Genomic DNA, 288358 nt, shown 5'->3' on the forward strand with positions numbered 1-288358 from the left:
CTGATTCTACAGGTGCTTTCCATATCAGGGGAACATACACATGTACATCATCCAACAATCATAAGCAATCAAGTGCACAAAATGCCCAGGCAGAGATCTATATATTGGGGAAACAAATCAAACAGTGCGGAAAAGTCTAAACATGCACCGCTTTACAGTAAAGCATAAATGAAGGGACACCTCAACAGGACTACATTTTAACAAATGTGCCCACAGCATAAGGAAGCATAAGGGGAAATTTCAAATCTGGGAAGGAACATCGGACATTTGAATACAAGTTTATGAAGATATTTCAGACCCTAAGTAAAGGTTTGAACATAAAGCCTGGTTTCATGAGTATGTATGAATCGTAACACCATTTGGCCTCTGTCCTTTTAAAGTTTTTCTTTTGTTTCTTTCCTTTTCAGACTGTTGGACTTTATGGCCCATACTCATGAGCTACAAATGTAGCTAGTCGTGCGCGACAGATCGGCGACAGCTCGTCGCCGGGTCCCTCCGCATACACACTGCGGAAGAGGGATTAGTGGTGCGACAGAGGCTGTCGCCGACGTTCCTCCCCCCCGCCGGAAACTCCGTGCACTGCCTACTAGTTGCTGCCGCTAGTCCGCATACACACGCGGACTAGCGACAGTTGCGGTGAAGTTGCGGCGGCAACTGTCGCCAGGCGATTGACCGCGCCAATCGCCTGCCGACAGCAGCGACGAGCGACGGTTCGGAGCGCGCGTGCCATACTTACAGGCGACCTGTCGCCGCAAAACGCGCGTGCCACATGGTTGCGGCGACAATTGTAGCCCGTGAGTATGGGGCTTTACACTTCTGGCTGTTGCTGCTCTCTCGCTGAGAGATGAGTTGATTATTGTGTGTGTTTATCTGTAGTGACAAATGCTGCCAGAGTTCATTGGACTGAGGAAGTCTTTTTACATTCAAATGGGGTACAACTGTGTGACATCATGTCAGATTGAGCCTACAGAATCATATATAAGTCTGTATGTGATTCAAAACTTCTTATTGTACGGTTCTGATCCAGTTCTGTATAATGCCTGAAGAAGAAACTTAACGTTTCGAAAGTTTGCAATAAACCATGTACAGTTAGGCATTAAAGGTATAAGAATCAACGTTTGTTGGTTTGATGTCTGCATTTCTGATCCTCGACTAACACCGGACCACACTTCACTAATCTCCCTGTGGAAGTTTTACCAGCTTACTTCTTTGGAGCAAACATGTCAAAAGAAACCCACACTAATCATTACTAAACTGTGTTTATGATGGTTGACTTTTGAAATTGCTCTGAAGGAAAAAAATCAGGTCTGTGAGAAGCCTATTGTGTTAGGTAACAGGTGAAATCATCACAGTTGCAAAGCAGCTTTCTACAGTATAACGGTGAATGAAACTCACAACCTGACACAGGACAGGAAACCAGCAACCGTTTCACTGACACCTAGAGGTATAAAATTCCATTTTCACTTTGGTGACCCAAATGAGTAACATCATACTAAGAGTTCATCACCTAATGAGAAGTTTACAACATGCACATACAATAGCAGTGAAATCACAGCATGTGTATTCATATAGGCATAGACCATGAGGCATTTTTAATAGATTAAAAATTAGATTTGAAAAAATACACTAAATCCAACAAGAAATTATTAGAAACAAGTGTGCTGCCAGTTGATATTTAATTGAATTATCAATCAAGTATTGGTTTGGAAAGCCCATTCTGTATGCAATCCACACAACACAAACACAGAGGGGGCTATGGAAAATACAAAGGCGTGCATGAATATGGGGTGTGTGAAAATTTGGGCGCCCGATTCGGCTAGTAGAATATCAGTAAAATTTACCAATATTCTACATTTTAAAAGTGTAAATTATTGACCTCCCCACTTAGCCTGGTTTGGTACCTCTCTCTCAATGAACTGGATGTAATGTATGCCGCTTTTATATTTTTTCTACAATAAAGGTGAATTTTTATAAGGGATGTGCAGACCCCTTTCCTCTCTCATATTGAATCTGTTGCTTGTGACCTTGGTTATTTGCACTCCTGCAGTGATTTTTCCTCAGCCCATCCTGTGCATGTGTGTCTCAGCTTTTCTTGATAATCATTCTACATTTTAAAAGTGTAAATTATCATCGTAAAATATGGGTAAACAAAACCAATATGTTACTACAACTTAACCTAACACTATCATCGCACAGAACCCTCCCTTACCGATGCCAAACATACACCTAACCCTTAAAAACACCCCCCACGCCTACCCTTAACTGCTTGCCCACACACCTAACCCTTAAAAACATCCCCCTACACCTAACTTAGCCGCCACCCCCCCCCCCCCCCACACACACACACACACACACACACACACACACACACCTAACTCTTAAAAACACCCCTCACCTAACCTAAACTGACTGCCACCACCAATCTGCCACTATTACGATAATGTTGGGGTGCCACCATAGACTCCATTATAAAATTGTCGCCATAATGTGAAATTTGGGCGCCCTGGACGGCCGACAAGTAGCGGTTTATAATGGCGACTATGGCGGCGCGCAAGTTTCTTCCGATACCAGGGCCTAAGTTTCCCCACTTTGGTACAAAGATATCAGGTAGACATTACTGGCACTGCTAAAATATTTTTCAATATCTGCTTGTGATGATAGACAGGGTAAATCTCGAAAAGACTTGATTTTCTACCTGATTTATCACTAGTCTAAAGGCTCATGCACATGCTCAATTAATGTCACCCAACAAGGATCAGGACCAGATCCCTTAGGCGACATTGCAGGCCAAAGGCTAGGCAGACAAGTTGTTTGCTTTCTGTTCTATGCAGGGGGGCGGAGCGGCACAAAAGTGACATGCTGCGGGGGGCGGTGCAAGTGGGGCGAACAATGCTATTAGCTGTCACCTGGCCGAAGGGATCCTCCAGGATGGATCACTGGCTGAACTGTTTGGGCGCATCAAGGGCAGCCATGCACATGCTAGATTCTGGGCAGAGGGGATTGTTATCAGCCGCCTCAGTCGAGTTTCATCTGGCATGTGTATGGGTGCTTTATCCATGCGATTTCCAACATGCATGAGTGAATTTTCAGATTACAATGCTTCTGTGCATACCAGTGAAGTTTATTTTTATAAAAATGTATCTAGTCAACTTCAATATTTCATGCGATTTTTCACACAAAACACAATTTTTTCTGTGTTGCCATTGGCTTGCATTAAACATGAATTGCACATCACACGTGAAAAAATGCAGACCAGCTGCACGATTTTAAAACACATAAAATTTGCAAAATGTAGGAAAAAGCAAAAAAGAGAAAAAAAATGTGATGCCTTTGAAATACATTAGATGTGTGACAAACACAATACAAAGGCCTCTTATAGTGTACAGTATGTGTAGGTTAACATTCCAAACCTAAAGTGACAACAAAAACTGTTATGATTTGCATACAAAACAAGCAGTGCTTTTTAAGCCTATTACACTGAAGTAGAATATACAGTACTACAGCTCTCTCAAGCATTCACGAGTATACAATGCAGCCTGTCAATATTCAGCCACAGAAGGAATGTCTTGATCAGTCAAGCCGAACTGTGCATGATGCCACTCATGCCGTTACCACCCCATCCCCCCACCCCCAGAGCTGCTGTGGTGCTGCCCACATATTCCATAACTGATAATACTCCGTCTGCAATCTCAGCTCTAATACCAAGCCTGTTATTGAGCTTGCCACTGGATCTCCTTTTATGTCATGGCCCAAGGTACCTCCATCTTTGTCCTTCAGCTCTCATGTTTCCACAGAGAAGTCACCATTTTATTCACACACCTCCTTAATTTAGTAAAACAACAAATTACCCTTTGCACACTTGCATGCAAATGTTCAAACAAATGCATTCACAGATTCACTCATCCAGGTACCCCTGTTATCCCTACAGCTAAGTTAAAAGCCGGGGTCTTAGTTCACAAAAGAATGCATTCTCTTGCTTAGTCACCTACACTGCGCAGAAGTAGCCAGTTAAACCTAGGTGTCCTAACTCTATCCCTGTAACATGCATAGTGCAGACATGCAAACACTCATTGCATCATACCAATCGCACAAGGGAGCCATCGTAATGTATCCATGCGCACCATGCACATACACCAGCATAAGCTGTGTGCATGCTGATATAAAACACAAAAGGGAAGGAGGGAGTGCACTGAATGAAAACCCTGGCCACAAGGGTCACTAACAAGAAAAGAAACACATATACATCCAGACACATCACCTCTAGTTAGGGCATTTAAATAAATTATTATAGAAAGGGAGGAGCTAAAGAGGGTGTGGCCAGAAAAATAGCAGAAAAATAGCAAAAAAATTAACCCTTTGCCCACTCGCATGCAAATGTTCAAACAAATGCATTCACAGATTCACTCATAAAGCGCTATCTGTCCCAGGAGAGTACGTCAGGATGTGTGCTCTTAATCCCCAGATAGTTTTGATGAAATGAATGTTTGCATGTCTGCACTATGCATGTTGCAGGGCTAGAGTTAGGACACCTACGATTACCTGGGTACTTCTGCGCAGTGTGGGAGACTAAGCAAGAGAAGGCGGCCGCTCTCCTGCGTATGCCTCTTTACAGCGGCCGCTAGACGTGCTGTGTGGGAGAGACAAGCATGCACGGAGGAGAGGGGGCCGGCGGGGACTAATGAAGGAAGTAGCCGTCAGCTCATAACAAGGTAACAGAGCAGTGGCCTGCAGGGTGGGGTGAGAGTGGCAGGGGGGGTCCTGGCAGGCTGGCGAAATGCCGCTCTAGGGCCCATGCTGCCTGACGCTTATACACAGCTTTGTATGATAATGTTAGGAGTTTGAACTGGATCCTATGGGTAATTAGCAGTCAGTGGAGAGATTGGTATCAGGAGTGGGGGGCGAGGTGGATGATACAAGAAGCAGAGTCCAGTAGGGACTGGAGAGGTGCCAATTTGTTTTTGTGTATGGTGTTTAAAAGGGAACCAGACATGAGAGGGATATGGAAGCTGACATATTTAAATAATTTTAAATAATACCAGTTTCATGGCTGTCCTGCTGATCCTTTACCTCGAATGCTAGGTACACACGATGACATTTTCTGACAGATTTATGTCAGATCGATTATTTCCAACATGTCCGATCTGATTTCCAATTGCATCCTGTGTACCTAGCATTATACTTTTAGCCACAGACCCGGAACAAGCATGCAGATCAGATGTACCTGACAAAAATCTGTCAAGATTATCTGCATGCTTGTTTCAGGTGTGTGATTCAGACACTACTGACAACAAAATGATGAGCAAGAGTGGCAAGCAACTGGTAGTCTTTAAAGGGAAATAAATATGGCAGCCTCCATAAATTTCACGCTTCAGGTTCCCTGTAATTAAAGTAGATTTTGTTCTAATATCCAACTTACATTCACATTTGGGATTGAATAGAGATAATACATTATAAAGAGGAACTAGTAAAAAAAGAGTTTTGTACAAACTCTACCAACAAGAATATAAATAAAAAATACCTAGCAAAACCTCCCAAGTGGTCGATTTTAAGCCAAAAACGGTTAATTCCATATGCCAAATTGAAGATTTTGCTTGATTGGTGGCGGGTCAGGAATGTAACGCTAGCAATGTTTATTTTTGGCCCGATCAACACAGCAGTGTATCTTCTCTCACCTGGCGACACTTCCTACAGTGTTGTCTCTTCACCTCCTGAGCTTCTTCCTGCCTCTTCACTTCCTGGGAGCCGTGTGTCACATGACAAACGCTAGAAGCCAAAAACTAGAAGCCTTTAGTGGTCATATAAGGTTTGTGCCACGGTGTTCCTAGTGTTTGACCTCTAGTGTCAGGGACATCCAGCTCGATGGTAGCGAACAGACAGGAAGAAGCCCGGACGGTGGAGAGAAGACATGGGAGCAAGTGCTGGCAGACAGGTGAAAAACGCTCTGCTGCCCCTACACCACACGGCCCCGGGGAAAGGGGGGCTGGGAAACCGGGCAGGCACACAGCGATTTTCAATAGATATCATGCTGAAATCTATTGAAAATCAGTGTAGAGTGTGTGGAGGGATTTCATCTGATAGATCCCTCTCTGATTAGATGATCTGAGTGAAATCTATCTGCCAGTCACATCGACCAGTGTATGCATAGCAAATGTTCCAAATGTCCCCTTATTGGAGGGACAGCCCCTCTTTGGTAACCTAATCCCACTGTCCCTCTTTTTCCCTCATTTGTCCCACGTTCAGGATAGAGATGTCGCGAACCTCCGATTTTCGGTTTGCGAACCCCATTCGAGAACTTACGCGAAAGGTTCGGTTTGCGTAAAAGTTCGCGAAACGCAATAGACTTCAATGGGGATGCGAACTTTGAAAAATAGAAAAAATTATGCTGGCCACAAAAGTGATGGAAAAGATGTTTCAAGGGGTCTAACACCTGGACCCCCAGGTGGCGGAGTGGGATAGACACCAAAAGTCCTGGGGAAAAATCTGGATTTGACGCAAAGCAGTGTTTTAAGGGCAGAAATCACATTGAATGCTAAATTGCAGGCCTAAAGTGCTTTCAAACATCTTGCATGTGTATACATCAATCAGGGAGTGTAATTAGAGTACTGCTTCACACTGACACACCAAACTCACTGTGTAACGCACCGCAAACAGCTGTTTGCGTAGTGACGGCCATGCTGGACTGGTGCGCAACAAGGCCAGAGTGCAGGCCGTGGCAGTTTTCCAGCCCATATGGTCGCCGGGCTGTGGTAGCTCAATGATAGAACAACAGTGACTATCAAGCTGATCAAATTTGGTCTGTCCACAATGAAGCAACAACCTTATTATCTTCTTGTATGTAGGTAGGCATAGGTAGGAGTCCCAGTATAGGTAGGTAGGCATAGGTAGGTGACTCAGTAGTTAGCTAGGCATAGGTAGTAGGAGACCCAGTATAGGTAGGTAGGCATAGGTAGGTGTCCCAGTAGTTAGCTAGGCATAGGTAGGAGACCCAGTGTAGGTAGGTAAGCATAGGTAGGAGTGCAAGTATAGGTAGGTAGGTGCCTCAGTAGTTAGCTAGGCATAGGTAGGAGACCCAGTATAAGTAGGTAAGCATAGGTAGGAGTCCCAGTATAGGTAGGTAGGTGCCTCAGTAGTTAGCTAGGCATAGGTAGGAGACCCAGTATAGGTAGGTAGGCATAGGTAGGTGTCCCAGTAGTTAGCTAGGCATAGGTAGGAGTCCCAGTATAGGTTAGTAGGTGTCCCTGTATAGGTAAGTAGGTGCCCCAGTAGTTAGGTAGGCATAGGTAGGTGTCCCAGTATAGATAGTTAGGCAGGGCCTGGCTGGCACAGTAATAACAATTACCAAGGTCCAGCTGCAACAGATAGGGCTGTATAATGTCAGTGTCAGTGAGCAACACACACAAAAAAACACATCAGGAAAACATTAGCTCTCAAAAGAGCTGTTGAGGGGTGCTATTTTATCAGCCAGGAGCAAGTCAAGAGCCTAACTAATCTTTCCCTAGGAGAAAAAATCTGCAGCAGCTCTCCCTAGTCTGTCTATTTGCAGCAGGCACACGAGTGAGTGTCATGGCCAGCGAGCCTGCCTTATATAAGGGGTGGGGGGGTGGGGCTCCAGGGCTAAGTGTAGCCTGAATGGCTACAATGTGCCTGCTGACTGTGATGCACAGGGTCAAAGTTGACCCTCACAGGTGCATTATGGGGCGAATCGAACTTTCGCAAAAATTTGCCTGGTCCAGGCGAACGCGAACCACCAAAGTTTGCCTGGAACCATTCGCAGGCGAAACGTCATCTCTAGTTCAGGACTGATGTACAGATCTATTTAAAGTACCCCTGACCCCGAACTTGGCCCTGAGATTTTTAATATCGCTTTGTTACTGGTGCAGTGCGACTAGCACACAGCACCATTCTCTCCCCTCCAGCGCCCCCTGTAGCCCCCGTTTTACTTTGACTAAGAAGAATGTCTAATATGGGCATGGAGGAAGTGGCAATTCTTCCTCTCCTCTGCCCATCCATAATTCAGCCCCCTCCACTTGCCGCTATAGTTCCCCATATTATTATCTGCACACAGCGCACAGGGGAGCTGCACTGTGTGTGATCTTGTGGTATTTGAGGTCGGATATCCTTCCGACGTCAATCGCCACAAACCCGCACACAGCGCAGCTCCCTTGCACGCTGTGTTCAGTGGATCATAAGGGGAACTATAGAGGGAAGTGGAGGGGGCAGAGTTAAGGACAGGCAGAGGGGAGGAAGAGCTGCCACTTCCTCCCTGCCCATATTTGACTGCAGAACAGGGCTGCAGGGAGAGCAGGTGGGAGGATGGTGCTTTGTGCTAGTTGCACAGCACCAGTAACAAAATTATATTACAAATATCGGAGCCAAGGTCAGGGTCAGGGGTACTTTACATATATGTATTTTTCTCTTTAAAGAATTGATATAGTTCTTACTTTCAAATGTTAAAAAAAAGGAAAACTACTGATGATAGATGGGACCAGAGTGGTCTGAATGATAAAACAATATCTTTTACTTCTGAATTCTTTGTGATATGCATGAGGAGGGGTGTGGTGGTGGCGTGGTTAGTGGTGTAGCAGGGGCATGTCGTAAAGTAGACCACTTTCTAATATCAAACTGTTGGGAGGTATGGTGTATGTCCAGCATGGTGTATGTCCAGCTTAACCGTTCCCAGACGCGGTACCTTAGAGCTACAGCCTTTTATGGCTGCTTATTCCTGCGAGGCATAGATTTCAATTACCGCAGATTGCGCTGCTCTCCTGATGCTGCAGGTCACTCGCTCTGCCGTCGATATGACAGCGGAGCTCCGTAAGCTGGTCAGGAGCCGATTTCATTGGCTCCTGACCATGTGATCACTGTGAGCCAATCTCCTGAGTGGGCTTCAGTGACGGGTGAGTGACGTGAATGGAGAGAGCGGCGAGATGTGAAAGAGAATCTGTACTCTAAAATTCTTACAATAAAAAGCATACCATTATATTCATTATGTTCTCCTGGGCCCCTCTTTGCTGTTTCTGCCACTCCCTGCTGCAATCCTGGCAGTGTTTACAAACAAAAACATGGCTGCTAAGCAGCATGTGATAGACTGAGAGAAGCTCAGTCTGTGACTCATACAGAGCCTGGAGGGGGAGTGGAGAGGGTGTAAATAACTTCTAACTATCACAGCAGAGCAGCACATTCCTGCCTGAGCCGACAAAGGAAAGAAGATTAGATTATATAACAGAGATAATACAGCCACTGTGCAACTAGGAAAGGCTGCAGTAAGACAGACCACATTAGAACAGGTTTAGGAACTTATACGATAGAAGAAATAAGGCTGAAAATTTTGTTACAGAGTCTCTTTAAGCCCCTTTTTTTGACACCAGTAGTCTCTGGTCCTTAAAGGGCCAGAGACTGCTGGTACATAAGTGACTACGTTTTACATTAAGTCCACTTTAACAGTTTTTTTCCTTATAATTGAAATGCATATAAAGGCCTAATTCAATCAGTAGACTGCAGATCTACTGCAAAATACAAGTAGATTTCCAATTTCTTTTTTTAATTGTAGTATTTTGACTGTGATGGAAATAATCTTTGTTTACTTGTTTTATTGCAGACCGGAATCTAGGCATGAGAATGTGCACTGAGTTGTTTGTTTAGAATGGTGTTAATGTGGCTCTGTCTGAGGTTTGCGTCTTGCCTGCATTGTGCAGTAAAAGCTTCTGCTAGAAAGAGCTCTTGACACTTCACTCAGCTTCATCACCACCACAATACATTTCACCTGCAGAAATCTGTGAAAGATAACAAACAGCAATTTCCATTTTCAAAGCCCCTTTTTATTTCTTTTAGCAATGCAATAAAAAAACAGTCATGTATTAGCAAGTGTCTCTTGCAGGATGAAGTAGCAAGTATAAAAATATATTCATTGTCATACAGTAATCACAACAGGGCTTGTCTATGCTATGCAGCACCCTCTAAAATACCATGACATAAAACCAATGTTTATACAGACTGGGTGTCATGATATCACAGCTAGTTATGATGTTGGGATAATATGCAGAACAGAAGCCATATTTTCCCATTTTTCTGCCTGTGTCAGATGTGTATGTATGTGTGGTCATCTGGCTTTGGGGGAAACTGTACTTGTCTGTATGACAGTGTGGAATACATTTACCCTCAGTTCCTCTGGGAGCAGGGAGCTAATTAAAAGCCCCATTGTCCCAATATACAAACCAGGCCAGAGTCAGGGAACTTCAAAGGCTAACAAAAAACTCTGGAATTTACATATGACAGCCTGCTGGAATGTTGAGGAAGCCTTAATCAATTGTCACCTGGAGTGGGGAAGTCCTTTTTGATGATCTGAATATTGGGGCAGGAAAAACCTTTGAAGCTGCATATCACAGAAAGGATATGACCAAATCTACAATCAGACTCAGTCTGGAAAGATGAAGTGTTTGAATTGCTTTGAAGTCTGCAAAGTGTGACAGGAAAAGCCTTGAAATTCGCATGTCACAGCTAGCCCAAATGTGACAAGGGGCTCGGCAGACCGTGATGTCACAATCTGGGAAATTGCGTTAGTTTTGGGGACTGAACATTAAATGCCCCAGGCCACCCAGCGATCTATATAACTCAGCCTGGGACAGTCACAGATCATCTTCTCTTGGAGGAAGCGCATAGCTAGGGATGATCCCGATCGAATCGGAAACGGCGTTCTCCCGCCAACCACGTTCTAACCTACAATGGTAACGTTTTTATATCCCTTTTATTTTTGCAACTTGTTTTGCTGTGTATCCTTGTAACTTTTATTTTGTAACTTTTTACTTTGTTTTTGTTAATCTTTTGTATATATTATTTTCTGCATTATTCCACTTTTTTCCTGGAATATTAAATCGTTATTTAATAAGTTTGACTTCTGCTGTACTAAGCTAACACTCATAGCCTAGAAGAGACTGAAGTGTAACTGTGTATAAGTCCATGCCTAATTGTATGATTGAGCAACACTACCGTATAAGATTGTAATTGCATTGTGTGTATGGGGCACTTCTGCTCTCAACAGCAGAATGGGAAGTCTCGGAGTGGCTAACAGTATCGTTCGGAACGACTGTTAGTGGTTTTGCATCACTACAGTGTAAGATTGCAATTGTGCGTGTGTGTGGGGCGTTTGTCATACGTTGGCCTAAAGCGTGCAGCTGACCCAACGTACGAAAACGCCAGTGCGAGTAGCTCGACATCAGAGTGAGGATTGGGTCTAGCAACAGCTAGTGGTGGCAGTGAGAAGTGTTTGAGGGGTCCCAGCCTTGTTTTTAGCTTGAATAAGGCTGCTCCCCTCTTGATCTGGTCAAACCCGCAGTCGGGAACCGTATACACAGGCGTGCCGCGGGCCGGTTTTGAAAGCACAGGAAAGAATGCTAAAAGAAAGACTTGTGACCTGTACCCACTGTCTCCTAGTCTGGTATGTTTTCCATATACTAACTGAAGGTTGTAAGTATGCGTGGGACCTGTGGGCAGTGGCTTAGTGTGGGTTGCGCAGTTGTGGGCGGTGGCTTAATGTGGGCAGTGCAGTTGTGGGCAGGAGTTTAGTATGGGCAGCAGCTTAGTGCAGATGGCGCAGTTGTGGGTGGTGGCTTAATGTGGGCAGTGGCTTAATGTGGTGGATGTGGTGTGCCTGCACAGCTGTAGGTGAGTCTGTGCACACGTAAGTATGCACGGACACATCTGTGGATGGTGGCTTTGTGTTGGTGGTGGCTTAGTGTGGGCAGTAGAGTTGCTCAAATCCGAATTCGGGAGATACCCAGATAGTTCTATCCAGATATCTCCCAGTAAACCTGTGAGGGCTCGGCCGGGGGTTTAATCTTACCTGTATGATGTCTTCTTCGGTCCGTCCATGGCGCCTCCCACGATGCTGTCCATGCGCCGGTCACGTGACTACAAACACTTCCTCCTTCAAACAGGAAGGAGGAAGTGTTTGTAGTTACATGACCGCCGCTTGGAACGCATCGTGGAAGGCACAATGGACGGACCGAAGAAGACGTCATACAAGTAAGATTGACCACCCCGCAGGTTTACTGGGTGATATCCGGATTGAACTATCTGGGTATCTCCCGAATTTGGATTTGAGCAACTCCAGTGGGCAGCGCATTTGTTGGCGGTGGTTTAGTGCAACGAGCAATTCTTTTAAAAAACAGGGGATTCCTAGTAAATTGTGTAGCTTGAAAATGTAATCGCAGCAGTGCCTGGAACCCCTCCTGTCTACCACAACTATTGCATTCTGATTTATCATATGTCCCAAGATCACGCTGCATTCCCACAACACATACCATTTTGCTCTCAGCTTGCTGACATACATCTGCACTTGCACGTACAGTGCTTGCTGTCTTTTCTCTCCTGCTTTCTAAGGCCTAGTGCACACCGTGCGGTTTTGGTCACGATTTTAGAACCACTTGCGGATGTGGAAACGATTGGGTAATGTATTTCGATGGGCTGGTGCACACCAGAGCGGTAGGCGTTTAGCAGAAATGCATACTCCCGGGCTGCAGCATTTTTTGGATTTTGGAGGCGTTTCTGCCTCCAATGTTAAGTATAGGAAAAATGCAAAAACTCTTGATAAAACGCCAGATCAGAGCGGTTTTCCAGGTGTTTTTGTTACAGTAGCTGTTCAGTAACAGCTTTACTGTAACAATATCTGTAATCTGCAACACAAAAAAGCTACACAAAACCGCAAAACGCTAGAAAAACGCTTCAAATTCAAAATCCGCTAGCGTTTTGCGGATCTGCTAGCGGTTTTTCGTGTGCACTAGGCCTCTATGTAGATAATGGATGAAACATGTACATTTCTTAAAGTCTTATAAACTACTGCGAAGCTCCGCCCCCACAGGCATATGCTGCTTGCCATGGATCCTGGAGAGGTGAGCTACTGACACCCCTCCGCTGCACACTCTGCATTTGGGGCCTCTTTCACCACATATACTGGGGGAGGGGCTCTCTGGCTACCTATGTGGGTGATTCTCTGGCTATCTATACTGGGGAGGGGGCTCTCTGGCTACTTATACTGGGGGGCTCTCTGACTACCTATACTGGTGGGGCTACAGTGTCTACAGTACCCCCTCCCCCCTTCTTGTAGCAACTCATTCCCCGGTACCCTCAATCTGGCATTCACTCTTTCTCCTAGACTCTCAATCAAGGTGCACACGCACCCTCACACAGCAACTATTGCCCTTAAAGGACAACTGAAGGGAGAAGAAAAAGTTTTGAAAATTTTAAATGCAGGATTAGCATCTTTATCACTTAATACACTCAGACCAGTTGCTGTTGAAATTTGATTTTTATGGTGACAATCCCGCTTTAACAAACCCCAGTACACAAGCTTGATTAAAGTCGGCTGAGGCACTGATAACAACCACCTCTGCTAATTATCTAGCGTGTGCACTATAGCCCCCGACCACCACTTGGCCAGCAATCCGCCAGGTGGGTCAACTCGACCAAGCGACATCTGATACCTTTGTTGGCCACAGGGTGATGGCATATTGGCACCTCTCAGTCGGCCCTCTGGTCACCAGATAGCAAAAGAATGCATTGTCAGCTCTACAGCTGACTCCGTGTCTGTACAGCCTCGACCCAGCGATGTTGTTTAAAGTATCGGGTCCCAATCCTTACTGAGTGACATCAATCAAGAGTGTGTACAGGCCTTTAGGCAAGTTTCTTTAGCGAATCAACATTTACAATGTGGATTGATGTTGTGCGATAACTTTTCACTTGCCTTTTATCAACAGAAGGATGTCAGTGAATTGTGGACAAAGCTTGTAAGTTACTGTATTACGTGCATGTACAGAAAAGCAGGTCATGTCTTCCGCTACAGATTTGCAAAGCTTTGAGAACATGTGGTAGTTTTGCAAATTTGTTTTCTGTCGTTTTTTGCTCTCCCTTAATTGACAATTGGCGTAATTACAACTATAAAAATTGATGTGGTTCATACGAGTCTGATAAGTGAACGGAGGGAGGCCAGTCAGCCCTCTCGTTACCCCACCATAACTCATCATTCCATATTTTGCCTATCTTCCTGTAGACTAGTGCTCTGACAAGTAAGTCTGGCTGCTACAGTGACTATGGAAGGGCAAGAGTCTCAGTACAGTCCTGCTATGAATAGTAAGAGTTTGTAGGCCAATCACAGGAAAAAGTGGTTCATCTAATTTCACAAGCCTTCGTAGAGTGAACAACATGGTCCCCTGCCCAGCCTGTATTCATACATTGCATGCTCCACCACCACAAATGATATACAGCAAAAATCTATTAACCATTCACACTCTCACATGCAAATGTTCAAACAAATGCATTCACAGATTCACTCATCCAGGCATCACTTTTATCCCTACAGCTAAGTTAAAAGCTGGGGTCTTAGTTCACAGAAGAATGCATTCTTATGCTTAGTCACCTATACTGCAGACATACCCAGGTAAACATAAGTGTCTTAACTCTGGCCCTGTAACGTGCATAGTACAGACATGCAAACATTCATTGCATCAAACCTATCTAAGGGTTAGGAGCAAACATCCTGACGTCCTCTCCTGGGACAGATAGCGCATCTTACCAATCGCACAACGGAGCTAACGTAATGTATCCATACGCACCATGCACATACACCAGCATAACTGTGTGCATGCTGACAAAAACACATACAGGGGAAGGAGGGAGTGCACTGAATTAAAACCTTAACCACAGGGGTCAGTAACATGAAAAAAACACATATCCAGGCACATCGCCTCTAGTTAGGACATTAAATAAGTTAGGAGGTGCTGAAGGGGGTGTGGCCAGAATACAGCAAAAATCTGTTAACCCTTTGCACTCTCGCATGCAAATGTTCAAACAAATGCATTCACAGATTCACTCATCCAGGCACCACTGTTATCCCTACAGCTAAGTTAAAAGCCGGGGTCTTAGTTCACAGAAGAATGTATTCTTATGCTTAGTCACCTATACTGCGCAGAAGTACCCAGGTAAACATAGGTGTCCTAATTAACTAAATAATATACAGGTGTGGAGGTTTGCATGCCGCCCTTGGTGCTCACAAAATGCCTGCTCACATCTGCACAAGAAGGGGAGGTGTTGGGGCAGATTTATCAGACCCAGTGCAAATAAAATTGGAGCAAAACTGGTGCAAAAGTGGAGCAGATACCCATATCAAGGCAAAGACTTATCTGTCACTTTAAAAGTACACCTCAGAGGTTGATAGGGGGGAAATATTGACACTTACCTTGGGAGGGAGAAGCCTCTGGAGGATCTGTTCCAGTGCAGGGACCCCAAAAGTTCCATGGAGCTAGCCTGCACTGAGCCCGCGCAGACAGCTTGTGCATGCACAGTAGCACAGAGCTGCCACTTGTGCTTACCACTGGTGTGCAAGCTTGAGACTCTGCACCTGTGCAGTGCGGGGGAGCTTTGTCAACAGGCTTGTGGGATCTCAGTGCTGGAGCGGCGAGGAGGAGGGTGACACAGGAGGGCTCTGGAGCACCCAGAGGCTTCCCTCTCCCAAGGTAAGTACCCAATTAGAGCCCATATGCAATTCACTTTTTCACCCGAGTTTTCTCCTAGGAGATAATTTTTCATCTTCTATTTAAAATAACTTTATAGTACTTTTCAACTAAAAAAGTACCAAAAAGTATATGAAAAAGTACTATCAAAATTGTTTTGAATATTTTCTTGCTTGATGGTGCCTTAAAAGGTATTTTATTGATAAGTTTAAAAATACCACATAGGAGAAAACTCAGGAGGAAAAGTTAATTGCATATGGGCCGAGGTGTTTTATCCCTTCAGGGTTACGTTAAGCTGACTGCTTGACTACTGTCTCTACAGATTAATGGTGGCACTCTAGAATCCTGTAGCCCCTGCAGCAAGCTAAATAGAGTTGGATGTGATGGGGATACAGAGAAATCATGTATTCCTTTATTCCTGCTGTGCAGCAAAAGTTGTGGCAAAGCCAAAGGAGGTTCTTGTTGGATGTATTCTCCTCCAACTCTCTGCTAGTCCAGCTACAAAGGATTCATTTTGAAGCATTCTTGTGTGTCTCAACAGAGGTGCTTTATATCCATAAGTACTGGTTCACACTTGTGGTGCTATTTGATCACCGGCAATTGGCAATGCTCTGCTACAGGGGAACTTTATGAGGCTGTTCCCATTGAAGCATTGCAATTTTTATAAAATTGCAATTGCACAGTATGCAGCATTTTTGGAGGTATTTCGCTTTGAAAGAATGGTAAAAAATGCACATACCTTCAAAAGTACTTGGAAATCACTTTCTGCAATTTGCAGTTGTGAAGCAGACCTAATAAGAAATGGTCACTGTTGCAGGAGTTTCAAATGAGTGTATGTTGGCACTGCATGAAGCCTTGGCTCATGGACAATTGCCATGTTGGTGGAAGTGGAATCGCCAATACATATATTTATTACTAGCTGGTCGCCCGGCGTTGCCCGGGTATGTAATTGGCTAGTGTTAGCTCTACCCACTTTTTCTAATCCTAACACACAATTACTCAAGGATGACCTAGTTTGTGAGCTTTGTGGTCTTTGGCATCAATAATTGGCATTGAAATGAAATAAATCTAATTGGCTGTGGCTCCACTCCTTTGAAAATCAATAGGTGAATTTTGATTAGCTTTTGTAGGCTCCACCCACTTTTCTGAATATTAATCCCAGTCACCCAGTGACCAACTGTGCAAAATTTAAGAACCCTGCCACTGACAGAGTAAGAAAAACAAAAGTTTGCTTTCTTAAAACAGAAAGAATTTGCGATAATTCAGGTTGGAGTGAGCTTAAAATGTCGCCCAGTACATCACTGTTGAATATATTCAAATTAACCATTGTTATCCTTAAAAGCTAAACACACCTCCAGAACTGCTGGAATGCAATGATGTGTCATCTTGTTAATTTGTTCAGAGCCATAATAATCCAACATGCATACAGACTGTTTTGGATTGTTTGATCCTCATCAGTACATATCATGGATTACTTTGGCTCTATGCAGTAGGGCTTGTAACACCGAGAGGTACAGACTAACCAGCAAGCTCATGGTGACCCAGAACTCATTGGAGTGTGTAAGGGACTACAATGGTTCTAAAAGCCCCCTTACTAAGATGTTAAGAAAAACAAAAGTTTGCTTTCTTAAAACAGAAAGAATTTGCGATAATTCAGGTTGGAGTGAGCTTGAGATGTCTCCCAGTGCATCACCGCTGAATATATGCAAATTAACCATTGTGCCCTTAGAAGCTAAACACACCTCCAGAGTAACAGTGTAAGAATGTCTGCAGTTTACATTTTCCAGTGAAATTTGTATTTGTCTCTTTTTGGTTATGGGAATAAAAAGTATCCTATACTTTATTCCAGGTAATGTACTATGTGTGTGCCAAATTTCATTCAAATCCGTTCAGCCGTTTTTGCGTGATCGAGTAACAAACATCCAAACATCCAAACATCCGAACTTTCCCATTTATTATATTAGTAGGATAGGATAGCCAGCAGTGTTCCTGGCCGGGGAAGTGGTGTTGCTGCAACGGATATGCTGCTGTCAGAGATGGAGCGACTCCACTCCCATCACTAGTGCCAGGGCCGAGGCATAGGCTGGAGAGGCTCCAGCCTCAGGGCGCAGTGTAGGAGGGGGCGCAGAATTCATTCAGCTGTCATTCCTAATTGTGCTTGAAGCAGAAATAAATAAGAAAAGGGGAACATGGCAGTGACTGCAAGCCAGATAACTAGATATTAAGGTGTTGGGGAGGTTGTGGGCCCTGTGGCACCTCTTAGTCTAATAGCAATCAATGTGTGACGGCTGGGGTGGGAGGGATGGAGGGGCGCACTTTGGTGTCTCAGCCTTGGGTGCTGGAGGACCTTGTCCCGGCTCTGACTAGTGCTACCGCTCTCTATAATATAAATGTGGCCCCATGTTTCTACACACACAATCTTCTTCCTTGTGCCCACTTTGCTCCACAGTAGAACACTTGATGTTGCTATTGGGAACTGATTGCCATTGTCCCACTCACCTCTATGTGCATCACCCTGCATTTAACTGCTTGTGGTGCTCATTCATATTACTGTACTGTGATGCAGCACAGCAAACAATATCTGCCAGATGTATTTTTATATATTTAAATATTCAGTATTTTATTTTAACTACCTAAAGACCGCCCCACACCAATGGGACGCGGTGGCAGCCCCAGAACCGCCTAACGCCAATTGGCATCAGGTCCTGGAGCCGGCTACTGAAGGAGATCGCGCACAGGCTGCACGCGCATCTCCTTCTCGGGGGGGCGGAGCTCCGCCTCACCTTCAGTCTCCGAGCGGCAACCGCCGCTCAGGAGACTGTTAGACAGCGTAATTACCGTCTATTTACATGTACAGCGCTGCGATCGGCAACAGCGCTGTACTGGGGACAGCCGTGTCACACGGCTGTCCCCTCCATAGGCTGGACAGTGATCGGCTGTCATAAGCTGAAGCCTATGACAGCTGATCACCCTGATTGGCTGGCGATGGGAGGGAGGGAGCAGGGGGAAAGAAATAAAAAAAAAAAGGCTATTTTTATTTAAAAAAAAGAAAATAAATATTTATATTAAAAAAAATAAACAAATGTGGAGCGATCAGACCCCACCAACAGAGAGCTCTGTTGGTGGGGGGAAAGGGGGGGGGATCACTCATGTGCTGTGTTGTGCGGTCCTGCAGCTTGGCCTTAAAGCTGCAGTGGGCAATTAGGGAAAAAACAGGCTGGTCTTTAAGGGGGTTTAATACTGCGGTCCTCAAGTGGTTAAGGAGGCCAGACTATTGATGCATGGCATAGCATGATGCAAAGCAATGCACACTACCATGTACCACAATTGTGAACAGGCCTTTAACCACTTAACGACCAGCTAACGCCGATGTGGTTTTACATGGAAACGGCCGCTCGTTCGAGGGTGTCTCCGTGAACAGCCTGCGAGCCTCCGATCACGGCTCGTAGGCTAAATGTAAACACGCGGGGAAGAAATCCCCTGTGTTTACATCCATACATCTCTGTAAAGGAGATCGGATGATCCCCGGCCTCTGATTGTCCGGGGATCGCCGCCGTGTGATAGGCTGAAGCCTATCAGAGGCGGCGCAGTATGCATCGCCGTCCTGTGCCGCCCATAGAGCGAAGGGGAGGGAGGGAAGGAGAGGAAGGGAGGAATCGTGCTGCGGAGGGGGGCTTTGAGGAGCCCCCCCTCCCGCTAGGCACATGTGAGCGGCGGCAATCAGACCCCCCCCCCCCCTTAGCAGGACATCCCCCTAGTGGGGAAAAAAGGGGGGAAATCTGATCGCCCTGCAGCAATGACGATCTGTGCTGCGGGCTGGAAAGCCCACGCAGCACAGACTTAGAAAAGCAGCCCCGGTCCTTAAAGGGAAGGTTCAAGCAAAAAAAAAAAAATGAGATTCACTTACCTGGGGCTTCTACCAGCCCCATGTAGCCATCCTGTGCCCTTGTAGTCACTCACTGCTGCTCCAGTCCCCCGCTGGCAGCTTTCTGACCTCGGAGGTCAGGGCCATATTGCATACATTTTTACGCATTCCAGCTAGTGCAGGAACAAAAATTTACGCGTTTCACCACTAACGCGTAAAAATGTATGTGTTAATGTTCCTGCACTAGCGGGAATGTGTAAAAATGTACGCAATTTGGCCCTGACCTCCGAGGTCAGAAAGCTGCCAGCGGGGGACTGGAGCAGCAGTGAGTGACTACGAGGGCACAGGATGGCTGCATGGGGCTGGTAGAAGCCCCAGGTAAGTGAATCTCATTTTTTTTTTTTGCTTGGACCTTCCCTTTAAGTGGTTAAAGCACACCTATGGCCGCTTTCACACTGTATTTTGTCAGAAGGGGAATACTATGCGGTATTTCCCTTCTGGCATCCAGCCAAACAAGAAGTGACGCATGCTAGTGATTACTTCCTGCTTCGGGTATGTGGAAGTGCACGGACGCGTATTGTAAATATGTGGTTCTGTGCATGTGCATTGCAATGTCGTCGCCGCCGCCGCCAAAATTTTCAAAATACTTGTGTCGCCATAGACTCACATCACTTCCGGTCCGATGCACGTTGACGCAGATACGCGCAATAAAATAGTTATGGAAGTGTCTCAGCTTTAAGACTTCCAGCGCACCACACTGCAGGTAATATGAAAGGACCCGTAAACTATCATTGCTCTGCGGTAGCAGTGCGGTAAACCGCCGCGATGCACCGCCATAGTGTGAAAGGGCCCTGAAGAGAGGAATATGGAGGATGACATATTCATTTAGTTTTAAACAATGCAAATTTCCTGACTGCCCTGCTGATCCTCTGCCTCTAAGGTCCTGTCCACACTCGTCAGTTTTTCTGTGCATTTTCTGCACAGGAAAAATCTGTTACAATGCAGAGATAGACGTTACAATGCAGAGATGAACAGGCCTATTGAATTGTATGAGCAGTGAGTTGACATGCATTATTATTCTGCAGCACAACTGATGCAGTGTGAACTAGGCTTAATACCTTTAGCTGTAGACCTTGAACAAGCCTGCAGGTCAGGTGCTCTGACTGAAGTCTGCTGGATTATTCACAAGCTTGTTTCGGGTGTGTGATTCAGACATTACTGCTGCCAAACAGATCAGCAGGACTGCCAGGCAGCTGGTATTGTTTAAAAGGAAATAAATATAGCAGCCATTGTGTGCTTCTTTGCAGCATGGGAAATGGTTTTGTTTTTGTTTAAGGCAGAGTGGGCGGAAGGAGTCGAGTAAACATTGTCCTTTGCTGCTTTTCAACACTGTGTAACATATCTTTTTATATGTATTTCTGTGGCATTTTAGATAATGTAAGGCTTCCTGACTGAGTTGCATTTCCCTTTTTGCATGAAGAACTTTGTGTGATAATTTTACTTGCGGCTGTTGGCTGTTTTGTGTGATAAACGGAGCGCCACATCTGGGTGTGGCTGGACAAGTGTCCGAGTTCAGAGGGCCACAGCACATGGGCACTTGTCCAAGCATACCTAGATGTGGTGGAGAAAGTGCCTTGTGTCCGCCTCCTGGGCACCACCATCTTCAACACACTGAAATGGAAGGCAAACACTGTCTCCATCCAGAGGAAAGCCCAGCAGAGGCTTTACTTCCTCCGCCAACTGAAGAAGTTCGGCATGTCACGTAAACTCCTGACGAACTTCTATACCGCAACCATCGAATCCGTCCTCTGCTCTTCCATCCTTGTCTGGTATGCTGGCTGCCTGGCTCCACCGAAGGCGACAGACGCAAACTACAGAGGGTCATCAGGTCAGCGGAAAGGATCATCGGGAACACACTCCCTGCCCTAGACTTCCTCTACAATGCCAGACTACGCTCCAGAGCACTGAAGATTGCCAAGAACACCTCCCACCCTGGCCACCAGTTTTTCAATCAGCTCCCCTTGGGGCGGAGGTATCTGAGGTACCGGTCCATCTCCACAAAGACCACAAGACACAAAAACAGCTTCTTCCTATCGGCTGTAATTTCATTGAACTCCATTAACTCTGCCCATGCTCTCCCCCCGTAGGCTGCCCCCCCCCCCCCTTGACTCTCTGCAGGCCAACCATGTGACAGATGTGCTTAGAAAAGTAAAAGTATATATATATATATATATATACATATATATATATATATATGTTTGGATCCAGTTTGTGTTTGAAAAGTTTTTTGTTTTTTTTTGTATATGTTCGTTAATATGAAGTGATGCCACTATGCTCTATGCTATGCTGTCTCTTATGTTTCTATGTATGTGCCCTGTACTCATGTGCCAAGCCCAATTCCGGGCATGACCCAGTCATGCTTGGCGAAATAAACGCGATTCTGATTCTGATTCTGATGTGATCTCACCCCCACACACACACATTTATGTCCTCCCCTTCACCACCATCTCTACTAATGCTTCAAATATGTCCCTCTTCCATCTCTGATACACCTCCTCCCTCTTTACCAGACAACCATCTCTCCAACACATCTTTACTAACCTCCCTACTAGCACCATGATCTCTGTCTGCTCTGCTAATTCACAAAGTTTTGGTACATTCCCCCCTCCCCTTTCACTGTTTTCATATGTACCCATCCGCCCAACATCCATGCCAAGAGAGGAAAGGAAATATTTGTCTCGCCTAGGTTGCACTTTTATTACGCTTTCCTCTATGGCAAGAAGATACAGCCAGCCAGCACTAGCGGAGGGGGGGTGGGGGGGGGGCAAACAAAGGTAAATGAGGGAGAGGCTGAGAATAGCCTGAGAAGGGGCATAGAGCTTATCTGTATTGCAGCCACATCACACTATTTGCCTGTAATAGTACTCCTATCCCTGCTGCTGGTCTCTCACACAAGTCTGCCAGCAGCCCTCCTGGAGTCTAGGGACTGTCGAAAACTTTTTAATACCTTTTGTGGCTGTGCACATGCAGTCATTTTAACAATGATGAGAGACCAGACAGATTGTTTTCCAACGGACCCTGCAGGCAGGTATCTGCTCTGCATCATGGTTGTATATATTTACCAGCTTGCCCGCCCTCTAATTGCTTTGTAATTGGGCATTTATTTCCCTCATAGAAATCTTGATACAGAGAAGCAGGTACATGCACCTTCCGTCATTCAGCATAATTTATTAAACAGATGAAAACGTGTGTGACATCTGGGAAAACATCAAGCAAACATCACACTTGTGTGTGGAACGCAGCGTGACCAAGCGTCCTGTTGGGCGTGAAACGGCCATCGTCAACCCCTTTGCAGCCCTGACACCCACTTCCAACCCTGCAGTGGCTACCACGTCATAACAAGGTGATGTTTGCTTGATGTTTTCCCAGATGTCACACACGGTTTCATCTGTTTAATAAATGACGCTGAATGACGGAAGGTGCATGTACCTGCTTCTCTGTATCAAGATTTCTATGAGATTCTTTCTTCCTACATCCCTTTTACGGTGCACACGTCAGTAGTGTGTATACTTGTGTGTAGGGGAATGATCTGCGGGGTCAATAAGGTCAGACAGAGTATCTACCCACGGATCCTCCATTCTTTAGGAGTGCCACATTGATCTTTTCTCCTTGACAAAGCATTTATTTCCCTCAGCCAGCTAGCCTAGTGGTTCACATTGCCTTATACAAAAACCTGAATGCACCAGACACTGTACCAGCCGTAAATCTTTAAATAAGATGCAGCCTGGGTGAAATCCCCCCCCCCCCCTTCCCTTCCCTTAATGCTAGCATAGTAATATGTTGAATAGCATACAATTAACAGGGAAATAAGTAATAAGTCTGCCAGCAGGTCCGTTGGAAAACAATCTGTCTGGTCTCTCATCATTGTTAAAATGACTGCATGTGCACAGCTACAAAAGGTATTAAAAAGTTTTCGACAGTCCCTAGACTCCAGGAGGGCTGCTGGCAGACTTGTGTGCTGTGTGCTGGGTGATTGGGGAAGAAGACCGATCGGTCCTCTACCCAATCGCAGTGTCTGGAGTGAATGGACGTGACCGCGAACAGCGGCTACGTCCATTCACAAAAACAGGAAATGTAACAATTAAATAAAGTGTTAAAAAAAAAAAAAGTGAACACTTCCTGTACCGAGTGTTCACTATCAACATGTGGCCAAAAAGTATATTACACCTACAAAATACATACATTTTCAAGTACATAAACATCATTAATAAAATTACACTTCCACCCCCCCCCCCCCCCCCCCAAATAAAGAAGACACTTGTAAAAAAAAATCAGCTTAAAGAAAATAAATAGCTGCCTTAGGGACTCAGCTTTTTTAATCTATATTTTATGGGGGGAAATTAATTTTAATTTATTATATAGGGGCTTGTAATTATGGCCAGAACAAAAAAAACAGAACAGAAAAATAACACTTATATTTCAAAATAATATACTGTCGCCATACATTGTGATAGGGACATAATTTAAACGGTTTAATAATCAGGACAACTGGGCAAATAAAACGTGTTTGTTTTATCTACAGGAGAATGTTTAATTTTAAAACTATAATGGCTGAAAACTGAGAAATAATGATTTTTTTTCTTTTTTTTCTGTTTTTCTCATTAAAACGCATTTAGAATAAAAAAATTCTTAGCAAAATGTACTATCCAGAGAAAGCGAAAAAAACGAGGTATAGATCATTTTCTTGTGATAAGTAGTAATAAAGTTATTAGGGAATAAAAGGGAGGAGCACTGACAACTGAAAATTGCTCTGGTCCGTTAGGATAAAAACCCTTGGGGGTGAACTGGTTAAAGGGACTCTGAGCAGTTCAGAAACTATGGAAAGATGCATACCATTTTGAAGATCTCTTTATCCTCTTTCCAACAATATATAAACCGCCGCCCTGCACTTTTTAGTTTTTGCTATTTTCGCAATCAAAATCGCGGCAAACGCAATGAAAATAACGAAAACTAAATGGCGTAGGCCGGCGGTTTATATATTATTGGAAAGAGGAGAAAGAGAGCTTCAAAATGGTATGCATCTTTCCATAGTTTCTGCATTGCTCGGAGTCCCTTTAAAGTGTCTCTTTTTCCTGTCTTCAAACGTTGGGAGTTATTGCTGTTATGCACTACAGTGAGTGCACACTTATTTCATATGTAATGACTACTGCTTTTCATATGTGAGCAAGTGTTTGCTGCATTTCATATGTGGGGTAATGTTTGCTGCATTTCAACTGGGAGTTCTGATTGTGTTTACATGGAATAAAGGTATCCTAGAATTCGGGCTCCAGGTAATGCCGATAGTAGAATATTAGTAATGTTACCGATATTCTACTATCACCTTAGCTTACCTACCTCTCACACTAACCTCCCCCCACCTACTCCTTACAATATTTTGGGGTTATTGCTGCTGCATTTGCCCTTTTGAGAGCTCATGATTACTAAATGGAAGGCTAAAACATGAACCACAAAAAAAAATTAGGAAAATTGATACATATTGCTGCCCACTTTATTAGGTACTGTACATCTTGCAAGTACCGATTTGGTCCTCCTTCTGCCTTTAGGGCTGCCTTAATTCTTCTCAGAGATTTTTTATATATTGACATCCATGATGTGAATCTCCCATTTCTCCACATCTCAGAGGTGCTTTATTGGATTGACATCTGGTTACTAGGGGGTCCATTTGGGTACATTGAACTTATTCTCATTGTTCAAGATGATTGAGCTTTGTGAAATTGTGTATTATCGCTCTGGAAGTAGCCCTCAGAAGACACTGCATGCTGTGTCCATAAAAGGATGGACACGGCCAGCAACAATATTTAGGAATGTTGTGGCATTTAAAGCGGAATATAACCCTGCATTTCAACTTTGCTCTAAAACATTATTTACAACATATTATATGCAAAAAGCATTTTTTTTTACTAGACCAGCATTGGAAGGGTTAAACACAGAGGTTTTAAGTTCCATGCAGACGTTCAGATAGTTACATTCTATTTAGTTATATGTATATATTTAGAAATGTTACACACTCTTTGGCTGTCCTCCAACTCCTTCTCAGTGAGAGAGATGAGTCACAATAAACACTTAGATACATTATGTAAACAAAATGTATCTAACTCAAGTTCGGATGCGTCTGCAGAAATCTCTAGGGACTTTAAAGCCCTGTGTAACCCTTCCAATGCTGGTCTAGTAAAAAAAAAAATGCCGGTTGCATATAATATACTGTAAATAATGTTTTAGAGCAAAGTTGAAATGCAGGGTTATATTCCGCTTTAAACGATGCTCAGTTGGTACTAAGGGGCCAAAAGTGTGCCATGAAAATGTTCACCACGCCATTATACTGCCACCAGCCTGAACCGTTGATATAACACAGGATGTAACTGCAAAATATATTGCTGGTTTACACTTCTATCCATAGAATTGAACATAAGAAGTATATGAATTTGGTCCGGGGCTGTTGTGATTTTTACCCCCGGTGCAAAAGGTCCCAGTCCTCCCCTGTGTTTTAACATGTTTTTTATTTTCAAATGATAATATGAAGAAAAACTGATGATTTGACCAGTGTGGTCTAAACTACGGTATATAAAAAATGTCTCCTGCTTGTGAATTCTTTTTGGTACGTGTAACTAGGGGTGTGTCGGGGGTGTGATGAGAGGTGTGGCAGGGGTGTGCCCTAAAGTATTCCTGTTTCTTATCTCAAAAACGTGGAAAATATAGCCAACACACAGACTGAGGTTACATTGTGAAAAACATATAAAAAATCCTTTTTAGATGTTTCTGTACTACACATTCTGTGAAAACATGAGAAAACACATATTTGGAAAGACACAAAACTACATTTTCCCTGCTACACTGATTTTGTGTGAAATGGCTTGATGCTAACTTTCACCTTACGTATTAGGCAGTTTTTCCTTCTGCAAGTGTTGTGTCATCCACAGTACAAGGGTATTTTGTGTGCTTTATAAATACACTCTCCGCCTCAAAATGTGTGTGCTGCAAAGAGTAAGGTTATAGCAGTGGTTCCCTCTGCCTTTCTCAGCTACACTCTTTATCCTCTCAAGCACTCAGTACTTTATAATGACCTCAATGATAATGATTTTACAGGATGGCCAACATATTCCACACACACTTTTGTTAATGCTACTCCCTCTAGTGGCCATCTACCTATGTGTCTGATTTTTGAGACAATACTGTGTTTTAGCTAGGTTTTCTGTATTGGGAAGACTTCTTTACAAACTAAGGGCCCTTTTCCACTAGCTGTGATCCGCTGTTCGCAAAAGCGCAGTGATTTACATGTAAATCGCGGTACTGATTTGCCATTAGTGAGTGTCCTTTTTTCCCTTAAAGGGGAACTGAAGAGAGAGGTATATGGAGGCTGCCATGTTTATTTCCTTTTAAGCAATACCAGTTGCCTGGCAGCCCTGCTGATCCTCTGCCTCTAATACTATTAGCCATAGCCCCTGAACAAGCATGCAGCAGATCAGGTGTTTCAGACTTTAAAGTCAGATCTGACAAGACTAGCTGCATGCTTGTTTCTGGTGTTATTCAGATACTACTGCAGAGAAATAGACCAGCAGGGCTACCAGGCAACTGGTATTGATTAAAAGGAAATAAATATGGCAGCCTCCGTATACCTCTTACTTCAGTTCCCCTTTAACGCACTGGCCATCTTGTGCTATTCTGGTCACAATCAGGCTTTGTTTGTTCCTGACAGCTACAGTCGCAAGTGGAAATTGCAGTACGATTGCAAGTGCAAGTGAAATTAGCAGTGGGAAAGGGCCCTTTACTGGCCAGTGGCCAAAGGAGGAGAAAAAAAAGTCACAATGGGGAAGGTGTGTTTTCACATGGCTTCGAGGGTCACATAGGATGTACACAAACTCTTTCAATTCATATTTTGAGCTAATGTCCTAATGCTGGTTGTAGTGTTACAGAACACTCACTGTGGCCCAGTGCACACCAGGGGCTTGATTTACTATGCGGTGCTAACCTACTTAGCACGTCTAAAGTCTTTAGGCGCGCTAACCAGGGTGCTAAGTAGGTTAGCACCGGTTTTCTCAATCAGATCGCGCGCTAAGTACCGCACGCAAAGTTTTGTGTGCGCAAAGTCCTATGCGCGTGCGCTAAGTCCCATGGGCTTTAATAGGCACTTCGCGCGGAGCGCCCTGCGCTAAAGTTTTGCGTGCGAAAAGCTCGTTTAGACGTGCTAAGGGGGTTTTCACAGGCGTGCTAACAGTTAGCTCCGCTTTGTGAATCAAGCCCCAAGTGTTTTTGGTAGCGTTTTCAAAACCGCTGCCGCCTCTGAAAACGCTTGGCTAATGTATCTCAATGGGATGGTGCACACCAGCGGTTTGAGGTTTTTAGCAAACCGCAAATGTGGCTCCTGCAGCATTTTTGCGGTTTGCAGATGCGTTTCTGCCTCAATGTAAAGTATAGGAAAAGCTCAAACCGCTCTGAAAAACGCTAGATCAGAGAGGTTTTCCAGGCATTTTTGTTACGGAAGCTGTTCAGTAACAGCTTTACTGTAAGGACTTGCTGAAGCTGCACCACACATCTCACAACCTCAGATCAGCAGCCTCTATAAACTTGGTCACTCCCAGAGTGCACCTCAAACCCTTTGGAGACAGAGCTTTCTGTCATGCTGCCCCTACTCTTTGGAACTTCCTGCCACACACAGTAAAGACAGCCTCATCCCTAGAGTTATTTAAATCCAGACCGAAAAGCCACCTGTTTAGCCTGGCATTTCCAGACTTATATAATTCTTCCTCTTTACCACAATTTACAAATCAACCAATAATTGGTCTGAGCCATGCTTATGAGCTTTGAGTCCTACAGGAGAAAAGTGCTTTACAAATGTTATTTGTTGTTGTTTTGTTGTAACAATATATGAAATCTGCTACACAAAAATGCTCCCCAAAACATTAGGCATGTTTAGAAAACCTCTCTAAACATGCCTAGAATCTCTCTGAAAATCTGCTTCAAAAACCTCTATCGTTTTGCGAATCTGCTAGAGGTTTTTGGTGCACACTGGGCCTGTGTCAATAACAGTGTACATTGGCTGCACTTACATGACTATAGACAGGGGCGTAACAAGGAGCCACCGGCCCCCCTGCAGAGATTCTGACGCCCCCCCCTGGGGCCCGCTCAGGGCCGTTTTGGGGGGCTGGAGGGGACGCAGCATGAGGGGAAAGCCATGGCCACACTAGGCGGGGAGGGGGGACGGTCCCCCCCCTCCAGCTTAAATTAGTGTCTGGGCAGCGGCGGGCAGCGGCAGATACATACCTTCCTTGTGTTCCACCACGGATACTCCTTGCTCTAGTGTCTGATGCTACTTCCTGTTTATACAGGAAGTGATGTCAGACGCTAGAAAAAGGAACATTCCCGGTGGAATGCAAGGAAGGTATGTATCTGCCCGCTGCTGCCCAGACACTAATTTAAGCTGGAGGGGGAGCCGGAGGTGCCGCCCCCCCTCCCCGCCGAGTGTGGCTATGGCTTTCCCCTCATGCTGCGTCCCCTAAAGCCCCCCAAAACGGCCCTAAGCAGGCCCCAGGGGGGGGGGCCACCGCGGGAGCAGGGTCTGCAGGCCCTATTGTTACGCCAATGACTGTAGAGAAAATTTCACCTTAAAATTAGCTTGGATAACATGGCAGCAGCACACCAAGGTATTATTTCACTAATTGCAACCAAAATAAAGCTTTTTGTTTGTAGTCTCTTGTGTTATTATTATTTAGTATTTATATAGCGCCGACATCTTCCACAGGGCTGTACAGAGTATATTGTCTTGTCACTTATCTGTCCCTCAGAGGAGCTCACAATCTAATCCCTACCATAGTCTTATGTCTATGTATGCATCGTGTATGTATTGTAGTCTGAGGCCAATTTAGGGGGAAGCCAATCAACTTATCTGTATGTTTTTGGGATGTGGGGGGAAAACGGAGTGCCCGGTGGAAACCCACGCAGACATGGGGAGAACATACAAACTCCTTGCAGATGTTGACCTGGCTGGGATTCGAACCAGGTACCCAGCGCTGCAAGGCGAGAGCGCTAACCACTACGCTACCGTGCTGCCAAGTGCATCATCAAGTGAGATTAGTACAGCAGTGAGTATCAAACATGTTGTACATACGGATAAAAGTGGAATGTGGACATTGGCAAGACAGCAAGTTTTGCCCACCACTGATGGCTACCTGGCTATTTTGGTAAGATTTGGTTGTGGTATCATGTCAGCCGGGCACTAGACCTTTTTCCAGGCCCTAGGTACCTGATTAATTGCTTTGTGAATGAATCCACTCCGATGTAGGAAGCAACAGGAAGCTGCCCAGACATTTTGTTTCATTTAAAAATGTTTCATATTTAAAAATATAGAAAACATATAAGGTAGTTGCTTTATTATGCAGGAAGGGGGTGGTTTCAAAATATGATATCTACCACAGGATAAGTATCTTCATAGACCAAACAATCAGGATTCAATCATAGTAGTAAATGAGATGGAGTGTTGCCTTTTAAGACAAACTCATAGGGCCTGATTCACAAAGCGGTGCAAAGTGTTTGCACGCCTGTGAAAAGCCCTTTATCACGCCTAAACTCAGTTTAGGCGTGATAAAATGAAACTCGCGCGAAATTCCCGCGCGCAAAACTTCGCATGGCGCACGGTGCAGTGCGCGCAATGCGCCCAATAATCCCTATGGGCGCTGCATGCGGAGTTGCGCGATTGCGCGTGCAAAACTTTGCGCGCGGGACTTTGCGCGCGATAAAGAGCACAAAACGGTGCTAACTCAGCAGTGCAAAGGTTATCACGCCTAAAGTCTTTTAGGCGTGATAACTGAGTTATCACCGCTTTGTGAATCAGGCCCATAGGCACCATCCTATGGCCTAGGAACCACTCTGAAAGCAATGGAGGTGTCAAAAGTCTTGGTGGGGTGGGGGAATTCCAAACATTTTTTTTGTATCATTAAAATGTTATTACCATGGATCAGCATCACTAAAAATTGATGATCCACAGATGAACTGTACGTCAATGGTGAAGCTTTTTTTAGTGAGCAGATGTTTGTATTTGAGTTTGACACCCCTGCACTACAGTGTCGATCTGAATTGGACGTTGGATTTCAAGTGACAAAGTGGGCCTAAAATGACCACCAGGACCAGTAGTCACGAGCCAATCTCAGTGTCTACTGGCCACCTTCCTCTCTTATAAAGTTCCCTGGTGTCTGATGGCTCTCCTCCAACCTCTTTGCAGTTCCCTGTGCCTAGTGGTCCTTCTCCTTCCCCTATACAGTTCCCTGGTGTCTAGTGGCCCCCACTCTCCTCTATACAGTTCACTAGTGTTTAGTGCTTTCGCCCTACCTGCCCCAAATAGCTTCCCCGTTGTTCTAGGGCTTCACCTCCAATATAGCTTCCCTGTTGGTATAAAGTGGGCCAAACATAATGCAAAGTGTATTCTTTGATGTAATTACCCTAGATCAGGGATGTCAAACTCAATCACCTATAGGGGCAAAATTTAACCACTTGAGGACCTAGGGCTTTCTACCCCTTAAGGACCGGCCACTTTTTTTCCATTCAGACCACTGCAGCTTTCACGGTTTATTGCTCGCTCATACAACCTACCACCTAAATGAATTTTGGCTCCTTTTCTTGTCACTAATAAAGCTTTCTTTTGGTGCTATTTGATTGCTCCTGCGATTTTTACTTTTTATTATATTCATCAAAAAAGACATGAATTTTGGCAAAAAAATGATTTTTTTAACTTTCTGTGCTGACATTTTTCAAATAAAGTAAAATTTCTGTATACATGCAGCGCGAAAAATGTGGACAAACATGTTTTTGATAAAAAAAAACCCATTCAGTGTATATTTATTGGTTTGGGTAAAAGTTATAGCGTTTACAAACTATGGTGCAAAAAGTGAATTTTCTCATTTTCAAGCATCTATGACTTTTCTGACCCCCTGTCATGTTTCATGAGGGGCTAGAATTCCAGGATAGTATAAATACCCCCCAAATTACCCCATTTTGGAAAGAAGACATCCCAAAGTATTCACTGAGAGGCATAGTGAGTTCATAGAAGATATTATTTTTTGTCACAAGTAAGCGGAAAATGACACTTTGTGAGAAAAAAAAAAAAGAAAAAAAGTTTCCATTTCTTCTAACTTGCGACAAAAAAAAAATGAAATCTGCCACGGACTCACCATGCCCCTCTCTGAATACCTTGAAGGGTCTACTTTCCAAAATGGGGTCATTTGTGGGGTGTGTTTACTGTTCTGACATTTTGGGGGGTGCTAAATTGTAAGCACCCCTGTAAAGCCTAAAGGGGCTCATTGGACTTTGGACCCCTTAGCACAGTTAGGCTGCAAAAAAGTGCCACACATGTGGTATTGCCGTACTCAGGAGAAGTAGTATAATGTGTTTTGGGGTGTATTTTTACACATACCCATGCTGGGTGGGAGAAATATCTCTGTAAATGACAATTTGTTAATTTTTTTTTACACACAATTGTCCATTTACAGAGATCTTTCTCCCACTCAGCATGAGTATGTGTAAAAATACACCACAAAACACATTATACTACTTCTCCTGAGTACGGCAATACCACATGTGTGGCACTTTTTTGCACCCTAACTGCGCTAAAGGGCCCAAAGTCCAATGAGTACCTTTAGGATTTCACAGGTCATTTTGAGAAATTTCGTTTCAAGACTACTCCTCACGGTTTAGGGCCCCTAAAATGCCAGGGCAGTATAGGAACCCCACAAATGACCCCATTTTAGAAAGAAGACACCCCAAGGTATTCCGTTAGGAGTATGGTGAGTTCATAGAAAATTTTATTTTTTGTCAAAAGTTAGCGGAAAATGACACTTTGTGAAAAAACACAATTAAAATCAATTTCCGCTAACTTGTGACAAAAAATAAAATCTTCTATGAACTCGCCATACTACTAACGAAATACCTTGGGGTGTCTTCTTTCTAAAATGGGGTCATTTGTGGGGTTCCTATACTGCCCTGGCATTTTAGGGGCCCTAAACCGTAAGAAGTAGTCTTGAAACGAAATTTCTCAAAATGACCTGTGAAATCCTAAAGGTACTCATTGGACTTTGGGCCCTTTAGCGCAGTTAGGGTGCAAAAAAGTGCCACACATGTGGTATCGCCATACTCGGGAGAAGTAGTACAATGTGTTTTGGGGTGTATTTTTACACATACCCATGCTGGGGGGGAGAAATACCTCTGTAAATGGACAATTGCGTGTAAAAAAATCAAAAGATTGTCATTTACAGAAGTATTTCTCCCAGCCAGCATGGGTATATGTAAAAATACACCCCAAAACACATTATACTACTTCTCCCGAGTACGGCGATACCACATGTGTGGCACTTTTTTGCACCCTAACTGCACTAAGGGGCCCAAAGTCCAATGAGTACCTTTAGGATTTCACAGGTCATTTTTGTTTCAAGACTACTCCTCACGGTTTAGGGCCCCTAAAATGCCAGGGCAGTATAGGAACCCCACAAATGACCCCATTTTAGAAAGAAGACACCCCAAGGTATTCCGTTAGGAGTATGGTGAGTTCATAGAAGTTTTTATTTTTTTGTCACAAGTTAGCGGAAATTGATTTTAATTGTTTTTTTTCACAAAGTGTCATTTTCCGCTAACTTGTGACAAAAAATAAAATCTTCTATGAACTCACCATACTCCGTACGGAATACCTTTGGGTGTCTTCTTTCTAGAATGGGGTCATTTGTGGGGTTCCTATACTGCCCTGGCATTTTAGGGGCCCTAAACCGTGAGGAGTAGTCTTGAAACGAAATTTCTCAAAATGACCTGTGAAATCCTAAAGGTACTCATTGGACTTTGGGCCCCTTAGCGTACTTAGGGTGTAAAAAAAAGTGCCACACATGTGGTACCGCCGTACTCAGGAGAAGTAGTATAATGCGTTTTGGGGTGTATTTTTACACATACCCATGCTAAGTGGGAGAAATATCTCTGTAAATGACAATTGTTTGATTTTTTTACATGGGTATGTGTAAAAATACACCCCAAAACACATTATACTACTTTTCCTGAGTACGGCGGTACCACATGTGTGACACTTTTTTGCAGCCTAGGTGCGCTAAGGGGCCCAACGTCCTATTCACAGGTCATTTTGAGGCATTTGTTTTCTAGACTACTCCTCGCGGTTTAGTGAAAAATGACACTTTGTGAAAAAAAACCAATAAAAATCAATTTCCGCTAACTTTTGACAAAAAATAAAATCTTCTATGAACTCGTCATACACCTAACAGAATACCTTGGGGTGTCTTTTTTTCTAAAATGGGGTCACTTGTGGGGTTCCTATACCGCCCTGGCATTTTACAGGCCCAAAACCGTGAGTAGTCTGGAAACCAAATGTCTCAAAATGACTGTTCAGGGGTATAAGCATCTGCAAATTTTGATGACAGGTGGTCTATGAGGGGGCGAATTTTGTGGAACCGGTCATAAGCAGGGTGGCCTTTTAGATGACAGGTTGTATTGGGCCTGATCTGATGGATAGGAGTGCTAGGGGGGTGACAGGAGGTGATTGATGGGTGTCTCAGGGGGTGGTTAGAGGGGAAAATAGATGCAATCAATGCACTGGGGAGGTGATCGGAAGGGGGTCTGAGGGGGATCTGAGGGTTTGGCCGAGTGATCAGGAGCCCACACGGGGCAAATTGGGGCCTGATCTGATGGGTAGGTGTGCTAGGGGGTGACAGGAGGTGCTTGATGGGTGTCTCAAGGTGTGATTAGAGGGGGGAATAGATGCAAGCAATGCACTGGCGAGGTGATCAGGGCTGGGGTCTGAGGGCATTCCGAGGGTGTGGGCGGGTGATTGAGTGCCCTAGGGGCAGATAGGGGTCTAATCTGATAGGTAGCAGTGACAGGGGGTGATTGATGGGTAATTAGTGGGTGTTTAGGGTAGAGAACAGATGTAAACACTGCACTTGGGAGGTGATCGGACGTCGGATCTGCGGGCGATCTATTGGTGTGGGTGGGTGATCAGATTGCCCGCAAGGGGCAGGTTAGGGGCTTATTGATGGGTGGCAGTGACAGGGGGTGATTGATGGGCGGCAGTGACAGGGGGTGATTGATGGGTGGCAGTGACAGGGGGTGATTGATGGGTGATTGATAGGTGATTGACAGGTAATCAGTGGGTTATTACAGGGGAGAACAGATGTAAATATTGCACTGGCGAATTGATAAGGGGGGGTCTGAGGGCAATCTGAGCGTGTAGGCGGGCGATTGGGTGCCCGCAAGGGGCAGATTAGGGTCTGATCTGATGGGTAACAGTGACAGGTGGTGATAGGGGGTGATTGATGGGTGATTGATGGGTAATTAGTGGGTGTTTAGAGGAGAGAATAGATGGAAACACTGCGCTTGGGTGGTGATCTGATGTCGGATCTGCGGGCGATCTATTGGTGTGGGTGGGTGATCAGTTTGCCCGCAAGGGGCAGGTTAGGGGCTGATTGTTGGGTGGCAGTGACAGGGGGTGATTGATGGGTGATAGGTGATTGGCAGGTGATTGACAGGTGATCAGTGGGTTATTACAGGGAAGGACAGATGTAATTAATGCACTGGCGAATTGATAAGGGGGGGGGTCTGAGGGCAATCTGAGCGTGTGGGCGGGTGATTGGGTGCCCGCAAGGGGCAGATTAGGGTCTGATCTGATAGGTAACAGTGACGGTTGGTGATAGGGGGTGATTGATGGGTAATTAGTGGGTGTTTAGAGAAGATAACAGATGTAAACAATACATTTGGGAGGTAATCTGACGGCGGGTTTGCGGGCGATCTAATGGTGTGGGTGGGTGATCAGATTGCCCGCAAGGGGCAGGTTAGGGGCTGATTGATGGGTGGCAGTGACAGGGGGTGACAGGTGGTGATTGATGGGTGATAGGTGATTGGCAGGTGATTGACAGGTGATCAGTGGGTTATTACAGGGAAGAACAGATGTAATTAATGCACTGGTGAATTGATAAGGGGGGGTCAGAGGGCAATCTGAGCGTGTGGGCGGGTGATTGGGTGCCCGCAAGGGGCAGATTAGGGTCTGATCTGATAGGTAAAAGTGACAGGTGGTGATAGGGGGTGATTGATGGGTGATTGATGGGTAATTAGTGGGTGTTTAGAGGAGAGAATAGATGTAAACAATGGATTTGGGAGGTGATCTGATGTCGGATCTGCGGGCGATCTATTGGTGTGGGGGGGTGATCAGATTGCCCGCAAGGGGCAGGTTAGGGGCTGATTGATGGGTGGCAGTGACAGGGGGTGATTGACGGGTGATTGACAGGTGATGGACAGGTGATTGACAGGTGATTGACAGGTGATCAGGGGGGATAGATGCATACAGTACATGGGGGGGGGGGGGTCTGGGGGGGGTCTGGGGAGAATCTGAGGGGTGGGGGGTGATCAGGAGGGAGCGGGGGGCAGGGGGGGGATACAAAAAAAAAATAGCGTTGACAGATAGTGACAGGGAGTGATTGATGGGTGATTAGGGGGGTGATAGGGTGCAAACAGGGGTCTGGGGGGTGGGCAGGGGGGGGTCTGATGGGTGCTGTGGGCGATCTGGGGCAGGGGGGGGGGAAAAATCAGTGTGCTTGGTGCAGACTAGGGTGGCTGCAGCCTGCCCTGGTGGTCCCTCGGACATTGGGACCACCAGGGCAGGAGGCAGCTTGTATAATACACTTTGTAAACATTACAAAGTGTATTATACACTTTGTATGCGGCGATCGTCGGGTTAACATCCCGCCGGCGCTTCCGTATGGCCGGCGGGATGTTGCGGCGGGTGAGCGGCGCCAGGCGGAGGCGGAGGATCGCGTCACTGATGACACGATCGCTCCGCCCCTGCCCCTACAAGGACCGCCGCCAATTGTCAATACGGCGGTCCTTGCGGGGTGCACTTCCCGGCCGCCAATTGTACATACGGCGGTCGGGAAGTGGTTAAAACAGGGTCTAAGTTGCAAGGCAAAATGTTTATTAAAATTCAGTGGGGAGGTTGGGGTCTCTGATCACCTTAAAATGTCAGGGAAAATATCTGAAGGTGTACACTGCACGAGCATTCTGTCATTTGCAGTAAAAGAAAGAAGGAAATGGAGAATATCACGCCGTGCTGTATGTAATTAATTGTATGTGTAGTACTAATGGTAAATTGGTAGCATTGAACAGTCTCTCATATTTTTGTCTTCAGTTTAATGGTTGACTTAAGGCCTCTTTTCCACGAACAGCTGAACTGTGTGCTCATCAAGCAGTTACCAGGCAGCAGTGAGCAGTTACCAGGCAGCAGAAGCAATTGTGAGAGTTTGATGCTGGGCATACACGGCTCGATTTTGCCACTCGATTCTCCTGCTCGATCGATTCACCGCTCGATTACGCAGGCGATTCTCTTATCGTCCGCTCGTTTTTCTTATCTTTTTGCATTGTGTTCAATGCGGAATAGAGCGGGGAAATGATTGGGCGGGAGATCGAACATGTCGGAAATGATCTAGAGCCATCTAAATGGCTCAGAATGGAGCCGTGTATTCCCAGCATGAGAGGCATTTCACTGCCTATCAACTGCCCATGGAAAAGAGGCCTAATGCTGGGCATACACGGCTCGATTTTGCCGTTCGATTATTCCGCTCGATCGATTCCACGCTCAATACTGCAGGCGTTTCTCTTATCTTCCGCTCGTTTGTCTTATCTTTTTCCATTGTCCTCAATGCAGATTCAAGTGGCAAAACGATCGGACGTGTCGGAATTTATCTATCGAGCCATCTAAATGACTCAGAATCGAGCCGTGTATTCCCAGCATAAGACTGCATTCTCAATAGCGGCTATGAGCAGTCTGATGCAAAATCTGCTGACAAACAAACAGTAGTAATGACCCTTTGAGATGTTTTCTGCAAAACATTACCAGCAGTGTATTATCAGACAAATAGAAAACACTTCTAAATAGTAAATCACCTTTTATTTACTTTTCAGGACAGAAGGCTGTATTTGACAAGCTGTTTCACAGCCTCATTTGCATAGCTATCATCAGCAGTTTAACACTTGCAGTGCATGGACTTTAGACAATTCCTTAATAGGACTAGTACTATATGTTCCTATGTTTATCTCATCGTGTCACATGTCAGTTCAGGTACGCTTTACCATCTGCTGACAACTGAAGAAGTAAATTTACAGAAAGTGCAGCCATCCTGATTTTTTTTTTCAGTACGGTAGCAGCAATCTCATATAAGTTGACAAACTGACTTTAAATATTGTATTGTATTAAGCTAAGCTTACAAATGTACACAAGACCTGCAATGGTATGACAGGCCACAACGTCTGAAACAAGGAGATTTTGTAAGATTCACATTATGAGTTTTTTCATTCACTTTTTAAGCCACTTTGCAGAGCTACTTCATTGCTTCATGGAGTATTTAGCTACAGGCTCAGAGGAGGAAATGATATAATAGTTTTAATGTAACTAAGACTTGTGGATTTGTACAGAGCCTTCCAGCTGTGCTGTCTGTTCTGCATTTGTTTGAAAGGACGTGGTTATCTTAGCCATGACACAGTGGGTACAGAAATGCCTCAGCTAATGAAATCAGTTTAGGATTCAAAACCTCATTTAAGCCTCGGTCCAGAAAAGCTCAATATGACATGAATAACAAAAGTATGAAGTTTAGCTGGCTTAAAAAAGACACAAGATCTTTTTGCTTAAACACAGTGCTCAGTTTGGAAACCATTTTCACCTGTTCTTCTGAAATGATGAACACATTACAGAGTCCAGTCATTTGGCTAGCTAGGTCACTTCTGCATGCAATCTTGCACTGTCTGAGCATATATAGTGCTGGAAAATGATAAATAACCTCTTGAATATCAAACTTTGACGATGGTTGATGATTATTTCAAACTTTGAAGATGGTTGATGATTATTTAATGTGTTCATTGGTCCTCCACATGATGGTCATTCCACTCCAGTACAGTACAAAATGTTCTCGTTCATATGATTTGCTTACCGCAGGGTATCGCAATGGCAGTGCAAGGCCATGGGACCTAGCACAGGTCGCATTGAACTGGAAGTGCACGATTTGTCGCCAAGCCGATGCAGGGGCAACAGCATTGACAGACTTCCATGGCGGCGGAAGTAACGTGAGTCAATGGGCGTCGCATACCTTTTTAAAATGTTGGCGGCGGTGTTGCGGCGCACATGTGCTGAATGACGGAGAGCCCTGGGAATACCAGTGAGTACGTCACTGGGCGAGGGGTATGTGAGGGAGCGGAGCTATGCATATGATCCTGTCAACACACTCTGCCGCAGACTCATAGGTTTGTGATATTGTGCGTTGCAGTGCGATGCAGCGGGGTGGGGCATCGCTCCGCAAATGCACATCTCAAGTGTAGAACTGGCCTCAAGGCAATATTTCATTCAGATAATATAAATAATGATAAAGTTTCTCATGAACATGGAAAATGGTAAATATAAGAAATGTTTAAGGCCTCTTGCACACTGCAAGCGATTCCGATTCCGCAATCGCTTGCAGTGTGCAAGAGGCCTAAGAGAGTGTTTCTTTGAGAGGGGTATGGTTTTTTAAAAATATAAGTATTTGTATTTAAGTTACATTGTAATGAAGTGAAGTTCATCCATCAATCATGAACTTAAAGAACAAGCGGCACCCATGCTAACCTAAAAATAAAAAACACATATTTAAGTAGATAAATACTAGTTCAACTTATATATCAGATGTATTGCACTGTCCACGTTATGATTCCTGAGAATTTTTTAAATGAGAAGCAGAAAATCCTATTCCAGGCAGTGGCCATTTTGCCCAGCTAATGCTGACATCATATCCTCCCTGACTCTTGTTTTTCCCCCTCCCTTCTCTTGCTCATTGTATATTCATTACCTGCCCTCCTCCCAGAGTCTTCAGACACTCCCACTGAGGTGTATACTAAGAAGTGCACTGTCTTATGTCATCATTGTGCGACTCAGTACAGCTGTATTTACATCACAAAAGCAGCGTGATTTCAGAGCACACTTCAGAGATCGGATTTCAGCTGTCCCTTCAGGAAGTGTGTGTGCTCTCTACTCCTGGAAACAATGCTTATGAAAGAATGGTAATCTTGATGGCGTTTTGAGAACAGAACTAAGCAATCTTATTGAATCTTTGTTCACGCCACACATGGTACAAGCTCAGTGGTATTGTACATTGTTTTGTGATTAACCCATCAAAGGGGAGACCTCCTCCTCCAACATTACTGCGCATGTGCAAACAGTCTAAGGCGGCTTAGCCGCGTATAACGTATAGCATGTAGCACTTTCTTTAAACGTGCTGCGTTACTATGTAACACAACGTGGGCGCTGTGAACATCCCATTTAGTTTTCATTACTGTGAGTTAGGCTGCGTTACAGGCTGCACTAACGTGCGCCTGTAACGTCTTAATGTGAAAGCAGCCTAAGAGGGTGTGAGAGTGTAGGTGTGTAAGTGTGTGAGAGAGAGTAAGAGTAAGTGAGTGTGTGTGAGTGAGAGTGTCAGTGCTTCTCCCTCCCATCTGCATAGCACAGCACGCACTCCTGCTTCTCCCTCCTCTCTCCATAGCACAGCACGCGCTCCTGCTTCTCCCTCCCCTCTCCATAGCACAGCACGCACTCCTGCTTTTCCCTCCCCTCTCCATAGCACAGAACACTCTGCTGCTTCTCCCTCCCCTCTCCATAGCACAGCACGCGCTCCTGCTTCTCCCTCCCCTCTCCATAGCACAGCACGCGCTTCTGCTTCTCCCTCCCCTCTCCATAGCACAGCACGCACTGCTGCTTCTCCCTCCCTTCTCCATAGCACAGCACGCACTGCTGCTTCTCCCTCCCCTCTCCATAGCACAGCACGCGCTCCCGCTTCTCCCTCCCCTCTGCATAGCACAGTACGCACTCCTGCTTCTCCCTCCTCTCTCCATAGCACAGCACGCGCTCCTGCTTCTCCCTCCCCTCTCCATAGCACAGCATGCACTCCTGCTTCTCCCTCCTCTCTCCATAGCACAGAACACTCTGCTGCTTCTCCCTCCCCTCTCCATAGCACAGCACGCGCTCCTGCTTCTCCCTCCCCTCTCCGTAGCACAGCACGCGCTCCTGCTTCTCCCTCCCCTCTTCATAGCACAGCACGCGCTCCTGCTTCTCCCTCCCCTCTCCATAGCACAGCACGCGCTGCTGCTTCTCCCTCCCCTCTCCATAGCACAGCACGCGCTGCTGCTTCTCCCTCCCCTCTCCATAGCACAGCACGCCCTGCTGCTTCTCCCTCCCCTCTCCATAGCACAGCACGCCCTGCTGCTTCTCCCTCCCCTCTCCATAGCACAGCACGCGCTGCTGCTTCTCCCTCCCCTCTCCATAGCACAGAACTCCCTACTGCTTCTCCCTCCCCTCTCCATAGCACAGCACGCACTCCTGCTTCTCCCTCCCCTCTCCATAGTACAGCACACACTCCTGCTTCTCCCTCCCCTCTCCATAGCACAGCACGCACTCCTGCTTCTCCCTCCCCTCTCCATAGCACAGCACACCCTGCTGCTTCTCCCTCCCCTCTCCATAGCACAGCACGCACTCCTGCTTCTCCCTCCCCTCTCCATAGTACAGCACACACTCCTGCTTCTCCCTCCCCTCTCCATAGCACAGCACGCACTCCTGCTTCTCCCTCCCCTCTCCATAGCACAGCACACCCTGCTGCTTCTCCCTCCCCTCTCCATAGCACAGCACGCCCTGCTGCTTCTCCCTCCCCTCTCCATAGCACAGCACACACTCCTGCTTCTCCCTCCCCTCTCCATAGTACAGCACACACTCCTGCTTCTCCCTCCCCTCTCCATAGCACAGCACGCACTCCTGCTTCTCCCTCCCCTCTCCATAGCACAGCACGCACTCCTGCTTCTCCCTCCCCTCTCCATAGCACAGCACACCCTGCTGCTTCTCCCTCCCCTCTCCATAGCACAGTACATGCCGCTTTTCTCTGCCCTCTCCATAGCAGTCCATACCACAGTACGTCGCTTTTGTCTGCCCTTTTCCACAGCACAGTACATGCCGCTTTTCTCTCCCCTCTCCATAGCACAGTACAAGCTGCTTTTTCCTCCCCTCTCCATAGCACAGTACATGCGCTTTTCTCTGCCCTCTCAATACCACAGTACATGCCGCTTTTCCCTCACCTCTCCACAGCACAGTACATGCTGCTTTCTCTCCCCTCTCCAGAGCACAGTACATGTCACTTTTCTCTGCCCTTTTCCACAGCACAGTACATGCCGCTTTTCTCTCCCCTCTCCATAGCACAGTACATGCCGCTTTTCCCTCCCCTCTACATAGCTCAGTACATGTCACTTTTCTCTGCCCTTTTCCACAGCACATGCCACTTTTCACTTTTCTCTCCCCTCTCCATAGCACGGTACATGCCGCTTTTCTCTCCCCTCTCCATAGTACAGTACATGCTGCTTTTCTCTTCCCTCACCACATTACACTCCATACTACAGTTACATAGTTATTTGGGTTGAAAAAAAGACCTACATCAATCAAGTTCAACTAGAGAACAAAGTGCAACACCAGCCTGCTCCCTCACATATCCCTGTTGATCCAGAGGAAGTTGAAAAACCCTTACAAGGCATGGTCCAATTAGCCCCAAAAGGGAAAGTACAGTACATGCTTTTTCCCTACAGTACATGATTTTTTCCCCCTGTATAAGCACAGTGCTGCTTCCTTCATTGCCAGAGTATTGACCCCTGTATAGGTAAAGTGCTTCCACCATTAAAGGGACAGCACTGCTCCCAGTATAGGTAGCGTTCAGGCCCCAGAATAGGTACAGTGCTGCCCCATGTTTAGGTGCAGTGCTGGCCACAGTGTACCTAGAGTCCTGCCCCACGTCAAGGTACACTGCTGCCTCCAATGTAGGTACAGTGCTGCCACCAGAACAGCTAGAATACTCACCCCAGGATAGGCAGAGTGCTGCCCCCAGTGTAGGTACAAGCCTTCCCTCCATTGTAGTTACAGTGCTGGCCTCAGTAAAGGAAGAGTATTGCCCCATGATAGGTAGGAGGAGTCCTGCCCCCGTATAGGTACAATGCTAGATCCAGTGTAGGTAGACTCCTGCCCCACATAAAGGTACAGTTCTGCCCCCAGTATAGGTAGAAGCCTTCCCCCAATTATAGTTACAGCGCCGCCCCCAGTATTGGCATGGTATTGCCCCCAGTATAGGTCGAATGCTGCACCAAGTATAGGTATAGTCCTGCCTCCAGTATAGGTACTGTGCTGCTCCCACTGTAGGTAAGTTCCCCCCCATTAATGTTACAGTGCTGGCCCCAGTATAGACAGATTATTAACCTCAGTACAGGTAGAGTAGTGTCCCCAAGTTGAGGTAGTAAGTTGTGCCAAGTGTGGCAAATTTGAGAACCCTGCGATTAACAGTCTACGAATGGCTGTACCTGTAGTTTACATTTTCCAATTAAAAATGAATGGCTGAAATTTGATTCGCTGTTTTATGCTCCGACCACTTTTCCTGGATTTGTAACCTCTGTCACCAAGTGACCAACTGTGCCAAGTGTGGGGACTCTGGCTTGATTACTGTGAGAATGGCAGCCTTTTCCATTGACATGAATGGGTGAAATCTGATTTGCTGTTTGTAGCTCTGTCCATGTGTGCAGGGGGAAGTGAGACCCCCAGAACATATCATCCCAGGTAGTGAGGGATATGTATACCAAGTTTTGTTCAAATCGGTCAAGGCTTTGGAGTGACTGACGCACGCACGCACACACATTGTTACAGGTAGTGTACAAAATAATGTTTATTAACAATGTTTTCAGCACAAAAAAATTTTCATTATGTACACAGTAAACAAAATTACAAAAACAAAAAAAAGAGACATTCAACAACAACATAAGGATTACTCGCAAGAATTTGTATCCACTAAATCCACCATGAAGCAAGTAGTCACTTTTCATCCTCATCCAATATAATCAAACCCTACGGTGGCTGCGTCCAACTGTGGCAATTATTTTTTTTTTTTACAATATTCATTTATACATTATTTAGGCAGTGTTTGCACATTGGAAAGATAATTCCATATAGCTAATCAGCCTAGGCTAAATATCACTGGGAGAGTGGGGCTACATTCAATATACAGCAATATATAGATATAGGAAGTATTTCGTATGCTGAAACCAGGATAATTACTATAAAAATGGGTATCCTGAATCATTTACTGCATTCCACTATAGGTCACTATGGTGCCTCTTTAAGATGGGCAACTGATAGACCGTTGTTACAGTCTTCGCGCCCCCCCCCCCCCCCCCCCCCAGAGTCAGATTTGAGCGCTGCCGCAGCCGTGTTCAGACTCCACGTCGCGGTCCTCTGCCGCAGATTAAAATTACTGCATTTCAGAGCTTGACACACGTGGTGTTAAAAACTGCTGCACATAGGCTGCATTTATATTGCACCCAAATTCCACTGGCAGGCAGCAGACGGGACGCTGAACTGCTCAGCAAGCGTGCATTTGAAATAGGCCTAATAGTTTGCACCTTCCTGCTCCTCCCCATGTTTGATTTTAAAGAAAAAAAGCCTTTCCTAGTCAATTTTCAGTTTATAAATCCATTGAAGTTAATTATCTGAGAGACAAACTTTTAAACTTTTTTTTAAAGTGCGTATCCTGAACAATTGACCGCATTTTACTATATGACACTACAGTAATGACCTGTAATAAAGTATATATATTTTTATAGCCTTTAGATGCAAGTTAGGCCTGTAGATAAGTTAAACAACTTATATATTGCATTTATTTCAGCTATTAAAAGACAGATATTTTGAGTTATGTAACTCAAGATGTTCATAAAACTGCCTGAAAGGAAAGACATTTCCATCTTCTGTATTCTCCCTGCCTATTTCTGCTAATGTAATGGGATGACCTGATGAACTGATTAATCAGAGACACTTGTTAGGAGCGCACGAAGCAGAGCATCATGTGAGCCAATGCAATTTTAACGCAATCAGTAGAAACTTGGCATTTCTTCGCAGTGAATTATCACTTGTCCAGTTCAGTCACGTAAAAAATGTTAGAAAAAAATCATATTCAATACAATTCAGATTTTTCTGCAAGTGAAGCTAGAACAGAAACCTTCAAACACAAGCTACATATGGGGTCTAAAGTTTGAATGTTGCAGTCGTGTCCCTCAACTAAGAAAAAGTCCTGATTGCAGATTTATGGGAAAAGAAACACTGCTGAGATGTCACTACAGGAATTTACAAAATGATTCCCGGCTATTGCTATGGAACGTCATACTTCAGGCAATGTCTGCAGTAATCACCAGAAAAAAAGCTTGATATATCAAGCTTGAATACATTTTATATTGATATTTATAGTGAATAGCGCTCTTGCCTTCCCATGCTACAATATTAGTCCGGACTAGCACACCATCTGCATATAGACTGCATGTGCTCCCTGTGTAGGTGTGTCCTCATGGCACTTTAGCTTCCTCCCACATTGAACTAAGTAAATTGGTTTCCTCCAAAACTTGACTTGCACTGTGATGGGAACTATGACTATAACAGGCATTAGATAGTTTGACCTTCTTGAGGACTGTTAGTGACATGGCTATGGACTCTAAAGTGGTGTGGGAGATGTGAGCTACATAAATGCAAATAATTAAAATATTTTTTAACCACTTGCCGACCACACACTCATACCGTGCTGCGGCAAAGTGGTAGCTGGAGGACCAGCGACGCAGTTCTGCGTCGCCAGGTGCCTCCCTAATTAATCAGGAAAGGCCGCTCGCGCGAGCAGACGTTTCCTGTCAGATCACGGAGCGGGTCTCCGTGAATAGCCTGCGAGCCGCTGATTGCGGCTCGCAGACTAAATGTAAACGTAGGAGACACATGTCTCCTTTGTTTACATTGTACGGCGCTACTGCGCAGCAGCGCCGTAAGGCAGATCGGCGATCCCCGGCCAATCTGCGGCCGGGGATCGCCGCCATGTGACGGGACGTCCTGTCACAGGCTGCACAGGACGGATAGCGTCCTGTGCAGCCCCGATCACCAGGGGGCAAGGTAGGAGAGGGAGAAGCGGAATTTCGCCGCGGAGGGGGGCTTTGAGGTGCCCCCCCCCCGCAACAATACAGCCAGCAGGAGCGATCAGACCCCCCCTGCACATCATCCCCATAGGGGGGAGAAAAGGGGGGCGATCTGATCGCTCAGCATACACCCTGATCTGTGCTGGGGGCTGCAGAGCCCACCCAGCACAGATCACAAAAAACAGCGCTGGTCCTCAAGTGGTTAAAAAGAGCATACTGTAATTACTCCGACCACAAAGCCTTATAGCCTTTTAATCAAAGGGGCCAAGAGAAGACTGTGGGTGTGCATTTAAACATACCCACGAATACTTGGTAATAACCTCTCACTTACAGGCCCACTTTGTAAAGCTTTCTACCCCCGGAGAACCACTTAAAAAAAAAAACACACACAAAAAAGTCACTGCATTTAACAAGAATACATAAATGTTTACTAGAGATGGCCCGAACGGTTCGCCGGCGAACTTGTTCACGCGACCAACAGGGGTTTGTGTTGAAACGCGAACACATAGCGAGTTCGACCCGCCCCCTATACTACATCATTGGGCTAAACTGACTCTCTACATTAGTCAGCAGACATTTGGCAGCCAATCAGGCTGCACTCCCTCCTGGTCCCCCGCACCCCCTATAAAAACTCTGCTGCGTCACCCATTTTCTCACTCTGTCTGCTGCCTGCTTTATTGAGAGAAGGGAGAGGTTGCTGCAGAGATAGGGAAAGCGTTAGTTAGCTCTTGTTAGCTTGCTCCTTGCTGATATTTGTTGCTAAAAAGCACCACAAAAAAGCTCTTTTGAGAGCTAATGTTCTTGTGATGTGTTTTTTTGTGTGTGTGCACCACTGACACTGCATATACAGCCCTGTCTGTCACAGCTGGCCCTTGCTAATTGATATACTGTGCCAGGCCCAGCAAAGTCAGTGTGTACCTTTCACTGCATCTGTGCGACTACACACTGTATTATGTAAAAATGTAGTTGGGAGTGGACTTTTTAAGGAAAAGTCAAAAAAACCTTTTAGTCCTTTTTGATGTGATCCACTTCACTTCAACAGACACTCTATATTAGTAGAAAGGACTATAAAAATACAAAATCTTGCAAGGTCTTGTGGTACAAAAATATCAAAAACTTTATTGACATAGATACAGAAAATATTTGTTTAAAACAGTCTCTGTAGGAAACTCCTTAGTTATAAAGACAATCATCTAATTGGTAGTAGAATAGGCTTAATATATTCAACAAAAAAGTATTGGGCAACGACACGCTCGTTTCGGGCGCATAAAGCCCTTCTTCAGGCCACTGTAACAAGCACCTTCTCTAAAAACTATTGTCACTACATGGCAGGAGTAATGAAGAAAGAGACCAAAGTCTGACCAACCAGACGTCTCCATGCAATCCTGAAGGCAGGCAAAACGAAGGCCAAGCAGCTAGAGCAGGTCTCTTTTTTGTTGAATATATTAAGCCTACTCTACTACCAATTTGATGATTGTCTTTATAACTAAGGAGTTTCCTACAGAGACTGTTTTAAACAAATCTTTTCCGTATCTATGTCAATAAAATTTTAGATATTTTTGTACCACAAGACCTTTCAAGATTTTGTATTTTTATATGCTATAGTCCTTTCTACTAATATACACATTGTATTATACCAGCAGTCAGTACCTTTCACTGCATCTGTGTGATTGCACATTGTATTATAGCAACAGTCAGTATATACCTTCCACTGCATCCGTGTGACTGCACATTGTATTATACCAGCAGTCAGTACCTTTCACTGCATCTGTGTGATTGCACATTGTATTATAGCAGCAGTCAGTATATACCTTTCACTGCATCTGTGTGACTGCACATTGTATTATACCAGCAATCAGTACCTTTCACTGCATCTGTGTGACTGCACATTGTATTATACCAGTCAGTGCATACCTTTCACTTGAATGGATGGCAGACTTGCCCTCCATAACAGATTCTCGTTATAGGATTTCAAGTGTATTAGTCTCATCATCATTATACAGCAGTCAGCAGGGCTTCAAAAGAGTCCTCCTGTATTGTTATTTTTCGTCACTACCTCCCTGAGTCGGGACTTGCGTGCCATGCCTACTGCCTTTCTTGGATGTGAGGTGGTAGCTGTTTCTCAGGCTCCCACTCCGGACTAGAATCAAACTGATTCCCATACCTTTCACTGCATCTGTGTGATTTCACACGGTTTTATAGACCAGTAAGTGAACACCTTTCACTGCATCTGTGTGACTGCACACAGTATTATACCAGCGGTTCCTGCTCCTATGCCCACAGCAGCCAAGTGTCCATTAAGGAAATATTTGAGCGGAATAAGCCAATGTCTGCCCGTCACCCCCTTGCCCGGTGTCTGACAACTGGCTTAGCGGAACTGTTAGCTCGCTAGCTGTTACCATACCAGCTGGTGGACTCTCAGGCTTTCCGAAAATTTGTGGCAATTGGGACCGCAGTGGAGGATACCAGGCCGCAATTATTTTTCTAAAAAGGTGATACCCAAACTGTACCGTGATGTTGAAAGTCAAGTAGTGTCATCTCTGGCACACAGCGTTGGGTCAAGGGTCCATCTGGCAGGTACATTACTTATACAGCACAATGGTCCTTCCTTGGATGTGTGGTGGTAGCCATTTCTCAGGCTCCCACTCCGGACCCCTGGACTACTGGGTGCGCAGGCTTGACCTGTGGCCAGAGCAGTCACAATTTGCCATCCAACTTCTGGCTTGCCCTGCCTCAACCGCCTTGTCAGAAAGGACCTTCAGCGCAGCTGAAGGCATTGTCACTGAGAAGAGAAGTCGCCTAGGTCGCAAAAGTGTTCAGTACCTCACCTTTATCAACATGAATGAGGCATGGATCCCGGAGGGCTACTGCCTGCTCGAAGACTAAGTCAGTCCCCACACAGCATATCTGCCTGCCGATGCTGCCTGCCCCATGACTAAGTCAGTCCCCACACAGCATCTCTGCCTGCAGGTCACTTGACTGCCTTCTCTGCCACCACCTACAGGGTCCAGGACTCCAGGTTGATTCCTGAATCTTTAAGGCCGCTAACAAAAAGAATAATTTTTCTGGTGCATGTACATGCCTGCCTAATTTTTCTGACTGCAACAAAACAAAAGGCATGTATAAGTGTCAATTCCCCTTCGTGATTGTTACCTTGCCGCGGTGAAGGGGCTTGCGTATCATAATGAAGCAATGACCTATATGAGTGTGTTGGGGGGCAAAGTAAACCCAGGATAATAAGGTCGTTGCTTCATTGTGGACAGCCCTAATTCTATAATCTGGACAGTCACTGTTGTTCTGTCATAGAGCTACCTCAGCCTGACCATATGGGCTTGAAAACCGCCATCGCCTGCACTCTTGCCATCGTGCGCACCAGTCCAGCATGGACATCACTACAAAAACAGCTGTTTGCGGTGCTTTACACAGTGAGTTTGGTCTGTCAGTGTGAAGCAGTACACTACTTACACTACCTGCTGATCCATGTCTACACACGCAAGATGTTTTCAAGCACTTTATGCCTCTAATTTAGGAATGCAATGTGATTTCTGCCCTATAGGGATTATAACCCTGTTGTGCGTCAAATCTGTAATTTTCCCCGGGACTTTTGGCATGTATCCCACTCCGCCATGCCCCCCTCCAGGTATTAGACCCCTTGAAACATATTTTCCATCACTTTTGTGGCCAGAAACAGTGTTTGTAGTTTTTCAAGTTTGCCTGCCCATTGAAGTACGCAAACTTTTGCGAAAGTTCGCATTCGCGAACCCAAAATCGGAGGTTCGAGCCATCTCTAATGGTTACCGCCAGGCTGATTTTTAGCTGCTCTGTGCCACCGGCTCGGCTCCACTTTTTTTCAGCCTTTCTCTCCACTCTTTTTGACTGTTATCCATACTTGATGGTTAGAGCACGCTGAAGAGGTACTTTTAAGAAGAGGCACGTTTGACATATACACCCACTTACTGCATGTTTCCCGCAAAAAGTATGTTATGTTGCTGTAGTGCCAACCTCCTGCTTTCCTCTTGGTCCACTTTTTTTTTGCTTCTGTGAGCTTCCTTAGGACTGATGTACCCCTATCGGCACACTGTGGGTAGCAACTCAGCTAACCACAGTGTGCCAACCTGCATCTATCAGTCCCAGGAAAGCCTACAGAGCCGGCAACAGTTACTAGCAGCGGGCCGGTCTGCCATCCCCTCTCTATCCACTGATCACCCATCATTCCCTCACAATCTCACCTCCCTCCTGTTACTAGAGGTGGCATTCCTGATCCCCCCTCCGATCATCCATCCCTCCTGATCCCCGGCGGCTCTGAGAGTAAAGAACAAGGAGTTTTACTCACAGAAGCTCTCTGCAGTGATGATCGCATATTTTTCCCTGCGTCCAGCTCCGGGACACAGTTTACAGTACCGGGGACACAGCTTGATGACATCATCAGTCGCGTCCCCAGTACTGTAAACAGTATCTCAAAGCTGGATGCAGAGAATATACGATCATCGCTGGAGAGAGCCTCAATGAGTAAAAGTTTATCTACTCACAGTACTGCTGGCTGGATCATGAGGGAGGGGGGAGTGATAGATGATCGGTGGAGGGAGGGGGGACCAGGAATCTGCAGCTAGTAACAGGAGGAGGGAGCGGGGTAAAGAGAGCCCCTATCGCTGCCTAACTATACCAGGGACACTTACTCCTTGCTAACTTATACTGCAGTCCCTACAGCTGCCTAACTACTGTGAACACCTATTCCTGGCTAACTTATAATGCAGCCCCTATAGCTGCACTGGGGACACTTATTCCTGGCTAACTTATACTGCAGCCTCTGTAGCTGCCCAACTATACTGAAGACACTTATTCCTGGCTAACGTATACTGCAGCCCCTATAGCTGCTAACTACCTATACGGTTGCACCCATAGCTGACTAACTATACTGGGGACATTTATACCTGGCTAACCTATACTCGTCATTGGCATGCTGATCCCTCATCGTGATCTCATTGAAGGCATCGAAGTCGCCAGGGAGTCGAGCGTCCGTTTCCTGGGTGCCACTATCACGAAAGACCTTAGGTGGGCTGAAAACACCTCCAAGGCCCAGAAGAGGGCTCAGCAGAGGCTGTTCTTTCTGAGGCAGCTGAGGAAATTCGGGATGCCGCGGGAACTGATGATCACCTTTTACACCGCAACCGTGGAGTCTATCCTCTGCTCCTCTATTGTTGTTTGGTACGCTGGCGCTACTGCGAGCGACAGACTTAAGCTCCAGAGAGTAATCAATGCTGCTGAGAGGATCATCGGGTCCCCCCTTCCACCTCTGGATCTCCTACATACCTCCAGACTGTGGTCTAGAGCAAACAGAATACTGAACGACCCTACTCACCCTGGCAGCCGATACTTCGACCGTCTGCCTTTGGGACGCCGCTACAGATCGATCCTCACCAAGACCACCAGACATTTGAACACTTTCTTTCCCCAAGCTGTTCTCCTACTGAACTCGAGCTACCACCCCTGCAAAGCCCCCCTAGCCGTGCACTGACGCTGCACTACTGCCCAACTACGTTCCACCCTCCCCCTCCCCCTTGTAATCTGTTTGATGTTTGCAGTCTTTTTTAGCCCCTTCTCACATCTGTGTAAAATCTGTATCTGCATACTCCTGCCGCGTGTACCACAAAAAATTCCGGGTGCGTCAGTTGACATACTTGGCGAATAAAGCTGATTCTGACCTCTGTTGGCTTCCCCAGTTTCTTCTTCCATGTTCCTCGGTGGATTTGCTTCACCCTTGGCGATTACATGTTCTCTGGCGACTGGTGTTGACGCCAGGGCCATGTAGCATCAACATCGGTATCCACATACTTTTTTTTGTTTTACATTCAATATTAAAACAAAATTGATTTTAAAAAAATGCTTGAAAATGTTTCAAAATTAATTAAAGCACTTTTTGCACAGAAAGCCTGGTGAAATTAAATGCCAGGGAGGTTAATATGTATGTCATGCGGGTATATTAGTTATTTTAGCAAATAAAGGCTTGTAATAATTGATTGAATACAGTTCATTGTACTAGGAACGTAAATAGTAACGAAGCGAACATCCAAATTTTAAGTTCGCAAATGCAAATTTACTGCAAATGTTCACAAACTGGCCATTCACAACGGGCTTCATAGACTTAAATGGCAGGCGAACGGTCACGACTTTAGCAGTTAACAGCAAAGGTATGTGCTACAAATACCAAATTTGCATGTTATGTTAGGGTGGAGAGTGTAAACAAGAGAAAAAACATTTTCAAAAAGACCTTATAGTTCTTGAAAAAAATAGATTTTAAAGTTATGTTGTTATGAGTGTGGGAAATGTTCAAATGGCCGCTGACTTAAGCCATTAATAATTTCTTCTTGTCCCCCCTCTCCTGCAAATTTGGTGTTTCTAGCACTTATGGGGGGGGGGGGTATTGGTGGGCTGTGCTATTAAATCGCTAAAGTCAGTGGCTAGTGACTTCAACGTACAAAAATGCTACCACAATTTATTTTGTTAAATGCGAACAGCTCTAGAGCCTTCCCCCCGAATCCTGTCTCCTGCAGCGTGGATCAGGGTCAAGGCCCTAGAGCTGTGCAGCCGCACTCACGTCTATGCGGACTGCGCAGCCGCGGCCAGCTCCGGAGGCCATTTTAGAGGAGGCAGGAGAGTGGAGCCGGCCTGGGGGGACATTGAGCAGTGGGGACTCGTCTGAACACCACAGAGGGCGCGGTTGGCGTCCTCCGTACATTCAAATTTCATGCAGGTATTTCACTTTTTTTTTTTTTTTTTTGTATGTCGCCTCGTGAGTCCTTTAAGGAGAATTTGTCTTGGTAGGAAATAGAGGCATTTCTGGAAGCACCATGTTCAGTACAACATTGTGCTCTGGCTCTACAAGGTCAGAATAGATATCAAGCTCGAGATGTACAGGCCTTGTGGGGTAATCATAGAGTGTTTTCATATTTCATAAAGGTAAACAATAGCCAGGGAACAGAAAACGATGATCTCCTAAGAACAAGGGAACAGGTCATTGGAAAATTGAATTTTCCAGTGCATGCGCAGTAAAGACTGTGCTTGTAATGCTATCACGTGTTCTTATCAGCTAATAGCAGGCGAGGGGTTGTTGATCCATCCCTGCTGGGCGATGTCACAGCCTGGCTACCATTCACAAGGGATGGACCAAGAGCCGCACCGCTTAAGACAGACCGATTGCTTTGCTGAGGTTACGAAATATGTAACGAAGATAAGATTACTGCTGAACACATCTGTATATCTGTTTTCCGAATAAACACCTTAACCTTTGACGACGTCTAAGCAGTTCTATCTCCTGTGCGGTTGCTGTGATGAGTGTCAAGTTATCACACATTCTGTGATATGGTGCAGAACAAAGGTGTAGTGTTGTAGCCCATAACAACCAACAAATATTTATTACAAATACATGCCACCATAATTAAAACCCACATTTTATTTGCCCATTTGTCCCGGTTAATGCAACATTTAAATTAATATTTCCTTAGTGTATGGCAGCAATATTTTATTTGAAAATAAAAGTATATATATATTATTATTATTTAGTATTTACATAGCGCCGACATATTACGCAGCGCTGTAGTGTGTGTGTGTATATATATTTTGTCTGGTCACTAACTGTCCCTCAAAGGAGCTCACAATCTAATCCCTACCATTGCCATATGTCTATATTATGTAGTGTAAGTACTGTAGTCTAGGGCCAATTTTTTAGGGGGAGCCAATTAACTTATCCGTATGTTTTTGGAATGTGGGAGGAAACCGGAGTGCCCGGATGAAACCCACGCGGACACGGAGAGAACATACAGACTCTCTGCAGATAGTGCCCTCGCTGGGATTCGAACCAGGGACCCAGCGCTGCAAGGCGAGAGAGCTAACCACTACGCCACCGTGCTGCCCTATATATATAAATATATATTTTCCAAATAAAATATTCTCACCATACATCGGCTCTGCCTGTTCAGTAAGCCAGCACCTATTTCAGTAAGGAGTTTCTTGGGCAAGTCTCCTTAACACTGCTACTGCCTACTGAGTGCGCTCTAGTGGCTGCCTCGCAAGCGCTTTGAGTCCGACAGGAGAAAGGCGCTATAAAAACACTGCCATTATTACTTTGGACATAATATAAATGTAATAACCAGGACAAATGAGCAAATGAAATGGATTTTATATGCAGTAGCACATTTTATAGTAACACTATAATGGCTGAAAACTGAGAAATGTTTTCATTTTTTTTTCTCATTCTCTTCTACCGAAACTGCTCTCACCAAAGTGGTCAATGACATCTCCTCCTCCTTGACCTTTCAGCAGCTTTTGACACAGCAGATCATCCCCCACTACTCCACACATGGGCATTCACGACCTCGCCCTGACCTGGCTTTCATCCTACCTCTCCAGTCACTCCTTCAATGAGTCCTCATCCACCCCCAACCACCTCTCGGTGGGAGTCCCCCAAGGCTCGGTCCTTGGCCCCCTACTGTTCTCCCTATACACATCCTCCATTGGCAAGGTTATCTCCTCCATGGGTTTTATTATCTGTATGCAGATGACACCCAGATCTACCTTCACACCCCTGACATATCCACCACTACCATGGACAGTCTCCTCCTGCCTATCAGCCATCTCCTCCTGGATGTCCACTAGGTTCCTGAAACTAAATCTAGACAAAATGGAATTTTATGATCTTCCCACCCCGGCCATCCCTGAACCTCCCAGATGTGCATGTCACTGTCAACCACACTACCATTCGCCCTACCTCTCAAGCCCGCTGTCTGGGAGTCCCCCTGGACTCCGCACTCTCCTTCACTCCTCACATCCAAAACCTCACAAAGTCCTGCAACTTCCACCTTCGTAACGTCTGCAAGATTCGCCCTTTCCTGACCTCTGCCACCACTAAACTCCTCATCCATGCCCTCATAATTTCCCACCTTGACTACTGCAATGCCCTTTTGTCTGGTCTCCCTATGACCCAAATAGCCCCATTGCAGTCCATCATGAATGCGGCAGCCAGAATTATCCACTCCCCCCATCGCTCCACCACAGCAGCTCCCCTCCGTGAATCCCTCCACTTGCTTCCTATCCAGTCCAGAATCAGATTCAAGATACTGTGTCTGACCTACAAATCTGTCCACAAAACCTGTCCAACCTACATTTCCGATCTTACTCAGAAATACACACCTAGCCGCTCACTCCGCCCCCCGCATCACCCAGTCCCATGTAAACCTCCAGGACTTCTCAAGAGCTGCTCCAAGACTATGGAACTCCCTACCTCCACCCAGCCCCCTCCAACATCTTCAAGAAGGCCCTCAAAACTCACCTTTTCACTCTGGCCTACACTCCCTCCCAAGTGTTCTAAACCCGCAGCTGAATTCTGGTCCCCCACCTTTCGTGTCCCTACCTCTCCCTCTAGATTGTAAGCCTTTAAGCAGGATCCTCCTCCTTTTGTGTCCTACCTGATCATGCACCTCCATTACTGTTCACCCATGCAATGCATTTGAGTGGACTCAAATTGCCTAATCTCCATGCTCCCATCCAGTGACTGACTTGTACTTAAACTGTTTTTTTCTTGTATTCCTGTATTGTCATATTGCTGTATGTCACCCCTAAATATTGTCTGTAACCTAAACTGATGTCCAGCACTGCGTAATATGTTGGCGCTTTATGAACACAATAAATAATAAGTGCATATGAAATATAACAATTCTTAGAAAAAATACCACACTAATTTGTGACAAAAGAAACAATATATAACTTATTAACAAGATTATTGGCGAATGAATGGAAGAAGTAAAATATGTGAAAATTGTTGTGGTTTTTAAAGAGACTCTGTAACAAAAATTTCAGCCTTCGTTCTTCTATCCTATAAGTTCCTTTGCCTGTTCTAATGTGCTCTGGCTTACTGCAGCTTTTCCTAATTGCACAGTGGCTGTGTTATCTCTGTTATATGATCTAATCGGTTTTCTTCTGTCGGCACAGTCAGGCTAAAGCTGGCCATACACTGGCCCGATTTGCCGCCGTTTCGACAGCAGATTCGATCACTGGGATCGAATCTGCTGCCAATCGTTCGCGCTACACGCCGAATTTCGATCCATTCCGTCCGATCCCGTCGTGCGGAAAATAACCGTCGATCGCCCGCGGGTAAAGAGCGCATCGCTAGCGGCGTTCGAGTGCCCGACGACCGACGCAATAGAGCTGCAATACATTACCTGCTCCGCCGGCGCGACTCCCGGGTCTCCGCTCTTCTTCTCCGCTCTGGTCTCCGGCATGCTTCCCTTCTTCCTGTCCCGGCAGGAAGTTTAAACAGTAGAGGGCGCTTTACTGTTTAAACTTCCCCCAGACAGGAAGCATGCCGGAGACCAGACCAGACCAGAGCGGAGAAGAAGAGCGGAGACCCGGGACTCGCGCCGGCGGAGCAGGTAATGTATGCGGGATGGGGGGGAAGCGGCGGCAGCACCACCACCACAGATTGTGAACGGTTTCAGGCTGAAATTGGTTCACAATCTGTTTGCAGTAAAGGTAGCCATACGATCCCTCTCTGATCAGATTCAATCAGATAGGGATGTCTGTTGGTCGAATCTGATGGCAAATCGACCAGTGTATGGCTACCTTAAAGCTGGAATGTGTGGAATGTGCAGGGCTGCTTGTGATTGGTAGAAGCTATACACCCCCCCACCCAGGCCCCCTGCAGGCTCTGTATGACTCACACACTCTGCTTATGTGAGCCTATCACAAGCTGGTTAGTTTGTTTGAAAACACTGCCTAAAACTGGCAATTACAAGCCAGGTTTGCAGCAGAGAGTGGCAGAAACAGCACAGAGGGGCCCAGGAGAACATAATGAATAGAATGGTATGCTTTTTGCTGTAAAAATTTTAGAGTACAGATTCTCTTTAAGGCAAATAACCTGTGGTAGGGAAGTGGTTAAAGTACAAGTGGAGCATTTATTTATGTTTTAATCTTTTATTTTCCTGTCCTGAATATCATTTCCACCTGCACCGCTCCTGCATTTCCTTTACTCTACTTAGATAATCATTTTTTCCTCCATTTTTTTTTTTAGGTAAAAGTTGGGAAATCAGCATATATTTGGGTTGGCTTATACTCCAGTATATACAGTAACACATTTGTTTAACTTATAAATACGAAAATGCCTTACCTTTGTTTTCTGTTTCACAGACCCAATTTTCCGATATAATTATGGTAAAGATGTTCAATGTTCACTCTTATGGTTTTACCAGAAGTTGCCTGTAGTTAAAAGGGTTCTTTATTGGTGGTAACCCCCCCCCCCCCCCCACACTTACCTGGGGCTTCTATCGGCTCCCTGCAGCTGTCATGTACGACGCCGTCGTCCTAAGATTCTCCGTTCCCCTCCGCCGGTCCTGCTCTAATCAGACTGCGGCTGCGCAGCTGAGCGCATGCTCGTTCCCGTGCGTGTCAAGGGAAGCTTACTGCGCAGGCGCAGTACAAAACAAAACGTTGTACTTCACCTGTGCAGTAAGCTCCCAATGACGTGTGCGGGAGCGAGCACTATTCTAGTTAGACAAATATTAGACCGGGACCGGAGGCGGGAAACCGAGGATTGTAGGAGGACAGTGCGGGACATGACAGCTGCAGGGGGCCGATAGAAGCCCCAGGTAAGTGTGTATTTTTTTTTTTTAACCACAACCAGAGAACCCCTTTAAGTTAAATATGACATCTCCTTCATTTCAGTATGTTAAAGTAATAACTGAGACCAATTTATTTCAGTTTTCATGAATCACAACTGATGTCCTGTGGGATGTTTACTTGCACGTTTGCCAGTATTTACTGGTATTGCCTATCAATTGCCTAGCATGCATTAAATGCTTATGTCAGCCTTCCAAGATTCTCAAAGCATTTTAAAAATTCTTCTGTAAATGTTTACATGGGGAGTTCAATAAAAACATGGAAACTTTAAATTATTTGTGCGGTATTAGTTTAAGCAGACTGTGATTGTCTATTGCAACTTAGATGAAGATCAGATCACATTATGACCAATTTGTGCAAAAATCCATACAGTGGGATGCAAAAAATTTGGGCAACCTTGTTAATTGTCATGATTTTCCTGTATAAATCTTTGGTTGTTACAATAAAAAAAATGTCAGTTAAATATATCATATAGGAGACACACACAGTGATATTTGATAAGTGAAATTAAGTTTATTGCATTTACAGAAAGAGCGCAATAATTGTTTAAATAAAATTAGGCAGGTGCATAATGTCATTTCTTTGAATCCAAAACTTTTAGAACTAATTATTATAACTCAAATTGGCTTGGTAAGCTTAGTGACCCCTGACCTACATACACAGGTGAATCCAATTACAAGAAAAAGTATTTAAAGAGAACCTGAACTGAACATTAAAAGTCAAAATACTCAGGTCATACTTCCCTCCTGTGTAGTCTACTCATCAATCTCTTTCTCCTCTCTTGTATCCTCCTGTTTGTCCACTGTGATCAATGGAATTCTTCACCTTGGGAGGGGGAAGCCTCCGGATCCTAATGAGGCTTCCCCCGTCCTCCTCTGTCCCACGGAGGCCTTGCTGTAGCCTTCCGAACAGCGGCCCGGCAGCCTGTTTAATATCTACCTTTCCAGGCTCCAGCGAGGGCGCGGTTGCAGCTCTTCTGACGGAGATAGGTGGAAATAGCCGACATAAGCTGTATTGATTTCAATGAAAACTAGATTACATTGTATGGCTACTTACCCAAAACCTTGCTGCTAACATTCTGGTGGTGATCTCTAGTGATATGCAATATAGTAAAAAAAAAAAACCCACTGGCTTCAAACTTGTGTGTGTAGTTTGAGCTTGGCTTGCTCTATAGTGATATGACCTCTACAGAAGTCAAAGGAAGAATATTGTCAAACATCAGTAATATCACTAGGTGCTCATCAACACTTAATAAAAGCATCAGTCGGCACCTGTCTGCGGCTGCTGATTTAGTCAACTCCGGAAAAAAACCTTTTTCAGCATGTCAAGTTAGCATATTCTTTCAGCGTTGTAGGTATGCACTGGATCATTGTTCTTGTGGAAGGACAAAGTTGCTGCGACCTTTTGAGTTTCTGGCTGATGCCTTGGTGTTTACTTCAAAATTTCATAGAAAATATGCTCTCCTTTTAGAAGACATGATCTTCAGCACCTACATTTGTGTGAATTACACATGAAACCGGTATATACTTTGTCAAACATTTTTGAGCAATACAAACATTGGAGAAAGTCTCACAGGCCTATCAAATCACAGATGAAATCCTCCATCTTGTCCATTAACAGATGGCAAAATGTGTTTTCACATACGTCCATATGCCAATATAACCTTGCTTAACCCCCCCCCCCCCCCCCCCCCATATACCCTTACTTTGTGAGTGGTCCTTGGCAAATTAAAAGAGAGGAACCCAGTCAGTAAAGGGACCCCATCGCCATTAAGGTCCCTCAGTATTCTTTGGGTCCCCACTGTGGTCCCACTGGCGGCTTCAGTAGGGTGTGCGAGTTCTGCCGAAGTTGTGCGCAACTGCGCATGCGTGGCTCGTCTCGGTGCCCTGCTTGATCACACACCTATCGCGGCAAGTGTCCTGCACGGTTCTCGAAACACTAAACCACACATGTGCAGGATTCTTATGGCGATTGGCGCATGATCAAGCCAGGTGTCTGGACAGGCCAAGTTGTGCATCTAACAGAGCCATCCTCGGGACCACAAAGGGTGCAGAGAGACCTTGTGGGCAACGAGGGGCTGGAGGAGGCCTCGAGTTAGTTCATATTGTCATTTTTATTTCTCTGCTTGGGATCCCTTTAACTAATGCAGGGACCGTAGATAGTAAAAAAAAAAATTATATTAAGGTTGAGATAGAAGAATTCCATGAGCCATGTAACAAGTCAATATCACTAATAGCTAATGCCATATCAATGCCAACAGCTAATGCCATAACATCGAACCTCTCCCCAATTGTTGCTGAAAGCACTGGCTCCTAAAAATGTCCTGCTGGCTTTTGAATTAGTCAAACTGGCACCTAAATTTAATATTAATTTGCCCAGCCCTATATAAATAAAGTAAAATATATTGAACAAAAATATTACTCTTAGCAATGCTCCAAGAGAGTGTTTCGTATTTACCTAAAAAAAAACCTTGCAATTCTGTTTTAGGAAGCTTTAAAAGAAACTAATGGTAAGGCTGGTTATATTAAAAGACCATTATCATAGTAACAGTTAGTTTGGTTGAAAAAAAAATCAGGTCAAGGCAAATACCTTCCAAGGCATAGAATTGAAAAAGCTGCACACTAATTTAGGTGCAATGTTAACCATTACTGCCACAGGGATGTGATCTTCACATCCGCAGCAGGGACACAATAGTTACGTCCCCGCAGCTTGGGGGGGAGGGGCGTGGGGCTGTACGCTATTGTGCGGACAGATGCCCGTGATCGCGATGTTGCCGGTAACAGGAAGGTTTGGCTGCAGGGGACAAAAGTCCACTGAGCCAATTCATACATGTCTGCTGAGAATGTACACGGTTTTATTTCAAAAACCGTGTTCATTCTTAATTAGAGCCGCTGCAATTCCTTCCACTCGCCAATTTCCGCCGCTTACCACCACCGATCGTTAAAATTTATGAATCGAAACAATGTTCCCATTCATTAATCTCCCCTCTAGGCTGTGATCACAGGCATCCATTGATGCCTGCGTCACTTCCCTAGTTACAATGTAGCAACACATTACTTCCTATAGCGTACTTATTGTACGCTAATAGGAAGTACTCAGCTGGGACATCTTGTGGCCAAACAGTAAAACAACAACTACTGACTTTAAGGAATAATTTATTTTTATTATATGTTTGTCAAGAGGGCATATTATTACTAAATTAAGTGCTAAAAATTAGTGATGGATGTAAAATTTAAAAAAAATGCACCTTTATTTCCAAGTAAAATATTTTCACCATACATTATACTAGGAATATAATTTTAAGGTTGCAAAAACTGGGACAAATGGCCAAATAAAATGCGTGGATTTTAATTACGGTAGCATGTATTATTTTAAAACTATAATGGCAGAAACCTGAGAAATAAATGATGACATTGTATAAATTGTTATCAACCAGTATTTTCAAGTTATCCTTCTAGTCTGATGTTCCCACCTGTATGCCATTTATTTTATATGTGCTCAACCGTTAGTCCCTCAAAGGTGCATGACTTTACATTTATCAACTTAAAATGTAATCTGCCATGTTATCAAAGTTATACTTTTTTAGCAGAACCCCTTTAAGAGAGAGGAGGACCTTTGCAGTGCTTGATAACAGCACCTTTCTGTACCTTGCACACGATATCACAGAAAAGTCAGTGTCTGACATTAGCTGTAGAGTCGGTCCATCACAGGGGACACCATTTGTCCAGAACAGATGAAGAGCAAGAGATTCGCTCCCTCTCTGAAAAGTCCTGAGCATGCTCATGCTTAGGATGTGAAAGGTGGACTCTGCTACTTTCCAATGCTGACTCCACTTTTCTGGGACTATATGATCAAGGTACAGAAAGGCGACAGAAAAAAATAACCCATTATTATCTAGCACTACTAAGTCCATCCACTCTATGAAAGTGGTTCTGCTAAACTTTAACTTTGATAGTTGTCCTTTAAAGGACCACTATCCCGATATCATAAAAATGTAAAATAACAAAAACACATACAAATAAGTACTTTTCTTCCAGATTAAAATGAGACATAAAATGACTTTTCTCCTATGTTGCTGTCATTTACAGTAAGTAGTAGAAATCTGACAGAACCGACAGGTTCTGGACTAGCCCAGCTCCTTATAGGGGACTCTCAGGGGTTTCTTTATTTTCAAAATCACTTAGTGAATGGCAGTTGCTCTGCCCAACTGTCAAAACCGTGTGCAAACAGGTAGGGGGGGCAGTCTGCATCTTTATATAAATCCTTTTCAGGGATTGTCTCTTTAGAAATAAAGAAACAAAGAGAAATAAATAGATTGTAAGCTCGCAGGGGCATGGTCCTCCTCCTAATGTTTACTGTGTTTGTTGCAATATTTGTGCTGCTTGACACTCTGCTGTACATTTTTTGGTTGTATCTATGTTCCCCTTGTCTTATTGTGCTCTGTAAAGCGCTGTGGAATATGTTGGCGCTATATAAATAAAATTAATAACAATAATAATAATGGCCATGTGGAGAATCCCCCATGAAGAGATGGACTGGTCCAAAACCTGTGACAGCAACATAGGAGAAAAGTAATTCATGGCTCATTTTACTCTGCAAGAAACATACTTCTTATATGTATGGGTTTACATGTAATTTAAAAATTTTACAATTTTCGCGATGGTGGTCCTTAAACTTTTTCCATTTACTTATAAAGCATCAACAACTTCCAGAGCACTGCACATAAACGTACTACCATTTCAGCTGCATTACTTTTACAAAATTGGGCTCTGCTGAGCTCCAGTGGTCCCTTAAGTTGTCTGGCCTTCTTGAACACAACATCTGCACCAAAGAAGAGACTGCATGGTGATCAGCTGGGACAGGGGACTTACTTATTACATGGCTTTACCATTATTTTGAATTTAGTGACAGCTCTTCAGAATAAAAACCTATTACAAGGGGGACAAAAATAATGTAATAGAATTAAACAATCATAATTGTAGGTTTATTTTTATTCAAAAAAGTTACTGTCTCAAGACATAAATACAAATCAGAAAACAGTACAGAGGACAATAGAATGTGGAGGACAACAGGTTAGGTAAATATATAAAACATTTTAGCTGGTTGAAAACAAAGCTGTAAGAACTGCTTTCACAAAGATATACTCTGCCTAGAGTAAGAAATAAACTGACTTAAGTTTAAAATCATATATACACAGTCCTCTCAGCAGTTCTAATAAATGCAGTGGTGTGAAGGAAGGATAGGCAGTCATTTCAGACATAGTATTTATGCAACATGACTCAAGACGGATCAGCTTCTGTGTTAGTCTGTGAGGTTCAAAAATTATATTTTATAATTCTCTAGTTAAATTATGGTTTTTGGCTACCTCAGCCTAAAGGTGATCATTACATACTTTAACAGCATTTTTTTTTACACAAGAGAAGTTTGTGTATTGCAAGCATAAGGCATGGAATGACTTAAACCTCAGAGAAAATGAAGACAACTGACAAAAAAAAATATACACATGAAATATAAGTTAAACTTTTACTTTTATGTCTAGCTGCCTACGCTGGGCAAAATGAGTTGATGTTGGATGGCAAATATTGACAATTAGCTGTGAAGTAAGGATGAAGTGTGGATCAAAGCTTTTATAAAATAAAGCTAGGTGTGGCTTAGTTTCTCAACTAATTTAAAAATAGAGGAAATGTACTGAAACCTGCTGGAAGTATACTTAACCTGAAGACTGCTTGCAAAGACAAATAGATAAAACAATATAAAATACAAATTTAAAAATCATTTCAAAGCGAGTATTACCGCTTCAACTATTTTTAAACATTGTTAAAACTTTTAATATATTTCTGAAACCTCAATTTAAGTTGGAATTTAAAAGTAAGAAAAACTAAACAAACTGCGCAATTATAAAATCAGCACCAATTTATATATATATATATATATATTTATCATTTTATTTAAAATTTAGAACCCTATTCCCACACTCTATTAAGCTGTATAATTTCTGTTTTATTTATTTTTTTGTATTTTATGCAAACATTCTACAATAAGCTTTTCTTTATTTGGAGACAAAATACAGTGGCACTACTGGAAGGAATTCACAACATTACAGGTTTATTAAAGGACAAGCAAACTTTTAAGGTTATTAATGAGCAAGCATGGTTATGTCCGGTTACCTTACGAGCAATTACTCGTTAAGTAAAGTCTCTGGTGGGCGAAAAAAAAATTGGATTCCATAAGGCTCCTTTCCATTAAAATATATATATATTTATTTTAAAAAAAACTCAACTATCTACGTCTAAAAATGTGAGGTTTTGGTAAAGAGACCGAACTGTTTAATAAGATTGTGGATTTATACATTTTTTTTTAAAAACAAAAAGGAAACTTTTACATGACCATACCAGTTCATAAATAAAAAAAAGGTTATTGTGAGCTCTTTTGTGGAGTAAAAAGAGTCAATATTATCCAATTAGGGGAATTTTTTTTATTTAAAAAAAAAAGAAGAAAAAAACGTACTAAGCAATGTATGTGTTAAAGTAAAATATATAAATAAAAAAATTATGTTCTCCAAAATAATACAATGTAGCTTATTTTCAAACCGTTTACTTGTCCTTTATATTTTTCAGGCATTCAAAACTGCCCTTCAATGCACTTAATCTTGGTAAGCATGTGAAATTCTCCTTAGAGAAAATTCTGTACAGAATTTCATTGTATCTACCACAAATTTGTCATTAAAAACTTCCTCTTCCATTTAAAAAAACACTTCACCACAGAGTTGATAGATGAACTGGTATTAAAACATTGATACCCCAAGAACCTAGAGAGAAAAAAAAATGAGCGTTAGGAGTATGAAAAAGATATGGAGAGATATGATGAATTAAAATAAAGGAAAAAATAAAAATAAAATTTGAGTACAGTTTGTAATGCTGCAAGCCACTTAAAGAAAACAATGGAAAATGAAACTTGAAAATGGTTTGAATGTAAGGAGGTGTGATCTACTGCCACCAAGTGTCTAATACAAAGCACTACATAATCTCTAAAAGCAAAACTGGATGGTTAGCAATGGAGAAATGTTCATCCTAAGTAAATGTAGGTGTGTTAACAAACTTTTCTTGTGTTTTATTTTATGTAAAACTAACACAGGACAATCAAGCAATCTGGTACTGTAGGTGTACTAAAATACAAAATATACAGGATTAAATTTAACTAGAAAATTACAGGCAGTTAATGCAGTCAACACATTTATTGCTACTACTGTATGTATATAGGTTTCTAAACATGAGCTTCTAGTGGAAGAAAAGCCCCCTGCTTCTAATTAGCCAAGAAAAGTCACACCAATGCTTGAAAACAGACTACCTTGGTAACCCATAAGTAATCACCTCCGTTTTCCCCCCCAAAAGAATTGTCAGTGAAGTTAAGGCCTCAATAACGTGACCAAATTTTACAACTTCAATAATCTTTACACATTAATTTTGGTTGTTACAGTTTAGAAACAGAAAAAAGTGATTTTATGCAATAATCAAACTAAAAAAATAAATCTGTGCTACACAACATCTGTCTGCCTACTACTAGAAAATACACGATGCAGCTTGGCAAATTCAGGGGGGGGGGGGGGGGGGGGAAGCTTGACAGTATATTAAAGATCAGTGACAGATTACTAAATTCAACCAGTCTCAGTTTCCAGAAATGCTCGCAAACAAATGAGCAATTAAAACCTTGGATATTTCCTGTTATTTCATAATCTTTAAAATAGCAGGTATTATGTATTTCAGGCTTACAGATTCATCCATGATTGAGGCTGGATCAAAGAAATCTGGTTTAAGTTCTGTTCTTTCTCTTCTGTTTTTAGATGGAGGCTAAAGAAAGGGGAAAAAAAGTTTCATTAAAGGTCTTTTAAACCAACACACTAAAACCAGTGTCATTAAGGTACAAGTGGTAGCAGAAAGTCTCGCTTTGCCTCAAATACTTAAAATTTCAAAGCTTAATTCACCTTCTAATACCTAAGCATCAGGAAAGAAAGTTAGTGTGCCCCCCTAAAAAAAAGGACTGATGTTAAAACACTTCCAATTCCAGTACGACATTTATTTTTTATGGCTTTGTTTTAGATTAACTCCTACTACACAATAAATAACCATCCCATCCACATGGAGATTATCGATTTACTAGTTGTGTACACTCATCACTGAGACTATACTGTTCCTCATAGTCTCAGCATCATGGAAGACCAATTAAGGCTGCATTTCCACTTGTGCGGTGCGAATCGCCGCGGTAAAAATTCGCATGCGGATGCGAAATTCGCATGCGGGTCCATGCGAATTTTCATGCGTATTCGCACGCGAATTCGCATGGATGACGATGTATGCGAATTTAACCATGGCAGTGCTGGTGTGCTTTTCCATTGTTTCTGTGCGAATTCGCATGAAAATTCGCATGAAAATTCGCATACCCAAACCTCATGCGAATTTCCTATTAAATGCATTGTATGCGATTCGCATAGCGGTATGCGAATTCTGATGGCTCTGCCATGCGAATTTTTTCTGCACAGAAAAACGCAAAGGAATCCTGACAAGTGGAAACAGTCCCATTCACTTGTATTGCTATGCGAATTTGCATGCGAAAAACGCATGCGAATTCGCGATAGTGGAAATGAGCCCTAAGAGTTGTCTCCAATCTTGTAACCACACACCAAAAAATCTTAAACCCAATGAAGGCTGCAATACACCTAAATATAATACCTGATAAATTTGAGCATCATCCCCCCCAATTATTACATCCGTTCTTTGCTTTACTTAAACTGGAATAAAACTCAAATTTAATCTATGGTCTGAGGGCTCTTTCACAGTGCAATGTTAAAGTCGCACGTTAGAAAATTTTATAACGCAGACTAACGCACAGCAATACTAAAGTCTGTGCGTCATTCACAGTGCACACATTGCGTTTGTGTGTAACGTGAGGCGTTATTAGAAAGTGCTGCATGCTGTGCGTTTAGCAATGAATCTGCTGCGTTAGTTGTGTTGCACATGCTCAGTAATGTTTTTTTTAATGTAACGCATGCGCCGTTTTCGTTCCATCACTGTGCGACGAAAACGGCGCACCAAGTGCAGGGCTAAAGAATGCACTAGAACGTCCTAGTTATGGTGCACAATGCATTGCGTAAGGGGCACGTTGTGCGACCTTAATGTCGCATCAAACACAACGTCCTGATGTGAAAGTAGCCTAAAACATTAAATGTAGCATAAAACGAATAGGGGAAAAGATATAAAAGGTATTGAAGTTACTGGATAAGTAATTACATGATAAGCCAATAATTTGTCCTGCAACCAACAATCTTATCAATTAGCTGCAGTGGAGTGCAAATATGCCTTCTACTGACATGGGAATAGTTTTTTGCTGTGTTTAATGTTTTACAACAACAAAATAGTAAAAAAAGAGTTTCACATTCGTACACGGCTTTTGACCGAGCTACATATTGCTATTTTTCATGAAAAATGCTTTTTTTTTTTAAAATGATAAAGTTGACACAGGTAGCATGCATAATCACGATACGCAAGTCCACTGTGCATAACCACGTCACGTGAAAGATGAACTAAAATCAATAAAATTTCTAATTACCGTATTTGGCGCCGTATAAGACGCATTTTCTCTCCAAAAAATGGGGAGAAAAAGTCCCTGCGTCTTATACGGCAAAGGCAGGGAATCCCCAACTTGCAAACGCCCACCGATCCGAACCGCCAACCCGCCGCCATGTTGGGGATTCCCTGCCTGTGTGCCCGCAGCGTTAGGGCCCGTTCAGACTGCACGCGTTTCCAGCCGCGTTTTGGAAACGCGTGCGGGAGGCCGACACGCACGACACCAGACAGTGCATAGAGTGCACTGTCTGATGTTCACACTGCATGCGGTCTGGGAACGCATGCTGCACGCATTTTTTGCCAAAACGCGCGGCTGTCCCATTCACTTTTCAGTGGTGGGATCAGCCACGCAACGCATACAAACGCGGATGGCGTGCGTTCGCATGCGTTGCGTTCCGCATGCGTGGCCGTCCGCATTTGTAATGTGAACGGCCCCTTAGACTGCCCCATGCCTCAGCTTTTGCCCTCTAATCACCTCCTGCACCGGGTGTGCGACTCCCCCGGTCCCACCTGCGTGTCTCTGATATCCCAGCGTGTCTCCGATATCCCTATTGTATATATTTCCCCCCTCAGTGTCTGCAGCATCAGCGGCTTACCAGATCCACGCCGCCGAGAGAACTGCAGACACCCGGCATCTCCATACGCTTCCTCAATTGTGTGCTTGTACTGATTTACGTCATTAGTACAAGTGCACAATAGAGGAAGCGTATGGAGATGCCGGGTGTCTGCAGTTCTCGCGGCGAAGTGGGTCTGGTAAGCAGCTAATGCTGCAGACACTAAGGGGGGAAATATATACAATAGGGATATTGGAGACACGCTGGGATATCAGAGAAACGCAGGTGGGACCGGGGAAGTCGCACACGGGGGGCAGGAAGTGATTAGAGGGCAAAAGCTGAGGCATGTGTGGGTGGGGGGGCACAGAATGATGTGATGCAGGGGCGTAGCAATAGGGGGTGCAGAGGTAGCGACCGCATCGGGGCCCTTGGGCCAGAGGGGCCCCAAAGGGCTCTCCCTCATCTACATTATTACCACTCTATTGGTCCTGTGCTCATAATAATCATTTCTATAGATGCTGTGAATAGTAGTAATCACTAACAAACTGTTTCCCAGCCTCTTCTTGCACCTCTGACACTGTAGTTGCTATTGGCAGGTTTTGGCATGCCGTATCAATTGTTATGTATAGAGTGCTTGGGGGGCCCCATGTAAAACTTGCATCGGGGCCCACAGCTCCTTAGCTACGCCACTGATGTGATGAATGACATGAGGGAGACAGGACACAGGAAGACACATGGGGAGAAGGGGCACACATTAGGACACATGGGGCACACAGCAGGACAGATGTAGGACAGATGGGGCACACAGTAGGACAGATGGGGCACACAGTAGGACAGATGGGGCACACAGGAGGACAGATGGGGCACACAGGAGGACAGATGGGGCACACAGGAGGACAGATGGGGCACACAGGAGGACAGATGGGGCACACAAGAGGACAGATGGGGCACACAAGAGGACAGATGGGGCACACAAGAGGACAGATGGGGCACACAGGAGGACCATTTGGGGGATAACATGTACAAGACGCTCCTGGACCATGGACGCTCTAGGTTTAGTATATATATTTTTTTCCCCTGGTTTTTGCCCTCTAAACCTGGGTGCGTCTTATAAGGCGCAAAATACGGTAGATAACCTAAGGCTACCATCTATGTTTATTAAGTGGTACAACAAGAGCAACAGAATCCGGGCACTAGCCAATAAAAGTCTAAATAGTCACCTGTATTTCATCCTCAAATAACAAAAAGTTGCATAAGTGTGGCCAATTTTTGTCTTGTAATTTAGGATGAAATAAAGGTGACGATTTGGACTTTATATGCTGGTGCCCGGATTGCACTATTGAATCTGCTTGGTCTGGTGGCACAGCCATCACACCGTTACCCTCAATGGTCTGTCCAGTTATCTTGTGCCATTCTGCTTCCTACCTTTTTATTATGTACACATATCTATGCACATACTATAAAGAAACCTCACCAAGTCTATATCCATTGTGTCAAAATCCATGCCCTCATTAAGATCTTCCATTCGTCCATCCGATGACATCATAACATCTTCCACAATTGGTTCTTCATCGTCTTCCATTAAACCAGGGTTACGCCGTCTTATGGGGAGAAAAGAACGAATATGAATAACATACCAAATGCAATAAAGCCTGTGGTTATGATAGTAAACCATATGCCACTGAAAAAGATAGATAATTTACATTTTATTTCCTAACAAAATCTTCATCAATAATCAGTTCAACAATTCAAGCACAACTCCAAACTTAAAGAGAACCTGTACTGAGTAAAAATATTTAAAATAAACACATGAGGTAACTTCAAATGAACATTACATAGCTACCTTGCCATCAGTTTCTCTCAGAAGCTCACTATTTTTTTCTGACAATAATCCCTTCCAGTTCTGACAATATTTTGTCAGATCTGAAATATATCAGTTGCTGTCAGTTATAGCGGAGAGGACAACTGATGTGGCTGGTAATGTCCATGTTTCCCTATGGCTCAAGTGGGCGATGTTACAGTTTAACTGTGTGCTGACCAGAAAGCTGTTATGGGTAATGGCCATTTTCAAAATGGAGGACGGAAAATTCCCTTGATCACAGTGAACAAACAGGACGTGGGACAGGAGAAACACTGAGGAGTAGACTACACGGGAGGTAAGCATGACTTGTGTATGCTTATTTTGACTTTTAATTTTCAGTACAGGTTTTCTTTAATGGGAAAATCTTCACCAGAAACAATTTTTTTTCAAAGATTCCACTATTTATTTAATACATGAATCTTTACTAGAGATATGGCAACCCAATCCTGTGTGCTCGCTTATATACAGTTAACCGAGTACTAAAATGAGTAATTTAATTTTTTTTCATGGCTCCCTTCACTTCTAAAAGGATTATATGTGGTTTCTAGCAGAGGGCGTTTTCCAATGAACAGAGCCACCAAATAAAATATACAAGAGTCTATTTTAAGGGTTGAAGTAAGCCTGCAGTGATGCCGAAAAAATAAAGAGAGATACTATGACTATGTAGGGGAAGTCTCTGGATCTCATTAAGCCTTGCCAGTCCTCTCTCTGTGCCTTTGCTTCACCGCTGTCCTACCATTGAAGTTATTATACCAGAAGGTTGAATAAGTCTTAGGCCCTCCTTCGGCAGCATTTGGAAGCATTTGCGTCCCAGAGTTCTTCTGAAGCCGAGCAGATACTGTATGTACTGTTGCGTACACCAGTTTAGGCTTGTGCCGGTCTTTGCAATCATTCTGTGACATGGGTGTTTATGAAGCCTGTCAAAGAGTCCCAAAAAGCACATCAATTCAACAAGGGCCAGCAGTGGATTATGGGCACGGAGAGAAGACAGGGAAGGCTCTATGAGATCCAGAGCCATTCATCTACTTAGACAAGTAATCTGAACTGTTTCCCAGCTTCAGGTTTGCTTTAAATAGTTCAGCCAACATGCGGCCTTATTTCACCACAGAGTTAGAGACAAAAACATTCATCCCATTTATAAGCACATGCACATTTACTATTACCCAGGCTGCTTAATCTCACTGGTCAATTTCCAAGTGGCATAACATTTGAATAAAATCTGCATCAACTTGTGATTATTAGCATCTTATGGACCATCTCTAGTTACATCGCTGTATAGGTGTCTGCACATAGCATCAGTGCACGTCAGACTTTGCATACAGTCTGATGACATTCAGAACTAAATATATACAATTGCGTGCATATAGGGTTGTGTGTATATATATATATATATATATATATATATATATATATATATATATATATATATATATATATATAGCGTTAGAGTATAAAAAGCAGTATTTTAACCTGTGCATTTTTATAACAGGCAAACACTTTACAATATTACCCCATGAGCATGTCTGTTAGGCCTCTTTTCCATGGAAGACTGAAGGGGGTGAATACACCAACTGTCAGCTGCTTCAGTTTACCTGCCAGGCACTTGCTAGTGCTCGGCACAGGTGATGGACAGGCACCTCACCCCAGTTGAGTTACAGCGTAACCATCCCCAAACTAACAAGACTTATTTGTACTGCTAGGTAGCCCCACCGTGTAACGAACGAGGTCCTGTGTGGTGTGTCCAAATGCACACAGTTCTACTGCCAATGAAGAAGAGACCTAACTTCAAGGCAACCCTAGAAAGTCACCAGTAATTGTCTAAACTGGTGAGGATACTGCTTTTATTGTCAGAGTTTAAAACTGCTCAGTTCCAGGAGGCTGAGAAGCACTAGGAACTTGTAAACATGAGAAAAGCCAGTACTGATGTCTTCTGTTGAGGTGCATTAGCTGTGAAGCAAACGAGGAGTGGACGAGCAACCTGGGAACATTTGTGTTAGTGTCCATCTGATCAGGACAGCCGGCCGCAGTGGTGAGAGTTTTTGTTGTTGTTGCCTTATCATCATGGTGATAATTTAGGACTGAATCTGCTTAGTAAAAGATTATATTTTATGTACCTAGGTAGCATAGGTTTACTGTTTTCACTACTAGGAATTTTCCTTATTTTCCTTGAACATTTACAGTTGTCATTTAAACACCATTATTTTTTTTTACTTATTATGCGTACACTTTTGAACGTAATGGTTTTAAATATACTGATATTTTGTGCATAGAAATTCCTTGAGGATGGAATTATAACTTAATATTTATTGAATGCACTTCAGCTGCTCCGTTCCATTCAGCTTTCCTCACTGCGCAGTGTTGTAGCCCGTCCCGAAGTCACAGCACTTGTCTAAGATGTGAGTAGAGGGGCTGTACAGCACACTGAATGCAGTGACCTCCACTCCGTAGACAGCAGCCGCTGATCCCCGCTTAGGTAAGCTCTCCCCTGGTGGGCTGTGATTAGGGGAGTGACCCTTTTATAGACAAGCTGTATGATAGCAGGCAGAATGCTGCAGGGCACAGCGCTGTACATAGCAGGGGGTGTGAGGTGGATCACCTTGTGCTGGTGCTCAGCAAGTCCTCTTCCCTGTAATGTGATTAGGCAGAGTTGGTATGCCGCTAGAATCACTTGTAATTCCCCTCCTCCAGGCTGTAAGGCTTCATGCCTTTTTCATTATTGCCCTCTATTGTTCTGCGGTCTGATCACTGACGGAAAAGCCAACACAGCGCAGTGAGGAAAGCTGTGTGGAACGGGGCAGCTGATCTGTGGTGAATCAGCTGCTCAAGAAGCACAGTGCACACTTTTCCAGCCTGTCTAACTGCCGAGCCCATTCTGCTAGACAGGATAATACACAAGTACCGGATATACTTATTAGTAATGGGACTGAAGAACATAGGTAATTCATATCTCAAAGACTGTTGACTGGTTAAAGAAATTTAACCTCCCTGGCGGTGCGATTTCCAGATTTTAGGGGCTTTTAAAACATTTCAGACCCTAAAAATCAAGAAAAAAATCATGCTCCCAGAGTCTCTGCAGCAGCCTCTGCTCTCTAACCTCCCTGGGCTCCAGCGCTGCAATTTTACCTTCATCCTCCGGGTGGCACTGTAATTCTGTAGGGAGATCGATGACGGCGATTTCACCAGAGTGATTCAGAGCCTCGGAGGACAGGAAGGAGAACGGCTACCAACGTCTGGATCCCCCAGGAGGTGAGTAAAAGCGACCAACTGCACGCTATACTCTGCGTTGAGCTCCCGGTGGCTAGCCCGAGCTACACTCGGGATTACCGCCAGGGAGGTTAAGGTGAAACTTTTGCAGCTGCTAACTTATGAAGAAAAAAATTACAAAAATCTGCTAGGTGTCCGAAACTTGCATTTACAGAAGGTCAGTCCTTATGTCCCAATGGGAAGTCCTGAAGTGGTCTTAGTTCACACTCTCATATTTTTCATGAGTAGAAAAAAAAAAAAAAAATTAACAAAGAACTATGTCATTACTCTAACTTTATCACTACTTAAAGTGAACCTAAAGCCACGCAAAAAAAATGAGATGAACTCACCTGGGGCTTCCCTCAGCCCCTTGCAGCCGATCGGTGCCCTCGCAGCCCCGCTCCGATGGTCCAGGTATTTTATTTGCCCGTTTGTCTCAGTTACGACACCATTTAAATTTTGGCCCTATCACAATGTATGGCGCCAATATTTTATTTGGAAATAAAGGTGCATTTTTTCCGTCCATCACTATTTACAAGCTTATTTGAAAAATGTTCGTAGTATACCCCTTTCAAATGCATATTTAAAAAGTTCAGACCCTTAGGTAACTATTTATGTCTTTTTTATTGTATTTTTTTTTCCATTAAAAATTTTATTTGGGTAATATTTTGGTGTGGGAAATAAACAGTTAATTTTTAATGTTATATGTGTAAATTGTAATGTAAAAAATATGTAGATGTAGTTTTACTATTTGGCCACAAGATGGCCACCTTGAGTTGATTTTTTTTCTCCTTGTGCTTCTCGATCACCAAAAGCACTTTTTTTTTTTTTTTTTTTTGCAGGAAGACTGAAGCCTCTAGTAAAAGCGCTTCGGTTTTTCTGCTGGGTACACGGATCGGTGATCGAGAACCATGTTCCCGTTCACTGATCCCAGGGCTACCGGGGGACAGCGCGGGAGCGCGGCACCGCAGCAGAGCAGCCGCCTGGACGTGATGCTCACGTCCAGGCGGCAGAAATGGTTAAAGACTGAAGTCACGTGACCCGGGATACATCCACAAAAGCTTGCAGCTACAAGGAGATTGGATGCTCTCCAACTAGTGAACAGCTCTCACTGATGAGTACACCCCCCTACTCATCACTTCGCAGCTTGTAGCCCTTTCCTGACTTGTGAGCAGCCACAATGCGCTGCCACAGGTCCTCACCGAGCTCCTTTGTCTTAGCCATGACTGTCCACAAACCACCTAAACAGAGCTGCTGTTTTTCACCTGTTGAGTTGATTAAAACAGCTATTAAAAAATTAATCAGGCTAATTAGGATGCATTAGAACGGTTTGGACTATTTGGAATGATCTAGAACTTTGGACTTTCCTGCTGGCTGTGACAGTTTGTGAAGGGTATGAATAATTTTGGACTCGACACTTTTTGCTCAAATGTAAATAAAAGCTGAGAATTCAAAAAAAAAAAAAAAAAAAAAAAAAAAAAACAATAGTGCCTCGTCTTATCTTTTGGAGACACCTGTCATTTCCCATCAAAAATGTATTTGCTGGTTGATCATAAAGTAACCAAGTCAAAATTTGTCAGGGGAATGAATAATTATAAAGCAGCACTGTATGTACTAAATGAAAGGTACAAAGAAACATGCTGCCATCTCCTGGATATCCTTGTGAAGTGCGGTCAGAAAAAAAAATGACTGTAAGAAATAGACATGGAAGACAACAGTGTAGAAATAACTTGCATGAGAATAGTCTTGCAAAATAATGTTTTAAACCAAATTATCTTCAGTCAGCTTCAGCTACTAAGATTGAGGGATAGTCGGAAACAGCTTATTAAACTATGTACTGCACCTAGTAAGCATTGTAGAACAATGCTTCATTCCCACATCCCAAAAACATAAGTTTATTGGCTACCTCCTAAATTGGCCCTAGACTACAATGAACATAGGACTATGGCATGTGCATTCTTCTGAGGGACAGTTAGTGACAAGGCTAGAATACTGTATGCGTACTCAAAAGGTACGCATACATCTAGCGATTTTGGCAGCCAATCAACTAAGAGACAGATCTCTCTGATCTAATGTGATCGGAGAGAGATCTGTTAGCCGTCATAAGCCATAGGCTGACTCCCAATCGATTTCAGCATGGAATCTTTCAGGAATCGGCCTTCTGATGCAGACAGCCAGAGGAATTATATTTCTGTCATCCAACTGGAAACGTCATAAGGAGCTCAGCAGTGGTCCACCCGCGTTTTTCTCTCAGGATTAGCGCCCCCCTTCTTCAACCCCTTGCCGACCGCTCCACGCCAATTGGCGTGAACGTGGCGGCAGCCCCAGGACCACTCCACACCGATTGATGTGAATGGCTGCGGGTGGGGATTGCAGGAAATTGCGTAAGCTGATGCACGCATCTCCACTCTGATGACGGAGCTCTGCCTTCAGTCTCCCAGCGGCGATCGCCGCCTGGAGACTGTTAGACGGTGAAACCGCCGCCTGTTAACAGTGTACAGCACTGCGACACGGCTGTCCTGGGAGGCACAAAAGCGATCCGCTGTGATAGGCTGATGGAGGGAGGGTTATGAAATTAATTTTTTAAAAAATAGCAAAATTTAATTTAAAAAAATTATTTATAATAAATAAAAAATCCTGAGGGCGATCTGACCCCACCAAGAGAAAGCTCTGTTGATGGGGGCAATCACTTGTGTGCCGAGTTGGACGGCCCTGCAGTGAGGCCTTAAAGCTGCAGTGGCCCAATTAGGAGAAATTGATCTGGTCACTAGGGGGGTTTAACACCGCGGTCCTCAAGTGGTTAAACTCTGGAGGACCACAGTGTTAAGTCATCCTAAAGACCAGGCCATTTAAAAAAAAAAAAAATAGGCCACTGCAGCTTTAAGTCCAAGCTGCAGGGCCGCACAACACAGCACACAAGCGATTCCCCCCCCCCCCCTTTCTCGCCACCAACAGAGCTCTCTGTTGGTGGGGTCTGATCCCCCCTAGCGGTTATTTTTTTAATAAATATTTATGTCTTTATATTATTAATTTTTTTACTATTTATTTATATTTTTTTCCTCAAACCCCTCCCTCCCCCCAGCCAGCCAATCCTGGCGATTAGCTGTCATGGGCTTCTGCCTATGAGAGCCGATTGCTCTCTAGTGCCCCAGGGGGACAGCCGTGCCACACGGCTGTCCCCAGATCGCGGCGCTGTTAGACGGTCCTGGAGCTGCCGCCACGGCCACGCCCATCGGTGTGACTAGGTCGGCAAGCAGTTGAAGGTGGCCACAAACCATACTAATTTTTTTTCATTATCTGTTCAATTTAAAAATATCAATCAATTTTTCTGACTGATTGTAACAATTCAAAAATCTGACCAATGTACCACACACATACCTATGTTCAATTTTTCACTAATGGTGCCTATACATGGTACACATTTTTTCATCCAATCTTACCATTTCTATGTAGTATAAGGCTAAATTAAGTGAATATAATGAAAGTAATTTAGGCAGTGACCTTATATTACATAGAAATGGTAAGATTGGATGAAAAAAAATTGTATCGTGTATGGGCACTATAATCATGAATACAATAACCGAAAGCTCCGAAAAAAATTATTGGAACTGTACATCAAGTATTGCCAATCCATCACACCATACAATTCTTGAAAAAGTTGGTCTGACATTTCCTACATGTCCAATCTCCAAAAATCGAGAGAGAAAAAAACCCCAGGAAATTCGATCAGATTTATCGATCGAAAACAAAGAAAAGCTCTCGATTTTTCAGGACAACCAATCAAAATTATTGAATTGGTGAAAAATTGGATCTTTTAATTGTATGGTGTGTGGCCACTTATACAGTTTGTGCCGTCACTGCTCAGAATGTTTATTTAAAAGTACCCACAGGCAATCACACCATACTCGCAGATTAATGCAGAGAGATGAAACACGAACACAAACAAAACGTTAAACGCCTGCTTTCCGTTAAATTAGCCCACATAATTTTGCAGAAAAAGACATTTGCCTTGCTGTCATTTTAGCTCATCACTGGTAGGAATCAACATTTGAAAATGAACACAACATTCAAACTTGGAACAGAGCTCTGAGGCATTAGGAATAGAGAGCGAATCTGAACGCATGCAGCCCGTGGGGATGGGGTTAGTACACACACAATAACTCACTTAAGTCCTGTTTTTATGTGCTGCGCTCCCCATTGCATTGTATCTGTTATACTTGCGCAGCACACAGAGGTGGTGACGAGGGCGAGTTATTGTGTGTGTACTCAACATCTTCCATCGCCCCCCTCCCCCCCCCCCCCCCTCCATAAGTTCACATTCAGTTAAATTCCCAATGATTCGGGATGCTTTTCTAAATGCAAGTGCTCTTCAATGTACTGGTGACCGGAATTGGTTGTTCCCAGACTGAGTGTCATGGTTAGTAATTAATGTTACAACCTTGTGGCATTAGGATCATTGTGGCATTAGGTTCATACACTAGCCTTGGCTTTATCTGGGTGGAGTTTGCATGCTCCACCTTTGCTTGCGGCGTGTACATATGTAAAGGTAGACATTCAGTATATATTCAATCCCCATCAGTGAGCACACATAAGATTGATGGTGAAAAGACATGAACTGCATTTTCGCACAGCATCTGGAGGTGGCTAAATCCTGGCTGCTTGTATAGCAGGGAGAAATACATTTCTAGCAGTAGAAAACAAATGCAGCAATAAAGGTGTAATATATTTTCTTACATTGCTTGCTGCAAGTTAGTCCTTAGTTTCACATAGTTCATAGCTGCTCTTTCTTGCTGTTGCCTTGCTACTTCTTCCTGCTGCCGTTGTGCAAGCATCCACGTTACCTGCGTACTAGACACATTTTCACAGTGTTACTATTGTGCTTCACTTTTTCATGAATTTATAGGAAATGTTGAAATTAATACACTGCAGAAGAAACACCTACTTATAATCGATAGGGGTTTGGTGGTGCTCAGGTTGCATTGGGTAAACTGGCATATAACTCTCTTCAGGCCTTAGTCGTTTAGGTTCTCTCATGATGGTGGATGTGAGCTGTGGCGTTTGCATCATTACTGGAGTATTCATCGTCTGATCCCGGTTTATCCACATACTGTCACTGCTACTACTCTCTTCAGCTATAGAAAACGACAAAGAAATCTGTTAAGGCAGGAAGCCAGAGCACATACATTCTGTGCAAATGAATGAACTAGTGAAGCACCTTCTGGTATTTTCCGTTTCCCTGTTGCAGGTTTTGCTTTTTTACTCCTCACAGAAGACCCTCGACCGCTCATTCCACTCATAACCGACAACGTGTCATCATCTCCTCCAGCTAACAAGGAATTCCGATAAGACATGAGCGGAAGCCAGACATCTTCTCGCCGGAGAGACATCTGAAATGTCATGAACTTTTCCAGGTATGCGTATCTAGAGAAAGGAAAAGCCTCAATTACAGGACTCGCACAGGTAAGAAAATCCTTTGATTAAAGTCAACATTCCCCCAGTTTGCCCAAATTAGAAATTATAGCAAGTTACACAAAATAATATGTTCCCCTCAGGTTTGTGCCCATCCCACACCACACACCAGATCTATATATTGGGCCACACTGAGTGGAATTGCAAATTAGGCATTAACTACTGTAAAAAAGCCTACAATTTGGCACATTAACCTCCTTGGCGGTATGGTTATTTCCGGAATTTTTTCCCAAAAGCGCTGTTTCACAAGCTTTCAGACCCCCCAAAAAATCATACCGCTTGGTAGATCTGCGGCAGCCCTGCACATTCCCCACCTCCAATGGATCCAACTTGGGATCACTGCTCTGAGCTGTGGATTTACATCCCGAGCCTGACTCGGGGTTACTGCTAAAGGAGGTTAATAAACCGTTCCTAGCAAGCTCTCCATGGTTGTTGATCTAAAATGGAGAAAAACCACCACCTGCCTGATGTTCCCCATATACAAAGCCAGCAGCAAACGCTTATACAATTAAAGAGGACCTGAACTCTTGCACAGGACAGAAGGAAAACAGAGAGAAATGCACCATGTATGTATTTAGAGAGTTTAGCCTGCTTAATTCCCCCTCATTTACGTCTAATCACAAGTTGTACTTTGATCTTCCCCCTGTGTCACATAACTGACGTGGCAGAAAAGCTCATTTGAAAGCACAAGACGTTAAAGGGAATCTTAACTGAGAGGGATATGGATGTTTACTTTTAAGCAATACCATTTGCTTGGCAGTCCTGCTGATCTCTTTGGCTGTAGATAGTGGCCGAATCACACACCTGAAACAAGCATGCAGCTAATCCAGTCTGACTTCAGTCAGAGCACCTGATGTTCATGCTTGTTCAGGGGCTGTGGCTAAAAGTATTAGAGCACCGGATCAGCAGGAGAGTCAGGCAACTGGCATTACTTTAAGGGCTCTTTCACAGTGCGACGTTAAAGGGGAACTTCAGCCTAAACAAACATACTGTTATTAAGTTAAATTAGTTATGTTAATTAGAATAGATAGGTAATATAATCTTTTACCCACCCTGTTTTAAAAGAACAGGCAAATGTTTGTGATTCATGGGGGCAGCCATCTTTTTGGTTGAAAGGAGGTGACAGGGAGCATGAGACACAGTTCCAACTGTCCTGTGTCCTGATAACCCCTCCCAGTTGCACACACTAGGCTTCAAATGTCAAATTCAAAATGTAGAAAAAAAAAATTGCACCAAAACATCAGAACGAGAACAACAAAATTATATACCCCATCATGCTTTGCACAGCATAAGGGGAAAACTGCCCGGGCAGTTTTCTTCTGTGCAGGTAAAAATGAGGCTTGTATAAGAGAAAAAGTTCTGACGCTGTGAAACTGTTAAAGAAACACCAGGCCTTTTCAGTGCTGCTGAGTCGATTTTTAGTCTGGAGGTTCACTTTAAAGTCGCATGTTAAAGGGGAACTGAAGAGAGAGGTATATGGAGGCTGTCATGTTTATTTCCTTTTAATCAATACCAGTTGCCTGGCAGCCCTGCTGGTCTATTTCTCTGCAGTAGTATCTGATTAAAACCAGAAACAAGCATGCAGCTAATCTTGTCAGATCAGACTTATAAGTCTGAACCACTAAAACACCTGATCTGCTGCATGCTTGTTCAGGGGCTATGGCTAATAGTATTAGAGGCAGAGGATCAGCAGGGCTGCCAGGCAACTGGTATTGCTTAAAAGGAAATAAACATGACAGCCTCCATATACCTCTCTCTTCAGTTCCCCTTTAAAACAACATGTAATGCAGAATAACTCGCAGCAATGAAAAAGCAATGGGCTGTTCACAGTGCCGACGTTGCGTTTGTGTCTAACGCTGCACGTTAAATGAAAGTGCTGTATACTATGCGTTATACACGTTTTTAGCTGCGTTAGACTGTTTGCACATGCTCAGTAACACTTGCCGACATACTCTTCATTGCCTGTATTTTCTACTGTACATGCTGTATGCGGTTGTAATGCTGCGTTGCGACTTTTTGGCCGCGTTGCGTTGTTACTTTGCAGTGCGACTTTAACGTCGCATCAAACCGCAACGTCCTAATGTGAAAGTGGCGTAAACCTTAGCTTAGGTTCCCTTTAATAATATGTCTGCTTCTATGAACCAGGACATCGAAACAGTGCAGAATTAATTTTAGGATTTGTATCACCTGTAACAAAGAAATGTTTTTTGTTTAAAGGTTATTTTTTGTTGTGTATGTTTTAGAGCAGAGAGGACTTATGAGTTCGGGGTCAGCTTTAAACATCTGGAAATCACAGAACATCTACATGCGGCACCACCACCAGCCTGATGTTCCCCATGTACAGAGCCAGCAGAACGCGTTCAGACAATCCAACACCAGGAAATTACAGAACATACGCATAGAATACAAATGTATTAAGTACTTACACTGTTTTCTTGTCCTGTCTTAAGAGTTTTGATGAGAACTCGCTTAGTATATCAAGGAAAGCCATGTTAAGTGGCGGATGGACTTCTCCTTGTGGGCTTGGCTCTTTAAAGGCAAACTCTATACCATCCCTGCAAGAAATAATTAATTTATATTAAACATCTACAAGGACAAATTTAGGCCAGTTGTCAGACAGTAAAAGCGATGCTAATAATTCCGCCATGCAAATTCAGTGCAGATTATATGTAGCTTGAAATTGAGCAAATCCAGATCAGAAGGAAGTGCAAGTGACTGGTCCAATTCCATGCTAAATAATATCTGCATTAAATGTGCATGCAAGCTGGTATTACAAGAGTCTCATCCACCATTTCTATGAGCTATGCATCCATACTTGTGTAGGACTCAATACAGCAATAAGCAGGAGTATAAGCACTCCTTAATAAAGTAATTAACATAAAACGGAAGTGAGCACCATCACTATCACTATCACCCCTGGTACAGCTATTCGACCAACTGTTCAATTAACAGCTCCGCGAACCCTCGGAACGCTTAGTACTGGTGTCCCCAAGTGCTCCCAAACACATGCGCAAGAACTTCCATGGGCTCACAGAAGTGGCATAACTTCCCAAAGGCGACAAAAAGGGGACAGGGAAGGCTGAATAGGATCCAAACCTTCTCTCATCTTTGGTAGTATGTGACCTTTTTTTCACTACAGATTTGCTTTAAGGACTTAAAAAAGCCCCCCCCCCCCCACTTCTCAGGATAATATATTAAAGAGAGCATATTATAAGTAGGGTTGTGCTACCTTTTTTCTATGCAAATTTTCTTGCTGCTCAATTTAGTGTCAGTGAAAATTTCCACGCTGAGTCAGAAATTACGTTCATCTCCATTTCACTTTTTTAGGGGCGGGCAGTGCAGATCCCCACCAGGGTCGCAGCAGCAGGGGGAGCAGTACTTTACCTCTCCAAGATCCACACACGGCATATCTTCTTTCTCCTTCCATTTGTTTCATTAGCAACATGCTGTCACCACAAGGGGGCACTGTTACCCATCCAACTGAACGGACTGAAGGAGGAAGAAGATATTCAGTGTGTAGATCACGGAGAGGTAAGGTACATACACATGCACTACCGTCGGCAACGACGGGTCCGCTGGACGGACGTTCAGCCGAGAGTAGTGAGTGTGTACGCGCTGTTGGTCTGAAAGACCCGCCGTTGCCGGATGTAGTGCGTGTGTACGCACCTGTAGTAGTGGAAGAGGAGGGAGGGGGAACCTCTCTGACTACCTATAATGTGGGAGGGGTGAGGGCTGCCTAGATACATGGGTGAAGGCTCACTGACTACAATTTTTATACACTCGCCCTAGGAGCTATGTAGCCTAGAAACTGCACTGCTCATCTCCAATGGTAGGCCCTTTTAAATGATGACTAAATTAAATTAGGTGACTAAAGATACTGACATTTTAAACAAACCTGTGCTCAATTAGCTGCAGTAACTTTTCATGTTTCCAGTTTATTAAAGCTATGTCTAGGTATACCCTATAAAACATTTTAACTTTTCAAGATGGCTGCATCCACAGAATGAATATCAAACATCCGTTTACCATTCTCCTAAACTGTACAGACTCTACATAGCTGTTTTATATATTGATATAGTTAAACTTACCTCTCCAGAATGTGTACATTCCCCCCATGTGACCAGGCAACTCAGCCACCCTAGTATGCTTCATATGACTAAGCCTTGTCTATGAACTGGCACAAAATATTAAGGTGCGTACACACATGCGACTATAGTCGTTTGAAACGATCGTTCCCCGATCGTTTAAAAAAAAGCAACCAACGATCATTAAGTCTAACGACGGACGAGCTAGATCGTTAAAAACGAACGATCTAGCTTGGCAGATTTTTACCAACGACGATCGTTTGCAAAAGTAGTACATCGTTGGAAACGGTCGTTCGTACTAGGCTTGACATGCGCATTTCGCTATTTCTCCATGAAATTTCTCATTTTTATGCGCAAGCGCAATAGTTGCTTTACGTGCTGTAACGTTCGTTCTAACGATCAGATCGTTACACACAATTTAAAACTAACTTTACTTAGGTCGTTCCTTCATCAATTAAAAGTTTGTTCGTCGTTCTCAACGAACGATCGTTGTCGCATGTGTGTACGTAGCATTAGACATACATTCCCAACAGCTTACCTTTGCGAACTAACCTTATAAAGTATGCTACGTGTGCACACAATGGCTAGGGTGCATTGGGACGTAGAGAGACCCAAGAGACTTGTAAGAGAAGGAGCTACAGCAGGGCAAGAACTGTAAAGCAGCTCAATTGCAGCCTTCCTTTTGAATCAACTTTTTGAGCTGTGACAATTATGCTTTAAGGCACATTACACAGCATTCTAATCTTAGAAATTAAGAACTGATGGAGGCTGCCTAAAAGTCTAAAATAATAAAAATCAATAAAAGTACAGAACCTACTTCCCCCCAAAAATGACTTAGGGCCCTTTTACACTTAATCTGCTGCGTTGAGCATGCATTTGTGTTAGTACACATTTTTCCCCCAAATGTAATAGAAACCTATTTGTTACAATCCCCACACACTGGCATGAATACAGTACTCTTTTTTGCGGATGTCAGCATGTGGAGATTGTAACAAATAGGTTTTCTATTACATTTGGGGAAAAAATGTGTATTAACGCAAACGCATGCCCAACGCAGCAGATTAAGTGTAACAGGGCCCTTACGGTGGTGGGCCTCAAGCAATATATTGTATAGTAAGTGACAATGCATTTTGTAGTGCAGTCACCATTAAGTCATGACTGCCTTCAAATGAGTCAGTAATGCAAAGGTGCATTAGCTAAGATTCTAATCTTGTCTTAGGAAAATAAAATACAAATGGACTGTAAATACCTGTGATATGACAAACATGGAAACTAGCAGTTTTGGAAGTTAGAAATGTGGGTTGCCTGGTGATCCCTGATAAGAATAACAATTATGGTAAAAACTGGAGCTACACACCTATAAAAGCCAGTGAGGAATTTCTGAATCGTCTGTTTTATGACAAGTTTGGTGTAAACATAGTACAGTTTCTTCATAAGTAATACAAAGCAAACCTTGGCCATATGTCTCTATTTTTTTGAGATAGGAATGTTTAAGTCAATATATAGGTAAATTTATTCAAAAATCGTGATGCGATTTTAGCCTCTGTAAAATCCAGTTGGCACTCCGTTTTCATTAGACTTTCTAATGAATACAATCTGCAATCAAGGTTAGTTATCCTGTAACTGCTTTTTAAGCAGCTGAGAATGCCAACTGCACTGTGTGACAAACAGATGGCCACTAGAGCATCTACAGACCTACATATCAAATATCCCCATGACATATGTCATAGCTGGAAAGAACCAGAAATGCAAAAACATTCAGGAAATTTCCATAATAACCCAAACTGACTGAAATAAGTCAAACCTTCAGTGCTGCAAAATAACAGTAGTCAGTGCAAACTAGAATATTCATTAAACAATAATAAGAGAAAATAATTGATTACTTGTGCAACATTGCAATAGCTTCTCTTGTTTTCAGCTGATCAAGTCCAAAGGTCAGAGCAAAACGCCGCGCAAGTTCTTTAATGCCGCTGAATGTCGGCGATGACCTGTCAAAGTTATAACTATGCTCCTGGATCATCTCATTGAAAAGCTGTACAGAAATAAAACACAAATATTAGGCAACTTGTCTGCATCAGGTTTATTTCTCTATAAAATGCAGTTTCAATGGTGGATAAATAAAAGCAAATCAAACATAAACTAAGGCCTGGGACCCGCTTTTCTGAGTGCTTGTGATTTGCTAATGTACTAAAAAGCTCTTGCTAGTGTGTGATCCCACTTGAGGGATGTGATTTTTTTTTAAAAAATCACCCATAGCATTAATATTAACAAGAGCTTTTTAAATCACAAGCTCTTCAAAAAGTGGGTCATGCTTATAGTGACATGACAATATCATTGTAACTGTGTAGTTTAAGGTTTCTCAAAGTAAAACTTGCTCTCAATTTAGGTGAGAAACTATATGGCTCACGACTAATACAGAATTGGCTTATGGATGAATATGCTTGCTCTAGCGTGATCAGTCCGTTAAACATAAAAGCTTCATATTGATTCAAAATTAAACAGGAAAGAAGCTATTTTTATTGATCACAGGCAGGTACAAATAGTATGGGATTCACATCTGCATGGGTGTACTACATTGATCGGTACAATGGATTTTCAAAAAGATTGCTGGTTAAAGGGACTCCGAGCACCTCTCATGGGTATGTGCTCTCTTTCATTCGATGCCTGAATCGCTGTTCTGCACCAAATAGGTTTCGTTTGATTTCAATTTAAAAATCACGGCTGCCATCTTGGCTATGTTATAACTTCTGGGTCACCCCTGTCTTCTCTGTTAGAGAAGTGCATCACTGAATGAAACAGGAAGAGGAAGTGACATACATGGCCATTGCAAGAGGCTCTTCCAGAGGGGTCATAGCACGACTTTGATGGAAGTTGTCCGGCTTAAAGGCATACCCATGAGAGGTGCTCGGAATCCCTTTAAGTTGGACCAAAATCAAATGGTGTAAAGCTGACCGTACACTGTTCAACTATCCCTCAATTTTGTTTTTGATTGTCATTTGATCGATATTACAATATTATGTTTGACATAAAGATCAATTATTTTACCAACATTTGTGGATCAATTTCTAAAATGATTCCATTATAATTTTCAACATAAATGAAATAAAAATTCCAGATATTTTGATGTTTTTTTTTATAATATCATCCAAAACCTAAATGCAAGCAACTGACAACGGCACAAAGCATGGACTTTTTTTCATTATGTGAATATTAAATGATCAGTTGGCAATACATACATGTTGAGAGCATGCCCAATGCAGATTTGAGAAAGTTAAAGAGAATCTGTACTTTAAAATTCTTACAATAAAAAGCATATCATTCTATTCATTATGTTCTCCCGGGCCCCTCTGTGGTGTTTCTGCCACTCCCTGCTGAGATCCTGGCTTGTAATTGCCAGATTTAGGCAGTGTTTACAAACAAAAGACATGGCTGCTAACCAGAGTGTGATAGGCTGAGAAGAGCTCAGTCTGTGACTCATACAGAGCCTGCAGGGGGCGTGTATAGTTTCTATCCTATTACAAACAGAGCAGCACATTCCTGCATTCCCGACAAAGCCGTCAGAGGAAAGAAGATTAGATTATATAACAGAGACAATACAGCCACTGTGCAACTAGGAAAGGCTGCAGTAAGACAGACCACATTAGAACAGGTATAGGAACTTATAGGATAGAAGAAATAAGGCTGAAAATTGTTAGTCTCTAAGATTGCAAACGTCTTTAACCACTTGAGGACCACAGGCTTAAACCCCCCTAAAACCCAGGCCATTTCTTGCAAAATATGCCACTGCGGCTTTAAGGCCTCGCTGCAGGGCCGTACAACTCAGCACACAAGTGATTGCCCACCAACAGAGCTTTCTGTTGGTGGATAATGATCTCTCCCAGGATGTTTATTTTTTATAGAAATATTTATTGATTTTATTTTTGAATAAATATACCTTTTTTTTTTATTATTTTACTAACCCCCCTCACTCCCTCCCACAGCCAATCAGTGCGATCGGCTGCCATAAGCTTCAACCTATGACAGTGGATCGCTTCTGTCTCCTCCAGGGGGACAGCAGTGTCACAGTACAGCGCTGCCGTGGATCACAGCTCTGTACAGACTAATTAGACGGTGGTTTCGCCATCTAACAGTTTCCTAGCGGCGACTGCTGCTGAGAGGCCGTCACTCAAGCAGGGATGCGCGCATGATCCCCTGCAAAACAGGCCCACAGGACTTTACACCAATAGGCGGTCCTGGGGCTGCCGCCCCGGCCAAGCCCATCGGCGTGACGCAGTCAGCTAGAGGTTTAAGCAAACATTTGCCTTACTAAGTACATACATACAACATAAGCATTTTATCCATTTAGGGCTGGTGCACACCGAGCGGCTTTTTCAGCGTTTCTGCAGCCGCTTGCGGCTGCGGATACGCTTGGTCAATGTATCTTAATGGGGTGGTTCACACCAGAGCGGGAGGCGTTTTGCAGAAATGCATACTCCCGGGGTGAGGCATTTTTTGGATTGTGGTTGCGTTTCTGCCTCAATGTTAAGTATAGGAAAAACGCAAACCGCTCTGAAAAACGGCAGTTCAGACCGGTTTTGCAGGTGTTTTTGTTACAGAAGCTGTTCAGTAACAGCTTTACTGTAACAATATCTGAAATCTACTACACCAAAAACGCTTCACAAAACCGCAAAATGCTAGCTGAAACGCTACAGAAAAATAACAAAAAGCGTTTCAAAATCTGCTAGCATTTTGCGGATCTGCTAGCGTTTTTTGGTGTGCACCAGGCCTCAAACCACATAAGATCCTCAATAGTCAAATCAGTGGTTGTTGAAGCACTGCAGTAGGAGTTCAGTGAAACATTTTCTCATAAGGTAATTTATTGTTCTGGTTAAATGGAGAATGGTCACAAAAACAAAATCACTTACCTGTTGTAAACTAAGTATGAGCGTTTTTGCGCACTGAATCTTGTCAATTTGCCGCGTTTTACTCATAGTTTCTTTGATGATGTCCCCGTAATCGTTATAATACTAAAAATAAGGGAAAATAATTATAACAAAAGAAAGGGGAAGTAAAGAAACAAACTAACAAAAAAAGTGTGGTTACTATTTCATTTATCAATGCAAGGTATTTTCAATTCCCAAGACTAGCTTGGGCTGATTTGGCTCATAGCCTCTTGCTTCAGTAACGACTCCTTACCTCCAAAATAAAACTACTGGAGTCTATCTATTCTCTAAACTGATAAGAAAATAGTGAGGCCATGGCTTGCGACCATCCTGCCCCCAGCTTACGGACAAGATTTGCCTCCATAACGCAGCATTCCTCAAAGGTCTGCAGAGGACACTAAGGCAGGGGTCACACTTGTTTTTCAGAAAACTGAAAGACAAGCGTGACCCCTGCCTTACAGTTGCGAATGTAACGTATAAAGAAAACTGACAAAATGTGCAGGATGTCAGTTTTTTTCTGCACGGGCAAAGCTGCATTGAAGTGTTACCTAGCCCATTGACTAACATGAGTTCTCAGTTGAAATCAGTTTTTCTGTGCAGAAAACATGCACAAAAGCAGACAAGTGTGACCCCTGCCTGAAGATGCAAACACACTAAAGATGATAAACAAGATGTAAATTTCTCCTTGCATTCAAATTTCATGTAAATGTTATGCAGCTAGAACTTGGACTAATAAAAAAATTGACATGAAGTTATTCTGGTTGGTCAAATTTCAATATGCATATAATTTACATAGATTTTGAATGAAAGGAGAAATTATTTACATCTCAATCACCCTAGAACACACATCCAATTTTGCCACTTTCATATGGTATGAGAGCTTACCTACACAATCTATTCAGAGTATTCAAAATCTAAAGGCCCTCCCAGTACATGGAAGTGGTAAATCAAGACTGAATGTGTTATCTCCTTTAGCACTACATCTTGCTCAACAACACTACACAGTTAGAGATGTACACAAAACTAATCCAGAGCCCATTGAGCAAATAGAATTCAATTGTTTGATGCTGACTGAGTATCATTTAAAAAAGACTCTGAAGTCTCAAAAGAAAAGTCTTTATTTAACAAATATGTTTAATATGTTAGCCCTAGCTAAACCGCCGCATTTCCGATGTAATCCCCCCAAACTCCCCAGGGGGCAATCCGGGCAGCGCTTCCGTGTGAGGCAGAGCTATGAGCTGCAGCTCTGCCTCTCAGTGCGTCTGTCAGCCCGGATCGCCGCCTCTCCCCCGCCCCTCTCAGTCTTCCTCCACTGAGAGGGGCGGGGGAGAGGCAGAGATCCGGGCTGACAGAAGCGTGTGAGGCAGGGCTGCAGCTCATCGCTCTGCCTCACACGGAAGCGCTTAGGGCGGCAAAATCCACGACCAAGAAAGTCGTGGATTTTGCAGGGGAGAGGGAGAGCAAGTTAGGGGGGGGATTTAGATAATTTACAGCGGCGGGAATGCGGCGGTTTAGTTAGGGCTAATATGTTAAACACATTTGTTAAATAAAAATATTTTTTTTGAGACTTCAATGTCTCTTTAAGGCTGCCATACACTGGTACATTGCCACCAGATCGGCCCCCAGTCTCCGCTGTCTTCTCCGCTCTGGGCTCCAGCTTCACTTTACTTCCTGTCTGGGGAAGTTTAAACAGTAGAGGGCGCTCGGGACAGGAAGAAGTGAAGCCTGCCGGAGCCCAGCAGAGAAGGCGCAGCGGGGACAGAGGGGATACGCGCCGGCCGGATCAGGTAATGTATTGCCACTAACATCGGTCATTCAAACGCCGCTATCGACGCACTCCCGACTCGCTGGCGATCGAGCAAAATCTTCCGCACGGACAGATCGACTGGATCGTTCGGTCGCCATTTGCACAACGATTTCACAGCAGATTCGATCACATCACAGTGATCGAATCTGCTGTATATTGGCGGGAAATAGTGGAAGTGAATGGGCCCTTTAGGAGGTCAACATCTAATCAGGCTAGGGGCGTATGTACAGCTTATGACAATGAGGCCACCTAAAACATGCTCATGACTGAGAACCATTACTGCGAGTGACACAACCTTCTCTTTTCAGACACTGGAGGGAAATTCTAAGTTAAAAAAAAAAAGTGAACTTGTACAGTAGTCATCGCCTACAGCAGTTCTATACATACCCTCATGTACTGTTTGAAAATGTCTGCAGCAGTGTTCATTTCCACTACATTGTATACAATGAGTTTGCAGTAAGCTGCGAGCAGATTTCTCCTTTTATGTAATGCTTCAATTTTGCTGGCTTCATCATCTTGCTGGCCATCTAAACACAAAGCAATAATATAACTATTTACGCTTAAAAAAAACAAAACAAAAACTGCTCTATCCCACAGGTGTTTAGCCAACTTAATTTCAAATGGAATATACAGTGATTTTTTTCCCCCCTTTATTGTGTTTAATACTAAGCATTATGTAATAATTTCCTGATTTAGGCCCCGTTCACACTGCACGCGTTTCCAACCGCGGTTTGGAAACGTGTGCAGGTGGCCGACACGCACGACATCAGACAGTGCATAGAGTGCACTGTCTGATGTTCACACTGCATGCGTTCCGGACCTGTGCGGTCCGGGAACGCATGCTGCACGCATTTTTTGCCAAAACGCGCGGCTGTCCCATTCACTTTTCAGTGATGGGATCAGCCATGCAAGGCATACAAACGCGGATGGCGTGCGTTCGTACGCGTTGCGCTCCGCATGCGTGGCCGTCCGCGTTTGTAAAAAATAGATCTAACAAAAAGTTTGGTAAATTAAAAAAAAAAAAAAAAGTCTGATTTTAGTGCTGTGAAGTAAAGTTAGGAAGTTAGGAGCATTTATACACAAAGCTTAAAGAGAACCCGAGGTGTGTTTAAAGAATGTTATCTGCATACAGAGGCTGGATCTGCCTATACAGCCCAGCCTCTGTTGCTATCCCAAACCCCACTAAGGTCCCCCTGCACTCTGCAATCCCTCATAAATCACAGCCGTGCTGTGAGGCTGTGTTTACATCTGTAGTGTCAGTCTCAGCTGCTCCCCCGCCTCCTGCATAGCTCCGGTCCCTGCCCCCGTCCCTTCCCTCCAAACAGCAGGGAGGGAAGGGATGCAGGCGGGGACTGGAGTTCTGCAGGAGGCGGGGAGAGCAGCAGACTGATACTATAGAGATAAACACAGCCAGCTCTGACAAGCTGTTTGTCAGCAGCGTGGCTGTGATTTATGAGGGATTGCAGAGTGCAGGGGGACCTTAGGGGGGTTTGGGATAGCAACAGAGGCTGGGCTGTATAGGCAGATCCAGCCTCTGTATGCAGATAATATTCTTCAAACCCACCTCGGGTTCTCTTTAACTCAATTATATCTCCCTACCCATTTCTCACCTTTAAAAGGAACCAGAGAGGATCAAGAAAAGCTTTTATACATACCTGGGGTTTCCTCCAGCCCCATACGCACGGATCGCTCCCACGCCGCCGTCCTCCGCTGCCTGGATCTGCCGATACCGGGTCCCGTCATTACCGCCAGTCGGCCGGCGGACACGGCCAATTCTCCGCATCACAGGAGGCTCCCTCCATACAGGTACGCGTGTGGCTGCCTACTGCGCAGCTGCATGCGTACGGGTATGGAGGGAGCCCCTGTGATGCGGACAATTGGCCGCGTCCGCCGCAAGTGACTGGCCCGGTACCGGAGGATCCAGGAAGCGGAGGATGGCGGCGTGGGAGCGATCCAGGCTTATGGGGCTGGAAGAAGCCCGAGGTATGTATAAAATATTTTTCTATTTTAACAAAGCATTCCTCTCTGGTTCCCTTTAAGCGCACTTCTGATGAGTACAAAGTACTCTGATACACTAATGAGAACATGTTCTAACAGGCCGGCAAATTGCATTTTCTGTAAGCATCACTAGATCCCCATAATAGCTGGGCTGCGGCACACAGCCCCACCCCCTAGAAGAGCCAGAACTTCTAGAACTGTAGATACAGAAAGACCAGGGCGTTGCAACGAGCCAGAGCCCAGCTGATACAGGGTGCAAGTGATACTAAAGGTGCATACACACGCACTACTATAGAGAACGATGGGTCAGTCAGACCCTCCTGCTGGGCGGGGGTTCAACCGACAGTAGTGCGTGTGTACAGTCTGCCAGACAGACTGATAAGGCCATTTCTGTCAGACAGACTGATAAGGCCATTTCTGTCAGACAGACTGCACCCTGTATCAGCTGGGCTCTGGCTCGTTGCAACGCCCTGGTCTTTCTGTGTCTACAGTTCTAGAAGTTCTGGCCCTTCTAGGGGGTGGGGCTGTGTGCCGCAGCCCAGCTGTTATGGGGCTCCAGTTACAGAAAATGCAATTTGCCGTCCTGTTATAACATGTTTTCATTAGTGTATCGGTGTATCCATGCAGAAGTCCGCATTTGTGCGCGCAAAAGTCTGGCAAGCGGCACTTCACGTGTTAACTTTACCACGCCCGTGCTAACAGTTAGCACGGGTTTGTGAATCAAGCCCTACAGGGAGTGCAGAATTATTAGGCAAGTTGTATTTTTGAGGAATAATTTTATTATTGAACAACAACCATGTTCTCAATGAACCCAAAAAACTCATTAATATCAAAGCTGAATATTTTTGAAAGTAGTTTTTAGTTTGTTTTTAGTTTTAGCTATTTTAGGGGGATATCTGTGTGTGCAGGTGACTATTACTGTGCATAATTATTAGGCAACTTAACAAAAAACAAATATATACCCATTTCAATTATTTATTTTTACCAGTGAAACTAATATAACATCTCAACATTCACAAATATTCATTTCTGACATTCAAAAACAAAAAAACAAATCAGTGACCAATATAGCCACCTTTCTTTGCAAGGACACTCAAAAGCCTGCCATCCATGGATTCTGTCAGTGTTTTGATGTGTTCACCATCAACATTGCGTGCAGCAGCAACCACAGCCTCCCAGACACTGTTCAGAGAGGTGTACTGTTTTCCCTCCTTGTAAATCTCACATTTTATGATGAACCACAGGTTCTCAATGGGGTTCAGATCAGGTGAACAAGGAGGCCATGTCATTAGTTTTTCTTCTTTTATACCCTTTCTTGCCAGCCACGCTGTGGAGTACTTGGACGCGTGTGATGGAGCATTGTCCTGCATGAAAATCATGTTTTTCTTGAAGGATGCAGACTTCTTCCTGTACCACTGCTTGAAGAAGGTGTCTTCCAGAAACTGGCAGTAGGACTGGGAGTTGAGCTTGACTCCATCCTCAACCAGAAAAGGCCCCACAAGCTCATCTTTGATGATACCAGCCCAAACCAGTACTCCACCTCCACCTTGCTGGCTGCATCCCTCTGCAAGATATCTCACTATTTTTGACTTTTCTGAGCCTGTCAAGTCCTTCTTTTGACCCATTTTGCCAAAGGAAAGGAAGTTGCCTAATAATTATGCACACCTGATATAGGGTGTTGATGTCATTAGACCACACCCCTTCTCTTTACAGAAATGCACATCACCTAATATGCTTATTTGGTAGTAGGCTTTCGAGCCTATACAGCTTGGAGTAAGACAACATGCATAAAGAGGATGATGTAGTCAAAATACTCATTTGCCTAATAATTCTGCATTCCCTTTATATATTTGCTCCTAAATAACTTTTTCCTTTTTTTTCCACCATATATTGAATACTTTGCTTGTTTGGTGCTTAAAAGGTTTTATATAGGTAGGGTGAAAATGGGAAAGGCAGGATAATTAATTATAAAAGCTTTGTGTAACAAGCCCATCACCCTGGCGTTCTGATTAAATCGCCAGGGTGGCTGCGGGAGGGTTTTTTTTAAATAAAAAAAAAACTATTTCATGCAGCCAACTGAAAGTTGGCTGCATGAAAGCCCACTAGAGGGCGCTCCGGAGGCGATCTTCCGATCGCCTCCGGCGCCCAGAATAAACAAGGAAGGCCGCAATGAGCGGCCTTCCTTGTTTTGCTTATATCGTCGCCATAGCGACGAGCGGAGTGACGTCATCGACGTCAGCCGACGTCCTGACGTCAGCCGCCTCCGATCCAGCCCTTAGCGCTGGCCGGAACTTTTTGTTCCGGCTGCGCAGGGCTCAGGCGGCTAGGGGGGCCCTCTTTCGCCGCTGCTCGCGGCGAATCGCCGCAGAGCGGCGGCGATCAGGCAGCACACGCGGCTGGCAAAGTGCCGGCTGCGTGTGCTGCTTTTAATTTGACAAAAATCGGCCCAGCAGGGCCTGAGCGGCAGCCTCTGGCGGTGTTGGACGAGCTGAGCTCGTCCAGACCGCTCAGCAGGTTAAGTCTGGAAACTTGCGTTGCAATTTTTAAACCTTTTTATCCGTTTTACTTTACCAATCCAGCATTACTTTTCTTTTGTTTACAGACATTACCTGCCAAGCTAGCATGTGGTGCATTACGCATTTAACTTGTAGCATTTTTATGGTCCTGAAAAAACTAGTGTTAAGTAGAAATTACGCATGCAAAAACACAACTGCACATTTCTTTTAAACTCCACTAATTTAAAAAAGATTAACCTATTTAAATTCAGGTCTGTTGCACAAGAAGTGCAAAAAGAAAATTATAATCAAACAGTTAAATTCATGAAAGGACTACAGCTAGTAATAAATATTAACATAATTAACTAAGATGCAGTGGTTATCAGCTCATAATGAATTCTTTTTAAGAATGCACGTTACCGATTATAATTTGTAACTTTATATCAACATTAGAGGAATTACATTTGTTACAAATGATGGCTGGACTTTCTACTTAGCAGTATGGGTTACTGGAGTGAAATGCTAATAATTACTACATGAAGAATGTGCTCCTGTAATGTAATAATGCATAAATGGTTCAGTGACCATATAATAAATCCTACTTTAAAGCACACCTGAACCAGCATTTAAAATAAGTTGATTTTTACTTACCTGGTGCTTCTTCCAGTTACCCATAGTCTTTAAGGCCCCTTAGTGTCCTCCAGGGTCCCCTCCATTGTACCGCTGTAACCCTTATTTAAGTCTTCAACACATAAGGGTCACATGCTACAGCACATGCACCGTCCCGACTGTGAACCTCCTCTTTTGTGGTCCCATGGCAGGGAGCATTATGCTCATACGCAGTTACAAGTCTTTACCAACCGCGCATAGGCAGAGGAAGGGACAGCGCATGTGCTGTAGTGCACGATCTGAGACTTTAATTGTGGTGACCGTGAAACAACAGCGGGAACCTGAGGCCGTCACAGACTAAGTAGCACTGGAAGAAACCCTAGGGAAGTAAACTTTTTACCTCCCAGATTAGGTGTACTTTAAAGCGGAATATAACCCAGCATTTCAACTTTGCTCTAAAACATTATTTACAGCATATTATATGCAACAGCATTTTTTTTTTTCTTACTAGACCAGCATTGGAAGGGTTACACACAGAGCTTTAAAGTTTCGTGGAGAGAAATGCAGATGCATCCGAAGTTTAAATAGATACATTTAAGTAAACACAATGTAACAAGTGAGGAATGTTACACACTCTGGCTGTCCTCCAGCTCCTGCACAGTCAGGCAGGGAACACACTTGACTGTTTTCGTGCGTGTTTTCTGCACAGAAAAACTGATAACTCATGTTAATCAATGTGCTAGTTCACACTTACTGTGTTTTTCGCACGCAGAAAAAAAACTGACATTCTGCATGATGACTCTGCACATTTTAGCAGTTTTCTCTATCAATTACATCAGCTGCTGTGAAAAACGCACGCGTTTTCCTGCATGGAAACACACTTGATGTGCAGAAAAAGTATGCAGAAAAACGCGCGCGGAAAACTGAAAGACGTGTGTTCCCTGCCTCAGAGAGTGTGAATCACATTCCTCACTTGTTACATTGTGTTTACTTAAATGTATCTATCTAAACTTCGGATGCGTCTGCATTTCTCTCCATGGAACTTTAAAGCTCTGTGTGTAACTCTTCCAATGCTGGTCTAGTAAATAAAAAAATGCTGGTTGCATAGAATATGCTGTAAATTATGTTTTAGAGCAAAGTTGAAATGCAGGGTTATATTCCGCTTTAAGATAAACATAACAAGACACTGAAATTATACCAACAATGCCTACATTATTTATTTTAAAATGAGAACATTTAAGTTAAATTGTTATTCTGCAGCACAAAATTCAACAAACTTTTCTCTTAAGTTTACCCGCCTACAAAATACCCTTTCAGCACTTAGAAACTTTAAAGCCATTAGGAATCACATTTTTATTTTTTTTATTTTTTTTAAATGACATGTATGGTTTTTACAGTGAAAATACTTTCACCTCTCCTTAATTTCGCCGCTCCCCCGCCCCTGGTTCGGTAAATATAGCCCAAAATCTTTGCCGTATAAATCCAAGATGGCTGCCGACCTTTACTTTGTCTTCTGTGTCAGCAGCCTCTTCCTTTCTAGGATCGCTCTAGCGCTGATAAAGTCGCGCGAGAGGCAGACAGAGAGAAGAGAGCGTGCGCATGCATTATGTGACAGACATTATAAAATTATATTATTACTTTATGTGCAGAACTGCGTGTTCTCTGCCTTCAGCGCTGCACGTCACTATGTGCACTCTGTGTATAATAGCTGGGAGCTGCGCATCATCGTGCACAGACTCAGAGGGGCGGGCAAAAGGGAGGAGATGGCCGCTCAACACAGAGGAGTGACAGAGCAGGGGAAATAAGCTCTGCCTCCTCTCTCTTATAAAGCTATTCGACCGAACTGGTCAAATTATTAAAACTGTGAATTTGGGTGCCAGGCTGCTGCCAGTAGAAGGAAAAGGGGACAAAGCATCAGAGGACAATGACAGGTAAATTGTCCTCTATAGAAAAAAGGAAAAAAAAAAAAAAACAGTTCCCATTGACTTTAACGTGCTAAATGTAGGCAGAAAAATGAATCTTCACAATTGAGCACAATCGGGACAAAGTCTGAGTACTCTTTTATTTGCTGAAATGTTATGTTATATGATCAAATCATCAGTAAAATGAGCTTACTGATTGTGTTCTGCAACAACTTTTCTCTGCATCAGCTCTGTTTTTGTTGGTTTTGTAGCACTTGGACCCCCTGCAGATCTCCTTCACCCTAACCAATCCCAACTGCTAATTCTTGCTCTTGACACCATTAGTGTCTTGTTGACACTCTTCCTGATGATGCCCAACACCACCTACTCCCTACACTACCCCCTTCCTGGTGCCCAATGGAAGGTTTATACTTGTCTGTACATAAAATGCACACACTTTTACACATGCAAAATCTCTGATTTGCCATAATTACTGAATGATCATTTATGAGAAAATGCACATGGTGTGCAAAGTTTAGCTGCAAGGCTGTAAATTTTTTTCCTGTATGCAAAAAACAAACACCACACATTTCATGTGAATTAGCCCAATGACCAACATTAAAGTAACCCACCAAATCTAAAATGGCCCAGGCATCTTTCACTTGGCATGCCAGGCTCCATTTGCACCAAAATGAACTGATCACAGAGTTACTGGAAGTGAAACTCAGAAAGGACACTATCTGCATCAAGTTTGTATGTTCTAGACATTTTAGTTATGTTCTCCCAGTTCCTGCCTTTGCTGGAAAAAGTAATGCATGCCTTAGAGCCATTGAACACAAGTGAGAACAACAGACAGTATGATCTATGCGCTCTGATGATCTCTCATTCTGCACCCTATACATACTGCAGAAATGTACACTGTATTGTGAACAATGGGAACAAGCACTAATCAAGAATTGTATTCACATTTAAAAGTGGGTAATTGTTTCTACCACTGTTCAGCTAACCTTAAAGAAAATCTCCCTTCCTAATGCTCAACATAACTTCCCCCTCCCCCAGCCACATTTGAAATCTGCACAGGAAGACTTGAGCGCAGGATACAGACGGTATATGGCTGATCCTGCTGCTGCACAAGTCCCGGCCGTGTTAATTACTATTCCCCTTTCAGGCGGCCATGGATGGTGGGGAATAATATAATTCAGCTATTGCTAGAGGCTGAATTATTGTGCTTTAAAAACAACTTCGGCTCAGTCTTCTGACGGCGCTGACGTTACTCACTGAGCACCGCTATAAATGTAATTCCTATTATAGTCTATGGTGGCGCCCAAATCTTCCTGCGCTGAAAAGGACTGCTCCCCCCCCAAAAAAAACCCCTCATTCCTGATGTTTCACTAACTTCTCCCATAAACCCCCTTCTTTATTACTAACACTCAGCTCTTCTACTTAAAGTGAACATGAAATGAGAGGGATAAAAGGCTACCATATTTATTTTTTTAAACAATACCAGTTGCCTTGCAGTCCTGCTGAGGAGTTTGGCTGTGGTAGTGTTTGAATCGCACACCTGAAACAAGCATGCAGATAATCTTATCAGATTTTTGTTTCAACATGCTGCATAGTTGTCCAGGGTCTATGGCTTAATGTATTAGAGGCGGAGGATCAGCAGGAAAGCCAGGTAACCGGTATTAAAGTTAAATAAAGATGTCAGCCTCCATATCCCACTCTTATTTCAGGTTCCAGTTAATGATGTGACACCACATTGAAGGGAATGCATTGTTGAATAGGAAAGAGTTGATGCTAGGCTAATCTGTGTACATGGTAGACTGCGCTGCTCAAAGAACTTGGAAGAAAATCTTGGCTGCCCAAACATTGACCAGCTCACATGACTGCAAGGTTATCCTCAGTTTCATTTCAACTGCAGAGTTTTTACTTTTTTGAGAACAAATGGCAGTCACTGGGAGCAAGATCGGTGGAGAAGGGCAAATGCTTCACTAGCTGTATTGCAGCCCAATGGAAGGCTGCCATGGCAGCTTGGCCATCACACTGGCTGCTGAAGCCACAAAATTGTTGTCATCTTGCTCTGTGCTGGAAGTTGAAGGGCACCCTGAACATCCTGCATAAGGATTCTCTCCCTCAGAGGAACTCTGTACCATGTCACTATAGAGAATTATACCAGGAGCCATCACCGAATGTCTGTGCCTTATCAGTATGAATCTCGAGAGATAACTTGCCATCCCAGAAGAAATACTTTATATGTGTTCTTGGTTCATTTTTATCCAATGTTTGAACTTGCATGACTTACCCCACACACCCGCCTAAAAGTTTTACACAAAGATTTGAGATTTATCAGTATTTTTCAATGGATTCCAGTTTTGTTTAACCATATAGGGCTTGCAGGGAGTATTCTCAGGTCAATCATTTTTTCTAGGGAGTTTGGGGTCAGCTTACACTTGAATTTATATGGTATGTTAAATATTATGTATATTTACCAGTACTGCTGTTGTCATCATCTTGGTCAATAAAGACATGATCCAAAATAAAGCTAAGTAGTTCTGACTGCAGTGATGAATCTGGTGCATATACCAATGGTTCCATTAAGTCTCGTCCCCCACCTGCAATCTGGTGACTGAAGATCATTAGCACATCACAGAGAATGGTGAATGCCTGCAAACAATTTAGAAGAGAAAAATATTTTAAAAGAATTACTGATGCATGATAAATTACTATCAGCATGATACGGTCACCCCACAGTGTTTTTTTTTTAATTGCTGCATATAGACAGAGGATCAGCAGGACAGCCAGGCAACAGGTATTACTTAATAGGAAAGCAATATGGCAGCCTCCATATCCCTCTTGCTTCAGTTGTCCTTTAAGTCAATCGTTTTCTTTCCATGATATATATATATACATACACACACACACATATATGTAAATTATACTCGAGGGGAAAAATACTGTCCTACCAAAATCTAGTTTTATAGAAAAACATAAGAAAAAAGTTTAATCACTAAGATGTCAAAAGTAAAATTGGCCAATCAACATTGGATGCGTGTATGCACCCTTATGTAAAGGAAGCCACTTCCACTTTGTGACAGCTCTGTATTCTGGAAATGTCACCATGACCCAGAGATCTGTGCATAGGGAATTACTCTGAAACAGATACATCAAATATGAAAATTGCATAAGTAGTTCTAGAGCAGTGTTTCACAACATTTTATTGGCTTGTACCCCTTTTAAAACCCTGTACTCACCAAGTACCCCCTAGCATAGCAAACATTATCACAAGTACCCCTTGACAAATATATATTTAATCTTAGTATTTGATAATTGGTTCTAAACAATTTCCAAGCATTTACTATTGCTTTTAATTAGCTAAAACACTACAAAAACATTTGGTATTGTTTAAGTAAGATTTATCATTTTCTAAAACTCTAGAAAACTCTCATTCAACATTTTCTAAAACTCTAAATTTGTTATTCTTGGTTAAGTATATCAAGCCAGAGTACCCCCTGGAACCATCAGAAGTACCCCCTGGGGTACGCGTACCGCACGTTGAGAACCTAGGTTCTAGAGTACCCCATTTAACTTTACTAATAGTGAATAACCTGGCAGGGCGAAACAGGGCTTTAAGAGATACTGGAGAAACAGACAAGGCATTTGCTAAAACTACCCAAAATCAATCCCTGGTTACAAACCTGTTCCTTGACAGCAGGGTGCACATTGGTAAGGTAATGCTGGCATATCTGGCAAAATACCCGCATCTGTCTTTTCAAAGTAATCAACTCTTCCTAAAAGTAAAAAAAAAAAAAAAAGTTATCCCCAAAGTGTTAGTGACTTTTGGGAAAGGTAGTAGCTGGAATACATACATAGTTGAGATGGTCAACAAGAATTTCAGGAAAATACACTTCCTGACTTGATTGGCCCAATTCCAAGTTGGATACAATTTGCACCAAGTCACAATTGCTAGCATCTCATTGCTCATCTCTAAAGGGCAGTCTCAGAGCTTCAACCCAAATCAAAGGATTATTGGAAACGTAAAAACTGCAAATATATGCACCTGAACTAAAGACTTATGCTAGGTACACACCATACGTTTTTTCGGCAGATAGATGGTTCGATAGATAAATTCCGACATGTCCGATATTGTTTCCAATCGTTTTTCTGGTCGATTTCTCATAGAAATGAATGGAAATTGATAAGAAAATTGAGCAGAGAATCGATTGGATGGAAAATCGACTGAAAAAAACGCATTGTGTGTACCTAGCATTAAACAGAACTACAGGTGAGAAGGAGTCTGAAATGAAAGAAAGGACCGGATCCCACCTGGATAAGATGCAAACTTTGCTTTCCCTCATAATCACAGCTACAGCAAGCATGATGTTTTGGTTGTCAAGACCTTCATCAAGTGCACTTGATGAAGGTCTTGATGACCGTGATATAATGGAGTCCAGATGGATTTAAAGGTTCTTTTTTCCATTGTGACTCTTACATGGCTGAAGCCACGAATGCACGACTTTGGCCATAGTCCTGCACCTACTGAGCCACCAGTGGGACCATACAGTGGCCCCAGAGGACACGGAGGGCTACGGGGAGCTGGAGGAAGTTGCAGGTAAGTCCAGATCTTTTTTTTTCACTCGGGGACCCTTTAAGATCCCTGGGACAGTACACCTCTTATTGAGTGGCAATTGAGTGACTTAATACACTATTTGGACTGTCCAAATCATTTAAGACGTTAAGTTTCGGCTGAGGCTCATTTGCTGAGGCAGTTGGGTACAGCTACAGGGGGCGAGCTCGGAGTCCAATGTCCTATAAGCAGAGTTATGCTATGCCACCTATTAAAAAACACTAGATGCATCAAGGGGCTTAATGATATGTAGAAGTGCAATAAGTAAAATACCTTCGTGGAGCCACTTTCTGATATTTTTGCCAGTTGCCACAGGATTACGTAGTGGGTACATTGTAAAGCATGAACAACAATCTGAAAAATAAAACAATTTGATTATATAAATTATATTACCCCTACAACCCAAATCGACTAATCTAATTACAAACACTAACCTGCTCTGGCATATCTCCGTTTTCTATACCGGTCTTCAATAGCTTGTAATTGCTGCTGAATAAATCCCACCTGGAGAGGTCGTGTGCACTGCAAATCAAGACATTCCAAGCCCGGGTTACACTTTCAATATACAAGCTTCATTACGTACAGGCCACATGTGTCTTTATTTTCCAAAAACCTTACAACATTGTATCACTATACAAATTAAGTTATATAATGCTATAGTCCAGGGGTGCCCACACTTTTTCGGCTTGTGAGCTACTTTAAAAATTAGCAAGTCAAAATGATCTACCTATGTACAATTTGAGGAGGACAATTGTATATACAGAATGGAAAATGTATTGCTGTTGGGATCTACCATGAAGTCCTTGAGATCTACCAGTAGAACGCGATCTACCTAATGGGCACCCCTGCTATAGTCTATGCCCTGAAGACAAGCCATTCTCAGATACCAGTATTCATGACACTACCAGAACTTAAGGTGCGTACACACAAACTACTAAATGCAACGACGGGTCCACCGGACCGCCCCGCTGGGCGACAGTATGCGCGTGTGTACGCGCTGTCGGCAGACTGATAAGGCTGTTTCTGAACAATCCACTGAGCCTTATCAGCGGACTGCCTTATCAGTCCGCCGACAGCATGTACACGCGCTACTGTCGGCTAAAAGACCGCCCAGCGGGAGGGTCCGGCGGACCAGTCGTTGCATTTAAAGGGAACCTGAACTGAGTAAATTTAAAATAAACATGATGTAGCTGCAAATTAATATGACCTCACTGTCGTTTCTGACAATGATCCCTTCCAGTTCTGACAATATTTTGTCAGAAATTAAATATACCAGTTGCTGTCAGTTATATATCAGTTGCTGTCAGTTACAACTGAATGTGCAAAGTAATGTCCATGTTTCCCTGTGGCTTAAGTGGGCGATATTACAGTTTAACAGTGCGCTGACCAGGAAGCTGTTATGGGGTAATGGCCATTTTCAAAATTGAGGACAGAGAATTGCATTGATCACAGTAGACAAACAGGACGCGGGAGAGGTATAAGAGATTGATGAGTAGACTCAACAGGAGGTAAGTATGACTTGTTTATGTTTATTTTGACTTTTAATTTTCAGTTCAGGTTCTCTTTAAGTATTCAAAACCAGATATCTGCAAATGATAAGATGCCTTTAGCAGATCACCCAAAAAAAAACCCAGCCAAGTCCACATTCCCTCCCCCATTATTCTGTAAATCAATGTTTACAAGGAGGGAAAAAACTGTGCAGTTCCACCAAACACCAGATGATGGCATCGGAGGCGAACAGAACCCATCTCTGCTTCAGTCACTTGCTAATTAAATTTTCAATCTGTAGTTCCTGACTTCCCTGGTCACTTCTATTGCATTCAGGAACAACTCGCAAGGACAATTCAGCAGTCTATTTCTCTGTTCTCCCTCACAATGAGAAACCATTACTTGTAGCACAGTACAAATCCGCACATAGGAACGTTTCAGATAGTACATTTTTGGTGCTTATCAGGCATCCGAGTACCTGGGTGGTCACATAATGCCACATGCAAAAAAAAATCATGGGCAGCGACGTCGCTCAGACATCGTAATAGTCTTGGGCAGGAATGGTTCCTAAATGCTTTTCAGGCATGCACTTTTTGATTGCCTGTCAGTTTATTCAAGGCTTTAGAGGTGATCGGAAGTAGGCCCTTCCCAAGCACCTCCTCCTACCACCGATTCTCATAGGTGCATAATAGTTATATGAATGCTAGGCTACGACCAACTGCAGATAAAACACTATTGGTGACTAGAAGTTTGTACTGAATTAGCCCTTAGGGCCCATTCACACTATAAATCGCAAAACAGTTTTGCACCGATGATTTCACCACGATTAGCGCAGTAAAATCACTGCTCACACTTTCGTGATTGAGAGCGATCGCGATCAGCACTTTATTAAGCACTGTACCTTGATCACTCCAGAATCGCGGCAAAATGCTGCATGTCACACGTTTGCGATGGGTCACCAGCGATCGGCGCCAATCGCATATACTTTCTTTTTCACAAGCGTGTTAAAAAGCGCCATCGCTTCTGCGATTAGCTGGAATCACCTGCTAATCGCTCAAGTGAGAATGGGCCCTGAGGGCGAATTCACACTACAAGAGCTTTGCGATTTTAAAATCTCTTGGTAATGTTATCCAACATGAGGGATGGGATTTTGTAAGAATCCCCCATAGCATTGCATTAGCAAGAGATTTGAAATCACTAGCATTTACAAATCTCCTGTTTCTGCAGGGCTCGACCTGATCAGAATAGCCTCCCATTGTGGTTTGAGGGAGAATCCTTTGAATAATCTTGCCAGCACCAAAACCTTAATCATAACATTAAATGAAAAGGTCCAAAGAAGAAAAAAATAAAAATAAAAAAAGACACTAGATTGTTAGCATGGGTTCTAGGATGACAGCCCGCCACGCTAATTTATACCCATGCCAGCATGCACATTACTTTTAAAATGTTCTTGAATATGGCAATCACATGACCACTTAAAGTGAATCAAAACTGACCACCCAAAAAAAATAAGTTTCACTTACCTGGGGCTTCTACTAGTCACCTGCAGCCACCCGGTGCTCATGCCGGGACAAACCGATCCTTCAGTCCCCCGCAGCAAGTCAGTTTCATTTTTGCAGACTCGATGGACACTGAACCTGCGCGGCCCTGGCCACGCATGTACTGGATCACGCTCCCACCACTGGTGGAAGGAGGTCTCGGAGGCGGGAGCGTGATTGAGTAAGTGCGTGACCAGGGCCATGCAGGCGCAGTGGCTGACTCGCTGTGGGGGACTGGAGGATTGGTTTGTCCCGGCGTGGGCATAGGGCGGCTGCAGGGAGCTACTAGAAGCCCCAGGTAAACTTTTTGGGGGAGTCAGTTTAGGTTCACTTTAAGGTGAACATTCACAGTAGATGGCCACCAGATTGGACCAACAGAGATCCAGCTCTGATCAGAGGCCCCAGGTGTCCCACACTGAAAACAACCAAAAACATTGTTTATACTGTGTAAACCCAGTGTTGTCCGAAAGTAAACCATTTAGCCACGTTTCACTATGTAGAACATATGGCTTGACTTACAAATCTACCACAAAGGATTTAGTCATTCAGCTGTGCCCATTATAGTAAATGTCCAAATACTTCAGAACCATTCCCAGCTATGACATGTAAACAAGGAAGCGGATTGTGGAGAGAAAGGCAAATCTGTCACTCTTCACAGATATCTTGTAGCTTGATTTTTTTTTTGTTTGCTTCATGATAGTAGCTGAACATACATGAATTTGGTAATATGATGGCGTGTGCGTGTTTGCGTGTGTATACATAGAGAAAGGCATTTCTTACTTGTGGAAAGCAGTGATTCTCTTTAACGTTGACAGCACTTGGTATGCGTCATCTTCATCTGGCTCCTCTTCCTGGAATTCATCAACAGAGTAAAAAAACACAGTGTAAGAATTACAACAGTATTTATAGTAAGAATATCTAAGAGGACTTCCCCAACCTAAATATCAGCAACTATTTATATTACTCTAATGTAGCGATCAGCATTTACACCATTCAGCTAAATACACTAAATCGTAGGTTCCAAACACATGGTACACATACCCCAGGGGGTACTTGAACCGGTCATAGTCAATCTATTATAGTAAGTTTTGAGATTAAAAACATAAACTTTATATAAATGAACCTGAATAAGTATTCGTTAATTAAAACACTAAGAAATATTTGAAAAGTATGTATACCCAATTATGAAGTACTTCTAAGCAATAAGTATGCAAACAGGGGTACTTGAAATTATGTTACTCACAACAGGGGGTTAATGGCCAACACAGTCATCAATAAAGGGGTACATGTTGTAATAATGCTGAGAACTATTGCACTAGATAACACTCAGCTGAAGCAGCAGTCAAGGACCATCCAGGAGTCACGCCCCGCCCTCCGAAATCACTTAGGCAGGGAACACACTAAGCAGAAAGGCTAGTGTTGCGGAAAACACAGCGTTTTGCATGTAATGATGGTCAATGACATTTGCGTTTTTAAAAGCCCTGGTTTTGTTGCATATTTTTCAAAAACGCACATAATGAAAGTCAATGGTGACGCAATGTAACGCGTTTTGTATGCATTTTGATGCATTTTTCAAACAGAAACCCGTTTTCTGATGTATTTCCACTTTCAGTTGACTTCTGAGTGATTTGCATAAAACGCAATACAAACATGCATGCAAAACAAATATGCGTTTTGTATATGCGAACCCCAAATACAAACCGCACGCAAAACACCACATGTGCGGGAAGAATGCAAAACGCAAACACAATACAAATGCACAAACGCATATGCATAAAAACAAGAGGTTTCCCGCCCTGCTAAGTGTGCACCCAGCCTCAAAGATGCGGCATGCTGGATTTTATTAATGCCTGACCAATCCCCCAAGCACATTGTTCTCCTGCTCACCATGCCAGCTAAAAACTGCAAGCCCATTGTCCCTTCTTTTGCCTCTAGCAGATGCGTCACTAGCCAATAGGCCAGCAATACATCTGTACAGCACTAGACGCTGAACTGTCACCTAAAGGATCGAGACCCATTCCATGTATGCAACAGTAACAGAGCAAGTGTACCCAGTTTTGATGATCACTGACATGCAAAAACAAATTGATTTATTTAGGACAACATTATCTGAAAGTAGAACGACCAATACTGCTGATAAATAACTATGCAGCAGGGGATATTCTCATTTCTCCACTACAATGTAAGCAGCTTGTTCTGCTCTATGCAGAGGGAAGGTGGAACGATGCACAGCAAACATGTGAGCGGCATTGCGCAACAGTCAACAATGCTGCCCTTTTGGTAACAGTCACTCATCAATGCTATTGTCCGGCACCTGTACACATTGCTTACGTCTCGGCCAGGGTGATCCCAAATCAAGCAATCGTTTCAGGCGAGGATTATCTATCTAGCGCATGTCTGAGGCTTTAGTCCAGGGGTCAGGAACCTTTTTGGCTGAGAGAGCCATAAACGCCACATATTTTAAAATGTAATTCTGTGAGAGCCATATAATATGTTCCAAACTGGGACAGTAGGACTCACGTCCCTGTTGCCATGGTGATGAGTATACAGTTGATCCACCGGGCAGCGGAAGTGTCACACGTCTTCAGCTTCTCTTGGGTTTCAGCAACATCAGCAATTTCCCCGATAGCCAGACAGGAGAAATACTGACTAACAGCTTGTACAATTAGCTAGCTGACTTGGGGGTTGATTCACTATGTAGGACGAGATCTCTGCACTTTGGCCCAATAGGCTGCCTGTCAAGTGACAGGCAGCCTATTGAGCCAATCAAAGTGCGGGGATCTCGCTCTACAAAGTCACTGCACCTGACAGGGTCCAGAGTGGGACAACTGGAGCAGCTGTTCATTTTGGGGTAGTGTGAGTAAGTTAGTAGTGAATGCTACAGCAGTAGAGTGCACTACTCTGAAAATGTTACTCCTGCTGCCACATTAAGCTGTGCTGCTTGCCAGTGTAGCTTAGTGAATCAACCCCTACTGATTTGTATGTGAGCCAGATGTAGCCATCAAAAGAGCCACATCTGGCTCCCGAGCCATAGGTTCCCTACCCCTGCTTTAGTCTCTAACAAAAGGCAGCAGGTATTTTTGTAATGTGGAAAATAATAAAACCGCTGTTAAGTTTTAAGGCAGTCTCTCACTTCTGTTGCAGGTAGTCCCTGGCCTCATATTAGAGCCATATTAGCATTCTAGGTGTCAGCTACCACATACATGAAATGTATTGAAGTAAAAAACAGGAACATGCACATATTTCTAAGCCGTTTTTGTGCCATCTGAGACTATAAACGAAAACTAGTAAACTGAATGGGAAATATGATAAATTCAGAAAAAAAGTCCCACAAACCTCTTGCAGAAAGTCTTCAAGGAGGCGATTAAATTTATCTGCCAGTTCATCAATTAACTGACTCTTTGCAATATCCACCCTGTTAAAGATTGTGAACTCTTCATTGCTAAGTGCATGATAGGTTTTAGAACAGGCTTCCAAGACGTCTGTGTCCGTATGTTTTTCTACAATGTTGCGTATTTGTCGTAACAAGGCCTCTAAATGCTACAAAAAATAAATAAATCACATTTTAGGAAAACTGAAACAAAGCAGAAGCAAACATCAAGCTATTACAGATTATTACTGAGGAAACTCCAGGTCTGATATTTACCCAGTGGAGGGAAGAGACTGGATAGAATAACGTCCCCATTCTGTCATCTCCAGTTGTGGCTATTCCACAAGGGCTCGTTTCCACTAGTGCGGTGCGAATCGCTGGGATTCCACCGCTGACGAAATCGCATGCGGATGCGATTCCGCGTTCGTTTTTGCCGCGATTTCGCATAGGCAGGGTATATGGGAATTTAACCATGTCACTGCCTGGTTCAATTTACATAAGTTTTCATGCGAAATCGCGGCAAAAAATGCATGTGCGTTTTCCCTATCAATTAATAGCCTGCGAATCGCCTGCATTCCTCACGCAGGCGAATTCTGCAGGCTCTACCGTGCAGAAAAATCCTGCACAGAAAAACGCTGGAAAAAACTGACAAGTAGAAACAGGGCTATCCACTTGTATTGGCTGTGCGAATCCGCATGCAGACAACGCATGCGGATTCGCACTAGTGGAAACGGGCCCTAACTCTTCAGAAGTTCTCGGGCAAGCTTCTAAAGTATTCGAGTCCCCAAGTAGTTCCAAGAAGGAGCACATCCATACCCCGCAATTCAGAAGATTGCCCGAGGAATTCTGAACAGGTCAAACAGCTACACTGGTGACGTGCTGGACCGGTTGGATGGTCAGAGAAAGTTCTGTTTCAAACCTGAAGTGAGTTTCCCCCACTTCAGATTACCTAAAATGATTATTAGATTTAAAAAAAAAAAAATACCAGTGCTGAAGCTGCGGCGTGTCATCCAATTTTACCTGTTTTTAATGAAATTTCGATCAATAGTTGATTGAATGACTAGGGAGGCAATTACTTTTTCAGATGGCCATTTGGTGACATGGATATGAGTGGGGTTTTTTCATTCAATAAATGAACTAAGCACAAATCCAAGGTTCAGTACAGATTTCATTGTACGACACGCAACATCCTCTTTGCCGCCGCCCCCCCCCTTCTTTTCCCAAAATGAAGCAGCACAAGATGGATAATTTGTAAAGGCTGTATATCACTAACCAAAAATATAGCACAACACTCAAGCATTTGCTCAGACATGACGGATATTACAGATGGTTTTACCTTTTCTAAACGCCCTGTTGTGTAAATTTCCAAATCAAAATACTGTGGAAGCTGCAGAAGATTCGTCAATTTTTCAGCATCTACGGAATACTATTTAAAGAAAAGACAAGAATGTACTCAGTATTTCCTTGTACAATGTATATCAATTTATGAAATACGATAGGACAGGAATATACAATATAAAAATTGTGCATGTGAAAAGGAAGACTCTACTACAAACTACACAAGAAAAGTGGTCAAACTGCATATTTCATTGGACATAAATAATCACTGACAGGAAGTCCATAAAGTGTAAATCCAGTGCAGAGGATCCCCCAAGAAGAAACAATTCCTGTTAGCCCCACTGTGTAGCTGTAACACTCCTACTTCCCACTACTGTGGCTGCAGGACATGTTAACCCTTTCCAATCCTGTGTCAGACCATGTCTGACACTGGCCTTTTCCTCTATCAGTCCAATGTCGGACACAGTCCAACATAGGAAAAGTGGCTGCTGCTAGATGGCGCTGTTGTCGATAAAATCACACAGGGTCAACCTCTCCAGATCAAAGTGTGGGTCTAAGTCAGACAATGATCACCACCGACCCCATCCACCACAGCGCCACGTAATATAATTACGTGGCGCATTTGGTCTTGCTGTATCGGTGCCACTGATGGACCTGGTCCGGCACAGCATCCCCTTACGTGGATCAAAGTGTCAGACAAACTAATACCCCCCACAGTACACAACGCTGAGTAATTACAGAAAAACACTTGCACATGTGCAAAGGGTGGAACTACAGGAGTACAAGGGGTGTAGCATCCCTGATGCCTGGTCACCTACATGCTCTAGTGCAAGGAGTGTTTAATGCATTTGCTCGTCCGGAAAAACTGAGCAGGTCAGGACTGCAAATAGAAGCAGATCCTTTTTTAACATTAGAGCAATCGAACGGATTGGTTAGCACACCAGCTTCTCAAAGAGCTAAAGCGTATCTTTTTAATTCTTCAATTCATGTCACAGCACGTGTTGACAATTGTCTCAGAACAAGTGCCTCTGAACAGTGCAGACATGCACGGTTATGGCTGCATTTTTCTGAGGCAGGGGACCATATGCAGCCCCAAAAACAATTGTCTACACATGGTGCTGTGACGTATGAATTGAAGAATAAAAAAAATACGCTTTAGCTCTTTAAAAAGCTGGTGTGCTAACCAATCCTTTCGATTGCTTGATTGACAAGGGATGTTGCTTTGCATCTGTGGTTATGCACTGCATCGATTGCTTGATTGACAAGGGATGTTGCTTTGCATCTGTAGTTATGCACCGCACCTCTATTTAACATTAGGACCTGCTTCCTGCCCTGCAAAAAATGTACCGAACGGTTTTCTTTTAACAAGTTGGAAAAGAGCTTTGGCCCAATACACTTTACTTTCAGCTGTGTAGACCAGCCTCAATGACAAGTCAAGCTGCATGGAGGGACTAATTCATTAGACATTACAATTTGTGTTTGCGGCCTCCTCAAGAGGTCTAAAACGTGTACTTACTGCAGTAACTGATTAACAAAAGTATGCATCAAACCTGTCACGTTATCAGAATCTATGGACCTTACAGCAGAGATAGAGTAGCATTCAGTAAACTTCTTCAGCATTGCCACCAAACATTAATGCTTCAAAAGAACATCTAGCAATGAGGAAAAAGCTAGCCAAGAGCAACAATTCTACGTTAGTAGTTACAATTGATCTATAAAGATGCACAAAACCCATTTTTCAGAGTCGGGAACATACTTTTGCTAACAGCTGAGGAAGAGATACTGCAAAGAGTTCCGTAATTCGTGTTTTGTCATCCAGCTGGCTCTTCTTTTCTTTTGCTGTTAATACCTAACAAAACAAAAAGGCAAAAAAAGAAGTTACTCAAGTCATATTTCCTCTAATTGTGATTAATTGTACTACACAAATGACAGGACACAGTTTAAATCAGGGCTGTGGAGTCGGTCCAAAAATCCACCGACTCCGACTCCTCAGTTTAGGATTCCACCGACTCCAACTCCTCTAATTTGCATATTATAATTTTGTTGATTAAAAGTATGTAACATGAAATTCGTCTCTTAACTGCCAACGCTTAGGAATTTTACAAGACAACTGAAGTGAGAAGGATATGTAGACTACTATATTTATTCCCTTTAGGCTGCTTACACACCAAGACGTTACAGGCGCACGTTAGTGCGCCTGTAACGCTCCCCCAACGCACAGCAATGTAACACAAGTAGGCTGTTCACACAGCCCACGTTGCGTTACATGTAATGCTGCACGTTCGGTGCAAAGTGCAGCATGCTACGGCGTTGGAGCGGCTATAGCCGCGTTAGACTGTTTGCACATGCGCAGTGGGGGGCGGAGAGGAGGCGGGGAGAGCCAGCTACAGTAGCCGCGCACATGGCTACTTAATATTCACTGCACTGGCGGCAGCTGATTGGCCGGCGGGACCACGTGATGCGGAGTGTCTCGCTCCGCATCACGTGGTCCCGCTGGCCAATCAGCGCCACTCTGGGAGACATTATAGGAATCGAGCCGCCGAACGCGGCTCACTCTACCGTCGGCTTTTGCAGCACCATACGTTGTGTTAGGTGCACGTTATGCGACCTTAACGTGGCACCTAACACAACGTCTTGGTGTGCAAGAAGCCTTAGACTAAAACTAGTCCTTGGTAAGAGTACTTGTAAAAGGTACAAACCGGAACAAAGAACATCTATCAGTCCCTAGGCAATGTAAGTGTGGGTACATGTAAGAATGATGTGCAGGTACTCTGCAGGGGAATGAGGAGATTCTTCCTCTATTACACATTCTTCATGCACAATCTGAACAAGGTTTATGGGTGACAGACAACATGTCTGTGTTCAATGTGCACAGCATTCTCAGTGGATTCCCTGCAGCTCTGTGGGGAGTGCATATGTAGAGTATAGTACTACTGTGTAACAAAGTAAACCCGAGACAGATGAAATTAAAGTTTTATACAGACCTGGGGCTTCCTCCAGCCGCCTTCAGGATAATCAGTCCCTCGTTGTCCTCCTCCACCCCCTGGATCTTCTGCTATGAGTCCAGGTACTTGAGCCAGTCGGGCGTAGTGCGCATGCACACACTCCGCCGCCAGGACACTACACCTACACCTGTGCAGCACTATTGCGCAGGTGCAGAATGTTCCTGGCTGTGGGAGCGGCATGCGGCTGGACAGCGCTGACTGGCTGAATTACCAGGACTCATAGCAGAAGATCCGGGTGGTGGAGGACAGCGAGGGACTGAAGGGGGCTGGAGGAAGCCCCAGGTATGTATAAAACTTTACTTTTCACCTGTCTCAGGTACCCTTTAATTTGTAGTCACCAAACCAAATTTTAACAACATATCAAATTATTTGATTTCATCAGCAAAGGGAGTGCATACATTTGCATAAATCAGCATCAATGCAGAATTATTTCCATCTCATTGACCATCTCTATTAGTGACACAGCTACACATCAGGCTTTATTCTTACAGCATAGATGTTATTTAGTATATATAAGAGATTCCTGTACACATCATATATACAGTCACAATCAGATCTGTATATCTGACCTTAAAAATACGGGGACTGCTTTATTGAAGCAGCACAAGTAACTAATTTTGATTGGTTTATTTCATTTTTGTGGACTAAGCACAGCTATTACTGTATATATACTGTATATATACTGTATATATACATTATTTTAATGACTATTATCTGAGAAATAGAACATTTTATCATATTTTCTATTTTAATTACAGTTACAAATTCATTAGGAGTCGGAGTCGGTGCATTTTTTCCCGACTCCGACTCCAGGCACCCAAAATTGCCCGACTCCACGACTCCGACTCCACAGCCCTGGTTTAAATGTTAAAATAAATATGAAGTATAATTCCCATTCCAGGAAACATAGTGTCAGCCACAAGGGGGGGGGGGGGGGGGGGGAAATCAGATTCCTGACCCCCCCTTACTACACCATCAAGAAGACATGGCCTTCTACTGGAAGGTTGAGCAGCAGGCGAAGCCACAGACTCTTCAACTGGGAACGGCAGAATGGACTTGATTAGGTCGGGCCCCACTAGCTCAAAAGGGTATTGGGGGAGGACATGGGGTATTTTACTTGTAATAAAACCTTGCAGACCTTTTTCAGAATTGCTACTAATCTATATTCTTTGCAGGGGGTGGGAGATGTGAAGTGCACCTTTTCATTTTTCAAGTAGTCCGCCTTTAATCTTTTCATAAAATTACCAAAGTAGGCAAAACTGTCTAAATCACTGTATTCATCAAAGAAGGAGCTAAGGTTGCTTCGTATAAAATGCAGTTTCATTGGAAATTCAAGCTTACCCTTTTTCCTGTTCCTCTCCCAACAGGAGGATGGCACTCTGCTGCCTGGCGAATAGTACACAGCATTATTTCAATTAGCGCACTCTCCTGACGGTCTGTTAGTGCTACAAAATAAACAAAGAATGGAAGAAAGTGAACTTACACGTTATGTCAAGCAAACTGCTTGTGTGTGAATAGTGGATTGCGGCACAAAAATTATTCATGATGGAAAAATAGCATATGGCACAATCTTAGCGGAAGAAGACTGCTATTGTAACCTACTTCCAAAAATATAAAAGATATTTTTATTGAGAAAGATCAAGGAAGGGGTTGATCTTACAAAAAGACTCCTAGGAGATGGTCTGTAAACAGAAATTTCAAAATAAAGTGCATGCAAGTACATGTAGAGAAATACAACAGAAACAGAGGATTATACTGCTTCACCCCACTCTAGAGACAGAGCTGGACCCAGGGCAGCCCCGGCCAAGAGATACAATTGTAGAAAAGGAAAGTCAGCAGTAAAAAGAGCATGCCACTGACATGTTTCGGACTCCACTTAGTCCTTAGCTACGACTAAGGACTAAGTGGAGTGTTCGAAACATGTCAGCGGTACGCTCTTTGTTAAGATAAGTCCTGAATAAATTAGCTTTCTGAGACATTGAGCGGACTTTCCTTTTCTACTAGAGAAATACAAGTAATAGTCCATCTGTAACACTGACCGAAGAGAATATGCACGACAAACTGAATTTGAATGACAATCTGTCGTGTGTTCATGTGTCTCCTTAGGTTGTTAAAAGATCCAGCATACCAGATCTTCAAGCAACAGCAAGAGCTGTGTGCATAGTGTCCCACCTCACTCTCTATATTGCGTGCTGCCTTGTCTGTTGCAGCAGTATGCATCTCAGCTCTTAGCTGTAGTCCAAATAAACACATCTGTATGAGCTTGAGACCAGAAATGTTGCTCTAGGGATAGAGACCTAATCCCTACAGGCAACAGCTATAGTGCTTGTGTATGCACGTTTAGGTAGAAGCCGCTTCCAACATGATCATCATGGACTGCCATTTCCCTCCTAAAGCCTGAAGACGCTTCATACCTTTTCCTACCTTCTATTCTCCTGTGATGGACAGGAGATGACGACTGACTGTGGACTGGAACTGCACTAGGGCATAGTTGCCGGATCTCTGTATCCAGACAGCCTAGTTAAGTATTTGATGTATTTTTAGGCCCAGTTTGCAAAACAGTGTTAACAGTAAGTGGAAACGTATTAGATCTAGCAGCACATGTTAAATTACTGGTTTACACCTAATGCATTTTTGTGAGGAAAAAAAAAAAAAAAAAAAAAACAACCTAGAAATGACGTTGCTTTTACCAGGACACTCTGCAAGGTTTTTGTATAATCACAACTTTAAACACTACCAAATGGAGTACTAAAGATTAGACAAAAACACTCAGCAAAATAATTAGGTTCCAAGGACACCACTAAGACCACTCTTTGCATGTTTTATTTGTACACTCACAGGAAGCAGTCTGGTATTTAGAAATTGATGAGCAATGTATTCCTAATAGCAGCTAAACAACTATGCAAAGCTGGGAAATAGTGTCAGATAGTCAGCAAGCGATCATGTATAGGTAACACAACATCGCCAACTAGTTTTCTTTGCATTCCGTCCCCAGCACGTGTGAACAACTAGCCTAAATGAAGGTCGCTCCATCTACTTTTGTCAGCCTATCATGCACAAGTACCGCATATAATGGATCCAGAAACTGCGTCTCTAAAATTAAGATTAGAATGATTTCCAATATTATTGTTTTATGTACATTATAAATACTTACGCTCCTCGCCATTTAAAGGATCATCCAAGAGCAAACTGTTCATACACTCCCAGTCCTTCAATAAATCTGTGGCACAGTCCCACATGCTGTCTACAAGGTAAGCAGCATGTTCATGCAACTGGGAAAAAAAAAAGATAAGAGGGAGATTATGAAAGGAAAAACTCACACACAACAGAGTTTAGGTCGTAGCGAAGAAACACACACACCGACACAAAACATTATACAGTTTCATAACATTAGACAAGCCAATATAAAGGAAATGTACTGTGACTTTAACAGCGTTAAACTGAATTAACGCTGAATGCGGCTGCTTATTTCTGCCAGGGCTTAGCTTTTAATTACCGCGCTCGCATGGACCCGCCGCTACCTCATCGCAGCAGGTCCTTCACTCTTCCAATCTCATTGGCTCACACTGATCACAGGGTCAGGAGCCAATGAAATGGTCTCCTGACCGGCTCACAGAGCTCTGGTGTCATAGTGAGGGCAGAGCAAAGGGCCTGCGGCGATGGGCGAGCAGTGTGAATGGCGGGTCCATGGGGCGATTCGCACTCATCCTGCTCCCAGCTGCAGGAACAAGACGGGGAAGCACGCTTGGCCGCACTGTGCTGACTGGCCCCGGTTAGACGCGGGGGAACGGGGCTGCTACCGGAGCATCTATGAGGATTTAGATGCCCAGGTGCAATCTGCACGGAGGGGGTTGGAGGAAGCCCCAGGTATGTGTAAAAATTTTAGTCCCCTTTGTCTCGGTTACAAATCAAATCCTACTGCAGTGGTTCACAGGCTGAATGATAAAATAGCAACAGATAGAAGTAATAACCCTGGATGGCATTTTTAACTGTGAGTTAATAAGAGTACAAAACTGCATGGCAAATACCATACCTCACTCTCCAGAAAGAAGAAGACCAATGTTTTGACAAGATTAGCATTAGGACTAAGCCGCCCTCTCCTTTTGATAATTCCATCATCTTCAGGCTCTCTGCAGCTAAACAATCTACAAAATAAAAATAAACTAAGTTGTATAATCTGTCAGAGACATTTTCAAACTAATATTACTGTTGCTCACATCTTTCTAATATAGCTTAGTACATGCAACAATTAACGTATTAGACGTGGCTAATTAATCACTATTGCTGACCAAATCAGATGACCACGTCATGTCTTTGAAGTTGAGAAGTCATGTGTGGTAAATGCTGGCAAAGAGCAGTCCGTGAAAAAGTAATTGGAATGGTTAAAAAAAAAAACAGTGTCTAGCCACTACGAATTCTCCATAAAAATCCTGCTTTGCCGAAGAGGAAAAAAAAGCTACTAGGTGCTCAAACTGTGTCTACATTTCTTTTTAACGACCCTCAGCTCATCCAGTACCGCCAGGCTGGATATCTCAGCCCCTGGTGGGTAGTTTTTTACAATTTTTTTTGTAAAACGCGCAGCTAGCACTTTGCTAGCTGCGTGTTTTAGTCGATCGCCACCGATCCACCACTACGTGCAGCGAAACCCCCCCCCCCCATAGCACAGCCTGGCCAATCACCGCCAGGCTGCGCTATGGGATGGATCGGGACTCCCCCTGATGGCATGACTTCATTCTGATTGTCGCCATGGCGACAAGGGAAGACCTAACAGGAAATCCCGTTCAGAGCAGGATTTCCTGTTAGGTATGATCGCCAGCGGCGATCAGAGGGGTGGGAGAATCATGTAGCTAGCGTTAGGATAGCTACATGATGGGAAAAAAAATTAGTTGAAAAAAAGCCACCCGCGGCCAAGCGCCGCAAAAAAACCCGCCAGGATGGTTAATCACTACTTTCCACACAAGTCGGGATTGTCAAGGAGATGCAAATAATTCCCAGTTGATGCAGGATTATGCAGATTTAACCCATTTTAAACTGCAAATGTATGCAGTTTAAAATGGGTTAATCAAATTCCACCTTAAAGAGAATCTGTACTCTAATATTCTTACCATAAAAAGCATACCATTCTATTCATTATTTTCTCCTGTGCCCCTCTGTGCTGTTTCTGCCACTCTCTGCTGCAATCCTGGCTTGTAATTAACAGTTTTAGGCAGTGTTTACAAACAAACTAACCAGCTTCTATTAGGCTCAACTAAGCATAGTGTGTGAGTCATTCAGAGTGTGCAGGGGGCCTGCAGAGGGTGTGTATCGCTTCTACCAATCACAAGCAGCCCTGCACATTCCACACAATCAAGCCTTAGCCCTACAAACAGGACAGAGGAAAGATACATTGATTTATTACAGAGACAGTGCAGTTAGGAAAGACTGCAGTAAGCCAGAGCAGATTAGAACAGGCATAGGAACTTATAGGATAGAAGAACTAAGGCTGAAACATTTGTTACAGAGTCTCTTTAACAGGACTCAATTGGTTAATTTTCAACTTTGCTAAATTTGCATAATCTGCATCAAAACTGAACTATTAACATTTCATTGACTATCTCTAGATACAATAAGCATTGCCTGCTGCATACTTTGTGGGCAACATGTGTGTAATAAAAACAAGCTGATTTTTGTTTCTAGGGCATGGTGCAATTCATAACTTACTTTTTGTACAAAAATTCTCCTGCTGCCACCGCTACTGGCCGATGTGCAGAATACACCAGGTGGTAAACATTTTCACAGTCCTCAGCTGTAAGAACTTCATCACTACTTCTACAGAATAAATAGAAAACACTTCATTTACAAGGACAAAAATTACATCAAAAAGACAATCTTTTAAAATATTTAACTAATACATCTGGAATATTAGGAATAGGTGCATTCAGAATTAAGAAACCGCTGCAATATTTGAATTTAATCATTAACCCCTTCAGTACCAGCGGTCTCTGCACCAGAGACCGCTGGTACCAGAAGCTGGAGCCTAACCACGAATCGCCGCACATACCTGCTGCCCACCCGTCGCCTCTGGCCACCCACTCTGCTGTCTCTATGACGACAGAGCCAGTCAGGAGCAGCTTTCATTGGCTCCTGACCATGTGATCAATGGGAGTTGGTCCCATTGATGACAGGGTCAGAAGCCAATGAAATCCTGACCGGCTCACAGAGTTCTGCTGTCAGAGAAGGCAAGGCAAGTGAACTGTGGCAGGCAGAGAGCGACGCGAAACGTGAAAACTACGCCCTGGCAGGAGTAATAGCATCAGGGCATAGATTTCAATCACTGCCTTCCAAAAAAGGTTAATATATATTTGCTTATGCTCTAGTGTCAGTGCTGATTGTGAATTAGAAATGCCTAAAAACAGGATATGCAAAACAAAATAAGGTGAACCGTAAAATGAAATACTTTGATAGAAACTTACTGTAAAACCAGAGTTAGCAGTTTTATGGCCTGCACTGCTACATCATACTCTTTGTCAAGAGTCATGGAAACAATTCTATCCTAAAAAGCAGAAAAGGGTTGCACCATTAGATACACAACAAGACAAGGGACAAAGTCATTTATAAAAACAAAATAAATACTTACTTTAAAACGACTTGTGAAGAGCTCTAATTTAGAGTTTAGTTCTCGGTTGTAATACAGGCCCTGTAAAGCTGTCAGACATTTCAGCCGAACCTCTCCTTGCTAAAAACACAGGTGGAAAAGGAAAATGTATGAAAATACCTTAGCTGGAAAAAGGAGCATGCATAACAAAGGTAAAGGATGTGATTCTAGGTAATAGAACTTAATCTGAAATATCATAAACAGTAGTAAACAACAAGAATACAATTTCAGGCGCCTCATACTAAACTAGCTTATACATGATCATTAAACTATATTAGGGCTCTTTCAAGCTGCAGCATTGCATTTGTAAATATGTACAAGAAAATGTGGCACTTTGTTAAAAATGCAGCATGTAGTTTCAGGTTGTGTTCCTACTAGACAGTAAAACGGTCATTTTGTTTTGTTCGTTTTACTGCATAGCTAAACTGACAATGAACAGCTGCAATTTTATAAATAGGAGCTGTTCACACTTGTCACTCTGCAACAGATCCTTGGGATCCTTTGCGGTAAGCAGGCCGCAGTTTGTGCAGTCTGCGATAAACACCATATAGCCTATGGTGGTAACGCATCTGCTCCAGCAGGACCACCGGAGCGTACACTACACTGCCCACTCCCGCGGGCCGCATGTGATCCGCCGCCAGTGGGAACCGAGTCTGAAAACTAGAATACAACACAGAACATGCAAAACACATAAGGCTCTGTTCTTCACATGTCCACTGCCACTGCAGTGGGTCAAAGAGCATAACATCAGACCCATGCTCTCCTATTGGTCCATTGACATGTTCCTTTTCATTGTGTCTGGCCTCATCTGTTGAGCCGTCTCCACAGTATCAACCCGACCTGTGCAATTTTTTCAGAAGGCAGATGTGTTACCAATCATCTGATTGAATGTCATGGATCTGCTTCTGAGTGCATTTCACATTGCAGAGGACCTCCATTGCAGAGGACCTCCATAACAGTAAAATCTACCCACATATTTCACTTACACAACAGCTGTGACTTTACAGAGTCAACATTTCTGCCATTTTAATTGGTAGCTATAACTAACACATGAGACCGGAATCTTTAAAGCGGAACTGTAAACAGTTATAAAAAAAAAAAGTTTCACTTACCTGGGGCTTCTGCCAGCCCCCTGCAGCCAACCTGTTCCCACGCAGCCACTCACGATGCTCTCGTGCCACGCCGCAGCTTACTTTAACTTTGCGCAGCTCAGGAGAACTGCACCTGCGCGGCCCTAGCCGCGTGCCTCCTCGTTCACGCTCCCGTAGCCGGACGCGTACTGAGCAGTAGAGAATTTCTCATACTGCGCCTGCGCACAGCACGCCTGGCAGCAGGAACGTGTACTAGGATACACGTGGTCAGGGTGCATTGTAGGTCGACTTACAAGTCGACCTCCCTTACTAGTAAAAAAGTGAGCCGTGGCGGGGGAACAGTGGATCGGTCTAGGACTGCAAGGGCACAGGTTGGGTGCAGGGGGCTGGCAGAAGGCACAGGTAAGTGAAACTCTTATTTTTGATCCAGGAGGCAGAGGGTGGTGCTGAGGGAGTCATCAGGGCGGAGGGGGCTGGAGAAAGCCCCAGGTATGTATGAATTTATTTTTAGGTTTCATCTCTGGTACACTTTAAAGAGCAGTAACTGGTGAAAAGGAAGGCATTGGCTAAAAATAGTTCTATAAGAGAGATTGATAGAAAACATTGCTTACCTTATCGTGCATTGTCCAACCAACATATTTTAAATAGCTGTCATTTAAAAATGCGTCACTATACATCTTCATCCAAACCCCAATCTCCTCAATGCATATCGCTCTAATTTCAGCTATGGCATCCCTGGAAAAACACAACAAAAACACAGCTTAACACCCACACTAAATAGACATGGAGCCAGTATATGGTGTTTGTGGCACCCTGTATAACATACCGATATCTATGTACAAAAACTCCTTTGAAAATGGCGTTCATCATATTTTCTATCTCATCCTGGTTCTCTTGCAACTGTTAAGGAAAAAATGATTAATTGCCGTGACTATTTTACAAATCAAGTTATTGCCAATATTCAGGGAAAAAAAGTCAAATGTTGCCAATCTTGACAACTAAAACTGAAAACGAATGGTAAAAGCAAAGTGACATGAACAGTTAACTGAAACATAAAAATGTGGTAACCAAGCAATATTTATAGGCTTTACACAAGACATACCATAATATAGGTTTTCAATGCTACAGATGGCCTCTTTTTGTAAAATTCCAGTTTATATTTGAGTTAGTGCAAAGAGGGCAGCAAAGCAATGATTTGAAATGTAGTAACATAGCTATAGACCTTTCCAGCATGCGTCCAAGCTATATACTGTATTCTCCAATAATGGGAATGCTGGCAAAATCTTTGGTGTAGCAGTCATGGTTGCTGACCTGTACAGAGAGGGCGATTTGGGGGTGATCACTATACTACACTCTCTGCAACTGTTCTGCTGTTTTGGTAGTGGTATTGCGGGCAAAAGCGTGTGTGATCCAGATACTACTGCAAACAAAAAGACCAGCAGGACTACCGGACAACTGGGATGGTTTATAAAGAAATAAAATATGGCAGCCTCCATATTCCTCTCAGTTCAGGCATCCTTTAAGCCCCCAAAAAATTCCAGATTCTGCACCTGGGGCAGTGGCATAATGATGCCATTGCTGTACTACTGTACAGCCTGCGCCACTGGAACAGACGTGTGTAGAAGGAAGCCTGGCTCTAGTGACAGGCTGAACACCAAACTTCCAGGCAGAGGAACAGGTAATGTTTACTGTATTAGATAAAGATGCTATTGGTGGGAGGGATGTGGGGCATGTGCCGGGGCTAGTGTCCACTGAAAGTAGAATACAGCTTTAACAGACCCAGAAACACAATTTCTTTTTTAAAGCGTTTCTATGTGGCAAAGGTTTTATCTCAGAAGTAATCAAAGATGAGAAAGGTGCACACTGTCATGGCAGGACAGGTATACAGCTAGCTCTTATCTATGAGTACCAATCAGGCAGTGGCTATTGGACAAGGTGGGGGTGGGTTGAGCAATGGTGTTTTGAAGGACTTGAAGCTACATGTCCAGTGGATTTCCCTTTTCCCAGTAAGCCAGCACTACTTCCCTTCTCCACAACACAGATTAGAGTGCTTTGTAAAATCACTGAAACAAAGCTCAAATCAATAAAGTAAAAAGTTACTATAAGAGTCCTCAGACACTGTACACACCAAACTATACCCTACATCTTCAGTTCCACTACAACCTTTATGATATCAATTAGTAGACCTAAGCCCGTTAGTATAACAGGCTCTAGGTCTCCCTCCCACCCGTGACCACCGCATCTCAGCGTGCATGCACACGTCCACCCGGCCTTGTCCTCCTCGTGTCCCAACGGCTCTCCATGCTACACATGTGCACTAGAGCAAACGCACAGGGACAGGGGACGCAGAGGCACTTGCCTATTATTATATAGGCTAGTCATAGTAAACCATAAGAATGAAGTATAAACCAGCGCTGTATTACTAACATAACAATTTCTCATACAGACCTCCTTCCTCTTCTGTAGTAAAAGCTCCAGCCTGTCGTTGGCCCTCTTCCCTATCATTTTGTTTCTCTCTGCTTCATATTGCCTTTGTGTATTATCCATGTTGATACTAAGGTTCAGAGCAACATTAACCAAGGCTGTCATTAACTTCATAGCTGCAAGAAAGAATTTCAACGATTAGATAAAGAAAAGAAAAACATTAAGTTAGCATGCAGTGGTTCAGTGCTGCTCTTGTGCTGGACACAAGGACAATGCACATGCTGCCATTCTAGAATCAGAAGCAGCTATCTACAATAAGGTAAACAAATACTAACCTGCTAATGTACTTGTGTGTCGAAATGCTCGAACTTGGGAGTCAGAGAGCCCAGTGAGAAGGGAGATGACTGTGTCCATCATGTATTCATCATATATGATGCTGTACTGGCACTGGCGCACTAAAACACCAATAAACTCACAAAAGCTATATTTAAATTTCTTCCACTGTGGACCAGCCATGGTTAACGGGTAATCTCCACTATCCTGGAAACAAGGAGACAAAAGTGTCATGCACATATTTCATTCCTATTGCAAACAATGATAATATACTGAGGTATAGAATCTATAAGTGCATCACAGTGCAGTAAATACTCTTTTACTGCACCATTTAACTATCAAGAATACCTATGTACATTCCTTCATACCTCATCAAATTCTTCAGTCATCCTTCTAATTATTTCAGAATTCTGCATATGACGGAACATGTCTCCAGTGACAACACCTGTTGTATAGAAATTTAAGGACATTAGAAAGTTAAAGGACGTATAATAATAAAATCTCTTTAAAGGACAAGCGAGGTGTCATGTGACATGAAGAGATAGACATGGGTATGTACAGTGCCAAGCACACAAATAACTAGGCTGTTTTCCTTTTTTTTCTTTCTCTGCCTTAAAGAATTAAAAATTAGGTATGCAATGGCAGTTTCTGTCCGGGTCAGGACCGGACTGGACTGGGTCAGACTATTGCATAGCCCCCACTGATAAGTAATTACAGCCATAAAACACTTTCCTGTCAGTAAATGGCTTCTGAGAGCAGGAAAGAGATAAAAAGGGCCAGTAATTCATAGATTTAAGCTCTAGAATACTTCAATGAAGGTGTCATTGAGCAGAGACAATGAAACAGTAAAAACCTAAAAACTAGATTTAAATATAAAATAAAACTGTGGGATAGCTTAAAAAAAAAAAAAAAAACAGTGATTTTTAGGAGAAGGAGGGTGGATACAATTTTTTTCCTCAACAGCTTATTTTCACCTCAGATGTCATTTAACCTGCCCATCCCATTATGATAATTATTCACCAAAATTAATATATTTCTAGGCCATTTCTAAATAGAAACCACAGTAGCCAACGTTAATGTCTAGACCCAGATTGTACATTGATAACTGTATAATCTCCTTTGGCACTTTATAGTACAAGGCTTAATTCATACTTTCGTCAGTTATGGCAAGCTCCCAAGCCATGAGGCACCATCACCCTACAGCCCCACATTTGACTGTGGGCATGTTATTTTCACCAAGCTGTGTTATGCTTTACGTTTAAAAGCAGCAGGACCCATATCTTCCAAACAGTTCCAGTCTACAGTCCATAGAATACCATCCCTAAATTTTAGGCATAATCAACAAGTCCTTTGTGAAATATTCCACAGGCCTTCAATTGGTTTATCCCATGGACACATGACAATAACTGACCTGAGAGAGGATTGAATTACTTAAGGCCCCTTTTACACCTGCCTGCTGCTTTGCTTCGCATTATGCTTCCCCGCCGCAAATGCTATGCAAGTCTATGGAGACTTGCAAACTTAACACGATGCAACGCGCTGGAAGTATTCAAACAGGCGCATTCCCAGTGCAATGTCTGCTGCATGTTGCCGCATCAACCATGCCCACCTCACATTAGGCAGCAATGCAAGTCAATGGGCGACACAGCACCTGATCTTGGGTGTAAATCCAGCCTCAAAGTTTGTCTATGCTCTTCTGTAAATTTCATTTTCCACGCGTCCTGTGACTTAAGAGAACAATAAAGGAGGGCTCTGCTGGTCCTTATCCAGGTCATATAAATGCTGGAAGAATCTTATAAATTATTTTAACCCTTTGACTGTCTATTCAAATAGTTACAAATTATGCCATTGATTAATAAGCCAGCTCTCCATTTGGTAAGGTGTCCTTGGGCAAGACTCCCTAATGGTCCAGGGTGACCGACTGGGTGCAGCCTCAGTAGCTGCAGCTCTCAAGTGCTTTGAGTCAGTCAGGAGGAAAGAGCTATACAAATGTTAACATTAAAATGGTTATGATTATTTTACAGAACTTCACAGAGAACACGGAACAATTGGCATAACTTATCCTCTCATTTACAGCTTAATCCCATATGGCAGCCCAACAAGTGTAATTAATCAACAGCTGTTCAGTAGCAAACAATGCAATGATATTAGTTATATGCAAAATAACAGCTTTAACTATAAGGCATTTGTCTGTTACCAGATTGTAAGATAAAAATCAGTAGTGTGTCTACACCAGCCAAACTGTGCTCAGACAGAATTATCATTAAATGTTTTTATTTGTGTTTCCTTCCAAGTGTAATCATTGTGTTTTTAATTAAATGTAAGGAAATCTTGAGATGATACTTAAAGTGGATCCAAGATGAACTTTTATTCATTGCATAATTGTGTTCCTCTCCTATAGTTTATTGGGCATTCCTCAAGCCAAATACGTTTTCCGTTTTTGTTTTAATACTCTAATTCCCTATAAACTAAATAAGCCCCACCCACAGTTTTCAGAGCGCCTTGGCAGTAGCAAGGGCTCATGGGAGCTCAGTCTGGGCAGGAGGAGGGGGAGGTATTACTAGCCATATTACTAGCCAAAGATTTCAGAGGCAGAGGAGAGGAGGGAGGATTAGGTTTTTTTCAGTCTGAGTGCTGTTGGTGCAGATAAGCCTGCCTCTGTGTAATGTTTACAAACAACATGGCTGCTGTCATTGTATCACAGAAATAAATAATCATATTCTATTAAAGCAGTATGCAAACAGATTTACTGTTTAAACCTTCTAAACTGTACATAAGATATATAGACAAGTTACTTGTTATAGTTAGTTTTTCATCCTGATCAGCTTTGAAGGATACCTTTGCTCAAAATTATATTATCCTCCGTAGCGTTCTGGACGAGCTGTGCTCGCCCAGAGACGCCGGAGGGTGCCGCTCAGGCCCTTGTGGGCCGATTTGAATATATATTTTTTTTAAAAACACGCAGCAAGCACCTTGCTTGCTGCGTGTTGAGGACGATCGCCGCTGCTCGCCGCCGATGCGCCGCTATCCGCCGCGTAACGAGCAAACCCCCCACGTGCACTGCCTGGCCAATCAGTGCCAGGCAGAGCTGAGGGGTGGATCGGGACTCCCTATGACGTAATTCGATGACGTCATTCCGTTCGTCGCCATGGCGACGGGGGAAGCCCTGACGGAGATCCCGTTCAGAACGGGATCTCCTGACGGCCATCATCGCCAGCGGCGATCGGAAGGGTGGGTGGGATTCGGCTGGGTGGGGGGTATTATGTAGCTAGCGCTAGGCTAGCTACATGATTAAAAAAAATTAAGTTTAAAAAACCATGCGCAGCCGTGCGGCTGCGCATAATCAGAACGCCAGGGAGGTTAAAAACGGGGGAGCAAGCATGTTTGGTTGGCTCTCCTCATGCCCATCGCTCCCTCCATTCTCCTCCGGTACAGCCTACCGACACCCCTGCCAACTTACTTCCTGGTCGGGGTGGTTGCGGCTGAATGCGAAAGCCTGCCCAGAGCACTCCCGGCTGCACGAACAAAGACGGCCGTCACTGGGCGGAGCCTCCACAGTCAGTCACGACCACACCGATCAGGAAGCAAGTTCGGGGAGTTGGTAGGCTGTACCGGAGGAGAACGGGGGAGCAGTGAGCATGAGGAGAGCCCACTAAACATGCCTTTTTAATTAAATATTGAGCTAAGGTATCCTTTTAAACAGCTGGAAAAAAAAAAATCAGTCACTGCATCTTATGGTCTGAATAATACAATTCGGACCGGCATAAAAATGCCCCCCACAAGTGCCTTCTATTCACCGCCAGAGCCACTGAGCGGTTCCATCCATTCCTGGCAGTGGCCATCTACTGCACCAAGCATTGTACGTAGCGTACACATGTACACGCCGTCTCTCCAGTCATCAACCACCGGACAAGAGCAGCCAATCAGGGGGGGTTGCTGCAACTAGACCCGCCAGTCACAGCCACTCTGTTAAAGTGGATCTGACCTCAGAACTGCCTCTCTGCTCTAAAAAATACGCAACAGCATAATAACCTTTAAACAAAAAACATTTCTTTGTTACAACTGATTCATGGGAGCAGACATATTATTAACATCTTGTGCTTTCAAGTGAGCTTATTTACCATCTCTGCGGTAGCATGTGACACTTTGGAGAAATCAAATTACAACTTGTGATTAGACACAAATGAGGGTGAATGAAACCGGCTAAACTCTCTAAATACATAAATGGTGCATTTCTCTATGTTTTCCTTTTGTCCTGTGCAGGAGTTCAGGTCCACTTCAACTGGAGCCGATTGTCTTGCAGGTGGGACCATGGCTCTGTCATTGGGGCCAATTGGCCCCAATGATGGAGCCATGGTCCCGACCATGAGACTATTGGCTCTAGCTACACAGAGTGGCTGTCGCAGCACCCCTCCAATTGATGAAGGTAACAAAGGGGACAGAGGATCATTAGATAGGCAAAGGAGGACAAAGGGGGACAAAAAAGGACTTGGGAGGGACAGACAAGGGACAGAGAGGGACCTAAAAGGTACAAGTGGGACATAATATTCGGGGGGAGAACATCCACAAAATGCCCGTGCATGCACCAGGATTAGTAGATTTTTTCCCTGGTTTTTGTCCTCTAAACCTAGGTGTGTCTTGTGCTCCCAAAACAGTACACTAAGCTTAAGAGAAACAGTAATGATATACAGTATAATAATTTACACAACATACCTTTGCATCCAGAACACTGAATGAAAAAGTTGATAAGGTCAAGAAGTGCAACATCTTTGTTGTGTTTATAAGCTTCTATCCAGTCATCAACAACAGACTATAAAAGAAGAGGGAAAATTATGGTAAAACAATCTTGGATCATATCAAACACTTTAGTATGCATTAGGTACATCCAGTACACTAAAGCATATATTCACATTTTACATAAAAAGTAATTAGTAGATTCCCACGCAGACCAAACAACTTATCATCAAGTACTCTGTCAGATATCGGTTAATCTGACATGTTAGTAGATACCAATGAAATGTACTCATCACACATTGTGGTGTGATGTACAAACATAATGTGATAAGAACAGGAACTTCCAAAAAAAAAGGGATTGAGAAAGAGCCATTGTACACGCATTCTGCTCCATTAACTATCAACAAATAAGAATGTTCGATTACCTGACGTTGGCTTTGGATCTGCTTGGGTGTAACATGCCTTGGACAACTTATGGCAAGTTTGTGCCCATATAAACAACACACCATATTCACATGGATGAGGGTGGGGAACTTTCCCATTTTTCTGATAGGCGAGAAAATATTTAAAATCTACTGATGCTATTGGTTTGTCTTATTGTGTCAAGTCCCCCATCAGGTCCTCCATACTTTGGCTTTTCTGATTGGTCGCTGGACCCCTTGAAGGGCCGGGGGTTATTGTGGTATATATGTGTTGCACTGTCTCATTGATGATCACTAAGCAACTTGAAAAAGGCCTAAGGAGGCCGAAACAGCGTCTGTTGTTGCGATCATGCTTGCACTAATAAAACTCTAAAGAGCTATATAATACGCTGTGTGGTGCCGGTCCTTCTGTGGATTTATTCACATGGGAGCTAAATGCAGTAGTGCATGAAACACAATGACAACAGCATGCAGCTTCTACCCAAATGTTAAGTGCAGTATTCATAAGGTTACACAGGCTGCATGTGGCAGAACCCCCTTGGTTAATGCTCTAAATCATTGCCTCTATTCATAAAGCATTCCCGTATGCGGTAATGCTCAAAACAGCTGACTTTACCGACCATTTAGCAAAGTGTCCATCCATAAAAGCTGTCTCCGCATGAAAAGCTACAATTCCTGAGCAGTGCGGGAAATTACCTTGTGCGGTGATTATCACAACACGTCACTAATGTCAATTCATAAAGATTAGAGCAGGCGGAATGGGAACGGAGAATACCGGCTGTTTAGATAACGCGATAAGCACGCGGATGACAGCCAAGCTAATGGAGACAGACCTCCCAGGCAGCAGCAGTGAGAGCAGAGCAAACAAGGCACCTAGGAATGCCAACAGGGCTGTGGAGTCGGAGTCGGAGTCGTGGAGTCGGAGAGTCGGGCAATTTTGGGTGCCTGGAGTCGGAGTCGGAGTCGGGAAAAAATGCACCGACTCCGACTCCTAATGAATTTGTAACTGTAATTAAAATAGAAAATATGATAAAATGTTCTATTTCTCAGATAATAGTAATTAAATATAATGTATATATACAGTATATATACAGTAATAGCTGTGCTTAGTCCACAAAAATGAAATAAACCAATCAAAATGAGTTACTTGTGCTGCTTCAATAAAGCAGTCCCCGATTTTTAAGGTCAGATATACATATCTGATTGTGACTGTATATATGATGTGTACACAGGAATCTCTTATATATACTAAATAACATCTATGCTGTAAGAATAAAGCCTGATGTGTAGCCGTGTCACTAATAGAGATGGTCAACGAGATGGAAATAATTCTGCATTGATGCTGATTTATGCAAATGTATGCACTCTCTTTGCTCATGAAATCAAATAATTTGATCTGTTATTAAAATTTGGTTTGGTGACTACAAATTAAAGGGTAACGGAGACGGATGAAAAGTAAAGTTTTTTACATACCTGGGGCTTCCTCCAGCCCCCTTCAGGCTAATCAGTCCCTCACTGTCCTCCACCACCCGGATCTTCTGCTATGAGTCCTGGTAATTCAGCCAGTCAGCGCTGTCCGGCCGCATGCCGCTCCCACAGCCAGGAACATTCTGCACCTGCGCAATAGTGCTGCACAGGTGTAGTATGCTCCTGGCGGCGGAGTGTGTGCATGCGCACTACGCCTGACTGGCTCAAGTACCTGGACTCATAGCAGAAGATGCAGGTGGTGGAGGAGGACAACGATGGACTGATTATCCTGAAGGCGGCTGGAGCCTTGGAGGAAGCCCCAGGTATGTATAAAACTTTAATTTCATCAGTCTCAGGTTTACTTTGTTACACAGCAGTGTTCTCCCCAGAATTTTTTTCCAGCCGGGTGGCATGAAATAGTAGCCGGGTGGCATGAAAAAGTAGACGGGTGGGTTGAGATGAAAATGCAGGGCAACTCTGCTTACAGCATAGGAGGAGGTGAGGAGGTGAGCCGATGACAGCCGGGTGGTCACCAAATCTAGCCGGGTGGAGCACCCGGCTAAAAGAGCCTGGGGAGATCACTGCACAGTAGTACTATACTCTACATATGCACTCTCCACAGAGCTGCAGGGGATCCACTGAGAATGCTGTGCACATTGAACACAGAGGTGTTGTCTGTTTACAATCTCCTCATTCCCCTGCAGAGTACCTGCACATCACTCTTACATGTACCCACACTTACATTGCCTAGGGCCTGATAGATGTTCTTTGTTCCGGTTTGTACCTTTTACAAGTACTCTTACCAAGGACTAGTTTTAGTCTAAAGGGAATAAATATAGTAGTCTACATATCCTTCTCACTTCAGTTGTCTTGTAAAATTCCTAAGCGTTGGCAGTTAAGAGACGAATTTCATGTTACATACTTTTAATCAACAAAATTGTAATATGCAAATTAGAGGAGTCGGAGTCGTGGAGTCGGAGTCGGAGGAATCCTAAACTGAGGAGTCGGAGTCGGAGTCGGTGGATTTTTGGACCGACTCCACAGCCCTGAATGCCAAGGCTGTGTTTTTTAACCCCTTGGGTACCTGTTTTCAGATAAATTTTACATCAGATAGCCTGCATGTGTAACATTTCTTGAAGTTCTTCTAAGCTGCGGCAATTAAATAGATTGTTTAGAAAGACTAATAGACAGATTCAGCGCAGATTCAGGGCAAAGAGAGGCAGTTTAAAAAAAAAATGCACATCTAAAGAGATGCTGGGGCTGCCTCCTTTATACTAACTCTGAATCTGCACAGATAAAATGTATCAACTCAGTCAGCACCGCCAGTTTAGTGCGGGAATTCCCCGACCTTTCATCGGAAGTGTAAAGATTTTTATGAATTAGCACACAAAAGTCTAAAATACCGATGCAGTGTTTTCCCTCCAAGATTTTTTTCCCCGCAAATGTTTTATGAATAGAGCCCTATATGCCAATTTGACCTGCCTCAGAATAAACGATCTCTAAAGAACAAACATTTTCTATCCTGAAAGATTTGGTTACCTGCATTGCACTTTTTCCCATCTTAACCACTTCAAAGAGCATCATGTTCTCTACTCCATTTTGTTGGTGATGACCATTCATCCAGCCAGGACCACTAGGTTTCATGGAACCCTTTCCCTTCTCTGCAGCAGCTTTTTTGCCCTTCTATAAATAAAAAAATAAAATAAAATTCCTTTCATAGTTTCAAATGAACTTAAAAAAAAAGACAAAATTGAAAAGGAGGATGGAAAAAAAAAAACAAAAAAAAAAAACATACCTTTCCCTTGCCTTGCTTGGGAATTTTACTTTCAGAGTCATCAAAATCTGTGTCAGATGAGAAATGGGTTTCTGGCTCTCTATAAAAAAAAGTAAATTCATATTTATTTACTCATCCATAAAAATACACAGTAGTGTTAAACAAATAAGTACATAAAAGATAGGGACTTGCAGATGACTCCCCATCATCAATATTACATATGAAGAGTACATATTGAACCTCTACTGCTTCTCTTGAGCGCCAGGGGGCGCCAATAGTTAAAATATCAGTAATGCAATACCTATATTTTACTAGACTTCCCCTGGGCACACATGTAATGAAGACAACGGGAAATATGGAAAAAGGATGAAGCCGAAGAAGGCTTACCCTGCTGTGGCAAATTCCCCGCTATAAATTTCAGCTATTGCTGGTGGCCGAATTACACTGTTTTTATCGTAATTTGGGCTTAGGCCTTTGCCGGTGCCGAAATTGATCTCTAAGGGCCACTGTAGCTGTAATTCACATTATGGCCTATAGTGGCGCTCAAATCTAAACGGCACTACGGTGGCCTTTTCACATGACCCAATGCGGACACTAACCTCCCTTCCTAGTCCCTCAAGGTGCCCATTAACGGCACCAATATTTAATCGGATATGATCTTTCAATGCACTTCTTTACAATCAAATTGTACTGGAAACTGTTCAGTGTGTGGTGAAGACTAAAGAAAAACTATTCTACGGTCGATTGGAACGGTAAATGTTGTTTTTGATTCGAAAGTTGGATTTTACGATGGCACTTGAGAGAAAATGCCCTAATTGACTGGTTAAAGGGAACAATCGATAGTTTACTTGGGCACCCTAGTAAACTGGCTTATAAAACCTAATCTATCCCTGGTGTCCGGCTATAATGCTGGGAATACACGGTTCGTTTTTGAGCTATTTAGATGGCTCGATAGATAATTTCCGACACGTCCGATCTCCCGCCTGATCGTTTCGCTGCTCGATTCTGCATTGAACATAATGGAAAAAGATAATGAAAACAAGCGGAAGAAAAGAGAATCACCTGCGGAATCGAGCAGGGAATCAATCGAGCGGCAAAATTGAGCCGTGTATGCCCAGCATAAGGCTGAGCAGGCGAGACTGTGCATTAGTTGACCCAGGCAGTGTAGGTTAAGTCATCTTGGCACCTGCTGCTTGCAACAAAGCGACATACCTCTCTATATCGTCCTAATACTTTCGCCTTCCAGCTGTGAAAGAGGAAATATCGGGAGAATGTAGGGGCATGGAGTACTGACGGAAGAGGTGGCAACCAAGGTGAGTTAACCCACACTGCCAAAGCCCACATCGACTAACGTTGGGTTTCGCCTTAGGTGAAATTAGGGATGGGACAAATCCACAATTTCTTCGAATCCGAATCTAAAAAGGTTCTCGAATATCTCGAACCTTTCGAATCCCGAATCCTGCACATAAGAATTGTGCGATCCGTGGAATAGTTGCCCACAGTATAGGTAGGCAGGCTAGGTGCTCACAGTATCGGTAGCTAGGTAAAGGTGCCTTCAGTATAGCTAGCAAGGTATAGGTGCCTTCAGTATAGTTAGGTATAGGTGCCTGCAGTATAGCTAGCTAGGCTTAGGTGCCTTCAGTATAGCTAGCTAGGCTTAGGTGCCTTCAGTATAGCTAGCTAGGCTTAGGTGCCTTCAGTATAGCTAGCTAGGCTTAGGTGCCTTCAGTATAGCTAGCTAGGCTTAGGTGCCTTCAGTATAGCTAGCTAGGCTTAGGTGCCTTCAGTATAGCTAGCTAGGCTTAGGTGCCTTCAGTATAGCTAGCTAGGCTTAGGTGCCTTCAGTATAGCTAGCTAGGCTTAGGTGCCTTCAGTATAGCTAGCTAGGCTTAGGTGCCTTCAGTATAGCTAGCTAGGCTTAGGTGCCTTCAGTATAGCTAGCTAGGCTTAGGTGCCTTCAGTATAGCTAGCTAGGCTTAGGTGCCTTCAGTATAGCTAGCTAGGCTTAGGTGCCTTCAGTATAGCTAGCTAGGCTTAGGTGCCTTCAGTATAGCTAGCTAGGCTTAGGTGCCTTCAGTATAGCTAGCTAGGCTTAGGTGCCTTCAGTATAGCTAGCTAGGCTTAGGTGCCTTCAGTATAGCTAGCTAGGCTTAGGTGCCTTCAGTATAGCTAGCTAGGTATAGGTGCCTTCAGTATACCTAGTTAGGTATAGGTGCCTTCAGTATAGCTAGCAAGGTATAGGGGCCTTCTGTAAAGTTAGTTAGGTATAGGGGCCCTCAGTATAGCTAGCTAGGTATAGGGGCATTCAGTATAGCTAGGTATAAGGGCCTTCAGTATAGTTAGTTAGGTGTAGGGGCATTCAGTATAGCTAGGTATAAGGGCATTCAGTATAGCTAGTTAGGTATAGGGGCCCTCAGTATAGCTAGTTAGGTATAGGGGCCCTCAGTATAGCTAGTTAGGTATAGGGGAATTCAGAATAGCTAGTTAGGTATAGGGGCCCTCAGTATAGCTAGTTAGGTATAGGGGCCCTCAGTATAGCTAGTTAGGTATAGGGGAATTCAGTATAGCTAGGTATAGGGGGATTCAGTATAGCTAGTTAGGTATAGGGGCCCTTAGTATAACTAGTTAGGTATAGGCGCTTTGAGTATAGCTAGCCAGGGCACCCCTCCTTCTGTGCGCCTCCTCTGCTCACCCCCTACATAGAAAAACAAGCATCGGCTCACCTAACAAGGGAATCCGGCGCAGAGCGTGGAGCCGCAGACCTCTTGCTTCCTCCTCTGTTCCCCCTAGTGATTGGCTTTTGCAAACGCGTCATCACTGAAACGCCGGGCGGTTACTAGAGGGAACAGAGGAGGAAACGAGAGGTCTGCGGCTCTGCCCTGGATGGGGAATCCAGGGCAGGTGTTAGGTGAGCCAATGCTTTTATCTATGCAAGGGGTAAGCGGCGAAGGCGCGGGAGGCGGTCGGACTAGCGGGGGATCGGCGGTTGCGCGGGGATGCAGTGTCGGGATTCGGCGGATTCGTTAAGTGGGAAATGGCGTTGGGATTCAAATCCACGAATCCCGAATGTTTCTCAATATTCGAGGGATTCGTCGTCCCACCCCTAGGTGAAATAATCTCGCTTTCCGCCCCTGCTCATTCTCATTCTCTGGCTATACCAATTGCTGAAAGTATTTAGTAGCTTCGTTTTGTGTTGTTTCATTTCTGTATAAATTATAATTAAAAAAAACAAACATCAGTGTAGCTGAAGAGAGAGAGAGAGAGAGAGAGAGAGAGAGAATCCTATGCATTTATGCTGGCACAACATACATATTTGAGAACAGTAGCTAAAGCAAAATTTGAAAGTGTACTAATCTATGTTAATACTACACATACACTATGCTGACCTTGCCGAGAAAAACAAAAACAAAACAAAACAAAAAAACAATATTAAATTAAATTGCTAACATACATTTGTTAAAGAGTCTGAAACCTAAGGGAACCTAAACTGAGAAGGAATTGGATTTTTCCTTTTAAAATAATACCAGTTGCCTGACTCTCCTGCTGATCCTGTGTCTCTAATACTTTTAGCCACAGCCCCTCAACAAGCATGCAGATCAGGTGCTCTGACTGAAGTCAGACTGGATTAGCTGCATGCTTGTTTCAGGTCTGTGATTCAGCCACTATTGCAGCCAGAGAGATCAGCAGGAAAGTCAGGCAACTGGTTTTGTTTAAAAGAAAACATCCCTATCCCTCTCAGTTTAGGTTCCCTTTATTGCTGAAGAAGACTGTCCAGCTAAAAAAAAAAAAAAAAGTTTTTTTAGGCTTCAGACTAGCAATATAAAATGAAACATTTGATGACCAACCTTGGTGGTCCCGCATTGCAGGAGAGGGGGCCCATGTCATGGAGGGAAGGATCCAGTGGCCTTTTGGGAAAAAAAAACAAAGTTGCATGATGTTACGCTATGCAGTAACTTGAAAACATCACTAATTTTAAAATATGAATGAAAGGTAAACAGAGATAATCCTGTCTGAACAAAATCAATTAGCACGTATCCAAAAATAACATTATTTATATTACTTGTCTTCTATGAATAGATGTAAGTTTGTAGGCCAGATAAACTGGTCACTCAACTGATCTACCACACATTTGTAGGTTCAGCTGGATAGCGTACTGGTAAGGCTGCTACCTTTGATGTGGGAATAATCCCGATGCCCGTGGAGCATGTCTTAAGTGGCTGCAGCCCTGAAGTGCTTGGAGTCCGCCAGGAGAAATGCACAATATATATGTTCTGAGTCTTGTCCTCCTAAACTTTAGGGTCTGAAGATCACCAAGATTTCATGAAGAAGGCCAAAATCAAAGCTGTACACTAAAATGACTGCAAAGTACAACACTATGTGCCTCACAGCAGAAGAGTCATTTAAATAATATTTGGAACTCAACCCGTAGATTATGCTGTTAAAGTACTGCAGGCAGAAGTCTCAAATAAGGACTCAATCACATGGATAAAGCATAATGCTTCATACACACTTGAGATAAAAGTCTTTGGAAAATGAAAGTTCACAGACCAATTTTACCCCCTTCCATGTAGTATGAGAGCCATACTCTATATAGTGTATTCTATGGAGCTGCACTCCACAGCAGACAGAAATCTTTGCAAGATGCTGCACACAAAGATGCCCGTACACACTCAAAAGATCATTATCTGCAAAAGATCTGTTCCTGCAAAAAATCCATTCCTGCAAAATGCATTCATAGTCTATGACCTAGGTTCTCAACGTGTGGTACGCGTACCCCAGGGGGTACTTCTGATTGTTCCAGGGGGAACTCGGGCTGGATATACTTAACCAAAAATAAGAAATTTAGAGTTTTGTAAAATAATAAATCTTATTTAAACAACACCCAATTAGTGTTTTAGCTAATTTAAAGCAATGGTAAATGCTTGGAAATTGATTAGAACCATGTATCATGTACTACAATTAAATATATATTTGTCAAGGGGTACTTGTGATAATGGTTACTATGCTAGGGGGTACTTGGTGAGTACAGGGCTTTAAAAGGGGTACATACCAATAAAGTGTTGAGAAACACTGGTCTATGAGATCTGCAGAGCCTCATACACACCTTGTTTAACAGACTTCATCTGCATATCTGGTAATCATCTGCAGATCTGAAAATCCATCCTGGTGGATCTGATCTGCAGATGATCTGCAGATGATTGTCTGTTAAACCAAGTGTGTATGAGGATCATAGACTATGAATGCATTTTGCAGGAATGGATTTTTTGCAGGAACAGATCTTTTGCAGATAATGATCTTTTGAGTGTGTACGGGCATCTTTGTGTGCAGCATCTTCCAAAGATTTTATCTGATGGGGAGTGCAGCTCCATAGAATAGACTGTGTAGAGTATGGCTCTCATACTACATGGAAGGGGGTAAAATTGGTCTGTGATCTTGCATTTTCCAAAGACTTTTTATCTCAAGTGTGTATGAAGCATTAGGCTGCTCAGTGGTTCTTTAGTTGACCAACTGCAATAAGCGATTGTGCCCATATAGAGTGAGAATATGGCAGAGAAGTTGGAGCTTGGAGGGTGTTCAATAGAAGAAAAGTATGAAGAAAATATTTGTATACAACACATTGTGGGAACCGACTAATCAAATTAGGAAGTGCTTTTTTTTTCAAAATATTTTTGTTGAAAAATGTTTTCCTCTGACAAACCATAATCTGAATACACTTTTCAATACAGTTTGTGTAGATATTTATCAGATAAATGGCAGATATTCAGATAAATGAAAACTGTTCCAATTATCTGCTAACATGCAGGTCAAAAGTCCACACATAGTTTGCCTACATGTCACACATCCTGAGCACAGTCTATTGCAAACATACAATAAGAAAGCCTCTGGCTTAGTGAATGAGTGCCATGCCTACACAGGATCTTTGTCACCCCTAGACACTGCTTATGCTGGTTTTTTTTTCAACTTGCCATTTGTGGCATCAGTCAGATACTGCTTAAACTTGAGTACATTCTTCCCAAGGTTCTACAGCATTTTTACCCCAGCAGCAAAGGACAAGTTTCTGACAGGAAAACAAGTCTCTGACATTGCAAACAGAATTGGTGACTAGGGATGGTCAATGAGAGCCGATAAAGGATTATACAAATCTTGTATATAGATGTACGCAGCTTGGACCCAATCAAAATCCACCCTGGTTTGTTATGATTAGGTCAACTTTCAAGCTGCATAATTATGCACATTTCTGTTTAAACTTAGAATTATTTGCATCTTATTTACCAACTAGGTTGTTGACTGATAACTAAAGATTACTGTATATACTCACATATAAGCCTAATTTTTCAGCATAAAAAATGTGCTGAAAAGTTACCCCTTTGACTTATATGCGAGTCAGTGGAGCAGGTTTTGTTAATGGCAGAGGAGCATAAGGATTGTGCACTAGTGATCCTGCCCTTAGCAGCTTGCACCCTTGCTGTGTCCGTGCCCTTCATCCCCTGCAACATGGTGTGCAGAGTGTGCTGCTTAAGACATGCATCAGCAGTGCAATGATATGTATGGCAATCCCTTGTGTCTCATCTACGATACCATCTAGTGGCTTCTTGAGGCACAGCTGTATGATCCTGGGGAACTTCTGGCTATTGGGAGAAGGGCTGACTTGTACTGGGAGAACATCTGACTACTGTGAAGGAGGCTATATTGGGGAGGGGGCTTATATGTGAGTCAATCACGTTTCTGAGGGAAAAGTTGGTACCTCGGCTTATGCACGGGTCGACTTATATGTGAGTAAATACGGTACTAATGTTTACTACCCAGCACTAAATCAAGCACACTTATAACTTATAAAACCCAACTCCTCAACTACATTTATATTACTATGGGACAGTCGGTTTTACCTCTATCAGTTACCCCACAGGAAAGATTTTTCCTTTAACCTCCCTGGCGTTCTGGGTAATGCGTACATAAGTACGCATTACCGTTTTTGTTAAAAAAAAATTCTTGCTGTAGCTAGCGTATTGCTAGCTACAGCAGTACGCCATGCCGTCCGCATCCACCCACCCAATCCCCGCCAGCCATACTTATACGTCCGATACCCCGCGAGAAGTGTGACTTCCTATCGTCGCTTCTCCCGTCGCCATGGTGATGATCGGACATGACGTCATGACATCATGGGGAGCTCCGATCCTTCCCACTGTGCAGCCTGGCGGTGACACACAGCCCCTTTAGCAGCGCATCTGCGGCGATCGGACAGAACATGTAGCTAGCAAAGTGCTAGCTACATGTTCTGAAAAAAATAAGTAAGAAAAAAGACCCTTTCAGGGGCTGAGCAATCCTCCTTGGCGTACATGGACGAGCTGAGCTCGTCCATACCGCCAAGGAGGTTAAAGTGGACCAAAATTAAAAATACAAGGATTTCAGAAAAAAAATCTATTTTCTAAATTATAATAGCAGCCTTTTTTCAGCTGCATGATGACAAATATAAAATATTTTACATTTATTGGAGGAACCCCTCCCTTCCTTTCATACTGCCAGGACTGAATACGGCAAACTGGCGGAGTAGGTGGTGTCTGGCAAAGGAGGAATGCTTAATGGCTGCCACCTGTATAACCCTGGTTATGATAGAAGGGTGAAAGCATGCACTGAAATGCTCATAGGCTTTAAGGAGTGTTTATTTATCTTTGAATGTGTCAGAGTGGTGCAACTAAACATTTTGAATTAAAAAAAATGTTTGGTTTGGGTCCGCTTTAAGTGGACCTGAACTTTTGCACAGGTCAGAAGGAAAACAGAGAAATGCACCCTGTATATTTTTTTAGAGAGTTTAGCCTGTCTAATTCCCCTTTATCTGTGACTAATCACAACTGCAATTTGATCTCTCAGCTGTGTCAGCTGGCTGCCCTGGCAGAGCAGCTAATTTGTAAGCACAGGATGTTAACCCTATGTCTGCTTTCATCAAAGAAGGAAGTAGACACGCTGCAGGATTTGTATCAGCTGTAACAAAAATGTTTTTCTTTCATTTCTCTCCTTGGGACCAATATGGCTTTGGTGTGAAAATTGTGTTGCTCTCTCCATCACACTTTTGAGACTTCTACACTTCCTGTCTAGACAGAAAAATAAGGTAAGCAGAAGTTGGGTGATTCATGGACAGCCCCCAAGGTTGCATCTTTCAAGAAAAGTAAAACCAAGTCAGGTTCCATTAATCTATGCTGGCAGCTTTCTTTTAAACAGAATCCCAAGCCTGTTTTTATAGTGTTCTGCTTACCCCACAGCTACCACAAGCTCCACCTGTCACAGAAGAATCCAGTAACAGGTCTCTAGTGCTCTACGTGCTGCACTTAATCTTTTGGTGAAGATCAGGCATTTCAGCAGGTGGTTCCTGTGGGTAAACTACCGTTTGTGAGTGGTCTTTGTACAGTACAGCACTGTAAACAGGTGATGGGATGAACTGGAACTAAACTTTACTTTATACATTTAAAGCCCTTGTAACATATGGTGACTTCTACCTAAAATAGTCAAGAGCCACTTTTGTAAAAAAAAAAATTTTTTTAACTATGACACCTTATCAGTTTTTCAGTTCAATATCTGGTTGACTCAATCACTTATTGACTCTGCCAGTCATCTCTTGCCTGAGCACATTCCGTTCGATCGAGTGTATATTTATTGAAAGTCTGATCACACAAGTGGGTAAATTTCCATGTAAATGGGCAATTGATCAATTGAAACGTAGCATTGCTCTGCATTCAGCAGTACAATGCATGAAGTTCGGCTGATGCCCAATACTTTTCTGCTGAAATCTATTCAGACCGAGCTGTTTGGGTAGGAATCGCACTAGCCAGCTGAATAGGGATCATTTGGCTTGGCATATCATGCTAAATCTGACTAAATCTATGGATAGCTTAAAGGGAACCTTAAATGACATGATGAGATAGACATGTATATACAGTGGCAAGCATAGACATCTTTTCTTTTTTCCCTGCCTGAAAAACGTAAAATTTAGTATTTCTTCTGTCAAACTGTAGTGTCCCTCACTGATAAGGATTTTGGGTACCTGGAGTCGGGAGAAAATGCACAGACTCTGACTCCTAAGGAATTTAAACTGTAATGAAAAATATGATAAAATGTTCTATTTCTCAGATAATAGTCATCATAAATAATTTATATATACAGTACAGTAATAGCTGTGCTTAGTCCACAAGAATGTAACAAACCAATCAAAAAATAGCTACTTGTGCTGCTTCAATAAAGCAGTCCCTGTATTTTTAAAGTCAGATATAGAGATGGTCAATGAGATAGAAATAATTCTGCGTTGATGCTGGTTTATGCAAATGTATGCACTCCTTCTGCTCAGGAAATCAAACAATTTGATATGTTGTTAAAATTTGGTTTGGTGACTACAGATTAAAAGTTTTATACATACCTGGGGTTTCCTCCAGCCCTCTTCAGGTTAATCCAGTCGCTGTCCTCCTTCGCCACCTGAATCTTCTGCTAGGAGTCCCCGGTAATTCAGCCAGTCAGCGCAGTCCAGCCACGTGCCGATCCCACAGCCAGGAACATTCTGCACCTGCGCAATAGTGCTGCGCAGGTGTAGTACGCCCCCGGCGGCAGAGTGTGTGCATGCGCACCACTCCCAACTGGCTCAAGTACCTGGACCCATAGCAGAAAATCTAGGTGGCGGAGGACAGCGAGGGACTGATTAGCCTGGAGGAAGCCCCAGGTATGTATAAAACTTTAATCTCATCTGTCTCAGGTTTACTTTGTTACACAGTAGTACTATACTCTACTATGCACTCCCCACAGAGCTGCAGGGAATCCATTGAGAATGTTGTGCACATTGAACGCAGAGGTGTTGTCTGTCACCCATAAACCTGGTTCAGATTGTGCATGAAGAATGTGTAATAGAGGAAGAATCCCCTCATTCTCCTGCAGAGTACCTGCACATCACTCTTACATGTACCCACAGTCACATTGCCTAGGGCCTGATAGATGTTCTTTGTTCCTGTATTCTACAAGTACTCTTACCAAGGATTAGTTTTAGTCTATAACTAAAAGTACTAGAGGCAGAACATCAGCTGGCTAGCAAGGTAACTGGTATTGTTTAAAATGGAATATGGCAGCCTCCATATCCCTCTCACTTCAGTTGTCTTGTAAAATTCCTAAGCATTGGCATTTAAGAGATGCATTTCATGTTACATACTTTCAATCAACAAAATTGTAATATGCAAATTAAAGGAGTCGGAGTTTAGGAATCGGAGTCCGTGGAATCCTAACCTGAGGAGTCTGAGTCAGTGGATTTTTGTACCGACTTCACAGCCCTGGAGAAACCCCTACTTTTTTTTTTTTTTTACATATTTAAACATAAGAAAACTGTGATATTCAATTAATTTTTTTTCTTTATCTCATCAGTTTATTTTAAAGTGGACCCAAACCAAACATTTTTTTAATTCAAAATATTTAGTTGCACTACTCTGACACATACAAAGATAAATAAACACTCCTTCACGCCTATGAGCATTTCAGTGCACGCTTTTCACCCTTCTCTTTCCATAACTAGGGTTATACAGGTGGCAGCCATTAGCAATTCCTCCTTTGCCAGACACCACCTACTCCACCCAGTTTGCCGGATTCTGTTCGGCAATATGAAAGGAAGTGAGAGGTTCCTCCAATAAATGTAAAATATTTTATATTTGTCATCATGCAGCTGAAAAAAGGCTATTATAATTTAGAAAATAGATTTTATTTCTGAAATCTTGTATTTTTAATTTGGGTCCACTTTAAGGTTCACTTCAAGTCTGTATTGTAGTCAGGTGTTCATTGTAGAGCACAGGTGTCAAACTTCAGTTCTCGGGCACCATATCTATGCTAGTGTTTAGGATGGACTGACAAATGGAGATGTGTGTTCTACTTGATGAACCACACCTTCCCTGATTCAGTCCCATCAGTTAGTTTGAGCTGTGCCAAGAATGTGTGAGGATCTTGGCCTTTAAGGCCTGGAGTACGACATCCCTGTAGAAGAGGATTCAACGTCAAAAGAAACACATTCCTCCTCTATGAGGATGGTTTCCCTTTCCCATCTATATGACTATAAGCCAGCCTCTGCTTCAGTGCACAGCTGAAGTATGGTCACGCAGACAGGTGGGGTAATGGCTATAATGTTGTGTCAGGAAGTAGAGAACAAGAATAGAAAGTTGTACAGGCGAGTTGCATGGGGAAACGCTGCCTATTTGGGCAATGGCTTGCTGTCCATATCGCATGCCATTGCGATTCTGTTCGGCGTGCTTCAGTTTTTCCCCGCAAGCACTTGAATCCCTATAGCCGTGGATTCTGATGCATGCCCCCATCACTACAAGTTCCGGCTCAGTGGAGACCAGCCCTTAGACATGCACATGTGTCAGACTACATACCCTTTAATACAATATCAAGCTTAACTCCAAAAAGTATTCACAGCTGCAACTAGCAACAGTTAATAATTTACCTGTCCATTAAAATCGTCACAGATTTTCTTCTAAAAAAAAAAAAAAAAAAAATTATCTGGAGACTGAGTACCGTATTTCGCGCCGTATAAGAAGCTCCGGAATATAAGACGCACCTAGGTTTAGAGGCCAAAAACCAAGAAAAAAAACAAAACTAAACCTGGTGCATCCATATTTCAGGAGCACCTTGTACATGACCTCCTGGCCTCCCCCAAATGGTGTCCTCATGTGTCCTGCTGTCTGCCCCCAGTGTGCTGCTGTCTGCCCCCAGCTGTCTGCCCCCATGGTCCTGCTGTCTGTCTGCCCCCAGCTGTCTGCCCCATGTGTCTGCTGTCTGCCCCCATGGTCTTGCTGTGTGCCCCCATGGTCTTGCTGTGTGCCCCCATGGTCTTGCTGTGTGCCCCCATGGTCTTGCTGTGTGCCCCCATGGTCTTGCTGTGTGCCCCCATGGTCCTCCTGTGTGCCCCCATGGTCCTCCTGTGTGCCCCCATGGTCCTCCTGTGTGCCCCCATGGTCCTCCTGTGTGCCCCCATGGTCCTCCTGTGTGCCCCCATGGTCCTCCTGTGTGCCCCCATGGTCCTCCTGTGTGCCCCCATGGTCCTCCTGTGTGCCCCCATGGTCCTCCTGTGTGCCCCCATGGTCCTCCTGTGTGCCCCCAGTGACCTCCTGTGTGCCCCCATGGTCCTCCTGTGTGCCCCCAGTGACCTCCTGTGTGCCCCCAGTGACCTCCTGTGTGCCCCCAGTGACCTCCTGTGTGCCCCCCATGTGTCTGCTCTCTGCCCCCCATGTGTCTGCTCTCTGCCCCCCATGTGTCTGCTCTCTGCCCCCCATGTGTCTGCTCTCTGCCCCCCATGTGTCTGCTCTCTGCCCCCCATGTGTCTGCTCTCTGCCCCCCATGTGTCTGCTCTCTGCCCCCCATGTGTCTGCTCTCTGCCCCCCATGTGTCTGCTCTCTGCCCCCCCCCCCCCCCACCCCCGGGTTGTCTGGTGTCCTCGGTCCCCCCTGCGTGTCCTCGGGTCGGGCCTCCCTGTGTGAGAAATAGCAGCGCTTACCTTCTCCATCTTGCCCGCGGCGATTGAAGAGATCCGGCTTCAGTGGGCGGCTTCCTCCAGTGCCGGCTTGTAATGACGCGTCATCGATGACGCGTCATTACAAGCCGGCACTAGAGGAAGCCGCCCACTGAAGCCAGATGTCTTCAATCACCGCGGGCAAGATGGAGAAGGTAAGCGCTGCTGTTTCTCACCCAGGGGGGACCCAAGGACACGCAGGGGGGACCCGAGGTGCGGGTAGAGGGAAGCGGGGAGGAAGGAGACGGCCACAGCAGCACCACAGGCAGGGAATCCCCGACGGCGGGTCACGGTTCATATCGGCAGGCGTTCGGAAGTCGGGGATTCCCTGCCTTTGCTGTATAAGACGCAGGGACTTTTTCTCCCCATTTTTTGGGGAGAAAAAGTGCGTCTTATACGGCGAAAAGTACGGTAATCTTCCACCCTCAGGTACTCATGATACCTGTCCTGCCACATGCAGCTGTTCATTCTCTGTTCTCTTTCTACACATGAAATAAGGTGCACTAACATTATTGCACACCTCCAGGTGCCGTGTATATCCATCAAGAGCGCAGTTTATGGTCTTAGGAGGGATATACTGACACACACTGCTACTAATAAGCACCCATAAGAGGTAAATGGTGCCTGGCTACAGGGCAGTCTAGGCACCAAACATTGCTGTATGAAATAGCATGTATTATGAATAGCTTAGGGGGCATAACATGTAGCAAAAAAAAAGATAAAACTATATTAAGACATCTGCAAGATATTTCTTTAAGCAGTTGATGGCTAACCTATTTAGAAGAGGCTTGGTGTAATGAAAGTGGGAATTTCTGGGTACGCCGACATTTCAATACTAACCTGCCCTCATGTGAAATAGTACCTTTTAAAATGTAAAACAATGTCTTTGGTGAGAACATGTTTTTAGAAATGTAGAAAGAAAAATAAAACTCACTGGAGGAGATTGAAGTCAGTCTGAATTTCTGGTGCTGCTATCATTTCTTTATCATCTTCTGCAAACCCAACTCCCTTGGAATATTTGGTTCATAGACCACTTCAGTAACGTGTTAATCAGCCGTAATCTGAAAAGGAAAAAGAGACACCATTTTACATGGGGAAAATTTTTCACTAAAGACGTTTAGGGTTAGGCATCGGGGAGGGGGATCGGTTAGGGATTCTTGGGGGAAAGGAGGGATTGGATTGCATTTACACGCAGACAGCCCAAATTATTATTCTGTAACTATAACATTTTTCACCTACTCGTTATTCTTGAAATGGTGTTTTTGCTTGAAATAACAGATCACAATTATACCTGAGCTCTGGAGAAAGCCGATTTTAGCCTAACAATTATCAAGCTAAAAATCATCTTCCTCCTAGGCTCAAATTATAATTAAAACAAATAATTTAGAGCAGTGGTCCTCAAACTAAGGCCCCCTGAGGCTTTTTCCCCGCCCCCCACAAAATGCATTACTTATAGACGCAGTCAGCTTCAGGTGCTGGCACCACCCATCCACGTAGAAGCCAGAAAGCAGTAATTCGCTGCTTTCCAATCAAATTCCACAACAGGTGACACTGCTGTCCAATTGGATTGCAGGTTGTCACCTGGGTATGCTTCACTGTCTGGCCCGCCAAGACTTCTACATCTTATGTATACTCCGCCCCTCCAGCAGTCTGAAGTATGTTGACCCGGCCCTCGACCCAAAAATGTTTAGTGATCCCTGATTTAGACGTTAAAATGTTTATTCTGTAAAGAGCGGAACGGACTGGTCTGTAAAATATCACAAATTGTGGAAAATTAGCTACAACAAAATGCACACCTGTCTATAGGCAAACAACTTCAGAAATGTATTACACATTTCATGTATTCACAAAGGGCATCAATGTATATCCAAGTGTATTACAAAGAACAAGTCACATGGGTACATTCCCACTGGCAAAATTATGCCATGATAGCATATCGCCATGGACACGTCCTGTTTACTTCCAGAAGCGGCTTCCTGTTAGCGACAATGGGAATCAAATCCATGCTGCGAGAATCTGCAGCATGCATCAGATTAGTTTCCCGGGTCACATCACACAATTTGCAAGCAATGGAAAATGCTCCATTGTCTCCATAGTCTCTACTACAGTTTAGGTTTATTTTACGCCATCAGAATTATTTTTTTTCTTTTTTAGCCCACTCCGCTGGAGACAGCTAAAGAAAATTGAATAAACGTAAACTTCGTATAAACAGTAGGCTGAACTTGGTTGAGTCGGATGTTAGAGGCTGTATCAGTCTCCCATGAGGTGGCTCAAACCAAGGTAAACCTTGAGTCAAAAGTTAAATACTTACGGAAATATTTAAATTTTGACCTGTGGTTTACCTCGGGTTCTCTTTAAATTTAACAGCTTCCAGACTGGACAGTTCTGGTCCCCTAAAGAACAGCTATCAAAGGAACTGTTTTTCTGTAAACCCCACATACCTACAGAGCTTTTAGCCAGCAACACTAAAATGCTTTTCAGAGGTCTCTCAGCACAGCCCATGTGAAAGTAATGCCATGTTTATCAGCTGGTTTGTAACTATTTTGCATGGGGGTGGGGGGTGTTAAGCTGTACGCTGGATGTCCTCCATAGTAATGCACACAGTGAAACCTGTTCTAGGTAAATTACAAATTTTCTTCACATAAATCACGAAGAGATTAAAAAAAAAGTCCTTTGTACTTCTATTTGCTAGTAATTACTGGAAATATATGAGGCATTTAGGATTTTAGTTAACATTGATAGTTTCCCTATTTTGCATTGTGATAACAGCAGTTGGCTCACACTAACCACGGAGGGGGTAGATTTCAATTAACACGGTCCAGAAATGGTAATATCTGTCAATACTGCCAATATGTGAATTTGAACCGATGGGACTACGTATTTCCCAACAAATGGTGGAATTTCTCAATTCCTTATCTCAAGATAAACTGCACCAACTGATATAGCTAAGGAGATACATTAATTTAGCCATCCTGAAGGTCACTCTAATTATTATTATTATTATATGATATGAAGTTCTTAATTATCTCTAATTTAGCCAATAAATGGTATTATCCTGATTCAAAACTCCTTAATTAACATAAAGGAACATTCACAGTTGTATTACTGATCAGTGCTTCCCGTGTGTAAAAGATGGAAAGAACTTAACAAGCACTAAAAATGTCCTCCCGTTCACCCCTATGAGAGGTGTGTGTCAGCAAGTGCACAACAATTGCAGAACGCAGAAGATTTACTGCACTTGTGTTTTGGCTGCAATTTATGACTGAAATCATCAAAAAAATCAAGTTACAATCTGCAGGAGCAAGAGAAGAGGTTTTTATTTTCATCTAAAAAAAGCACATTGCTAATCCACACGGAAGTAAATAAAGGCCGGCCATAAACGGAGGAACAGCTGTGCAGCAGGCAGGCTGTGATAGCAGACAGTGCCACACTTGAAGATCACAAGGTGGAGCTCTAGCCCAAGGCAATCCTGAGAAGCCGCAGACAGGTCAATCAGAGGTTGACCCACTTATTCACCTATCAGCATTCTTTTCATGGCAAAGTAGCAATGCTACAAGCACTGAAATTACTTGCACAGTATTTTTAATTATACAATTTCCAGCATTACAGGACAAAAACTACAGTTTTGTACAGTTTTGTCAAGCCATCTTCAAGAACTCCCCACATAAGTGAAAATCATACAATAACCCCCCAAATTCCTGCATTAGTTTCCCAATACACAACAGGGTGCATTATAGCATCGACATTGGCAAGCAACACGATACAACCTGAAGGTAAATTGCATGTGCTGTGTGATCAAATATTTTCAGATGCGTTACATCACAACATGCAGGAACACTCTCTGTGCTGTGATTGATAACATGAAAGTCAACAGACTAGGGTCCCTTTTCAACTAGGAGCGCTTGTGATGCTGAATCGCAAATCGCCAAGGTTTGCTAAATAACTGCAGTGATTCGATTTTAACCAAAGCGATCTCGGCATGATTTTTACAGCGATTTTGCTATGCAGTGCATTACAAAGCAAAATCGCAATCACGGGATAAAAAAAACTGGGACTTGTTGATTCGCAAGCGCTAGCGATTGCTAGTGGGCCCTGACTGACAGCAGCACCCATAGTTGGAATGAGCGTGAGCAAAGGGTGCTCCAAATATTGTTATAATCAATAATCTTGCACAGCATACAAGCCTCTGATCTGTGAGGCTCAGTTCACATTGACACGAATCACAATTGGAGCTGTCAGTTTAGCGTTGCACTGATGTCGATTCGTGTCCGATTGGAGTCTGAAGCAGATCTGTGTGCACGTTAGGCTTTCTAAGGGAAATGCATCCGCTATCCAGAAAAATCCAGTCAGATTTTTGCACTCTGTTTAGCACAACTTAAGGTGGCCACACACCATACAATTTTTTAAATATCTGTTCAATTTAAGAATTGCAATCAATTTTTCTGACTGATTGAAACATTTTAAAAATATGACCAATGTACCACACACGTATGTTAAATCTTTCCCCAATTATGATAAAAATGATTGGAAACTGACAAAATTGCTAGGGTGTGTATATTAATTAACTGACAATCTAACACACACCATACAATCTTTAAAGAGACACTGAAGCGAAAAAAAAAATATATGATATAATGAATTGGTTGTGTACTATGAATAATTACTAGAAGATTAGCAGCAAAGAAAATATTCTCATATTTTTATTTTCAGGTATATAGTGTTTTTTCTAACATTGCATTATTCTATAATATGTGCAGATTACACAACACTCAGCATTCAAAATGAGTCTTTCAGAGCAGTCTGTGAAGTAATGAACTCTCCTCTAGCAGAGGAAAAGTAAACAGTTCAATTACAGTTGAGATAATAAAAGTCAGATAACAGCCCTCTCCACGACTAACTTAGTCGGAGAGCTTAATAGCTTTTTTGCATAGAGATAACAACTGGAGTTTCTCAACTCTTCCTGTACTGGAAACAATTAGACTGATGTATCTGATCTTAGGGCCCTTTTCCACCAGCGCGTTTGCGCTGGCTGAATCGCAAAGTCGCAAACCGCTAGCGATTTTACAATCGCTACGGTTTGCTTTTTAACATAGGAATCGCGGTAGGTCATTTCCACTACCGCGATTCGTTTTTTACCCGAACGCGCAGCGATATTTGCCGCGATTTTGCTATGCAGTGCATAGCATAGCAAAATCGCGGCCGCAAAACGTCGGGGAATCGCCGGTTTTGCGATTCAGCAATCGCTAGCGTTCAGCGTGAACGCTAGCGACTGCAGGTGGAAAAGGGCCCTTAATGTTTTTTTTCTTAGCTGTACTACACATACAAATCATAATATTTTTTTTTCACTTCAGTGTCTCTTTAAAAAGATTGAAGAAAAATATCTGGCATTCCGGATTGATAAAAATCGAAGAAAACGGAAAATCCAATTGGATTTTTCAGTTGAATGAAAAAAAAGTTTTCGATTTTTTTTTGAGAGATCCGATCGTTTTTATCGAATTGCCGTAAAATCGGATCATTTTATTGTATCGTGTGAGGCCACCTTTAAACAGATCCGTTCCAGACTGACAGTGTGAATGGACCTATTAATACAGGTTCGGCCGACCAATACGATACAGTGCGTTTTGTCTTGCAGCCTGAGCCTAATGCTGCACACGCACATTTCAAACTAACAAGTTGAGAACGATCCATTAACTGCAATAGTTTTATCAAATGCATCAGAAAAAAAAAACCTCTTTATTGAATAGATAATGTTAAACCATACACAGGTTTACTTTTGATTCTACGTCACGTTTTAAAATCCATAGAAGATTGCAATACAAGTGTGTGGCAACCATCCGGGTCTGATTTATAAAACTGTGCTGTAACTCTGCTCTGTAAATCACTCTTTACTGTATAACTACAGCTATTCACTGGAGGAAATGTCAACCTATTTATAAAAGGTTAATGACTCAGTGATGGAAAACACATTTCCACTGTCAGAAGTGAAGGGCCATCAGAGGCCACAGGGTGATTTTGCCAGAGGGCAGCCCAGTCTAAAGCGGTGTTATTAGCCAGTCTGCATCACATTTGTAAACATGCAATTCTTACAGAGAAATGTGTACAGCTGAAACTTATCCAACTCTCCTATTTAAAATATGAGATAGAGTACAGTTAACAACAAACCAGGTAAGGCCAAAAAAAAATCACAAGGCAAGATGAGCCACTTTATTAGCAGACATTTAGGAAATTCACTTTCCCTCTGTACCACATTGCTTTGAGAACTTCTAACAGCAATACACAACTTGGCCACAGAGGGTTGTCACGAGACTTGGAGAATATGTCTAGAAGTATTTACCCTCTGAAAAGCCAGATTTACATTTATACAAAGCAATAATACTTGTAACACAACTGCTTGGACTGTGAATACTGCCCACAAGCAATTAAAGACAGCAGCGTTTACACTGGTCAGACACTCTGAATGCCTGTCCTCACTAATCACCACAGCATAACTGTCCTCACTCTCAACAGCAACCACAGAGGGCAGATCAGTGGAATCATGGGAAACTGGCAGCTTCACAAGTAATAAGGACAGCAGTACACAGACACTACTATAGACTCGCTGCTCATATTATGCAAACGAGTTCACTGGAATTCTACTGTAATACTACACCAATATAGCTGAAGGGAAAAAAAAACAACCTTTGAAAATAAAAATAAATTTGCCATTTATAGACACATCTGAACGCACATGCAGAGGAACAGGCAGTTTATTTTAAAGAACATCTTAATTGAATTATAGATTTACAAAATTACTACTGTATTGTGGATTTGAACACAACTTTTTAAATAAAAAATGAAACCCGCTTCTGCACCAGTTCATATAGCCAAAGTGAGGGGCAGCTGCCTGTTCATATCCAGTCAGCCTCACAATCCCCCTTATGCCTGGTACACACCATGCAATTTCCCATCAAATCAATAATCACCAACAGGTCCAATTAGGTTTCTAATCAATTTTGTACAAAAGTGATCAGAAAATCGTAAACCTGATCGGACCTTCCAAAAAATCATCAATTAGGACTAGTGCACACTACAAGAGCTTTTTAAGCACTAGAGATTTTAAAAGCTCTTGCCAATACAATGCTATGGGGGATTTTTACAAAATCTCATTGCTGCTTCAGTGAGAACACACACATAGTATAACATTAACAAGAGCGTTTAAAATCACAAAGCGCATAGAAAAGCTCTTGTAGTGAGCATCAGCCCTTTAGCCGCATCTACAAGCGTAGATGCGGCGGCGATGTGGCTTATTAATCGAGGCTCGATTGATAAGATCAGACAGGACGGATCTCCCCACCGCCGATTCCCTGCTCGTTCCCCGCGAGGGGACAATGGCAGGGAATCGAGCGGCAGATAAGCGGCGCCGGCGGGGAATAGAATCCGGCGCACGCGCGGGGACGCGTAAGAGGCGATCCGGCGGCTAATCGAGCCGCCGGATCGCAGCCTCATCTACCCGTGTAGATGAGGCTTTAGACCCAACCACCTGACGGGAAATTGCATGGTATATAGCAGGCATAAGTTAACTTTTACACTGCATTCATTGTGTTGCAAAGGACAATATGCTCACATTGCAATGCAATTCTATTGCAATAATACGTTCATATTGGGACGTTAGCTGTGTGGTGGCTTGGATTCTGCTAGAATGATGCTCAGCACGCTAGGTGTACCAGACAACGAGCATGTTTACAGCTGCAGAGAAGCATACCTCTATTTGCTGTATGCATTGCACTGTGTGTACACCGGTGTGATCCTGGTTTGCAGGATGCAGAAAATGAATAGTGAGAAAGTACCCTCTGTTCCACAGTCATGCAGAAGGAAAGGTATTGCTTTCCCAGCTGAAGCCACATTTTCCTGCAGACTCAGGCCATCATCCAAGATGGTCAATAAGATGCAGATTATCCCAACTTATATGAAATTGTAAAGGCCTTGTCCATTTCCGAATGTGAAACGGCACCTGTGCGCCAGCAAACCAGCAGCCAAATCCCGATAGCCTTGCCATGCAAGTCTATATGGATTCAGAAGTGTGCTATGGCAAATTGCAGCATGCTGTCCAGAATCGCTTCCGGCAGGCGATTCGGACAGCAAGCTTACGGACATAGGCAGCGTTTCCCTACATGCCCTTTTCCACTAAGACACGGTAATTATGTGGTCACATTTTTATTTCCACCGCCACAATTCTGATGCAACCTGTTGGGTGTATGGCACGATTGCAGTGCATTAACGATTTCAGACAGGAGGATAGAAACTCAGCGAGGAAATTAGTTTAAATAACAGAAACACAGGAGAAATAAGTAAACTGCATAGCAGCGCAATTGCTATGCGCCTATACTTTTGACAGGAGTACAAACACAGCAGGCCAGCAACTGTGATTTGGACAAAAAAGCAAATTGCAGGGACATTCTTTTTTTTAGAACAAGTGTGAGTTTTTGCAAATCATGTGTACATGCCGGTTGCCGTAGGGTCCTATTTTAACGATCACGAGGAATTTTTGCCTGCACAGTGCAGCTACCAGTAGCAAAATCAGGCATGAAAGAGATAGTTGCTTACTTCAAAACTGAACTCTCAGCAAGTTCCTAATTTAGGGCCCCTTTCTGTGGAATCTGCAGCGTTTGTTGGAATGCGAGCACGAAAGTGCTGCATATTCCGTCAATAGGCTTGCTGTCCAGATCGCATGCCGGTGCACTAGATACCATGTTAAAAACCAATGCACAGAGGGTCTTTTGAAATATATTTGATTTGTTTGTGTCAAAGAGTCTTATGTGTGGGTCAACCCTTAACCCAGTAGGGACAGCAGGCTCTGGCCCCTTTAAGGACCAGAGGCTCTGCCCCCCCCCCCCATTTTGTCGCCCGGGGATCACTGTGGCTCACAGTGATCACGCGGTTTGGAGCCGATACTGGCTTCTTACTCAGAGCAAAGGCTGCGGTGGTGAGTAAAGATCGGCTTGGGACCACGGAAAGCCATGGCATAGAATTTACACCACATCACAACTAGAGAGCCACAGATGCGGTGTACATTCTAACTACCAAGGTCCAGAGCCGGTTAAGTTTTGTGCACACGTATTCAAGCGTGAATCAGAACCAGATTCCTCATGCAACATTCCAGGACTGAGGCTGTACAGATGTGCTGCTAGCCTGCAGGCTAGCAACATGTCCTGTTGCTATGTGGGAGTGGGGTCACACTGTGGCCGAGGTAAGTGAGGAGGAGAACAGTGATGTCGGCCAGCAATTGGCCAAAGAGATCCGCTGGGCTGAAGCAGCAGGTGAACCAACAGTGGTGGGGGTAGGAAGGAGCTGTTACAGGGAGATGGAATACAAGAACAGGAAGAAGTAAGTAGGATGGGATCACGTTGCTGCAAGTATGTGTTTACCCCCGCTGCCGTTTGTGCGCCGGCCGCTACATCCCACCCCCACCGCTGCGCCCTTCACATGGCTACCTACACTGGCTGCACCTATTCCTGGCTACCTGCTGCACCAATTCCTGGCTACCTACATTGGCTGCACTTATTCCTGGCTACTTATACTGGCTGCATCTATTCCAGGCTAAATATACTGTGGGCACCTCTTCCTAGCAAACCTATACTGGAGCCCCTCTTCTTGGCTACCAAAACTGGCTGCACCTATTCCTCCTGGTGGGATGCAATGGGGGGGGGGGGGCGTTCCTAACTAACTTAGCAACAGTGTACAGAATAAACTACCACGGAGAATGTCGCACAGCAGCTGTAAGAAGAGAAAAGAACGGCCCACGGGGGATGTGAACAGTTTCTGCTGCACACCGCACCGCCCTTTGGGGGAGCTTAGTGTTATTTTTAAAGCTGGTTACTTGACTTCTAAAGCAAGCAGCAAGCACAAATATCCGGCATCAGGCAATCCACCTGTGCTAGATGAGAATTTACTGTATTTAATAAACACCCAACATAAAAATCTAAAAATTTTGAAAGATATTATCAATATTACAACAGCTATAAACAGGGCTGTGGAGTCGGTACAAAAATCATCCAACTCCTCCGTTTATTGAAACCACCGACTCCAGGTACCCAAAATTACTCCGACAATTTAATCTAATTCTTGCCAGGGCTGTGGAATTGGTGCAAATATTATCTGACTCCTCAGTTTATAGAAATCATTGACTCAAAAACTCCAGAATTACTCTGACTCCACAGCTATGCCTATAAACAATCAAACTGCAGCTACTGGTGCCAACAACCACAGCAGCCGTACTACAACCTACTAGCTACATCTCCATATATAGGGTTCCACACTGTACTAGCGACAACCAGAAAAACCTACACATACACAAATTTGCAAGTTATAGCATAATTCTGTGAGGTTCTGCAAGTTGAGCAAAAGTATTCATACTTAATTGTATATAAAAAAAACTTACTAATAAGGCTACAAGGAATAATTCAATTAACGAGTTTAGTTTTGCTCTAAAAATTCTAAAATCTATGTTTACCATTGTTTATATTACAAACGTGAGTCATCACTAATCCCGCTCTATCCTATGTTTGCAGATATCATTTCAGTAGAGAGATGATAATAAACAATCAAGTGTAGGAGAGGTGATGGTTTCAAAGTACGGTTTTCAAGCAGAGATCAGCAGCACACACAGCAGCATCAACATATTCACATGCTCAGGCCTTGTTCACATCTAAAATCGCAATAGCTGACGCCAGCGTTTTGGTGTGTGATTATTTTTAACGCCTCCCGGCACTTGCCTGCACGTTGCGATTTTTTTGTGAAGTGCTTTTCTAAAGTGATTTGTTTTTTCACTTCCTGATGCAAGTCAGGAAGTGAACACTTTGACCCAGAAAAGAATAAAGACAATGACCTCAATTTACTAAGGTTATCTCCTGTCTTTAATAACGGTTTTCGAGTTATCACCGTGGTGATAAGGCATGTAGTATTCAGGAAACATTTACTACATGCCTCATCACCATGGTGATTACTCTAGAAATGTTATTAAAGACAGGAGATAATCTTAGTGAATTGAGGCCACTGTACTTATTCTTAAAAGCGCTAGGGAAATTGCTATAAAAAACGCTTTTTCAAGCGTTTTGCGATTTACCTGTACCTTCCATTGAGGCAAATTGCCCCAAAAATGGTACAGGCAGAGTTTTGGTGAGCGTATCGGAATCAAACCGCTCAGAAGTGAACACTCTGTTGGATGCACAAGCGCTTGGCGACTAAAGAATCCTAAAAACGCCCTTAGGCCTCTTGCACACTACACGCGATTCCGATTTTTAATTGATTTTCACATGCGATTCAGCTTTATCGGTACCGCATGCTGTTTTTTCTGCGTTTTTCTTTTGATAGCATCCAGGGAAGAATCGGAATCGCAGATCTGATTTGCAGTGTGCAGGGAGCCTTAGTGTGAACAAGCCCTTACAGCTTATACTGCAGATATGAGGGTTCACACATGTCCGTATGTTTAAAGGGTGATAAAATATATAATGCCAGTATACTGTATTATTGATCAGGGCATCGTTCTTCGTACATCGCTTAAGACTTAAAAACCTCTGAGGTTAACACGGGAGGAGGAAGCCTCAGGGTGCCCAACCTCTGAAGCTTAGAGGAATCCAGCGCTGGCTCCCCTAAAACCCTCCCCCAACAAGTGGTGATATATTTACCCCTCCGCGATCCTGCACCGGAGCACCAGCGGCTCTTTGTTCGGGCTAGGTGGAAATAGCCGAGCCAGATCGTATCCCCTCTACTGTGCAGGCGCAAAGGACTCACGCCTGCACAGTAGAACAGATACAACCAGGTTCGGCTATTTCTGCCTTACCTGAACGAAGAGCCGCTAGTGCGCCTGTGCAGGATCGCGGTAGGTAAATATCTACCTCACCGCACTTCGGGGGGTCCCAACGCTTAAATGGAGGGACGGAGGAAAGCGGGGAAGCCTCTTAGGCTCCAGAGGCTTCCCCCTCCAGAGGAAAGTATCCCCCCCAGTTTTCTTCAGTTACAGAGCATCAGAAACACTTCCTATATCTATGTATTACTGTATATTAAGTAACCCCGCCTCCCTAGTGATCCTTAGCCTAGGCTGTTTAGCTATGTGGAATTCTCCCACAACATTTCGGGAGAACTTTCAGTAAACAAACATTCCGTAGAGATGCTGACAGCACTATATGTTGCCACCTGTTATAAATTTCAGAATGTGAGGATGAGGGGAAATATTTTACAATGTGCAAACACTGACAAAATAATTTATAAATGAATATGGTAAAAAAAATAAATAAATAAAAAAAGCCATTACGTTTTTTTTTATATATATACAGTTCCTCTAACACTACAGTACTGTATTCTGTCTAAATAAAAAACAAGTCATGTTGATTTCCTCAGGGCTGTGGAGTCGGTCCAAAAATCCACCGACTCCGACTCCTCAGTTTAGGATTCCACCGACTCAGACTCCGACTCCTCTAATTTGCATATTACAATTTTGTTGATTAAAAGTATGTAACATGAAATTCGTCTTTTAACTGCCAACGCTTAGGAATTTTACAAGACAACTGAAGTGAGAAGGATATGTAGACTACTATATTTATTCCCTTTAGACTAAAACTAGTCCTTGGTAAGAGTACTCGTAAAAGGTACAAACCGGAACAAAGAACATCTATCAGGCCCTAGGCAATGTAAGTGTGGGTACATGTAAGAATGATGTGCAGGTACTCTGCAGGGGAAGGAGGAGATTGTAAACAGACAACACCTCTGTGTTCAATGTGCACAGCATTCTCAGTGGATTCCCTGCAGCTCTGTGGGGAGTGCATATGTAGAGTATAGTACTACTGTGTAACAAAGTAAACCTTAGACAGATGAAATTAAAAGTTTTATACATACCTGGGGCTTCCTCCAGCCGCCTTCAGGATAATCAGTCCCTCGTTGTCCTCCTCCACCACCTGGATCTTCTGCAATGAGTCCAGGTACTTGAGCCAGTCGGACGTAGTGCGCATGCACACACTCCGCCGCCAGGAGCATACTTCACCTGTGCAGCACTATTGCGCAGGTGCAGAATGTTCCTGGCTGTGGGAGCGGCATGCGGCCGGACAGTGCTGACTGACTGAATTACCAGGACTCATAGCAGAAGATCCGGGTGGTGGAGGACAGCGAGGGACTGATTAGCCTGAAGGGGGCTGGAGGAAGCCCCAGGTATGTATAAAACTTTACTTTTCATCCGTCTCAGTTACCCTTTAATTTGTAGTCACCAAACCAAATTTTAACAACATATCAAATTATTTGATTTCATCAGGAAAGGGAGTGCATACATTTGCATAAATCAGCATCAATGCAGAATTATTTCCATCTCGTTGACCATCTCTATTAGTGACACAGCTACACATCAGGCTTTATTCTTACAGCATAGATGTTATTTAGTATATATAAGATTCCTGTGTACACATCATATATACAGTCACAATCAGATATGTATATCTGACCTTAAAAATACGGGGACTGCTTTATTGAAGCAGCACAAGTAACTAATTTTGATTGGTTTATTTCATTTTTGTGGACTAAGCACAGCTATTACTGTATATATACATTATTTTTAATGACTATTATCTGAGAAAGAACATTTTATCATATTTTCTATTTTAATTACAGTTACAAATTCATTAGGAGTCGGAGTCGGTGCATTTTTTCCCGACTCCAGGCACCCAAAATTGCCCGACTCCACGACTCCGACTCCACAGCCCTGGATTTCCTAACAACATCACTTTAATCTCCTGGAAACCTAGTGTGATTGGACATGTTGGTACATCTCTATCAAGTGGTTTTAGGGGCAGTATGGCATTGTACTGTACAGTCCAGTACTGAGAGGTGCAATGCTAGTTGTTCAACAGACTGCTGAAATCTAACTGAGAAGTGCACAAGTAGAGGATTGAATTATTCAACAACTGGTTAATCATCAAATTGAAACTTTTTGTAGGGCTTGTGGAAGAGCTGCTAATAATTCAGAGCTGATGCACATTGCTTGCCATGCAAGTTTAAAGGGACCGTCAGCAGTCATGAAAAAAATGGAATTGTGACTTACCTGGGGCTTCCTCCAGCCCACCCAAGGGCCACGAGGTCCCCCCGGCCCTTGGGTGGTCCCGGTCAGCGGCTCAGTTATTGTACAACTTCGGCTGTATTTAACGGAATCGTATATCCGCAATACTGGAGTCGCCAGGACGTCGGGGTATTAGCGGCCTAGGGTGGGCTGGAGGAAGCCCCAGGTAAGTCACAATTCCATTTTTAATAACTGCTCATGGTCCCTTTAACAGCAAACATTATTGTAGTTGTAATGTAAAGCATACAAAGAAGTATGTTTCTTCAAAAAATTACTTTTCTCCTATGTTGCTCTCACAGTAGATAGTATTAATTTGATGGATATGACAGGTTTTCGACTAGTCCATCTCTTCAAGGGGGACTCTCAGTATTTTATTTAATCTTTATAAAAGCACTCCCTGGAAAGGATCTATAATACAAAGACGCGGCCCACCCCCTAACTGTTTGCACACTATTCTGGCAGTTGGACTTGTTCACTTTTGAACATAATGAAAGAGATGGGCTAGTCCAAAATCTGTCCTGTCAGATTTCTACTCTCTACTTCAAGAGACAGCAACATAGGAGGAAAGTCATTCACAGCACGTTACTCTGGAAAAAATGTACTTTTTATTTATGCTGTTTATTTTCATGCATTTTAAATGTTACAATATATGATAGTGGTCATTTAACAATACCAGTTGCCTGGCTGTCCTGTAGATCTTCTGCCTCTAATGCTTTAGTCAGACTGTGAAGAAGCATCCAGATTAGACGTTTCTAACAAAAATCTGACACGATTAGCGACACGCTTGTTGGACCAAAGAAGTTAAAACAAAAGGCCAGATACAAAGTTCTCTGCAAATGACTGGATGTGAAGTTACCTTCGTGAAACTTGCTTCTCTTCAGTAGATCACCCCCACTGAGTGATTTCACTCATCCTTTCATATGACCACAAAGCAAGCTTGTTTTTAAGCTACACACAAAAAGATGCCAAAGAGTAAATGTTTGTTGTGACTTTCCCTGTCCATAAAATCTACAAAAAGGACAAGGTTTCAGTAATATTGGAGTTACTATTTCCATTCTAATAAGGTCAGCTAATAACTGTCTGTACTGTACATTCAAAACAAACACAGAAGAAGCAAATGCTCACTCTCAGACAGCACTCTTGACACTAAGGCCCCGTTTACATCTAAAAAATTGTTTCGCGGAAGTAATTTTCCGTTATTACCGCGGGGGGGGGGGGGGGGGGGATCACTGGACACAGTAGCATTTTGGGAGCGATCGCAATTCTATACATGCTTATTGCGACTGCTCAAGAATCGCCGACAAAACGCTGCAGGTAACGCATTTGCGATTATCGCTAATTGCAAAACGCCCGCGATCGCGGCAGTGAGAACACGGCCATTGGATAACATTTGCTACACGGTTTTAAAAAACACTAGCGGTTTGCGGTGAGCTGGAATTGCGCTATTTCTGCCCAGATGTAAACGGGGCCTTATTTTTTCGCAGCTCCTAGTTTGCAGGTCAGTGATAGGGAGTGGGGCATTGAGAGAGCCCACTGGTGTTGCGGGTCCAAGGTGGTGGCAGAGCCTGGGGCCCCCATCTGTCATGTGCACTATTGCTTGTTTCTGTACTATACATGCTTCAACCCATCTTGTGAAGGAGGCAACCTTCTCAAGAAGCCCTGCTCCGTGGTCCTTTCTATACAACAAACATTCATTCCTGACAATTCAAGCATACACTTTCAAAGTTTTGGCAGCTGGATGATGAGAGGACTACATGTCCAACTGCAGCATACCAGGCTACACATGAATTGATTCTTACTGGCAGATTTGATTACTCTGGCCAAATCTTCAGAAAATATATAGCCCAAAGAGCCACATCAAACAAATTGGTCAAAATTACGATCGGATACACAGCAGAGCATGTGTTTGGAGCGTGCTGTACAATGTACCCATCTGTTCCTGCTCCAACTTGTAGCCATGCATCTCCCTGCCAACTTCTGAACAGACCACTAGAGCTCTAGGCTTACTGAAGTCACATGACAGTGAGCTTGGCCCTCTAATGGCCAAATCAGAAGCAGCTGGGGAGACGCAGGGACCAAGAAGAGGTGCGGGAGGTATTTGCACAACGGCAATGCACGCTTTGCTTCCACCGCCACTCCCGCACATACTCTGTATGGCTAGGGTGCCCCACTGAGTGGGTCGGCTATTGGCCACAGCTGTTGATCTATATTTTTAGGCTTATGGGTAAGGCAGCTTATGCGCAAAGACATACAGCATATATCCCTGTATAAAAGCCACTGCTCTTGAAGTGAGGGTCATCACACCTCAAACACATCTTAAGATATGTTTGTTTATTCCTAGTATCCTTTGTCTATAAATCATTGTCAGTGAGACACCTTTATGATGAAATTAAGTAAAAGCCCATTTTTATGTAACATCATGTAATAATCTCTATTCTGTTATGAAAAATTCTAAAAAAGCAGAAGTACTTGTCTTGAGGTACCTATGCCACCGGTTGAGAACCTTATCCCAGGGGAGAAGAAACAGCAGAATATATCTGTCAGCTAAGCATGAAATTACCAACAGTCAGGGCCTCATGCTTCACATAACCAAAAGTGGAGAAGATGCTTCTGAAGGAGGAGAGCGAAAAGGAGAAAAAAAAAATGGTCCCAAATTGTTTCAAGTCCTTTCATCACAAGAAAAATGAAAAAAAATATGAAGCATAATGCATGAAATTATATGTGAGGAAAATCTGAGAGAGCGGAAAAAGCGACAACAAAAATAAAATAAAGTATAAAATGAATACTAAGCCAGCAGGTGCAATACTTGAAACACCTGCTCAGTCGAGACTGCAAAGCCAAACCAAATATTTTGCAGCCACAGGATTCAAGGCTGAATTTCCATCCTCCCTCTGCAGTGTGAATAGCTGGGCTTATCCTCTCGCTGTAGAGTAGTAGACTGATGCATAAATGCACAGTAACATGCTAAGTATTGGAAGGCTGCCCATGTTACAGTGTTATACTGTGGTGGAACTGGAGCATGCTCAGTGGAAGCATCAATATATATTGGAAGATTGCCGACATTTGCATTATGAGCCAAAGGAGGGAGAGACCATACAGACTACTCATACAGATAAATAAGTGTGGTTCAAGGGAAAATTACGGGAAGTGTATGCATCAATATTCAACTAGCACAACCATGTGGAAAAGTAAAAAAACAACTATTATTAATCAAGGTTAGAAATATCAAGTTTTAAAATTACGTGGAATGGCCACTCCACCCACACACACCATGCTACCAAGACATACACCTCACAGCCGCCTCTAAATGTCGGCATCAAAGTGTGAGAGACTTCACACGATCGCAATGTCCGAGTGAGCTTACTAACCAAATAAAGGGAGTGTCCTTGTTGGCGGACCTTGCCACTGTATTCAGTTACTTGCACATGCAAATCACAGTACAGTAGTAAGAAATAATAGGCAGCAGAAAGTTGTACAGCTTATGCAGAAGCAACAGGCAGCAAAGCCAGCAAGCTGGAGAGTCACATAATCCAAGTATATAAGAATAGAGCAGATGTATATCATACTTTGCAGGGCACAGCAGCGATGATCCAGCAGTATTGGCTCCTGGAGTGCAGCTCAACAGGCTGAGTGAGTGAGTGTCTCAATATCCAGGGGCCCCAGAATCAGCCCGGCTTTATCACAAACAAGGTTCGTGACCGTCCATTATGCAATGTCACTGTCCTCAGCAATGTGGTCACAGTGTAAAGGTTTTCAGCAGAAGGGTGGGTGGGCAAGGGAGAGCCACTCCACACCAGTCAGACCACACGTGAGAAACCCAAAGATGTTTAGCTGTTTCAACTTTCCGGCTCCCTCAAGGGGGTGTGGTGGCGAGGGACAGACCATGCTGACTACTCATACAGATACATAGAGAGAAATTGCATATGAGAATAGCATTGAGAAATTCCTGAATGGTGTTTATGTGGACTTTTATATGGAATAGGATGTGCGCTTAAGCGATTGTGTACATAGATACATAGAACACTTGCACACAGCCACGTGTAAGCTCACTTCTATCGAGGTGATATGGGAAGCATGCGACACAGCCAGGAGATTCAATCGGCGGCACCTGCGGGTCTCCCTGGAGAAGATGGATGCCAGCATAATGCTGGATACACACGGTGCGTTCGCGCACTCGATTTTCCCGTCAATTCGTTTATTTCCAACATGTCCGATTTGGATTTCGATGGATCGTTAGGTCGATTCGCATGCAAAGTATGCCGGCGGGAAAATCGAGTGCGCGAACGCACCGTGTGTATCCAGCATAAGAATGGGTAACTAGGGAGAAGCCCCTTCAAAGGCAAGTGATGCCTGACATACCAGCACACTCCATTTACAAACATGCCTTATGTGGAGGTTCACTTCATACATTTAGGTAAATGGGTGTTTAGTGCACTTTAAAGCAAACCTGCATTGTGTCCAGGAAATAAAATAGATATAAACTGAAGTAAAGAAAAGCTTCTGGATGATCCAATAGGCTTCCCATGTCCTCTTTGAGCCCTCTACTGCTGGGAATCTTCTAGTTCGTGGCCGTGCTCTCCTCTGTGTCATGCTGGGATTACACGGTACGTTTTTGCGTTTTTGAGCGACATTCGTGTAGCTCAACTTTCTGTCTGTTTTTGGGCATTGATAATAAAGCTTACAGAATAAATCAAGCGTATCGGCCAGCATATTTTACCAGGCACCCATTTATTAGCAAGTCTGCAATAGCAAAATACAGGGGCAGTGCTACCAGATACAAGTAAGGAGAGAGGAGCTGTAGCTTGTGGTCAGTGATTACACCCAACGTCACTGATTGCTGTTGGGTGTATGATGTTGGGCAGTTTATTTCCCTTGTGCTTTTACAGAGGCAATGCCATGTGTGTGCGCACCCATTAAGGTGGTAGCATTTGGTGCAGTGCAAGGATATGGATGTGAAGTGCTAGACAGACCAACCTGAAATGCTGCCCAGTGACTAAGCGGTTGGCTTCATCTGAAACTCTTGATCTGTGGAAGTTGTGATAACAGAAATAAGTCGGTATTGTAAAGTACCTGTATAACATAGGAGAAAGCGAATCACCAGACATTCATCGGCTAGAGAGGTGTACATATCAGGTGTACAAGTCATGTGACACCTAATGAAAAGATCCCCATGTGCACTGACAGGCCATATATTAATGTGTTTTACCACAGTTAGCAACATTTCAATGTTTCTCAAACTGCAGCGACATTAAAACCATGTAAACACTTTGTCTGGAGTAATTTTGCTTCCCCCAAGTAAATCTTCTAAGCATATTACAACACTTATTAAATGAGCCTTTCTGAAAAATCGTAGTGAGCTAGACTATAACTGCGTTGAACACAGTTATTTGTGGAATAAATGCCACTGAGTTGCTGGCAATAGTGGATTACATACCAGATACTGACATTACCTGCAGAGAAAAAAACAGCCTGCGCTACAGCACTTTAGCAATGGTCTAATCAGCTTAGAGTTTAAGAAAATCCATGCATGCCGGCCACTTAGTGCAAGACAAAATTTTGGTCACATTTAAAAAAAATTTTTTTTTTTATAATATATACATACATACACCCTTGTTACTAATGTTCAGTTATACATATATGCACACTTGTTACTAATGTTTAGTTAAGCAATACACTGGACTACTCTTACACCGGTCCAGGAAAGACATACAACTCATTATTCAGACATGAAAGCTAGCAACTTTTATTTGAACGCAGAAAACGGAAAAAAAATTGGTTAACACATTTGTGCACTAAAAGTATAACTGCAAAGGAAATCTGTTCCATACGCTGTTCCATTCGAAGACTGTCAGGCCCTAGTTGCACTCTGCAAAACCTTAGCCAAATAGTCCATAATGCCCACCTGGAGGAAGTAAGCAAGTTTAAAGGGAACTAGAGGAGAGAGAGATGGAAGCTGACATGTTTATTTATTTTTAATAATAATGCATATTGCCTGGCTGTCCCACTGATCCTCTGCTTCAAATATTCTGATCCATATACCCCGCACAAGCATGCGGATCAGATGTCTGACAAGATAAGCTGCATGCTTGTTTAGGGCGTGTGATCCAGACACTACTGACCAGTCGAACAGCCAGGCAACTGGTATTATTTAAAAGGAAATAAACATGACAGCTTCCATAGGTCTCACACATCAGGTTCCTTTAAAAGGGAAAGGAGAGAGCGCTTCTATGGTACAATACTTTTAATCCAGTTTGCAAATTGCAAAAGAAATGCATTTACAAGATTGCAAAAATTTGCAAGCGCATCTCGCATGCTCAGTGCTCTACTCCTCAGACATCGACTGTGGCCAGCGAGGGCCATCAACAAGGGTTTGTGGAGTCTGGAGTCAGGCAAGCTGTGTGTGATAATGACGGCACGTTTCACCAATGTGTCAAAACGTGTTGCCATTATCACCTGGCACACAGAGCTTGCCTGGACTCCAAACCTACTACGGACCCTTGTTTATGTCCCCCGCTGGCCACGGTCGATGTATGTGGAGTGGTACATTGAGTATGTGAGATATGCTTGCAAATTTTTACAATCTTGCACATGCATTTTTTTTTTGCAATTTGCAAACTGAATTAAAGGTATTGCACCATAGAGTATTGGGATGTCATGGAGCAGGAAAGCAGAGACGTTGGCACTGCAGTCACTGTCCTCTCTTCGGGGAGAAGGAGGAGGGAAGAAGGTGGCACTGTCACAAACACTGGGTATGAATGTTGTGGAACGTTTATGCGCAGGCATAAACTATGTCTAGATGCAGGAAGGAGGAGAAAACCGGCACTGCTGTCATTTACTTTATTCATAAATCCAACATGGCATACATAATAAAACGTACATATATAGCAAAATAGTGGCACATACCCAGAGCGGAAGCGCATGAGCGCGAAACGGCCGTAAGGCTCCTCATCCTCTGCACCCACCACATCTTATCCACGCCCACTCTGGGTATGTGCCACTATTTTGCTATATATGTACGTTTTATTATGTACGCCATGTTGGATTTATGAATAAAGTGAATGACAGCAGTGCCGGTGCTTTTCTCCTCCTTCCTGCACCATAGAGTATTGTCAGCACTTAGAGGAACTGTCGCGAAGATCTTAAAATTTAAAACACAAACAAATAAGAAGTAAATTTCTTCCAGAGTAAAATGAGCCATACATTACTTTTCTCCTATGTTGCTGTCAATTACAGTAGGTAGTAGAAACCTGACAGAAGTGACAGGTTTTGGGTTAGTCCATCTCTTCATGGGGATTCTCAGCATGACCCTTATCCTTTATAAAGACATTCCCCGAAAAAAGATTTATACAAAGATTCCAGCCTCTCTGCTCGCTGCACACTTTTTGGGCAGATGGATGGAACAACTGCCATTCACTAAGTGCTTTTAAAAATAAAGAAAACCCTGAGAAAGCCCCCCCCCCATGAGAAGATGGGCTAGTACAAAATCTGTCAGTAATGTCAGATTTATATTACTTACTGTAAGTGACAGCAACATAGCAGAAAAAGTAATTTATTGCTCATTTTACACCGGAAGAAACGTACTGCTTATTTGTATGTTTACATGCATTTTAAATTATAAGATTTTCGCAACAGAGGTCCTTTAAGACGAGAACCAGTCAACGGCAACACTTGATCCTAATGCAAGTATTTAGCTAGTGACTAGCCTGTACAACCCTAAAGTCATGTCACACTTAAAGAGGAACTCCAGTGAAAATAATGTAATAAAAAAAAAGTGCTTCATTTTTACAATAATTATGTATAAATGATTTAGCCAGTATTTGCCCATTGTAAAATCTTTGAAATCCCTGATTTACATTCTCACATTTATCACATGGTGACATTTTTACTGTTGGCAGGTGATGTAGCTGCTGCGTTTTTTTTGGCAGTTGGAAACAGCTGTAAACCGCTATTTCCCACAATGCAGCAAGGTTCCCAGACAGGAAACTGCTAGGAGTACGTACTCAAGAGTTTCTTGTGGGAGGGGTTTCACCACAATATCAGCCATACAGAGCCCCCTGATGGTCTGTTTGTGAAAAGGAATAGATTTCTCATGTAAAAGGGGGTATCAGCTACTGATTGGGATAAAGTTCAATTCTTGGTCGGAGTTTCTGTTTAACCGCTGCTGTCCTAAAACTCTAGGGATCATTTCAGGAAGCGGTTTTGGAATGAATACAGTATGCTTGTGCAGTAGCTCAAACTGACGCGACTGAGCCAATTACCGTGGCTGAACGGCAGACGGCAGGAGGACGGTGAGGGACTCACATGTTTATGCTGCAGGAGGAAGCAGCAGGTAAGTATTGGTGGTTCTTATATTTACAGCTCTGGTTTCCTTTAACAGTAGGTGTCGTTATGACAAATACAACATTTCTGGAGTCTCAAATTCTTATTTTCAATTTAATGGGTTAAAAACCATGCCAATGTGAAGTTCATCGTGCTCTAGAGATGGTCAATGAGAGGCAAATAAGAGTTGATGTAACTTCCTGGATTACTCATCCTATTTCTCATATCTGAACCAAGTTTTTAGGCCTCATTCACACTGGAGCGCTTTACTTGTGATTTCAGCTTGTCTGTAAATCACTAGTGCTTGAATTAGCTCTACCACAATCACACTGTAGCGATCCCCAGTGATTAGTAACTTGCTGAAATCTCAAACATGCACAGCACTTTTGTAGCGACTGCATTTAAAATGTAAAAAAAAAACAAAAAAACAAACAAACAAAAAAAAAAAAAACACAGAACCCAATCACTCCAAAATCGCTTTCCTGGACAACCACAGGAAAATCACTTTGCAAACCGCTAGTGATTTTGCTAGCGTTTTGTGATTCCCAGGGCCTAAGGGTGGCAGAAAATGCTTGTGTGTTCCATGTACAAAACATTCACAACAGATGTAGAATATAGTACTACAGTATAATCCCGATTTAATAATAATAAAACTAAGTTCAAAAGTAATAAACTGTCAGTGATTTCATGAGTCAAGTGAATTTTAAACTTACGAGGAATTGGTCCTGGCAACAGTCACCAGTACATTTACATTCAGATGAAATTTTTGTAATGTACTAAGATCCAGATTAAAATTATGTATGAATGTCAGGTTATATAACAGCTCAGCTGGCATTTACTCCAGTGAAACAACTATGCACTTGGATTAATTCTTACAGCAGAGAAGTACTTTATTATAACTATTATCTGTGTAATGGGGCATTTTAACATTGTATTTTTCATTACACTTGAAATACAGAATATCAGGAGTCCGTGTACATTTTTTTTCAGACACAAACTCTGACTCCAGGTCCCCTATAATTGCTACAGAAAGACTCCACAGCCCTGATTTTAAAGCATATACTACTATAGTATTTTAACCAAAGTGGAGGTACTCCAAGTGATAAAACAATTACCACTAAACTGGAATATTTAAATAACCATTGAATGTCAAAAATGTGCAACCTAGTCGTAAACCACAGTAGGAATTGCTGAATATTAAAGCAACCATAACTTGCAATGGGCTCCAAGCATTCGAGCCTGGAATTTTTAAAAATTTTTAAGAAAGCCAAGCTGCCCTGGATTTATTAGGCAAAAGTCTCAGGTAACGAGTATGGGACTGCAGTCACAGAAAATACTTCAAGTGGGTTGTTTTTTTTTAAATACTGTACATGACAAAGGTGAAAAAATTATGAACTAAGAAGCCGCCTTTAATAACAATTTGAGAAAAACTTAAAATTTAGGCACCAACTGTAGTAATATCTTAGGAGCCCCAACTACCTGTCTCCTGAGAATTCTCCAGCCAGGAAAGACTACAAAAGAATTACAGCGAGTGCACTCCAAAGCCAGTTCTGGGCCAGCTAGGCCAAGGCTATGTACAGGTGTCCACCAAGGTGGCCTAACGATTGGGTATGCTGATATTTAAAAAACAAACATCCGAGCCCACTATTCCCCTCTATACAGGTTAGTGTTCACACCTCCAGACAGTACCTCCTCATCAAGAGTAAGGCCTCGTTCACACTACAAATGCGGACGGGCATGCACGCGAAATGCAACGCGTACGAACGCACGCCATCCGCGTTTGTATGCGTTGCGTGGCTGATCCCATCACTGAAAAGTGAATGGGACAGCCACGCGTTTTTGCAAAAAATGCGTGCAGCATGCGTTCCCGGACCGCACAGGTCCGGGAACGCATGCAGTGTGAACATCAGACATTGCACTCTATCTCTCTCTCGTGCGTGTCGGCCACCTGCACGCGTTTCCAAAACGCGGCTGGAAACGCGTGCAGTGTGAACGGGGCCTAAAGGAGATAGACTCCAAAACACTGGTTATTAATTTGACTTTGTTAGATTTGAAATATATATAAAAAAAAAAAAATGTGTGTAGGGAGTATAATGGGCTATAAGACTGGAAACGCCCTTTTAATAAAAAAAAAAAAAAGCTAAATATATTTTTGCCTTCTTAAAACAGGAGGTATTTGCAATAATTCAACTTTAAAGCGCAACTGAAAACTGATAAAACAAACAAACAAAAAAATAATATAAGAGTTTCACTTACTTGGGGCTTCTTCCAGCCCCCTGCAGCCGACCTGTTCCCACGCAGCCATTCACTGATGCTCTGGTCCCAAGCCGCGGCTCACTTTCACGTTGCACCTCCTCATCCATGTTCCTGTAGCCGGACGCGTACTGCACAGGCACAGAAGAGATTCTCTCGTACTGTGCCTGCACAGGGCGCACCTGGCTACAGGTACTAGGATACGCATGGCCAGGGCGCAATGGAGGTCCACTTAGAAATTGACCTCCATAACGGGAAAACAAGTGAGCAGCGGAAGGGAACCGGCGGATTGTTCCAGGCCACAGGTCGGCTGCAGGGGGCTGCCAGAAACCCCAGGTAGGTGAAACTTATTTTTAATCAGTTTTCAGTTCTGCTTTAAGCAAGTGAGGTTTCCCATGATGCATCACTCTGGAATATGCAAATGACCTCTCTATGCCCCTAAAGGCCAGGCACACATCCAGAACCGCTAGTGTACAGTGAGCCTATAGTTTATAATTTTTACGAACCCCCACCAATCCAACATTAATACAGCCATTTCGGATTGTATGGTCCTCATAAGTGCATGGCAGGGATTGATATGGCTTTTTGAGGTAGGGCTTGAACCAGTACTACAGAATACCCAGATAGCTCATAGTGACTAATTCAAGCAACAACAGTTCACAGTGTGTATTTTGCTTAGTTGGGACAACGATTGTGTTTTGATTTGCTAGACCTTGCTGAGGAAAGAACAAGCAACAGACTTTAACCCTTTCAGTACAAGAGCCTTTTGTTTGCTGGATTTCTAGCGGTGATCACCAATTGGCTTAAGGGGCCCATACACTTACCGATTTTCCCGCCGATACACAGCAGATTCGATCACTGATCGAATCGGCTGTGAAATAGTCACGCAAACGCTGACCGAACGATCGATCGATTTCTGTCCGAAATCGATCGGCCCCATCGATTCCCGTCGTTCCTGTCTGTGCGGAAGATTTCGCTCAATCGCCGGCGGGTCGGGAGTGCGTCGATAGCGGCGTTCGAATGCCCGACAACTGATGCAATATAGCAGCAATACATTACTTGTTCCGCCGGAGCGAGTCCCCTGGTCATCGCTGCTCCGTCTCCGTGCTGGACTCCGAGTCCAGAAGGCTTCACTTCTTCCTGTCCCGGCAGGAAGTTTAAACAGTAGAGTGCCCTCTACTGTTTAAACTTCCCCCGGCAGGAAGTAAAGTGAAGCTGGAAGAGCCCAGACTGGAGAAGAGACGGCGGAGACCAGGGGACTCGCGCCGGCTGGAGCAGGTAATGTATAGCTGGCGGGTGGGGCGGCGGCAGCTCCACAGATGGTGAATCGATTTCATGCTGAAATCGATTCACAATCTGTTTGCAGTAAAGGCAGCCATTCGATCCCTCTCTGATCAGATTCGATCAGAGAGGGATCTATCTGTTGGTCGATCTGATGGCAAATCGACCACCTTTACAGTGATTACATCAGTGTTCTCCCCAGGCTCTTTTAGCCGGGTGATTCACCCGGCTAGTTTTGGTTAGCACCCGGTTGTCAGTGGCTCACCACCTCCTATGCTGTGAACAGAGTTGCGCACAGAAGCACCGGCCCTGCATTCTCTCATCTCACCCCACCCGGCTACTTTTTCATGCCACCCGGCTGGAAAACAATTACGGAGAGAATACGGTTACATGTTTTTTTTAATGGTATACGAGTGGTAGGATTGCGCAACAGTGAGTGCTAAATTTACGCCCTGTTGGAGCTACACAGCCACATGCGAGTAGTAGTTTTAACCTTGATTTTGAGGACTATCATAATAAGAGAATAAACTCAAACATGAAAAGTTTTAACCCAGTAACCAAAATGTGACAGTCCAATCTCACAGGTAGTCAAGCTGAAAATCAACAGCCAACATGAATTGGTTTCACTATAACAGCTATGTTATGCTGCTGCTATGTAACTGCTATGATGTTATGTTGTTTGTGCCCAAAACTCCCTCCACAGCTTTTGACTGGGAAACATAGAGCAACACTCCCTTTAAAGCGGTATTGTCACCATAAAAATCAAATTTCAACAGCAACTGGTCTGAGTGTATTAAGTGATAAAGATGCTAATCCTGCATTTAAAACTTTCAAAAACGTTTTCTGCTGTTATGATTTGGAGTTAACACATACTTAAGGAGCACTGGCTCTTTAGTAGTCGTTGCCAAAGAATTGCATGCTGGGGGTTCTTTTTATCTATAATATATCCCTCCTCTTCCCTTTATTTCCCTGTCTGCTGCTTATCTGAAACCTGATCCCCTACTCACTTGTGTTTACAAGCAAGGCTGAGGTGACTCAGTGATTGGAGGAGACAAGAAAAAAAGTAAGGCCCCGTTCACACTGCACGCGTTTCCAGCCGCGTTTTGGAAACGCGTGCAGGTGGCCGACACGCACGAAATCAGACATTGCATGCAGTGCAATGTCTGATGTTCACACTGCATGCGTTCCAGACCTGTGCGGTCCGGGAACGCATGCTGCACGCATTTTTTGTAAAAAACGAGTGGCTGTCCCATTCACTTTTCAGTGATGGGATCAGCCACGCAACGCATACGAACGCGGATGGCGTGCGTTCGTACGCGTTGCGGTCCGCGTTCTGCAGTCTGAACGGGGCCTAAAGGGCAGAAATGACATCACGAGTTAGCCTTTACTGTGGGCAAAAGACAGGGCCCCCACCAGGAACAGAATTCTCGTCATTTACTACATAACATTCACTGAAATCAAAACGTGGACAGTACAATACATGTGTTATGTAAGTAGATCAAGTATTTATCTACTTATATATGTGTTTTTTTCCCTGGAATAGTATGGCTGATCCTACTGCTTTAAAGGGATACTGTAGGGGGGTCAGGGGAAAATGAGTTGAACTTACCCGGGGCTTCTAACGGTCCCCCGCAGACATCCTGTGTTGGCGCAGCCACTCACCGATGCTCCGGCCCCGCCTCCGGTTCACTTCTGGAATTTCTGACTTTAAAGTCAGAAAACCACTGCGCCTGCGTTGCCGTGTCCTCGATCCCGCTGATGTCACCAAGAGCGCACAGCACAGGCCCAGTATGGTCTGTGTCTGCGCAGTACACTCCTGGTGACATCAGCGGGAGTGAGGACATGGCAACACAGGCGCAGTGGTTTTCTGACTTTAAAGTCAGAAATTCCAGAAGTGAACTGGAGGCGAGGCCGGAGCATCGGTGAGTGGCTGCGCCAACACAGGATGTCTGCGGGGGACCATTGGAAGCCCCGGGTAAGTTCAACTCATTTTCCCCCGACCCCCCTACAGTATCCCTTTAAGCTTTATCTCACCAGACTACAAACACAATCCCCCTGTGAAGAACCCACAATTGCTTACAACTGCCTTCACCTGCCTAGAAACACCCACATAGAAGGATTCAAACAGTAGGATAGGAACATAATTTAAATCATAAAGCAAGCTGGAGTAAGGAGGAGCTGGAGTAAGGAGAAACAGTGATTGGGGTACTTGTGCACAGCTTTTTAAAGCCACTCTACTCAACTGCTTAGTGGAGTGTCCTTATTACATTAGCTGACGCTGAGACACAGCAGGATGAAACAATGAAAAAAATGTCTTCCCCCAATGTTTTAGTCTTCAGTTTTCTTTCAAATAGTCCTGACAACTAGTATGTCAGTCTTGACTTGAGTGTATTTCTCATACTCTGCAGAGAAGACAAACAAAAAGTCTTGACTCTTGAAATAAATTGTAATAAAAAAAGCTCTCTAAACTTTGGGCGGCCACTATCCCACAAACTAAGAGCTCTTGATGTGGAGATGCCTACCAAGAGCACCTATAATAATAATTTCCAAGCCAGCCGCTGTGTGAATGTGTGCCCTTTTGGATCGCGCACACAGCCCCTCCTGCCCCACTCTGATTGGCCGCAGCACTGTGTCTATCTGCCCTACACACATCCCTTCCTGCCCCGCTATGATTGGATGGGGTGCACATGCAGCCGGATGGCAGGACACACATGATGTCTGGTGAGATGGCACATACACTCCTGCTCCACGCAGCATGGCATGCTCCACCAGCTAATACAATCATTTCCATGCCTTTGTCCACTGCACTTAGAGCCCATTTCTGGAAAGAAAGCTTTTAGGTTTGCCCCAAGTGAAAAGGGAATTTTTGTCTGCATATTGAAGAATATGTCACAGTGTTCAGGCAGGAAGTAGGTCAAGCTCTCCAAAAGGCACAATTAAAAATATGTTTTGTAGAACAGAGAAGGGTGTAAAACCCACTTAAAAAGTACCTGAGATGGGCAAAAAGAAAACATATATATACCTGGGGCTTCCTCCAGCCCCTTTGCCATCGTCCTCCGCCGCTGCCTCAATCGTCTGCAATTGGCCCTGGAAAGTCCTCCAGTCGGAGCCAGTCAACACAGGCACAGCTAGGCATGCACAGAATGCCCCAGACCAGAGGACTTTCCGAAGTCAATTGCGGATGATCCGGGCAGTGGATCAGCCTGGAGCATGGATGTATGTATGTATGTATTTATTAGGGCTGCACGGTTTTTCGGTTTTAAATTGAAACCGCGATTCATTAGAAAACGATCTTCTGATCGTCAGTTTTTTGTGAATCGCGGTTTCGCCTGCCCGTACGGATCTAACCGCCCGAATGCATTAAATTCTGAATGCGGAGGGAGGATGGGGGCGGATCCACAGCTGTCATGCCTAAGATTGCTGCGGATTGGGCAGAAGCTGCCTACAGTTCCACCTACCGCCTGTTAGCGCATGCTGCGGGTCATGGGGTGACACAAGTGAACTAGGAAGTACGGAGGGAGGACTCTGCCGCTATAGGAAGTACGGAAGTCCCTGAGGACTCTGCCGCTATAACGGCTATCTCAGCCGTTATAGCGGCAGAGTCCTCAGGGGCTTCCGTACTTCCTATAGCGGCAGAGTCCTCCCTCCGTACTTCCTAGTTCACTTGTGTCACCCCATGACGCGCAGCATGTGCTAACAGGCGGTAGGCGGAGCTGTACGCAGCTTCTGCCCAATCAGCAGCAATCTTAGGCATGTGTCCGGCGGGATCGTGCTGATGCCTCCCGGCTCCCATGATCAAAGAAGGAGATGAAAGGGCCAGCGGGGAGGATAATTACAGCGGCTACTCCTATCCCACTTGGAACCACCGGCTGGGGATCACGCTGCTGCTGGGCTAATGCCGGTAACCAGTATGATCAAAGGGCCACATTGTGGATCATTACCGCGGCTATTGCCGCTTGGAGCCACCATGGATCACGTTGCTGCGGCCGCCCCACTGCGCACCTCATTGGGAACATTTGGACCAGCCTAGACCCCCAGACAGCACCCAGCTACTGCCACCCAGGCTGGTGAGGTATCATGTAATATAACTGTAGTGGTTAGTTACTGTAGCTGGGAGGGGGTTTTATGTAATGTAATGCAGTGTAGCGAAAAAAAAAATCGTGAAAAAAATCGAAATCGCAATTACTGAGATAAAAATCACAATTTCAATTTTTACCTAATATCGTGCAGCCCGTGTGTGTGTGTGTGTGTGTGTGTGTGTGTGTGTGTGTGTGTGTGTGTGTGTGTGTGTGTGTGTGTGTGTGTGTGTGTGTGTGTGTGTGTGTGTGTGTGTGTGTGTGTGTGTGTGTGTGTGTGTGTGTGTGTGTGTGTGTGTGTGTGTGTGTTTTGCCCATCTCAGGTTTACTTTAAGCTTAGGCAGTGCTCAGGGTGCACAGTGGAGTGGAGCTGCAGGATTGGGGACAATGGTTTCTTAATTTGCTGGGGGGCTTAAACCAGTTCACATGAACATCTAGACAATCGGTTGTCCCAAAAAATTTAAACTTTTTTTTTTCATTTCAGCGGGAAATCTGATGAGATTTCCCTTTTTTTTCCCCCTATACAGGTCAATTGGGAATGGTGTGGCATGCAGCGGAGATCCGACCGCGGCGGTGCTGGCACACAGAGAAGCGCTTATGATTGGAAATCTGGTACGCAGATCTTTTATGCATTTTAGCAATAAATCTTATAAGTTTTTACACTATGCGAGTTCTGTTTATGTCTGAAGGTTTTTAACTGTTGCTGCCCGGGATGGAGGGTTTATATGTATAAAGCACAAGAAAGAATCTGGTGAGTGAGACCCACAAAGGGGGTGTAAAAGATCCCCCTTGCTTTTCCTCTGTATGTGGGTGGAGGTCCTTTATTGCACAACTTTGTGAAGTGAATCACGGGGTGGTTCATAAGAGGCAATACTGCACTATATCCCGATTGTTTTGCAGGGAAATTCTATACTCCTACTGGGAGGTCAAGATTGTGATCGCAACTTCTTTTGTGGACTGGATTTCTGATCAATTGTTATGATAATTGAATGGTGTAGGGTAGATTGTGTATTCATATATAGCCCCAAGCAATTTTTTCAGAGTTTTAAATTTCTTTTCGTAATTGGGGAATAATTGAACACGCGTGTGTGCGTGCACGCTACATTGGTTAGATTTTTTTTAAATGTTACAAACATGCTAGGTTCACAGTGGTCAGTTGTATGACACACGTTATAATGAGTGTGAACTGAAATAGAGATGAGACAGCCTTTATTACAAAGCCTGCATGCAGCGAGTTAGAATAACACAATCTGTCACTGTGAACAGCCCCATAGAATTGTATGGGCAGTGAGTTGACATGCAGAATAATTCTGCAACACAACTGTGAACAGGGCCTTAATCAGAAGAATTGATTGGATACTAAGCCACAGTTCTGGATTATTTTGACAGTGGAAGCATGTAGACTGCAAAGAGTAATGGTGATAGTACAAAACCCTGTGGAACTCCATAGGCAAGTGGCACTGGATTAGAGTAGTGTGTGCCCAGACATACTTGCTGTGTCCTGCCAGATAGGAAGGTCTGAAACCAGCTAAGAACAGTACACCTTAGGCCACAGTAATTCTTCAGTCACTGGATTAGTACTTCATGATCCACAGTATCAAATGCTGCAGACAAGTCAAGAAGAATCAGAATTGAGCAATCACCCTTGTCCCTTGCAGTAAGTAAATCTTATTAATGCAAACACGTGTAGCAGTAAGAACCCAAAAGAGAGTTGAATTCTTTTTTAGCTTTTCTACACTATATAAAACAACACTTTTTTTAAATGAGGAAGTTGAGTGTTGATCGAGCAAAAGATCCATTTCTGTGCTGACAAACAAATTCCTTTTGATGTTATAAAGGTAATGTTATCAATAGTGGGGCCAAGCAAGAAATAAACAGTCCATCTAGCACGGAACCAGATACTTTGCACCAACACACATTTTGGAGATTATTGCCCCCAAAAAGTCACCCAGATCATTTAGAGCAGTAGTTAAAATTAAGACCTGTACAGACATGCTGCTTGGCGTCAGGCCAAGCAGAGTAATCTGTTCTAAAGAGGAGAGGAGAGATGAGTGGTGCCCAGCTGTGGGAACCTCAAAGGAAATCCCAGAGAAACAAAAGTGGTCAGGCAAGAACAATATGTCCTGCTAGATCACTAGGGGGAAGGGAAACAGCAGTGACAACATTCTAAATGCCATTGCCAGAAATGATCAGGAACAAATTGATGAGGAATAAATATCTAGAGTTTAAGAATCATAACAAATAGGCAAGGCAAGCACATAAGCAAAACAGTTTGCATATAACACTAACCTACACTGTACTAGGTAAATTAAAAATTACATTAAAAGAGAAATAGCTGTCCATAAACTACAACCAGGGCAGGCATCAGGGGGGGGGGGGGGGGGGGGGAAGAGAACTGACTGCAGTGAGGGGACCAGGGCGTCTGAGGGCCGCATGTGCTGGCTGCGGGCCTGTGGCTCACTAACCAGCACACCACGTTCCAGCATTGAGAGAAGAGTGACATCAGCGCTTGAACGCAAGGAGCAGATGAGTGAGCCCCCTACAGCAACAAAGAAACAAACACAGAACATTTATATTGTGCTTTTCTCCTGGCGGACTCAAAGCACCAGAGCTGCAGCCACTAGGATGCGCTCTATAGGCAGTAGCAGTGTTAGGGAGACTTGCCCAAGGTCTCCTACTGAATAGGTGCTTTCTTACTGAACAGGCTGAGCAATTAAGCATTACACTATACAGCAGACTTTCTATACTGGGGCACCACCTATATCTGGCTACAGGCTACCTATACTGGGCCACCACCTATACCTGGCTACCTATACTGGGGCTGGACCCACCTATACCTAGCTACCTATACTGGGGGCACCTATGCTTGGGCACCTATACTGGGGGCACCTATACCTGGATAGGGCAGGGGGACGAGCTGAGACAGAAGGTAGCAAGAGGTAACACAGGAGGGAAAAAAGAGAGGCCCAGGGGGAACAGAGGTGGACAAAAGAGGCACAGGGAGAAAAGAGATGAGACGGGAACATGAGGTTACACAGATGAACACAAAAGAGGCACAAACTGAGGTGAGACAGCGGGGGGACAAAAGAGGCAAAGGAAGAAAAGAGGGGGGACAAAAGAACGAATAAAGGATAAGAACAGACCTACAAGTCCCTATTTCATTTGTTAACCGGGGACTACGTGTATTTTGCTAGTATTTGGCTCCACCCACAACATGCCATGATCATGCCCCCTACTTTTTGCCGCATCACGCTGTGCATGCCACTTACTTCAGTGTCGGAGCCATGTACATTTTTTTTTACCACAGCGCACTTCACACACAGCCATGGGGGGTGGGGTTGCTAGTGAACGAGCACAGCAACCAGTGGGTGGGCCAAGGGAGGGGCCCCAAAATTTCTGATGGCGGCCCTGACTACACCTGACAAGGCATGTAAATGTGAACATTTTTCATGATATGGATCAGATTGGTTGTGTTTGGCCTAACATCCTAAATCTTACGATTTAAGCCATGCATGTGACTAAAGCCGAATACCCACTTTCATTACCGCGGGCGGGACACCAACAATCATTAAAACGATCATTCAAATTTTCTCCAAAGTACATTGACTTAAATGACCATTGTCCCAAAAAATCTTGAAAATTTAAAAAATATCTCAACGCATACAAATAAGACGTAGAATTCTTCCAGAGTAAAATGAGCCATAAATTACTTTTCTCCTATGTTGCTGTCACTTAGGGCCTGTACACACTGAAAAAACGCAGGCAAAAACGCAAGCGCATGCGTTTTTAAAGTGCCTGTAGTTTTAAAAACGCATGCGCTTTTGCCTGCGTTTTTTGTGCGTTTGCGTTTTTCTTGTAATTGCTGATTGGCTAAAGAATCCTTTGTTTTTTTTCTAGTTTACATTTCAACAGGAATCAGGAGATTGCAGAGTCTTCTGGGATACTGACTTCTGAAAAACGCATGCAAAAACGCAAGCGTTTTTAATGCGTTTTCATGCGCTGCGGTTAAAAAAGCGCAGCAGGCACTGCGTTTGCGTTTTTTTAAAAACGCATCGCACCAGTGTGTACAAGTCATCACGATTTTCATTCTTTTTCAAAAGACCTTGCGTTTTTAAAAACGCATGCGTTTTTAAAAACGCAACGCAAGCGCAGCAGTGTGTGCAGGCCCTTACAGAAAGTAGTAGCAATCTGACAGGTTTTGGGATAGCCCATCTCCTCAAGAGCGGATTCGCAGGGTTTTCTTTATTTTTAAAAGCAATTATTGAATGGCATTTGCTTTGTCCAACTGCGAAATAAGTGTATGGTAAGCAGAGAGGCTGCAGCATCTTTGTATAAATCTTTTTTCAGGTAGTGCCTTTATAAAGAATAAAGGCCATGCTCCCAATAGAGAGATGGACTCGCCAAAAACCTGTTGGTAAAGTCAGATTTCTACTACTTACGGTAAGTGCCACCAACAAAAGGAGAAAAGTGATTTATGGCTCATTTTACTCTGGAAGAAACATACTTCTTATTTGTATGTGTTTACACATATTTTAAATTTTAAGATTTTCTCGACAGTGGTCTTTAAGTGAGATTTTAAACTATTATTCACAATACGATCCATCATGCGGGTTGTTCAAAACAAATGATCGTCATTTGACAGCAATCTTTAAACATAGTTTACCAAACCTTTAAGTGATGTTCCGCAATGTAGCGCAAAAATGAACGTTTGGTGGGGGTGGACAAAAGTATTGAAATATGTTGCTGCTGTAATAAATCTGCAAATAAACCTGTAATAACAAGTGCCCCTGTGGGGTACTTACCTCGGGAGGTGGAAGCCTCTGGAACCTAAAGAGGCTTCACCCTTCCTACTCAGCCATCTGGATCCAGCACTGGCTCCCCCGGACACAGATCGGCAATAATATTTAAAACTGCGACTCTACACACGGCACACAGTAGAGTGGACGCAATCGGGCTCAACTATTCTGCCAGAGCGGAGAGCCGCTACTGTGCATGTGCACACACCAACAAGCAGATCCTTGGGGGGTCCCCACTACTGAGGAGGAAGGTTCCAGAGGCTTTCTCCTCCTGAGGAAAGGTTCCATGCAAACTAGATGAAACTCGGCAGATAAGGATTGCCTCTGCCTAGAATCCAGAGCGCAGTAGCCCCCAACCCCTCTGAGCCCTTACCAGGTCTGCCCCGTGACATCACTCTAACACACAGGTGAAGAACACATTACTAGCATCATTAAAGGGAAGTCTATGGATGGTTCAGAGGCCAATTATATCCTCCGTGACCCCACTGATCAAGAGCTGGGAACCTCTAATTATATTACAAGAGCTTGACGGATGGATCTCTGTAACCTTGCTCTTGTCAATATACGAGCGAGACTGTACTGTGCCAAAGCAGCTACTGTGTGGCTATTTTTCCTTGGTTCAGGTGCTGCCCATACTGGTGCCTGCGCAGTGCGGACATGCTCATACAGGGATGATCCCAGCCAGCAGTGGTGGGGGTCGAGGAAGACATGGAACGCCTTTGGAACATCCAGAGGCTACCCATTAAGTATCTTTTTTTTTTTTTTTTGGTACTTAAAGATTTGCTTTAAGCTAGTTATAAAACACATTGTTAATGGCCCAAACGGACAAGATTACTCCATGATGGGAAAAAGAATGGGGGGGGGGAAGTGATAAATCACCTTGCACCATTAGCTACTGATCTGATTATGGCAACATCCAATATCCCCAGTTTGTTGCTAGTTTGGCAAGCAGCAGTGTGCAAACATATTGCTGCATACATGTCTGTGCACACAACAGTCAGCATGACAGCACACAGAACCCCAGATGACCATGTTTTGCAGTAAATCACATGGCCACTTGCTGCACCTGGTGTGAATGAGCCCTTACAGTGCTCTACATTACAGAAACCTCTTCTTAGCGTAACAAAATGGCCTCTATTCATAAAGCATTCCCGCATGTGGTAATGCTCAAAGCAGCTGACTTTCCTGACCATTAAGCAAAGTGTCCATTCATAAAAGCTGTCTCCGCATGAAAAGCTACAATTCTTGAGCAGTGCGGGAAATTACCGCCTTGTGTGGAGATTATCGCAACACATGTCACTACATGTCAAATTCATAAAGATTAGAACAAGCGGAATGGGAATGGAGATTACCGACTGTCCAGAAAAGGCAGAAAAGGAGATAAGCCAGCGATAACAGGCAAGCTAATAGAGACAGACCTCCCAGGCAGCAGCAGTGAACAGAGCAAACAAGGCATCGCTGAATACCCAGGCTGTGTTTAACACCTTGGGTACCTGTTTTCAGATATATTTCACATCAGATAGCCTGCATGTGTAACAATTCTTGAAGTTCTTCTAAGCTGTGGCAATTAAATAGATTGTTTAGAAAGACTAATAGACAGATTCAGGGCAAAGAGAGGCAGTTTAAAAAAAAATGCACATCTAAAGAGATGCTGGGGCTGCCTCCTTTATAGTAACTGTGTCTGCACAGAGAAAATGTATCAACTCAGCCAGCACCACTAGTTTAGTGCAAGAATTCCCCGACCTTTCATCGCAAGTGTAAACTTCTTTAAGAATTAGCACACAAAAGTCTAAGGCCCCGTTCACACTGCATGCGTTTCCAGTCGAGTTTTGGAAACGCATGCCGGAGGCCGACACGCACGACATCACACAGTGTATAGAGTGCACTGTCTGATGTTCACACTGCATGCGTTCGACCTGTGCGGTCCGAGAACGCATGCTGCGCACATTTATTGCCAAAACGGCTGTCCCATTCACTTTTCAGTGATGGGATCAGCCACGCAACGCATACAAACGCAGATGGCGTGTGTTTGCATGCGCTGTGTTCCGCGCGCATGGCCGTCCATGTTTGTAATGTGAACGGGGCCTTAAATACTGATGCGGTGTTTTCCCTTCAAGATTTTTTTCCCCGCAAATGTATTATGAATAGAGCCCAATGTCTCTGTATCGCTTTTCTGCTACCAGACAAAACGTGAGTTTGAGCCAGCTGGCTTTCTTTTATTCCCGAGTGAGGTTTGTATGTTTCCCCTCATATAAAGCTAGAAACGATTAATTAAAAACCTAAAGCCACACACACTTGCCTGATCTGCCACAGAAAAGGAAGCAGTTCTAATACAAGCTTTGTAAAGATATATACAAGATATACTTGTCCAATTCACCAATGAGCAGCATGTTCGGCACTATTGAGAGGAAGCGGCGGAGATGCATTAGCGGCCCCCTGCTGTGACAACTTCCTTGTGAAATTCTCCCAGAGGCATCAGCAGTCCCAACTGGGTGGATTACTACAGAAAAGGCCAGTAATGTTGGGTGAACCCAACACAGACTTTACATTACTGCCCAAAATCAGCAATTGTTACAGCTGAGAAGAATCTCAAGTCTAACTTTAGAAATCTAAATGATTGAAAATGCAAATATGGTTCATCTTATTACTAAAATCCAACTGTGGACAGTACTGCAACCAAATTACTTACCGTATGTTGTCTGTCAATGCTGGGAGTACACGTTTTGTATCTCGCATACAATTCTCCGCACGATTAGCCTTTCGATTCTCTGATCGATTCTCTTATCTTCCGCTCGTTTTTATCATCTTTTTTTCCATTCACTTCTATGAGAAATGGAGCGGAACAGAATCGAGCAGAGATTTGGACATGTTGGAATTTTATCATCGAAGGCATCTATCGGAACGTTTCTCCGCATAAAACGTAACGTGTATTCCCAGCATTAGAGGTCAAACCCTAGAGGCACTGTAGCATACACGCTGGACCCCTAGTGTGTGGCCTCTAGCATTTATCACATGACACAGGTGCCCTGGGAGAGAAGACAGAGGGAGGAGTGCTGCAGCATGTAGAAGACACCAGGGGAGGCGCACTGGCAGACAGGTGAGAGTTAGCACTGCTTAAAACACCCCGGGGAACACATTACATTGGGGGTGGGGAGACCTGCAGGCTCGGCGGGCAGCAGATTTTTTTATTCATGTTGAAATCGATTGAAAATCTGTGTACAGTGCGTGGGCAGATAATAGATCCCTCTTGTCAGATTCGGTCAGAGGGGGATTTATCTGATGGTAGATCTATCAGACCTGGGGCCCACTACACATTGTGACGGCAATCAGCAATCACTCAGCGGTTTATATAAAACGACTTCAGCAGCGAATCCCACCAGATTTTTTTTTTGTGTGCTAGCAATTGCAAAAGTGATTGGGATGATTATTAGTTTTGAAGTCCTGCAACGGATTTGGGGTAAGCTGGTGGTTTTGCTTTGAAATTTCCATGTATAGTGACTTGAAAAGGATATAACGGTTGTTTACCTAAAGTGAAACTGAAGCAAGATGGGTATGGGGCTGACATATTTATTTCCTTTTTAACAGTGCACATTGCCTGGCTGTCTTGCTGATCCTCTGCCTCTAATACTTTTAGCCACAGACCCTGAAACAAGCATGCAGCAGATCTGGTGTTTGACATTATTGTCCGATCTGACAAGATTAGCTGCATACTTGTTTCTGGTGTGATTCAGACACTTCAGCAGCCAAACAGATCAGCAGGGCTGACAGGCAATGTGTATTGTTTAAAGGAAATAAATATGGCAGCCTCCATATTCTCACTTCAGTTCCCCTTTAACATTGAATTATGATTGCTTGCAAAATGGTGCAGGTAGTGTAGTGTATGGCCACCTTAACATTCAGATTTGATAGCATGCTTAGTATGCTAGTTAAATATCACCATATATGTCCAATTTTGGGAGGGATAATACTGGCACTTTTGTAACTAATTTGTTGATATGGAAGTTAAACAGTACAGGTGCACAAAGCCTAATGTGACTGAAAGCTGTTAGAGCACAGGGAGTAAATAAAAAGACTAGAGACACTGTAAAGTAATACAGTGGCAGACGCAAGGAAAAAAATTAAATTGATGCGATTCCACGGGTGAATTCTTCCAAGCATTATGTTGCCATGGAATCAAAGCGTTAAGTGAAAGGTTCTTTCAATGGATGGCAATGAAAATGCATACCTGTCATTACTTTCAGAAATTTACGGTCAGGTCGGATATGAACACAGTATTTTTATTACACACGGCTTTCAAGCTTTTGGACATGCAAAGCTGAAAATTACACTACAGTATTCATAACCATACTGTATACATTTATTAAGCAGAACATTTACACACAAAAGACCCACGCTGGATTTACAAAATGACAGATAAGACGTTAGATTGTAGAGTGTATGAGCAGTATACAAATCTTTACATACATCAGCTGCTTTGTCAATTTGACTATGAAGGTGTTTCTTAGCAGGTCATCAAAGGTAAACACTGTCTCAAATCTATGCAGTGTCATGTACACAGAAGCAGAAAATGTTATAATGCATTCTGCCACACAGGCTATGGGGGCAAGTAGCTAAGAAATATGAAAAAAGTGTTCAAGATCATTTATGATGCTAGTTTGACGCAAATATAGACATCTCCCATCTCTAGCATCCCTAAAACCACTTCTATGTTGCCTTTGTTTTGCGCTTGGGGCAGCGGTAGACAAATTCATATGGAATACAGGTGTCAATCAATCCATCCATGAGCCAACAGAATATATTCTAGCCTCGTCTACACGAGGTGATCCGGCGGCTCGATTAGCCGCCGGATCGCCTCTTCCGCATCCCCGCGAGTACCCACCGCGTCCCCGCTTGCCCCCGCACGTCGGATTCAATCCCCCGCTCGTTCCCGCTTATCTTCCGCTCAATTCACTGCCATTGTCCCCTCGTGGGGAACGAGCAGGGAATCGGCGGTGGCGAGATCCGACAGGTCGGATATTATCAATCAAGCCGCATCAGCGGCTCGATTTACACATCGGAGCGTCATCTATGCGTGTAGATGAGGCTTTTAAGTCCTGCCTTTTGAGATGTGTCCAACTCTGGCTCATGGTATTTGCTTTACCCTCTCTATGTATCCTGGTCTGGAGATTACCTCTTGGCCCAATCTAATGCTGGGCATAGACAGGTCGACACCTTATCAATCAAGCCACTGATGGCTCGATTGATAATATCCAACAGGTCCGATGACCCGCCGGATCGATCCCCGCGGGCGGACAATAGCGGGGAAAAACGAAGTTAGCTGGCAGCGGGGCACCAGAGGAGCCATGATTGACGGATGGATGGCTTTATTCTTTTAGAGTTAAGGTTCCCTTTAAAGCGGACCCAAGCCAAATTTATTTTTTTTATTCAAAATATTTGTGTCAGAGCACCGTTCTGACACATACAAAGATAAATTAACACTCATTCAAGCCTATGAGCATTTCAGTGCATGCTTTTCACCCTTCTCTTTTCATAACTAGAGTTATACAGGTGGCAGCCATTAGCAATTCCTCCTTTGCCGAACACCACCTGCTCCACCAGTTTGCCGGATTCTGTCCTGGCAATATGAAAGGAAGTGAGGGGTTCCTCCAATAAATGTAAAATATTTTATATTTGTCATCAGGGCTGTGGAGTCGGTACAAAAATCCACAGACTCCGACTCCGTTTAGGATTCCACCGACTCCTCTAATTTGCATATTACAATCTTGTTAAATGAAAGTATGTAACATGAAATTCGTCTCTTAACTGCCAACGCTTAGGAATTTTAAAAGACAACTGAAGTGAGAAGGATATGGAGACTGCCATATTTATTCCCTTTAGTCATAGACTAAAACTAGTCCTTGGTAAGAGTACTTGTAAAAGGTACAGGCCGGAACAAAGAACACCCATCAGGCCCTAGGCAATGTAACTGTGGGTACAGGTTTATGGGTGATAGACAACACCTCTGTGTTCAATGTGCACAACATTCTCAGTGGATTCCCTGCAGCTCTGTGGGGAGTGCATATGTGAAGTATAGTACTACTGTGTAACAAAGGAAACCTGAGACAGATGACATTAAAGTTTTATACATACCTGGGGCTTCCTCCAGCCCCCTTCAGGCTAATCAGTCCCTCGCTGTCCTCCTCCGCCACCTGGATCCTCTGCTATGAGTCCAGGTACTTGAGCCAGTCTGTCGTAGTGCGCATGCACACACTCTGCTGCCAGGAGCGTACACCTGCGCAGCACTATTGCACAGGTGCAGAACGCTCCTGGCTGTGGAAGCGGCATGCGGCCGGACTGCGCTGACTGGCTGAATTACCGGGACTCATAGCAGAAGATCCAGATGGTGGAGGTGGACAGCGAGGGACTGATTAGCCTGAAGGGGGTTGGAGGAAGCCCCAGGTATGTATAACACTCTTCTTTTCATCCGTCTCAGGTACCCTTTAATTTGTAGTCACCAAACCAAATTTTAACAACATATCAAATTATTTGATTTCATGAGCAAAGAGAGTGCATATATTTGCATAAACCAGCATCAATGCAGAATTATTTCCATCCCATTGACCATCTCTATTAGTGACCCGGCTACACATCAGGCTTTATTCTTACAGCAAAGATGTTATTTCGTGTATATATAGGAGATTCCTGTGTACACATCATATATACAGTCACAATCAGATGTGTATATCTGACTTTAAAAATATGGGGACTGCTTTATTGAAGCAGCACAATTAACTAATTTTGATTGGTTTATTTCATTTTTGTGGACTAAGCACAGATATTACTGTATGCATACATTTTTTATGACTTATCTGAGAAATGGAACATTATCATATTTTCTATTTTAAATTACAGTTTAAATTCATTGGGAGTCGGAGCATTTTTTCCCGACTCCAGCCACCCAAAATTGCCCCGACTCCACAGCCCTGTTTGTCATCATGCAGCTGAAAAAATGCTGCTATTTATTATTATAATTTAGAAAATAGATTTTATTTATGAAATCTTGCATTTTTAATTTGGGTCCACTTTAAGGGACAGGAGGGGATAATGGCAGCATTACTGTATGCGGTGCATTTATTAACCCCTCCTGGGCCCCAAGTGCAGCCATTAACTTTTGCTAGGTAACATACTTGAGTCAAAAAAAGATTCTAGCTTAACCTCCTTAGCGGTAACCCCATGTGTAACACAGGGTAAGCCGCCGGAGGGTGCCGCTCAGGCCCTGCTGGGCCGATTTAAAAATTTTTTTTGCTGGACGCAGCTAGCACTTTGCTAGCTGCGCCAGCACCCCGATCGCCGCCGCGCGTCCGATCGCCACTATTCGTTGCGGCGCGCGCCCCCCAGACCCCGTGCGCTGCCTGGCCAATCAGTGCCAGGCAGCGCCGAGGGGTGGATCTGGAGTCCCAATGACGTCCCGACGTCATCCCGCCCCGTCGCCATGAACGGGATATCCTGATCGGAGATCGCCGAAGGCGATCGAAGCGGGCGGGGGGATGCCGCTGAGCAGCGGCTATCATGTAGCGAGCCCTGGGCTCGCTACATGATTTAAAAAAAAAAAAAAAAAAAAAAAAAATTTTTAAACTGCTGCGCTGCCCCCTGGCGGAATGTTTCATACCGCCAAGGGGGTTAAAGAACAAGCGACACCTGTGCTAACCTAGAAATAAACACACACAAACACACACACGTATACACTACTTCTACTTACATAACAGATGTATTGTGCTATCTACGTAATGATTTCTGTGAATTTTATAAAGGAAAAGCAGAAGATCCTATTCTAGGCAGTGGCCATCTTGCCAAGCTAATGCTGACATCATATCCTCCCTGACTCTTGTTTCCCCCCCTCCCTTCTCTTGCTCATTGTTTATTCATTAGCTGCCCTCCTCCCAGAGTCTTCAGACACTCCCACTGAGGTGTATACTAACAAAAGCACCGTCTTTATATATTTACACATCCAATCACTGAGTCACCTCAGCCTTGCTTGTAAACACAAGAAATCAGAGGGTGTTTCTGATAAGCAGCTAGGTAGGGAAATAAATGGAAGAGGAGGAATATATTATAGATAAAAAGAACTCCCAGCATTCAACTCTTTGGCACTGTTTGGCACTAGGGCCAGTGCTCCTAAAGTATGTGATAACTACAAACCATAACAGCAGAAAACGTTTTGCAAGTTTTGAATGCAGGATTAGCATCTTTATCACTTAATACACTCACACCAGCTGCTGTTGAAATTTGATTTTTATGGTGACAATACCGCTTTAAGAGGGTTGAATATTGGAGTCGACTTATACACAAAGGTCGACTTGTTTTCGAGTATATACAGTAGTTCGGAAAAGCTCTCTTGCATAGATAACAAGAGAAGTTTCTTAACTCTTTGTGTACTGGAACTGTACTACAGATACAATTCATTACATCACAAGCTTATTTTCACTTCAGATTCCCTTTAAGTATAATACTTTACTCTGTTTAGATTCCCCTTACCCCTGAACAGTTTTCCAGCACCTACCACTAAAAAATTGCCCCATAAAGGGAAGCTACCACCCAATGGTTCACTTCGGGAATAGTATAGTGAGGCAGGGAACACACTTGACTGTTTTCATAATGTTAACCTCCTTGCCGGTTATCCCGAGCTGAGCTCGGGGTAACTGGTGCAGGAGGATTGCTCTCCGATTTTCGCAATTTTTTTTCTCCTACACGCAGCTAGCACTTTGCTAGCTGTGTGTAGTACGCGATCGCCGCTGCTACCCACCGATTCACGATTTCCTTTAAATCAAGCTTTGTTCCCCCCCTTTGTGCCCCTGTCTCTCATTGTGCCCCCTTTGCCTCTTCATGCCTCCTCTGGGTCTCTCTCTTGCCTCCTTTGTGTCTGTGCCCACTCTGTTTCTCTCTGTGCCCCCACTGTGTCTCTCTTTGTGCCCGCTCTGTGTCTCTCTCTGTGCCCACGCTGTCTCTCTCTGTGCCTCCTCTGTCACCCAAGTTGCATCAGTTCTGGACATAGCTTCAAGCACGAGTCCAGCAATGCCTGTCTATCCACTTTGCCTCCTGCAGGCTCTATTGCACGGCATACTTCCTGTATATCATGTGACATACAGGAACCCGAAGTTTTGCCAAGCACAAGAGGCGGCAGAGGGCGATAGAGGATGGAAGGTATGTACAATGCTGCGTGCACTGGGACTTGCCGCTTTCACGATTCTGAAATTGTGATATTGGTGATCGCAATTTCGATTTAAATTCAATTTATCTTTCAGGCCTACTGTGCCGCCACCTTGCCGACATAATTGGAACGGCAAAGGGGTTAATCAATGGGCTAGTTCAAACTTAACCTCCCAAGTGTTCAATTTCCCCAGGATTTCTGTGCAAACAGTGATAAAATTTATTTTTAAAACTTTTTTTTCCCTGTAACTTGCCAAAATGTGTCAAGCAAGGGTCTAGTATACAGTGCAGGAGAGTATTGATGTGTATGCATGTTTATACTGTTCACAGCATGTTTTTTTGAACGGACAATTCTGTCCATACCGCTAGGGAGGTTAAAGAGACTCCGTAACAAAAATTGCATCCTGTTTTTTATCATCCTACAAGTTCCAAAAGCTATTCTAATGTGTTCTGGCTTACTGCAGCACTTTCTGCTATCACAGTCTCTGTAATAAATCAATGTATCATTCCCCTGTCAGACTTGTCGGCCTGTGTCTGGAAGGCTGCCAAGTTCTTCAGTGTTGTGGTTCTGCTATGAACTCCCCCTTCTAGGCCCCTCTATGCACACTGCCTGTGTGTTATTTAGATTAGGGCAGCTTCTGAATTAGAGTACCTTCTAATTCAGTAGCCCTTATGCCTTTCAGTCTCAGAAAATGAATGCGACAAACTAATGAAATGTATTGGTCCAGGGAACATAACTAAGGTAGGTGACACTGCGTTTTCTGCACAGAAAAACTGATTTAAACTGACAACTCATGTTAATGAACAGGCTAGATCACACAATGTGTTTTTCGCGCACACACACACACACACACACACAATGACATCCTGCAGTATAATTCTGCACATTATGACAGTTTTCTCTATCAATTACCTTATTTTTGGACTATAAGATGCACTTTTTCTCACCCAAAAGTGGGGCGGGGGGAGTCAATGGTCCACATGCAATTAACTTTTTCTCCTGAGTTATCTCCTAGGACTGGGGTAGGGAACCTATGGCTCGGGAGCCAGATGTGGCTCTTTTGATGGCTGCATCTGGCTCACAGATAAATCAGTAGGGGTTGATTCACTAAGCTACACTGCTCAAGCACCGCAGATTAGTGTGGCAGCGCAAGTAACATTTTCAATGTAGGCACACTACTGCTGCACTTGCCCTTCCCCAAAACGAACAACTGCTCCAATTGTTCCACTCTGGACCCTGTTAGGTTCAGTGACTTTGTAGGACGAGCTCCCCGCACTTTTTGGCCCAATAGGCTGTCTATCACTTGACAGGCAGCCTTTTGGGCCAAAGTGTGGGGATCTCATCCTACAAAGTGAATCAAAAATGTACAACAATTGTACAAGCTGTTAGTCAGTATTTCTCCTGTCTGGCTCTCTGGGAAATTGCTGATGCTGCTGAAATCCAAGAGAAGCTGAAGACGTGTCTGACACTTCCCCTGCCTGGCGGATCAACTGTATACACATCACCATGGCAACAGGGACGTGAGCCCTCTGCAGCACATGCGCACTGTCCTAGTTTGAAACATATTGTATGGCTCTTATGGAAATGCATTTTAAAAAATTTAGCATTTATGGCGCTCTCAGCCAAAAAGATTCCTGACCCCTGTCCTAGGACATACATTTTCATGTTATCTTTAAAATAACTTTTAAGCATTGTACAATTGAAAAAGTAGCTAAAAGTTGGTGAAAAAGTAGTATGAAAATTTTGAGTATTGTCTTGCTTGCTGGTGGTTTAAAAGGCATTCCATGTGTCCTCTGTCCAGCGCCTGTCCACGTGTCCCGACTCCCGTGCCCATACTTACGCTGCAGCTCCAATGATAAGGAAGAAGCCGCAGAAGCCCTCTACCAATCAAGTGGGAGGCGCTTCCCCAGACCACCAATCATTGTTCCTCCTGCTCCCTTCTCAACAGGGGCCAATGGTCTCCAGGGTGGGACCACGGATCCATCATTGGGGCCAATCACTGCACTCCTTCAATAGCAGGGATACTCAAGACCATGGGCTCCTATTAAGAAGGGAGCAGGAGCAGTGGGGGAGATTTATCAACGCATTATCGACAGTTTTTTTCTTCTAAAACTGTTCTAACCAGCAGAAGAACAGTTCTGCATGATAGTGAGAAACTTCCTAAAGCCTATGTAATAGTGGCAGTTTAGCGTGGATTTCTAGAGCTACACTACAGTTAAGAAAAGTGCAAATCCATTCCTTAACTGCTGCAGATTAAGAAGTGCTCATTAGCAGTTCTTCAGATAGTGCAGGCTAGATGTGATTTGTGGAAGGCTCCTCCCCCCTCACTCAGAGCTTGCTGACAGCAGGTGTGTTGGTTACCTCAGCAACAGCAATTCCCCTCACACACTGCACTGCCTGAGAGACCTTCCTAACTCCTTCTATTCCTTACAGTTTAAGAAGGAATCTGCACTAGCTAGTGATTTCTTAGGTTGTCTGAGACAGTTCTGCATGGATTTCTAAAAACCTACTAATATTTTGTCTCAGACACTCTTGATAAATCTGGCCCAGTGAGTGGCGGTCTGGGACAGAGCCTTCCATCTGATAGGTAGATGGCTCCTGTGGCTAATTCCTTTTCATTGGAGCTGCATGGCTGCAGTGTAAGCATGGACAAAGGAGTCCGAACACAGGGGGACATAGAATGACACAGGGAAACCAGAGGACAGGGAACAGAGGACACAAGAAGCACAAGGAAGGCTCAAGTGGGACATAATGGTTGGGGAGTTGGGGGGGTGAAGCACCATAAGCCACACCTGCACTACATAGACACAACAGGTTTAGTATATTTTTTCCAGTGGTTTATGACCTCTAAACCTAGGTGTGTCCTATAGTCCGGAGCATCTTATAGTCCGAAAAATATGGTACATTAGCTGCTGTGAATAAAACACACTTGATTTTCTGCAAACAAACACATGGTATGCAGAAAATGCATGCAGAAAACTGTCTGTCCCCTGCCTTACTATATGTCACATTATTTCCAGAGATATGGCTGGCCTCATCAAAAGCTTCCAATCCCTTCTTCAAATCTATTATGTGAACAGCCTCTCCGAAGTTTCGCCTATAGATCCGGAGTGTCAGATCATCTTGCTTTGGGATAAACAAGTAGACTGTACTTATTGCCCAATAAAGAGCAGGGACACACACTTTAATTCAAAGTTATGCCAGACTGTAAGTCTGCTTTAAGACACTCAATGGTTGTCGGTAGAACCAGCCATTAACGTCCTTATCAGATAACAACTGAATGTCTATGGGCCTTCCACAACAGAATTTGCTTGTTACAGGCACAAAGGTGATAGAAGGATAGTGGTCCTCAAATTTAACACTGTCCTAAGCTTTGCCCTCAGACAGAAAATGGGATGATTGGCACCTGGCAAACAAATGGGGAACTTTAGCAAGGATGGGCACAAACCAAAAACTAGCATTCTGACATTATAAATCTTTCACTACAGACTTGTTCTTTGTCGTTTCTTTTTTATGGTCGTTGGGGACCAATTTTCTTTAAAGAATGGTGGATAACCTTGGTGATATTGTTAGCGTTAAGCCTCATCTGCACGAATACATGAGGCTCCGATCCGGCGGCTAATCGCCTCTTCCGCGTCCCCGCCTATCTTCCGCTCGATTCCCTGCCAGTGTCCCCTCGCGGGGGAGCGAGCAGGGAATCGGCAGTGGGGAAATCTGTCCTGTCGGATCTTATCAATCGAGCCGCATCAGCGGCTCGATTGATAAGCCACATCGCCGCCTCATCTACGCATGTAGATGAGGCTTAAAACAGCTTTTATTGCAAGTGTATATAGATCTTCAAGTCTTGTACACATGCTAGATGGTTTTTGTCCAAAGCAGCCTGATAGGGCCACATCTGCCATCTGCTGAGAACGGGGTTGGTTCTAGACTTTTTGCCGCCCGAGGTAAACTTGTGAAGATGCTGCCGCCCCCCTCCCCGGATAGCTAGTATAATTGCCACCAGTATAGGTAGCAGCGGGCACACCAGTGGCCCCCCCCCCCAGACTGCGCTCCCCCTCCAGCTATTACTGCAGTGTACAATTATCAGGCAGCGGGCGGGGAAGCAATGACTCACCTCCTTCCGCATTCCATCGCTCGTCACTTCCTGCAATGCCATCCACTGTACATAACAGTGGGCGGCATTGCAGGAAGTGACGAGAGATGGAACGCATGTCTGGAACATCAAGGAGGTGAGTTATCGCTTCCCCGCCAGCTGCCTGATAATTGTACACTGCAGTAATAGCTGGAGAGGGAGCACAGACCGGGGGGACCCAGGTGAGGGAGGGGGGATCAGACCTCCCAACTGCTGTGCCCGCTGCCCCCTTTCCTGGCTGCTACCCCCTCCACCCATGGCCAGGTGGGCGTCAACCCCCCCACTTCTGCCACCTGAGGGGCTGACAAACCTAGCTTATGTATAGTGAACTCCCCTCCACCGATAAGCTGGGCAAATAATCCCATCCAAGAGAAGAGCAAAAGACATAATTCTCCTACTTACCTCAACCCAACATGCTCGATACTATCAGCTCACCTTTTCCCTCCATAGTAACTGGGCTATAGCGGCACTTACATTAAACACAATGTCCTTGCCCGTTACACCATATGCTCATTTGAAGATCGATGCATTTTTAAACGATCACCAGGGGTGCTTTGTAAGCCTCATATACATATACAAGGACTGTCACTCAGCAGGGTTCAAGGTTCAATCCCCCCCCCCCAGCATTAGGGATGCATTCTGGGTTGCTATGTAGGGTTGATGGATCAGTGCATGAGGAGCATCACAGAGTTCACAGGAGCAGAAACCTGGAAAGTCAGACAATGTCTTCTACTTTTGGTGCACCATTTCTACTACTATTCATTTTTTCTTCAAATACAAATGCTGCATTTTTCAACAACCACATTTGGGCTACTGAAAGCGCCCCAAAAAAATTACAATCCAAATGGGGTGTGCAAATCTCTTGCTATTTCTCCCTTTTTATGTTTTGGTTAAAATTACGTTAAGTGTGCTTGTGAGTTACATTGGAAAAGGGGGAGGGGCGGAAAGGGACAATGGAGTGGGGTGTGTGACATCCTTGTGATGGCAAGCAGGGGAGCAGAGTGATAAAAAAAAATGGTCTAGCATGCGGGGCTAGTTGACTTGCTGGCAGATCGCTTGCGGGTTACCGGTTGGAGATCAAGGGCTAACGTACACACGCTTGATTATGGGCTGAGGCAGACATTAATCAGGTGTGTGCACAGGACTAAAGCATGTATACCATTAATTCTATGGCTACAAGCACTCGTTTCCATGTTGAGAACCGTTTTAACAGAGACAGTGCTTAAAGCGTTGCTTAGGAAACAGGTTTCTGGTCTTACAACACTTAAAAGGACCGGTCGGAGGGGAAAAAAAATAAATAAAAAAGGTGTACTTACCTGGGGCTTCCTCCAGCCCCTGGCAGTCACAGCTCAGGTGTCCCAGGGTCGCTTCTGTTGCAGATGCAGACCTCGCCAGCTCGGCATTTTCTGCGCCTGTGCAAGGCCCCACCACTCGCGACCACGTGGCCTGAAACTCTCTGCGCAAAGGACTACTGCACCTGCGCAAAAGGTTCCCGGCCACTGGCCTGGCGAGGTCAGCATCTGCAAGAGATGGGACGCCGGGACATTGGAGGCGAGGGACATATCGGCTGTCAGGAGCTGGGGAAGGCCAGGGTAAGTAGATCCTTTTTTTTCCCCTTCAAATGTGTCCTTTAAAAGGTGTCATCAGCAAAATAGTGCTGCCCCCTTATATACTTACCCGGGGCTTCAGCCAGCCCCTTGCCAGCCGACATGTCCAACACCGCAGCTCTGCTCGCTGCTGCCGGCCCGTGGGTCCCCGCCGATGCAGAGGCCGACCTCCCCTACTGCGCCTGCACAAGCGCTGCTGTCAATCAAGTCCATGTTGTCCACAGTGTACTGCACAAGCTCGGTAGTTCTGCAACTGCGTAGTACACTGCGGACGCGGACTTGATTGACAAGCGGTGCTCGCGCAATGGCCCAGTAAGGATGACCTCAAGGTCGCCTCTGTACCAACGGGGACCCCGGGCCGGGGGCTGGGAGCGGAGCTGTGGTGTGGGACATGTCAGCTGCAAAGGGCTGGAGGAAGCCCCGGTTAAATATATAAGGGGGGCAGTACTGTTTTGCTGATGACTCCTTTAAAGGTAGCCATACATCTCTCGACGGTCTATTGATTGATCAAACAATCAAATGTATTGGACTATCAACTAGTGTAGTTGATCGAAAGTGATTAGCATACAGCTCGCTCATCTCTTGTACATACAACAGAGGTGAACTGTGCAACTAATGAAGGACCCTGGTCTATGATTAGCATGCAAACTGTTTTCTGAACCCTCACCCCCTTTCCAATATCCCATGTATTTGTATGAGCTCCCGAGCCTGAAAGTTCAGTCTACCACTCCAGCAAGTAATACTAGGCAGGAAACAACAGATATGTGCCATTTCTGTGCTCACTACCTGATACTACACTCATAGCCTTTTTTGCTACCACTTTCTGCAATGTTTACTCTGTACAGCACTGCGAAAGATGTCAATATCCGTGTATGAATACTAAATAATAGTTGTTTTCTACTGTAATGCATGTATAAAAATATAGTCTACATCCAAGGATGGACAAATAATGTTTAAGTTCTGAGAGTCCGTTTTCATTAACTGGCAAGTAAAAAATTTGTTTCATTTACCTGGGGCTTCTACCAGCCCCCTGCAGACGCCCTGCACCATCTCTGAATGATCCTCCGGTCTCCCGCTGTGCTTCAGTTTTGATTCTGGCGACTCAGCCAAAGGATTGCCACTACGCCTGCACAAGTCCTTGATCACACCCCTTGTCACAGGGAGCGCGATCGCGGGCAGGGCCAAACAGGCGTAGTGGCCATAGACTGGCTGAGTCGCCAGAATCGAAACTGAGGCACAGCAGGGGACCAGAGGATTGTTCCTTGACGGAGTGGCACAGGATGGCTGCAGGAGACTGGTAGCAGCCCCAGCTAAAAGGTCAGTATAGGTTCCCTTTAATTACCCAGATAGTAAATTCCTAACTGCTGGAGGCTGAAAGCAGATATATGGGCCCATATGCAATTCAATTTTTCACCTGAGTTTTCTCCTAGGTGATATTTTCATACCTTGTCATACATTTTTAAAACCACCAGCAAGCAAGTAAATGCTCATAATAACTTTGATAGTATTTTTACCAACTTTTGGTACTCTTAATTGTAGAATACTTCAAAGTTAATTTAAAGAGGAACTGTAACGAAAAAACGGCCCCTGGGGGGTACTCACCTCGGGTGGGGGAAGCCTCAGGATCCTAATGAGGCTTCCCACGCCGTCCTGCGTCCCTCGGGGGTCTCGCTGTAGCCCTCCGTACAGCGGTGACGTAATATTTACCTTTGCAGGCTCCTGCGCAGGCGCTCTGGCTGCTTTCGCTCCGAAGGAGGCGGAAATACCCGATCGCCGTCGGGTCCGCTCTACTGCGCAGGCGCAAGTCTCCGGCGCCTGCGCAGTAGAGCGGACCCGACTGAGATCGGGTATTTCCGCCTCCTTCGGAGCGAAAGCAGCCACAGCGCCCCCGCTGGAGCCTGCAAAGGTAAATATTGAATTGAACAGTCGGCACAGTCGCCGGCTGTTCGGAGGGCTGCAGCGAGACCTCCGTGGGACAGAGGACGGCGTGGGAAGCCTCATTAGGATCCTGAGGCTTCCCCCACCCGAGGTGAGTACCCCCCAGGGGATCTTTTTGTTGTTACAGAGTCTCTTTAAAGAAAATGAAAATTATTTCCTAGGAGATAACTCGGGAAAATAAGTGCATATGGGCCATGATGTGATTTTCTTTGTTTGTGACGATACAACATATTATTCAGGAATGCACAGTGAATCACTATCATAAATTACAAACACAAGACAATAAAGCAATGACACAGGAGATGCTAATAAAAAGTTATTTTAGTGTTTTTATTAAAGCCCCACTAAAACCAAAACGAACTAGGCAAATTCTAAAAGCAATCAGACAAACCGCTAAGTATAAATAAAAGTAATGGACTTTTTTTTTCACAAGTTACATCTGCTGTACTTGCCAGTGCGCTACATCTTGCTTCTTGCTTTCTGTAGATTTAGCTAGTGGATATGTCAATCAGGAGAAACCATGTGACTCCCAAAGTAGAAAGAAGACTATAGGGCAGACTACATTTCCCAGCATTACAAAACAAACTGTGACTAAAGCAGTGAATAAGGGTGGAACAAGTCGGTGTCGCTACCGTTGACGTCCTGCACATGTGCAGGATGGCAGCGGGTCGTTAATCAAGGACGCGCGTGGCTAGGGTCGAGCAGTGGCCTGCCAACAGGCCAGTTGACTGAAATAGAAAAAAAAAAAAAAAGTCTCGCTGCGGGGGACTGGAGGATTGGTTTATTCTGGCGTGTGCACAGGACATCTGCAGGGGGCTGGGTTTTTTTTTTACAACAGTTAAGGTTCCCTTTAACCAATGGATGAAGTATAAAAGTAGCTTAAAGCTGTGAGCAAATTGTAGGAACCGCAGAATCCCAAAAAAACGAATACTACTTTTGTGGAGCTAAATTTGCTCACCCTCACTTCATATGGAGTTTTCAAGTACAGGATCGTCTCAAAAAAATAGCATATTGTGATAAAGTTCATTATTTTCTGTAATGTACTGATAAACATTAGACTTTCATATATTTTAGATTCAAATACACACAACTGAAGTAGTTCAAGCCTTTTATTGTTTTAATATTGATGATTTTGGCATACAGCTCATGAAAACCCAAATTTCCTATCTCAAAAAATTAGCATATTTCATCCGACCAATACAAGAAAAGTGTTTTTAAAACAAAAAAAAAAAGTCAACCTTCAAATAATTATGTTCAGTTATGCACTCAATACTTGGCGGCGTGGCATGAAGGCAATCAGCCTGTGGCACTGCTCAGGTGTTATGGAGGCCCAGGATGCATCGATACAATACAATAATACAATACCATTTCTATAGCGCTTTTCTCCCATAGGACTCAAAGCGCTTAGGCTCTCTCAGATTCAGTAATTAGTAGGATGAAGTATTCACACAACAAAAGTTATATTTCTGCAAATGCCAGACTGAACAGGTGGGTTTTCAGTCTAGATTTAAACACGTCCAGGGATGGGGCTGTCCTGATCTGTTGAGGTAAGGAGTTCCAAAACGTAGGGGCAGCATGACAGAAGGCTCTGGCACCAAAAGTTTCTAAGTGGACTCTGGGTATGACTAGATTATTAGAACCTGTGGATCTGAGAATGCGGGGATTGCTACGCAGCTGTAACATATCTTTCATGTATCCAGGGCCTAGATTATTCAGGGATTTAAATGTCAGTAGGCCGATCTTGAATAGGACCCTCCATTCTATAGGTAGCCAGTGAAGGGAATGCAGGTAGCGGCCTTAAGCTCATCCAGAGTGTTGGGTCTTGCGTCTCTCAACTTTCTCTTCACAATATCCCACAGATTCTCTATGGTGTTCAGGTCAGGAGAGTTGGCAGGCCAATTGAGCACAGTAATACCATGGCCAGTAAACTATTTACCAGTGGTTTTGGCACTGTGAGCAGGTGCCAGGTCATGCTGAAAAATGAAATATTCATCTCCATAAAGCTTTTCAGCAGATGGAAGCATGAACCCACTTTTGAACCAGAAACAGTGGCAGAAGCTCCTGACCTGGGCTACAGAGAAGCAGCACTGGACTGTTGCTCAGTGGTCCAAAGTACTTTTTTCGGATGGAAGCAACTTTTACATGTCATTCGGAAATCAAGGTGCCAGAGTCTGGAGGAAGACTGGGGAGAGGGAAATGCCAAAATGCCTGAAGTCCAGTGTCAAGTACCCACAGTCAGTGATGGTCTGGGGTGCCATGTCAGCTGCTGGTGTTGGTCCACTGTGTTTTATCAAGAGCAGGGTCAATGCAGCTAGCTATCAGGAGTTTTTGGAGCACTTCATGCTTCCATCTGCTGAAAAGCTTTATGGAGATGAAGATTTCATTTTTCAGCACGACCTGGCACCTGCTCACAGTGCCAAAACCACTGGTAAATGGTTTACTGACCATGGTATTACTGTGCTCAATTGACCTGCCAACTCTCCTGACCTGAACCCCATAGAGAATCTGTGGGATATTGTGAAGAGAAAGTTGAGAGACACAAGACCCAACACTCTGGATGAGCTTAAGGCCGCTATCGAAGCATCCTGGGCCTCCATAACACCTGAGCAGTGCCACAGGCTGATTGCCTCCATGCCACGCCGCATTGAAGCAGTCATTTCTGCAAAAGGATTCCCGACCAAGTATTGAGTGCATAACTGAACATAATTATTTGAAGGTTGACTTTTTCTGTTTTAAAAACACTTTTCTTTTATTGGTCGGATGAAATATGCTAATTTTTTGAGATAGGACTTTTGGGTTTTCATGAGCTGTATGCCAAAATCATCAATATTAAAATAATAAAAGGCTTGAACTACTTCAGTTGTGTGTATTTGAATCTAAAATATATGAAAGTCTAATGTGTATCAGTACATTACAGAAAATAATGAACTTTATCACAATATGCTAATTTTTTAAGAAGATCATGTAGAATGTAGACGAAAATGAATATAGAATTCTGATATTTTCATATAGCACTATGACCAGGATATTCCATAGCACTGTACAGAAAGCTATATAGACAGTGTACTTTATATTCCATTCCAACTTATTCTGATGAAGACACCCGAGAGTGTCGAAACATGTTAATAGATCGTATTGGGGCGCCCCTTTAGATCGTTTGGAATACTTGGCTGAGGTGTGTTTACTTTAGATAAAGGACCTACGCATAATCTGCTGTCGGTATATCCTGGAACGCAAGGAAACACTAGTCAGCGCCGAGACGTAAGGAAGTGACATTGTTTGCACTCTGAACTGGAAGTGCCAGTGCTGAACGCTGCGGGGATCTAGCAGCAAGGAAACTGAGACTGGGATCCACGGACGGACACACTGGACGAGAGGTCGGTGATTTATACCGGAGTGGCCCGTGTGACTGAGACGGTTACGTGAGTAATACTTATCCTCCATCGTATTTTATCAGCCGGCTTACTGGGGAAATTGGTGGAGATTACTGCATGCTTCTGACGCAGAGTGGCCTGTGCTGATTGAGACGGCTACGTGAGTAAGACCTATTCTTCACCGCATTTATTAACCGGCACATTTGGGAAACTGACGGAGACTTTTGCATGCTTTACAGTTCTGCCTTGGATCCATATGTAACCTTTGAGTGTAGAATTGGAGGCAATTGATCTTCTAGCATCTGCATGTGAGCTAACACATTAAGAGGACTGGATATAACGCGAGGGCTTTTCATGAAGGAGTGACCCATAGATAGATAGATAGATAGATATATATATTTTATAATAGATCTTCTAAGGAAAAGTTTTTCTTGTGCAATTTTTTCATTCATCATTTTTTGAAAACAGCTCATCAGCACACTCCCAGTGAGGGTGTAAGGGTCTGGTGCCGGCGTGTGTGTGTATGCATGCGATACCATAGAAAGCAACTATTCTTGGTATTTTACTCTGGATATTTTAATAAAAGGAAAATTTATTTATGGTAAATCTAGCGCTTCTCATATTTTTCTATACAATTTTTAGTGTACATTATAGTGTGTACCAATACATGTCTATGCAACAAAAACCTCAGAAAATGTACACTTCATATTTCCTAATAAAAGCAATGGGATATACAGGCAAAATAATAATGGCCATCTGCTAAATTAGTGAACAAGTGTGTGCATGTTTGCCCTCACAAAAAAGTATGTTCATACACTAAATGCGGACTAGTAAAAAGAAATTTAATATATGAAAGTCTCCAGTATTGCCCAGTACCGTGCAAAGCAGGGTTCACGGGAACTCATCCATAGGAAACACCATGAAATAAATATAGAAACAGAACCTCCAGTTCCAAAACCATTAAAGGGGCTCTATGGCGAAAAATTGTAAAATTTAAAATATGCGCAAACAAATAAGTACATTTTTTCCCCAGAGTAAAATGAGCCATAAATTACTTTTCTCCTATGTTGCTGTCACTTACAGTAGGTAGTAGAAATCTGACGGAAGTGACAGGTTTTGAACTAGTCCATCTCTTCATAGGGGATTCTCAGCAAGACTTTTATTCTTTATAAAAGATATTCCCTAAGGGCCTGAGCTCACTGACGCAGTTGTGTCTGCTTTTCAGTTACACATCAATGTTACACACGCTGAAAAGCGGACACAACTGCGTCAGTGAGCTCAGGCCCTAAAAAGGATTGGGCCTGTTACCACTACACGCAGATTGGATGCAGAAAAACTGACTCCAATGAATGCCTATGGGCCTGTTTCCACAAAACGCAATTTTTCTGATGCAGATTTTCCCATAGGAATTCATTTGGAGTCAGTTTTTCTGTATCCATTCTGCATCCTATCTGCGTGTAGTGGAAACAGGCCCTTAAACATTGATGCTGGCCAGCTTCCCTGCTCACTGCAGTTTTTTTGGCAGTTGGACAGAGCAACTGCCATTCACTAAGTGCTTTTGAAGATAAGTAAATCCCTGAGAATCCCCTATGAAGAGATGGACTAGTCCAAAACCTGTCACTTCTGTCAGATTTCTACTACCTGCTGTATGACAGCAACATAGGAGAAAAGTAATGTATGGCTCATTTTACTATGGGAAAAAAATGTACTTATTTGTATAGGTTTACACATTTAAAATTTTAAAAATTTTCGCCATAGTACCCTTTTAACACCTCATCCCACCTGTCCATGGCGCTTCAGCAAAAACCTACATCAGGAATCTGTGTAATACGATTATAAACAAACAATATCCCTTATAAATAAACAATATCCAGTTGCAAACTGTAAGGCGGCCCATGGGCACTTTTTGTCCATAATCTCTCTCCATACATAACTGTCGGGTTTGCCAGCCATTCACAAGAGGGAGGAGGCCTTTTTGCAGATGAACTGTCACTGTGGCTTCTGGATTTCATATTCCCGAAAGACAGATGAGCTTGCCAACCTGCAGGCACAATTGTGGCATTATCCTCTTCAGGATCTGCTATTAGCCCACAGACAGGTGGGTTCCCTCCATAGGCTCTTTTCACAATATCATGGCGGCGCAATGATATTCCTATGGGGCTTTCACCGAGTACAGTGCGGCACGTTCTGGTACAGTAACACATCATGTCGTGTGTTAAACAGGTAACACAACCTGCAGTGTGAAAGAAACTTGGTAGTTTTGGAAGGTAGAGGTATCTTTACCTTTTTTTATCTTTATTGGAAGCTATTTTCTATGAATGGACTCTCCTGAATGATACTGGGCCATGCTGGAGACATGAATATACTGATCTTATGTTACGGTAGTGAGCGCAGAGTGTGTATATTCATTTATATTCCCCCACATCAATTTTACAAAAACACATAACTACTGCGCTTTTTTATTTTGATTGTGCATTTTTTGCACAAACACCCAAAAAACTGTGCCTCAGAGTCCTCATCTCCTACAGATACGGACCACCCTATAAAAACAAATAAAATACGCACATAGTGCAAAGTATTAATTTCATAAAAACAAGGTAAACACCCCATGTTGCAGTCCAGAGGGACGTGCCACCACCTTATAAAGATCAGGAGTTACCCTCCCACCCCCCTCGTTAGTGCACTCACCGAAAGACTACTTGTCATCTAGCATATCACATCATACGACTCCCAGCTCATAGCGTATAAAAGGATCTGTTTATTACCACAATAGGCAGCTTTAACATAGACTTTCCTGCCTGACCGCGGAACTCAGGGAAACACGCCCACTCTCGGCTCGCCTTGTCCTCCCACAGTGTCAGCGTGTACTCCGGCTCCGCCCAACATGTTTTGTCATACGCGACTCATTCAGGGGCTGAGAGTACACTGTCCTGACGCTAATCTTATGCCGCTGCGCCACGTCACGAGGTCCGGCGCCGCCCTCCATCTTCGTTAGGCAACCTCGTTGGACGTATCTTACGCCGCAGTTTACATACATCATAATTTTTGCTGTTGTACCTTATTAAAAACAGAAAATAAAACGTTTAAAATTAGCCTTCCTGCTAATATGATACAGTAAAATGCATACAGCACGCCGTGATATCTAAGTTTAATCAATCATATTAGGGGAGCACAGTCACTTTAAGATGAACAGGGGGTGAGCACTGTCACTAACAAATGCAGTTGGGAATATTATATTCCTAACACTTATCAGGGGAGGGTCTAAGTATATAATACACTAAGCACCAGGGCACTAAGCAATGGGCACAATGGATAATATATAGATTGTCACTTTAAGACAAGATATGTAAATATCACTATTAGGTAAAAATAGATAAATATAATTAATTACAAGTGTGATATCGGTAAATGAGCACTAGTCACTTTATTATTGTCTGAGGAATACAAATTGGCAACTTGCAAGATGCAAAATCTATGTACACTAAAATATGCTTGGGGTTGGAGCCAGATATCAAGTGGCAAAGAAGTCAAACCATTCTAACTATACTGTCAGATATCGTTCTCCCCAGAATTTTTTTCCAGCCGGGTGGCATGAAATTGTAGTCGGGTGGGATGAAATAGAAGCCGGGTGGCAAGATAAGAGAATGCAGGGCCAGTGTTTCTGTGAGCAACTCTGCTTACAGCATAGGAGGAGGTGAGTCGATGACAGCCGGGTGCTCACAAAAACTAGCCGGGTGGATCACCCAGCTAAAAATGCCTGGGGAGAACACTGAGATAGGATTTAAGTATGAAGGAGGAGTAATAAAGTTTTGAACAGATAAAGATAAATTTAGGCGTGAGGGTAATAATATGATTAACCTTAGATATCAGAGTGTGCTGTATGTATTTTACTGTATCTTATTAGCAGGAAGGCTAATTTTAAACATTTTATTTTCTGTTTTTAATAAATAAGGTTCAACAGCTGTAAAAATGATGATGTATGTAAACCGCGGTGTAAGACACGTCCAACAAGGTTGCCTAGCGACAATGGAGGGCGGCGCCATGGGCGGACCTCGTGACGTGGAGCGGCGGCATAAGATTAGCGTCAGGGCAGTGTACTCTCAGCCCCTGAATGAGTCACGTATGACGAAACACGTTGGGCGGAGCCGGAGTACACGCTGACGCTGTGGGAGGAAGAGGCGAGCCGAGAGTGGACGTGTTTCCCTGAGTTCCGCGGCCAGGGAAGAAAGTATATGTTAAAGCTGCCTATTGTGGTAATAAACAGATCCTTTTATACGTTATGAGCTGGGAGTCGTGTGATGATCCTACAGCAATACTTGTGATATGCTAAATGACAAGTAGTCTTTCGGTGAGTGCACTCACGAAGGGGGCGTAACTCCTGATCCCTATAAGGTGGTGGCACGTCCCCCTGGACTGCAACACGGGGTGTTTACCTTGTTTTTATGAAAACAATACTTGGCACTATGTGCGTATTTTATTTGTTTTTATAGAATGGTCCGTATCTGGAGGATATAAGGACCCTGAGGCGCAGTTTTTTTGGTGTTTGTGCTATAAGTGTGAGAGTAAAAAGGTGACTTAACTGCTGTGACCCCCTATCAGGATTTATTACCTGTGGAGCAAATTTTTTACAATTTTTTGATTGTGCATTTTTAATGCATTTGCATTTTTCATGTGTTTTTGGTGCATTTAAATTTGTTTCTTAATATTGTCTCCTTTTTTCAGTGGAGTGTCATATTTATTTAATTGAAAGTGTATGCGTTTTCCTCCCATAGGAAAGGATTGTATGTGAATTGCATGCAATTCGCATACAGCAAGTAGAAATAAGCAGCAATTACGTTTCACTATGCAGCCCAGAGACTTCTATTGTGTGCAATATCGCATGCGGTTTCCACACTCCTAAAAACCGCACAGAATTCTGCAAAGTTTGCCCCCAGCAGAAAAGTAATTTTATAACCCCCTCCATAGGGGCCTATGTCCTCCTCTGTTTTACACCACTGTGTGTTTAATATTAAAGTTTTGATTTATATCAGGTAACATTTAGTTTGTTGGAAAAGACTTTAAAAAAAATATTTTACTTCCTTTTTAATAAAATATAATGTATATCAAAATTCTAGTGGTTCAATAAACTTGGGACATATGCTTGGGGGCCATTGTTCATATGAAAAGCCCACTTACGATTTTGTTACAGCTTTCTTGTGCCGACGTCTTGACGAGATGCTGTAGTATAATCTACAATACATAACTTTCTTCCTCATGGTGCCATCTATTTTATGAAGAACGGTAGTGCCCATTTTCACTAAAGCATCTTCACATGATGTCCCACCCCTACACTGTTGGAAAGATGTTCTCTGCCTTGCAAGTCTCACCTTTGCTCTCTTAACATGGTCATTCTACAGATCTGTCCACAAAACCTGTCCAACCTACATTTCCGATCTCACTCAGGAGGTACACGCCTAGCCGCTCACTCCGCTCTTCCAATGAACTTTGCCTAACCCCCCCCCCCCCGCCGCATCACCCAGTCCCATGCACGCCTCCAGGACTTCAAGAGCTGCTCCAACACTATGGAACTCCCTACCTCCACCCATTAGGACAGCCCCCTCAAACATCTTCAAGAAAGCCCTCAAAACTCACCTTTTCACTCTGGCCTACTACCCCTTCACAAGTGCTCTAAACCCACAGCTGAACTCTGGTCCCCTACCTTTCGTGTCCCTACCTCTCCCTCTAGATTGTAAGCCTTTGGGCAGGGTCCTCTTCCTTTTGTGTCCTACCTGATCATGCACCCAGCTAGTTTCGGTGAGTACCCGGCTGTCATCAGCTTACCTTCTTCTATGCTGTAAGCAGATTTGCGCACAGAAGCACCAGCCCTACGTTCTCTCATCTCGCCACACTCAGCTACTTTTTCATGCCACCCGGCTGGAAAAAAATTCTGGGGAGAACACTGCATTTGAACTAGGATTTAGACAAGATGACATTTCTCCTATAAGTAAGACCTGTGTTCTCATGTGCTCTTGCAAACTTCAGTTTGGCTTTTTATATGACTGCTTTAGAGGGATGCCTTCTTCCTTGCTAAGCAAATTCCACGTTGGTGGTATTGGACTGGTTCATTTTTAGGCTACATGAACTGACATGCAAAATTTGTAGAATCCCGCCTCAACTCTGAATGATTTGCATCGCATTGACCATTCCTATTCCAATCCCATGGTGTTTATGCTTGCATATTATTGTTTTTGCAGAAAACACGTAACCTTCAGGAGTTCAGAAATTGTTTTAATGGATGAACCAAATTGTAACAGAGGGATAATGTTGGCTGCCTTATTTCCTCTTACACAAAACCAATTGCTTAGCAGTCCTGCTGATCTATTTGACTGCAGGAGTTTCTGAATTACACACCTGAAACCCATACCGGAGGCTGGCGGGAGCATGGGGCTACCCATTTGTTTACAATAGACCAATTCTCAATAGTAAGAGAATCCTCAGTGTCGCTGAAGATTTCCATTCGTCTTTGGCAATCCAGTGAGGAACCCCATGCTTCTGCCAGGCACCGATCTGTTTCACCGACCAGCTTCAGGACCAAGCAGAGGAGTCAGCAGCAACAAATCCGGGACACGTGAGAAAGCATTTCACGTGCAGCGACCAGCCTGAGAACAGACATTTGTCCATGTGCAATTAACTTTCTCCTAGAAGATAATTTTAATCTTGTCTAAAGAAAATCTGTAAGACACCTCCCCCTCGGGAACACTTGTAGTGGCTGGATAGCGTAGCGTACTAGTTAAGGGCCCTGCCTGATACAGGAAACCTGGGTTCAAATCTCGGCTCTTCCTGTTCAGTAAGCCAGCACCTATTCGGTAAGGAGCTCTTTGGGCAAGACTCCCTAATGCTGGGGATACACGGTACGTTTCTGTACCGTGTATCGACCAGCTGATCCGGCCAGCTGATAATATTCAGCTGGCCCGATCAAGTCACTCGACCCCCGCCCGCGGCGGGGGAGAGCGGTAATCGATCTGCGCGCACGCGGCTGGGGTCGATCCGGCGGCTAATCGAGCCGCCGGTCAACCCCTCTATGCCCGGCATAACACTGCTACTGCCTACTGAGTGCGCTCTAGTGGCTGCCTCGCAAGCGCTTTGAGTCCGACAGGAGAAAAGCGCTATACAAAAAAAAGGAATTATTACTTACCTGGGGAGGGGGAAGCCTCTGGATCCTATTGAGCCTCCCCTATCCTCCTAAGTCTTGGCGATCAAGCGTCGGAAGCCCCCGAACACTGATGAGGTAAATATTTAACTACTGTGACTCGCACCTGTGCAGTAGAGTGGGCCCAATAGGACTTGGTTATTCACATCTTAGCCTGATCGCAAAGCCGCTACTGCCCCTGCGCTGGAGGCGGGGAAGGTAAATATTGCAAGCGCTACTGCGCCTACGCCACAGAGGACATCCCTGTCGACTGTGGTTCCGGGGGAGCCAGCAAGGAGGATGGGGAAGCCTCATTAGGATCGAGAGGCTTTCCCCTCCCCTGGCAAGTATTCCCCAGAGGGGTTTTTTTTCCAGTATTTCATTGCTTACTGGTGGTTAAAAAGGAATTTTATGACAAGGATTGAATATGTCACCTAGGAGAAAACGCAGGATAAAAGGTGAATTGCATATAGGCCACTGTCCGGCTTTCATTGCATCTCTATACCCAGCGGAATGCGGTCTGTTTTATAAAAATGCTGCAGGTTGAGACTCTGCGTTCTGTTTGCCGTGATCCCTGTTTCTTACACAAATGGTAACAGAGTCTTAGGCTAGGTTCACTGTGGCTATTGCGTTCCCTCACCATTAGCTCGTGCCCCACAATGAACGTTGCATAGGGATATCATTGCAGTGCGACTTTCTCCAGTATGATGCATCCATTAACACCCCAGCCAAAAGTTACCTCCATTTAAAGGGAACCAGAGAGGTTGGGGGGAAGCTTTAATACATACCTGGGGCTTCCTCCAGCCCCATAGGCACGGATCGCTCCCACGCCGCCGTCCTCTGCTGCCTGGATCCGCCGGTACCGGGTCCCGTCATTGCCGCTAGTCGGCCAGTCGGCCGGCGGACGCGGCCGATTCGCCGCATCACACGGAGCTCCTTCTATACAAGTACGCATGAGGCTGCCTGCTGTGCAGCCGCATGCGTACATGTATGGAGGGAGCCCCTGTGATGCGGACAATTGGCCGCGTCCGCCGGAAGTGACGGGCCCGGTAACGGCGGTTCCAGGAAGCGGAGGATGGCGGCGTGGGAGCGATCCAGGCTTATGGGGCTGGAAGAAGCCCCAGGTATGTATAAAGGCTTGTTCTTTTTTTTTCAGCCCGTTCCTCTCTGGTTCCCTTTAAGATAATTGGTTATCACAAGCTAACTGTCAATCTGCCTAAAGAATGGTATGCACTTGCGATTACCGTTGTCCAACGGGGATGGAGACACGCTCCCTCAGTAGACAATTAGTGGCAGAGACTGTACAAACACTTTGCTAGCCTACAGGCTGGCGATGCGTTCCTTTAGCATGTGGTGGCAAGTGGACAAGCTGTTCACAACAGAAAGGGAGCACCAGGGAGCATTCAGCCAAGATGATTGAGCAGGCTGCATCTCTCACCAACGCATCAGGGATGATCAGGGGCTCTACACATGCTAGATTATTGGCAGCAGTGGTCTTTCACAAGGGTAATCTAGCAGGTTATGGGCCCTAAAGCAAACCAAAAACTGATTGTGCCAAGTGATGTAAAATAAATGACACCCAAATATATGCCAAAACATTATTTGAAGGATGTGGCCTTAGATAGGTCACACGCACTCACAAGCTGCATTAATGTACAACTTCTATGTCTGACATTCTCTGTGTCAACGTGTATAGTGTGCAACTGTCACTTTTTCATAATTTGCTTTGTGCACGTTAATATGTATGCTTCTAGCAACACACTGCAAGCTCTGTGTTCTTTCAATGGAATCTATTTTGACACAGCACAATTGATGAAGCGTGGAGAGAGAACCACACTATTCACTAAACGCCCCATGCTCTGTCCAGATAGAAGCCATACAATAAATAGAAACAAAAAATAATAATAGTAATCCAGAACATTATCATTCCTGTTAAATTATGCAAGCTTTTATTTTTATTAGTTATATACAATATTGCCTTTGTGGCAAAGATTTTGTTTTGATCTTTAAATAAAGAAATCTTACCCTACTGATCCAGTGCTTGATCAATTTAATATTTGGAAAGTGAGGATTTGAGATGCAAATAATATGAGTTGATGCATGTTTTATGCAGCTTGATGATAAACCAACCAAATGGCATCATGTTGCATCATCTTAAATGAAATATGTATCATCATCAGCAGCATGGTGTATTTAGCGGAGTGCCTCCAATCTTGGTTTATCGTGATCTAACGTCAGTGATATTTGATTCATAAAAAGGAGAAAAAAAAACAAGGAAGAAGGGCTCTGCTACACAAAGCAACAGGGTCCTGTTATGAGAAAGATCTGCTGTAGTTAAAAATCTCCAGCTGCTACAAACATTATTAAATGAAGTTGCTAATCAAAACAATGGTAAAAACCTTTTATTAGCCATTCAGTTCAACAAATTAACCTGCATGAGAAAAAGTCTGCAATACAGGCACAGAACAATACAAAGTTTTCATTTTCAGATGTCTTTTTTTTTAAAACCACATAAAAAAAGAAATATCCGTAGCTGACAAGTTCAGTTCAATACAATTAGTGAAGGAAACCATAATATAATTGCAATATTTCCCTTAGTCATGCTTTACTGCCTACATCTAGAATGCAGCACTACAAGTTAATGTGTCAACTCAGCACACAACTATGCTGTGCTACAGCAAAGCAACTCTCAAGCTGGAAACAGCAGAGGGTTACATAAAAAAGAGACAACTTGTTACCACACCTACTCTAAGCCAGCAGCAAATGAGAAGCAGCAGAAGTGGAGGGTGGCAGCACACAATCTGACTATCCCTGAAGGCCCCAATCATGGTGACGCAGTAAAGCTACCTGATCTTTCCCTCCCTCTGACAAAATTGTTCTGCTGCAAGGAAGTCAACATTGGGAGGGGAAACTAACTTGCTTTCATATCACAAGTTAGATCAAAATAGGAAAGCCTAGGAAACAACATTTTGTGAAGTGCTGTTGTCCATGAAAGACTTGCACTCTTGGTAAGAATACACAAACAGTGCCTGTAAACCTATACATTTCAAAGCTATAATAAGGAAATACATTTCACAAAAACAGACAAGATAAGCAAATCAAACAAAAACATATGTATAATATTATGAGAGGGTGTGAGGATTTTTTTTAAGTATTTACAGTTTACTAGCATTTTGATAAATCCCATAAGAAAAAGGGTGGGATTGGGAGGTGACCTCTTACAGACAGTAAACATGGAGGTGTGGCCCCATTAGGAAGGGAGTTGCCAAGGGGCTATGAATCCCATGACTCCAAATAAGGGAGAGGGGCTTCTGGGAGTTCAAAACCTGAACACAAGCATTACACGGTTAAATAAACCACTAGAGTCACAGTAAAGTACAGTATTAAATGTGATCTGCAATACCAAACTGAAAAATGCATTCAGTAAACAATCTGACACTGTTACACAGCCTCTATAGCAAGATCTTACTACAGGCATAAGGTTAAATAAAACTGGTTTACGAAATAGCAGCAAAATATACATCAAGGCGTGCAAAAAATAAAATAAAATCGAAACTTACAATCAATTTGAACATACTCTTTTAGTTGCAGCATATGCAATACTATGACTCTAAGCTAAACGGTTCAAAACACAAATATTTGAGTTTACAACTCAGCAGTGTGTACACATCGTTCCCTGAATACTAGCCACAAAAGGCCAAAACACCAATTCTGAGTCTGACAATGAAAAATACCAATACAGCTCAGCATTCGCCTGCTGCTTACCAGGACAACACTGGCATAGATGGGTGACCTCTCCCGCTCGCCTAAGCAGCTGTGCCTTGTTTTGAAGTCACCTACAGTCATCTTTGCCAACAATATTAGAAAAATAAACTAGACTTGTATGGGCGGCCAGCAATTGTGGGAGAAACTTGTAGCTCGGCTAGCTGGAGATCACATCAGGCAACAGGCCCGCTCCATACATTGTGATGAGGATCAGCCTTTGACCTTTCACAGAGAACATCCTGGGAGCAGCAGCCATGGCTTATTTTGGCTCCAGAGTGAGCGCTGCCCTCCCAGGCGCGGTGTGACTGCTCAGCCGGGGAAGAAGTGACAATAAGGGACCCCGGGTCACCGGTGGCAACAGACTGGCGCCAAAATCCAGGCATGGCTGCTCTCGGGGGCTGCCCGCCACAGCCCGGGTCACATGACCTCTGGTTGCTCCTGGTTACCGCGCTCCCCAGCAGCGGGGCGGCCATCATACACATCCGGGGAGGCCGCGCTCTGTAACGCGACAGCGGGAACACGGGCAGCGCTCAGGAAGACAAGGCCGCGTCCTGTACCGCCCCCTCCCCCACCCAGCCGCCGCTCTCCAGCCCAGGCCCGGCCACCATCCTCCCCCCGCTCCCAGCACAACAAGGCCGCGCCGAGGAAACTTCCACCAACGTGTCCGCCATTTTACAACTTACCTCAGCCCCAGCACTGCGCGCCTCCCGGGGGAGGGCCTCGTCCCGCCGCCTGCTGCTGCTAATCCCAACAACGGAGAGCGACGGCGATCCTCAACCGAACAGCAAGGCCCAAGTCCGCATCCGGGCTACGGGGAGCAATACGGAGCGCTTTGGCGGCGGCTCAGGCTCGGCTTGGAGTTGTTCGCTTCTCGGCAGCTCGAAGTCGAATGAGGCACGCAGGCGCCACCTGGCGGTCACAAAACTGCGATCGTCTCTTGCTGTTACACAGCGCCACCTAATGGGCAGAGCCCTAATCTCGTATTGTTAACCCCAGTGCAGCCAGAATGGAGACGAACGTCCTGTAACCTCTTCTATGCTACGGTGTGGTCACACTCGCACCACTGGCTGCAGGCAAATGTATTGCCACGTGGGACTATGGGGCTGCTTAGCAAAGTTTAACTTAGAAACCAAGGAAGAGTCATAGGCTGGCTATATAGGGATTGATAGGCCAATTCGATTTTTGTCGATTCTGAAAGTAATCTTTTGCTCACACATCTCCATTCAACTACTTTGAATCAATTTCAGGCAGTTTATTGTTTGAAAGGGCACACTGCCATGTTGAAAAATGGCCGTCCAGTGTTGGTTAGCCACTGTAAAGTTAACAACCCAAGGAAAGATTAAATTGGGTAAGTACACTGATGAACAATCGTTCCCCGATCTATCAAAATCGTAACAGGCACAATGCAAATGACAGGGCGTGGACAATCGTTTAAACGTCATTGATCGCGCTCCCATGGCTGGGAGCATCCTGCACAGACGCAGTAGAGATTTTCTCATACTGCGCTTGTGCAGGACGCTCCAGGCTACGGGAGCACAAACAAGGACGCATGCGGCCAGGGAAGAGCTGCCGAAAACAACTGCGGTGGGAAACCCGAGGCTCGTTTAGTACTTGCGCGGGCACAGGTCGACTGCAGAAGCCCAAGTCAAGTAAAACTTTTTTTCCACAGGCTTAAAGGAGTTGTCAGGCTAAATTGAATAAAATAAACGCTACTTACAGAACTACTGCGCCTGCGTTGTCCGCTCTGGACCATGTGGCGGTGATTGACAGCGCCGATCGCGCAGAACATAGCGACCTCCAGGTCGCTCTGACGTCATCGCCGGGGACCGGGTCAGAGCTCCGGCAAACGGCTGCGGGCAGAGCTGCGGCGAGGGAGGTCCTGGGAGCTTGGGGCTGGAGGAAGCGTTTATTTTATGCAATTTGGCCTGACAACTCCTTTAAGTCTGATAAAGCACTTAAAGCGGACCCAAACCAAACATTTTTTTTAATTCAAAATATTTAGTTGCACCACTCTGACATATACAAAGATAAATAAACACTCCGTCAAGCCTATGAGCATTTCAGTGCATGCTTTTCAGCCTTCTCTTTTCACAACTAGGGTTATACAGGTGGCAGCCATTAGGAATTCTTCCTTTGCTGGACACCACCTACTCCATCAGTTTGCTGGATTCTGTCCCGGCAATTTGAAAGGAAGGGAGGAGTTCCTCCAATAAATGTAAAATATTTTATATTTGTCATCATGTAGCTGAAAAAAGGCTGCTATTTATCATTATAATTTAGAAAATAGATTTTATTTCGAAATCTTGTATTTTTAATTTGGGTCCACTTTAAGTGCAAACGTGACTTAAATTCATGGCTTTGAATGATTTAATTTAATCAAACAAAGAACATTGTAACACGCTTTTCTCCTGACGGACTCAAAGCGCCAGAGCTGCAGCCACTAGGACGTGCTCTTGGGCAAGTCTCCCTAGCAGTGTTAGGGAGACTTGCCCAAGGTCTCCTACTGAATAGGTGCTGGCTTACTGAACAGGCAGAGCCGAGATTCGAACCCAGGTCGCCTGTGTCAGAGGCAGAGCCCTTAAAGTGAACCAGAGACGAAGCACCCTCATGTATTTTACCATATATATCAGTGGGAACATTAGAGAAAACACCTACCCTGTTCTCTGTTTCATTTTTAACTGTTCAGCTTGCTTCTAATCAGCCCTAATAAAATCCCCGACTGAGCATTCAGTCTGGCTTTGCTCAGGAATCTTTATAGCTGAGTCATTATAGCAGAGCCACAGGGGGGCAGGCTTGGGCTTGAAAGGACATCAGATTAGACAGACTCGGCTATAAAGATTCCTGAGCGAAGCCAGACTGAATGCTCATTCGGGGATTTTATCAGGGCTGATTAGAAGCAAGCTGAACAGTTAAATATGAAACAGAGAGCAGGGTAGGTATTTTCTCTAATGTACCCACTGATATATATGGTAAAATAGCAAATACTTAATAGAGTACTCGGGGGATTTGTATAGGATACGTGCTCCCTGAACAGGGTTAGGCCCTGTTTGTTTTGACACTATTAGTGTTTGACACTAATAGTGTTTGACACTATTGTGTCACATATGTATCATATCACTGGGATGGATCACTTTCAGGTAGATAAAGATTGTACATCTATGTGCATGTGTCATGGAGAGGAAAGGGCTCTCCTCTCCAGCACCTATGCACAGCTAGTACATGCACAAATAGGACCTGCTGATCACACCCTCTTACACCAAACACAGGTAAAAATACAGAGCTCTGATAGGGGCTATATATGCTGACAGTTATGTGGGGCAGGGGCACTGTATAGGTTTGATGCACAGCACTGTATATATGTATTCACTCCGGACGAAGGCGTTTAGCCGAAACATGTCGAGTTATTTGTAATTTTGTACACTGTTTGCATGGTGTGATCCCCTACTGTCCATTATACCTGTGTTTGGTGTAAGAGGGTGTGATCAGCAGGTCCTATTTGTGCATGTACTAGCTGTGCATAGGTGCTGGAGAGGAGAGCCCTTTCCTCTCCATGACACATGCACATAGATGTACAATCTTTATCTACCTGAAATTGATCCATCCCAGTGATATGATACATATGTGACACAATAGTGTCAAACACCAACGCAGCTGTTTATGTTTTATAAATGCTGTACCTTTGATATACCTGATTTTAATAGAACTAATAAAAGTTATGTTTTAGTGCGCTAGGGGCCTAACCCTGTTCAGGGAACACGTATCCTATATATGGTAAAATACATGAGGGTGCTTCGTCTCTGGTTCACTTTAACCATTACACTATTCAGCCATTCTTCCAAACCATGGAGTATCCAAAGGAAAAACAGTCAGCCTTGATAACTAAAAGTATATAATTTGTTTGGTAAAATAGCTTAAACAGTTACATATCTAGAAGCAACATAATGTTTAGTTAATAAACATACTTTTTTTTTTTTTACTTCCAGTAGGTAAACACACCACTCATAATGTAAGTTTTCAAACAGCAGGAAACATTTAGAATTCATATCCGTACACTTTTTTGAACTTTTTTTCAACCAGGACAGCAGAGAGATCCACTAGATTCAACTGTTTGATAGGGATGGCCCAGCCTAGGAGAACTCATGGAGAAGCATGTGATCAGTCTGATCAGCTGATAGATTTGTTTACGATTAGCAAAATTGCAATCGCAGGACATGCAGCATTTTGTGAGCATTTGCGCTTCAATGTAAAGTATTGAAGCGCTAGCAAATCGCTCATGAATCTGTGCGATTTTAAATTACTGCAAACTGTAAAAAAGAATTATAATAATTTGAAAGGACCAATCAGAATTAAAATCACAAATTGCTATCAAAATGGCTGCCAAAAAGCTTACACTTTTTAAAATCGCTACCACAATCGCCAGAAAACGCTCATGAAATTGCTTACAAAATACTACTTATAAACTCTAGCGATTGCGCTAGCGATTTGTAGTGGGTTCCAGGCCTCAATCTGCTACGTAAGTTTGTCAGGAAGGTTTGAACAACCTTCATTCTATAGATGTTGTTTCGATGCTAACGATCAGTTCATGCAAAAGACCCAAGAAATCCTCTTGTAGTCCATTTACTTTCTTCTTCTTCATGCTTGCACTGTTCACACAAAAGTTAAAGGACACCTGAGCCGAAAATAAACTAATGAAATAAACGATTGTACCTACCTTCCTTCTCCTAAAAACATATTTTTAATATATTCCCCAATTTTATTTTATGTTTAAATCTACTTTTTAAGTTTTAACTGTTTTATTGTTTTTTGCTCAATGACACATTCATTGAAGTATGTCAGAGCTAAAATCTATGAACTATTGACCCTTTTTATCTCTTTCCTGCTCCCAGAAGCCATTTTCTGCTAGAAAAGTGTTTTATAGTTGGAATTTCTTATCAGTGAGGATCACACTGTAGTCACTTCCTGTCTGAGTCAAGACTGAGTCAGCCACTTACATACCTGATATTTAACTCTTTCAGGCAGATAAAGAAAAAAAGGAACACCGCACAGGTATTTGTGTGCTAGGCACTGTACATACCCATGTCTATCTCATCATGTCACATGTCACCTCGGGTATCCTTTTAAGGAAACCCACGATGAGAGGATATGGAGGCTGCCATATTTATTTCCTTTTAAACAATACCAGTTGCCGGCCGTCCTGCTGTTCCTCTGCCTGTGATACTTTTAGCTGCAGACCCTGAACAAGCATACAGCACATCAGGTACTCTGACTTAGCCGACTCAAATTTTACTGGATTAGCCATATGCTTGTTCCAGGATTTTGACACTACTTATGGCAGAAGATCAACAAGGCTGCCAGGCAACTGGCTTTGTTTACAAGGAAATAAATATGGCAGCCTCCATATCCCTCCCACATCGGTTTCCCTTTAAGAAATATCTGAGGATTTCATACACACCTTGTGGATAAGACAATCATTTTTCATTATCTTTCTAGGTCTAAGCAAATTTTAACGATTATCTGCCAATTGGTTGTTGATTGTTCCTTTCAAAAGACTTTTATTTCTGCTTTTTTTGTATGTGATGTGCAATTCGTGTTTCAATGCAAGTCATAAATTGGCCTCAATTCACTAAGACCATGCTGGAGATAATAAAGCAAGAGAAAACTTACCTCCACACAGTGAGAGAGTGATCTTATCTCTTCATTCCTTAAGTTACCTCCTCTGTAGTTAATTTACCTTCTCTGTAGTTAATTTACCTCCTCTGTAGTTAATTTACCTCCTCTGTAGTTATTTTCACACGCAGTTAATAAACAGCCTGTCTTTAACTGTGGAGTTATTTTAAGGATTAAAGAGTTAACTTAGGCTAGTTACACACCAGGACGTTGCGTTTAGGGGACATCATAGGGCACATAACGTGCCCCTAACGCATCGCCTGGTGCTCTCTGTTGTGGACGTCAGAGTGAGCCGCGTTGTGCAGCTCACTCTGGCGTCCGTGATGCCGTGATGCGTACTCTTGGACGCATGCGGCATCACGTGGTCCCGCCCGGCCAATCGCCGCACAGAGCGGCCGCTCCAGGAAGTAAACACTGCACGTCACACCGTGCAGTGATTATTAATTAGCCATGTGCCTGGCCGCTCCCCACTCCTCCCCAACACTACTGAGCATGTGTGCACAGTCTAACGCGGCTTAGCCGCGCATAACGCACAGCATGCAGCACTCTCAACGGATGTGCTGCGTTACAATGTAACGCAACGTGGGCACTGTGAACAGCCCATTGATTTTTCATTGCTGTGCGGTGGGCTGCGTTACAGGCTGCTCTAACGTGCGCCTGTAACGTCCCACTGTGATAGCAGCCTTAAGGCTTCTTGCACACCAAGACGTTGCATTAGGTGCCACGTTAAGGTCGCATAACGTGCACCTAACACAACGTATGGTGCTGCAAGAGCCGACGGTAGAGTGAGCCGCGTTAGGCGGCTCGAGTCCTATAATGTCTCCCAGAGTGGCGCTGATTGGCCAACGGGACCACGTGATGCGGAGCGAGACACTCTGCATCACGTGGTCCCGCCGGCCAATCAGCGCCCGCCAGTGCAGTGAATATTAAGTAGCCATGTGCGCGGCTACTGTAGCTGGCTCTCCCCGCCTCCTCTCCGCCCCTCACTGCGCATGTGCAAACAGTCTAACGCGGCTATAGCCGCTCCAACGCCGTAGCATGCTGCACTTTGCACAGAACGTGCAGCGTTACATGTAACGCAACGTGGGCTGTGTGAACAGCCCACTTGTGTTACATTGCTGTGCGTTGGGGAGCGTTACAGGCGCACTAACGTGCGCCTGTAACGTCTTGGTGTGTAAGCAGCCTAAAGGCAGAAGAGTTAACTTTAGGTTTGGCTGAGGTAAAATGTTTCCTGAATACAACGGCCTCAATTCACTAAACTTATCTCCTGTCTTTAATAACTCTTCTAGAGTTATCACCATGGTAACAAGGCATGTAGTATTCAGGAAACATTTTACCTCAGGCGAGCCTAAAGTTAACTCTTCTGTCTTTAAATTAACTCTCCAATCCTTAAAATAACTCCAGAGTTAAAGACAGGCTGTTAATTAGCTGCATGTGAAAATAACCACAGAGGAGGTAAATTAACTACAGAGGAGGTAAATTAACTACAGGAGAGGTAACTTAAGGAATGAAGAAGTAAGATAACGCTCTCACGTGTGGAGGTAAGTTTTCTCTTGCCTTATTATCTCTAGCATGATCTTAGTGAATTGAGGCCTACATGCCTTATCACCATGGTAACAACTCTAGAAGAGTTATTAAAGACAGGAGATAAGCTTAGTGAATTGAGGCCAATGGAAATGCAGAAAAAGCGTGTTGAGTATGAAGTTAATTCAGTGTAGTTTTTGCCTATAAACACATTTAAATACAAAAAATTGCACACTAAACTTTGTACAGAAAAGGATAAAAACATCACAAATGCAAAAACATGCATGCAAAAAATGGAGTGCTTTTTCAAGTGTGAACCCACCCTAATTTTCAGAAACCATTTACGCTTCTCAGGTTATGTAGCTACATCTGTGGCTGGATTAGGCAATGATCTCTTGTCTGTATGGGAGTTGTCAATCACTTTTGCCCCCCATCCTATAAGCTGGGAGCGATGTCTACATATGAGAGCTGGTTCACATTTTATTGCCGGCGATCAGCACAGCCCTGCTGCTAATGTATCCCTATGGAATCATTCTCACTGCAGCATTTGTGATTTGCATAAATCGCAAACGTGCTGCATGTAGCGCTTTGGTGGCGATTGCGATGTGATTCCTGTTCTATCGATCGGGAATCACAATGAAAATCGCGGCAATTTGCTTTCTGAGTGTGAACTGGCCCTGACTGCCTTTTTGTTGTCCATATCATAACAAGAGCACTCACTAAGCCAAGCATTGTTCATACTTGCAGCAGCATGAATGTGCTAAGACCACAAAACACCCATAAATATTCATGCGGAAAACAGCTAAACCTTAGTTCACCCTGCAAAGCGATTGTGATTTTGCAACACAATTGTTGAAGGAATGGGCGTTTTTGCACATTCCTTCAAGCTGAACCACTCTGAAAAATGCTGCATGCAATTTTAAAAAAAATTTCAATGCTGCTGTGGGAACACTGCACTAGCGCTTTGCCAATGGCAGGCAAGCACATCACAATCACCCATAATGTGAACCAGCTCTTAGGTAAGGCCTCTTTTCCACAGACAGTTGATAAGCAGTGAAATGCCCCTCATACTCTCACAATTGTTTGCTGTTGCCTGGCAACTGCTTGCTGCTGCCTGGTCACTGCTCACTGCAATTGGAAGTGCTGTACAATAAACTGTACAGCGTTTCCGATTTGTGATGGGTTTTTTGTTTTTTTTTAAATAAAGCTTTATTATACTTACCTGGCGTCCTTCTTACGTCTGTAGTCCCGCCCCCTAAAGGAAGAGGTTATAGGTGCTTCTCTAGGCACAATCAGAGAAGCACCTGTGACCTCTTCCTTTAGGGGCAGAGCTACTTCCTTTAGGGGTGGAGCTACAGAGGAAAGAAGGAAATCAAGACACCGGGTAAGTATTTAAAGTTTTATTCAAAGGACAATCGCTCGGCCCTACAAAGCGCTGCATAATTGTTTTGATAAGCAATTCATGCAGCGCTTATATAGTTTGCATTGAGCGCTAATGCACTCAAAATGCTGCATGTCCTGCGACTACGATTACCCCTAATCGCAACCGCGCTAATGGGTTCCCCCTCACTGACATTGGCAAAGTGTTTTTGGGAATTACCGGCAATCATCGGTGTTCCCAAAACGCTGCCAAATATGCCCTAGTGGGTTCCAGGCCTAAGCAACATTTGTGGTGCATCTAGTATTTAGGACCACATAAATGTGTACAAATTTCTCTGTCATCCAACAAAGTTAGAATATAGTCTGTAGATATATCATAAGAAATGACCACATGGAGATGATGGGGATTGCAGAGTCAGACACCTCTGTAAGCTGATTGGAGGAAGCTTCCCGGAGGCGGGGGAGCCGCACTATACAGGAGGCAAGGGGAGCGGCTGGGAGTGGCAGCATGAGGTAAATAACAGGCTAGCGACAATCTGCATGTCGCTAGCCTGGCGCTTTTGTTATTGGGGGACAGCAGAGCCCGGGGGAGAGTGGGGGTAATGAAAGGACATAGAGGCTGTTCATTGTATACACAACTTGCCTCTATGTCCTAATATGATTTGTCAAACCCTCCTCGAGTTCTCTTTAAAGGGATACTGTAGGAGGTCGGGGGAAAATGAGTTGAAGTTACCCGGGGCTTCTAATGATCCCCTGCAGACATCCTGTGCCCACACAGCCATTCACCGATGCTCCGGCCCCACCTCCGGTTCACTTCTGGAATTTCAGACTTTAAAGTCTGAAAACCACTGTGCCTGCATTGCCATGTCCTCGCTTCCCCTGATGTCACCAGGAGCGCACGGCGCAGGCACAGACCATACTGGGCCTGCGCAGTACCCTCCTGGTGCCATCACCGGGAGTGAGGACATGGCAACGCAGGCACAGTGGTTTTCAGACTTTAAAGTCTGAAATTCCAGAAGTGAAAGAGGCGGGGCCAAAGCATTGGTGAGTGGCTGCGCGGGCACAGGATGTCTGCGGGGGACCATTAGTAGCCCCGGGTAAGTTCAACTAATTTTTTCCCGACCCCCCCTACAGTATCCCTTTAACCACTTTGTCCTCCTTGACGTATAAAAACGTCAAGGAGGACAGGCTCGCTCCCGATCGCGCACGTGCACGCGCACTCCCGGTCGCGGATTCGGTAGCCACGGAATCAATGTATCGGGCTATAGAGCCCGATCACTGATTCCTCTCCCCCGCTGAAAAAGCGACAGCTTCTCTCGGAAGCTTCGCTTTTTCTGAAACTATGTCCCTCTAAGCGTACATTGTACGCTTAGAATGACGTCATGTAAACAAAATCGAGATTGCCATCTTGTGGCCAAAAAGTAAAACTACAAGTAAAAGTTAAAAAACATTACAATACACAAATATTTCCCCAAATAAAACACTTTTATATCCCACCCTCCCAAAAATGCCCACATAAAATGTTTAATAAAAAAAGAAAAAAAACATTACTATAAAAAAAAAAACACAAATATTTACCTAAGGGTCTAAACTTTTTAAATATCTATGTAAAGATGAAATATTTCTCTCTATTTTTTTTTATAAGCTTGTAAATAGTGATGAATGCAAAACGGAAAAAATGCTCTTTTATTTCCAAATAAAATATTGTCGCCATACATTGTGATAGGGACATAATTTAAACGGTGAAATAACCGTGACATATGGGCAAATACAATACGTGGGTTTTAATTATGGAGGCATGTATTATTTTAAAATTATAATGGCTGAAAACTGAGAAATAATGATTTTTTCCGTTTTTTTCTTATTCTTACTGTTAAAATGCATTTACAGTAAGGTAGCTCTTAGCAAAATGTACCCCCCAAAGAAAGTCTAATTTGTGGCGGAAAAAACAAGATATAGATCAGTTCATTGTGATAAGTAGTGATAAAGTTATATGCTAATGAATGGGAGGTGAACATTTCTCAAGTGAAAACGACGGAACGCGAATGGGTTAAAGTACAAGCAGGCAATCAACAGCCGCATAGCTTTAGGCTGGGAGCACACATAACGGGAAAGGCTGCGTTTTATGTTATGTGTTATGTTTTATGTTTAATGTTGTGTGCGTTTTTACTGCGTTTTTGGTATGTTTGTGATGTGTTTTTCAAAAACAACACCAGTTTTTAAAAACGCACACATCAAAAATGCATATGCGTTTTTTCCCTGTGGCCCATAGACCTTCCATTAGTGGCAAAAACGCTAGCGTTTCAGCTATGTGTGCACCCAGCCTCCTACTGTTAGCAGTGCAAAACTAGCAGTGGCATTGCTCCAATAATTTTTTGATCAGATTTATACTAAAATTCAAATTTCGGCTTGGTCCACACTATATAACGGATTTGTGCCGCACACAAAGACTGCGGATGCAGACACTGACCACAGCACAAACCACTGTTTTTTTTGATAAAACATTTGATAAATATATAACACCTTAGTAAATTAAAAATTAGATTTTACCCATGAGGTAAATTATCAAACGTTTGATAAAGTGTTTGATAAAGCTTAGTGAATTGAGGCCTAGTAGTGTCTCCATTGTGTTCTTATCATCAGCCATGTCATATAAAGCAGATATATTTAGAGATGTCAGCGAACCCCTCACCCTATACTACTTCCGGGTTGCTATGACCTGGAGTAGTACGGCTGCGCTGGGCAGGCGGTGTGCGTACTTGATCGCGTGCCTGTTGCCGGGCACTTTCTGCACATGTGCGTGACGTCATGAGTGACGTCACGCTCAAGCACAGAGTGCCCGGCAACAGGCGTGCGATCAAAGACGCGCACCGCCGGCCCAGTGCAGCCGTACTACTCCGGGACATAGCGACCCGGAAGTAGTAGCGGCCCATAGAGATTTGCTGGCGAACGGTTCGCCAACATCTCTATATATATTATGTGTCGTCTAATGTCTATAATTATTGTGCAGTGGACATCCCTGCATTCCGCTCACCACAGCAGATCCGTTCTAAATGGGCATCTGAATATCTTACACAGAACATAGGATTCATCATCATGTTCGTTTATTCACTACTCTCTTATGCAGAAATATGGCCCATTTTTTAATCATGCCTAATATAGCGTGATGACATGAAGTAAAGGCCTGAGCACACTTTTGCATGTCTGTCCAGATTTCAGTAACACTTCAGTGTTGCACCTTGCTGAACCCAGTATAGGAGTGCGCAAGTGTGCTCAGGCCCATAGGGCCCTTCCACACCGAGTCCATAGCATTGCAACAGAGGCATTCCACTTGAGAGTGGTGCGCCAGGTTCCACGTGTATGGCATACTTTCATTGTACTATATACCTCACTGTATGGTCCTACTGTAGCGGTAACCTGCGGTACGTCTTTTCAATTGCGTTGCAATGTTATTGCAATGCAATTTTGAATTGGAAGGACCCTTAAACTACCAATATTCTCAATCAATCATCATTCAATGAAATATCAAATTCTCCCCCGATTTAACATACACCATAAAACGTATTAGCTTAGAATTTTTGACTTTGCTTTCAATATGGTCGTCTTCTACATTAGACACATAATAAAACAAAAAGGTTGAAGAAAAGCAAGTTTACACTAAAAAAAAATCTGAAAAACTGATATATGGAACGTAGCCATTAAAATGTGTTATTTGGCAATATTTTTACTCTGCACCATCAGTAGAATATGTGGTCGCACAGATAATGGATCAGAGTGGATCCCATTGTGTGATCAGATTCAGAACGTGCGTTGCTTTGTGTGCTGAAGAGCGGGGCTCGGCAGGTATAGCCTCTCATGTTCCCAGCACAGAGCAGGCAAGTTTAGGCGGCACTAGCTCCACACAATGCACAAGAGGGTCGTCAGGGATTAGCAGCCATTATCTAGCCAGCATCGTGTTTGTTTCCATTATCGTGTCACATGCCGCCTCCTCCCCTCCGCACAAAGGGTTAAGGGGAAGTACAGTGCGAGGAAAATGGGGGCAGCTGTGCACACATGCGCCATTCCCATCTTCCTCTATGCAGCTTGTGTCACACACAAATGCTTTATACGTCCCAAGCGCCGTGTAAAATGAAATTGGAGCGGGTAACCGTCACGCTGCGGGGACAGGCATGAGAATGGAGCCGCTCTGTGTCCCCTGCGCACTGACAGCTAGCCTTTCCGGCTAATGGCGTATGTTGTTATTCCGACGACCGCCATGGCGCCTGCTCCTATTGCCTACGTGCGGCTTCAGGGAGGGAGGAGGAGGGGGAGGGCAGAGCTGAGGAAGCGCCTCTCACACAGGTAGCCCAGTCGGCTGTGCGTGGGGTTGGGGCGCTTCACCGAAGTTGCAATGGCAAGTAAATAAACTCCATCTGAACAATTCCACGCTGGGAACGGAGAGAAACAGAAGGAGGGCATTATTTCCACAGGGGACGTTCTACACCCCTAATACAGTAGAATCCCTTTATGGTAAACTCTAAGGCACCTGGGCAAAGTAGTTTAAATCAGAATGTTATTATATCAGAAATTGTCAAACTCAAGCTGCAAGCACATAAAGTGTATACTATAATATATAAGTAATACTATATCTTAATTCAGTCAATAATTGGGAGCCATTTTTTACGATACTTAAGCAAGCGAGCACAGTGTCTATGCGAGATGAAAATGCACAGCCACTAGAAAAAATAAAAGCGTGAGGAAATGTGGGTGCCCAATAATCCCGAGAGTAAAATATCAGTATTTAATACCTATATTTTACTGTAAAAGTGTCAAAACAATAGTAAAATATTGGTATTAAATATATTACTATGTGAGAACGTGCCCACTTCCTTGGGAGGATACTGCGCCTACACATTGTGCACGGGCACTCTCAGAAGACACAAAGTAAAAGTACGGATCCGCACACAGACTTATGCAGGAACATGTAAACCTTTATTGTCCCATCACTCGCGTACAATCATTTGACCATACACCAACGATCGTTTCGGGGCCAAGAGGGTCTCCTTTGTCAAGGCTAGGACAGATGCCTGTCCTAGCCTTGACAAAGGGGACTTTATTGGCCCCGAAACGATCATCTGTGTACAGTCAGACACTGTGTACCATCACAAACACGATGCAGGCGCAGTATTCACCCGGTGACGTGGGCACGTTCTCACGTGGGGAGGGCGTGCGTATGCGCAGAAGACGTCGACCCATTGGTGGTCAGCGATCCTTAGAGGCTGCCAGCGGGACTCCATAGAAGACCAGAGCTGCAGGCGAGGGACACAAATGACCTCTAGGGGCTGGAAGAAGCCCCAGGTAAGTAAAAGTACATTTATTTTGTCATCTCGGAAATTCTTCAATAAAGTTACTGTACTTTTAGTGGATGATACTGTAGCATTGCAGCTATGCACAAGCAAGTCACAGATGACAGGCAATTCCCTCAGTAATCAGGCAACAGCTTACACAGGAAGGGATAGTTCACAGTTGGAACGCATATCACGATTGTGAGTTTGCATCGCAATTCAGCCACGATTTGCGCTTGTGATTCCTGTTCACTAGAACAAGAATCACATTGCAATCACCCCTAAAACACTGCATACAGCACGTTTGCTATCTATGCAAATCACAAACGCTGCAGTGAGAATGATCCCATGGGGGATGCATTAGTAACAGTGCTTTGCCGCAAAGAGCTGAAAAACGCCCTAGTGTGAACTAGCCCGAAGTATAGGTCTCACCTGATGGTTTTGAGGCTGGTTTAACACTGGTACTGTGCGATTGCAGTGTGATGCTTGTGCTACACTGCAAATCTCATCAATTGTAGACACCTGCTTTAATGGGGAAATTGGCGGCAAACAACCCTTTAAAAACAGCTGTCTACTGCTCACTTCCTGTGGCTTGAATGAGCTGTGAGAGTACCATGTTCCGTCGCGGGGGAATGGTTGGTGATATTAACTTCCTGTGTGTGGCACATTAGTATATGTGGGGGGGGGGGACTTTTCAACATGGGTGGGGACATGGCGGCCATTTTGAAGATGGCCATTTTTAATCCAACTTTTGTTTTTTCAATAGGAAGAGAGTCATGTGACACATCAAACTTATTGGGAATTTCACAAGAAAAACAATGGTGTGCTTGGTTTTAACACAACTTTATTCTTTCATGAGTTATTTACAAGTTTCTGACCACTTATAAAATGTGTTCAATGTGCTGCCCATTGTGTTGGACTGTCAATGCAACCCTCTTCTCCCACTCTTCACACACTGATAGCAACACCGCAGGAGAAATGCTAGCACAGACTTCCAGTATTCGTAGTTTCAGGTGCTGCACATCTTGTATCTTCACAGCATAGACAATTGCCTTCAGATGACCCCAAAGATAAAAGTCTAAGGGGGTCAGATCAGGAGACCTTAGAGGCCATTCAACTGGCCCACGACAACCAATCCACTTTCCAGGAAACTGTTCATCTAGGAATGCTCAGACCTGACACCTATAGTGTGGTGGTGCACCATCTTGCTGGAAAAACTCAGGGAACGTGCCAGCTTCAGTGCATAAAGAGGGAAACACATCATCATGTAGCAATTTCACATATCCAGTGGTCTTGAGGTTTCCATTGATGAATAATGGCCCTACTACCTTTGTACCCCACACCATGCCATCAATTTTTTTGTTCCAACAGTCTTGGATGGATCTATCCGATGTGGGTTAAGGCCCATACACACGTCGGACTTTTCCGAACGACGGGTCATTTGAACGTCCCGTCGTTCAGTCGTCCGCACGCCAAATCGGGCGTGTGTACAGACTGTCGTTCGGGTGATAAGACCGGCGGATCGCTCAAAATCAGTCTTATCACCCGAACAACAGTCTGTACACACGCCCGATTTGGCGTGCGGACGACTGAACGACGGGATGTTCAAACGACCAGTCGTTCGGAAAAGTCCGACGTGTGTATGGGCCTTTAGTGTTAGACCAATAGCAGAGGTTTTGTTTGTTAACTTCACCATTCACATAAAAGTTCACTGAACAAAATCATCTGCGTAAACTGAGGGTCCTGTTACAATTTTTGTTGTGCCCATTCTGCAAATTCAGTGTGCCGATCTGGGTCATCCTTGTTGAGATGCTGCAGTAACTGGAGATTGTAAGGGTGCCATTTGTGAGTAGCTAATATCCGCCGAAGGGATGTTCGACTAATGCCACTCTCCAGTGACATGCGGCGAGTGCTACGCTGTGGGCTCTTGCTGAATGAAGCTAGGACAGCCACTGATGTTCCATTAGTGACAGATTTCGTGTGTCCACATTTTGGCAAATCCAACACTGAACCAATTTCACAAAACTTCGCAAGCAGTCTGCTAACTGTAGCATGGGAGATGGGTGGTCTTGTATGGTGTCTTGCATTGAAATCTGCTGCAATGACCCGGTTACTGCATTCACCAGACTTCAACACAATTTCTATCCGCTCCTCACGTGTTAATCTCGGCGAAATGTCAATGGCTGTAAACAAAGAGAAACTTGTAAATTACTCATGAAAGAATAAAGTTGTGTTAAAACCAAGCACACCATTCCAATAAGTTTGATGTGTCACATGACCCTCTTCCTATTGAAAAAACTAAATTTGGATTCAAAATGTCTGACTTCAAAATGGGCGCCATGGTCACCACCTATCTTGAAAAGTCCCCCGCACTAATGTGCTAATGTGCCACAAACAGGAAGTTAATATCACCAACCATTCCCATTTTATTAAGGTGTATCCATATAAATGACCCACACCATATATATAAAAACAAAGGTACAAATGACAAAGAACAAGACGTATCCTTATAAAAATAAAAAGTTACAGTACTTTTCTGTTAGTATGGCACCACTGCTAGGGGGAGGTTGGTGTTAGGGCCTAGACATTAGAGTGGGAGGTTAGTGTGAGGCAGAGGAGAGCTGGAGGCCAGAAAATCTGGCCAAGTCACATTTTCCTCCACACACCTGCAAGATACATTTAAGTTTGGCGACAACTCCAACCTCCACCTTTCCCCCGCGCTGACCTCCCCTTGCCCCTATTTAAGCAGCTCTGTGACGAAATGGATGTGGACTACAAACGTCTTCTCCTATACACAGAAGTCAGATGGCTTTCTAAATGTAGATCACTAACCAGAGTTTTGGAGATATGAGAGCCACTCCAGAGATTTCTTTTAGAAAACCAGTCACCAGCAGCACATTTCAATAGCATATGTATATTCAGCCTACTCAATTGACTTAATCTGTCACTCCAGGGCAGGACAACAAGTTCAATTCAGCTGACAAAGTGGCTGCAATGTGACAAAGTGGCTCGAATTATGGGGATGTAAACATTAGGGTTTGTTTGTTTTTTTATGACAATTTATTGGACATACAGTTCAATCCGCCCCAACCCTTTCCCTCCACCCCATTACACCGCCCCCACCACCAACTCCCCTGCATTTCGTAATAAGGCAGGAATAAAAGGTTATACAATAAGCTTCAGATTAGCAGATTTGCATGGTATCATTTGAACCTTCTAGGTGGTATCCTTGTTGGCAGTCCATAGTTTCCATACCTTTTTTAAATTTGTGTGCACAGCCCCTAGCTATATATGCAGGTTTATAGAGGTGCAAAAGGTTGTTGATCAGCTTTTTCCAGTGTTTCAATGTTGGGGGACCGCTTTGTTTTCAGTTAAGGACAATGGCATTTCTGTAGTAGAACAATAGAAGCCCACTAGGAGCGGTGTGCCCTAGTGCGGGCCAGTGTATTTGTGTGACCTAAAAGGCATTTAAAAAGGGGGTGACCTAAAAGGGGAATTTTAACTTTGGTCACCTGTGTAATATAATCACAAACCTGCTGCCAAAATGGGACCAGTTTTGGGCATGACCACATAACATCAGGGCTGTGGAGTCGGTACAAAAATCATCTGACTCCTCAGTTTATGAAACCACTGACTTCATTTCCCAAAAACAGAATATATGGCTGAATACAACCACACCAAAAGGTAATTTTTTATGTGGACGTTGTAAATACTGTTACCACATGCTTACACAAAAAATGGATACATGTGGACAAGGAACATCTTCAAGTGAAAAGTTTCATTTCGTGCCAAATTGACTTTGTAGTGTATGTACTCCTTGGGGTCACATCCTTTTGGTCGCTACACCAACCCGTCTTAGTAGCTGGGCGGAAGTTTGTACGTACGCACTCAGAAAGCTCCACTCACGGCCGCCGCGCGTCACTTGGAAGGGGCGGGACTAACTCCCATCATAGTCCGGATGCCTGTGCGGCGGCCATTCAGTGGAAAGCAACGTGACCAAGCGCCCAGCAAGACGCGAAACGGACGTCGCTTGGCCCACCTCAGTCCCTCATCTCCAAGCTCTTCACCAGCAGCCTGCTCACCACACACCAACGTTGTTGTGAGTACATCTTGGAATGTGTAACATCTGAAACCATGGCGGCTGCGGATACGCAGGCTATACCCGCAGCCGCCTTTGTTCCCTGTTCACAGGCCTTATCCGTCCCGGCGACATCCAGCACGCCGGGAACTGCATTGTCTCTTGCTCATAGGGTCTTTGTATCGCACGGACACGCGCGGAGACAGGACCTTTATGCTGGAAGAAGGCACGTCAGCTGACCTGCCGGTCGGCTGACGTGAGGAGTGACTCGCGCCGCTCGGATTGGCTGATTGCTAAGGGGCGTGGCGCTGGGCTCTCCTTGGCTTCTTAAGCCTTCACAGATCATTGGCAACTCGTCTGCTGTTGTGAATACACTCGTGTTAGTGCTCAGACCTAGTGAGGTTCCTGTTGATGATAGATGTATATGCAGTGTTTGCGATATACATCTATCTATAGTTAGTTATTATTACATTGTATGATCTGACCTTGCTATTGCTAACGATTCTGTACCTCTGCCTTTCTGACTTAGTTGTTGAACCTCTGCCTGATATTCACTACTCTCTTGCCTGCCGATTTTGTACTATCTCTGCCTGCCTGTTATCGAACCTAGCCTGTCTGACTACTCTACTCACCAGTGGGCCCTAGCCACTGGTGAGGTGCTCTTTGCTATTAGAACCCACCAGCTCCTCTGGTGAGGTTCAGATTTAGTGATATAGCTCCAGTGACTGATAGTACCTTGCCAGCTCCTCTGGCAAGGTCTAGTTAAACTATACAGTCATTTGTATTGTTAGTACCTTACCAGCTCCTCTGGTAAGGTTTAGCCAAACTTCTTTGATTCTCTTATTGATAGTACTTTGCCAGCTCCTCTGGTAAAAGCCTATTGTTTATACTTGTGTTGGTAGACCCTCCAGATCCTCTGGAGAAGTCTATACTGTTGCACCAAACACCACACCTTACTCTCTGCTAGCTATACTGGTATTATTGGTGATACGGCAGATCATCACATAATCAGGAATAGCGTCTGTATTATTGGTGATTCTGAAGATCACAAATAATCAGACGTCTGAGTTGCAGCACCCAATCGTTACAGAACAGCAGACCAGAAATAATATGGAGACACTGTGCAATCGGGTGGCTCTGCTGGCTACCAACGTTAATGAACTCATTAAAACGGTTAACATGCAGCAGACCCAGATTGACCCGCTGATTCAAACAGTTAACCGTTTGAAAGAACCTAATGCACAAGTGCCCTCCCCTCATGTCATGGAACCTAGGGTGCCTCCTCCTGAAAAATTCTCGGGGCATCCCTCTGATTTTCGAAATTTTAAACACAGGTGTTTATCATATTTTGAACTACGGCCAGTATCCTCTGGTACAGGACGTCAGGTACAGATTACAGCAGTGGATGACTCCACATTACCAATTTAACAGTCCATCACCCAGACTCCTGTATTGTTGTGTCAATTAGGAGTCTTGCATAGGGAACAGATACAGTTTCTGGTACTCAAAATGTCCACCTCCACCGTCATTCTGGGTATGCCGTGGCTTAAAAAACATTCTCCTCAGATCGACTGGAGTTCCAGACAGTTGTTAAGCTGGTGTCCTTATTGTCATCATCATTGTCTGGAGAATGTTACCTTAGCCGCCACTGAAATTCAAGTGGAGGGGACTTCTGAGTCGTCCTCTGAACCCCCTGAGATAGATACCTGGGTGGATTGGGTACCTACATTAAACCCATTCCAACAAGACGTCCCTGAAGGGAAACCAGAGGGGGTTTTATTTGTCTCATTGCAATTCAGATTTAAAATTCTTCATGCATTCCATACCCATAAAAATGCTGGTCACCCAGGGATTGCTTGCACACAGGAGTTGTTAGACCGTTGCGTCTGGTGGCCCTCGATAGTGTCAGATTGTAAGGAATTTGTCAGTAATTGCTCCGTTTGTGCTAGGAGTAAGTCGTCTAGATGGGCTCCTGCGGGTACCTTACAGTCACTTCCGGTGCCTGAGCAGCCCTGGACCCATGTGTCCATGGACTTTGTGGGCGACTTCCTAGATCGGAAGGTAAAACAGTCATATGGGTGGTAGTCGATAGGTTCAGTAAGATGGCCCATTTTATTCCCTTGGACGGACTCCCCACTGCACAAGAGTTGGCAGGGCTCTTCATCCGTCACATTTTCAGACTGCATGGAATTCCGGAAAATGTGGTGTCAGATAGGGGAGTCCAGTTCGTGTCTAGGTTTTGGAAGGCCTTCTGTCATCATATGGGAATGAATCTATCGTTTTCCTCCGGCTACCACCCACAGACCAACGGGCAGACCGAAAGGGTCAACCAATCTTTAGAGCAGTTTCTTAGATGTTACGTGGCTGATGCTCAGATGGATTGGATCAAATTCTTGCCTTTTGCAGAATTTGCCCATAATAATTTGAAATGTGCCTCCTCGGGATTCTCCCATTTTCAAGTGGTAACGGGAGATCACCGAAGTTCTCCCCTCTGCCGGTGGTGTCATCACCTTTCCCGGCCTTGGAGGAGTGGCAAGGGATATTAAAGGAGATCTGGGGAAAAGTCGAAGAAACTTTGAAAAAGGCTTTTTCTACCCAGAAAAAACAGGCAGATAGGAAACGTTCTGTGGAGTGGAATTTTCTCCCAGGAGATTTAGTGTGGGTTTCTACTCGACACTTGGCCCTAAAGCAACCCTCTGCTAAATTGGGTCCCAAATTCATAGGGCCATACCCTGTGTCCAAAAGGGTCAACAATGTTACCTATGTTGTCTTGCTCCCACCCAGCTTCAGGGGTGGTAGAACGTTTCATGTATCCCTCTTGAAACCTGCTGTGCATGTGGATTCCTCTCCCCTCCCCCGTGGTGATTGAGGAAGAAGCAGAGTACGAGATAGAGCAGATCCTGGATTCTCGGGTGGTGCGTAACTCCATACAGTACCTAGTCCACTGGAGAGTGTATGGTGCAGAGGAGAGATCTTGGGTACCACTTTTTTGCATGCATGCAGAAGAACTCAGGGAGGAGTTTCATAGATTGCATCCTGATAGGCCAGGTGGATCATGTTCGGAGTCCACGCCTAGAGGGGGGGGGTACTGTAACATCTGAAACCATGGCGGCTGCGGATACGCAGGCTATACCCGCAGCCACCTTTGTTCCCTGTTCACAGGCCTTATCCGTCCCGGTGGCGTCCAGCATGCCGGGAACGGCATTGTCTCTTGCTCATAGGGTCTCTGTATCACACGCGCGCGCGCGGAGACAGGACCTTTATGCTGGAAGAAGGCGCGTCAGCTGAACTGCCGGTCGGCTGACGTCAGGAGTGACTCGCGCCGCTCGGATTGGCTGATTGCTAAGGGGCATGGTGCTGGGCTCTCCTCGGCTTCTTAAGCCTTCACAGATCATTGGCAACTCGTCTGCTGTTGCGAATACACTCGTGTTAGCCTCAGACCTAGTGAGGCTCTTGTTGATGATAGATGTATATGCAGTGTTTGCGATATACATCTATCTATAGTTAGTTATTATTACATTGTATTCTGATAACCTGTGTATGATTCTGGCTACTCTCTGACCTTGCTATTGCTAACGATTCTGTACCTCTGCCTTTCTGACTTAGTTGTTGAACCTCTGCCTGATATTCACTACTCTCTTGCCTGCCGATTTTGTACTATCTCTGCCTGCCTGTTATCGAACCTAGCCTGTCTGACTACTCTACTCACCAGTGGGCCCTAGCCACTGGTGAGGTGCTCTTTGCTATTAGAACCCACCAGCTCCTCTGGTGAGGTTCAGATTTAGTGATATAGCTCCAGTGACTGATAGTACCTTGCCAGCTCCTCTGGCAAGGTCTAGTTAAACTATACAGTAATTTGTATTGTTAGTACCTTACCTGCTCCTCTGGTAAGGTTTAGCCAAACTTCTTTGATTCTCTTATTGATAGTACTTTGCCAGCTCCTCTGGTAAAAGCCTATTGTTTATACTTGTGTTGGTAGACCCTCCAGCTCCTCTGGAGAAGTCTATACTGTTGCACCAAACACCACACCTTACTCTCTGCTAGCTATACTGGCATTATCGGTGATACTGTAGATCACCACATAATCAGGTATAGCGTCTGTATTATTGGTGATTCTGCAGATCACAAATAATCAGACGTCTGAGTTGCAGCACCCAATCGTTACAGAATGATTTGTAATCACTTGTTGCATTAAATTGGATTACTACAGGGCGGAAGATGCATGCATCTTTTCATTAATCCAAATGAAACCACTGACTCCAACTCCGGGTACCCAAATGGCTCCGACTCATTGACTCCAACTCCTTAGTCTAATACTTACCAGAACTGTGGATTCGGTACAAAAATTGCTCCGACTCCGACTCCACGGCCCTGCATAACATGGACAAAATCTGCACCAGTTACTTACAGCGCCAACAAGCACGGGTTGGGAAGGATCAAATTTACATAACGGGGTAATATATGCCCTATGCATGATTTTAAATTGAATTAGTCTATCTCCTGAGGCTATTAAGTATTTAAAGGGTTTAATCCACATGTCCTCCCACTCTTCATCATCTAGTTGTGGCAACGCATCTACCCATTTTTGTTTAAGTACAGTAACATGCGGTTCAGTAAGCAAAATTATATTTTGATAGATGGCTGATAGAGATTTGGTCAATTTTTCATGTGTGAGAATATCCTCTATGTCTGAATTGAGAAGGTGAATAGGGTTGTTCCCAAACTGGACACAATAGACATGCCTTAGTTGAAGATATCTGAAGAAATACTTATTAGGGAAGGAAAAAGACTTTTTAGATGAGTCGAACTCATTTAGTGTCCCTGATTGGATAACGTGTTGTGTGGCTAATACCTTTAGTGATCCAGATTATTGGGTCAGGTATGGTGTAGAAATGAGCTAAAAGCGGGTTGTTCCAGACTGGCATTTTGGGAGAGACCCTATTACAACCCAAGGAGTCCCATGTATGTACTAGATTCCGAACATTGGGGTTTTTGACATTTTTCAAACGTAAACAGTGACTTTGGAAGAGACTGACCGTGGGCCAATCTTGTCGACTGTAATCCTAATATACAGGTTATGTAATTCACAATTCATTATAATGATGTCTTTTTTACTGTATCTAGATTTGAATTTCTTAGTTTCCCAATAAAAAAATGTTTGTTTGTTTTTTTGTTTTGTGTTTTTAAAAGGTAAGTTGATGCAACATGATGCCAGCAGCAATGTAAAAACAAACAAACAAACAAACAAACAACACTACAGCAATCTCGGTATCAAGAGTCTTGCTAGTCGCATCCTGGGATAAGTTACATAGTTAAATAGTTATTTTGGTTGAAAAAACACATACGTCCATCGAGTTCAAGCAGTATAAGTTGTACAGCTGTGTGATAGGAGCAAAGGTAGGTATATGATATGTGTGAGGCATGCTGAGGATTTTGGAGCGGAGGTGGGGGGGCTAGGAGTCAGTCTGCCTGCTACTTCTGGGTTTTCAGGCAGCTTCTTCTCTGCTAGGCACAGTATAGTATCTCCCAGGGCTGTGAAGTCGAAGTCAAGGAGTTGGAGCAATTTTAGGTACCAGGAATCGGTGGTTTTATAAACTGAGGAGTCGGGAGTCGGAAGATTTTTGTACAAAACCCACAGCTGTGGACTAAGGAGTCGAGGAGTCGGAGCCATTTTGGATACCTGGAGTCGGAGTTTGATTCGGAGTCGGTGGTTTCATAAACTAAAGAGATGGAGTTGGAGTCGGATGATTTTTGTACCGACTCCACAGACCTGGTATCTCCATGTATGATTGTGCTGCCTGCATCAGTCTGTTGAAGGCCAGACATGTTTGGCGCCAAACTGCGTAGTGACGTCAGACGGAATCAATGTGCCAAGCTTTTCCTGCAGTAGTTCCTTGGATGCAATCATTGCATCTCACCACCACCCACAGCATCATCGTACCCCCAGGGGGCTGAGAGAGGACTCGCTGGCAGGCTTGATACGCGCTTTTTTGCTACTACTAACTGTACAGCTGTGCAACTTACTGTGTTTTAAATTGAATAAAAAGGTTTATGCACCATTGCGAGCGCTCCACTTCTTCTCGTTTACCCGTATTTCAGGCCATGGTGCTACCGGTACCTAATTGTGTTATCTGTGTTAATGTTCCACACTTCATGTGGGGTTACACATGCCTTATTTTCCTATCTCCTATTATTATTATTATTATTATTTAGTATTTATATAGCGCCAACATATTACGCAGCGCTGTACAATGTATATATATATATATATATATATATATATATATATATATATATATATATATATATATATATATATATATATATATATCTTGTCACTAACTGTCCCTCAAAGGAGCTCACAATCTAATCCCTACCATTGCCATATGTCTATATTATGTAGTGTAAGTACTGTAGCCTAGGGCCAATTTTTAGGGGGAGCCAATTAACTTATCCGTATGTTTTTGGAATGTGGGAGGAAACCGGAGTGCCCTGAGGAAACCCACGCAGACACGGAGAGAACATACAAACTCTTTGCAGATAGTGCCCTGGCTGGGATTCGAACCAGGGACCCAGCGCTGCAAGGCGAGAGAGCTAACCACTACGCCACCGTGCTGCCCATCTCCTATGCTATTGTTATACTCTGTTCATATTTTGAAAATATCAATACATTCTTTTTGAAAGATAAAGCAGAGAGAAGGGCCTCCATTTACATCCCACACACTTTTCATCAATAATGATAATCTGGATTGTTCTCTGTACTGAAAATACAGCAGCGGTTTACCACAGTCATTATAAAACTTTATGATGTTAAAATACTTGGAATGGAATGTTGGATAATTCCATCTGATATTCAGGAACAATAATAAGTATGTATTAAACATTTGTTACCATGATTTTTTTTCCTGAACAAACAGTCTAAAAATAGTATCATTTCGGAAAGTAGAGTTTACAGAGGTGGCTAAGGACATGGCAAATGGCAAGGAGCCTGCGCCAAATGGCTTTAGCATAGAATACTATCATACATATAAACATGCTTTGTAAGACATTTAACAGTGTGATGGAAAAAAATAAAATCCCCTAGGAAAGCTGCAGCAGTATAAATAACACCCATTTAACCCTCCTGGCGGTCTAATAAAACCGCCAGGGGGCAGCGCAGCAGTTTTTTTTTTTGTTTTTGTTTTTAAATCATGCTGTGCAGCGGCATCGCCCCACCCTCTTCTGAACGGGATTTCCATTAGGGCTTCCCCCGTCGCCATGGCGATGGGCAGGATGATGTCATCGACGTCGTGACATCAAAGGGAGTCCCGATCCACCCCTCAGCGCTGCCTGGCACTGATTGGCCAGGCAGCGCATGGGGTCTTGGGGGGGGGCAGCGCGGCGAATCGGCGGGTAGCGGCAGCGATCGGTGTGCACACGCAGCTAGCAAAGTGCTAGCTGCGTGTAGCAAAAAAAAATATTATGCAAATCGGCCCAGCAGGGCCTAAGAAATCCTCCTGCGCTGCTTACCACGGTTACCACCAGGAGGGTTAAAAATCAGATATTGACTCCAGTCTTGTGCCAAGTATAAGCCAAGAAGCGAAGTATATGGAGGCTGCCATATGTATTCCTTTTTTAAGCAATGCCAGTTGCCTGGCTATCCTGCTGATCCTCTACCTCAAATACTTCTTATGGTGGCCACTGGATCCAATCTTACCATTTCTATGTAATAGAAGAGACTGCCTAAACTATCCATTCAATATATTCACTCAGTTTACCCTTATACTACATAAATTTGGTAAAATTGGAAGAAAAAGATTGGATCATAAGTGGCCACCTTTATACCATCATAGACCCTATGTCATTATTGTCAAATCTGACAAGATTCTCTGCATAGTTGTTTCTGGTGTGATTTAGACAATACTGCAGCCAAATAGACCAGCAGTGTGGATGGCAATGCTTAGGAGAACTCCTGGAGAAGCATGTTAAATCAATCTGATCAGATGATAGATTTGTAAATATATGATTTGCTGGTTACGATCATGTGTTAAATCAGGAAGTCATCACAGCAAATAAGAACCTTACAAATCTATCAACTGATCTCATAAGCATTTCCATCCCTAATCAACAGGACTGCCAGGCAACTGGCATTGTTGAAAAGGAAATACATATGGCAGGCAGCCTCCATTTACTTCCCGCCTTCAGGTTCCCTTTAACCACTTTATGACAGCCTGATTTATAAAAACGTCCTGCCTCTTAATGGCTCCAGGATGTTTTTATAAATCAGACAGTGTTGCTACTGCAGCGCACAGGCACATGCATTAGTGTGCACGTGAAAATAGTGGGGGAAATAACCACACAAAAAAAAAAAAGACACCTTTATTTCCAAATACTATATTGTCACCATACTTTGTACTAGGGACATAATTAAAATCTTGTGATAACCAGAACATATAGGCAGATACAATGTGTGTGTTTTATGCACAGTAGCAGTGTTAATATTAAAACTATATGGGATGAAATTGGAGAAATAATGTATTTTTTAATTTTGTCCTTGTTTTTCCCTTTAAAGAGAGTCTGAAGCGACTTTAAAAACAGCTTTTTAGCTGATATTCTACATGGGCATGTTTGCCCCTGCTAAAACGCCGATCTCCCGTGGCTGAACCCCCCCAAATCCTGTGTCTTTTCCCCCCAAATCCCCTCCGTGGTGTCCGGGGATCGCTTCCTGTTGAGGCAGGGCTAATGGCTGCAGCCCTGCCTCTCAGCGCGTCTATCAGTGCTGATCGCCGCCTCTCCCCCGCCCCTCTCAGTCTTCCTTCACTGATCCGCCGCTGATAGACGCGCATGGAGGAAGAGCTACAGCCATTAGCTCTGCCTCCAGGAAGAGCAAAATCTACGACCAAGTTGGTCGTGGATTTTGCAGGGGGGGATTTGGGGGGTAAAGACCCCTAGTTCAGCTGCGGGATAGTGGCGTTTTAGCTGGGGCAAACATGCCCATGTAGAATATAAACTAAAAAGCTGTTTTTAAAGTTGCTTCAGAGTCTCTTTAAAATGCATAGAAAATAAAGTATTTACTGAAAACAAATATCAACCCCAAAAAGCCCAATTTGTGGTGAAAAAAAAAACAAGATATAGATCATTTCATTGTGTTTAGTAGTGATTAAGCTATTGGCAAATGAAAGGGATGAGCACTGAAAGGTGAAAATCGCTCTTGTCCATTAGGGTAAAAACGTCTTTGGGGTGAAGTGGTTAAAATGTTATCCTATAGACTTAAAACTATTATGCTTTAATTATTTATAACGAACAGCTGGGATTTGTCGCAGGCAAAGAATCCAGAGATAACACCCATAAAGGCCCGAACGCACACTTGATTGATGTTGCCCAATCGGGATCTGGATCCGATCCCTCAGGCAACATCATTGGGCCAAGGCTGTACAGACGTGGAGTCAGTTGTACAGCTGGTTTGGGTGTTGCTTAACACAGACTGGATTATCAGTAGAGGTGGTCGTTATTGGCCACCTCAGCCGACTTTAATCTAATCCAATCAGGGCGGCCAAGCTGTGGTTTGCAGCGTGACGTCATCGGGGCGGGGGGAAAAGTGAAAGCGGACCCGGACTAAACTGCAGAACTGCGCAGATCGATATCTCTCTCTCTCTCTCTCTCTCTCTCTCTCTCTCTCTCTCTCTCTCTCTCTCTCTCTCTCTCTCTCTATATATATATATATATATATATATATATATGTCCTATAGTTTTATTTTATATTTAAACATTTATAAAGTAGATTGAATGTTTTGTTGTCTCTGCTCAGTGGCAGCCTATTAAGTATCTGTAGAAAAATAAAATACATTAACTATTGGCATTCTCTATCTCCCCCTGCTCTCAGAAGTTGCATTCTACCTGGATGAGTTTTATGGCTCTAATTAGCTTATCAGTGATGTTTACTATATTCCCAACAAGGAACCAATAAGACAGAAGCTGTCACTTCCATGCCTAGAAATTAACTCTTTCAGGCTGCAAAATAAAACAAGTAAACAGCCTGATTATTAATATATTTTGCACTGTACATCTACATGTTTATCTCATCATATCACATGTCACCTTGGGTACACTTAAGAAGATTGTAATTGTAGGAATGAAGGAGGCACTCAAATGGTGAATAAACTTGCGTTTATCAATCAGATTACAAACACTACATGTTTCGGGGCGAACCCCTTTCGTAAATGTACATGCAACCACGTGAAACACAACTTAGTTATGAACAATAATGCACCACACCCTTCATGGAGGTCCCACCCCCTTTATTAAGCTGACCACAAAGACATCAAATGTCACTTTAAGAAGGCACATATAAAGGTCTGTCTCAAGTTCTCAGTAAGCATGTAAATGATTCAGAGAAGGATTAGGGATGAAAAATGCTGTGGTGGGATGAGACCCAAACCAAGCTTTTTAGCATCAACTTGAACAGTTTGGAGGAAGATAAATACTGAGTAAAAAGACCATCCCCACAGTCAAGCATGGAGGGGGAACCATTGTGCCTTTGGGCTGTTTTTCTGCTAAGGCTACTAGATAACCTGACTTTATTGAGAGGCAAATGAATGGGGAGGGAGCTGAAGCTTCAAGTTCCCAAGTAGTAGCCAAGAATCCTAAAAGATTTAGAAATGATCTGCAAAGAGGATTTTTGAGATGAGCAAACATGGTGGCTAAAGGTGCCCATACATCTACCGTTTTCCCAGCCAGATCGACCAACCGATTGTATAATTTTATTGAATCGGATGAAAATGGTTGCCACAACAAGCTTGCCCAATCGATGATTCAACAGATTTTGGGAAGAAATTGAACGTGTTGAGCAGACATGCTGGAAAGATCTCAGTTGATAGTGCCCAATCATGTGCATGGCAGTAACCAGGTTCGGAATCGCAATGAACGCGCCCGAATCCCTGGCCGCTGTGCCCAAAAGTGTAAAATGTTTCCTTCCAGGGCCAGTACAGTGTAGACCCTCACCTGTCCCACTGCCATAATTCCCAGCCTTATCGACCTTCACCTCAATGTGGCAAAAGGCATGTGTGTGACATAACCACATGGAGCACACCCCACCTGGTATATGTGGCATGTAGTGGTGCTCGGGGGTTATGGTGGAGGAAACCAGGAGTTACTGAAGCGGGGCGGGGACATTTACAGTTGGGGTGTAAAGGATTGCGGAGACACCGCTGCGCGGTCTGACAACGAAGCGGCTGGTTCCGTGTTCAGACCGGCGGCTTCTCCACAGCAGCATGCGTCTGGTTTGTCTGAGCCTAGTAGTGCACACAGATGGAGAGCTACGCGCGCGCGCGCTAACAGGCTGGCTCTTTATGCCAGTAGGAGAGGGATCAGCTGATCAGGACGATCAGCTGATCCCAGCGCAGTAGGTGATTGGCTGAATGGGACTGGGGGGCGCTGAGGAGCGCTCTGCTATATATACATCTTGCCATAGTCAGATCTCATAGTGTGTTAGAACCAGGTGGACCTGGGAATTCACACTTAGCCAGATTACTGTGTTATTACTGTGTTATACTTTAGACCAGTTCCAGGGTGTTGAGACCATGGACCTCACACCCAAGCTTAGGGATACTGTGTTATTACTGTGTTATACTTTAGACCAGTTCCAGGGTGTTAAGACCACGGTCCTCACACCCAAGATTAGGGATACTGTGTCATTGCTGTCTTATTCTTTAGACCAGTTCCTGGGTGTTGAGACCACGAACCTCACATTCTAGACTAGGCCTCTGCTTGATATCTGTTATGACCTATTGCTCTCTTGACCCTTCTTCTGCTCTCTGATTCGGTACCTACGCATATCTGATTACCTGTTGCCAACCCTGCCTGTCCCTGGTTACCGAATCAGCCTTCTGTCTCTGTACCTTATCTGCTCGTGTGTTGCCGACCCGGCCTGGCCGACCCTTCTACCTGTGACACCCCCCCGGTGGGGTGTCCAGTAGCTGCAGGGACTCCCTGTCCCTCAGAGGGACCTCTCTGCAATCCAGTCAGGGACTCTATCTCATAGGAGTCCTTTGACTGCAGTAGAGTCTGACTCCCAGCAGTTCAAGGAATCACTGGCTCTCTGGTTATCTCCAACCCTGACTAGGAGATACTCGTTATACGGTCTAGGGTCACCTGCTCCTCAGGTGGTCCAGGCTCATATACTGTTGCACCAAACACTTACACTTTATCCGGTGTCCAGAGGTTAGTTATACTTGTATTATTGGTGATTCTGCAGATCATCAATAATCAGGTATATATCTGTATTCTTGGTGATACTGCAGATCACCAATAATCAGATTCTCTCTGTGTGCTGACACAGATCGTTACATGGGGTTGGCCAGGCAGGCAGAAGAGCCGGCAGCACTGGGCCAATTTCTGATAGATTTCATGCTGAAATCTATTGGGATTTGGCCTGCGGTAGGCTCCCTGCACACTGCATGCGATTCCGATTTTTAATCAATTTTTACATCCGATTCTGATTTTTAATCGTTACTGCATACTGCGTTTTTTCCTCTGTTTTTCTGTTGATAGCATTCAGGGAAAATCGGAATTGAAAATCGGAAACGGAATCGCAAAACGGATTTGCAGTGTGCAGGTATAGTGTGCAGTGTGCCGTATATGGGCAGGCAATAGATCTCTCTCAAATTAGATTTGAGATGAGAGAGATACGTCTCTTAGTCGATCTGCACATGCTTTGCTAGATTTATGTGCAGCTTAACAAAAAAAAATCTTACTGCTGTGCTTTCTACACTGGGCACTTGTCTGATCAGATTAGTCTCTTGCTCACGGCACCCACGGCAGGGTTCCCGGAGGATCATTTTTACCGGCGCGGGCACAGGACGTCTGCAGGGGGCCAGTAGAAGCCCCAGGTAAGTTAAACTCTTTTTCTTTTTTTTTTTTGTAATAGCTTACAGTTGTCCTTGAAGTCATGTTTTTACTAGATTTTTGGTTGATATTCTGTTTTCCTTTATTGGCCTACTAATTCATTTGTTAATTGATAGTGTTTAGTTTTTTCATTGTTTGATGCAGTCTTTATGCTGGGAATACACGGTTCGTTTTTGCCTTCGTTTAAACCTTCGTTTCGATTGTGCCTTTTGTCCTTTTCGATCCCGAAATAATCGGTCATACGGTTAATATCACCACCCACGGTTTCGTTTTTTTTTTCGATTCTGATGGTTTCGTTTTTCCAATGATCGAAGGCTGCAAAGAAACGAAACGAAAATCCCTTTTTACAGGGACGGACTAGCATAAACGAATATATAATCGATCTGAACAGCCATCAAGCCTACCAATGGCTCGATTAGATGGATAAAGAGAGATAATATCAAACCTGTTCGATCACTAGTCGTTCGTTTTTGGGGTCTATTAATCGAAACTATAATGAGATTATGACTATTTTCACATACGTTTTCAACACTCGATTCGTTTACCGAACGAATCGAAGGTTTAAACGAAGGCAAAAACGAACCGTGTATTCCCAGCATTAGATCCAGGCATCCTAATTGCATTTCAAAGGAAGTGGGACTTTACTGAACTAAATTGCGGTGTACATTCAGAAAATCATATAAAAGTTTGTACATGTAAAGTATATCTTTATACGGTTCTGATAAAGTTCTGTATAATCCCTGAAGAAGAAACAAAGGGCCACTGCTGATGCTAAACGGTTTTCTGCAACCAAGCAGAAAAGTGTTAGTTCATTTTTCTTTCCGGCTTTGCATTTTGAGCCCTTAGAGGAACATGGAACCGCAAGTGCGACCGCCGCTATAAAATTCGATCGACCGCGACATGCTAGTAAAACGCATTAAGATGAATGCCCGCATTTATCTCAATGCGAGGCACACGCAATCCCAACAGCAAATAACTCACCCAGCCAGGGCAGGGGCGAGAGAGGCTCCAGCTTCGGGGCGCAGTGTAGGAGGGGGCGCACAACACACTCAGCTACAATTCCCCTATTGTGTTTGAAGCAGAGAGAAATAAAGGGGCCCATACACCTAACGATTTTCCCGCCGATATACAGCAGATTCGATCACTGTGATCGAATCTGCTGTGAAATTGTTGCGCAAACGTTGACCGAACTATCGATTTCCGACCGAAATCGATAGTTCCCGTCGATTCCCATCGTTTCTGTTTGTGTGGAAGATTTCGCTCGATCGCTGGCGGGACGGGAGTGCGTCGATAGCGGCGTTCGAATGTCCGACGACCGACGCAATACATCACCTGTTCCGCCGGCACGTGTCCCCGCTGTCACTGCTGCTCCTTCTCCGCTGGGCTCCGAGTCCGGCAAGCTTCACTTCTTCCTGTCCCGGCAGGAAGTTTAAACAGTAGAGCCCTGGAGCTGAGCGCGGAGAAGAAGACAGCGGAGACCGGGGGACTCGCGCCGGCCGGATCAGGTAATGTATGCGGGGAGGGGGGGGGGGGTTTGCAGCGGCAGCTTCACAGATGGTGATCTATCTGGTGGTCGATCTGATGGCAAATCGACCAGTGTATGGCCACCTTAAAAGGGGATACATGGCAGTGATTGCAAGCCAGATAATTAGAGATTAAAGTGACTCTGTAACAAAAATTACAACGTTTTTTCTACCATCCTACAAGTTCCTAAACCTATTCTAATGTGATCTGGCTTGCTGCAGCTCTTTCTACTATAACCATCTCTGTAATAAATCAATGTATCTTTCCCCTGTCAGACTTGTCGGCCTGTGTCTGGAAGGCTGCCAAGTTCTTCAGTGTTGAACTGTTCCTCTATGCACACTCCAGTGTGTGTTTTATTTACATAAGCCATCAGCTTCTCTGCTATCTTATCAGTGATACAAGAGAGCTGGATAAAAATCCTCCTCTGGAGGCTGTGAAAGGAGCTGGTCTGTCACATACTAAGGAATTAACGACATAGGCAGAGCTGTCTGCAGGAAGCCTGTAATGTTCAGTGCATGAGAGAAGCTGGGGACAGAAGGTAAACACACACAAGTGATCTCTTGAGATTCAGAAGTAAGGCTGTATACAGCCTGCTTGTGTATGGATGTATTTTCTGTGTGGACATGCTGTACATCAACCTACTTCCTGTTTTGGTGGCCATTTTGTTTGTTTATAAACAAACTTTTTAAAACAGTTTTTGACTACTTTTAATGCGGCGGGGAGCGGTGAAATTGTGACAGAGGGTAATAGGAGATGTCCCCTAACGCACTGGTATGTTTACTTTTGTGCGATTTTAACAATACAGATTCTCTTTAAAGGATACCAGAGGTGACATGATGAGATAGACATGGGTATGTACAGTGCCTAGCACACAAATGACTATGCTGTGTTCCTTTTTTTTCTTTTTCTGCCTGAAAGAGTTAAACATCAGGTATGTAAGTGGCAGTTCCTGTCTAAGTCAGGACTGGAAACAAACACAATTGCTAACTTCCAGCCAGAGCAATATCCTGCCTCTATCTGGCCAGCAGACGCCAGTCAGCCAATCAGGTGTACTGTCATACACCCTTTGCCTGCTGTACCAAATCTAGCAGGAATTACATAAATTAGCATTCAGGTGGGAGGCTTCGGTTGGACGCAATCGTGAATTGCATCGTTTACAGGGACGCCCCGTGTAGGCACATCTCCCACACGGTCCCCTCCCTAACCACTCACCTGTCAACCGCATCCTAGAAGCTGCGAAAAAGAAATTTAAAATCACAAACACTGGTCCACATGACAGCCCAGGGGCCCCAGGTCTCTCTCACTCACTGGGGCCCCCAAACCACCATGCGACACTTAGAGGGAAGTGTGGGCAAGCCCTGGACCTCTCACCTCCAGGGAACTCACCCCACCACCTCTAAACTGAATGCCAACTGCAAACAAACACAATTGCTAACTTCCAGCCAGAGCAATATCCTGCCTCTATCTGGCCAGCAGACGCCAGTCAGCCAATCAGGTGAAGCCTCCCACCTGAATGCTAATTTATGTAATTCCTGCTAGATTTGGTACAGCAGACAAAGGGTGTATGACAGTACACTTGATTGGCTGACTGGCGTCTGCTGGCCAGATAGAGGCAGGATATTGCTCTGGCTGGAAGTTAGCAATTGTGTTTGTTTGCAGTTGGCATTCAGTTTAGAGGTGGTGGGGTGAGTTCCCTGGAGGTGAGAGGTCCAGGGCTTGCCCACACTTCCCTCTAGGTGTCGCATGGTGGTTTGGGGGCCCCAGTGAGTGAGAGAGACCTGGGGCCCCTGGGCTGTCATGTGGACCAGTGTTTGTGATTTTAAGTCAGGACTGGGTCAGACCACAGTGTGACTCTCACTGCTAAGAAATTACAACTATAAAACCCTTTCCTAGCAGAAAATGGCCTCTGAGAGCAGGAAAGAGAAAAAAAGGGCCAATAGTTCATAGATTTCAGCTCTGGCATACTTCAATGAATGTGTCATTGAGCAAGAGCAATAAAACAGTAAAAACTTAAAAAAGTAGATTTAAATATAAAATAAAACTGTGGAATAGTCATTTTTAGGAGAAGGAGGATAAATACTGTTTTTTTTTCATTAGTTTATTTTCACCTCGGGTGTCCTTTAAGGTGTTGAGGGTCCTGGGGGGCCTCTTAGTCTAATAGCAATCAGAGTGTGACGGCTGGGGTGGGAGGAATGGAGGGGTGCACTTTGGTGTCTCAGCCTACATGGCCCTGTGTGAAAAAGAAATTGCCCCCTGAACCTAATAACTGGTTGGGCCACCCTTAGCAGCAATAACTGCAATCAAGCGTTTGCGATAACTTGCAACGAGTCTTTTACAGCGCTCTGGAGGAAATTTAGCCCACTCATCTTTGCAGAATTGTTGTAATTCAGCATTATTTGAGGGTTTTCTAGCATGAACCACCTTTTTAAGGTCATGCCACAACATCTCAATAGGATTCAGGTCAGGGCTTTGACTAGGCCACTCCAAAGTCTTCATTTTGTTTTTCTTCAGCCATTCAGAGGTGGATTTGCTGGTGTGTTTTGGGTCATTGTCCTGCTGCAGCACCCAAGATCGCTTCAGCTTGAGTTGATGAACAGATGGCCGGACATTCTCCTTCAGGATTTTTTGGTAGACAGTAGAATTCATGGTTCCATCTATCTAAGCAAGCCTTCCAGGTCCTGAAGCAGAAAAACAACCCCAGACCATCACACTACCACCACCATATTTTACTGTTGGTATGATGTTCTTTTGCTGAAATGTTGTGTTACTTCTACGACAGATTTAATAGGACACGCACCTTCCAAAAAGTTCAACTTTTGTCTCGGCGGTCCACAAGGTATTTTCCCACAAGTCTTGGCAATCATTGAGATGTTTTTTTAGCTAAATTGAGACGAGCCTTAATGTTCTTTTTGATTAAAAGTGGTTTGCCTCTTGGATATCTGCAATGCAGGCCGTTTTTGCCCAGTCTCTTTCTTATGGTGGAGTTGTGAACACTGACCTTAATTGAGGCATTGTCCTGGGGTCTTTTGTGTCCTCTTGGATGAGTTTTCTCTGCGCTCTTGGGGTAATTTTGGTCAGCCGGCCATTCCTGGGAAGGTTCATCACTGTTCCATGTTTTTGCCATTTGTGGATAATGGCTCTCACTGTGGTTCGCTGGAGTCCCAAAGCTTTAGAAATGGCTTTATAACCTTTACCAGATTGATAGATCTCAATTACAGTACTTTTGTTCTCATTTGTTCCTGAATTTCTTTGGATCTTGGCATGATGTCTAGCTTTTGAGGTGCTTTTGGTCTACTTCTCTGTGTCAGATAGCTCCTATTTAAGGGATTTCTTGATTGAAACAGGTGTGGCAGTAATCAGGCCTGGGGGTGACTACAGAAATTGAACTCAGGTGTGATAAACCACAGTTAAGTTATTTTTTAACAAGGGGGGGCAATCACTTTTTCACACAGGGCCATGAGTGGGCAGCACGGTGGCGTAGTGGTTAGCTCTCTCGCCTTGCAGCGCTGGGTCCCTGGTTCGAATCCCAGCCAGGGTACTATCTGCAAAGAGTTTGTATGTTCTCTCCGTGTCTGCGTGGGTTTCCTCCGGGCACTCCGGTTTCCTCCCACATTCCAAAAACATACGGATAAGTTAATTGGCTCCCTCTAAAATTGGCCCTAGACTACAGTACTTACACTACATAATATAGACATATGGCAATGGTAGGGATTAGATTGTGAGCTCCTTTGAGGGACAGTTAGTGACAAGACAATATATATATATATATATACACTGTACAGCGCTGCGTAATATGTCGGCGCTATATAAATACTAAATAATAATAAAATAATAATAATAATGTAGATTTGGAGTTTTTTTTCCTCACTAAATAATAAAAACCATCATTTAAAACTGCATTTTGTGTTCAATTATGTTATCTTTGACTAACGTTTTTTGATGAGCAGAAACATTTAAGTGTGACAAACATGCAAAAGAATAAGAAATCAGGAAGGGGGCAAATAGTTTTTCACACCACTGTAGATATTAAACATTTTTAGCCCCTAATGTATGTAGGTGTAATTACTATTACTATTTGGACACAAGATGTCCTTGCGCCTTTGTTAAGCTTGGGGGTGTAATCTCCACAGTCAGCATACAACACATAAGCTGACGTGAAGGAGGTACACACACCAGCACAAGGGATCAGGATATCCCCAGTTTAGTGGAGGAGAGGACTGACTCCAATAGGAGATTGTGGTGCACAGAGCCGGTGCAGATCTGAACAGCCACAAACACTTTCGTAATAACGTCTCAGCGCAAAGTAGCGCTGAGCGCATAAACCAGGACTGAGGAGATCAGGACAGGTAGACAGAATGAACGCTTGCTAGCTAGCGATTACTTAGCGACAGCAAGCGTCCAAAACCAGACAGACTGGAATGAGGCAGCCAATGCGTTGCGGCGATGGCGTGCCTCACAAAGACAGGACAGGAGAGACAGGAAATAGCAGGATCGAGATAGATGAACGTAACACAGATAAATATACAATAAGTATGTTTTCCTAGCGTATTACAATTACAGCTATCAATGAAACTATTCGTAACGTCTGACTAACATATGTATATATTGGCAATGAACCGATATATGACATAAGCAGGAACTCTGACTAAGACTGAAGTAATACAGGGAACAGGACTCAGAAGGATTCGCTATCTCTTCGCAGAGATGAACGCAATCCACAAACAGGACCAGGAACAGGATTCAGAAGGATTCGTTATCTCTTCGCAGAGATGAACGCAATCCACAAACAGGACCAGGAACAGGATTCAGAAGGATTCGTTATCTCTTCGCAGAGATGAACGCAATCCACAAACAGGACCAGGAACAGGATAACTAGCTCAGCACGGGTGTTCACGATACGCGCAAACTACCAAAACGTGCTGGAAAACTGACTAACTGAACACAGGAAATAAACAGTTCGTGTACGTATATATCAGCGACACTGATATATTAACGTAACACGAATACAAGGAAAATAACAAAATGCGCAAGTATGCGTATATATTGGCGATGAACCAATATATGACACAAGACAAGCAAGTAGCAACTTCTAGAACAAGAGCAGAACTAGGAGGACTCGCTGACCCCTTCGCAGGAGTCAGCGCAGTCCACACGGACCAGGAACGAGGTGGGGCACGAGCAGAGTAACAGATAGAGTCTGAAACTATGGTAGCCCATGAGGCATTGCAGGAAGCAGTTCTTTATACTGAGGTCATCCAATGGGAGCAGACCTGCAGATTCCCACACAAGTGAATGGTAATTAATCACAGGCTGATAGCAGGAAAAGGCAGACAATGATATGCAGCCTGCAGGAAAGGGACCGCCCCTCCACTGCAGCAGACAATGTTTGTTTACACAAAAGCATATTAAACTGTCATTAACTTCAGAGCGACTGCAGATGGAATCAGCAACTAGTTTAAGTGCAAACCAAACTATGCAAGCAAATGCATGTAATGACATTAGAACTGCTTGGTTTGCAATACCACTGCAGTCAGCAGAAAACGCTGCAGAAGCGATCATAACAGTACCCCCTCCCTTAAACGCGGCCTCTGGACGCCTATGAAAACTGACATATTTCTCCTGAACCACCCAAACCAAAAAATCAGAAGTGGGAAATCCAGCAAACTGATCTGACTGAAAATTCATGAAGATCGGATCCGTCCGACAAAACCAAATTCCCGAATCAGTCTCACCAAAACTAGACCAATTGGAACCAGAACCTACCGAACCATGCCCGTCAGCACTACAAGCCTCAGTGTGATACCCATCAGAACCACGACTTCCAGAGAAAAGCCCCCAGAAACTCTCTGAGCGATACCCACCGCCTTCTCGGGACTGTCCAAAAACGCCAAAGCCTTTACAATGCCCACCGGAACTGTCCCCACCAACACAAAACCCACCGTTGAACCAGTCCAAGGTACCAGGACAAGTTTCCTCAGAGATCTCCCAGAACACTTGGAAGCTCCAAAGAGATCCCCACAGGTCAGAACGCCCCTTAGGTTCACATGGAGAACCATCAAGAACCCCTATGGAACCCAGGGCAACTCTAGAGTCAGGGTCACAAGGACAAACATCAAGATCAGGGTTTTTAGGGACCAGAACCATCTCCGGGCATGCAGGCCAACCGGCAACATCAGAACATGTCTCCACTAGGGAAGCGTGTGAGCACGCCAACACAGACACACTTGGGCATTCTGGCATACGAAGCACATCTGGGCACACTGGCACAAGAGAGACTTCTGGGCATGTCAAGGAACTGCAAACCTCAAAGTCAGTCAAGGTAGGACCGAAACCAGGACTGGGCAAAAAAAAATCATCATGACTAGACTTCACAGTTACTGGATTGTCACTAAAAAATGCAGGATTAGACTTAGATGTCTCTGATTCCAGCAAAGTTATTAACAAATCATGTTCAGGGGCATTTACAAGACAGGACAAATCTTCTGATGTATGCACCGAACTAGACAGGGTTCCCATAACTTCTTCTGGACTAGACAGAGACTCATCAAATACACTGGATTGGAGCTCATGAAGGGCTGCAAAACAAGTCAGTAGTGCAGCAATCCCCACTGAACTAGGCAAAACTGAGTAACTCACTGGACAGGAAGGGGACTCAGGAACTTCTGCCACACCGGCCAGAGAACCAGAATTTTCCAGGATACAGGGCTGGGTTTCAGAAACACTCATTAACCCGGACTGAAATTCTGAGATTTCTATTATTTTTTCCAGCGAGTCAGAATTATCCATGTTACAGGGCAAGACTTTTGAAACATTCAGAGGACAGGGCTGGAGTTCCTCGGCTGTTACAACACTGGAGAGGGACTCAACAACATTGGTTAAATCAGACTGTGTACAGGGCAAGGTATCTGACACACTTGCTGACGAGGACAATATTTCAATGGCTTCTGCTTCGCTGGGCAGAAATTCATCAAGTTTTATTAGAGCAGACTGTAATTCCAAAACAGCTGCTAGACAAGTGAATATTACTGTAACACCAACTGAGGTAAGCAGTGCCTCAGACTGTTCTGCTAGAGGGTTTGAAGTATCCCAAGTACTGGGTGAAGCATAAGACTCTGTGACCACAGCTTCACTGGACAGGATCACCGAACAGTCCACACTGCAGGGCAAAACCATGGAAGCACCTGCTGGACAGCATAATGATTCTGTGACCTGAGTTTCATTGGAGAGATCTACTGCACAATTCATGGTACAGGGCAAGTTCACTGGAACATTTTCTGAACACGGTAATAATTCTGCGATTTCGGACTCACATAGCAGACGCTGTGAGTTATTCATGAGACTAGAGTGAGGTGTAGAAACAGGAAGATCAAAACACAATGTTTGCGCATCTAAATCACCATTCAATTGTGAAATTGGAAAATTCAGATGTTGGGGTTCTGAGATTTCTGGACAGGATTGCTGGGACTCAGAAACTGATGTAGTGCATCTATTGGCATCTGCTGGATCAGACAGGAGTTGAACTTTATTAACACAGGTAATTTCTGCAGAAGTATTTGCAGAGACAGGCAAGATTTTTCTGGTGTCTGTTTCACTGAACAAAGACTCATGAGTACTGGCTAAGCTGGACTCAGAAGTCAGCAGGACCTCTGGGTCCTCTGCTGAGAAATTTGTGCATGGCAAGATTAAGGAAGTATTAGTAATTTCTGTCTTACTGGGAAGTAACACTGAGTTATCCATGGTACAGGGTGGAATTACAGGAACTTCAATTTCACACAAAAGGAGCTCTGAATCACTTGCTGAATCAGCCAAAGGTGCTGAAGCAGGCGAGTCCTCAGGAACTGAGGAAGTGGAACAATCTCCACTAGACAGTGTGTCTTCCCTGGTATCAACTGATTGAATCGCATAAAAATCGTCCAGAATCATTCTCCACACATCGATCAATGGAGCCACAAAGTCATACCCACACACACCGGTTTTTATTAGGTTATAGGCAGACTTAATGCATGCATTCAATACTAATTCACTCTTTGCACTGTAAAACTGACAAAATGAACTTGCATCTTTCTTCCATTCATAGACCAGGGCTTCCATCTCTCCTTTCTCAAATGGAGGATCCCATGCATATTTAACAGCTGAGCATTCCGGCTGATCATAGTTTGCAAATGTGTTAGTGGCAGAAACATACATTGGGTTATTTAGCAGGTGATTGGCCGATTTCTTATTCCTAAGGATCTCCAATACCTGTAGCAAGTATTGAACTGTAGTGTATGCAAATTTCCCTTGCTGCACGAATAAATTGATCTGTTCACTACTCTGTAATATATCTTCATAATCATATTCAGATAATTCATTTAAACAAGAACTTTATTTTCCCTGGCTAGCAATGAAAGTTCATTAGTAGTTTCATAGGTCCATTTGACTCCCCTGAATGGTGACTGAATTTCATTATCTACTACTGGCGGAGTCTCATTACAGATCTGATGCGCAGTCGCCAAGGGCAACGACTCCGCTGATTGTAACGCTTTTCTTTTGGAGCGTTTACGTTTGGCTTTAGACCCTGCTGCCTTAGCAGAAGAAAAGTTATCAGAACAATTATCTGCTTGCTGATTATTTTTGTAGGCAGTAGAAGGAGCAGCTGATTGACAAGCTGCCAGGAGCTTATCAAAAGGGCTAGGCAAATCGGTTTTGCGCAGCCAGTTATGGATCACAAACGCTAGAAATTCCAGTGGTCTTTCTTTTAAATTGGTATGATCCAAGACATCGTAGGCCCACTGAAACAATCTTCCCTTAAATAAAACATAAACTAGCTGGGGGGCCCACGTTGAAACAGGAGTAGCCTGGAGCTCAGGATTGGCCAGGAACCTGGCACATTCAGAAAAAAACTCATTTTCTGTTTCAGAATTGAGCTTCTCAAATTTCTTAAAGGAACAGGAACCATAACAAACAGTGTCATTTTTGCTGGGAACCCCCCCCACAATGGGGATTGGTAATGGGGCTACCATAATGTTAAGCTTGGGGGTGTAATCTCCACAGTCAGCATACAACACATAAGCTGACGTGAAGGAGGTACACACACCAGCACAAGGGATCAGGATATCCCCAGTTTAGTGGAGGAGAGGACTGACTCCAATAGGAGATTGTGGTGCACAGAGCCGGTGCAGATCTGAACAGCCACAAACACTTTCGTAATAACGTCTCAGCGCAAAGTAGCGCTGAGCGCATAAACCAGGACTGAGGAGATCAGGACAGGTAGACAGAATGAACGCTTGCTAGCTAGCGATTACTTAGCGACAGCAAGCGTCCAAAACCAGACAGACTGGAATGAGGCAGCCAATGCGTTGCGGCGATGGCGTGCCTCACAAAGACAGGACAGGAGAGACAGGAAATAGCAGGATCGAGATAGATGAACGTAACACAGATAAATATACAATAAGTATGTTTTCCTAGCGTATTACAATTACAGCTATCAATGAAACTATTCGTAACGTCTGACTAACATATGTATATATTGGCAATGAACCGATATATGACATAAGCAGGAACTCTGACTAAGACTGAAGTAATACAGGGAACAGGACTCAGAAGGATTCGCTATCTCTTCGCAGAGATGAACGCAATCCACAAACAGGACCAGGAACAGGATTCAGAAGGATTCGTTATCTCTTCGCAGAGATGAACGCAATCCACAAACAGGACCAGGAACAGGATTCAGAAGGATTCGTTATCTCTTCGCAGAGATGAACGCAATCCACAAACAGGACCAGGAACAGGATAACTAGCTCAGCACGGGTGTTCACGATACGCGCAAACTACCAAAACGTGCTGGAAAACTGACTAACTGAACACAGGAAATAAACAGTTCGTGTACGTATATATCAGCGACACTGATATATTAACGTAACACGAATACAAGGAAAATAACAAAATGCGCAAGTATGCGTATATATTGGCGATGAACCAATATATGACACAAGACAAGCAAGTAGCAACTTCTAGAACAAGAGCAGAACTAGGAGGACTCGCTGACCCCTTCGCAGGAGTCAGCGCAGTCCACACGGACCAGGAACGAGGTGGGGCACGAGCAGAGTAACAGATAGAGTCTGAAACTATGGTAGCCCATGAGGCATTGCAGGAAGCAGTTCTTTATACTGAGGTCATCCAATGGGAGCAGACCTGCAGATTCCCACACAAGTGAATGGTAATTAATCACAGGCTGATAGCAGGAAAAGGCAGACAATGATATGCAGCCTGCAGGAAAGGGACCGCCCCTCCACTGCAGCAGACAATGTTTGTTTACACAAAAGCATATTAAACTGTCATTAACTTCAGAGCGACTGCAGATGGAATCAGCAACTAGTTTAAGTGCAAACCAAACTATGCAAGCAAATGCATGTAATGACATTAGAACTGCTTGGTTTGCAATACCACTGCAGTCAGCAGAAAACGCTGCAGAAGCGATCATAACAGCCTTACTTCCTATAAGCGTACAATAAGTACACTACATAGGAAGTAATGCGCTACAGTGTAACTAGGGAAGTGACACAGGCATCCATTCATGCCTGCGATCACTGTGGCCAAGAGGGGAGATGAATGAGTGTGAACAATGTTCCCATTCATTACTCTAACAGTCGGCAGCGCGAGGGAACTATCTAAGAATGATCACTGTTTTTGAACAAAAAACAGTGATCATTCTCGGCGGACAAGAATGGATTGGCTCAGGGGACTTGTGTCCCCTGCCACCAATCCCTCCTGTTGCTGGGGACATCGCGATCGCGGGCTTCCGCCTGCACGATTGCGCGCACAGCCCCCCAAACTGCAGGGACATGACTATCACATCCCTGTGGCTGTAGCAACTGAGGCTCACATCCCAGCGGCAGAAATGGTTAACGACTTTTTTTTTATGGCTTCAGATTTTCTTCATAACTAAAGGTAGCCATAAATCTAGAGATGTATGGGCAGATTAGACCAAGAGACAAATCTCTCTCTTATCAAACCTGATAAGAGAGAGATCTGTCAGCTGCCCATACACTACAGGCCAATTCCCGATCAATTGTATGCGGAAATCGATCCGGAATCAGCCTTATGCGCCGCCTCCACCGCCCAGACGCTAATGTAAAATGTGCCCCGTGTACAGTATACATTACCTGTCCGTGGCCTGCGCTTGTCCCCCGCTGCCTCTGGAATATCTCCTCTGCATACACGCATGCCCCACGTGGTTTCCTAGTTAGGGTACGCGTGTGTGACGTCACATGCATGCCCTTATTTGGAAACCACGTGGAGCGCACATGCATGGAGCGGGAAATGCACCCAGAGCAGCAGAGGGACAAGCACAGGCCGCGGATTGGTAATGTATACTTACACGGGGCACCTGGGGCACATTCTTCATTAGGAGGGACAGCACAGGGGGTTTCATTGCGTTCATTGATCGTCGCAAAATTGCACGCCGTTCCCACCGCGCACCCGATCGAGCAAGTCGGGCCAACATCTTCCAGTATGCGCAGTCGAGAATGTAACAATTTTGGTCCCAAAATTGGTCTCACTGTCGATCGGGCATGCTCTTAGGGGCACCGATTTTTCATCCAATTTGATTATAATAATCGAAGCAGATGGTCAATCGGCCAAGTCACCTGATGTACAGTATGGCCATTTTAGCACCGGATAACATACAACTGGCATGATCACTGCTGAAATGATCGAGTAGGGACTTCTATTTTGTAAAGAGACTCTGAAGCAAATTTTTTTTTGCTATATTTACCTATTAATTCGCTTTAGAAGTCTCATTAGCCGCAAATCACAGCATCCCCGCTGAAATACGAGTGCTGCAGATCCCCGGGCAAACATCCACGACCAACTTGGTCGTGGATTTTGCTGGCCTGAGAGGCAGAGCTATGAGCGTTAGCACTGCCTCTCCTGCCGTCAATCACCGCGCGGATCGCTGCCTCTCCCCACCCCTCTCTGTGAAGGAAAAGTGAGAGGGGCGGGGAGAGGCAGCTATCTGCCGCGATTGACAACAGAAGAGGTAGAGCTATAGCAGAGAGCTCTGCCTCTTCAGGAAGCGCCGGCCAGATTCACCCCCGGGGATCTGGGAAGTCTGCAGCCCTTGTTTTTCAGCCGGGATACGGCGGTTTGCGGCTAATGAGAGTTCTGAAGCGAATTAAAAGGTAAACATAGCAAAAAAAATTTGCTTCAGACTCTCTTTAAGGCTTTGACTGCACTGTGGAATAAAGTGTAATTTTAACACACACACATCACCTGTAGCTAGGATATGAGGTTACTCAATGTAAGGCACTGCTTGGAAGACATTTCCTCCCAGGACTCATTTCTTTGCCCCATTGTCTCAGGTATTTACCATCTTGTAACTTTCACTGTGTTTTTTCAGTGATTCTCTCCCCAAGATGTATGCCTGTGATCTCTGTATTGCTTTTAGCCCTGGGCTGTTTCACAGCTCATCCTTTTGTCCTCCATTTAGGAGAAACTAATTATTTCCTGGCTTATGCCTGGAAGGATTGTAGACAGTGGAGTGTATAGTCCTCTCTGGAAGGAAATACAATAGTCAAAACTGTGGGCTAAGTGTCTTTCAAATGTGTGCAAAACACAAAATAGACTTTTCACTTGTATTCTTTTGACTTCCATTGTAAGCTAAAGGGGGGCCAAAGACAGAGGAAAAGGTTTATGCTATTTTTTAAATGTACAGCACTATCCCTGAATGCCAGTGTGAATTTTCCCACTACGTTGTATGAATTTTCACACCTGTGTTTTTGCCTGGTTGTTTAAAGCTTAAAAAAAGAGAAAAATCAACCATTTACAATAGTTTGAGCTGGGCCTAAAGCTTTGTACACACACTAGGTGATTCTCGGCCAAGCCAGTCGGTCAGGGCCGCCTCCGCCAAGAATCTAGCCTATAACAATATAATAACAATAATATTTTATAGCGCTTTTCTCCCTGGGGACTCAAAGCGCTGTGACCCTGCATTATGAGGTCAAGAGGTGAGTTTTTAGCGTTTTTTTAAAGCTGTCCAGAGAAGGAGCCTCTCATACTGATTGTGGAAGTGAGCTCCATAGAGTAGGGGCTGCATAGGAAAAGGTCAGAGCACCAAATGTTAAGTGTATCCTGGGAATAACCAGCTTCATCTTGTTGGCAGAACGGAGGGTGCGTGGAGGGGCATAAAGTTCCAATTGATCCGCTATGTATTTGGGTCCCATGTGGTTTAGAGCCTTGAATGTCAGCAGGCAGATCTTAAAATTGATTCTCAATTTTACAGGCAACCAGTGAAGAGTTTGCAGTACTGGGGTGATGTGTGAGCTGCGAGGGGTATTGGCTAGGAGTCTGGCTGCAGCATTCTGTACTAGTTGTAAGGGGCGCAGAACCTTATCTGTAGATCCGATGAACAAGGCGTTGCAGTAGTCTAGGCGGGAGGATACAAATGCATGAACCAGGGTAGGTAGGTCTTCAGCTGGGATAAGGTGTTTGATTTTCGCTATATTTCTTAGATGGAAGAAGGAAGACTTGATGACAGCTGATACCTGCTGTCTTTGTTTTAGATTTCCATCCAGGATCACCCCAAGGTTTTGCACAGAGTCTTTATACTGTACGGTATCTCCCCCAATTGCTAGTTTGAGGTGGTGAGCGTTTTGAACTAGGTACAGTAACCTACCCCCCATCTCCCTCCATGCATCATCTAGAGATCTGCACTAGTGGATCAGCTCAGCAGACCATAGGCTGAACCTATTGTTCTGCTACTCACCTCCCCCACTCTGTGCCGCTCCATTGTGCACTGTGTTGTCAGTCCTCTTCCCCTCCATAACAGAATTTAGAACCAGAACCGTGTCCTAATAGAGACCCGATCCATGTGTACGCACCTTAAAGCATACCTGTATTTTGTATTTTGTATCATTCTTTGTATTTTGTCACTAATTATGTATCTTGTATATTGGTGTACACCATTGTCTGTATTATTATGTACCCCATGTTTGTTTCTTACTTTGTACAGCGCCACGGAATATGTTGGCGCTTTATAAATCAATAATAATAATAATAATACCTGAACTGGAACAAAAAATATATATATTTTATTATCTATTATTCCAGCCCCATGTATTCTTTCAGGTCCCATGGTGTCCTCCGAGCCCCCTCCACTGTGCTGCTTCCCACTCTGAAAGATCTGAGACAGAAACTCCAGTACAGGCTACTGCGCATGCATGGTCCTGTCCACATGCCTCCTCATACTGCGCATGCATTGTTCTCAAAAGAATTGTACCATGCATGCACATAACGCTCCGGGCAACAGAAGCATGATCGAGGAGGCACGCGGGTGGGACTGTACATGCACAGTAGTTGCAACTGCAGTTCCACTTGCAGGTCCACTTTTTTGTTCCAGTTCAGGTTTGCTTTGAGGCCTGTGAGTGCTTGACAGGGTTGCCTTTACTGTGCAGTAAAAAAACATAAGAAACAACCAATTTTCCAAGAAAAAACAGACTTCCTGTTTACCAGCTTTCCTATGAGATTGGATGGCAACTCTACTTTTACTGTGGCTAGATAAGTACATTAATTCAGAGGCTAATGGCCCATACTCACGGGCAACTTCTAGGGCCTGTCGCCAGCACACGTGAGCGTGTGGGCGACAGGCCGGCGACAGCTCCTAGCCAGGTCCCTCCGCGTACACACGCGGCAGAGGGACCAGCGGCGCGATGGAAGCTGTCGCCGACGTTCCTCCTCCCCCCGCCGGAACCTCCGTATACTTCAATGGAGGTTGCTGTCGCTAGTCCGCGTACTCACGCGGACAAGCGACAGTTGCGGCGGAGTTGCGGCGGCGACTGTCGCCAGGCGATTGACCTCGCCAATCGCCCGGCGACATCAGCGACGGGCGACGGTTCGGGGTGCGCGCCCGTGCAACGCCGCATACTCACGCGCGCGCGCCGCGTGTTGCGGCGACATTTGTAGCCCGTGAGTATGGGCCATTAAGGTACCCATCTAACGATGTAATGGCAGAACGACCAAATGACAGATCTCACTTTGATCGGATCTGCTCAGATAGAAATCTGTTGGCTGCCTATACACCCCAGACCGATTAGGAATCAGCCTGGCGTCACTGATTCTGTATGTTTGGCTGACCACAAATGTAAGGCTAGGTTCACAGTGCTCAGTTGCGTTGCAGAAAAATTCTGCATATCAACGTACTGCCCATACAATTCTTTGGGGCTGTTCACAGTAATGTATTGCAATATTCTTACTTGCTGCATGCAGGTTTTGCATTAAAGTCTACGTCCAGTCTCAGTTGCAGTTCACACACATTTTAAAATGTGCGCTATACAACCGACCACTGTGAATCCAGCCTCAATGTCTTCCCCCTTCGGGTGCCTGTTCAGCTGCTCCGACTCCCGGTCTCCTCCTGCTGATTTTAAAAGCAATCAGGGGCATCAGTATCCAGACAAATTCTCGTATTGAGTCATATTGGGCAACGCAGATGGCAGTGCGTTCGGAATGCAAGGGCATGTATCGCACACACTCTGTGTTGCCGTGCATCATGCTGCTGACCCCATTCATTACAGTGAATGGGATCAGCGTTATGCTTTGCCGAAAATGCATGGAGCAGTGCAATAACACATCGCACTGCTGCTAGTCTGAACGTCAGAAGTGGTGTTTATGCATTTCTTATGTTCTTGCTGATCGCACACCATACGCACTGCCAAAATGCACACAGGAGCACGTACATTGTAAACAAGACCTTACAAGTTTGGTTTTTCGCTACATCTCTGAGTGCTGGTCTGTTTGGTATCTACTACCTGTGCGGCGCCTTGCTCTTGGCAGATGTAATGGGGCAAGCACAGTGATGAGTAGGGAAGTCACTGGTGTGGTTATCTGTAGAAATAGATTTTACTCCCTATGAGACAATTCTTAAGATCTTCTACATGCAAGCAGAATCGCATATTATTTAGTAAGGTCATTGGCTTACACCCAGAAATTGACATTTTTATCAATATTAGTTAATATTTTATTGAGGAATTGCATGAAAGCAATAACATCAGTTTTACAATGCCCAAGGTAGGAAGCCTGCCAACAGAACTTAGCTCAAAATATTGAACATTATGGTAGAAGAAAAATATTATGAGCAAGAGTGAAAAATAATTTAAAAAAAATGCAATTTTTTCCTGGCATTTTGCATATTGTAATACATTTGTTATATTGCATACTGTAAAATGTTTACATTTAACCACTTCCCTACCACGGTATTTTGTGCTGATCGGTGCTGCGTGGGCTCTCCAGCCCGCAGCACCGATCAGCTAGCAGCCAGGCCGATCAGACTGCCCCCCTTTTTTCCCCACCAGGGGGATGTCCTGCTGGGGGGGTCTGATCGCCGCCGGCTGCTTGCGCTTGCGGGGGGGGGCTCTTCAAAGCCCCCCTCCGCAGCGCTTCCTGGCCTCCTTCCCCTTCCCTCCCTCTCCCTCCCCCTGTGAGCGGCGCAGGACGGATTTCCGTCCTGCGCCTGATGGGATAGGCTTTAGCCTATCAGATGCCGGTGATCCCCGGCCAATCAGAGGCCGGGGATCACTGATCTCCTCTACGGCGCTGCTGCGCAGCAGCGCCGTATGCATGTAAACACCGGGGAAGGTCTTCCCCGTGTGTTTACATTTACCCTGCGAGCCGCCGATCGGCTCGCAGGTTGTTCACGGAGACACCCTCCGTGAGCTGACATGGAACGGCCGCTCATACGAGCGGCCGTTTCCATGTAATACACTTCAGGATTCAGGGGCGTGTATATACGCTCCGAGAATCCGGAAGTGGTTAAGGTATACCTGGAGTGAAAATAAAAATTCTACTAAATATTTAGCTTTAATTGACACTCATGCTGCTCATGGTCTTTAGGATCCCCCCCTGTTCCTCCATTTTCGTGCTTTTTTAATATTTGACTGGCCTGTCGGTTGAATACTCTGCAGAAAGTGCCTATGCAAAAGCACATTGAAGTAGGCATGCACAAGTTCTGAACCCATGGGCGTTTCTATGTGTGGGAGGGGCACACAACTGCCTGAGGCTTTGTGAGGGCAGCAAAAAAGGAGAGGCAATTTTAAGGAACAAGTGACACCCATGCTAACCTAGAAATAAAAACCACATATATAAGTAGATAAATACTACTTCTACTTACATAACAGATGTATTGTGCTATCTACATAATGATTCCTGTGAATTTTATAAAGGAAAAGCAGAAAATCCTATTATAGGCAGTGGCCATTTTACCAAGCTAATGCTGACATCATATCCTCCCTGACTTGTTTTCCCCCCTCCCTTCTCTTGCTCATTGTGTATTCATTAGCTGCCCTCCTCCCAGAGTCTTCAGACACTCCCACTGAGGTGTATACCAGTGTCAGGATCTCTCCTGTAGCATGTTCTGTCGGTTGCAGTGTAACTGCAACCAGGCACTTCTGACTTATCTGCTTGCATTCGGCTGCGCATTCGCAATAAGTCTCATTGTCATTTGTAAACACTCTGCAGTTAAGAGCAGCTCAGAATGCTGTCATGATTCCTCCTATTGCTTGCTGCAGTTGAACTGCAGCCAGAAAGCCCTGGATTTTCTACATGCATATTGTTGCATAATATTGCATGTATTTGTTATGAGAGTCCTTTGTCACAGTCAGCTAGCAGCTAGTAATCAAGCTAGCTCAGAATTGAGTAATTACCATTCAGCTGTGTGGGAATTTGCATGCCTGCATCCGTTGGCTGATGTCCACATAAAAGTCTGCCTCCCATTTCAGACTCCGCCCAACATAGCATTCAGCTCCCTAAGGTTGTTGCTGGGTAATTCATATGAATTGTATATTGCATTGTTTAACCTTGTTTTTTGCTTGGACGTTTGCTGTATCCGCGGGGACACAGTGAAGTCCTTCTGATCCTGATAGCTTGGAATCTGCCATCACCACGTTGGTGACTGGTAGTATTCCTGCTAGTCTGTTCCTGAGGACGTAACTATCGCTGCGGTTGCCATTAGTTATGCTTATACCTGTTTGTCTTGTCTATGTCAGTGTGAATGTTTGCCGTCGCTGGGGCAGTGACTAGATTGGCAAAGCATTCCAACTGTCTGTCTGTTGTTTGTCTTGTTACTCAGCCTGAGGCTTAGTGCGGCGTCGCACTAAGCAGCCATTGTGTTTTAATGCAACTTTCATTGCTCAATGATTGTATTTCAATGCGACTGCCAGACTGACTTAGATACGACCTTAGCTTTACTGACCATTCTCTCGCCTAGTCCTTTGTACCGCAGCCATCTGATCTAACGTGTATGACCTTAGCCTGTTACCGACTCCGATTCCGCCTAGTCCATTGTACCGCAGCCATCTGATGTAACGTGTATGACCCTAGCCAATTACCGACTACGTCTGTTGTGTATTGTATCACATTGCATCTAGCGTGATAGGCGGTATCGGAAGCCCAGAGCTGCAGTTACTCTGGGCAATCTTGCTCCCTTGCTCATTACTCCTGTGGCTAGGCCCGTTTCTAGGGGCCATGCAGCCGTGCAGCAGCCCTGAGCGCAGACAGCCAAAGGGCACTGTGAACTCTCCCTCCCTCTCCCCAGGGGACTGCAGAGTAATTAGCTCAGGGAAGCACTGTATACAGCTACACTGACTGGCCAGGGGGGAAGGGGGGCAATCTCCCCCCAGGCCACCTTTCAGTCAGTGATTTAGGGCAGGTCTGGTGTCTGGTGTATTTGGGTTTGTTGTAAGGCAATGTGAAACTTGAGGCTAGCTGATAAAAGTGCAATCAGAGGACAGGCAAGCTGGTAAATATACACAGCATGATGCAGAGTTTGCCTGGAGGGTCCGTGGGCAAACATCTGTCTGGTCTCTCCCTATTGTTATTATGACTGCATGTGTGGATAAGGTGTTATACAAGTTGAAAAGTTTTTGACAGTCCCTAGACTCCAGGATGGCTACTTTCTGACTTGTGTGAGAGACTGGCAGGGACAGGATTCCTATTACAGGCAAGTAGCCTCTGTGTGATGTGCAATACAGATAAGCTCCATCTCCATCTCATGCTATTCTCAATTTCTCTCCACTCCTCTCTGGGCTAGTACACGCCAAAATCGCAATAGCAATCGCTAGCAATTTGTGAGTGTGATTTTGTGAAGCGATTTTCAGAGCTATTTTTTAATGAATTGCTCCAAAAAATGCTACACACTGCATGTAGCATTTTTTGGAGCAGTTCATTAAAAAAAATCGCTCTGAAAATCGCTTCACAAAATCACACTCACAAATTGCTAGCGATTGCTATTGCGATTTTGGCGTGCACTAGCCCAGAGAGAGGAGGAGTGGAGAGAAATTGAGAATAGCCTGAGATGGAGCAGTGAACTTATTTGTATTGCACATCACACAGAGGCTACTTGCCTGTAATAGGAATCCTGTCCCTGCCAGTCTCTCACTCAAGTCAGAAAGTAGCCCTCCTGGAGTCTAGGGACTGTCAAAAACTTTAACTTGTATAACACCTTATCCACACATGCAGTCATAATAACAATAGGGAGAGACCAGACAGATGTTTGCCCACTGACCCTGCAGGCAAGCTCTGCATCAAGCTGTGTATATTTACCAGTTTGCCTGTCCTCTGATTGCACTTTTATCAGCTAGCCTCAAGTTTCACATTGCCGTACAACAAACCCGAATACACCAGACACCAGACCTGCCCTAAATCACTGAATGAAAGGCGGTCTGGGGGGACATTGCCCCCCTTCCCCTCTGGCCAGTCCGCCCCTGAACTATACTGGATACCTATACCGGAGGCACCTACCTGGCTAATCTATACTGGGGGCAATTATACTAGGGCACCTATGCCTGGCTACCTATATTGGGGGGACCTATAGCCAACTACCTATACTGAGTGCAACTAGACCTAGCTAACCTATACTGCAGGCACCTATACCTGGCTCTGGCACAGGGTGTGTGTGTGTGTGTGGGGGGGGGGGGGGGGGGGGCTGGGGGCACAATTTTTACACTCTCGCACTGGGTGCATTTTAGCCTAGAAACTGGCCTGCCAGTGGCCACCTGTGTAGCCTCTTCCATTACCCAGCTACATAGTCTTGTTGCTTTTGGTGATAGGTCTGCTTTCTGCATCAGCTTGTATGCTTGCTCACCCAAGTCCTATTAGGGCCAGCTAGCGGTGTGCCAAGCAGGGACAGGTTGAGGGTTAGCTAATGGCGTGCCAGGCAGGGTCAGCAGGTGAAGAGCGAGCCCTCCAGTTTCGAGCATACACGCTGACTCAGAAAGTATACCCCCAAGCATAACAACTAGGAACTGCACTGTGTTTTTTTTTTCTTTTCTCCTCTAATCGCTGAGTCACCTCAGCCTTGCTTGTAAACACAAAGGGCCATATGCAATTCTCTTTTTTACCTAGGAGATCATTTTTAATCTTCGATTTTAAATAACTTTCCAGCACTTTTCAACTAAAAAAATACCAAAAAGTAGGTGAAAAAGAACTAATAAAATTATTTTGAGTATTTTCTTGGTTTTTGGTGGCTTAAAGAGACTCTGTACCAAAAATTACAACGTTTTTTTCTACCATCCTACAAGTTCCTAAAGCTGTTCTAATGTGCTCTGCCTTACTGCAGCACTTTCTATTATCACTGTCTCTGTAATAAATCAATGTATCTTTCCCCTGTCAGACTTGTCGGCCTGTGTCTGGAAGGCTGCCAACTCTTCCGTGCTGGTCTGTTTATGCACAGTCTCCAGGCCCCCCTATGCAAACTCCAGTGTGTGTGTATTTACATAAGCCAGCAGCGTCTCTGCTATCTTATCAGTGATAGAAGAGAGCTGGATAAAAATCCTCCTCTGTTAGGCTGTGAAAGTAGCTGGCTGACACATACTGAGGAATTACAAACACAGGCACAGGCAGAGCTGTCTGCTGGAAGCCTGTCACTTCAGTGCATGAGAGAAGCAGGGGACAGAAGGTAAACACACAAATGATCTTTTGAGATTCAAAAGGAAAGCTGTATACAGCCTGCTTGTGTATGGATGTATTTTCTGTGTGGACATACTGTACATCAATCTACTTCCTGTTTTAGTGGCCATTTTGTTTGTTTATAAACAAACTTTTTAAAACTGTTTTTGACTACTTTTAATGCGGCGGGGAGCGGCAAAATTGTGACAGAGGGTAATAGGAGATGTCCCCTAACACACTGGTATGTTTACTTTTGTGCAATTTTAACAATACAGATTCTCTTTAAAATGCATTTTATTGAAAAGTTTAAAAGTATCACCGGTCAGAAAAAAAAAATTATTGCATATGTGCCGAGGTGCTTCAGATAAGAAGCTAGGCAGGGAAATAAATGGAAGAGGAGGAATATATTATAGATAAAAAGAACCCACCAGCATTCAACTGTTTGGCACTGACTACTAAAGGGCCAGTGCTCCTAACGTATGTGATAACTCCAATCCATAACAGCAGAAAAAGTTTTGCAAGTTTTGAATGCAGGATTAGCATCTTTATCACTTAATACACTCAGACCAGTTGCGGTTGAAATGTGATTTTTATGATGACAATACCGCCTTAGCACTCTCGTCCTGTGAGCAATTTAGCCTAGAAACTGCCCTGTCTGAACCGCATGTGTCCAGTAAAAAGAAGCACTTGTGTACAAAAGAAAAACGTGCACAAGTGCTTTCTTTCACTGGGCAGACACGGTTTGAAACTTGGGCATGTCCAGTTCAGATGCTGTACAGACGCCTGGTGAACTTCTAGGACATTGTGATTGTGAACAGAAAGCACTAGGAACACCAAAGACAATGAGCAGCAGGAAGAGTGTCAGGAGTAAGTGCTCTTGCACCCCACAATTTTCAGTACGTTTCAGGTGTGCATTAAATGGACCTGTAATGGGGCCTTATTAGTCTCTGGTTTATATTCCATCTTGCCATTCTATTTGTGCAAGCAGTGGAAGGAATGGGATGGGCTAATTTAACAAAGTGTGGGACTAAAAAGGACACCTGAAGTGAGAGGGAGGTAAAGGCTGCCATAGTTGTTAATAAGAATTCCAATTTCATGGCAGGCTTGCTGATTCTTGTGGCTGCAGTAGTGTCTGAATCACACACCTGAAACAAACATTTAACGAATATGGCCACACTTTACTCAAAGCACCTGATAATCATACTTGTCCTGGGTCTGTGGTTAAAACATTGGGCCCCTTTTCCACACGAGGCTAAGGACTCTTTTCCACGAACTGTTGAGCTGTGTGCTCAGCAAGCAGCTGCCAGGCAGCAGTGAGCAGTAACCAGGCAGCAGTGAGCAGTTGTGAGAGTTTGAGAGGCATTTCACTGCCTAGAAACAGTTCGTGGAAAAGAGGCCTAAAGGTGAAGCATTCATCATCTGCCATCAATTTCTGTGCACCAGCCAGCACTTTGCTACTGCCCCCCCCCCCCCCCCCCCCCCTACAAATCACAAATTACTAGCACAATCGCTAGCGTTTTTAATTGGAGTTTTGTAAGCGATTTCATGAGCATTTTCTGGTGATTTTGGTAGCGATTTTAAAAAGTATAAGCTTTTTGGCAGCGATTGTGATAGCGATTTGTCCAGACCAGACTTGATCAGACTTGACCAGACTTGACCAGATCCGGTGTTCCGACGAGGAGGAGAGGTAAGTCCTTCCCGCTGCCGGCTGCCCACAAATTACTTCTGGAGGGGAGAGCGAGGGAAGGAGAGCCCCAAGGTGAGGGAGGGGGGGAGATGTCCGCCCTCCCCCACCGCTGCTCACAGCTCTCCTTCCACTCCGCTGCTCCCCTCATGCTGGGGGGACATGATTACATATTATGGGGACATATACCCCCTGACTACATATACTGGGCACATGAACCCCCTGGCTACATATACTGGGGACATATACCCCTTGACTACATATACTAGGCACATATACCCCCTGGCTACATATACTGGGGACATATACCCCTGACTACATATACTGGGGACATATACCTCTGGCTACATATACTGGGCACATATAACCTTGCCTACATATACTGGGCACATATACCCCCTGACTACATATACTGGGCACATATACCCCCTGGCTACATATACTGGGCACATATACCCCCTGGCTACATATACTGGGGACATATACCCCCTGACTACATATACTGGGCACATATACCCCTGGCTACATATACTGGGGCACATATACCCCTGGCTACATATACTGGGGACACATACATCCCTGGCTACATATACTGGGGCACATATACCCCTGGCTACATATACTGGGGACATATACCCTGGCTACATATACTGGGGACATATACCCTGACTACATATACTGGGGACATATACCCCCTGGCTACATATACTGGGGCACATATACCCCTGGCTACATATACTGGGAACACATACATCCCTGGCTACATATACTGGGGCACATATACCCCTGGCTACATATACTGGGGCACATATATCCCTGGCTACATATACTGGGGACACATATATCCCTGGCTACATATACTGGGGCACATATACCCCTGGCTACATATACTGGGGCACATATACCCCTGGCTACATATACTGGGGACACATACATCCCTGGCTACATATACTGGGGCACATATACCCCTGGCTACATATACTGGGGCACATATACCCCTGGCTACATATACTGGGGACACATACATCCCTGGCTACATATACTGGGGCACATATACCCCTACCTACATATACTGGGCACATATACACCTGCCCTGCCTACATATACTGTGCACATATACCCCCTGACTACATATACTGGGCACATACCCCTGGATACATATACTGGGCACATATACCCCTGGCTACATATACTTGGACATATACCCCTGACTACATATACTGGCACATATACCCCTGGCTACATATACTAGGCACGTATACCCCTGGCTACATATACTGGGGACATATACCTCTGGCTACATATACTAGGCACATATACCTCTGGCTATAAACTGGGACTACTATACTCATGGCTACTTATACTGGGGACACCTATAGACCTGGCTACCTATGCTGGGGGTACCTATTTTAGGGGAACTGCTGTCAGATTATCTGCATTTTTGTGGAACCGCTGTTATGTATTTTGGGGAACAGCTGCCAGTTTATGTGTATGTTAGGGGCAGGGGTGTTTCTAGCCATTTTGTCACTCCAGGCAAGAAAACCTGTGGCGCCCCCACCCCTCTGTGCCCCCCCCCCCGCATAGCGCTAATCCTTATTCAACCCCCACCACCATGCCCCCCACCACGCCCCCCACCACGCACACACAAGCCAGTTACCGGATCTGATTGTGGACAAATGGAAGGCAATGGGATGACGGCGAGGGACTGGAGGAAGCTCCGGGTAAGTAAAAAAAAGTTGTAGTGTACCGTCTCTGGGTCTGCGTCTCTCTGTCTCTGGCTGAGGCTAAGATTCAGCAGCAGCAATGCTGCAGCATCACCTCAGACAGCATGATTGCTCGCTGCTGATATCATCATCAGTGGTGCTGCAGCAGCTGCTGCGTCACTCAAACTTAAAGGGAACCTAAACTGAGAGGCATATGGATGTTTCCTTTTAAACCATACCAGTTGCCTGGCAGTCCTGCTGATCTCTTTGGCTGCAGTAGTGGCTGAATCACACACCTGAGACAAGCATGCAGCTAATCAGCATGCAGCTAATCCAGTCTGACTTCAGTCAGAGCACCTGATCTGCATGCTTGTTCAGGGGCTGTGGCTAAAAGTATTAGAGACACAGAATCAGCAGGAGAGTCCGGCAACTGCTATTATTTTAAAAGGAAAAATCCATCCTTCTCAGTTTAGGTTCCCTTTAGGACCCTTTTCCACTAGCAAATGCAGGTGATTTGCGCTTGCAATCTTGTGAGCTCCATCTTCCACTATGCGCGTTCCGCTTTACCATTGTCGGGAATGAGAATCGCGACGAGAATCGCGCTGGCCGGCAATCGCATTTCAGCAAAAACCGAACCAAGATTGATGCGTTGTAGTGGAAAACGAGCACCAGAATTTACATGCGGTGCTCTAGCAACTAGAAAAATGGCTGTGATCCGCTTTTTAAATTGGATTGCAGCCAGCGGAAAAGGGCCCTAACTACTCTGCCCAGAGTGGCCAGCATAGCTTGCTTCGCCCACCTAGTGACAGCCCAACTCAACAACACACACACACACACACACACACACACACACACACACACACACACACACACACACACACACACACACACACACACACACACACACACACACACACACACACACACACACACACACACACACACACACACACACACACACACACACACACACACACACACACACACACTATACACACACACACACACACACACACACACACACACACACTATACACACACACACACACACACTATACACACACACACACACACACACACACACACACACAGATCTATGCACAGTGTCAGTGTACTGAATAGATCAAGGTTTACTTTGGAGATTCCCAGCATTACACAGTTTGCATAAAATACATACACATAATTCTTACATTACTTGTTTAACATGTGCGCAGTGTGTAGGTAACATTTACATGCACTTCGTACGCACATACTGTACATTTTTACCATCCAATAATGAATATACCGGAACAGTTAAAGTAAACCTGAGCCGAAGCTCTGGTTCAGAAAGAGATACCTAGAGAGAGGGAAGCCTCTGGAACCTGTTGAGGCTTCCCTCGCTGTCCAATAGTCCCCTGCCGCTGAGCGCGGACCCACTTCCTGCACATTGGGGCTGTGCTCCTCTTTGTTACCAGCACAGTCATGCTGCTAGCTGCACAAGTACAGCTGCACTTGGTGACAAAAGAGGACTGTGACCCCAATTAGATGACCAACTAGCCCTTGTCAGCAATCGTCCGGGGGTCTGGGCTCAACTACAAGGGACCAGAGGATCCAGAAGCTTCCCTATCTTTAGGTAAGTATCTTTGGCTCAGGAGTACTGTAGGGGGGGGGGGGGGGAGGTTGGGGGAAAATGAGTTGAACTTACCCGGGGCTTCTAATAGTCCCCCGCAGACATCCTGTGCCCACGCAGCCACTCACCGATGCTCCGGCCCCGCCTCCGGTTCACTTCTGGAATTTCTGACTTTAAAGTCGGAAAACCACTGCGCCTGCGTTGCCGTGTCCTCGCTCCCGCTGATGTCACTGAGAGCGTATTGTGCAGGTCCAGTATGGTCTGTGCCTGCGCAGTACGCTCCTGGTGACGTCAGCAAGAGTGAGGACACGGCCGTGCAGGCACAGTGGTTTTTCGACATTAAAGTCAGAAATTCCAGAAGTGAACCGGAGCATCGGTGAGTGGCTGCGCGGGCACAGGACGTCTGCGGGTGATCACTAGAAGCCCCAGGTAAGTCTGTTCCCCCCCCCCCCCTACAGTAGTCCTTTAAAATGGGCTCCTGACATGCCCGGTTATTAGGGTGCTGCCACAGGCTGCAATGCAATATGCCGATATGGTGGCACTGAGTGCGTAATTTAGGTGCCAGCATTCTGCCATTGTATTGCCAATCTCAGGCTAGTTGTATGGGGATTTCAGAGAGGCACAGCAAAGATTTATCTGTAATAAGCCATCTGCTCTATTATAGCCAAGCAATGTTCGGTGGTGTCAGTTTGGCAATCAGGAATGGGTGCTCAGCTATACTATAAATGAGCGCCAGGGGTTAGTTTGGGATGGCAATGTGTGATAGGCTGTAGTATAGCCAAGCACTTTTTGGCTGCATCGGTTTGGAGATCAGGGATTAGCATACACAGATAAAAAGCTTGGTGTGCATGTGTGTGTGTGTACTCTGTGCACGTGTGTGTGTGTCTGTATACTATGCAAATGTGTGTGTATGTGTGTGTGCATCCCATCCAATGCCCTGCATACCTCTAGACTGTCTGCTTCTGAATGATCTCTGCAGGCTGTTGGTGGAATGTCCTACAGACAGTAATCAGATGAGAGTCTTTTCATTTGTCTTCTGCCATCCCCAGACCTGGCATATCACCTCTGGCTTCCCTTCAGTAGCTGTACTTCCATGGGGGGAGTCAGCTCAGGACAGGCACACACAGGGGTCAATAGTTCAGGTAGAGCAGAGACACGGACAGCAGTATGTGTGTCTTCTGCATTCACGCTGTTTCCTGTGGTTCTATCAGTGTTTAGGACAGGGCAGGTGACCCACAGGGAGGAGGGAGGGTGGTGGGGGGTGCTGGAGACTACAGCTATTTCATGAACTAATGAAGTACTGCTAGTGCCAGGCAGCGTGCAGTGAGTGGAGGCAGGTGAGCAGCGCCCCCCCCCCAGATGCTGTACCTGAGGACAGATGGAATCTCCCCCACCTTATGCCTCTGCATGTCTGGCAGCAGCAGCAGATCCTCTCCTGTAGGTTTAAACCTCGCGCTGGGCTGAGCAATGAGAAAGAGGCTGTGTGTGTGTGACACAGCCGGGGAGAGATAGGGGGCGGGGCAGCCAAGTGCCGAGCTCTGCAGCTGCTGATACATAGCAGATACTCTGGCTAGTAAATTAAAGCATTGGCTTCACTGCCAAAGCGCTCCCCAAGATGCTGTACCTGCAGACAGATGTCCCACCCTCCCTATGCCTCTGTCGCTCTGAGTGAAGAGGGAAGGGGGCGGTCCAGTAGGCGGCACAGCTGAGCTGCCTGTCATAGAGGCGGCCAGCATGAAGGAAGAAAAAACACACACACTGGCTGCATAAGCAGCTGTGGCGAGTGGCCTCCCTGCTTTGCGCCCTTCCCCCACCCATGCCGCTCTAGGCAAATATTTATAGTTGCCTAATGACTGAGACGGCTCTGGTTAGGGGAACGTCTGCTGCCAGATTACGCGTATTTTGGGGAACAGCTGCCAGATTATGTACGTTTGGGGGACCACTGCTGCCAGATTATATGTATGTTGGGTGTTACGTGTATTTTGGGTGATCCGCTGCCAGGTTTCGCGTATTTGGGGGAAATGCTTCCAAATTATGTGTATGTTGGGGGAACTGCTGCTGCCACATTGTCTATTTTGGGGAAACCACTGCCATATCTGTATTTTGGAGGAACTTCTACCAGATTATGTGTCTTTTTGGTGAAATGCTGTCAGATTGCATCTATTTTGGGGGGATACACTACAGCAGAGCTCAAACTTCCCCGGCAGACCTTTTACATCACTGCTAAGGTCATGTATATTTGGCCCCACCCGTGACCACGCCCACATTATGCTTGACCATGCCCATTTTTTGGCTTTTTCGAGGTGAGTCCACTCACTTCTTTTCCCAGGACTAGACCCCTGGATGTAAACCTTCATCTGAGGAAAAGGTTGGCAATGCGAGTTCCTGGTTAATATGAAACGAAGTGGAGACTTTCGGTATGTGATAAAGGACCGGTCTAATGATGACTCTGTCTGGGAAAAACTCCAGCAAATTGCCCGTGCATCCCAAGGATTGAAGATCCGACACCCTTTTTGCTGATGCGATGGCCACCAGAAAAACAGCTTTTAATGTAATTTGCTCCACCGAGGCAGATTCCACCGGATGAAATGGACGAGAGGCTAATACCCCCAGAACCAAGGACAAGTCCCACTGCGGGAAGAAAGGCTTCCTCGGAAGACGGATCTTTGTGACTGCTTGTACGAACTGTATGACAAGTGGGTGCTGTGCCCATCTTGTCCCGGTCAATGCAGACAAGGCTGATATCTGAACCTTAATTGGGGCTAGACTCAAGCTCTTCTCCACAGCAGATTGCAGAAACTCCAATCTATTATGAATTAGTGGAACTCTAGGATCAAAATCCTTTTCTTTTGAAAAACAGATAAACTTCTCCCAAATCCTATGGTAAGTATTGTTCGTAGTTGGCTTTCTTGACTTTAGCAAAGTTGTGATTACTTGGTCTGAGCACCCCACACTCAAGAATCTTTCCCTCTCAAGATCCATACCGCTAACCTGAGCTTCTTCAGGTCGGGGTAAAGTAGATCTCCTTGGGTAATCAAATCCGGAATCCGTGATAGACTGTAAGGTTGAGACACACTGAGGCTCATGGCTAGGGAGAACCAAGGTCTTCTCGGACAGAAAGGAAGAATAGTTATGATCGTGCATAACTCGGTTGAGACTCTCTGGAGAAACTTTGGTATCAATGGAAACGGAGGGAAAGCGTACCCCAGCTTGAACGTCCAAACTTGAGACAGACAGTCCACACCCGATGACCGGGGATGATGGAATCGAGAGAAGAATCTCGGGAGCTTCGTGTTCTCCGGAGTTGCCGAAAGATCGCACTGCGGCAACCCCCATCTTTTCACTATGTCCCGGAAGATCCTTCTGTTCAAGGACCACTCATGCGGACTGTAAAACTGTCTGCTTAGGTGATCTGCAGGTTGATTATGGGGACCTGGAATGTAAAGTGCAGATAATCCCCTCAAATTCCTTTGGGCCCATAACATTTTGTGGCTGGTCTCTTGGAGAAGAGTCCGACTTCTGGTTCCCCCTTGCCCGTTTATATAAGACACCGCCGTAGTATTGTCTATTCTCAGGAGTACAATCTTGTTCCGGATCTCGTGAGAGAAAGATTTTAGGGCCAGAAAGGTTGCACGAAGTTCTAGCAGGTTTGACAGGAACCCTGCGCTGAGACACATTCCATCTACTTTGCACACAAGCTCCCTCGCAGTGGGCTCCCCATCCTTCCTGACTGGCGTCTGTAGTTATTACTACTGGCTTGTCCTGTACAATCTGATGGGAGTTCGTGAGATGTGTCGGTTCGAGCCCCCAAGTCAGGGACTTCTTCACATCCTGGGGTAAAATTCGTCTCTGTGACATATCCTCCTTTTTCCAATTTTTTAGGAAAACATTTTGTAGTCCCCGAAGGTTCCAGTGAGCCCACTTGACCATGGGCAAGGCTGTGCAGAGGGTCCTTAAGTGGGGGGTGCTCAAATTTAAAAAAGCGGCCTGGCAATGTCTTCCCCTGCATGCCCCCCTCCTCGTTTCTGGTTATGGGGGTAATGGTTGTCATGTGGGTGTTGAATGCAGATACTGGGTGCGATGTGGGTTCTGAGTGTGAGCACAGAGTGTCATGTGGGTTCTGGCTACAGTTGGGTATCGAGTGTGATGCAGGTGTTGATTGCAAGTACTTAGTGCCATGTAAGATCTGGGTGCATGTACTGGAAGTCATGTGGGTGCTGGGTACAGGTACTGAATGTGACATGGGTGCGAATACTTGGCACCATGCCTGTACTGGGTACTGGCTATGGGTGGGCTTTGGTTATCACATGGGTTTTGAATGCAGGTACTTTAGGTGCGGGTATGGGTTAAGTGGGTGCTTGGTGCAGATAGTGGGGGCCATGTGAAAGCTGTGTGCAGGTGTGAGTACTGGGTGCAATTTTAGGCCAGGGTGCAGATACTTGGCATCATGTGAGTGTGAGTACTGGGTGCCAGCTATGAGGGGAAGGGGTGGGTGCTGGGAAAAGTAGAGGTCAGTGTGGGTGCTGCAGGAAGGGGCAGGGCCATGCAGAGGATCCTCACAGGGGTGGTGCTCAAATTTGAAATTGATAAATCATGCTAAATTGTGTATGTAATATCCCCTCTCTAAAAAGCAGAAGGCAGTTTTAACACACACACACACACACACACACACACACACACACACACACACACACACACACACACACACACACACACACACACACACACACACACACACACCTTTATAGCAGTATCAGGCAGACCTTGTGTCTCCTTTCAACCAACTCTTTTGGCGCCACCACCCTCAAATCACCAGTGGTAGGTGCCCACTGTTAGTAGGTTAGAGTGGGCACAGTGGAGCCCACAGTGGAGGCACAGACTCACCTTTCATTACTAGGACCTCTGTCCCTCTTGATCAGCACCCAAGCCTCTTTTCAGGCAAAGAAGAAGGGGTTACCAATACGCAGTGGTTGCTAAGCATTAGTAGATGCAAAACTGCAGTAAGTGCCAAGGTGCAGCGGGTGCCCAGATACAGTGGGTGGTAAGATGCAAAGGTTCACTTTGTGCTAAGTTGCAGTGGGTGTCGAGATGCCAAAGTACAGTCTGTGTCAAGCTGCTGTGGGCACCAAGGTCCAGTTTGTATTGGGTGTTTATTTGCAGTGGGTGCTATGCAGTATTGGGTGCTGAATGAGTACCAGATGGTGATAAACAATAGTGGGTGCCATGTGAGTGTTAATTGGTACAGGGAGACATGTGAGTGTTGGACATGTTAGTAGGGAGTGCCATGTGTGGTCTGGATGTGTGCCATGGGAGAGTACTGAGTCTCATATGGGTTCGGACCAAGGATGGGTACTGGGTGCTATTTGGGTGCTGGCCATAGATGGGTACTGGGTGCATATAATGGCTTTGGAACTTGGTGACGTGTGAGTACTGTGCCATGTGGGTGTTGATTATGGGGGTATGTGGGTCTTAGGTGCCAATACTGAGTGCCAAGTGGGTACTGGGAGTGAGTACATGGTGACATATGGGTGATGGATGCTGGATAGTGGGGTATTTGTTGTCATGTGGGTGCTAAAGGCAGATGCCGGGTGCCATGTGGGTACTGGGTGCTGACACAGGGTGTCATGTGGATTCTGGCTGTATGGGTGTGTATCAACTATCATGTAGGTGTTGATTGCAGGTACTCAGTCCCTTGTGAGTTCTGGGTGCAAGTACTGGATGTCATATGTGAGTGCTTGGTGTTTGTACTGGGCACTAAGTGGAGGCTTAGTGCAACTGGAACTACTGCAGATGAAGCATGTGGGTGTTGGGTGCAGGTACTGGGTATCATAGGTGCGAATACTTGGTGCCATGCCTGCACTGGGTGCTAGCTATGGGTGGGCATTGTGTGTTATGTGGGTTCTGAGTGCAGGTACTTTGGGTGCTAGTACTAGTTATGTGAGTGCAGATAGTGGGTGCCATGTGAAGGCGGTGTGCAGGTGTGAGTAGTGAGTGCCATGTTGGGGCTGGGTGCAAGTACTGTGTCATGTGGGTGTGAGTACTGGGTGCCAGCTGTAGGGTGAAGGGGTGCAGGTACTGGGTGTCATGTGGCTGTTTGATGCAAGTACAAAGTGTCATATTGAGGCCAGATGTGAGTATTTGGTGCAGGGTGCAAGTACTGGGTGCTTGCTATAGTGGGGGTTACTGGTTGAGTGTAATGTGGGTGCTGAACATTGGTGGAATTGTTGTGGGTGCAGGGGGTGGGAGATCACTGTGGGTACTGCTATGAATGGCATCGTTGCTGCTAGGGGAGGTAGAGGTTAGTGTGGTTGCTGGGGGAGGTAGAGCTCAGTGTGGGTACTGGGGGAAGGGTAGGTCACTGTGGGTGCTGGGGGGAGTAACTGTGGGTGCTGAGGAAGGTAGAGGTCAGTATGAGTGCTGGAGGAAAGGGAGGTCACTGTGGGTCCTTTAGGGGAGGTCACTGTGGGTCTTGGGGGAGGTAGAGGGGGAGGTCACTATGGGTGCTGCTGTGAATGGCATAGTTGCTTGCTGCTAAGGGAGGTAGAGGTCAGTGTGGGTGCTGGGGGAAGGGTAATTCACTGCTGGTGCTGTGGAAGGAAGAGATCAATATGGGTGCTGGAGGAAGGGGAGGTGACTGTGGGTGCCTGGATAGTCAGTGTAGTTAATGGAGGAGGGAGTGGATGCTGGGTGTTGGGAGAGGCCCCTGTGGGCGCTTGCAATGGGAGAGATCACTGTGGGTGCTGGGGAGGGAGAGGTCAGTATGGATCCTAGGTGGAGGGAGAAGTCACTGTGGGTGCTAGGTGGATGGAGAGGTCACTGTGGGTGCTAGGGGAGGGAGTGGTCACTGTGGGTACTAGGTGGAGGGAGAGGTCACTATGGGTGCTGGGGGAGGTAGAAGTCAGTATGGGTCCTAGGTGGAGGGAGAGGTCAGTATGCCACACTAGGATTCCTGTCTGGGCCTCTTCACTTCAAAGTGTCCCAGGCGGGGGGCGGAGCTTCCTGTGGGTGGGCAGGGCTTATCGCGATCAGGGGCAGAGCTTATTTTGCCCTGCGAGAGGGGCCTTTTTTGAAGTTTTTTTTAAAAGAGGGGGTGCCTGGGCACCCAGAGCACCCCCCTCTGCACGTGCCTGTCCACCAGGATGGATTTTCAGATCTGCAGATGAAGTCTGTTAAACAAGGTGTGTATGAGGATCTGCAGATATCATAGACTATGAATGCATTTTGCCGGGACAGATCTTTTGCAGATACTGATCTTTTGAATGTGTACAGCATCTTTGTGTGCAGCATCTTGCAAAGATTTTTATCTGATGGGGAGTTCAGCTCAATAGAATAGACTGTGTAGTGTATGGCTCTCATACTACATGGAAGGGGGTAAAATTGGTCTGATATCTTTCATTTATCTTCCAAGTGTGTACACACCATTAGGCAGTCACACAGGAGTTAATGAAAACCTACTGTGTATAGCTAAATTTTGACCACAGTCATCCAGTGAGTAATTGTGCAAAGTTTAGAAAGCTTGGCATTTCAAACGTGATATCGGCAGCAGTATATGTTTTCTCATTGAAGTCAATGACTAAAATCTGATTGGCTGTTTTATTGGGAAGCCAGGAGTTCAAAGTTTAAAAATGGCTGCAGTTTTCCTTTCTCAACTGAAAAGCAATGAGTGAAATTTGATTGGTGGCTCCACCCACTTGCTAACCCTGAGGGCATGTTTTGCGTTGTGTGCATGCAAATTCGCATAACCAATACAAGTGGATGGGCCTGTTTGCACTTGTCAGGAATTGTGGGCAGTTTGCTGTGCAGAAAAAATCTGTACGGCAGACCCGTCAGAATTCGCATGCCGCACACCCGCACGCGAATCGCCGGTAATGTAATTTAATAGGAAAACCGCAATCGTTTTTTGTCTTGTGGTTTTCCATGCGTTTTCGCCTGCGTAGTCGCATAAAAACCCATGTCAATGCTTACCGGCATTGACATGGTTAAAATCGCATAGCGCAAACTGCGAGCGATTCCGCGTGAAAATCCGCATGGAAACGCAAACGAATCCGCACCCGCATGCAGATTCGTTGACGTGATTTTCGCGTCAAAAACGCAACGCACAAGTGGAAACGTACCCTAAACCAAAGTCACCCAATAACCAACTGTGTTAACTTTGGGGTTCTTGGCATCAGTAATGTAAAAATGGGAGCAGTTTGAATGTCTCCATTGAAAACAATAGGTGAAATTTGATTGGGTCTTGTTGGTCTAACACCTAGGTTCTGAGAAACACTGGTCTAACACACAGTTTCAACATTTTACACACACCCCTCCCCTTCCCCTGTGACATTGTGATTAACTATACAAAGTATTTGGACTCTGACATTAATACTTTCATGAATGGCAGCATTTTTTTTAATTATCCCACTGAGAAGAAATTCAAAGCTATGAGAGTGACAGCAGTTGGAAAATTTAAACTGTCGCTTTCAACTGCCATAAGGCAGTTTAGCTGCTGATGACATCAGGTGGAGGAGCTGGTCCAGAGGGTAAATGTCACTGCCTGCTAATCACAAGGTTAGCGGTTCAAGTACCACCCAGGACATGGGCAGGTGGCAGAAAAAAAAAAAAAAAAAAACTCTCTGAGCCAAGGACACCAGTGTTTTTAGGTCACTGTCGTTTTTTGACACAGCATAGCACAGACTATTTTACACTACAAGGTGAATGGCCCTTTACTGAGCCCCAGCAGGTCCTCACACTTTAACCACTTCACACCTGAGGGGTTTTACCCCTGTAGCACCAGAGCAATTTTCACCTTTCATCGCTCCTTCCATTCATTCGTCTATAGCTTTGTCATTATTTATCGCAATGAAATGAACTATATCTTGTTTTTTTCGCCACCAATTAGGCTTTCTTTAGGTGGGACATCATGCCAAGAATTATTTTATTCTAAATGTGTTTTAATGGGAAAATAGTAAAAATGTGGGGGAAAAAAATCACTATTTTTCAGTTTTCGGCCATTATAGTTTTTAAATAATGCATGCTACTGTAATTAAAATCCATGAAATGTACTTGCCTATTTGTCCCCTTTATTACACAGTTTAAATTATGTCCCTATCACAATGTTTGGCGCCAATATTTTATTTGGAAATAAAGGTGCATTTTTTTCAGTTTTGAGGCCATCCCTAATTACAAGCCCATCATTTATAAAGTAACAGTGTTATACCCTCTTGACATAAATATTTAAAGAGTGCAGCCCCTAAGGTAACTAATTGTGTGTTTTTTTTATTCAAATTTTTTTTCTCTCAAGAGTATTTTATTGAGAGCAATAAGTGTACAGTACAGAGAGTAAGGGAGTGCATAAACATCTGCGTAATTGCACTAGTACACGCAAAGAAGACATTCACAATGTATCAGTAAAGTGCATAATGAAACAATAAAACATGAATGCAAAACAGTAACTAACAATTTAGCTGAACCTCTATGTCAGTGAGCTCTGACGTATGTCATAAATTTTAGCCTAGTTGTGCTTACTGCCTCGCTGGGTGGCAGTGTCTGTACGGTGCTAAGTTACAGGTGAGTGCCAGGAGCGCTAAGGCCTCTATCGCCAGCACCCTTCATGGTGTCCACAGGTTGGACTGTAGATGGATAAACTACATGGGAGCCCACCAAGCTGTGGTGGGCTATTAGGTGTATGATATAGCTGTGGAGACCAGAACAACTAGGTCGCGTATGCTCCAAGGAGGGGGGGAAAAACAGCAGGTAGTTTTCCGCCCCCTGGGAAGTCAGGGCAGGCATTTGCGCCTGGTCTAGAGAGAAGAGGCTCAAGAGACGGGAGAAGAGAAGAGGGGAGAAGGACAGTGGTAGAAGCAAAGAGGAAGAAGAGGAGTAAAGGGAAGCGGGGGGGGGGGGGGGGAAGCAACCATCCCTGGCTACGTCAAGTGCCAGCCATCCCCTAGATTAACAGGAGAGATGTGGAGAGTCCTTGATGGTATTGATTGATATAAGGGAGCCAGGTTTTTTCAAAGCTGGGGAGGGAGTCGTCAAGGATAGCCTTCATCCTGTCAAAGCATAAAGCATTGCTCAAGTTGGTTCTGAATTGGGCTATTGGTAAGGATGAGGATTTCCATGAGCTAGCTATGACCCGTTTTCCCGCCAGGCAAATATGCATGAGTAATCTGTATTGGTGTTTAGTTATTACTGGTGGGCGCATGCCCAAGAGGGCAATTTCAGGGAGCCTGGGGATCCTGACTGTAATAGTGGAGTAGATGACCTGGTAAATTCTGATCCAGAACCTCCGGGCTCTTGGGCATGTCCACCACACATGTAAGAAAGTGCCCCTCTGGCCACAGCCACGAAAACATCCGTTGCATTTTGAATCGAATTTGGAAATGCGGTGTGGGGTGAGGTACCACCTTAGGAGCACCTTATATTGGGTTTCTACCAGTGAGGCACTTATCGAGCATTGTGGGGTGTTTAACCAAACAGTGAGCAGATCCTCGCTCTCACAAATTTTTTTTTTTATTACCGCCCCCCCAAAAAATGTGGAGTGTGGGAGGTAATGAGTTAATTTATAATGTAAAACTATATACATTGATGTGAAAAACTATTTGCCCCCTTCCTGATTTCTTATTCTTTTGCATGTTTGCAGGCCCGGCCCTAGACCATTTGCCGCCTGAGGCAAACTTTAAAGAAATCGCCGCTGCGCCCCCCCCCCCGTGGGTGTGGGGGGGCCGCCCGAGCTGGAGGGGATAGCGGGCAGGAAGGGGGTATTGGGGCTAGCGGCGGGGAGGGGGGTCGGACCCCCCCCTCCCTCGCCTGGGTCCCCCGTCCTCCGCTCCCCTCCAGCTTGTTATGCGCGCTGGCTGGCTGGCTGCGGCTGTAAGAGGCAACGGGCGGGGATCACTCACCTCTTCCTCGTTCAGCCTGCGCTCCACTGACGTCACTTCCTGCTACGCCGCAGGAAGTGACGTCAGTGGAGCGCACGTTGGAACGAGGAAGAGGTGAGTGATCCCCGCCCGTTGCCTCTTACAGCCGCAGCCAGCCAGCGTGCATAACAAGCTGGAGGGGAGCGGAGGACGGGGGACCCAGGCGAGGGAGGGGGGGGTCCGACCCCCCTCCCCGCCGCTAGCCCCAATACCCCCTTCCTGCCCGCTATTACCTCCAGCTCGGGCGGCACTCCACACCCACGGACGGGCAGGTGTCGCCCCCTCAGAAGCGCCGCCTGAGGCAAACATTTCACCCCGCCTCATGGGCGGGCCGGCCCTGCATGTTTGTCACACTTAAATGTTTCTGCTCATCAAAAATCGTTAACTATTAGTCAAAGATAACATAATTGAACACAAAATGCAGTTTTAAATGATGGTTTTTCTTATTTAGTGAGAAAAAAAACTCCAAACCTACATGGCCCTGTGTGAAAAAGAAATTGCCCCCTGAACCTAATAACTGGTTGGGCCACCCTTAGCAGCAATAACTGCAATCAAGCGTTTGCGATTACTTGCAACAAGTCTTTTACAGCGCTCTGGAGGAATTTTGGCCCACTCATCTTTGCAGAATTGTTGTAATTCAGTTTTATTTGAGGGTTTTCTAGCATGAACCGCCTTTTTAAGGTCATGCCACAACAGCTCAATAGGATTCAGGTCAGGACTTTGACTAGGCCACTCCAAAGTCTTTATTTTGTTTTTCTTCAGCCATTCAGAGGTGGATTTGCTGGTGTGTTTTGGGTCATTGTCCTGCTGCAGCACCCAAGATCGCTTCAGCTTGAGTTGACAAACAGATGGCCGGACATTCTCCTTCAGGATTTTTTGGTAGACAGTAAATTCATGGTTCCATCTATCACAGCAAGCCTTCCAGGTCCTGAAGCAGCAAAACAACCCCAGACCATCACACTACCACCACCATATTTTTTTGTTGGTATGATGTTCTTTTGCTGAAATGCTGTGTTACTTCTACGCCACATGTAATGGGACTAGCACCTTCCAAAAAGTTCAACTTTTGTCTCGTCGGTAGATGTTGTCCTGGGGTCTTTTGTGGCCTTTCGGATGAGTTTTCTCTGCGCTCTTGGGGTAATTTTGGTCGGCCGGCCACTCCTGGGAAGGTTCATCACTGTTCCATGTTTTTGCCATTCGTGGATAATGGCTCTCACTGTGGTTCGCTGGAGTCCCAAAGCTTTAGGAATGGCTTTATAACCTTTACCAGACTGATAGATCTCAATTACTTTTGTTCTCATTTGTTCCTGAATTTCTTTGGATCTTGGCATGATGTCTAGCTTTTGAGGTGCTTTTGGTCTACTTCTCTGTGTCAGATAAGCCCCTATTTAAGTGATTTCTTGATTGAAACAGGTGTGGCAGTTATCAGGCCTGGGGGTTGTGACGAATCAACGTTTATTCGTCCTAAAAAAGTAGTTAGAGCCTTATAAAATATTCCCTGTTGCCACTATTAAAAGTGACAGCAGAGGGAAAGGCTTGGTTTATAAGAAGATCAGGGGAGCCAGGGGTTAACAGTCCCTCTCCCTGGTCAAATGCTAACAAACACTGGAAATACATTGCTTCTCCCATCCAAGGGTGGAATTTGTCACCTAGCCTTGCTGGGTGGTTATATAGCTCATCCATCAGAGGAAGGTGAGACATCAGCCTGACAGAACCAATCTATGCATCCACTGGTAGACAGCCGGGCACCGACCCAGCAGGAGTCCGACACACATAGCTGCCTTGTGGCCTGAGTTGAAAGGAGACAGGAATGATCCTTATCACGCCATCTGGCGGCACCCAAGCATTCAACAAACTGAAGAACCTATATTTAATAAATAGGCACAGTTTGGTAATATTTCTGGTGTTCCCAAGATCGCAGTTCCCTCAAATTCACGGAGTTTATTAGATTCCACACGACACTGGTCCTGAGAGATTTTCAGCCCTCTGGATCTTTCGGAACCAGTGCCAGTAAGGTGAAAGTGAGGGACGGTGCTATTAGCGATCCAGACTCCTCGTGTTTGGTATTAGCAGATTCCCCCACTTGTGCTGATTATGAATATTTATTTGGGTTCCTGATATTACCCACGGGCATGCCGAGAGCGGGCAAAATATGAATTGGCCCAAAACCTCTCCCTGCCTAAGGGGGCATTGCCTTATTCAAATTGCAAGGCTGGACTTGTATGTGTCATAACTCCTCCCACCTACAGTGAGGAACAAAACTGACATGACCCAAAAGTCCAGCGTCCTTTACCTTCAATCTGATGCCTAGTAACATCCTGGCAGCCCGCAGGGACACGGGCCAACCTCCATCTTTGAACTTTCTAACAAAGGCCTGTTGGCCGCATGGCAACCGCCATTTTGGGACTTTCGCCAAAGACTTGCGATTGCCGCATGGACTACCAATAACGGTATTTGAACTGTATATAATCAGACATCCTGTTCCTTTTCTTGCCTTCTCTCTGTCAATCAATCTGTTCTAAAATAAGCTGTGTGTATGTAGTTTAGAAATAAACTAACGATTTTATCGTTCAGTCTTGTGCCTGTTCTGGTCATCTGATTGCTGCTATAACGAATCTGCCCTCTGAAGAGTCAGTCATACTACCGCATCGTTTTATGATTTGCTTATAAATTGTTTGCTAGCTAGGTTGTAAATAACCGTTTCTTCCTTCTAGGATTAGCTAGTACCAGATTTCCTGTGCGAAATCGATAACGTTAGTTTCTCGATTGTAAATACAATTTGAGATTGCATCATATAGGGACCCAGTAACCTTTCTTTAACGTCACATTGCTCACAGTCTTTAAGCCGTCGGAAGTGACTATTCCCTGAACGGTGACTTGAGCGTGTTGAACGTGATTGGGCTGGCTACCGTATTATGATAGCGGGAGTCTCTTTCCTCCCTGAACTTGAGAGAGTGGTGGCAGTTATTACCCGATTTCCAGCGCGAAATCGATATTTTTAGTGTACCGATTGTATATACAATCAAAATTGTACATGTATGGGCACCTCCAACCAATCTTAACCGTTTACTACGCACACAGTGAATTTGCCTCCAGCAGTCTCTAGTGCATGAGACCTGCATGGCAACAGTGGCCTAGTAATACGGGATTGGTGGATGTTTGTCCCATTACATATTGTCGGCAGCTGCGCGACCAATCTTTATTGTCAGTCTGTTCACCGTACTTCCTGCGTATGCTAACGGGAGCAGATTAGACGGGATTGGCACGCTCTGTCGCCCTTTTCTTCTTACCTCTGACGATCCAGCAACCGGTCTCGTTGTCCGTCTGCGCCCGTACTTCCTGCGTACGCTAACGGGAGCAGATCTCGACGGGATCGCGGGGCTGGATTGTCACAGGGGTGACTACAGAAAGTGAACTCAGGTGTGATAAACCACAGTTAAGTTATTTTTAAACAAGGGGGGCAATCACTTTTTCACACAGGGCCATGTAGATTTGGAGTTTTTTTTCTCACTAAATAATAAAAACCATCATTTAAAACTGCATTTTGTGTTCAATTATGTTATCTTTGACTAATAGTTAATGGTTTTTGATGAGCAGAAACATTTAAGTGTGACAAACATGCAAAAGAATAAGAAATCAGGAAGGGGGCAAATAGTTTTTCACATCACTGTAGTTATATATGAAAAATGCTTTTGGGTGTAGTTTTACTATTTGGCCACGAGATGGCCACAGTAATTTTTTGTGAATGGTCCTGTGAGCGTCCTGTGAGCGTCAGAAGGACGTCAATGAGGCTGGGAAACTTATTTTTTTCTCACAATGATTGCGATGCTTCTCATAGAAGCAGCTGATCATTACGGGGGGATTAAGATCAACAAACGGGAACGTTTTTTCCCGTTCGTTGATCTGCAGGTGTGCGGGCGGCGGTGTGCGGGAGTGTGTGCACGAGCGAGTGGGAGTGCGGACAGTGGCGGTAGCTGCGGGGGGGAGGGGGGGCGGATATCTCCGTCCCTGGTTGTGAAAGGATGGAAAAAGGAGCAGAGATATCTGCAAATGTGGGGGTTAAAGTGGTTAGATTGAAATTTGCATATGGGGTTCTCCCACAGTACCCCATATGAGTGCTCTTTTGCCTCTGCTGGTGGAAATTAACCACTTGAGGACCACAGGTTTACATCCCCCTAGTGACCAGGCGATTTTATTTTTTTACAATTCAGCACTCTGCAGCTTTAACAGTTTATTACTCGGCCATACAACTTAGCAGCCAAATTAATATTGCCTCCTTCTCTTCCCACCAACAGAGCTTGCAGTTGGTGGTATCTGATTGCTGCTGCGATATACATTTTAAAAAAAAAAAAATGTCTCCCGCCTGCCATATATGCACCCCCCCCCCCCCCCCCCCCAATCAGTAGATCCAATCACTACACGCTCCATTCGTGGCTGGCTGATCACGGATCCCCGCTCTGTTTAAGAGCAGGGAACACGTGCGCATGCACGCGTGCATTCCCTGCAAATCTCCGCCCTCCAGGACTTGACACCAATCGGCGTTCGGCGGGCCTGGGAGAGCCACTCTGCGGCGTAAGGCTACATACACACTTGAGATAAGTCTTTGGAAAAGGCAAGATCACAGACCAATTTTACCCCCTTCCATGTAGTATGAGAGCCATACTCTACACAGTCTACTCTATTGAGCTGAACTCGCCATCAGATAAAAATCTTTGCAAGATGCTGCACAGAAAGATGCTGTACACATTCAAAAGATCAGTATCTGCAAAAGTTCTGTTCCTGCAAAAGATCCGTTCCTGCAAAATGCATTCATAGTCTATCTGCAGATCCTCATACACACCTTGTTTAACAGACATTCATCTGCAGATCATCTGCAGATCAAATCCACCACGGGGATGGTTGCTGATAAAGACCCCAGGATGCTAAAAGAGAATCTGTATTGTTAAAATCACACAAAAGTAAACATACCAGTGTGTTAGGGGATACCTCCTATTACCCTCTGTCACAATTTCGCCGCTCCCCGCCGCATTAAAAGTAGTCAAAAACAGTTTTAAAAAGTTTGTTTATAAACAAACAAAATGGCCACCAAAACAGGAAGTAGATTGATGTACAGTATGTCCACACATAGAAAATACATCCATACACAAGCAGGCTGTATACAGCTTTCCTTTTGAATCTCAAAAGATCATTTGTGTGTTTGCCTTCTGTCCCCTGCTTCTCTCATGCACTAAAGTGACAGGCTTCCTGCAGACAGCTCTGCCTGTGCCTGTGACCCTGCTGGCTTATGTAAATAAAACACACACTGGAGTGTGCATAGAGTGGCCTGGAAAGTGGTGTGCATAAACAGACCAGCACAGAAGAGTTGGCAGCCTTCCAGACACAGGCCGACAAGTCTGACAGGGGAAAGATACATTGATTTATTACAGAGACAGTGATAATAGAAAGTGCTGCAGTAAGGCAGAGCACATTAGAACAGCTTTAGGAACTTGTAGGATGGTAGAAAAAAACGTTGTAATTTTTGGTACAGAGTCTCTTTAAGCACTCTGAGGCTGTCGAGTAACTGCGAGAAAGAACCCATCTGATTTTCTGAATTAAAGATAACATCTTTTGATTTGGTAGACATAACCTGTTTTGTGCCGTCATAAATCCCGCTCCCAGGTAGATCATATCCTGGGCAGGGGTCAATTGACTTTTTGAAAAATTTATAATCCTTTCGAGAGACTGGAGGAAGTCCAAGACTATACTCTGATGTTGTAGAAGGATTTCCCGGTCCTGGTGTAGCAATAGGACGTCGTCGAGATAATGAAACACTCGGATTCCTCTCAACCTGAGAACTGCAATAGCTGGTAGCAGCACTTTGGAAAAGGTTCGTGGCGCTGTGGATATGCCGAATGGAAGGCACCGGAATTGAAAGTGTTGTCCATTTACCGCGAATCTGAGATATTTTTGAAATCCTTCGGCAATTGGTATATGAAGGTAGGCAAAACTGCAGTAAGTGCCAAGGTGCAGCGGGTGCCCAGATACTGTTAAGCTTGGAGGTGTATTCTCCACGGTCAGCACGTGATGCATAAGCTGACGTGAAGGAGGTACACACACCAGCACAAGGAATCAGGATATCCCCAGTTTAGTGGAGGAGAGGACTGACTCCAATAGGAGATTGTGGCGCACAGAGCCGGTGCAGATCCGAACAGCCACAAACAATACTTTCATGATAACGTCTTAGCGCAAAGTAGCGCTGAGCGCATAAACCAGAACTGAGGAGATCAGGGCAGGTAGACAGAATGAACGCTTGCTTAACTAGCCACTCCTTAGTGACAGCAAGCGTCCACAACAAGACAGACTGGAATGAGGCAGCCAATGCGTTTGCAGCGATGGCGTGCCTCACAAAGACAGGACAGGATAGTCAGGAAATAGCAGAATCAAGATAGATGAACGTAACACAGATAAATATACAATAAGTATGATTTCCTAGCGTATTACAATTACAGCTATCAATGAAACTATTTGTAACGTCTGACTAACATATGTATATATCGGCAATGAACCGATATATGACATAAGCAGGAACTCTGACTAAGACTGGAGTAATACAGGGAACAGGACTTAGAAGGATTCGCTATCTCTTCGCAGAGATGAAAGCAATCCACAAACAGGACCAGGAACAGGATACTAGCTCAGCACGGGTGATCACGATACGCGCAAACTACCAAAACGTGCTGGAAGGCTGACTAACTGAACACAGGAAATAAACAGTTCGTGTACGTATATATCAGCGACACTGATGTATCAACGTAACACGAATACAAGGAAAATAACAAAATGCGCAAGTATGCGTATATATTGGCGATGAACCAATATATGACACAAGACAAGCAGAGTAACAACTTCTAGAACAAGAGCAGAACTAGGAGGACTCGCTGACCCCTTCGCAGGAGTCAGCGCAGTCCACACGGACTAGGAACGAGGTGGGGCACGAGCAGAGTAACAGACAGAATCTGAGACTATGGTAGCCCATGAGGCATTGCAGGAAGCAGTTCTTTATACTGAGGTCATCCAATGGGAGCAGACCTGCAGATTCCCACACAAGTGAATGGTAATTAATCACAGGCTGATAGCAGGAAAAGGCAGACAATGATATGCAGCCTGCAGGAAAGGGATTGCCCCTCCATTGCAGCAGACAATGTTTGTTTACACAAAAGCATATTAAACTGTCATTAACTTCAGAGCGACTGCAGATGGAATCAGCAACTAGTTTAAGTGCAAACCAAACTATGCAAGCAAATGCATGTAATGACATTAGAACTGCTTGGTTTGCAATACCACTGCAGTCAGCAGTAAACGCTGCAGAAACGATCATAACAGATACAGTGGGTGGTAAGATGCAAAGGTTCACTTTGTGCTAAGTTGCAGTGGGTGTCGAGATGCCAAAGTACAGTCTTTGTCAAGCTGCTGTGGGCACCAAGGTCCAGTTTGTATTGGGTGTTTATTTGCAGTGGGTGCTATGCAGTATTGTGGTGCTGAATGAGTGCCAGATGGTCATAAACAATAGTGGGTGCCATGTGAGTGTTAATTGGTACAGGGAGACATGTGAGTGTTGGACATGTTAGTAGGGAGTGCCATGTGTGGTCTGGATGTGTGCCATGGGAGAGTACTGAGTCTCATATGGGTTCGGACCAAGGATGGGTACTGGGTGCTATTTGGGTGCTGGCCATAGATGGGTACTGGGTGCATATAATGGCTTTGGAACTTGGTGATGTGTGAGTACTGTGCCATGTGGGTGTTGATTATGGGGGTATGTGGGTCTTAGGTGCCAATACTGAGTGCCAAGTGGGTACTGGGAGTGAGTACATGGTGACATATGGGTGATGGATGCTGGATAGTGGGGTATTTGTTGTCATGTGGGTGCTAAAGGCAGATGCCGGGTGCCATGTGGGTACTGGGTGCTGACACAGGGTGTCATGTGGATTCTGGCTGTATGGGTGTGTATCAACTATCATGTAGGTGTTGATTGCAGGTACTCAGTCCCTTGTGAGTTCTGGGTGCAAACACTGGATGTCATATGTGAGTGCTTGGTGTTTGTACTGGGCACTAAGTGGAGGCTTAGTGCAACTGGAACTACTGCAGATGAAGCATGTGGGTGTTGGGTGCAGGTACTGGGTATCATAGGTGCGAATACTTGGTGCCATGCCTGCACTGGGTGCTAGCTATGGGTGGGCATTGTGTGTTATGTGGGTTCTGAGTGCAGGTACTTTGGGTGCTAGTACTAGTTATGTGAGTGCAGATAGTGGGTGCCATGTGAAGGCGGTGTGCAGGTGTGAGTAGTGAGTGCCATGTTGGGGCTGGGTGCAAGTACTGTGTCATGTGGGTGTGAGTACTGGGTGCCAGCTGTAGGGTGAAGGGGTGCAGGTACTGGGTGTCATGTGGCTGTTTGATGCAAGTACAAAGTGTCATATTGAGGCCAGATGTGAGTATTTGGTGCAGGGTGCAAGTACTGGGTGCTTGCTATAGTGGGGGTTACTGGTTGAGTGTAATGTGGGTGCTGAACATTGGTGGAATTGTTGTGGGTGCAGGGGGTGGGAGATCACTGTGGGTACTGCTATGAATGGCATCGTTGCTGCTAGGGGAGGTAGAGGTTAGTGTGGTTGCTGGGGGAGGTAGAGCTCAGTGTGGGTACTGGGGGAAGGGTAGGTCACTGTGGGTGCTGGGGGGAGTAACTGTGGGTGCTGAGGAAGGTAGAGGTCAGTATGAGTGCTGGAGGAAAGGGAGGTCACTGTGGGTCCTTTGGGGGAGGTCACTGTGGGTCTTGGGGGAGGTAGAGGGGGAGGTCACTATGGGTGCTGCTGTGAATGGCATAGTTGCTTGCTGCTAAGGGAGGTAGAGGTCAGTGTGGGTGCTGGGGGAAGGGTAATTCACTGCTGGTGCTGTGGAAGGAAGAGATCAATATGGGTGCTGGAGGAAGGGGAGGTGACTGTGGGTGCCTGGATAGTCAGTGTAGTTAATGGAGGAGGGAGTGGATGCTGGGTGTTGGGAGAGGCCCCTGTGGGCGCTTGCAATGGGAGAGATCACTGTGGGTACTGTTGAGGGAGAGGTCAGTATGGGTCCTAGGTGGAGGGAGAAGTCACTGTGGGTGCTAGGTGGATGGAGAGGTCACTGTGGGTGCTAGGGGAGGGAGTGGTCACTGTGGGTACTAGGTGGAGGGAGAGGTCACTATGGGTGCTGGGGGAGGTAGAAGTCAGTATGGGTCCTAGGTGGAGGGAGAGGTCAGTATGCCACACTAGGATTCCTGTCTGGGCCTCTTCACTTCAAAGTGTCCCAGGCGGGGGTTGGAGCTTCCCGCGGGTGGGCGGGGCTTATCGCGATCAGGGGCAGAGCTTATTTTGCCCCGCGAGAGGGGCCTTTTTTGAAGTTTTTTTAAAAGAGGGGGTGCCTGGGCACCCAGAGCACCCCCCTCTGCACGTGCCTGACCATGGGGATGGTTGCTGATAAAGACCCCAGGATGCTTAAAGAGAATCTGTATTGTTAAAATCACACAAAAGTAAACATACCAGTGTGTTAGGGGATACCTCCTATTACCCTCTGTCACAATTTCGCCGCTCCCCGCCGCATTAAAAGTAGTCAAAAACAGTTTTAAAAAGTTTGTTTATAAACAAACAAAATGGCCACCAAAACAGGAAGTAGATTGATGTACAGTATGTCCACACATAGAAAATACATCCATACACAAGCAGGCTGTATACAGCTTTCCTTTTGAATCTCAAAAGATCATTTGTGTGTTTGCCTTCTGTCCCCTGCTTCTCTCATGCACTGAAGTGACAGGCTTCCTGCAGACAGCTCTGCCTGTGCCTGTGTTTGTAATTCCTCAGTATGTGTCAGCCAGCTACTTTCACAGCCTAACAGAGGAGGATTTTTATCCAGCTCTCTTCTATCACTGATAAGATAGCAGAGATCCTGCTGGCTTATGTAAATAAAACACACACTGGAGTGTGCATAGAGTGGCCTGGAAAGTGGTGTGCATAAACAGACCAGCACAGAAGAGTTGGCAGCCTTCCAGACACAGGCCGACAAGTCTGACAGGGGAAAGATACATTGATTTATTACAGAGACAGTTATAGTAGAAAGTGCTGCTGTAAGGCAAAGCACATTAGAACAGCTTTAGGAACTTGTAGGATGGTAGAAAAAACGTTGTAATTTTTGGTACAGAGTCTCTTTAAGCACTCTGAGGCTGTCAGGTAACTGCGAGAAAGAACCCATCTGATTTTCTGAATTAAAGATAACATCTTTTGATTTGGTAGACATAACATGTTTTGTGCCGTCATAAATCCCGCTCCCAGGTAGATCATATCCTGGGCAGGGGTCAATTGACTTTTTGAAAAATTTATAATCCATCCGAGAGACTGGAGGAAGTCCAAGACTATACTCTGATGTTGTAGAAGGATTTCCCGGTCCTGGTGTAGCAATAGGACGTCGTCGAGATAATGAAACACTCGGATTCCTCTCAACCTGAGAACTGCAATAGCTGGTAGCAGCACTTTGGAAAAGGTTCGTGGCGCTGTGGATATGCCGAATGGAAGGCACCGGAATTGAAAGTGTTGTCCATTTACCGCGAATCTGAGATATTTTTGAAATCCTTCGGCAATTGGTATATGAAGGTAGGCGTCTTGAAGATCGATTGTACACATCCAGTCCTCACTCTGCACTTGCTTCACAATTGTCTGGAGAGATTCCATCTTGAAATTATGAATATTTATGAACCTGTTGAGGA

At 44.4% G+C, this 288358-nt stretch overlaps 1 protein-coding gene and 1 long non-coding RNA gene across 3 annotated transcripts; one reads left to right on the top strand and one right to left on the bottom strand.

The window, feature by feature from the left end:
• Nucleotides 1-62078: 62078 nt before the first annotated feature.
• On the bottom strand, nucleotides 62079-209305 carry STAG2 (STAG2 cohesin complex component). Of its 2 annotated transcripts, none has more exons than XM_068251172.1 (35): nucleotides 209091-209305; nucleotides 143369-143495; nucleotides 133754-133813; nucleotides 129930-130008; nucleotides 129674-129817; nucleotides 126225-126321; nucleotides 121880-121956; nucleotides 121514-121718; nucleotides 121203-121354; nucleotides 119581-119654; nucleotides 119366-119489; nucleotides 117646-117744; nucleotides 117482-117561; nucleotides 116730-116837; nucleotides 115063-115174; nucleotides 114184-114301; nucleotides 112371-112474; nucleotides 109781-109873; nucleotides 108023-108112; nucleotides 106653-106856; nucleotides 104097-104167; nucleotides 100725-100812; nucleotides 100564-100644; nucleotides 99362-99454; nucleotides 98156-98330; nucleotides 89054-89193; nucleotides 86842-86943; nucleotides 83821-83969; nucleotides 80279-80407; nucleotides 77599-77804; nucleotides 77326-77515; nucleotides 77118-77231; nucleotides 68754-68880; nucleotides 64875-64952; nucleotides 62079-63913 (listed from the first exon to the last, which is right to left on the bottom strand). In XM_068251172.1, the coding sequence occupies exons 2-35, from the start codon at nucleotides 143410-143412 to the stop codon at nucleotides 63890-63892; spliced, it is 3831 nt and encodes a 1276-aa protein (XP_068107273.1). In that variant the 5' UTR covers nucleotides 143413-143495; nucleotides 209091-209305; the 3' UTR covers nucleotides 62079-63889. The 2 variants fall into 2 exon arrangements, with proteins under 2 accessions (XP_068107273.1, XP_068107275.1); XM_068251174.1 differs by lacking the exon at nucleotides 209091-209305 and adding an exon at nucleotides 208408-208729.
• LOC137529148 (uncharacterized) lies at nucleotides 70745-80405 on the top strand. The gene is made up of 3 exons (XR_011023593.1): nucleotides 70745-71169; nucleotides 77629-77843; nucleotides 80096-80405. It is a non-coding gene; the product is annotated as an uncharacterized lncRNA (long non-coding RNA).
• Nucleotides 209306-288358: the final 79053 nt, after the last annotated feature.

Source organism: Hyperolius riggenbachi, chromosome 8 (assembly GCF_040937935.1).
Source record: "Hyperolius riggenbachi isolate aHypRig1 chromosome 8, aHypRig1.pri, whole genome shotgun sequence".
Classification (NCBI taxonomy): domain Eukaryota; kingdom Metazoa; phylum Chordata; class Amphibia; order Anura; family Hyperoliidae; genus Hyperolius; species Hyperolius riggenbachi.

What these genes read in the sequence shown, in the direction of transcription:
- STAG2 (XM_068251172.1), bottom strand. Translation starts at nt 143,412, where the DNA reads ATGATAGCAGCACCAGAAATTCAGACTGACTTCAATCTCCTCCA. An exon ending in ACGGAGATATGCCAGAGCAG is followed by an intron (nt 100,645 to 100,724) that starts GTTAGTGTTTGT and finishes TTTATTTTTCAG; the next exon opens with ATTGTTGTTCATGCTTTACA. An exon ending in GCTATTGCAATGTTGCACAA is followed by an intron (nt 80,408 to 83,820) that starts GTAATCAATTAT and finishes TATTTCTTGCAG; the next exon opens with GGATGGTATAGAGTTTGCCT.